This window comes from Patagioenas fasciata, chromosome 3, assembly GCF_037038585.1.
Source record: "Patagioenas fasciata isolate bPatFas1 chromosome 3, bPatFas1.hap1, whole genome shotgun sequence".
Lineage (NCBI taxonomy): Eukaryota > Metazoa > Chordata > Aves > Columbiformes > Columbidae > Patagioenas > Patagioenas fasciata.
The window spans coordinates 79,023,388-79,251,591 of record NC_092522.1 but is presented as its reverse complement, the minus strand read 5'-3'; the positions used below and the strand labels follow the sequence as shown (position 1 = coordinate 79,251,591).

The window sequence follows — 228,204 nt, the reverse complement described above, 5'->3', positions numbered from 1 at the left end:
CACATTCTTTTAGAAAACACAATATGTGATTAACAAAAGTAATCTCCCAAGCTCCCAATACTTGGGCATTTCAGAGGAATGTGAAGTTTCTGATTTGTGCCTCACCCAATATAATTTCTATCATTGTAGGTGTCTTTCATTAGGTGATCTTCACCCTTTGCCACTTCCACATTGGACTGTTTCGAGCTCCTATTCAAGCACGGTATTTTTTCTAAGAAATTAATCTGCATTAGGGGAATCTGGATACTGGTACTTCTGTCTTGTGCTGCTTCACGCCTCTAGTTTCTTTTCCGCTTTCCTCATATGTTGGCTAAAATCAACTAAGACATTAGGAACTATTTAGTGCCTGTGAAAGCTGCCAGGCTAAGAACACTCATAATATTTATCCATAAACAAAGACTGCATGGGCAGCACCAGTAACACGCAACTTAGCCTTGACCTGAAGGACCCTGGAGTGAAAAGTAGTATCCAACAAGAGATTTTTAAAGCCAGCATTATAAGCATCAAGTCAACCTTGTAGCATAACTCAGGTCAACTGAGGTTCTGCTTCACTGCACAATCTTTTAATCTTCAATGCTGCATTTGAAAGCCACTTTGCAACACCAGGATGACACCAATCATTCTGACCCTCCAGTTCTTTGTAGTACCTGCCCTGATTCAGTGGCCACACTTGCCAGTGGGGCTGTGCATTTCCCCATGTAAAAGACAGATTTTGGCTGGGTTGTTGCAACCTTACAAGTGAGTGCAAGATGCAGGTCCAGTAAGACCAGTGGAGCTGACAGCCATACAGAGCAGCAGTAAGTGTACACAAACTACTTTGCCCAAACTAGAGCCACACTCCTCATCCCACGAAATTCTATTATCTCCGTCTTCCGAGGTTCAAACTGGCTGGCTACTTCTATAAGCTCTGTATGCTACTCCAGATCAATGGGACTGTATTCTGAAAACACCATTAGAGAAAAAGAAATGTCAACAACAGAATTAGAGCCCTTTCATTTCTCCCCAGAACACAGAAAACAAACATTGTAAATTGCCCATCAATTACTCAAATACAAATGCCTGAAGTTCTTTTCCCCTCTGCAATTATAGAAGTTGTTCCATGCAATAAAAGGTCATTAAGGCGATACTTAATGGCCTTATTCATAATTCTAAGCCAGCTTCATTTAAAATTTAAACCTACCAGGCTGTTTGAATGTAAATTCTGTTGCTCTAGAGTATTAAAAAAGAAAAGTGAGAACACCATAAATTTCAAGTGTTTTCAGACATGTCTATTCCCGTAATTTCTTTTACATCAGCTTTACTGCTCTCTCTCAACTAGATCGTTCAGTATTCTTATACCAATGCTCTCAGTGTGTTTTTCCCATTCTCCAAATACTACCATGGTGGGGAGGAGGAGTCGCCTTTCCTGGAATCTGTTTACTTTTCAATGCGGACATCTAAATGGTCTCAGAGCAAAAACTGATGCTGTGAGGCCATTACAAGACAGCTTTCTGAGATCATTTGGCAAAACCTGACCACCATTCTGCATGCACAGATGTACTTGCAGGTACAGCCATTCTCAGTACAAGGACCTTTAATCCTTTCCTATTGAAAGACTGGTCCAAATTACAAAAGAATTTTTTTTAATAGTGTTGTGAAAATCAGAAATCAACCCAGTAGAACCCAGTTTATTATTAACTTAAGCCAGACTATGCAGACCTTATCTCACCCCATAATTAGCATGATTATTTTTTGGAATATGGCCTGGTAGCAAACTTGCACACACAAATAAATTCTCTCACTCTGAATCCTTTGCTAGCTTCACTTGAGAAGCATCTAAATTATTTGAGCTATGAGATACCAGCATATGGAAAGGACAGGAAAATAATAAATAATTTTTCTTTTGATCTCAGAAGCAGAAAGGTTTCCAGGAACAGAGCACAATACAGTTCACCAGGTTCAGTCTCACAGACAGCACATCTACAGTTGAAAAAGGTCTTTTGATAAGTTCCATTACAAATCAATAAGAATTGCTCCACGGGGAGTTCAGCAAGTACTGGAATACATCCGGTTAGTTGCTAGGTAGATGCATTTATTTTTGTCTTCTAAATATATATTTTTTTTCTTTCTTGGATGATCTTTTTGTACAAAGAGTAACATGAATGAACAAATGAATGGTATCACAACCAGACCAATCTTTTTATTCAGGTAAGTGTGGGCTGCTTCTTATCTCTGCTGCTACAGACTGATGAGGTGAACTGCACTTTAAATTTCAGTGCATAATTACTTTAAGTCTTCTCTCTATCTCATATGAAATACAGAAACTGAAGACTGACTGTGGAGTATGTCTACTGCACATGTGAAGAGAATGAAAATTAAGCTTCTTTTCTGAGGGATATGAGGACTCTGTGTTCAGGGCTGAGTCTCTAAAAGAAAGGCCATAAAGATCAGAGAAGTAATTCTTCCCTCCCTAGTTATTAACCAGCAGAAATAGCCAGGGAAAAGCTACATCCCATGAAGAAAAGAAAAAGTGGGAAGAAGAGGGACTGCATTTTTATTACTACTTAGAATACTTACTATGCTGTAACATAGAAAAATACCATTCTTACAAGACAGCTGAGAAGTACCATGGAAGACCTAAATTCGCTTAATTTATCCCTGGACCAAAACCAATATCTTCAAGAAGATTTTCAAGATGTTTTTATGATTCCCAAACCAAGTGCCATAGGATCAGTTTGAGGCGCAGTGATAAATACCTGCTCCTCTGCTCTTAATCATTCTACACAGAACAACAGAAGGGATATGGACTGCAGGTTTCCTTTTGCCTGTCATTGTACTGCTACCGTAATCACATTGTTCCTTTTAAAAAACCCAAAAGCCTAATTCAGTCTATATGAGGAGGGTATGACTGGAAGCAAACATTCATGAATAAGACTGCACTTTGCTCAGGATTTTACTTTTTTCCTTAACGATCCCTGAGACCCATGCTTAAGCCCAAATAATTTTGAAAACTAAGAGTAGTGAGTGAAATCCTTCAGAAACTGCCCTGAGAAAGAACCCTATTGAAGAGGGACAGAACCCACAGGATGCTACAGCCACTGTGCTACAAAGCATAAACATGTCTTATCTTTATGGGTTTTCAAATCAATATTTTCAGAAGCAAAATGCATGTATATTGAATTCTATAGGGTGATTAAAACATTACAGAGAGAGCTTTCCTATTAAGTAATGTGACTACATTTCACAAAGGAAACGCTCTAGGCGCTCTGTTTAATTTTCTGGTGGAAATGCAACTGCAGTGATGTGCAAGGCATTGCTCAGCACATCGCTGGTGTGGCCTTACTTGTCCTTCTTCTTCCTAAGATCTGGCCAAGTCTCACTGCTCCATAACACACTGTCCTCACAAAACCTTGTTATATCATCTCACACCAACTCCTTCGAAGGACTCTGCCACATGGGCATTTGTTTCAAAGCTTTCATTTTCAAATGCTTCCAAACCTACGAGGTGCTAGCATTATGAAAAGCAGAGCTGTCAGAGAGAAAATGTTGTGTCCCTCTTCCTTCCCATGACCATCTCTTTTCTAACCACCACATATTAATACCGTAGGCAAACTCAAGAGACCTGCAAGGTGTGAACGTGTAGATGACAAAGGTCTCGAGGAAGGCAGTGTTCTTCCTAGGTACCAGAACTGTTTTTTACTTTGTTACATACAGCCAGATGATGTTACAAATGAGACATCCTAAGACATGAGTTTTAAAATATGTTTTATATCAGACATGACAGCAAAGCTAAAGTTTAAGGCATCTTTCATACTTGACATACTAGATGACCTGTGACAATGAGAGAGGAGGAAGAGGGCTTCAGGACGTGATTGGAAACCTCACACCAGGCTGTTTCAGCATGGATTTTCTTCTTGGTTGTAATCAAAATCCTCCTGTTAACTGTCAGAGATACATGATATCTACATGGGGCTGGTCAGGGCAGAGTTTTCCTCCTCTGCTTGTACCAGAAGTAGCTGCAATATCAAGCAATAATGGTATTTTCACTGTTGCTTATTCCAATTAGAGGACTACCAGCCCAATGGGTAGCAGGTCTGGCAAGCTAGGCAATGGTCTCACTACTGTCATCACCATGGGCTGCACCTCAAAACGGGCGCTGTGCTACATTATGTATGACTATTTGGGGGTCTCGGTGCTGGTGGGCTCACTACACAGCTCAAGGCAGAGGAAAGCCATACAAGTGGTTCTTCCACCTCTGTGTCCCCAAACGTGGGTGAGTAAGTCCTGGAAGTTCCCTTGTTTGCAGAAGAAATCTTAGCAGAACTTATCTCCAACTATTACTCATGGCACAGCTTTAATTACTCAGTTTTGCCATTAAGCCATGGGCCATCAAGTTTTAATGCAATCCTACACTGTTGATTAAAACATTGTGTTATTTCCTGAATGTCAAACAACATATGACAATAAAGTAGGTGTAAAAGATTAGGAAAACAAATGTTCAGCTACTTCTGTACTGAATACGAAGCATAAATGGCTGATCTTCGAATGCCTTTGCATTTGCTTGGAGCCTTGTAACATTAAAACTGATGATGTTAATTGGTTTGCCTTTCAGAAGAATGGAATTTGAATATTTCTGAATCCTCCTCAGCTCAACAGCCTCCAGCGAAAGTGTACTAACTTGCTTTCTAAGGGTCTTCTATTAGTGACGGTACTGTATTTTTTAAAACAAACCAAAACCAAAACCAAACCAAACCAAACCAAACCAAACCAAAACAAAACAAAACAAAACAAAACAAAACAAAACAAAACAAAACAAAACAAAACAAAACAAAACAAAACAACAAATATTCAAATAACGCAATAGCTCTTAGTATTTCTTAAAACAAGTTCAGGCATGCTTGATGAACAGTTTTCTTATTTAACACAGACATCCTGAAGTTATCCAAGCCATCCTGGGCTCTGCTTGTTCTCAACGGAAAGCTACAGGTACTTCACAAGAATGACTCATGAAAACAGGTAAACAAAGTGGGTCTGATAAATTGCCTTCTAGAGGGGCCTCTCTCTCTCCAGTAACCTAAATAAATCTTAGGGTGACTAGTTCAGGCTTAGCGAGGTGATGTTCAGATACACACATTTGGTGACATCTATTTTCCCTTTTTCTGAAAGTATGTATGATATATATATATATGTGTGTGTGTGTGTGTATATTAAGAAAATAATCTTCAGAGGGATAGGAGAGTTTGCTGGTTTAAAAGTTGCTTGTTACATTAGTGTCTTTAAATATTGTAAGTATTGTATTATCTTCCCTCATTATATTCTTGCAGTCATGTCTGCCCACAGTTGAATCCCTGCATCTAGGAGGAATCAGGGTCCCAGATGGAACACAAGCACCATCACATTCCCTGACTTTGAGGCATTTCTGGACATCATCTGTAACCAGGACTGAGAAAATACCCCCCTGAAGAACATGGAAATTCAAGATCCTCCAAAATATTTCTGGAAAGAAATGTTTAAATCATACTTCTAGTTTTGTGCCTGCGGACAGCTGTTAGCAAAAAGAAAGGTTACCTGAACGTCCCACCTTGTCACAACAGCAGGTTTTTTAAACAACTTTCCTATATATCATGCTACCGTCAGCTTGTCAAAAACACTGCTATCACCAATGGACTGCATTCTCCCCTCCGCATTTCTCATGTCCATCTGCCTGAGGTTATTTCTCATCTACAACTGGATTACTTGCTCTGAGCAACCACTGACCTTCCCAGACTGGAGAAGATTTGGCACTGGCTGAAACTCTCATGAGATTCTGGCTGAGATGTCACCCAGCTTTTCCCCAGGAGGGTGGGTGTGCGTGGGGGTATGTCGTTGTAACAATGCCATGCCAGTAAAACCTTTCAATCATTGCCAATTATTTTCAGTATTGTGTGGAAGAGGGGAGAGGTCTGTAAGAAGGCAAATTTGATACAAAGGAGGATGTGGGAAATACAGGTTGACCAGGATCCCAGGAAAAACAAACAAACAAACAAACAAACAAACAAACAAAAAAAACCCAAGCAATTCAAATAGTTTGATTTTGTCAAAAACTTATGGCAAGTAAATCTATCATCCTTTTCTGACAAGGCCTTGTGGACTAAGGGGAAAGCTATATACATGACTTACATTCATCTCATACGACATCCTCATAAACAATCTTTAGCAACACAGTCTATCTCTAACCAGCCTTAGGTAGGGGCACAAGGAGCTGATAATCTGCTTTTAGCACAGGGGTTGCTCGTGAGTCACTGTCAGACGGGGAGAGAGACTGTCAAGCGGAGACCTGGTGGTATCTGCTCTCTTTCGCTCAATATTTTCATTAACAACTAAATGATGGTACACAGCATGGATGACACAAAACTGTAAATCATAAATGCTTTGGAGGACAGGGTTAGGGCTAAAAGGATCTATAATAGCTCGGAGGAGGGTATGAAATCACTTTGAAGAAATTCAGCAAGAGAAGTACTAATGCTACACTGCAGAAGGAGAAAAATAATCAAGTACAAAATGAACAGCACTTGACCAGCAAGAGACCTGGGGGGTAAAGTGAGTCCAAACATACTGTGTATCAGTAGCACGAAGATGTGTAAACCTGGAGCACACTGAGAGTGATACCATTGGTGAGACACAGGAGGAACAGTTTCGCTCTTCTCAGCCCTAATGTACTATACTAAGTCTCTTTTGGAATGTTGCACTTAAAAGACAAAGGGAAGGCAAATCTTGAAAGACTTAAGAGGGGAATAACTAATGCTGAGAAAATCTGATCCATGAGGATAGCAGGTGGTGCAGCTCCTTTGCCCTGAGCGAGCACTATCCCAGGCTGCTGGGGCTGCTGATCCCCTCAGGCGTTATCTCCTTCCACCAGAGTTTCAGGCTCTTTCTTTACCTTTCACCTTCCCACACCATTCCCAACCTTTAAATTGTTCCCTTTTCTCATTTGCTGAGGAATGCCATACTATATCTTCCTCCTAATGAAGGGTTTCTAATCTTGTTTGTCTTCTCTGGGTTTCCCATTGGACTTTCTTCACTCTTCTCACGTTTTGCTGGAGCAGCCCACTGCCCAGAGTGAGCTTGGGTCACATTTTGTCACACTCTTGCACATCTGCTACGTCATCTATCACTGCTCATGTTCCAGTGGCCTCCTTCTTCTCTCTTAGGCATTGGGCTAAGCCTGGTATATGAAAAAAAGGTCAGCAAAGCTGTGGCAAAAGCCAAGTGGGGAGAAGCAGCAAACTAAAAAACTGATGACTTAAACTGAATTTTAAAATGTTTCAAAATGTATGTGGGCAGAAACAGAGTTGTGGCTCCAACACCAGCTACGAGCTATCAGGAAAGGCAAAGAATTTCTCACTCCAGAGGCCGGACAGAGGGTTTCACCACTCAAGTGACATATGTGCTTTTGGATATTACATCCCTCTGGTCAACTTCATCACTATCTGCATGTTTCTAAATTGTATGGCATGAACTATTGCTCATGTATGGTGTTGTGGGCTAGAAGCTCGTTGACAATGCTTCCCACACCATGTCCTTCCACATCTCCAGGTGGGACCATCCCAGGCCCTGGCTGGCTCATAGCCAAGATTCTCTCTCGGTCAGCAGCCACACATGCAGCCTGGCAAGCCCCATGCCAAGGCCACGATGTGGGGGTGGGAACTCAGCCTGACACTAAGGATTGCTGTTTGCTCCAGCACCACCAATAGTTTGGTGTCCCTTGACAGGGAGAGCCCAGTGTTACAGCAAGTAGATGGTGATTGTGCCATTGTTTGTAACCCACAGCCCCTAAATCCTCTGTTCCTGTACTCCACACAGGGTGGATATGGGTCATGTTCCAACACTCTCCTCCAAGAGCTGACATCTCTGTGATGTCCCAAGGAGGCACAGCACTGCTCATGGTGGGTCCTGCCCATGATGGCTGTACTGGGGCAGAGCTGTCAGGTCCACAGCACAGAGTGGTGGCAGCGAGATGGTGACATGTAGCAGTCAGTTTTCAATAACACACACACACACATGCACACATACACTTTCTTTTTGCCAGCTTGTACTTTTGAAAAATTCACAGGGCTTCCTCATTTCCAAGGCCACTTTAGCTTGAAGCCAGGACAGAAATGAAAACATACTCACTTGCTTATCACTAAAAGACACCTTAACACAATGTTCCTTGTACTTAGTGCATGTGTCAAGCATTTACTCCTTGGTTTGAGCCTAAATGTGTTGTTCACACAGCTGAGCAGGATAATGGCATTTGAGTCAGGAAGGAAAGAATGAATCATTATTCACTGCAGAAGTCCTGACCCCCACCATCTCCCTGGCAAATGAATGTAATGCTTTCCCGGGCTCTTACACTGATGTGTTTGTGAGCCATCAATTATTTACATACATGGTCAATAATTTAAATATCCTGGAATGTGCATATCACAAAATAACTGCCTTTGTTCTTCAAATTTGCAAGGATACCCTGCTGGCACTAGCACAATTAATGACTTAATAAAGCTTTAACAAGCAAATTGAAATACTGCATTTTACTGCTTTGATGGTAACTAAGCTGACTTCTACACTTTGAAAAAGTTACCCTTGAAAGGATATGTTAGGCATATCCAGATGTTTTAGTAAATTGGGAGCAATATACCCAAGGGTTTAAGCGAAACTGTTACATCAAAATAAAAAGAAATGTCATGTTCCCTTAAATAAGTTACACAGAGAGTAAGAAAATACTTTCCGTGGGGTTCTTGCTTAACTAAGCCATTTGCATGTGAACATCAGTAGTGCTCAAGATGCGACGAAGGCAGTGTGACCGACAATGCTATTCCAATGCGGTGCTGTCTGTGGCAGGCACAAGATCGACAGTAGGCTTGGACTTAGCCCTGAGAAGGACACAGCCATTGGGAAGGGTCCCTTCAGCCCCTTCTTTTCCCCTCACATCTCCACAGTTAGAGAGAGGCAATGTGGATGTGATATCCATAATTCACACCGGTTCACTGCCCTTATAAAGGTGCCCAGGTGACCCTGCTCTCATTTTAGTTCTGCACCTGGACTAAGGGTGGCTTGTGTTTGCTCACAGGACTTCTACATCTGCTTCACTGTGAAGTATTACAAATCAGAGTTTCAATGTAATTGAAGAAATAAATAAATATTTTTCCTAGAAAACAAACTGAATCAGCTTGTCTTCATGAGGGTGTTTGGGACTGCCGTGCATGTGACCTGATCTCCTTTTTCTTTTCATCTTTTTGAGGATGCAAATGAGCCCTAAAAAAGAGACTGCAGCAGATCTGTGACACTGCAGAAGAGCATTTTTTCTGAAATCTTGTAGGTGGTAGATTAGCTTTTGATCAGTAAAACCAACTCTCCCACTTCATGCCAAAAAGGGCTATTGATGGAGCAGAGAAATGACCAACACACCTCGCCAAGAGCATTTCAGGGTAGAGTGATATAGCATAAACATCAACAAGTGCCAAATGTGTTTACAGACAAACTGAGCTATATACTTCCAGGAATCTTTATCACAAAATGTTCTGCTTCACTGAAAAAGGTTTAGTGCGGGCTTATTTTCAGGTACAGATAATGATATAAATAAGGGCACAAACAGGAAATCGTTCTGTCATTAATGCTTTTGATTAAGAGTGACAGAGGTGTGGGATAAACAAACAAAGCAATAGGCAGCAGTTCTGTAAGCTACATGGAAATGTGAGGTCCTTCGCATCCTAAAGGTAAGAAACAATGTGGACTCTCTGAGGGCTAACAAGAGTTGAGCATGTGCCCCGGTTTCCATCAAACCTGGGGTGGTCTCTCGCTGCCTCAAAGCATCTCTTTTGGTGAAGTCAGCAGGAACCTAATACCACACATCTTTCTGTCAGGCATGGGTGGAATTGGTCAATATGCTCGAAAGTTATCTGAAGCAAGAGGAGGAAAGGGCTGATTGACAGGAGGAGTCTAATTTCCTGATTTCTGGATTTCTTTGTAGAACCATTTTTATTACAAAAGCAGATTTACCTTGGGCTGCAGAAGTTTTTTTCATCTGTTGTGGTGTTACTAGGTAGAAAACACAAAACTATTTTGGAAAACAAGGCTTTTAGTAAGTTCTCTGCTTTATTGCCTGGGCTGGGTGAGGAAGGTAAGGAAATACCGCATGGAGAAGACAGCGAGCCATAAAAGGTGCTCTGTCTCTCACCTGTTTATCCCTCTATGCTATACGCCTGATGGCAAGAGGCACATCCAAGGGCTTGAGGAAGAGACATGCAGCATGACATACTTGCCCTCCAAGTGCTGCATGATTTCATTTTTAGATATGCTCGTTTACCACCGTGGCTACGTGGCAGTAGCACAGTTCCCACCCTGCTGATCCACAGAATTGCAGGCTGCAATGCACCCTGAGGGCTTCCTGGTGCTCACAGTACAGTCATTCACCTTTCCTTGCATGCTTGGTTTTTTTTTGTGTCACCTGCTTCTTGGTGGGAAGTCAGCCACAAGGTTGGAGTATTTCTTGAGCTACTCTCATGCCTGCCCATCATTGCTGGATAAGGACCTTGGGAGTCCTCTCCCTCCCAGGGAGGCAACACTGTGGCTCCTAAAATCTAGTACAACCTCTTCCAGCCTTCCCTCCTGCTGGCACTTCTCTCTGTTTCTCTCTCACTGGAAATGCTGTCACTCTGCTTTAATCCGCATTTGTCATTAGGCAGGTTGGTCATTTTGTATTTCCCCTAACCTGAAGAAGACATTTCAGAATTATAAGGCTACGTTTAAGTCTTTTCAAGGATATACAAGCAGATTTCAACCAGATGACTTGGGAAGGTCAGAACTTCTGGAGATTCATTATTCCTCTGTGGGATTACCTGAATATTCTGTTTATATATTCTAATCAGATAATTTTATTGGATTTACAGCTCGATTTTCTAACTTGGTTTTAGAACATTTTTATCTTTTATTTCAGAATTTAGAGTTCAAAAATTCCTTGCTGAGTTTCAGCGTGCAAAAAAGCCAGATGGTGTAGTTAAATCAGAGGCTGCTAAGAAGCTTTTTATTTGATCTGTAACTAAGGAAGATGATAAACAGTTAGATCTAAACAAAATAATTTTTTCTAAATTCTGATCCTGAAAAATTGTATCCAAATATGGCCAATGAGTTCTACAAATCAAAAAGTATGACAGCTTTCAATAACTCATTGAAAACCAGAGAAGTTCCAAAAGTTGAAAAGAAACCAAATATTGTGCCAAGACTTTTAAAAGGAAGTTCAAATAAATAAATACTGGATCATCAGTTGGGCAACAATCCTAGTCAACATAATTGAAAACCTGAAAGAGAAAATTAATAGGATTTAAAAGTAGAAGAGACAACTAATGTCAGTAATACAGCTTTACAGCAAAGTCAATTTTGCCCAATAAATTTGATTACTTTTTTGTGAAATTACAAGTTTGGTCATTAAAGTGATAGCACTGATATAATAACTTCAGATGTATATAAGGTATCTAAATATAGTTAAAAAGTCAGAGGAAAGAAGAATCAACACTGAACATCAGATTCAAAATTACAAGCACAGGTCCTATAAGCAAGAAATCGTAGGTGAAGAGGTGGGTTTCTAACAGGTTCATGCGAGTATTCATTCTGCAACATTTATGTCAGTGAAATGGTGCTATAAAAACTGATACTGACCCAAGTATGCAAGTAATCTGAAGAACAGAGAAGGGGAGAAATTGGGAGGACAAGGCTACAGATATTTGCAAAACTGAACGTGAAGATTAGAAAAAAATTATGAAGTAAAACATCTAGAAACAAAGTCTGCCGGCCAGACTCACAGGCCAACAGCATCTCATCCAGCAAAGAGGAGCTTTGATAAGAAATTTGGTATCACTGGGAACCATCAGCTGAGCTGTGTCTCCAGTGCAACCAACTGAAAGAGACAACATGAACCCATGCTAAGCAACAGAGGAGTATGGGGCAACATCAAAGATGCTATTTTGCCTCTGTATTTTTTATGGCATTTGAGTGCTATTAGAGATCTTTGACTAATTCTAGCACCTACAATTGTGGAAAGAGGTTAATAGAGGTTAATAGGCAAGATGAGATTTAAAGAAAAGACATAAAAACAACCGAAGGACTGGAAAATATGCTTTAAACACAGATGTCCAGTTCTGTATCTTGACCAAGTCCCAGATCATTACATATCTAGGTAACATGTATTTGCCTATAAATACCAGCCATACAGAACACAGCTAGAGATACAGAGCCATTCAGTGTAACAGGCAGGAACCCAAAGGCAGACAAAATTTAAAAGTATAAGGTTTTAATTGTACATGCTCTCGGGTTTTCTATTAGCTTCTCTGTCACTCAGTTTTTGAAAAATATCGAGCTGTAATTATTTCCCTCTAAAAATGTGCTTGACTCCAAATGGGAATTAGGGAAAGTCTAGGGCTCATGTCAGCTGGAAGATCAGAGTAGGTGAATTCAAAAGCTTTTTGGAGTCTGGAAAATATTTCACTGTCTGTAGAAGATTCCACCTCTTTTTAAGCCGTTGTAATGTAATCCTTGAAACTCCCTTTTTTCTCCCTCCTTCCCCTTGAGCCTGCCTGCCTTTGAGGTGGGTGCCAGTGGAGGAGCCCATTAATGCTGCGCTCCAACCTGGCTGGATGTGTCAGTGCAATCAAAGGATCCAACAGAAGAGAAGGATGTTCTTTGACATTTAATCGTACAGCTCTTCTATTTCATAATGCTAATTTTTGGTTGGTTTGGTTTGGTTTTCCACAGAGCAGACCAAACAGACTGGAAAACATTCTGTAAGTTGCTGTGGGTTCTCATTGTGAATTACACATCACTGGTCCTGGGTTCATAGCACCCATCATATGCAGTCCATGTACCACGTACACAGCAAGCAGCGTTTCACAGAGATTTTGGCAGAAAATGTTTTATTTCTCTCTTCACAGACACACATACAAAAGAGACCAAACTCCCCAGAACTATGTTTGCAGTCTAATTAAATTGTTAAATCGTGCTTTTAAAAATTAACTACTGTGAGCCCCTAGCTTTGTGATTACTAATGTGTCTAAATCCTTTTAGGAACATTGTAAATCTATTAATCTTTCAAAGAAAGTATATTAAGCCAATTAAATGACAGTTGCAGTGTTCTGTGCAAAACATTTCAACAAGACAAAAAACCTTCTGAAAATATTATATGTATGTATTCACACACTCAGCCATCCAGAGAAGAGAGCTAATTCTGGTACACTGAATATCTTAAGAGGTTATTTCTCTCTAAAATTCCTTTTTCATCACAGCGTTTTTGTTTAACTAGTTAAGATAAAACCTATCAGTCATGGAGGAGCAGAATGAAAACAGCTTCATTAAGATGAACCCTGTGATAGTTCCCCTGTTTCTGAAAGTTAAATTCTCTTGAAAAATTAATCACAGCAAATCTGGCAGAACTAATTTTAAAATGTGAGAACATGTGAGATGCTCTGCTTCTAGCCTGGAGTGAGATGAGATCAATATGTTAAATTAATTTCTACACAAAACCATACAGAAGAATTTGGGTAGACAACATTTATTCCTGGTCAGGAGAGTAATTGCAATTTAGAGAACAATGAAGAGAGGCCTTGGTAAAATTATTACTGGCTAAAAATAATGGCAGAAAACACCTGCACTGAACTCATTTACTTGCCGCTCAGAAGTCTGGTGTCAGTTGTATTCACTTTAAATTTTTTGAACAACACAACCCAGAGCTGTGAAACGTGAGCCAGCAAGCACATTAAGAAAAAATCCCCCAGGATGTGATGCTGAATCTAATCCCTGAAAGTCTTCCTATATTCAAAAAGAAAATAATCAAAGCTATAGAATTTTTGGGAAAAATGGCAAAATTAGTCATGAATCCTTAAAATACAATTTCATAAACATCCATCTAATACAAATTTTATAATTCAATGCAAGCACACACAAATGTACAAATGTGCTATTTGGGCTTTCAGATCATCAAGGAGAAACTAATGGCTTGTGTTATGTCTTTGTTGGGAGTGGAAAGAGCAAGTAGACACGTTATGTTCTTGGCTACTGCAGTTTTTCTTATATTATGCACACAGGTACTATTAATAGAGTGCAAGTGGCATTAAGAAGCAAAAATGCCAGCAAAACTAATTTGCATTGTTGCAGCAAGCAGCAGTGTCCAGGCCTCCAGGAATTTCTCTTATGTCAGCTGTCCAGATATTTTGATGCTTTAATTTCTTCCCAACTTTGATGTCTGGGCAAAATTTCCAAGCTCCTTGTTTAGCCTCCTTTTCCTCCTTGGATCCAAGTTCTTCCAGCAAGCTGGAAACTATGCAGTAATCTGTGCTTCACTGGTAGTTAAAAAATCAGTTACACAGGATAAAACTATCTGGGCTATGGATCCAGGTCTGCTCCCAGTGCAACTCTGAAGGTCTCGTGAGACCCCACCTGGAGTCCTGCGTCCAGCTCTGGGGCTGCCAACATAAGAAGGACACAGACCTGTTGGAGCAAATCCAGAAGAAGGCCACAAAGATTATTAGAGGGCTGGAGCACCTCTCTTATGAGGACAGGCTGAGACAACTGGGGTTGTTCAGCCTGGAGAAGAGAAGGCTCTGGGGAGACACTATAGCAGCCTTCCAATACCTAAAGGGGACCTACAAGAAATCTGGAGAGGGACTTTTCAGAAAGGAGTGTAGTGACAGGACAAGGGGTAATGGCTTTAAATTGAAAGAGGGTAGATTTAGACTAGATATAAGGAAGAAATTCTTCTCGGTGAGTCTGCCCAGAAAAGTCTGCCCCATCCCTGAAAGTGTTCAAGGCCAGGTTGGATGCATTTTTGAGCAACCTGGTCTAGTGGAAGGTGTTCCTGCCCATGGCAAGGGGGTTGGAGCTAGAGGATCTTTCCAACCATTCCATGATTCTATGATTTTATGAATTGCAGCATAATAGCTCAGACCTGATTTGGGTCAGTACCAACAAGGCCAAAAATACACGTAATGTAAGGCAACAGAACACCGTAGCATTACACAGAACTGTTTGTACACTGCACTATTTACCAACCCTTATACATAGGAGACCCTAAAAGGATGCTTATGACAATTTATAGTTACACAGACAAAGTCAAAGACTTGAGAGGAGTTTTTAAGTGCTGTCAACAGATCTCCTTTTGCTCAGATATTCATTCTGTTAGTCAGCTGTATTTGCTGTTTTCAGGCCATTGTAATTTAAATCGGTCATTATATTGATATGAAAAAAATAAATGTAAGTCAATACAGGAAAGCAGAATTTCACCAGAGTCCTGTATTGCTGGTGATTTGGTATTTAGCAGCAGTGACAGTGAAAGAAGAGAGCTACAGTTACTTTCCCTTCATTAACTCAGTGGAAGAAGTTAATTACATTTTGAAACCTACCTTTTCTCTAAAGATCTGATATTTTTAGTAATAACTTTCATTAACAAACAATACCTCTCTGGTTCCTAGCAAGCAAGCCAACATGTTGTCTCTTCAGTGAGGACCATGCCAAGGTGGCCGTCGCTGCCCATGCCGTGGACGCAGCATTCACACAGCCTGGAAGCAGCTGCACAAAGGCTCTTCAGCCTATAAAATTCCTACCAATATTTTCACAGCAGTGACTTAGAAAAATAAGTCCACAGAGATTGTGGAGTCTCCTTCTCTGGAGACATTCAAGACCCACCTGGATGCATTCCTCTGTGATTTGCTGTAGGTGAACCTGCTTTAACAGGTAGGTTGGATTAGATGATCTCCAAAGGTCCCTTCCAACCCCAACCATTCTGTGATTCTGTGATATGCCATGTAGCCGTCTATGTGCATGATATTTCTAGAGGATTTTGCACCCCAGAAGGCTTTAGAGGAGCTGAGCAAACCAAAACACAGGTGGTAATAATGAGCTACCTCACGTCAGCCACTTACTTTGCAAGAAACTTTTCTTTGGAAAAGGTTCTTTAAAGGGAAAGGCAGATCTATTTTGTGAGAAAGTTGGGATGTAAATATCATATCTAGAAGTAGCATCTGCTTCAGGTTTTTTTAGCATATGCTCTTTTACCTTTTCAGAACATAACTCCTTCATTTATTGTTGCAAAAGGACCCATAAAACTTTTCCATGCTTTTAAAATTTGAATATTCAAAATTTTTAAGACAACCATCAAAATCAGAATAGTTTTTGTTTTGTTTCCTGTTGATTGCTTTCAATTTTTTTTCCACGGAAAGAGAATTTAACTTCTTTTTTGTTTTAGTCAATTTTGCAACAACGAAAACATTTAGGAACCCCTGGAATTTCTCACAAGATAAACAATCCAGTTCCTGCCTACATATAGTCATTAGCAAAGAATGCAGCCTGAGAGCACAGACACAGGGGACATAAAAGGTTAAAAAAGTTGTTAGATATTCATGGTGTCAGTCTCTCTTCTAGGTTAACTGGCGGTAAATGTACTTTCACAACTCAAAGCTTTATTTGAATCTAACCCGATCACAATATATCCAATCATATATTTTCTGTTAAAATAAATAAATAAATAAATAAATCCCAGCCCTAAAGTAACATGAATTTCTATGCTCAGTCAAGTCAGTGAGAGCTTTGGCTTTCCTTTATTTTGATGATGAATAACAACCCAAAACATTGCTCAACCCATGGCCTTTCTGTTGAGGAAGAAAGACCAAAATGGGAAAGGGACAGGCAGCTGAGATCCAAGGCAGGCAGGATGGCAGGAGCCCAGGGTTATCACTCCCAGGTGAACAAAGCTTTCCTCCCCTACATGAAGAAAATCAATATGGGAAGAGGGGCAGGATGAGGCAGAAGATGCTGAGTTAAATTAATCAATCCAACAGTTACAAAGAGCTAAACCAGGCACTATATTTACTGAGGACCTGTCTTTTGGCCTATAAACCCTTGCAACCAGTGAGCTGTGGGAAGCTGTGCAGCAGCAATAACTCCATCTGTATTATACGTTTATATCAGGTTTTCCGAAAAAACTGTATGCTACCTGGGAAAAAGCTCAGGGCCCTTTCTCACTAGTGATGCCCATAGACACTCACAGTTTCCTAGCGCTACATCTAGCTGCGTGTTCATGGATAAAATTTGGGCATTGCCAATGCCACGAGAAAAGCTTTCTTGTGGAGTAGCTCAGTCCTTTGCTGCTTGCAGGCAGCTTGAAATGGCCTGGAGGGAAAAAAAATAGTCTCTTTGCTTTGTAAAATGCAGCTGTTCCAGAGCTAGGAGCAATAGCTACTGCTCTCACGAGATCACTCTTCAGACAGCACAGAGAGACCTGGTAACTTATTGCCAAAAAGGTATTGATAAAATACAGGTAGTTCAGTGAAAAGCAACAAAAATTCATAATACCCTAGAGGGGCTGATTGAACAGGAAAGGCAAGAAAAACCCTTAGGAGCATACGATCAAGGACTAGTAACATTCTACAAATATTTGAGAAAGGAAATAAATGTAATATGGTATAATTAGGAGAATACGAAGACAGGCAAACAGTGGTCAGTGAGTCCATGCTAATACCTAGCACAAAAGTTTGGATAACTTGTAAAATAATTCCCTTGTTTCCTCCTAATGGGTCAAACAAGTTATTCCCAAAGCCTAGGAGTGCCTTCTCCTTGTCTCTCAAGATTTCCTAATAGACATGACGGGCTCACAAACATCCTAAGGTGGGAGGCTGTACTTTTACATACTTTTTTAAATCTAAATCCCCATAAATATATCTGACCTTTATCTCAAAGCCTGTGGGCATCTCTTACAATGTCCTGCTTATCAGATATCCACTCTTCATAGCAACTTCAGCATTTTGAAGAGTCTGAAAAGTTCATCACGTTTCTGTTGAGCCTAATACCACTTTGATTGCCACACTAATATAAAGGCATATTGTTGTATCTGGAGATTTCAGGCATGTCTATCTATCAAAGTTATATTGGCTCTCTTCTATTTGTTAATCTCGTTAAGCTAACTATCACTCATATGGAGAAGTGGAAAGGAAGAAAATAACCTTCGTCAACACTTGGATCCTAGGAAGAGAAAGCGGATTATTTACACACACACAAACACACAAGCATGCAGCTCTGACTTACTGCTGCTGGCATTTTCATAACATTTGATCATCTGGTTGCTAAGCACACTGCCACATTACCACTTGACATTTACATTTTATTTTCAGTTTATTGCTAAAGGTAGAAAATTAAGCACTCTCCTGCTCTCTTAAATTATATTCATCTTGCTAATAATACTTCTAAAAGCCCCATTCCATTTTGTTTAATGAACTTAGAATAGCTGATAAACATTCAGACGCTGCCAAGCAAACTTACTGTCTTTCCTGCCTAAAGAAGTTGGGATCTGCTGAGAGTGTTTCCTCATTGGAGAGGAGGGTTGCTGAGGAAATTTCTGGGTAGAAACTCACTGGAGCCTTCCAGAAGAGATGAAAACTCAGGGCAAACCAAACCCACAAGAATCTCAAGTAGCAACATCAAAAAACTCAGCTCCTGTAATCTGAAAGAACGGGTATGGCCTTGTGCAATGGAGGAGGCTAAAGCAGAGATCACCTCCCAGTAAATTGCAGAAGCAATTTAATGCAGCATACACCTGAGCATCTGACTGCAAGGCTGGCCTTCCTTGCAAAGTAGTTTGTCAAACTGATGAAAGATCAGAAGTAAATTTTGCCGAACCCATCATCTCTGAAACATTTTGACTCCCTAGTGGCTACAGTTTAAATTACTTCAAAGCTGAAACAAGCTGACCTTCTGTGCCACAGCAAAAGTTGTGAAGTGAGAGCTTCATCTAATTTATAAATAAGTGACTAGGGCTCAGGGTCAGATGTTTGACATCCAGGCTCAATAGCTGGAGGCGTCCTACCCTTCAGAGTAAATCCAGAGTATCTCCAACTCGCGCTGATTGCATCTGTGATCTTCCAGCTGCTGCTAATGGTAAGGAAAGTATTATACTCTCATAAAGACCTCTAGAAATAAAGCTGGGACCTTATTCCCCCAAGCAGACCAAAGGGGCAATGGGGATATGTCCTCTGTGCTGGAAAACTCCCACTGTAATGGACAGCCACACTCAGGGTATGAACACACATTTCTCCCTAGGAGAAGGTGAAAGCTCCAGCTCTTCCCCCACACTGAAACGGGAAACAGGCAGCACAAGCAGTCCAGGGGTGGCAGAGATTTCAGTAGCTCACCGCTCACCTTGCAGAGGTGACCAGGCAGCAGCAGCAGCCTGTGGGAGTGGGTGCCAGAGAGGGCAAGGCAGTCATGTTGTGGTTCATGCCTTCTGCTAAACACACAGGAGGAGCTGTAGGAGCGGGGTCAGCCCCTGGCAGGGCTGGAAATTATTCTGAAGAATAATGAGTTTGCCTGTCCTCTGATCCCCTTCAGTCTGTCTACACTGGTTTACCCAAACCAACACACACTGTTTCAACCCTCCTTTTTCTCTCTCCAACAAATCCTCACAGTCCTGCATGCCCTGAGTGCCTGACCAGGGCCTGGGCCCGTCCTTGCCCACTCTACCTCTCTCCCCTGACAGCTTCCAGTTCCCAAACTCTCCGACTCCTGCCCTGTTTCCACAGGCAAGCTGCAGCCTCAGTGCAGCCAGGCAGGTAGGGAAGGCTCAGGAGCAGATCCCTTTCTTGTGGATTAACAAGTTACCACCTGCCAGCTGCTCTGACGTGGCACACACAGCAGCCCACGCACCAGCTCTTCTCTTTTGCATGGGAAAAAAAACAGCTTAGCCCTGCGCATAGGAATAAACTATTGGGAAAAAGCCTGCAGATGGGGCATGCTGCTGGTGCAGCTGGGGCACGGCACTGGGGCTGGAGGAACCACTGGGTCACAACAGGTCTCTTGAATGGGAAGGAGTAACCAGTGTGCAGGAGAGACAGTCAGAAGAGGAGAACTGGGAGCACAAGCTGAAGCTGAGAGCACAGAGACAAGGATTCCTCTGGGTGGGTGGAAAATTCTGGAAGAAAATATTCACTTATTTGCCAACATAATTAGTGTTCTCCTGAAGAACAACTTATTCTTCTGATAAAAAATGAAGTCACTTCTATTCGGTGTTAACATGCGTTGTTGAGTTTGCCTAGGATAGCTCTTCCAGCTTTACAATTTAGAAACAGCTTAAGTTGTGAAGAAGCCTTGGAAAGTAGAGCAACAGATCTGTGTTTGCTAAGGAGGCTGATCTGACATTTGGATATACACATCACCCTCTGGGTTTGGCCTGTAGCACCTAGAGGGACAGGGCACTTGCAGGTTTGAGCAGGTTGACTTGCAGATCACTCGAAGTTAAGCGTTGCAGTGATCTGAAAATTGTCACATCATTTCTCCTGCCTGTCTTGTGCAATGTACAAGTGGAGCATGAAGCACTGGTGTGAGCTGCATGCCCTGCAGAGCAGTAGACACAATTAAAAGCCCTGGTACTGAAGAGGTGCTGCAGTTGTTCTGATTTTCCCTGTAGTTCATATGAATTACAACTATGTCTTAACAACCAATTTAAAATAGTTTTTTGAAATAATAAACATTGCATCACTTACTAAACTGTCAGAAATGTCTGTATGTTCACAAATGAGGTGATGTCTGGATCTCTAATTGTCTCCTGTAATTTTAACAGAAAACCTATTTCATTAGACGGAAGATATAATTTTCCTTCTTCATTATATGAAGCAGTTCAATTTTTTGTCAAGTGACAGTAGTCAACCAGCTGCAGCTTCTGTCTGTACACAGATGCTTGGCAATACTTGGGTGTACAATTCTGACTATTTATGACATAAGTGTCCAATATGTGTTGCTGTTAATCCTCATAAACAGTAGCCTTTAAGAAAAAAAAAAAAAGAAATACCATAAATAAAGTTCCAGTCTCAGTGTGTATCAATAATGTTGCTATTGTCTATGTGAAAAGATGGTACCTGCGAATTTTCTATCAAAGGAAACTAAACATGCACAGTCCAGATTGTTTTCCCAGATTTCTCTTTCATGTGGCCTGAAATACGGATTGCAAATGTGACAGCCTTCAGCTAGCTTCTCCTTTCCCTCTAAGGTTTCTAAACACCACTTGATTGTATGGCACTCATTGAACTGTCTGGTTTCAGGGAAGAGGCTTTGTTCCTGATTTTTCTACATTTCTGCCTAATTAGATGTGCATGCCAGAGGTATCCCTGCACTTTAGCACTGCAATAAAACCAACAGAAAAAATCAAATTAAATCCCTGAATAACTGTGAAGAAGCTGTGCTCAGTCACAGAAATCCAAAGGTTTGAACACAGTTGTGTGGCTCCTGGTTCTCATCAAGAGGTGACATTTGCCAGGTCTGACTGCAGTTTGCCAAGTGTAGCAAATGTACTGATCCATACAACACTAACCCAAGTTTTCCCCAGGAAATGTTTAATCTGAGAAGAATGTACTATATCGTACAAAAGCAGATACAGAAAACCTCCCCTACACTCTCACAGATTTCACCAGTCCAATTACCACATTGAAAAGGCATTGTAGCTCTGGACTGTGCCTTACAGGTAATTAGTTCACCCATGATGGTGAGACACAATTTAGACGTATGAAAAGAGAGTGTATTTAGCACTTGTTTGAAGAAAGAAAATAAGAAATAATTAGGGAAGAAAGTGAAACTCCACTGAAACCAAGTTTAGCTCCACATACGCTCACTCCTGAGGCAAAAGGTTTCTAATTGAACATTTTATTGTGGGAATACATTGCCAGATGCCAGCTGGAGGGAGCAGAGAGCCCCTGTGTATTCACTGGGCTCTCACCATTCTCGAGCCTTCCCTTACCATGTCCCAAAATAATCCAGGATGGTGTGTGGGGGGCCTCCTGGGAGCAGAGCTCCAGCACACACACAAGATCCAGAGCCCAATGGAAAGTGGTACCACTTTCACAACCACTTTTGCTCAGTGGTTGCTCATGGGCAGCTTGTAAACTAATGTTTTTCTAAATTAAAATCTCATTTCAACTACAAGGTTACATTTTTTAAATGGAAATATTTTACAGTTAGACTAAAGGAACACCAGGACGCATTATGGGAAAGGGGAGTTTCTTTCGTTTCCACACTGCCTCCTTCTCAAGGACGGAAACATACAGTGTGAGTCTCACACCCCAGCAGTCAAGTCTGTCACAAACCATCCAGAGGCTTTAACCAGACCATGACTGAGTTGTGGCCAAGTGTGGTACAAATATAAATGAGATCCAGCATTCCTGGGATGCCCCAAACAATAGCTCCAGTGTGGAAGCAGTTTTTAACCCTTATTTCACCTATTCAGACAGACAGAACCTGAATCTGAGGAGCAGGAATGGAGTCAGCAGAAGCCAAGTAAATATTTTCTTAACATACAAAGGTTTTGCAGCATCCTTGATTTTGCTTTACCCAAGTTATCCCACTTCTCCCTTATCCTCCCATTCCCTGGGATAACACAGAGGGACAGGCTGAAATAAACTGAAAGCAGTCAGCAGCAGTCCCACGCAATCTAGCATACCTGAATTTGACATCAGTGTTGTTATGAAGACGCTGAAGAGTTCAAGTTCATGTTTCAAGTGACAGGTGGAAGAAATTACACTAACAAAACTGTTGTTTATGAGAGAGCAAACCTTGCAGTCATTCTAGATGTTTTCAAGCACTGGGACAGCGTTTCTGGCCAGCACCAAAACAGCACCCTAGGCAGGCAGCAGGCATGTGATAAAGCAGGAGAGGATAAGAGCCTACAGTTTTAAGAGAGGTGATCACGTCTGTGGAACAGTTTTCAGAGAAGAATCAAAATGAAAGTGACCCCACAACTGCACTAACAGATGGACTTTTCATTTACAAAAGTGAAAGCCAGAGCGTTTGCTGACTTCACGTAATAGAGAATTAGAGGAAGCAGAGGCACAGGCAGCCTCGAGATCACTGCTGTGTACAGCTCAGAGATGATACTCAGTGGCCCCAGCTCATTCCACCATCTACTATATATAATCAGTCACCTAAAATCAGATGCTATTTCTTGTTTCTCTGGGCCAAGTAGAACAAGTTACAAATTTTGCATGCAAGTGAAGAACAGTCATTCCTCACACTCTGCTGTGAATAAAGCAATTGGCTAATAAGTAAGCAGGGTCAAATCTGAAGCTGTTTGGTATTCAAGAGAATTACCATTTGGGGACACTAGCTTACTACTTGCAGAGGTTGCTCTAAGACGTAATATTTGCTGTTCTCTAGAGAAAAGAAACTACCAAAATATGGTATAGTTATGAAGCCAAAAACCTTTCTGTAGCCAAGTGGCAATGAAAAGGGAAAAGCAAGTACCAGGGAAATCCTCTATCACCCCACTCACTACTGATTCCCAAGCAAACATTTATCTGCATTTTGTGGACATGTCTGTCAGTCTGCACTCCAGACATGACCTTCACTTTGAGAAACTGTAAAGATTCCCAGTTTCTGAATAGCTCTCTGTTGTGCTTTGAGCTTGGCTTCGACCTCGGCTTTGACCTCTAACTCTTTTTTATCTTCTTTCCTAGAAACAGAATCCTATAAGGGCTATGAAATCCAGCTCCCAGTTCCTGCAGGGCATTATATCAGGTAATACTCTTTGGTAAGATGTTCACGCTCCATCTCGGAACTAGTTACAATTTTAGTCCCCATAACTGTACTACACAGATAACCCGCCTTATCCTTTTATCATTTGCGCAGCCCTATCCTGTAGCATAAACTGCTATTAGCAGTCCCCATTCATGAATTTGACATTCTACTAGGTTTCATTGCATTGCTGTTTCTGTAGTTTTTAACATCAGATAATGTTTTCTGCATGACATTCTCATTCTCCTTCACACTGCCAGTACTTCCAACTTCACGTTCTAAACAGATTTCATTAGCACATTTCTAATTTTATGTCAGGGTGAAAGCTTAACTTCTTTTGTCTCCTTTATACTTGTATGGCTGTATGATCCTCCATGGTTTATTTTTAACATCCTTTGCAAGTGTTGGCTTGATTTTTGTCAAGTCTCTATTCATCACTATACTTTTCAACTTGCAAAATGGAAATTCTCTTTGCCAAACAGCCACTGCTTCACTACTCAAAAGCTGCTCACCTTCTGCCTGGGGCATGGGATTTTTTTTAAAGAGATGCTCAGTTTGGTCTCGCAACCTTCATGTTTAGCATTTTTCTCTTCACAAACTCTACACAACCTTGGACCTTTTATGGGAATTACATGTCTTCTTCATGTGCATCATGTCTTCCCCACTTCACCACCACTTTCCTTTTTTTTGGTTTTGTGGTTGTCTATATTTTGAGGTCAATCCACTCCACTAGATGATATCTTCCTATTTCTTGGATGGTCAGCCTCCTTATTAAACAGCTCATGCTTTAAGTATTCTTGTTGGGCAAATTTTGAGCATGCCATACAGCTACTCTTCCCTACAGAATATCTACAGATCTCCATCTGAACTCCACCCTTGCGTCCAGCATCATCCCTAATCCTCTCATCTTCCCTTTCAAGACATGCAGAAGGCTGAATTTTATCAGTAAGTAGATCGTGTTAGAGACTCACTCTGAAGTAGTACATGTGGTAGAGCAACTGCTTACAGAAGTAGCTTTGATCGCTGTTGGTCACTGCATCCCTGTCTTCTCTTCCTAGCCCCTGATCTTAAAAAAGAGTGGACAGAAACCCCACCAGACTCATCCAGACTTTCCCCTTTTCTTTCTTGGAACTGATGCTGAAAAAAAGGGGCGGCTTTCTTATCTGGGTGTGCATCCTATTACAGAAACCTAGTAAGAAACACTGTCCCAGGCTTCCCTGATCACTGACATATGAGCCAGATGCAAGGAAAGTGTAAGCACTACCTTCTTGCAGCCAAAAGGATACTGCCACCTCTGGAGTCATTTTTATAACCATCTTCTATGTGAAGCCTTGTTCAAGCTGGGCTTTCAGGTAATGAGAACGTTGCCACTGCAAACAGGGATAGTTTTAAGAAGCAAAACAAAAACAAATTAGCCCTTGTAAGTTACTTTCTTGTTTAATACTAGCAAAAAAAAAATATTAAAAAACAAACAAAAACCCAAACCCCAACCACACAACCAACCACCACCAAAATCCTCAAAATTTTAATAGTTTTTTTATTCCCATCTTTCAGAATGTGCTTTTTGGCTATTTTGACAGGCAGCAGCTTCCTTTAGTTTAATTTTAAACTGACAGCTGAGATGGCTTGTAAATTCCCAGTTCAGAAATCCTGATCTAAGCTGTGCTGCAGGTGATGTGTGGTGCCCTGACAGCCAGCAGAAGGGCCATGGATGTGCTATCTCATTTCAGTTTGTCGCTAATATCTTTGCTCATCATGAGAAGTTTACTGGCCACAGCAATGCATTCGTGTTTAGGGTTTTTTCTTTCCTACCCGAAAGCCCCCTTAAAACACTGTTTACAGTAGGCTGCACTAGGACTGAAGTGCTTTTGACAGCATTTGAGATGCAGAGTGCAAGTCACGGCCACAACTTCACTTGCCACCAAAACAGCAGCTGATTAGTGTCTCCACCTGCCCCAGGCACCTGCATCTCTCCTTCCTCCTTACAACTGGATTAGAATTAGTTTCACTCCACATAACTATGGTGAGCTACCCGCCACTTTTTCAGTGCCTTCAGTTCTTAATTATGAAAAAATTGATCTCTCTGGAATTTGAAGACTGGGAAGGAATGGCAGAATCATCATTTGACTTCCAGAGTGTTCTCACACTAAATAATTCCACGCTGAAACTTTCCTATTGAGCACATCAACTTCTATTGAATACCCTGTGTAATACCTTTCAGCAAGGTCTCAAATATTTCATTCAAAGACACTTCCCTTGGTGCTCTGCTAACAACTTTCACCTTTAACTTTCCTCAGCAGCTCAGATCTAACCACTCATTATTTCTGATGTAACTAATATAATGTGTCATAATTCTATAATTTTTGTATCCCCTCCCAGTTTTCTGCCCTGAAAACTTAATTCAAGTGGAAAATGGGTACTGACAGTGGAATTAAATTGTAAGTATGAGCAGTATTCTCTTCCCTTTTAGTTTTTCCATTTACTTTTCTGAATAGTGCTTTGCAGAAAATATGGAGATCTATTTGTTTGGGACTGATGGCCTGTTCGTTCTAAACACAATTACTTTTAGTCCCTTTTGCAGCAATCAAAACATCGTATTCTCTGTCTGCCTTATCAGTTCTCCAGTCTGGAAGGTGGACAGTACACATCTGACAAATCTTGCTCCAAGTAGCCACCACCCCTCAGAGGACCCTCCTCATTCAGACATGAGGAAAAATAAAAAAACCTAACAAGCAAACTCCCAGATTTTTGCACATCAAAATAAATCTTCGGTTCCACTCTTCCTTTTCAAATTGTATTTGCAGTCCTTAATTAAATCAGTGGAGGAAATGGACTCTCCTCCTCTGGATGGATAAGAGGGAGGGGAAATGGCAGAGGAAAATGTCTGCTCTCTTTCAGTGGTGCTTAAAGAGATTCCAGTTAGAGCCATTGCGCAATAGCAAAAGACATTTTGTTCTTCAGATGCTGACTGTTTTCCAGACATTCTGATTAAATTAGGCAGACATAGCAGGTCTGTACCATAGCACTGGAATTGCAAGTTTACTCAGGTTTTGCAATAGGCTGTTAACTAAGGTCATGAGGGAAGCAGCAATAATATTTCAATCATATAGCTTGAAAGATATTAATACACAGACATTCTGAAATAGTAGTGGCAGGGGTCTGGTTAACAGACACCATTTGGGATAGTACATTCTGAAGTGATGCTGTCAACACCTTACACCTTGCAGAGAGGCTGAGTAAAAGCTTTTAGCCATTTCTATGGGGCAGTAAAAGGATTTCTTTCCAATGAAGAAACTCCCATTAACTCTTTGGAATACCTGTGGTGTCTCAGTCTTTCACAGTGCCTCCCTTAATCTCCTGCTACACACTGTGAGTTCACAGACAACCGGGATTACAGCAAGTTGTTTGCAGACTAATTCAGTGACAAAAAAAATGCTGTGTAAGGATGGCAAGCAGAAATATCATGCCATCGTTACTGGTAGCCACAACAAGATTTTTCTATACACACCCATGTGTTCAAATTATCCACAGACACCCTCCAGGTGCCATTCCCTGCTTTGTCATCTTGAAATGCTGGCATGAAAAATGAAGTTTGCTCCGTCAATCCCCGGCAGGCATCGCCGTGGAGCAGAAACAGACACTGTTGAATTGAGGTGTGAAGTCTGGTACCAAGTCAGGCCTTTGCTCAGAGTCCTGCAGGGAGCAGAGCTGGAGCTAACTTTATTTCACTGCAAAAAAAACCCAAAAAAACAACAACAAAAAAACCCCTTCCAGTTCCTTCAGAGACTTTTCAGGTGGATTCCAGGGTGAGGGCTGAGCACACCCAGACAAGGCTGATTCTTGAAAAAAGGTTTAATCAGAATCTTTGGAGCTGAACTCTGCTTCTCTCTCCTCCCAGCCTGGATGGTCTGCTCTCTCCTCCAGTTACCGAACTGCATCTTTCTTTTTGCTTAAGTTGGCTTGGGAAACGCTCTTTTTAATGAACAACTGCACCATGTGTTTTCCAAGTCACAGAAAGAAACCCTGTTCTAGTCACTCAAGACAACTAACCTCTCTAGACTTACATTTTCTTGACATTCAGATTTCATCTTCTCTCTTTCTTGTTTTTTAGTTCACGTCGTTGTTTCCAGTTTTCCTTCTTTTCTTCCTCTCTCCATCCTCAGTGAGGCAGTGATTAAATCTTTGATTCAACCTTCTTAAGGCAAATGCTCAGAAACAGACACACCGAACTTTCCTTCCTTACTTCAAATAAATAATTATTTTCTAGGGCAGACACTGAACTTTCAGATAGAAAGAGAAAAATCAGCAACGTGCAGGAGAGCTTGTTTCCCTTCTTGCAGCAAAGCACTCCCAGGCAGGTAGATGCAACATTTGCATCACCATCCCGCCCTGAAATACTTTCATCTGCCCGTTCCCAAGGCACCATTTGCATAAAGAGCAATCTACAGGAGAGCTGCCCAAACAATCTTGCCTCTGCGTCAGAATTACAGTTTATGTTTTTTTTTAAATGAACAAAGCATCTTTATGTGTTAAACCATTTTCAAGTGGGAGGTATCCCAATAAAACATTAAAGGTATTTTAATAGGAGGACAACCCACTAGAATTTTAACTACTATCCCCAAAGTGTGTGTAGAGAAGCAAAATATACAGAAGCACAGGGCAAAATATTCAGTCATTTTTTTAACTAGTGCCTGTACCAGAGAGGCCCGAAAACCTTACACAACCTGCTCTTATGATAATTGGCTAAAAAATAAGAACCAAAGAAAGCATCCACAAAACATCATCAAGAGACTTCAATAAAACATTATGCATAGAAAGAAGTACTGCTGTATGTTTCATTCTTGCTTTTTTATTTTAAACTGTCCATCCCTATCAGCTGCTTCTTTGGCTATCTCCACCCATCAGCCTCCCATTCCTCCTTTTGCTTCTGCAGGAGCAAACCCCAGGCAGTGGTAGATCCTTCCTGCATTTCCTTCATTGCAACAGAGATCAGAAACTGGCTCCAGGTCATCAAGCAGACTTAAAGACATTTGCTGTGGTTACGGGGGAGGAATTTGTAACACCCTGGTACAACCAGTGGCCTTTGCACAAACAGCATGCAGAAAGACAAATACAGGGCAGAATGAAACTTGCATTGGGAATACCCCTTTGGATGTTTTCTAACAGTCAAACACTTGCCTCAGCACCCTTGATACAGCCTTGGTAATGTTTATATAGGGTGAACTGAGGCATTCTTCTCTCTATCATCTGCCCTGTGCCTAGAATACAGTTTCATGAAATGACTGCAGTGATCAAACAAAACATTAGTAGGGCCAGACTAAGTCCAACACCAAAGACTTCCTTAAACTCCCCACAATTTATTTATTCTATTTGCAGCCAAGGAAACTTTGAAATTCATTCTCGCTAGTGCTTTTGGATGGTTACCCTGCATCACTGGGGCGATTTGAAAATTTGATGTTATTTCCTGGAGTTCAGACCTTGACCTACATGAACGATCCATAGTTGTGATGTTATTTTTCTTATATCAAACTTAGGAAGTGTGTGTACTAGGTGTTTTTTTCTTTGGCGTGTGCAAATGGTGTCTACTCTGTGTGAAGTGCTGAAACCCATTACATGTGAAGTGCTGAAACCCATTTCATCTGCATAACCATGCAACAAAGATTACTTTTCTGTATATTCGCAGATAACACTTTAGCTGGCTGAAATTTATTTTGCTCTGAGCTGCAAAATTAAGGGCATACAAGAATTATCTGTAGTGGCACGTGAGTAACATCTGCCCTTATTAACAAGAGTATTACATTTCTCCTAACTGCCCTTCTGTGACACTTCATAATTTCTCTTGGCACAGTAACCTATATAAACTTGCACAGAGCTCAACTCTACCTCCCCAAAGCCAAACTACCCCCAGCGCATGAATGAAGAATTAACACTTTCTGCTTTCTCCTCTTACTATCAAGATCAAGTGAAACATTACCCTGGATTTCAAAACGGTGCCAGTGCCCGCTTTCGCACACTTTCTTGGAGATTTTATTTCAAAAAAGTGTTCTCATTCTGATTTTTTTTACTCTCTTTCCTACGCTCAGCAATGGCCACAGTTCTGCACCAGGCAAGGAACCATAGCGGCCCTGCCTGCACCTGGCAGCCCTCCCCATGGCATCCTCCGCACACAGCTCCCCTCCTTCCCACCATGGTGAACAAAGGCACGATTGTGCCCCAACGAGCAGCAGGGCTTGTTTTGAAGCCCTTGGTCCCCGGGGGAAGGCACCCAGTCCCTCCCAGCTCCCAGCACGCCGGCACCCGGGACATACATGGTTGATTTCCCTCCCCGCGTCCCCAGGACCTCCCACCATGCTGCAACTGCAACCTGTTGTAAACTGGCAGCTGCCCAGGGTCGTAGAAGCTGCTCTGGATCTAGGTGATTTGCCTGCATGCCTGAAAACACACACAATGATTTTTAGGCTTGTTAGAACACCACGTTTCTTTGGCAAGCTGTAACACCCACGCCAAAGCAGAGTGGGGAAAATGCAGCAAGAGGAGAAGCAATGGCTGGGTATCTTGAATAATTATATTGCTCTTCTAAGTATTAGCACCTCTAGATATGCCTGTATCACAGACTGAAAGAGTTGGGGTTGTTCAGCCTGGAGAAGAAAAGGTTCCAGGGAGACTTATTGTGGCCTTTCAGTACTTAAAAGGGGCCTATAAGAAAGATGGGCACAGACTTTTTAGCAGGGCCAGTTGTGATAGGACAAGGGGTAGTGGTTTTAAACTGAAATGAGATTCGTGCTAAACATGGGGAAGAAATATTTTACAACGAGAGTGGTGAAACACTGGCACAGGTTGCCCGAATAGGTGGTAGATGCACCATCCCTGAAGACATTCAAAGCCAGGCTGAACGGGGCTCTGAGCAATCTGATCTAGTTGGAGATGTCTCTGCTCATTGCAGGGGGGTTGGACTTGCATGACCTTCGAAGGTCCCTTCCAACCCAAACCCTTTTATGATTCTATTATTTTCACTGATTATAAAATTACTTACAAACAGTTTGACAAGCAGCCTATCAGTGCAGCTTCAGCCTCCTGTTTGCACCACAGAGAAGACAGAGAGCAGCTTGCTTAAGCATGAACAACACTTTTCCTGATGAAATACAACTGTTGGAGCACTTTAGCTGAGGACAGACTTTGATGCAACCCTGTATATTCATACAGGCTGACCAAAACACAGTGTGTCTGGGCACAGCAGGTGTTTCTTTGTTCCTTGCTCTCAGTTTCTAGCCACACTGCTTAAATGTTTTCTCTGCTGCATACATTAAAGCATATTTCCAATTTTGCTGTTTTCTGCACCCCTCTCTCACCTGCTGTTTGCTTACTGAAGAGAGGTGTTTGCAGATACTTAAACAACACCCTGGGAAATCCCACCAAAGCTCCATGCTTTCAGCTCTTCTTTGAGCAGTTCAAATCCACAGCTCACGTAGTGAACAAGTCTTTTTTCCCCTCTCCTTTATTAATCTGCCTAGCTCTGTGTATGTCACATTTACTCATAACAGAAGAGCAGCCATTTCACCCACCAGATCCAGTCAGCTTAACCCAACCCATGATACCATCATTGTAGTCAGCTTGCTGAGAGCTGTAAAAATTAGACATACCTGTTTGTAATGAATGCTGATAGTTACAAAACACACAAACAACAAGGCAGTCTACTAGATCAAATCACTCCCTCAATTTGAAGACATTAACATTGATAATTTCATACTGTAGAAGCTCAGAGGCAGTAATCAAGGTTTCCTCCTCCACGCTCATCTTTAAGAGACAGTACCAGAGCAGAGAAACTTGCAGGGTAGGAGGAAAAATATATTTGATATCTTTTCTACAGATGAGGAACGGGATGCAGAAATGATCATTCAGCCAAATACTTAATAAAGAGTGTGTGGGGTAGAGCTGGAACTGAGTTACCATAAGTACTTGCCAGTAGCTTTGGCACTAAGCCATCTTTCTAAGACAAACTCTAGGACAAAACCGAAAGATTTTGTGAGGATGACCACGATCCACAAATTCCATCTCTATGTGTAATTTTTCCTGAAGACAAATTTCTTATTTCCCAGTTTACTACAGGTGAATCTACAAGAGTAATGGAACTCCTATATCTGTTTGTCCATGCCTCTATAGGGGAGGACACACCATAGACAGTGGCATTCACATCCAGATGCTCCATTTTTGTTAGTGTATGATGTAACAACATAAATAAGGTTATTTCTGAGTTCCCAATTTGCTGTTATTATTGGTGTCTGCAAATGTGATTCACAGATACTTTCTAATTTAGGTTCCTATACCTGGAGAACAAAGCCTTGACTTTCCAAACCTTATCAGTTTTGCCACTTTTTTTTGTTCCCATAATACTGAGCAAGTACTGTAATTGCACTGTATCAGAACATGAACACTGCCATTCAGCATTTAATTGGATTTTCACCTCCATTTCCACAAGACTATACCTTCACTATTCCACTTACCTGTGTAATAGAAAAATAATATAATCTACACAAATGCAGATATCTTTTAAAACAATCACTACTTTCCACACCCACCACCTGCAGCAGGATGATGTGTCACTTGCACTGCATATCACATCACCTGCAATTACTAATACACATCAACATACTTGCAAGGCAGCAGCATGATAAAGCCTGATATTACCACCACTGATGCTGGAGAATACAGAAACAGAGCTGCAATACTGGCTTTAGCACTCATTTTACTCACTGCCCTGCAAAAATGCCATGTGCTTTAGATCCCTTGGCAGGACTCTGGTCAGTCCGCCTGCCCTAACTCCATAAATTTCCAGCATGGTCTCTAGAGATGTGCAGGGAGGTTTTCTATACACAAAGCTGCTCCTTTCTGCTGTGAGGGAAGAGACATGATGGGAAGTGCTAGGTGTATCCATCCCCTTATGACGAGAATATTTAATAAGGCAGAAAACTTGATTTCTAAACTCTTCTTAGCCCAAGAAAGACTGAATTTAGATTTTCTACACTGAGGACAGCTCTCTGATCCCCCAGCCTTAGAGGATTTGGGAGAAAACCTTCACCCCTCCCTCTGTGGGTTGCTGCACACAGGCACGTAGCATGAGGACCTGGGCACCACAGCCAAGTCTGACTCTTCCTCAGGAACAGGTTGTCCTGTCTGTCCACCACACTAACCCTTCAGAGAGAGGGACCAAGCCACATCCAGGCCTTCGGGCCACCACAGAGCAGTCACGCCATTCAGGTGCCTACCTGTCTGAACATGACGGCTTTGGAGAGCAAGAGTTACCTGTCTCTTATCTAACAGGTGCTTTTAGGCATGAATAGCATGCCTTCAATAGGCACCCAGGAAATTTTCAAGTGCAATATAGAGACACCTTGCAGTGCACAAAGGAGACAGACTGGATTATTTTCTAAACCTTAGGCTTTAGGCACCTAAGTCTCAATTTAAGCAGGCTGGATCCTGCACAGAGCTAACTATTAAGTGTTCGTGTTCCTCTTCCAAGCCTTTCATAGCTCCTTGTCTACCAGCTCTCCTCACTTAAGTTCCTCTCCTCCTAACACAATGGCACAAAAAACATTGACCAGAATATTTTCAGAAGAACAGGAACACTTAAACAGAGTTTTGCTTGAGACCAAAATGAAAACCCCCAAAATGGATACCTGAGGTCTTTGATCTCAAACTGGGCATTTCAACACAGCTCACTTTCACAAAGGCATTTGAAAGGGGCTTCTTTGCATTTCATTCCCACAAAAGATACAAAGATAATTTAAAAACCTCAAGAATTTTCCATGGGATGGAATGGGTGCTCTTCATCCAGTTCTGCTCTAACACTTCGCAGGAGAGGGGCTCAGGTATGTGCATTCATGTCAACCACGATGGCCATTCAAGAAAGAGTAACTGGAAGCATGATGCATGTTCTCCTCATTTTCATCCCCAAAATCACAATAAAATAGGTAAGAATTCACTGAACATTTTGCCTAATTATCCTAAAAATCCAAAAGAAAAAAATAATAATCAATGTATTAAAATGAATTTCATGATTACAAAGTGTCCAGGAACCTCTTGTATCTATTGCTCTGCCTACACATGTCCAATTAGTCTTTAAATAGTTTACTTCAAGCTTTTATATAAGAAATAGTCAAGCCCGGTTTATGTCTTTTTAAAAGACACTTAGTAGCCATTTTGTGCAAGTAATTATTGGAGTCGCAGTAGAAGAAAGAAAGAAAAAAAGAAAAGGCTATCTTCTAACTCCATTACTGTACACTAGTATATCTTTCCTGACATTTACTGTCAGGACTCAGTTTTCCTTATGGTCAATTTAGTTCGAACAATTTAGTCTCCTATTGGCTGAGAACTTTTCAGACTTAAGAATATCTCATGGTTCCTCTGTTTCATGATGATTTCCACCATTTTAATCTGTTTAATCAATCAATCAATCAATCAATCAATCACAAGAACTATAGACTATTCTGAAAAATAAATCATTTACCTTGGAAATTGACGTGATCAGAGTCAAATGTGTGAATAAGATTCAGAATATGTTGCCTTTGCATGATGTGCACTCTCAGGAGCAAAGAAAGAATTTCCATTTTCTATCTACCTTTCAGCCTTCCACATTTTTTGAATGTAATTTGCACTTGAGATCAGGACAGAGTGTAGGTTGATGCCATGATTTTTTCCTTTTAAACAGACCTCATGTTATTCTTCTGCCAGGTGGGCCATTGTGTTACTGTCTCAGTTCCTCACTACACTGCAGCCAGTTCATGCAGTCATATGAAATTACTGTCAATATAATGCAAGTGTTTCATTTCAAGTCTCCCGAACTTATGCATCTGCTGAGTCATCAATAGCTTTGTGCTTACTTGTATCCAAGTGACCCTCTAATGCTAATTAATTACATGTTCGATTATTTCAGCCCAAAAGGGTGCAGCTGGATTCCAATTAAAATTTCTTTATAGCTCCAAGCCAAAGATGATGCTAAAATAAATTGTGTCTCATGTATTGTTGATTTATTGTACAAAAATTTTTCACCTGAAGTAGTTAATTAGTTGTATTTTGGATTGAGGACAAAGAAACAAATTGAGTGGAAGGAATTCATAAGAAATGACTCTATCAAAACTATGAGAGACAAATAATTTTACTTGAGGGGAAAAAAAATGGAAAGGGAAGGGAAGGGAAGGGAAGGGAAGGGAAGGGAAGGGAAGGGAAGGGAAGGGAAGGGAAGGGAAGGGAAGGGAAGGGAAGGGAAGGGAAGGGAAGGGAAGGGAAGGGAAGGGAAGGGAAGGGAAGGGAAGGGAGGAAAAAAGAAGGTCAGACTTAAACTAATGGGCACAATTCAATAGCCCCTTCCTTCCCCTGTAGAAAGGAGTCATGTATTAGGCCAGAGAGACCTCTGAGCCTGCTGAACACACTCAGACCCAGCCACAGCAATGAGTCTCACTGTAGGTGCTCCAGCCCCATATCTGGAGCTGCCCCAGCTGGGAGCACTGCAGAAGAAGCGTTCTGAAATGATTTCTACATCCTCCTTCCGTTCCGATAGCACTGCATATCCAAATTGTGTGTGCACAACCAAAAGGGATTACTGTGAATGATGCTCAGCAAGTGACTGAGAAGAGCTGTCATATCAAGGTTTCATCAACTTTAGTATTCTCAAATAATTTGCATTAAAACAAAGAAATGGATGGATGTCACTGATTGAAGGAATCACTTTCAGCAGCGAAATATGAGAAGGCAGCAACTGAAAAGGTGCTGTAAGTTTCTGAGGTTTTTCATGTTGCCCAGAGCTGAGCTGGATACCTGAACATGTCATAGTTTTCAAAGCAAGGGGATAATTCCCATTCACAATGTCACCTTTTTGGTAGGATACAATCAGCCTAAAGGGGAAAAAAAATCAAGAATATCCATTTGATAATTCTGACAGAAAAATCTGTCAGATATGAAAGACTGAGGTTAAAATTAAAAAATGAAAATGAACAGTGAGGTACAAAAAGCCAGGTGTCTCCCCCAAAAGAGCAAAAATAAACAGTAGCTTCTTCAAGTGTCAGGTCTTTGCAGCCGAGGCATTTTGTTTGATGCTTATGCAACATGCAGGAGGGTTATAATCCATGTCTAGTGCTCCTAGTGCCACCTCAACTACTAACAGAACTGGATCAGTAGCATGGCTGCGGCTTAACATTGGCAAGCCTGGAAAGCAAAAGAAATTTTTAAGTTCATTAGAAGATGGTCCAGTTCCTGTATAACACTACTACTGAGCACTTGAGAAATGCTGCTGTTATTTCACCTGATCAAAGGACCTTGCTTTCAGAAGGAAATAGCAGGTGAATTATTCTACTCCCACCTGATGCGAGTGACTCTATTAGCAGCGGTGAAATTTCTCCTCCTTCATGAGCAGATGCAAGGTGAGATTTCTGGGAGGAAAGCAGCTCAAAGGCAGTGTTATCTCCTTTGCTTAAGCCTCAACATTAGAGGCAAGCTGCTCTAACATCATGAACTGAAAAAATAAAACAGACGTTTCCAGTCTAGAAGGTGCAAAAAGCAACTATGCACCAAAGGAAGTCATTTATATCCTCAGTTCAGATGCCAGCACCTGACTTCTTGCTGTTATTTGGAATATAACTCACAAAAGAAAATTTTAAAAAAACCCTCTGCATTGCAAGGAAGTGCTATGGACAGAAGTTTAATCTGTCCATCAGTTAGGTATAGTATCTAGCATGTAACTTGTCCTTCCCTCCTACTCCCATGGATCAATGCATACTTTTAGTTATTGGTGAGATTAAAGATCATGCAATTAGCAGAAGGCATTCATGACAAACAGGTCAGGCATTTGACTTTCCCAGAACAGTAGATGTTGATTTTTGCTCTAGTTCCAGCACATTAGTGATTAACTGGAAGCTATTCAGAGTTCCATTGCCAAGGTGGGTCGAAAGCACTAAACAAGGTCTTGTGAACATCTTTTCTCTCCCTTATTAAAATAAAAAAATGCACATCCGGGAAAGCTGTTACAATTCACTCTGGTGACTTCATTTCTGTCTCTGTTTCCTAGTCACAGGTTAGGGGTGTTTGATTTCCATTCAGAGAGGTCAGAGAGTACTGCCAAAGCAGAGCTGTGTCATGATCTTAAACTCAGAATGCAATTCAGATATGTTTTCACCTAACACTGCCTCCAGCTTCTGGCAGTCTGGTCTATCAGGAGCTGAGCAGAAGGAGATGCACAATCACCACACCAGGGCAAGCACAATCCTCTGTGACCGCACACCCCCTTGCTCAGTGTCTGACCAGAGAGATCCCCAGTTTTCTTGTTCTCCAGCTGTCTTATTCTCTCCTGAGCAGAAGGAGGCTGCTCCCTCTGCGACAACGCTTGTGATGTTGTGAGATGTAGATACAGCTCTTTCAAAATTGCACAAAAAAATTCAGAGGGTTGAAATGTAAGGGGAGAATTCAGGACTCATGAGAATTACTCTTAATTCTGCCACTCCTGTCTTGTAAGCAGTCTTTGCCTCAGTTCTTCTCACACACCTCTAGACAAGTCTGAGGGCTTGTTTGCCTTCCAGGAATGTTTTAAGATGTAATGGATGTTTCATTATATAGTACCCTAAGCCTTTTGGACAAAAGGACTAATGTAAACTCAAAGAGTTTACTAATGAAAACCATTAATAATGAATGTAATTACAGAGCTTTTGTAATGATTCAAAAACTTTAGAATATTTCAACATTTGCATTATCTAGTTATGATTTTAAAACAGAAGAAGATAACAGAATTTTTACAGAGATCTGTAAAAGAGATCAGTTATACATGATTATCAAAAAAGTAATAATTTCTTCTGGGGCAAAAAAGAATATCCCGAGAGGTGGGAAAAAAGGAATGGGAACAAACCTTTAAGGTGTAGTATCAATTTCCAGGTCATAAAAAACCCACACAGAAATTTGCACAGTTTAAGAATGGAGGTGGGGCGAGCAGTATATCTAGCTCCAAAAGAGTCAAAACCAGACACAATTAATGCACTGAATATCACAAGAAAACAAACAAACAAGCAAAAACCCCACCAACAAACAAACAAACAAAACCCCCAAAACATTAAAAACGAAACAGTAGAGAAGAAAGTGGATGAAACAGCAAAATGGACTTCTAATGGAAAATAAAAAATGTCACATAAACCAAATAACATATAATCAGAGAACTTTTTACCCGATTTTATATTCCTCTGTACATCATTGCATTTTTCTTACATACAAATGTTGAACATTCAACGATACGAACACATGCAAGGGTGTCATTCCTCCTTGGAAATCTCACAGGTGCAGTTTCCTTGACTTTTCCAAGTTATTTCTCCCTTTGAGATGAAGTGGTTTTCATTTTTCTAACCACTGCACAGATCATGAGTCAAGTCTTACTAAATAAGCATCCAACAGCATCTGATATCAAGAACTGAACAATTAACTGGCTCATTTATTCTTCTCCATCACCTTTCCTGGCACCATCACCTTTAAATATTCCCTGATAAAATCAGAGCTCTTTAGAGAACAAGCAACCCCCCAACACAGTTTTCTCACAACAAACCTCTAAGATATAAGGTTTTAATGATATATATCCCCTGCCTTTCTTGTCAGGACCCTATATTCTAGGTAGATTTTTCACCTCTGTTGATGCATGCTGAAAGTGGTAGTAAAATGTAAGCAAGAACAAGGAAAATGAGAAGAGTCACAAAAGCTTTAATCAACACTTGCACATTGCAAATAATAAAGTAATTGTTTCCATCAGAATTCAGAGCTGTAGTCTGCCTTCAACAAAAACTTAAAATTACCAAACCAGACCTCAGTAATACTAAACCTTCAGCAGACAATGTTACTAATCACTAGACATCCAATGGATTTTACTGTAGTTTGCAAAAAAAGTCTGATTTTGCCCTACTTAATATTTAAACAGTTTTTAAATTAACACCAGTATATAATGACTCCCACAAGATTTTACAAAAAGTCGTGATCCATTGCTTGCATTCAACACAAGTATTCACGAGAGAAACATAAGCTGATATGCTTGCTTGATGTTCACAAAGCATTTTGAAGATGGGAAGTATTATGTGCTAAATATTAAACTAGTCTGACCATCTTCTCATTACACTACAGATAGACATTCTGCCAGAACAAGAAAAACAAGGCACAAAGCTGGTCTGGTGAGAATCCTGTTTTGCCTTTGAAAAAAAGTGAAAATAATTGATAGTTTCAATAATAGATAGTTTCAAAGTATTAAGCATTCCTTTGCTCACTGCTTCAAAGGGGTCCCCAAATACCTAGAAATAGAACTATTTTCCTTTTCATCTTTGATAGGAAAAAGTATTAAAAAGACTCTTAAAAATACAAATAAAGAGATCTATCCACTTTTTGATCCACCCTTATCTAAAGTTAAAGTAGAAATTTGAGTGCTTTACTTGTCCCCCTGTAATGAAAAGCCTCACCAAAAGACTCTGATGTGGAACTAATTTGCATTCCGAATGTACTGAATGGACTACAGAGACTGTAGTAACCTTTAGAGAATCTTTGCTTGCCTTAAAGTAGTAATTCATACTCTGTCTCCTTTTACAGAAAATGAAAGGCTGAAAGATGTAAATTAGACAAAACAAACAAACCTTCATAGTATATTATGAGCTCCAGGTCTCCTGTGCATTTACTAAAATTTCAGTAACTCCTCTTCCAATTTCAAGCACAGTAAATTTGGGCCATTTGACAAATGCCTTATTACCATCTTATTTAAGTGTTGCTGCATACAGAAGCATATTTCAAGGAGACATGCATTGAGAAACAACTCTTTTGAATTTGTTTTTCTCTTTCTTACCCTCTCCCCTATGCCATCAAATGGATGATAGGTTTTTTAATTATCTAAAACTCCCATTATTTCCAGCCTGGCTAACTGACTTTTAGCTTACACTGGCCCTTTTCAACAGGCTTTAACAGCATCTTCAAAGTCATAAGCAGAATTAAGCTCCTACTCACCCCAAGAAAGTGGAGAGCTGGGGAAAAGAGAAACATTCTCTAAAAACCCCAACGAAGGAACCGTGGAAAAATATACAGTTGTGTCATGTGAGAGACAGTGAGCCTTTCTCAAGGCTCAGCTCACGTGGAAGATGTTTGTTAGACACCAGAATTCTCTTAGCTTCAGTGTTCACGAGCTTATTCATTAGAGGGCAATCAAGTCAATTTCAAAAGCAGTGAAATAGTAATTTGGTAACAATTCTTTATTCCCATCCTGCAGCATCATTAAAATTATCTGACTTTTACCCACGCAAGCTATCTGTCTTTCTTTATTTCCCCTTGTCCTTATAAGAACTCTATCAGTCCTACATGAACATGCCATATTGCTCCTCCAAACTCCCCAAATCCTCGTCTGCTTTGCCCTTTTGTCTCCTACACAAGTTTCTCTTCAGACCAAAGGTAAAGACAGCATCCGTTATCATTGCATACAGAGAGACCAGCCTCTTCCAGACATGCTCCACAGATCTCCAGCTCAAAGGAGTGCTGTACAAGGTAGAGTTTATCCTCCTGCCTTGAAAGACCAACATCTACTTGTTCAAGAGACAGGTGGCCTCACACCTTTCACTTCCCATGGTTAGGGCTGTGGTGGAGCCATGTTAGCCCTTTTTCAAACACACCCAGTAGAGCATTACTTCAAGCACTTGAATGGACAATTCAGTTATCAGGACTTGCTAAATGGGTGAAGGGTTGGAGCTGGAAATATCCAGGAGTCTTTTGTTATCACCAGCTGAGGAGAGACACCTCCAAACCTCCCTTGACTGCTGATAACTGACACTGAAGAAGACAAAATGATGTAATAAAACCAGAAGTTAGCAGAAATCTGTGGCTATATTTATTATGTTAACACAGTGGAAACAAAGAGCCTATCTCTACATGGGGCCTGCCAAAAGATAAAGTCTCACGCAGGCACCACATTTAAGCTGGTTTGTGTTATCTGGCTGACAAGACCTTTATTAAACCTAAGAGGATCCATCTGAACTTTCAGCACCCAAGTAACTGTTTCAAAGATGCAGCACTCACATAAATGAGAAACTAGAGTGACTCAGCATTATCTGTTCTGATTATTTGTTTTAAAGGGATATTTTACATTGGAGAAGGAAGAATTCTTCATGCTCTGGGACTGCACCAACACTATTATCCTATAATCAGAGGGGGGGGGAAAGGCTGTGAGAGGCCATCCAGCCCTCCCCTTGCCCGAAGGTATGATCGACTAGATCTAAACTATTCCTGAATAATGTTTATCTAGCCTGCTTTCAGAAACACCCACAAGCTCCCCCAGCAATTCAGCGGAATGCTTCAGTGTGATTTGTTCTCTTCAGAGCACACAGGAGAGACAGACTATTCCCTTTATCTTAGTAATTGTCCTTTATGTGCAGGTTTCCTTATGCCTCCCAATTCTCTTTTACCAACTGAATATGCTCCACTCTTTCTACTTTTTTCCATCTACACTTCTGGTGATTTTCATTGTCCCACTCTGAATTTTACTGATTCTTATCTGCTAACTGCAGTGTCCAAAACTGGACACAGGACTTCTTTGGGGATTGTAAGACTTGTGTTGAAGTAACCAAGAGAGTGAGGTTTGCTCTGGGACATGTGAGAGCCATGATAGGGGTGCAGGCAGGCTGCGGAGAACAAGCGGCACCGAAATCCAGAAAACCTTCCACTCTGCTGTAGCGGGGATGGATGTCATCACCTTGATGAAAAGATATTTCCAAACACTCCTTCTGCAATAGTAATCACAGGTTCTAAAATATAGAAAACAAGCAAGCATGTAAGCAAAGCCAAAAAGAGAGGGGCTTAGTTTTTGTTTCCCTGAAAAGCGGGCAGAGATCCCACGAGGTAGGTAAAAGCTTTCAGTGTTAGATATTAATTTCACACAGAAGGCAGTCAGACTGCAGCCCACAAGGACACTGATTTCAATAGGAATTAGAAGTCAGGCACCAAATTACCTTTGAAGACCTGGACTTTTATTACTGCTGTTACAGAAAGCAGCGTAAAACCTGCTGATGAATGGCTAATGCCCAGTAGGAGTTTTGCAGACACTCAGCAATCACTGCCTCTGCTCTGAGGAGCACATGATAGAAGACTGGAGGCAAAAAAAAGGAGCGAAGCAGAAGCTGAACAGTGTCTGCCTGCATTGCTAAGTAGGAACAGACCTGTAAAATGTAAACACATTGAAATACTAATTAAAGTCACAGACCCCTATGAAATACCTAGCAAGATCCACAAATCCTAGCATATTAGGTCCCACATTTTGGGATCAAAGCTGACATCTTAAATAGGTCACAGGAGTTCGTGTAGATGCCTTACCTGTCATCCACTTCCTCCATCATGTTAGCAATGTGATTTTTCTTGCTGTGAAACTGTGGCAGAGGGTTTAGATCAGTGCCAGATTAACAGAGCTAAATTAGTGTCGTTATGCATTGTGTCCTGAAAATGACTGAGTGTTGTTTTAATATTTTAATTCCAGTAAAACCACAGACTGGCAGGGAAAAAAAACCACAAGTCTCATCCTGGTAATGCTTCGCATTGCCTCATTTACTGGTAGTACTTTGCAATAGGGCACACCTTACAGAAGCCTGAGAATTTTGGAATGGAGAGAATGACTAATTCCAAGTTGAAAAAATCTGCTACAGTGCATGTCATTTTGCATTAGTTTCTTGAAACAGAAAAGATTAAAAAATCAGAGGGAAAAAAAAACGGAAGATACTGCCGGAAACTTATAAAAATGCACTAAATGCCAAAAAATTCTAGAGAACATATTAAAAAAAATAAGATAGTAGATATAGTAGGAACATGACAGAAAACGTCATAATCAGTAGATGCATAATAATAATGTCATCATGTCTTTGCATTACTCTCACAGTCCTGCCGAAGGACTCTTCTTGCTCATTATTTAAAAACGTCTTTGTACTTAAGCATTAAAACACCAAAACTGCCATGTTCGAGCAAAGACTCCAGCAAGTCCATTTTCATGTTGCTAACATGTCACAGACTGGTTTAAGGGAAAATACACTAAACAGCCACCAGGTAATCTGCAGAGGAAATTCTCCCTCACTCCTAAAACAATGAGGGTCTTTAAAACATGGTTTACATGCATTTTAAATTGGTTTTTAATGCTTGCTATTATGGTTCTGAAGGCCATAATTAGCTGTATATGCTCAATCAGCTTTGAATTCTGCCTGTCTAATCAATCAGGCAATAAGCATTTGTTATTGTAGTCTCATACATATATATCCCTCCATTCTCAAAGTTCAGTTTTACCCCTCAAAAACATTTGTGTTTTATATAACTCAGTAGAAAAAATATACAGGTTTGTCATATGGAGTTTACATATTTCAGCATAATGAACACAAACCTTAAATCCAAATTATGCACACTAAGCGAGCTGAAAAAAAGTCCACGCTGTGTTTTCAGTGAGAGTTGTTGAAAAGAGGGAAGCAGAACAAGTGCTTTACAGAGGCATTGCTTCCTTTAATAATTTGTGCCACATGAAGAATACTTTTCACACTAGGCCATTCAAGAGAGATTTTGGAGGAATGTGATCATTCAGTTTATGCAGCAAAACCAAGCTACCACGATTTAATTCTGCTGTGTGTTCAATTTTTATATTGTACACCCATCAGTTGCTGAAGCACAGCTCCTGCTAAGCTGAAAGCATAAAAGAAAGAGTCTGGGGTCTCTTCTGAAAAGCCTGAAAATATTTTATTCATGTATTACTGGCACATATATTGCAGGGAGTATTGCTGCATTCAAGAGAGAATTGAGTGACCCTTCATAGGTGAGATTTTGTCAGTTTAGGATTTTAGTTGGGTTGTATAAAATTAATAATGTTTTTTCTTCAGCTGCAGGTCATTCATTCCAACCATTTTGATGAAGACTAAACCAGAGCAATTATGCATTCATGAGCAGGATGCTGAGGGCTTCACTTGGAAAACCGAAGGCTGATAACCAAAGAAAGGATCAAGTATCTTTCCCAAGGCTACTGCATAATGATCAAAACACCACATCTTCAAGCACATATTGCAGAAAGCCTAGTGCTGCTCTCTAAACTGCTGCAGGTAAAACAATGGATTTAAAATAACCAGCCTCTTGATCTGTTCGGGCACGGTAGACCTGTACAGTGCATAAGATGTAATGTGCACTCTATAATGAAGAGCTTTGTGCTGCTAAGAGGCAGAGCTGACAGATCCTATTTCAAAGTTATCTTTAATGCAAAAACAAGAAACGTTCCCAATTGTATCCGTTACAACGAAGTTGCTGGATGACAAAGCCTGCTATCTAAATCATTTCAGCCGCATATGGGAAATCAAATCCCAATGAAGCCTGAATGCACACAAAGTACAAATCACTCCAAACTGCCTCTAATATATGCATGTTTATATACATACTCGCTTTCATATGCAAGATGTCACTGTGAGCTCTGCTGTAGAGCCTGATGTAACCCGAGTGCTGGGAAACACTGACTTAGACAGACAGGTGACAAAGAGCCAGGCCCTGCTAGAGCTCATTCTCCTGAGCCCTTCCACAGGCCCAACAGGCTGTGTAAGAACTACTACTCTCAGGAGAAATGACTCCATATGAAATACTGTACTAATGACATTAGGGAGCACACTGCTGTCTCGAGATAGCTTGAGAGTAGTTGTATTGTACAGGCAAATCTGAAGCGTTTGAAGGATCAGGCTAAAAGCTGGGAATGGCTTGTCCAAATAGTCCTGAGTTCATTTGAAAAGACATTTATTGAGATATTAATAACATCCTGTCTCCCGGCAGACAAAGTGAGGCCATCATTAGCATGATAGAGCAGCACCACACACTCTGCCCTTCACATGGTGAGAAAGGCTCAGGGTAGGTGATTTCATCCTGCTGAAAACAAGGAAGCCACTAGCAAAACCTTACGGGAATAACTGCATTGGATCTGGCCCAAAACCCTTCACCTTGTGGAGACTTTTGTTGAATAGAAGTTGTTCATCCAAAGTCCCTGTGGATTTCTAAACCAGCTGAAAACTGCAGTGTGAAAAAACTTAAGGGCTATTCAGAATATGACGTTGTGAAGGAAGGAACAGTAGGCTGCACACAAACTTTAAGTGCTCGTTTTAGGCTATTTCATTCAAATAACACTATACTTTATTCAGGACATATGTGGCTAGCATATGTTTACAACGAAAGCAGTACCATGCATCAAACAGAAGCGGAATTGTTTCAGAGTCATTGCAGTATATGTTATCCAGACATAGTCCAGCTGGGCAGACTCATGAGAGGCATATGTAAAAAAAAAAGCTGTTTCCACTTATTATTTAAAAAAATTAAATAGTACTGAAGTACATAGGCTCCATTCTCCTCCTTTCCCTCCTACCTTCCCATTTTGTTAAATAAATCCATTCCATCCTCTTTCCCTGGGTGGATTTCTTTAGCACCAATTCCATTGTTCTGTGATGGAATGGAACAGAACAAAGGTTACCAGATTATTTTTCTAAAACCATCCATCTGGTATGGTAAAAACTCAATTCAAGAAAACATGAATATGCTTAGATGCTGTTAAAAAGCAATCTGGCCCTATTTCTTAAAAAAAGAAAAACATTCTACCAATTAAGCCTCTTATTCCAATTCATCTGAATATTTAGCAAAACTTCAAGCACATACCTATACTTTTTTATTGGTACATCATAGAATTAAGAACCATTGTTGCAGCCTTTCTTGTTCTCCATCTCCCTTTGTAGAGAGTCTATTTTCAGTTTTATGTTTTTGTTAACAAAAGATACACAGTCAGGTAAGAGACTGGTGTAATATTTTCTCTTCATGCTTTCTGTCGAGAATTCAGAGAAAAGCTAAAACAGGGAAACAATGTGCTCTGATACTCCCTGCAGATTCCAAGGCCCATTCAAACGGCTGAGCTTTGATAAACTCATCCCGCTCCCCGGGTTTGTTCGGCCTACTGGAAAAGCAAAAGGAACTCAATCAAAGGGCTGCCGTGCTGCCTTCCCTCCCCAGCCTTGGGAGGCCTCACCAGGGGACTCTTTCCCACTGAAAAATGTAGAAGACAGCACGCCTCGGTAGCCAGGCATTTTTAAATGCATTTCTCCACATCTAGGGAGTAAAGGTAATCGCTCGGAATATCCTTGGGCCTTTAAGGGTTATTAGAAAGGAGCAACTCTGGAATGTCATTAACTGTAACTATTTGGTTTTGAATTAACATCTGGTTAGGATTTTTTTGCTTTTCAGCAAAATATTCCACAAATTCCCACTTCTTCCAGCCCCTGTCCTTCATCAAGTACGGTGAAACTTGAATTATTAGGATATTCTTGCTATATTAATAGAGTCTGTGGGAGTCAGATATCTCAGGTAGTTAATTCACATACTTGATAACCAGAAGTTGCAAAACAGCTTTAGCCACCATAAGGAAAATAACTCATTGTCATAGTAAGAAACAAAGAAAAATTGTTTAAGCACTGTTTGTCTAAAACGAAAGCATAATACTTTGAAAGGGAAGAGGCTGTAAAAAGTATGGAAACCTTACTACAATTACTAGAGATGTTAATCAAGTCTCACCCACTGATACCAGAGTAGAATTCAGACTCCCAGCGTCACTAAACCTTACAGAGAAATAAAACTAATTACACTTCAACTTTTCTACAACTTGAGGTTTTTAATCACATATACTGTCTTGCTTAACAGTTCATTCACTTTATGCAGGCAAATTACAAGTTTCCGTAGAAGAGTCTGGAAGTGCATCTAGAATGCCTGTCCACTGTTTACAGTTGTTTTTTTTCTTCCAATGAAAATCAGTAGCTAATAAATCAAAGCATAATTACACAAACACAAAAATACAATCATTAACATTTTACTGGATATAAATGATAAGCATAAGGAAATGTCCACATACACTCACTGGCATGAATTTGTGTTAGTTTGCTATTAATATATGGTACTCTGGATTGGTGGTAATGTGACTGAAAGACAGATGTATATTAAAGAAATTAGAGAGCCACTCATGTTTGACATGATCTTACAATGAGATAAATATCTATACAGTGATATGACCCTGCATACTCACATGTGATCATATCAACATTTTTTTTTTTTTCTGACAAGGTATTATCAAGGTAGTCAAACCTCCTCAACAAAGCTTGCTTTGATCAAGTACCAGATACTATTACCTAAAGTGTTGGATGATACAGAAACAATCTGTGCAAGTGTAGCAATTTTGACTCAGAAAATTTTAAAAAAGTAGTATTTACAAAGGTAACTTTTAAATTCAATGATTAAGACTCCAGTCTTCGTATTCCAACACCTGATCATTTAATTTCTTATTTTTGGCGTTTTGCTCTCCTCTCCCCATTCCTTCTCTCCACCGCAAATATTAGCCCATGTTTAAACTATCACAATTAAAACTCTTCAGAAAAAAAACAAACAGTAAGTTATTCACCTTGTGCCAAAAAAAAAAAAAAAAAGCAGCACTAAAACATTACTCAAAAGATTCCATAAATCCTTCATAATTAAGGAAAGTTCCAGGAGCAAAAAGAACTTATACAACTTGTAGAACTTGGGAAGAGAAATAGGGGAAAGAGGAGATGGTTGTCCCTTGACTTCTTTTTCTGAACTTCATTTACAAAAAGCTCCTGGTACTTTCCAAATGTTTCCACACCTGCTGGCACATATGGTTTAATATACAATCAATTTAAATAAAACATCAAATTCAAATCTCCACCATAAATAATTCAACTCTTATGAAACCTGGTGGGTTTTAGCTATTTCAAAACTAGCCCTGCCTGGCTAGCCATTTGGTTAGAACTCAGAAGTTAAGTAAGAGAATTCTTGCAAAAATTTGGTTATCTATTTTAGCCTTGTAACAGTTTAATACAAGTTAAATCTAGAAGAAATCCATTTTCACTGATATCTTGTTTCTTTTGTATACATCCTAGTATCCATAGGTTATAACTGTATAGGCTATGCAAGAAACAGAACCACTCAAGCTTTTTCTACTGGTTCTGTGAGCCAGTTGGCTTTAATTAATTTAAATAGGGAAAAAAAACCTCTTTAAGTCCTTATTCTAAATGGTAGATAAACCCTCTATCCTTTTTTCTTAGAGTGTTATCATCCGTCCTTATTATGACACTGCATTTCTTCTCAGCTTTAAATCAGGGGTTGTCAATACTGTTTCTTTTTGTTTCCATCTTGTTTCTCAAATTCCAGTACATCTGGGGAAAGAGCTCATTTTACCTCCTTGCTGAAGTCCGTCTTTTCACACTGGTCTGCTTTGGAAAGTCAAAATACTGAGTGCTTCTCTAGGTCAGATTAGTACTAATTTGAGTATGGAGTGGAACCAAGCTGGTTTGATGTAGAGTTTGGACTGATTTATTTTCATGCTGGGCTGGAGATCTTGCCATCTCAGATGGCTTCAGGAAACTGGGTGGGGAGTGGTAGCCATTTCCATGCCAGAGTCTCTTAACAGCAAAAATACAGAAGAGAAACTGAAAGAATGAAAAGAAGACTTGTGGTTGAGTGAGGGGAATTTCCATGTCCCTGAGCAGTGGTATTGTTCACTGAATTTGTGACAGTTGACAGAGAAATGGAACTTGTTGAAGAATTGTTTGAAGGTGTTGGACTTGTTCCATTGGTATTGCAGTAGATCTAGAATGCAGGGGAGAAGAAAAAAAAATAACAAAAAGGAGATTTTGTGAGTTTGGTTGATTTTTTTTTTTGTTTATGAGAAGACATTAGTAGTAATGATCTATGTGTAGCACTACTCAGTCACTATTCAGATACAATACACACAATTGTTCATGCCTCTTTCGTTGTGCAGTTAAGGACAAAGACATTTTGAAGTATGTGCATGGAATTTGCTAAAGAAATAAATCTAACATTTTCCTAAATGTTTTCTGTTGCTACATAACTACCACTTTATCAATAGCCTGAACTGAAACAAAAGATAAAATAGAGCAGTAGGTTTCAAAAGACCTCACACTGAAAGAAAAATAAAATACAAATGTAAAACTATGCAGAGACAAATCTTAGTCTTTGCAGACTAAGCCACAAACAAAAATATGAACAAACATTGAAGAACCTATTGATGCTGTTTCTGTGGCTGGTTTGAGATTCCTTTCAAGCAATGGTGGAACTTATATGAGTGGACTTGATATTTCAGGCTCCCTTGTCTCTTATCTTGCTGTGGTAGTACTGAACTGCACAACTTAGCACAATGGAACTTGACTGATTAAATCATAACCTATCGGCATGCTAGAGCAAACAAATATGCAGTGGAAAGGCCATGTAATATTAACAGATTTTTTAAAAGCTGACAAAAAGCAAAAATTAAAAAAAATATTTCCCCCCCATAACTCTGCATTATACAAATTGCACATTAAAATTTGCACACCATGTAACTTCGATATCAAGCTATTTCCTACACACAGAGGAAAACTTTCCAAGCTAAGCTAACGTGTTCTTTTCATCCAGTGAAAAAAAAAAAGATGTGATACACAAGGATGAAAAACAAGGGCAAGAATTGCATATCTGCTCCCCAAAAACACATGTAGTTTAGGAAGCTTGGCTTCAGCTCTGTGACAACAAACTTGTATTATACTAGAGCCTTCTGGTAAGCCCTGTCAGACTTTTTTTTGAAAATCAGTTAGTTTAAAATTACTCTCCATAAAAGGTGTCCTTATTATCATCTCATATTTCTAGTGCTGCTGAGAAAATTAATTTTCTTTAGCAGAAAAGATAATCAGAGTCCCTCAATGCTGAAGCCATTAAGTCAATGTTAAATTTATTAGGAAATTGTGTGAGTATTTTAAGTATTTTCTACAAATATACATATATATAATAGAAAAATATCAGGATAGTATAGAGCTTCTGGTAGTTACGGTTTTTGGCAACCAGCAATATGCTGGAAGCTATTTAGGACTGCAGGATAAAAACCGCTGTGTGGAAGTTTCTGTTGAAACCAGTCCAAAAGTGATCAATAATGGATTGTGGAGTTAATAACACTCAAGCTGGATACAAGGCAAGTCCCAACCAGCCCTGGAATTTCTTCGGTCTTCCTACAATGTCCGAGTCTCTGCTGCTGTTTTACACTCAATTATATATTTTTAAGGTTTTCTAAGTTTTAAACAGAAAGCCTACTTTCTGGGTTTTTTTTTGTTTTGGTGTTTTTTTTTGTTTGTTTGGTTTTTTTTGGGGGGGTTTTTGTTTGTTTGTTTTGTGGGAGAGGAAGGGCTTAGAGCCAAGTTTCCCCAACGTCAGAGTAGATGGGACCCCAGACAGATCATCTTAGTGAAGATGTGACAAATACCAGTAACCCAAAGGATCTGATCCTGCTCTCATGGCTGCCAAGGCGTAAGACTGCACTGAGCACAACGGAGAAAGGATAGTGCCCTTCCTTACAAACAAAGAAGGTGCGGGGAGAAATTAAAACGGTCTCCAGCTATTTCTTTGTTGTTTATTTTTATGATATTGTGTGACTGACCCTTTTCAAAAGGTGGTCTCTAGGAACAATACACTGATGGGGGAGCTGCTCACAGTACGTCAAATCGCCTTTGCACCAAAGGCGAGGCTGGGCCAGCACGGCAGCAAGACACTGGGGTCTCGGCTTTGAGACCCTAAACCTCCGGTTCCCCGCGAGCCCTAGGACGGGACCCAAAACCCTATAGGCTTCGGGGGACACTCGGACCAGGATCTCACTGCCCTCCGGCTGTAAAACTGGGAGCTAAATCGGGTTTGGGGGGGATTGCTCCGCTTCTTTTCGGCGGGAGAACTAACGCGCCTCCCCCACGGCTCAGCGCCTTTCCCTCGAGGATCCCACGGGAAGAAAGGCGGCGAACTCCCAGCTTCACTGTTACAATTCGACCGGGGTAACTCACGCCACCGCCAGCCCACGGTGGCGGGGCCGAGTCCCTCCCTACCCTGCCCCGTCCCCCGCGGGGCTGCAGTCCGAGCCCACCCGCCGGCGGTGCGGCCCCTCCCCAGCCGGGGCTGCCCGGATTCGTTGTTCTGGCCCCAGGGCGGAGGTGAGGAAGCCGCCCGTCACCCACGGTCACCCGACGGGGCGTCCCGGCGGGCTCCAGCGGCACATCGAACGGCCCCACGGGGCGGCCGGGGAGGGTCTCGGCGCGGCCGCTCTCCCGTTCCCCACGCTTGGGCCGGCGGTGGGGAAGCGCCGAACCGCTCCGATGCTCACCTGCGTGGGTAGGAGGAGAGCCAGGAGCAGGAGCCCCAGACCGAGCCGAACCGCCAGCGCCGTCCCCATAGCCCGTCCGCTGCTGTCCCACCACGGGTTGCGCTGGTGATGCTGCTCCGGCTGCTGTAGCTGAGGGCGAGAGAGATGCGCCGCTCCGCCGCGCCCAGCCTTTTTATGGCAGCGCGGGCTCCCGTGACGCCCCGCCGCCGCCTTCCCCTCCTCCTCCCCACACCTCTGCTCCCGCCCTCCGTGGCCGCCGCCCCGCAAGTCGTGGCCTCCCGCTCGGCCCCTGTCCCCGTTCCCCCTCCCCGAGCCGGGCCGTGGTGCCCGCGGCGCGCTCGGGTCAGGCCGTCATCGCTTCTACAGACCCCGGAGCTTTGTTCTCCCCCGTTCGGGTCTCGCAGCGCGCAGTGTCTTTGTCTGCTGCCGGCGTCGTGTTGCGGTGCTGAGAGACTGGCACAGGGCGGCAGAGCTTGAGTGGCAGTCACTCTAGAGAAACGCTTATTGCTTATGAAGACATCCGGCTTTTTATTAAAAATAAATAAATAAATTCAAATAATGGGCGAGAGAAGGAAAGGTAAAAAATACTGCCAGTACCTCCACATGATGGGAACAGTGGGTAAAAGGCTAAGGAGTTAAGATCCCACCCTGTTCAGAGCTGCCTTACCGCTAGTGCTCAGGCTTCAGACCACAGGTTACGATTTCAAGCACTCTTTGGGTCTAAATATTTTATTATTGCCATTATTTCTTAAAGAGCAGGAGACCTGTGTAATAAGTGGAACAGCAGGTTCTTCCAGCTGTAGCCTCTGTGTATGAAGGGTTCCTGCTTCTGGCACAGCAAATACCGTAGTTATATTGTATCTCCTCCCTTAATAGATTGAAGACAGATTGTGCCAGTGCCTCACCAAGGCAGACAGGTGTCTCAGTGCAGAGGCAAATTAACAAAAATAGTCTGTGTCTGCTTTATAAACTACAAAAAGAGACACCGATGTGCTGATTTTATTGTGACAAAGCGGTTATTTCAATTTAAAAGAAGAGGGAAATGTCCTGTTAGCTCAGACTAATCAATAGATTTTAAAATTGGCTGTGTTCATGTTTATCTTAGAACAAAGTGTGAAGAAACATCCACATTCAGCACTACCTGACCTATTTGTCATTTCCAGGAGCAGGACTACTTTGCAGGAGTTTCTGAGGGCCATTGCTAGAACTTGGTCCCAAAGCACAGGAAATACATGCATGAGCCACAGAACCGGATGCTGGGATTTGTGTTAGGCAAAACGTATCATCCTAAACCAAGTCCCACACTAATTACTTCAGAATGCCTGACAAAGTTATTTATTTAATTATTTATTTCTTTCCAGAAATAAAGGCATTTTGCAAGCTGTACCACCCAAAATATTGGTCCTTATTCTATACCTATATGAAAGGTCTGAGAGCTGCACAAAGCCCGAAGCACTCCTGAAGTAACTTTTCCCTATTTTGTATAAATCCTTGATCATAGTCAGAGTCCAGTTCACAATTAAAATGAAATCACAAATGAGAAGGAAGGTCACCTTTTCACTCAGGAGACACACCTAGCTCTACAGAAAGGTGAAGTTCCCTGTGAGAGAAGCTATGTGAATCACAGTGACAAAGCAAGGGCTCAGACCATTTCAAACCAGATCCCCTGGATGAGATGCAAAAGGAAGGTCAGGGCTCTATGGTGGCCAAAGCAAAGAGTATCCTAGCACAGATCCAACACAGATGGTTTCCATTCTAATCTCTCCCACCTTGCTTGGGAGAAAAGTGATACAGCTGTTGCTTGGTCCCATAGGGATCATGACTGGCTGTTGCAGGTTAAAGCAGCAGCTGAGACACATTAATGTCAAAGCTGCAACAGATGAGGATGAGGGAATAACTATCAGATGCCCTTTCCCGGAACTATGTAAAAAAATGAGGGTGATGCACAGTTCTTGTAAGGTGACATGAACCAAAACAACATTATACAGCTGCTAATTATCATTATACGGTGTATTGCACTTTTGGCATTTTAACAAGTTTCAGTGAAAATGGGGACATCTTTATTTTTTTCTAAAAATATTTTAAAGTTTGTTCCTTGAATAGCCGTTTAACTAATTAAAAATGCAAATGTTTTAAAACATTTGGCAGAAGTTATAAATTACTGAAATAATACAACTATGTTAAGTTTATGTTCTGGGCCTAAAAAACACGCCTGTCTGAAATATTCCTAAAATACTAATGCAAATAAGGAAATGTACTGGCAGCAAGGGAAAAGTGCTAAAAATAGATTACGCCCAAGATTTTCTTTGAAACTTTTGTAATTGGAAATTATAATTGTAGTGCTTATGTTCCATTATATTTCTACAACCAACTCTCCCCATTCAGGAAAGCCGCAATGTTATTGATTCCTCCCAAACATATAAATCATCTGCACACCTAATTCCAAAATCTTTACTTTTTTCAGCTGAAGCCTGTAATGAAGTCTGCAAAAGATGTATCTGAGCAAGACACCAGGACCAAATATATAGATTTTTCTACGAGATGAGAAACACTGTAATTGAGTTGAGAAATGTACAAAGTGAAGCACTGCTATCTGGTGGCCAAAAGGCATTTCTGATTTTTTCAGTCAGAGAAGACAATATACTCTCTCCATTAAACAACCTTTGCTATCAGTGTGCTCTAAGAACTTTCATGATATGGAGATATATTGTTAAATATTATTGTTAAATCCTCATTGTTCTGATTCCTTTATTTTTTCTAGGCCAGAATGGTACTTCGCACCTCTCCCAGGTAAATATGTAATATTTGATGAGAAAACAAAGAGAAGAGAGAAAACTCCTTTGATCTTTTGGGCTAAATGTAAATTCATCTGTATATTTCACCAGCGATTTGTAAGTTGATTGAACTTTGTAATAGTCATAACTTGCAGTCTAGTGATCAGAAGCAAAACTATAATGCATTAGCAAACAAGATCAGCTAAAAGGACTGGCAGGAAAAACAAAATCAACAAACAAACAAACAAAACTTAGTCATCTATAAAAGGAAACAGAGAAATATGCTCTGAGATGTGTAAGTAATGTATTTAATTTTGGACAAGCTTTAGCTGAATAAGCGTAGCCAGGGCATCGAGTGGTATTAGTAAGAACTGATTTTGAATTAACCATTAATTTAGTCTCACCTTTTAGCTGCCAATCTTGACCCATCTAAGCTTAAATATTTTAGGAGCATCAATTGCCAATGAGAATCACTAGATCCTGTGCTCCCAACCAGCTCTTCACTCTCCTTGGCTGTACATAGACTGGAACTTGTTACATCCTGTGGCCCATCCCAGGGTCTTCACCCATTTTAACCTCACTCTAGAGTGCACTGCACCTCTCAGTACTCACCTGGGTCATACCTATATTACAAGTTGTTTTGGTTAGCCCCCATCCGTGACCATGTTATGCATTTATTTGTTAGAACTTGATCTTTTTTCAAAGGACAACTTTGAAGAGTAAAATCCAGCTTTCCAGTGTGTATTGACTAGCCCATATATGCTGATCTATGCTGACATCATCTGGTGGTAAGTTTCCTTGAATCCTTTTTTGCTGTATGGATTTTACCGTGAGAAACTTGGAGGTCAATATATAGGAACACATGGGCCTTGCTGTCATGATCCAGACTCTCATTATACCAGGATTCCATCAGGGCCACTGTTTCCTTCCGTGTCAATACGAGGCAAAAAGCATCAGGCTACTTAATTAGAGGCATAAAGTTATGGAAGTAAACAAAACCATGATTTCTGGCCCTGGAATGATAAGCCTGGAAATCTGCGCAGAAGTGAAGAATAGTCTCAAGAAGAAGAAGGGTTGCTGCCCTAATACCCATGGATCTTTTGACTTCTGGGTAGACCTCAAGGGGTGGTGTCAGCTTACACAATTAGGAGTGGCTTCAGATCTGCTTGAAAGCACACTTCTCCCCAAGTCAAACAAATGCCTGGGTGACATCAATACAAACAAATTAAGTGGTAGCAGAGCCTGTTCTTTGGCCTTGAGGCCAACTGGCATGTCTAGCCACGTCCATACCAGTAAACTCTCCTACCCTCCAGAAAACGGAGGCCAAATCTGAGGTGCCTATCGGTAGGAAGTTGTGCCTGACCTGGGCCAACCCCTGAGTCATGCTCAGGAATTGTTCGCAATCATGCTACTAGATATAGGACAAAACCAAGACAGGGATTTCCTTTAACTCATGAGGCATAATGCCAGATAACAGGTCTATAGACACGAAGAAGTAAAAATAATAAAAGGTCTTTTTTCCCATCTTCTGATTTGAGGCGAGTTTAAACATAATTCTCAGGAAAACAAACAAACAACAAACACAAACCCCACAAAACAAACAAACAAAACACTGAGAGGTATTCCACAACCCATAGACCACCTGTTTCTTTGCCAAACTATCTTTGTAGAATATTTCTCTTAATACAAAGTCTTCTTCACGGCAAACTTAAAGTAATGACTTCTTACATCACCATAGTAAAACACACAGACAATAACGATGGCCAGATTTTTAAGAAAATCTTTACCAGTTGAAAACATATCAAGCACTTTGCATTGAGAGGAGGAAGGAAGGGTCTCATGACAGCAGCCATCTATATCTAAGCGAGTCTCTCCGGAAACCCATGACAGGTGACGGAGGGAAGCAAGTGCTTCTATAATGTAATTCATCTCATTTCAACACAGAGATCTGAAAAAGATAATCACATCCTGGAGTTGCCTATATCTTTTCACTAGCTATTGAAACAGTGTAGATTATTAGCTCAGACATTTGCCACTACATTTTCCATTATTTTGAGGAACAGGTTCGGTTTCTTCAACATTTCTTCATAGGCTTTCTATGCATTTTTGTTGCTTTCATTTTCACTCTCTCAAATCTGTCTACACTAGATCATACCATCCAAAGTAGGACACTCTACTCAAACTGTTGATGTAGCTTGGAAAGAAATTTCTCTTTTTTTTTTTTTTTTTTTTTTTTTCCCCAGCAGCTTCATAATGTTTGTGGTCTGATGCAATTTTGAGATTATCTCACTACATTTATTGAACAATAGTGCAGTGTTAGCACTTTTACCATCTCCTTGAATTTTCCTTGTATGAGAAGACTTATTACTGATTGCAATTGGTGCAGCCAAATTCATCTCACTATCTCTTGAGCGCTAGCTCTGTAAGCCTGTGATTTCTCCTATTGAACGCAATACTCTGCATTACCTCTTTTACCAGTGGATGAAAAATTAATTATCTTGATATTACACTATTGCTTCATTCTTCTTCTTTCCAAACAAAGGAAAAAATGTTCAATGAAAATCTGTGTCCTTATTAGGCATTTTAACTATTGTCATTAGTTTATGACTGGTGGGATTTCTTCTGTCCCTGACACATTTCAAAATCTATGTTTTTATCTGTGCCTACTAAGTCTTTATCTTCTCTTGAGAAGCACTGAAAATCGGTACCTTGCAATTCAAATCCAGTGTTCTTCCGTTTCCCTTTTTTATTTGTTATTGTTTGCTTATTTTTTGTCTTTACTTACTGCCTTCTCTTTGCTTTTAGACCGGGCAAATTTTTATCCATAGTTATCAAAAAGATAGTTTATGTAGAAACAGAGCTGCCTTACAAAGTACTCAATTTCAGAGTTCATTCCTAGTCATGATGGCTGCGTGGCATCCTGAAAGGCTTATTCATTTGTACCCTTTTCTGAGTAATTTCTAGTTTGAGTATGGGACAACGTAATGAGAATGAAGCAAGGAGAAATCTGATAAACAGGAACAGAGAAAGTTGGAGCTGTTTATTTTAGAAGACAAAATAAGAACAAAAATGTTTCAAAGTCATATAAATGGACAAGATCTAGAAGGTAGATCAGCTGCTCTTCCCCCATTTCGTAGTAGGAAAAGAGACCAGCACAAGCTTTGAAAAGACAGACTGCTGAAAGGAAACGTGTATCAAGTGTCAGCAAGATGTTAAGACTTCATCTATCTTTCAGATGGTGAACTCTCTGCCACAGGATATCATTAGGCGAGGTGCAGAAAAGGAGTGGTCAGGTAGTGATGAGAACACCCAGAGCTTAAATAGCAAGTGTTGCAAGGACACGTTTCCCTGGGAGACACATCATCACGGATCTCCCCACTACGTGATTTACACATCTTTTATACCTCTGGAGCTGGACACTATGAAAGGAGGAGACAACCTTGACACCAAGCAATACAATTACTCTGATGTTCTATCCATCCCTACTGTACCTTTGTTTATATGTATATATATTTTTAAATATATCAAAGGCGTATTGAAAGCTACAAATACATTTTTCTTTCCCAATGTAGTAATGTTTATCAGCGCTAATCAAGGAAACTTCGTCCCTTGGGCACAATGGACATTGAAGTACTTTGAACAACCTCTTTTTTTTCTGCTTTTAAAAGCAAACCTGACACACAAATCGTAATTTGGGGGGGGGGAGGGGGGAGGGGAGGAAGAGAGAGAGAAAACTTTAATTGTACACAGATGGAGGAACAATCTAAATTCCCTCGTTGGAAATTAATTATGTTAGACTTGCACTCATTAGTTACTATCAATTAGAGAAGAGAACATTATGTTCTAAATAGTAAAGCCATTAATCTGAAGAGAATACAGAGAAAACACAGAAGTAAACAAATAATTCAAACTAATTAACATTTTCTCATGGAATGTGTAGTTTTATGGCTAATAAGCAAGGCTCAAATAACAAATGCTTAATTGATTGCTTTTACTTTTTATTGCATTTGCCACCCACTGTTAGCAGTAGCTAGATAAATCCTAGAGCAGCAACCAAAACCAATAGGACCTGAGTGTGTTCACCACAGAAGGAATGAAAGCCTGAAAGCCTGGCTTAGAAAACAGTACATTAACTTTTCCTACCAAAAAAAAAAAAAAAAAAAAAAAAAAAAAAAAAGAGAGAGAGAGAGAGAGAAAAAAAAAGTCATAATGTTTTAGATAATTGGCAAAGAAAAAAGTGTGGGAAAAGCAAACAAATCTCATTGCAAACCTCTCACCAAACTGGAGAGTCAAAGAATTAGCAGTGAAACTGTGGAGCCTTTAATCTTTGAGTAACTGGACTGAGTATCAGGCTGACTGAAGGGAGTTACTATTTCCCTCCCATTTGCTTAGCCACTGATGCAACACCAATTTTCACTAGCAAGGCAGCTCTGTATTTCTGGTTTAGGTGAGTAGTCATGCTCTGACTTATTAGGGTGGCCTCTGTCACCTTCTTTAGCACTGTTCAGAGCAGTCTGCACTGCCCACCTCTTTTCTTTCTCACCATGGCTCAGTGTGGCCTTCTACTGTGAAAGAGGAAAGGCAGACAAAATCAAATGAGTCAAGTAATGAAAAGAATGGGGGGAAAAAAGAATGTTACTTCAGCAAGTGCCTATCTCTCCATCACTTGAAGAAATATCAAATACCTGAAACTCATCCACTTTACCTTACTCATCTAGCTATCTGTCTATTATGTTTGAGTTTTCAAGGAATAAGTAGGCTGCAAACAAAGGTGCTGTGTGAGACCTCACTCACCTCTGGAAAGGGATTCTCTGTGCAGGACGCCAACCTGACTGCAGGAAAAAAAGTGGACAGGAGTTTATAATGCTGTTGTTATTGTTATTGTGAAAGATGAAACAGCAAGACGAGGAGTTGGTAAGTAGAGAGAGAGAAGTTGCAGTGTACACGGGGGTTAGAGACATTAAAGGTGTACTAAGCAGAATAAACCCAGTGTTTTATAGTAAAAATGGTACAGTAGATTATATGGGCAAATGTGTGAGAAACGGAAACCAGTTTAGGGCAGTGTGGCAACAGAAAAAGCAGCACAGGAAGGGCTAGAAAAAGAGCTTCTGCTGCACAGAAGATTGGTTTTCAGAGACGGGCTTTAGAGAACAGGATGATAACATTATTTGGTAGCTGACTGGGTGCAAGCAACATGCTAGAGGAATTGCCTCCAGACTACGGACTAAGAGAACATCTAAGCAGTGACAACAGGAGTGTAACACTGGAAGAGGTGAATTAGCAGTCAGGGAGATTTAGCGCTTTATTCAAATGAATATGGATAAACTTAAAGGTGGTGCTCACATGGGGACACTCTGTATTCCCGGGTTGCATAAATATGCACAGAACACTATCCGGTCACCTCCTCAGTGCACCTTGAAGTAAAGGAGTATAATTTAAAAGGTGTGTGGTTCCAATGAGGTAATGCTGAAGTTCGATCTGTGGTGACAAGTAATCTGGTGAAATGTGCGTTGCAGAACATTAGTCAGAACAACTCACAGGGCTTGAGTGGCAACATGGTACTCTTGGCTTTACTCGGAGATGTGACAAATGTCAGCAGATCTGCTGTCACTTGACCAACCTTGCACAAACATAAAGGTAACAAAAATCCCTAGTCAGTCGGGAGGGAATTCCTTATTACAGATTGCAACATACACGTCAAAAGCTATTAAGAATTTTCTCTCTGAGGTATCGAAACAGAAAGACTAATCTCCTTGTGAGTGAATGTCATATGCAGTATACTGAGATAAAGAAATGAAAACCATAAACCAGAGAGGAATTATGCTTCCTAAACAGGAGATGACTCCACTGAAAAAAACCAAACCAAACCAAACCAAACCAAACCAAACCAAACCAAACCAAACAAACAAAACAAACAAACAAAACAAAACAAAACAAAAAAAAAAAAAAAAAAAACAACAACCCCAAAAAAGGTAATTCTATGAGAATAGCCCTGGGAAGAAGAATACATCTTGGTTAGACTAATTTCTCACCCAACCTTCAAAAGAGTATATAGACCACCACTAAACTGCCAGAGATGAATGATCACTGTTTCTTACCAAAGCTGAAAGTTTTAACTCTATGTTGCTGAGGTGTCGTTTGCTATAAAACAACGACAACAACAACAAAGCTTCAAATCGCCTCCTCATCAGACATGTGTGACAAGCCTGTGTTTGAGAGCACAGTCGGAGCTTGTGGCAGCGTTGTGAGAGAGCTGTTCGCTGCCATCTAATGGTAAACGGGGAGAAAAGTTAGACTGGTCTTCCCCCAGTCGGAATGGTTTAGTTATAATTACAATTTGATACAATTAAAGCAAGAGTAATGACTATTAACTTCTTTTTTATGCCTTTTTGGTCATTAAAAAATGCACTTAATGACCCAGGTTGGGAGTTGCCAAGACCTCACACAACTGGAATACAAATCTTAAAGACAAGCGCTTTCATGACTCTTCTTACACTGTGGCACGGAGGGAATCTGATGACAAAGAGACCCGTGTGACACTGAAGTTCCTCTACAGTCTGGGTCTGAATGAATCCTGACAAAAACCTCGGTAAGCATCTGCTTTCATGACCAAGATTAAATAGTAACACAACGTACAACTGGAACAGTAGTCCATGTACCTGGACTAGGAAATGAAGCAAGTAAGGCGGAGATGCCTCTGTTTGGGTTGTGCAATGATGAGATAGATCAGATGCATTATACTAGTTCCTGACATCCAAGTTACATTTCCTCTGTGACCTGTTTGAGTGCCACACCATTAACCTTCTGCAAACCGTAAGGCCTGCAGGAAAGGATACCAAATGGTAAATTGATTACTTTCTGGTTTTGTAAGATGTCGCTATACTGTCATATTTGAAGAACATAAAAGGCAGAGTGACTTCAGGCATGTTCTTTATCTTGCCTTTCAATATAGAGATGCAATAAAGATAATGTCAGACTAGCCTAGAAAGGCACTAATACTTCTATCTTTGTTTACTGAGAGTAAGTTATCTTCACTCTTAGCAAGGTTAGAGCACGACTTTATGTGTCACTAATCAAATTCTAAGAGGTCTGAAAAGAATGGGGTTAGTGGGGGGGGTTGTTGTTTGTTTGAGGGTTTGTTTTGTTGGGGTTTTGTTTGTTTGTTTGTTTGTTTTGTGCATTTTTTGGTTGGTTGGTTGGTTGGTTGGTTGGTTGGTTGGTTGGTTGGTTGGTTGGTTGGTTGGTTGGTTGGTTGGTTGGGAGGTGGGGGTTGGGGTTTGGGTGTGGGTTTTTCCCCCATAGAGGAGGCAGCACATTTCTGCGCAGGGAATCCCCACTGTTGAGACATACATTTCTGTTCTGATTCACTATGTGCCACTGTGAATACAAGAAAGCTACTCTTAGCAACTTTTTTCCTCATTAAGGATGGATGTTTACTTTAAGACACCCAGAAAAAAAGTGTTAAAAAGCTAACAGCTACATTCCCAATTCAAATTGGTCAGAATTTCACAGAACTGGGCACTGAAACATTCAAAATACATACAGACATAAAGAGGTTTGCAGCTTCCTTCCCAGTAAGGTTTCTAAGGAGGGGAAATAGCTTTGCAAATTAATTGCTCCATTACAAAATATCTCTGACATTAAAATCTCTCATTCAAACATTTTATGATGAAGTTTATACAGTTGTAAATTTAAGCAATCACTTATAATTCCTGCGCTAATTGCACAGCTGCTGTGCAGTAGTAACTCCACAGTTATATCACTTGCCACATTTGCTGGTAGTTTTCTAAAGGAGGACTGGTCTGTTGGGTGAGGTAACAAGCAACTTAAAGGAGAATTTCAAAGCTGAATAGCTCTTCCATCTGGAAAAAATTACCCTGAACCTTGTACAACTATTTACATCAGGGCAAGATACTACCAATCTGATGGAATTCTGTTTCGTACCCATTTTATATGGATAGAGAATTTCCCAAATGCTGTGCAGAGCACTCAGAAGCACTGAGGGATGTATGATTGGTATATGACAGAGAGAAAGCTGGGAGAAGGCAGGAGGAGGGATGGATCTCTTCTACTTTCTGAGCTCTAAAGGGATGGGATTATGGATTACAGGAATAGCGGAGATGTGGTGTGGAAGAGGGAGATGCAATGTGAAGGAATGTAAAGATAAAGACAGCGGAAACCCAGGCCACAAAGTGATTTGGATTAGATCATCATGGTGGCCAAACCTTTGAAATTAATCTGTGGTCAGGAAATTTCAGCATCTGCTGGAGGCACTTCCCAGGTGAGAGATTTCCGCTGTTTTCTGGTTTGGGCATGTGGGTAGAGCCTGGGGAGCTGAAAACACATGTCACCTTGGCACTGAGGTCCTGGAAGCTTAGTCTCGTAGAGGCAAACGGTTCAACTAGGGAAAATCAGAGGTGTGTAAAACCAAAGCGATACAAAAACTATGGACATAATTACTCCCAAGTGCTTTGACTGTGAAGTGGGCAGTGAGGTAGGGAATCACAGAATGTTAGGGATTGGAAGGGACCTCGAAAGATCATCCAGTCCAATCCCCCTGCTGGAGCAGGAACACCCAGATGAGGTTACACAGGAATGTGTCCAGGTGGGTTTTGAATGTCTCCAGAGAAGGAGACTCCACAACCTCCCTGGGCAGCCTGTTCCAGTGCTCTGTTACCCTCACTGAGAAGAAGTTTCTTCTCAAATATTTAAGTAGAACCTGTTGTGTTCCAGTTTGTACCCATTACCCCTTGTCCTACCGTTGGTTGTCACCGAGAAGAGCCTGGCTCCATCCTTGTGACACTCACCCTTTATATATTTGTAAACATTAATGAGGTCACCCCTCAGCCTCCTCTTCTCCAAACTAAAGAGCCCCAGCTCCCTCAGCCTTTCCTCATATGGGAGGTGCTCCACTCCCTTAATCATCTTTGTTGCCCTGCGCTGGACTCTCTCCAGCAGTTCCCCGTCCTTCTGGAACTGAGGGGCCCAGAACTGGACACAATATTCCAGGTGTGGTCTCACCAGGGCAGAGTAGAGAGGAAGGAGAAAGTCCAGCCCAGCAGGGCTCGGGGGGAACCTGCTCCCGAAACACCTCGCAGACAAACCCGTGCTGTGCCTCTACCCTCCCGGTCCCCAACCAGCGTATAGTGAAAAAGCGCACATTACAGTATCACAGTATGTTTGGGATTGGAAGGGACCTCGAAAGATCATCTAGTCCAATCCCTCTGCTGGAGCAGGAACGCCTAGGAGAGGACGCACAGGAATGTGTCCAGGCGGGCTTTGAATGTCTCCAGGGAAGGAGACTCCACAACCTCCCTGGGCAGCCTGTTCCAGTGCTCTGTCACCCTCACTGCAAAAAGAAAGAAAGAAAAAACCACAGCGATGGGGCGCAGTATAACGGGAAACAGCTCGGACGAGTCTCGGTGGGGCTGCGAAGCGGCAGCTGTGCGGGCGGAGGAAAAGCAGAGGCCGGCGCCGAGGCGCTGGTTGCTCGTCCCGGGGAGCTCCGGCAGAGGGCGCCGAGCGCGGGCTGAGGCGGCTCCGCCTCCGACCTGAGAGCGGCGGCGCGGGGACGGCAGTGGCAGGCGCGGGCCCGAGGCGCTGGGAGGACGCAGGTAACCGAGGTTCGACCGCAGCGCCCTAAGCCCCGCCGGGCCTCCCCTCCGGCAGGACCGAGACGCGGGGCAGCGGCGGGCTCCGCCGCGGCTCCAAGGTCGCGGGGCCGGGGGAGCTGCGGGGGCCGGCGTGGCCCCCCCGGCGGCGACTGTGGGCGCCGGCCAGGCCCGCGGGCCGCGGCCTCAGCTGGGGCAGCGGCCGGAGGAGTCGGGGCTCCCCGGGTTCTCCGCCTGCGGCGGGCCCGCCACCGAGGGCCCAGCGGTGGATCAGGGACCGCCCCTGGAGCGGGGGCTGGTGTTGCCGTGGCTGCCGGCCTCGGAACGGGCTGCCAGCCGCCCGAGTGGGCGGGCGGTGCGTGGATCTCCGTCCGCGCTGAGGTTTCACGGGGGAAAGGGGCCGTCCGTGGTGCTCGGGGCGGGCTCTCGGCCGTCCTGACAACGGGGAGCGGAGTGACATCGAGCGCTAAAAATAAGCAGCAATAGTTGTTCAAGTAACTGTTCCAGGAATTTGTCCCCAAACTGAGCAGAGGTGTGAGTCTTCTGTGAGGTTTGTACCGTCCTGAATATTAAATTAAATCCACATATTAAAAAAAAAGAAAAAAAGCCAAGGGAGTTGTTTTATTTTTGTTTGGCCGGTAGTTACCTTCATTAATCAGGGCTTTTTCCCAACCACAGGAAAAGTAACCTCATTCCGATTCATGCAGAGTTCACTTGCATGCAGGGAAAACAAAGTCGAGTCTCAGGAAGCACACACGTGTTTCACATGTGTAAGGCCATAATAAGAGCTGTTGCTCCACCTAGCTAGGAAGGACTGTAAATCGATTTCTAGAAGTGCTGACAGACATCTGGGCTTTTTGGGGGGTGTTTCCATCTACTTGTCCCAGGTTGGAAGTGGCTCTAGAAAGGAGCAGGACTGTGGAGCTCACCCATGAGACTGTTGCTGCTGCTGTCAGTCCTGTTGCAGTATATGGAGCAATGTAATTTCTCCTGAATTCCACCACAAAGCTATTTGCAATTTGGAGAAACAGGAGGGGAACATTGTGCAGCGCTCTGCCCCACAGCAGCGTTGTGGTGTGACCAGAGACTGAAGTTACGCAGGTTTTGACTCTCCTGGGTTTACCTGGTTGTGGTATTGAGCAAGTGGCTTTTATTGATAATAAGTCATGATAAATGAAGGTCTTCTTATGCTTTTTGTGACATAGTTAACTTAGTTTCTGTGTCTTTTGTGAATTGTGTTTCAGATGAATGGAGGAAAATGTCACAAATATCTTTAGACAGTTAATATGAAACACCAGAGAAGGAATTACAAACAGAGTATTCCACTGGGGTTTTTAGTGTTTGTTTTTCATCTGATGTTTTGCTCTTTGTAATGGTGGACAGTTTATGAGAAAGGCAGATCATAAAACCGGTATAGCCTTGTGCTTTTAGATGGTATATTGCTCTATAAGGAACTAGATAATAATATATTTTGTAGTAATTATTATGTTGTATCTGGATAAATCCTTCCAATAGTCAAAGCAGTTGCTCATTTTTACACAGGAATGTTTGTTTTATTTTAGGGTATGCTATGACTGGCTTCAGACTCCCCATCACTGCTTTTAGAAAACTAAATGTCTGGTTTGGACTGTGGGAGAAATTCCCCTCTAATAAACTGTATCTCTCATGGAGGAGAAGCCTATTCTGTAGCTGTCAAGCAAGCACAGTAAACTACAGAAGATGTTTCAGCTTTTCCCCGGCAAAGCTCTGTGCACTAAGACTTTCTCCAGAGCATATCTCAGTACTGTCTCTGCGGAACAAAAGTAACAAAAGCTCTAAAAGGAGCAGACGAACTGTACAAGAAGAGGAAGAAGAGGACGAAGATGAAGAGGAAAGCGATTTGGAAGATGAATTTGAAAATGACCCCGATATAGTAAAAGATTACAAGGATCTTGAAAAAGTAGTGCAGTCTCTTCGATATGATGTGATCATGAAAGCTGGTCTAGACATTGCAAGAAAGTAAGTATGGAGGAAACAACCTGCTGATCAGAAAGATGAAAATTTGAGTTTTGATACCCTTTTGTTGCTGGGATAACTCAGTATTTGGTTGGGGGTTTTTGGTGTAACTATTTTGGCTGTCAAAACCTATATTGTGTATGTATGGGTGTTCTTTTTTGTTCCACCTTAACTCCCTTGAAACAGCCTGTTTTCTGCATTTCCCTGTCTACAACATTTCTAAGATTGCTGAGGAGGCATTTTCTATCAGTTATTATTTATTTAAAATTAAGAAAAACACAAAATACTGTATTAAGCAATACAAAGAGATCCGAGATTGAGGGAGTACAATAATACGCTACTTAATGGCTGTAGAAACAGGGGGTGGTCAGTGTAAACCTAACGTTCTAGGTCAACCAGGTAAATGTGCAATCTATGAATATATTAAAATGTTTGATCTAATGCAGCTTACAGAAGCCTGATAATCGCAGTGTTGTTAGAACAGTGTATTAGTTTAACTTGATCACTTAAAAATTATTAAATTATTAAATTTAACATCTATGAACTAAAGGTATCCTTTATGTGCAGTTTAGAGTTGTGGAAATGCACCTTGCACATGAGTGGTGTTACATTATCTGCAAAGAAACAATTGTATTTGGTCTGCTGCACACTGTAAATGCAATAAAACCTTGTTTTTCTTCAGTAAAGTAGAAGATGCCTTCTACAATAATGAACTCAGGCTGAATGGAGAAAAACTATGGAAGAAAAGTAGAACTGTAAGACTTTTTAAAATTTAAATCTTTTAATACAGTACAAGAAAATAACTAAGGCATGACCTCTTCTCCCTCTTTTTACTTGAGTCAGAAGAGCTAACCACTGAATTGCTGTAAAAGGCGAATGAACAGCACTTGCTAACACCACTTCCAGCTTTGTGTGTGACTCTGATTCCCTGGGCAAGACATTATTCCCTAGGGCAGACAGGAGTCTTGTGATTAGAGAAGAAAATCTAAGGCTGGAAGTCAGGAGAAGCAGACGGTAGCAAGGACAGAGCTTTCCAAGTTGCTGAAGGGATGACAGATGTGAGGTTGATGGAGTAGGAACGATTAAATCCGAGATATTGGTGGAGCAGGCATATGATTAAAGAAAAAGAGAAAAGTTGATGATAGAAGGGGATTTAAGCTGGGGTAGCTCTGGGAAGGTTACTGTGTCTGTAATGGAGCACACAGGAGCACAGTTAGGGGGAAGGGCCAGAAGGGTTGCAGGCCATGCTTGTTCACAACAGAGCTTCCCAGAATGGTGACAGACGTATTTTTACCCAGCCTTTGTGTTGGGATGATCCTAGGTGGTAGTCACTGTCATTGAAGGGCAACAAGAAGAGAATTTTTGATCCCTGATCCCCTAAAGTTAAGGCTGGTTTTTGAGAGGCAAACTGCTTTTGTGACTTTTGAAAGGAACGCAAGCAGTTGACCCGCACTCTGTTTATTGAAACCACTTTAAACTCTTTTAAAGGAAGGGGAGCTTTGCATTTTGCTCTTTTGTGTCTGTGTTGATACAAAAAGATTGGCAGGAAACATCCTTCAGGAAAAAACCATACATTACACCTTTTTCTCTGAGTTAAGTGTTGGTCGTAGAACAGGAAGGGTAAAGCCCTTGACAGAGAAGGTCATGAGGCATTTAATTGCTTATTGCCAGGGCTTTCCTAAAAGTTCATAGCTGGAGGATCTATAATGGGTCTAGTATTGCCTTCCTTCCTCTTCCCCTGTGAGATAAGAGTATTAAATGGAAAGGAGCAAAATTAAATTGGGCGTGGACTGTGGGGATTTGTTTTCCCAAGGGAATGTTTATAATCACTCATCTCCTCTTTGTGTTTCCAGGTGAAAATTGGTGACACACTGGATCTCATAGTAGGTGAAGATAAAGACACAGGAACTGCTGTAGTTATGCGGGTAGTCTTAAAAAAAGTATCTGACAAAACTGAAAGTGAAAAATACAAAGTAATTTTGAGGCGTTGGAAAAACTTAAAAGTGCCCAAACAGGATGTATTTAAGTAACAAGGGGTTGCATGTGGCAGCGTAAGATTTTTGCAAAAAATGTATTTGTTGTTAAATACAAATTTTGGTTAAACAAAATTACAGTACCCTTTTTTAAGGGTTTATGTTGGAATGTGATCTCCCTCTGGCTGTGTACATCAATATTAATGCAATAAGCCTGTCACTTCTTGCTGTTAGTTTTGTTTCATGATACTGTGAGATAAAAGATCCAACTCTCACATTTCCAGGCAGTTTCCTTACAGATGTTATATATAAAGAACCAATAAAGACTAATTTGATCGCTGTTTAATTGCTGTCTAGTTTCATTAATCAGAAAGGTTCGTTAAAGCTGCCATCAAAACAAGCTGAACTGCTTTCTTAGTCTTATATCTAAATTCGTGAAATAGGGATAATAGGGATAAAAAAAAACAATTATGTAAAATTGCTTCCGTTTTCATTGTTGGTTTGATCCCGGTTAACAATACCAACTCTGTGCTTGTGTGCATGCTGCTATACTGAGAGTACAGAAGGATACTGATGGCAGCTGTGTATCTCTAAGCGGGAAACTTCACCGTGACAAAGTCTGAGTTGTGGCCAAGATACTCTGCTTGCACAGAGAACACAGATCAGCAAAGAGATGGGTGTAGCACTGCTGATTTTTACTGTGTAAGTAACTTCAGAGGAAAATGAAATCTCAGTTTGTCACATAGTCATTTCAGTGTGGCATTTAAGAGAGTATTTATGAAGGACTAGTTGGAGCTGGCACCAAATATGAGATGCATCTTCTGTTCCTCAGTTCCACTTCCCATTGCTATTCTAAGTGGCTCCCTCAATCTCCGGAGATACTGAGAGAAACAAGTAGACGTTTTAATGAGTAAATGTCAGTGAGGTCCAGTTGTTGATCAGCAACCATTTGTTGCTGTCAAGTCCTTATCAGTAGGTACTGTCTGTGACCTCCAGCGGTAGCAGCTCACAGGGCCAGAGTAGGACCCCACTCGTAAACCTCGGGGATGCTTTGGGGCTCAGTGGGAGCCAAGGTACAGACACGAAGAAATGAACTTTTTGAAAGGGTCTGTTCTGCCTTAGATAAAACCAAGAACATCAAAAAAAGCCAACGACCTGCCTGACATCTGAGATGGGCCACTGATGGAAGAAAGAGCACAGGCAATGTAATTTATTTAGACAGAAAATGAATGCAACATTAGGCCAAAACCTTAGATCTGAACTTCCAGAAAAGCCTGTTGGGAAGTAAAGTAAACAAGAATTTGTGATAAAGACCAATCTCTCTCCTAGTGATGTCAGAGAGCGACTTTTTACCAAGGTCTGTGACAGGACAAGGGGGTAACGGTTTTAAACTGAAAGAGGTGAGACATAGGTTAGATAGAAGGCAGAAATTTTTTACAATTAGGGTAGTGAGGCACTGGAATGGGCTGCCCAGAGAAGCTGTTGATGCTCCATCCCTGGAAGTGTTCAGGAATGCAAAAGGGGGTGTGTGGGCACATGTGAGTACTGCTGAACCTAAAAATTCTTCAGTTTCCAGCACCTATTTCAATGGACATACAGACAAACGCTTCAAGAAGTGGTGGGCTTTTTTAAGTCTTGGAAAGACAGGGGACAAGAGAGGCAAAGGACAGCATTGCTTGGCATAAAACTAAACTCCTAGGTTTTACACAAGGGATCACATCTCAAATGTAGGATGCAATCCTGTTGAGCAACTCACTCCTACTGCTGAAAGGTACCTCAGGATTTTCTTTTTTGCATAAAACATTTGTAGAGCTTGCTAACACACTACCTTATGAGGTAACCATAGCCATATGTTCCTGAAAGTGCAATGATTAAAAGAGTATTTTGCCTCCCAGGGAAGCCTGTACTAACACACACCCCACCACAAAATGCCTCTGGAAACAATGACAAACAGTTTTGCCATAATGAAATTTGTGAAGGAAATTGGAAATGATTGCTTGACATTTCTGTGTGTATGGAGATATCAATTAGCTGTTCTTCCTCCAGTCTTCAGCAATCACTACTTATTTTGTTGCCATCTATTAACACAAATTTGAGTGCCATTGGATACATGGTGATTTTTGCTCATTTTTTTGATGGAGAAGTCACACTGAATTTTTAAAAACAAAATAAGGAAAACCTAGGAAAAACAAACAAACAAACAAACAAAACCCAACAAAACAGAATGTTTGTTCTATTCATGTTTGCCTTTGGCAGGGAGAAAAGGAAAAAGTAGGAAAAGAACAGGTCATATTCCCCAGAACAGCTTTACTTTCCTTCTATTACAGCTCTTCCCTTCCTGTGAGAACCAGTTTTTCTTTCCAAATTGTTAATGAAAGAAAAATGCTCCATGGGCACCACAGCCCCATTATGGAACAGATCAGGAAACGGAGCAAGCAGGTGGTCTGCCCATGTCCCAGGCTTTTCTAGCCACTAACTAGAAAAGATGGCATAGAGAAAATGGCAAAAATGCAAAGGAATATGCTGGATAAGAAGAAATGGTGTAAGGGCTAACCTGTTGCCAGTCAGATGAGATATAAGGAAAATGCTGTAAATATGATGGAGTTTTGATTTTGTTAGGAGTTACCTGCTTCTAGCATGGGGACTGGCCAAGCCTGGGCAGCTCCTTCAGCCAGGGCTGTGTTGCAGGGGACAACCTCTCAAAACAGGATTTATATGAGCTGTGACAAAGATGAGTATTATGTATTCTGTGTGAAATTTCTTTAGGAACTTAAAGACTACCATCAGTACCACTGAGAAGTTCAGATGAATGACTTTTGTAATGGAGGGGGTAAAATGAGGATTTTGAAAGCACTGTTATCACTAGAAATTTATCTAAATATTTTCTAGGATAAAAAAGTAGGTAGGAGAGAATGTAGACAAACAGCCGTGAATTTCTTTCATTTTCTGTCTTTTGTAGCAATCGTAAGAGAGAATTAAGAGAGGGATCTAAACCATCACTTCAGCTATTCATTTTAAACAACTTCAAGCACATTTAGAAAGAAGTTTTCAGAATGCTCCTGAGGAAAAAAACATAACTCTGTTGATTTACTCAGAAAAATCAGAGGGCTGGAACCTGCCACACTTGTTCTCACATAGATTTTAAGTGCAATCAACTACAATGTGCGTGGTAAGAACACCTGTCAGTTTATGCCCCATCCTTGGTACAGGCAAGCTTAAGACATTGAATTTTCCAGATGTTTCATATCCATCAGTGAAACAAAATCTGAATAAAAATAAATGATGACTAAAACCTGCATATTGTTTTATGTGCTTCTTGGGGCTGTAGAATTCCTCTTGGCCCCTGCCAGCATTAAATTAGACCTGATGTGCCTTGGCAGAGCATCAAGCACTCAATTTTCTGTCACTGCCGAACATAAATGTAAAAAAATAAAAAATTGAAAAGCAACATGACAGATTTTTTTTTTAAATCTATCTAGACATAAATGATATGCATTTTGAAGATAAACCACTCGCGAACATTTCCTGGAACATGAAACACTTCGGTGGCTGTAACACATTAGCACAACAAAGTGGCTGACTTCAAGCAAAGGTTTCTCTTGTTTGCAAACTTGTTGCTGATTCTGTCAGCTGAATACAGTTAACAGGCAATAATCCAACACATACTTGATCTCCCTTTTGATGTGCTGTTTTACATCTTTTACAAAGCTGCTATGTAATGGTTTAATTTGTAGAAAATGGGTAAGACACAAAAATATATAGCTATGATATACTGCACTGTTTCTTTCAGAAAGCTGTTAGAAGTGGGCTATTCAATGCTTGTCCAAAGCTGATATATTTAAACTACAAGAAGTAGAGAACCCTGATATTCACCTTCACGGGGTTCACTCACCTGGCAGGTAGACAGTAACATTCATCCATGGGAAGTCAGTGTGTGCACGGCCATGTATGTTTCAATATCTAGCAATCTTCCTAGCATAGTCTCAAAACGACAAGTTTATTTTTTCAAACAAAAAGTCTGAAAGACAGAAAAATCTCTCTAAATGGCCGCAGAAAGCCAGAGTATTTTCATTTATGTGTTGTCTGACTAGCTAAGGTTATCTCTGGTCTTAGTAAGAGACTTCATAGGAAAAATACTCCTGCTCCTATTGAAACAATCACCAGACAACAATCCTCTTGTATGAAAATAATATACTTTTAATTTATTTACAAGACTGATCAACTGGATGAAGTGGCTGTACGTCAGATGCAACTGCAAGAGCTTTCATTAGTGACCTATGTCACTGTCCATATGTCTGTATTTTCTTGAGATCAGTTATAAAACATACAATCAAACGAATCATGAAAGGGTTGTAAAGAGTGAGAAAAAAGGAATGTACACAGCAATTAGACAAAAGAAAAAAAAAACACAATGAAAATCTTTCTATGCCCATTTTCAAAAATGTAATTTTAAAGGTGAAAACTTTTTTTTTCACTGTTTTGTAGATAATATAAATGGACTGAGTTTTTGACTTACTGTTAACATCTACAGTAAAAGACAGTATGTCTCCAATTTGCATGCTAGCTAGTAACACCTGTCAATTGTACAAAAGTTTAATACATATTGAATTCTTCTGGGAGCTTCAAAATCACTAAGTGGTGAAACGCGTATGACATTGAGATAAGAAAATGTATTTCTTACCTTCTGGCCAGCCATTCAGAACAACAAATTAAGTAGCTGTTAATAATTTCTGTCATTTTATATCTCCCATAAAAGTGCATGTAAAAAATTTCAGAGAGGTGCTAGGTAGCATACAATTACAAGAGAAAGTCTTGGTTTCTGATACATTCAATTTGCCAAATTTATGCACTGAAATGAAAGATAGGATGCAGACATTGTGGTATCAGTTCTTTATCTTTGGTAAAATGTTTTCATTTTATTATAGCCATATTTGCTCTGATATCCATTTTGTGCACAGTCTGCTACTATTTAAACCAACAGGAAACATTTAAATGGATATAAACAGTATCAGTGTATTATTTAGTACATTCATCACTTTCTTCAAACATTCTGTGAGAATGTTGCTAGCATATGGGGAAGATGAACAAATGCTACGATCTATTATGACTTACTCCCGGCCTACCATAATACTTTTACTAGTTCTTGACATTAGGAGAAAACATTTTGTTTTGCTTTTAAAAGAAAAGGGATCAATATGACTCTAAGAACAATAAATTCTAAAAATCTGAAGTAAAAATACCAAGTATTTTGTACTTCTTACAAATGCTAAAATAGAAAATTACACTGGAACTGACTTAAAATTTGATACGACCCATCTAAGTAAGCAACAAAAAAGGACCACAGAGAACATGAACAATTGCTCCAAGGTGTTCCAGCGACAGTCAGTAAGCAATCCCTGTCTTTACTGACTTAAAAATTCATGTCTGACTCTCACTCACACTATCAGTATTAAAAAAAAGAAAAAGAGAACTAGTTTTAAAGCAGCACTCTCCAGTGACAAATAATACAGCAAATTCACATTGGGTTCTGGGTGGTCTTTGTTACACTTGAACATATTAATGATGCAAACTTGACCTTATGAACCTAAGTTATACATATACAGTCATGACTCACAAATAGGTACTAATTAGACTAAATCAATTTGGCAAACTGAGAGAGTTCAATATCCTTACACCCAAAATACCCAGATGGTGCTGCATTCACACAAATAATAAGTTACGTTACCACAGCTCATACATGGGAACCTCAAAACACTTAATTCCATCACAAACCCAGTCTTTGCACATACTTTTTATATATGCAATTCAATATGAATACTGGAAACCTTTGGAGTCATGATTTTGATAGAGAGTAAGGTCTAGAATTTTTTCTAAGTTCTTGCATTAGGTCTTTTTGTTGTTGTCTTTGTTATTTTACAAACAGAGTGGCAAGCAGGCAATGGCAAGACATTTCATGGGTATAGGCTTGGATCTGTTCTGCTGGCTTAACTCAGACAAGCCATCCTCAGTCATGCCAGCAGTGACACTGGACAAAACACAAACAGAACTCACAGGGGCAGGATCAAGCTTGTGATGTCAATATTAAAAAAAAAAAAAATAAAAAAAATAAAAAAATCACATTGTGTCTATGCTCACATCTCAATTATTCAACAATTAATTCTTGGTTTTAGAAATAAAACCTGGGTAACAGTCAAAAAAGGCAAATTACACCGTTCTGACCCATTCTTTGACACAGTATTATTATTTTCAGTATCTCAATATCATCAAGAACAAAACAAATGTGAAGCTGCAGTTACTGTAGAAGCAAAGTCTAATGTTCCAATGATTTCCAATGAACGTGGCACTTTCAAATTTAAATTAACTTTAAATTTCAAACTCCAAATTATCTAACAAGGCTGTTTCTAAGGGTATAATGAAAAATTGCCCCTGAAGAGCAGAACGACTTTAAAAAAAATCTTTACTATTAGAAAGTGATCAAAAAAGAAGATGCAGAAATGGGGAGTGGAATACTACAGTTTAAACACATGTATTTGCACCGGTGAAAATCACGCTCTTAGCGAGCCACTGGTTGCTCTGTCACCGGTGACTGATCGTTTTTGCCCACGTACAGATGTAGTAAAGCCACTTCCCACTGCTGCGGTGCCCACGAGATACAACACACGCATTAAAAGGCAACAACCTCAGTGCCTGACTGTCCTAGATGCTGAGCACCCTCAGCTCCCACCAGGCCCCTCAGTCCAAACCAAAGCATAATCCTGACAATAATTTAGTGGTCAAAGTCTTAGGAATTTAAAGAGTCTGTCACTTTTTTTGCTTTCGTTGCTTTTTTCAGTATATCACACTTTTTTCTGTTAGGACGCCGGCATCTTTCGTCAATGCTGGGTATACATTCATAATGCCACACTTCTTCCATTTTCTCCACGGGGTAAACCGCCTCCACGTAATGACGGATCAGTCTCAGTCTGATAGGATCGAGCTGTTTTTTGTTACAAGCACCTGAATGGTTGTATTGCAGTCTGAGATTTTCCGGAGTAAAGAGTTCAGGGAAGAGTCTTACGAGAAGCCTGGCAGCGAAGTTGCCGACTGACAGGCTCTGCTGAACTATCTCTCTTACCTCCTTATCAGACAGCAAATACAGAGAAGGCACAGGGAAGTCTGGATTAGGAACAACAAGTTCATCGAGTGGTATCTTGCAAAAATCCTTGCTGCTTCTTTCCGGTGGCAGCGGTGGCCCTTCAAATTCTTCTCGAAACCTCTCGGGGTTTATTGCATAGCTGAGAAACTCCCTCCTGTCGGGTCCTGGCACGTGGATTTTCCGCTGCTGTTGGTATGTGCGCCTTTGCTCTGTGTCCCTTCGCCGACACCTCTCGTCAAGCTTCCCAACAAACTCCAATGTCCACACTCTGTCATTCTTTGCTCTGGGGTACAGTATCTGCACATAATGTCGAATTAATTTAATTCTAGTGGGGTCGAGCTGTTTCTTGCCTAAAGAGCCACTACAGTTGTATTGCTTCCGTAAGTTCTCATGGGTAAACAGTTCAGGAAATAAGAGAACAAGCAATCGAGAGGCAAAGTTACCTATGGAAAGACTGCTTTCATATATGCTTTTAATCTGTTCTTTGTTCAACAGGTAATCTGGGACAGGGACATCAAAATCGGGAGGGGGAAAGTCAAGTTTGTCAAAGTCTATGGGTACAAGCCAAATTTTTTTTGAGCGTCTGCCAGGTTTTTCATATTCAAAACTATCTTCCACTTTTATGATTGACACATCATCTGGTAGACTAGAAGAATCGTAACAGTCATCTCTCATCTGATCACATTCACTTCCATCCATATATGTATTTTCAAGCTCGTCATTTATGCGCTGAACACATTGCTGCAACCAGGCTTCTTCTTCTTGCACATCTGGAAAATAAATTTCAGTGTACCTACGGATTATTTGAAGCCGATGCGGATCCAGCAGTTGTTTCCCAGAGTCTCCATAGCAGCTATACCTTTCAGCTAATTTTCTGTGGTCGAAGAGTTCTGGAAACAATCTATGTAACAAAAAGACGGAAAATTCCCCTGGTGAAGAAGCTTCATCTAAAAATTCATTGAGATCCTGAGCATCCAGCATGTAATCTGAGGCAATGGCATTACTCCTGTCCAAGGACAAAGCTTCCTCCTGCTCTTTATCCTCCATAAAATGAGAGGATTCAATCTGCTCCGTCTCATAAAAACTGGACGACTGCACATTCTGCTGACTGTTTTCCATTTCCCTTTGAGCCCAAAATCTATTGAAAAAATCATTGACTTGAGGCAAACACTCCACCTGCCACACAGCCGTATTCTTCACAGAAGGGTAACAAACTTCCACATAGTTACGGATAAGCTGCAGATGAAGAGATTCCAGCTTCCTCTTGTTGAGAAAGCCACACGCGCTGCAGCTTCTGCTGAACTCATCGTCACTGAAGAGCTCTGGGAAGAGCTGCACCAGCAGCCGGCAAGCCAAGTCTCCGCCTGACGTGCTTTGATCCATGATTTGTTTGAGCTCGGCTGAAGTCAGCTGGTACTCTGGGGGAGGCTTGAAGTCTGCGACCGACTCTGTTGGACTGACTTGCTTTTTAATTCTGCTAACCTCCAGAGACAACAGGTCAACTTTGCTGTGAAGTTGAGTCATATTGGTATTGAGTGTGTTAAGCGTGTAAAACATTTTCTGTATCAAAGAATATATATTTGGGTCAGAATCTGCAGTGGCCCCCGTTATGGCAATGGCTGCAGCCGAGTCCCTTTTGCGTTGATCGTTCAAAGTCCGAAGATGCGAGGGGCTGCTGGGGTTGATTTTTTCAAACAACTCGTAGGAAGTGAACTGCTCTGCTCCTGGTGGGTTCTTCTTCTCCGTGATTTTGTGTGAGATGCCATAGAGAGGTTTTTTATAAGACAGAGTGGTTATGTCACTGAAGGATTCTTCTTCACAGAGCCACGTTACATTAGGATTCTTGTTCTTGTTTGGCTGCTCTGCATTTACCTGAGTGGGTGAGCCAGCATCTCTGTTCTTCATGTTTGAAAGGGGGCCCTTTGAATAAATAAATAAATACTGCATTAGTAAGACTGCCTTAAAATATTAGCTGTAAATATGTGCTCCTTAAGCAGGCATTGTTACATAAATATGCAAAGTCAAATTTTCTCCAGAAAATTTAGTTGTGTTAAATACATCAAATTTAATTAATTCACTAGGAAAAATAAAAATACAGTAAAGTCTTATTTAGTTTGTTTTGGTTTTGCTCATGACTTTCTCCATGGAACAGAAATGCAATAATAACCCTCAGTACTCTTTACCCATGGAGCTCTAAATACTCTCCCAAATTAAGTATCAATATGCTTCACCTTGCATATGAGATCTTGGTCTGTGGAGAATTTGGGTGGCAACAAGTCAGCAACAGAGCCAAGAATAGAATCTAGATTTTCTGACTCCTAGTCCTGTGACCTTGCCACTGCCTCCAACAACTACATTTAACCTTCCAGTACTCTCTTTAGGGTAGCTTTTGAAAATACCACAAAGGCTATAAGACACTGAAATCATGCTGTTTCTCTTCTTCCTGATGTGAAAGATTTATATATAAATTTTTTAATCTTTATAATAGTGTACAACTCCTAAACAAGTTCTAAGAATAGCTGTAATTTTTAAGAAGTATCCTTTTTAAATAACAAAAACTTAAAAACAAAGTGAAAAGTACTTTGGTATTGTCTTTTTAAAAAAGGAAGTGTAACGTTTCTTCATTTCTAAAAGACAGGGAAGTTTAGACTCAAGGGTTTCTAATTTTCTAAATTATTTATACCAAAAAAAAGTAATGAACTCTTAAGGAATTAATGTTCTCAATAATTTCTAACTCTTCCTCATCGCTCAAAATAGGAAGTAAGCATTTTCATCAACTCTTAGCAAATCTGCAGGGCTTGGGTGGATTGGGTTTTTTTTCAAACACAGAGACATTGCAAATAATTGTTAGGAAGTTGAGCAGATGCAACAGAATCGAAATCCAACATACAAAACTCAAATATGTGAAAACACTCACAGATTTTAGAGAAAACTGTACTAAAACATTTTGCTTGGCTTCTTCCACAGAACATTAATTAGATAAAAACCAGAGAATTTGCATTCAAGTACTTAAACAGATCGAACACAGACCTGAGGTCTGAGCTGAAAGCCACAAGCAACTTGAAATTCTAGTGAAGACCCCACTACGTCCTACAGAGAGACCTGAATTAAGATTGCTTTTTGAAAAAACAGAATTGTAACACTCATGAAATTAATCTGATCTCTACGTTTACTCACACTTGGCATCTGTTTAGTGCAGTGAGAAATTTAATCTAATTGCTTTTTAATTTCTAATGCAATGTATACTCAGAGAGGCTCAGAGAGAACAAGCTGGTTTCTACTCCAAGTTTAGAAACCAGCAGACTAAACTGAAGTTGTGTTTCCGAGTTCTGCTCTCATTCACATCATACAACCCTAACATATGAGACCTTGTGTTTTTACAACCAAAGCTGTGTGGATGGACAGATGATAAAACAAAGGCATAATGCAAAGACAATATATTTCACAGTGCGCAGAATCATAGCCGTGGTGGTGCTTAGGACACCTGACTGCCAGGTCCCATTCAGAAGACTGTTCCTCCAGTCCCCTGCACATTCAAGCACACTTACTATGAGGACAATGAGGAACCAGAGTTAACGCCACCAGCTACTACAGGGTGACCTACCCCAGCAAGCGGCACAATAATCAGCTACCTAAATCAGCTCTTCGTGACTTGTAAAATACCAGAACACAAGAGACTGACTTGTGAGCAGACTGTGATGCACATTGTTCCCAACTAACTGCAGGCTCCTATATGGAGACTGAAGTCATCACACCCCACCAAGACTTGTCAGTGGAGATGCAGGGGTATTTCCAGATGGTAACAGAGCTCTCTCAAATGGACATCACCTGAAAGCAGGTCAGGAAAATCTCCTCTAACAATAAACACAGTTCTGCTCCCCAGTCAGACACTCAGACTGAATTACAAGTTTATTTTACTGTTTTAAATCAAAAGAGCAAAACAAAACTGCAATTCTGGAGAATAAATTTCTTACATGTACAATGATACCTGCTACCTAAGCAGCTAGCTCTTCCATTAGCACTCCTGTTTTCAGACAATATTCCAAACGTTGCTTCACATACAGAGTATGATTCATTCAGTTCCTTCTCTACTGAATAGCTTGCCACAGGCCACCAGTCGCCTGTCAGTTCCTGTCAGAACTCCTGCTGTACCTTTTCCCTAATTAATTACATAATAAAACTCGGCAATGTGAGGGTAACTTCTCTTAATGTACACCACACACACAGAGCCAGGGCAAAGCAGTATTAGAAAGTGTATTAAACAGCACAAATGCATTGTCTGAAATACCTTACTGCACTCTGAGCACTGTGCCAGTTTGCACACCCAGCTGTGGCCGCGGTGCTCCGAAGAAACGCTCAGGCTCAGAGCTGCAGCAGATCCCGGCCACGATGGCAGCACAACTTCTGCCCTTTCACTAACGCAGCTCAGTGTCTGGATCTGGCTGCGGGTCAGATTTCGTTATCTCCATTTCAGAAACACATAGTGTTTGACTAAGAGAGGACAACACATTTGGGCCTATAGTTGAGGATTTTCTGTTTCAGATGTATTCTTCTTGTCTTTCCTTTTGTTTTTAACTATCTTGTCTTTATACAGTTTCCATCTGGGAACATCACTATCCACAGCATAAACACATGGCTTTTTGTAAATTCTCCAATTAAAGTTGTATTTAGTATTTTTAATTAGCTTTCTGTAACACTGATCTTTAAAAATCAATATATTTCAGGTAATACTACACCCATTTAAGGTGATCAGTTCTAATGTACGGTCAAAAAATAAGCAAAGATAACGTTCTGTGAGACTCAACGTACATAAAGTAGTGCTGCTTTTTATATTAGATTTGTACATCAAGTTTTTATATTATATATATTCTTTGAACATTTGCAAAATGCAGTATTTTGGTAAACATCAACCACTATAAGTAATTGTGAAACAGTCATATCATCTCTTGGAGTCCCAAGCTAAGTGTTCAAAGTAGTTTAGTTTTTGTTCTGTTCAGTGTCATAGTCTAGCTAATTTATTATTTTTATTATGTTCAGTAAACAAAGTCTAAATATATGTAAGAATACAGAACAGAATATGCTTCCATATCAACAAAGAACAACGAATATACGAGCAAGAAATATATAAAACAATTCTATCAAACACATGAGAACTTTGAAATGTCTTGTATGTAGATTTTTTAAATTTACAATCTTCTACACTTAAAAAAAAAAAAATTAGGGAAAATTCATTTCTGGTTATGAAATGACAATCAACATTTTAAAAAAGTGAAACATCTTCTGATAGAAAGTCATTTAGTAATATAATCACCAGCCCAATAATACAGTTCTATAACATAAATAGTATAGCTCTGCTTATATCATACATGGATGCCTATGTGATGTGTAGTAAATATATACTACAAGCACAATATTCTCAAAAATAACTAACATTTTGTCTCCTATTTAAACATTAATAGTTAACGAAATAATCACCTAAACCAAAATATTTGTACTAGAAAAGTAATTAACTGTTAAAATATTGTTAGGATTGAGGACTATTTCTGGTTGGTTATTTAACTAAACATGCTGATTCATTGGGGTCAGTCAAGAGTGAATTTTCATCATTGTTAGTGGGTCACTTTCTGATATTGTAAGTCCAAAGTTATAATTCACTTCAAATAAATTTTAAAATTTATTAAAAGCAAACAGCAAACAGTAAAATCCAATGCAAGCACAGTTCAGAGACTATTATGAAACTCTTTTAAGAATCTGAACGTAAGTAAAACAACTGTAAAAAGAAAAAGATAAAGGTAAAGAAAGAAATAATGTAAAAATATTAAAACCTACCATTCAGGGGAAAAAAACAAACAGCCCCAAGAAGTCAGAGAGATGAAAGTCAAGAAAAAGAAATATGAAGAGTTAGAAGGAGAAAGGAGAAATGAAATGCACAAATACAACACGGAATAACTGGCTATGTAGCAGAACAGCAGAAAAGGATATGTGCATCAGAGTAGGTCATAAACTAAATATAACCCAGGGCTTGAAGTTACTCAAAAGAGGATGAATTCAAATCTAGGTTATTTTAATAAAGTGCTGAGTGTGAAAAAGAGGAGGCCATTACACTGCTCCAGAGGCTGTTAGAAGAGATGTGACTGCCCAACACTGGACATTACTCTTTCAGGAATCTCAAAGAGAACAACAAAAATACAAGGTGACTCCTGAAGAAGAGCTGAAGAAACAGAATTTTAGTCTTGGAAAGGGCTGAAGGTGGACAGCATCACAACAATTTCCTCATGTGCAGAAGACTTGTCTAGGAACAGATGATCACTGCTCTCCCTACTGAAAGGAACAAGGACAAAAAGAAACTTGCTAAGTTTCAGCAAAGATAAATGAAAATCTCTGATTGCTAGAAAGCTGAAACACTAGAACGGGATAATGGAAAAGACTGGGCATCTCCTTCACAGGCTGGACAAACACCTGGATTGTCACAAGTGGGATGCTGCACCAGTTCAGAAGTCGTAATACATTCTGCTCTTGAAGTGCTGAAGCCTTCTGCATCCCCGCATTTTTATCTTTCAAGTAATACACAAATTCATACTTGTTCACTGACATCAAAATCTGTGTCACAGAAGGAAGAACAGCCCTGATTCTACCACTGAGAATCCAGCTGAAGGACTGTGTGACACAAGAGGGACTGTAATCAGAGTCATGCTCAGTTAATCCAAATCACTACCTGCTCCTACATTCCCTGACAAAAAACTCAAAAATATACTTTACGTGAATGAATTAACCTATAACTGTACTTTATAGATACGATTGTTCCCACATTATTTGAAGAAATACCCGGACAAGCAATGTGTGCAAAATGGGTTAAGATTAGCCGTGCTTGTCTTGAACTCATTACTAATGCAAGTCTAGTTAAATGACTTGCATTTTGTCTATAGTAGCAATGAATTTAGCCTATGAAAAACGAACAGAAAAACCACACAGTCACGTAAAGAGAAGTCACCTCTTGTGTAAAGCGTCTTTTCTTCACACCGGGTAAGACATCTTGCTGGCTCCCTGAACCATCACAACCAAGTGAGGTCTGTTTCCGCTTGTTGGAATCCTGTAGGCAAGTAACTGCGCCATCCAGTGAGTGTTTCTCAGCAGATCTGGATGTTACCGAGCAGTCTAGAGCTTCATCTTCATTTTCTGTTTCTACTTTCACAACATTTTTTTTAGGAATTTTTACTGGAAAAAGAGAAGGTTTAGAAAGATAAAGCACTCTCTCCAGAAAACCATGACACCCTTAATATAATCTTTTGTTGTTTGTTTCTTTTTATGAATAAGTGTCTCGAAGAACGTAATTATTTATGACTTATAGGATATGTGTATGCTGAGGCCACCCAAAAGTCAAGCTTCTTTTATGCTAGGAACCATTCAGTCATTCACTAAACGACAGTTTCCTCCCCAAAGAAGTCTGAAGTATAAACAAATAAAGTTGCAGTAGGAAGATTTTTTCAAAGGGGAGGAAAGATGTAGAGCAGAAAATATGAGTAACAGAGATAATGGTGTGTTTTAGATAGCTTTTTAAAAAACATTAATGTAATTTGTCTTGATCCAAGTGCATTCTTTATCAGATTACAAAGGCTTTCATTCAACAAGTATTTTTGCCTGATCAGGAATTACATGAAGTATTTTACCTTCATCATCATCAGTGATTTCAGCTGAATTCATCTTCTATTTCACTAGAGAACAAAACAAAAATACAAAAATAAGTATCAGCATCTTCTGGAATCAGGAAATACCTACATCTGTTTTCTTAATTACTTTCAATCTAGAGCCATTGGGCATTAACAGCCCATGGATAATTTCCAATCTGTACATTTGTAGAACTTAGCTATTTCCAATAAATTTCATGGCCATCTATAGACCTGTCAAGATGGAAATTATACTGCAGACAACATACGACAGCTAGGAACATATTTAAAACTGTGTGTCTTTTTCTGGGATGGAGAAAAGTAGAAGTAATTTTAACCTTGTCTAAAAGGCATCTTGGCAGTATATAAATGGAAGCTAACTGCATTAAGCTCTCCATCCTGTAGCAAGTCACTATTTCTTACTGCAGTCCAATGTTTTTATACTGTCATTGTGGGTGATCCAAAGTCACCACAGAAGGAAAACGCATCATAAACTGGAACATACACGCTGGAATAAGTTTTCATCTAAAAATCTTTGATCTTTTGATATGGATCACATCAATCTGTAGATCTACAGTAACTACTTCTTTTTCTGCCACCCTCTAAATAATGTAAGAATGTTTTTTCGTAAGGAAAAACAAATACATGTGTTATTCCAGCATGATTTTAGCATTACTTCTCACATGAAAGACTCAATTGTGTTTCTGTTTCCTTGAAAACAAATTTTGCATGTTGCTTGGGGGCAAACATCAATCTGTGGACATGTTCCTAAAAGACATTCCAAATCTACTGGAGACCTAAAAAGCAAGCAACCTAATCAGATCTCACTGACCATTACAGGGCACACAGCTGCAAATCGACACTCTCAACTAGTGATCGGTAAACTGTCACACACCGCTCATGTTCATCTACACACAGCACCATGTTTACTTGGCCCCAGAATATTATTACTTCACATTTTTCACAGTTAACATTCTCCTTTCAAATTTTTTTTTTTTTTTAATTGTTCCTGCCTGCCCTTTAGCCAAGGTCTGAAAACAAGGCAGACTTCTCTCTGGCTGAAGCAAGTGAATAAAGCTACCAGTCAATCAAAAGTGTACACACAGCCCAGGAGTGGGAATTATAATGAAATTTAAAAGAGAGATGGAGAGAAAGAGAGAGATAAATCTGCTTTGGAGGGAAAAAAAATGTCTCCACTTTACTTTCGAATACTGTTCAATATTTTTTTTTCTTTAATCCCAAAATATTGTTAAAAATCTCTGCAAATACTCAAATACTGTGTAGTTACAAGTTTTTCTTTGTCAGTAACTGACAGTGGTTAACGGTAAGTATGAGATCCCATCGAGGGCACGATTCAGTATGACTGCACTGCAACAGGTAGCACACACACCCACACCAAAGATACATGGGGTTATAATTTATATCAGCTCATACTGGGTCACTCTAGAAGCCGAAATATCCTCTGATGTGCTGATCTTCAACATGACCCCTATCTACAGCCTTATAAAGGACATCCTTAAGATGATTACATGAGATTGTCTTCATCATCACGTTATCAGAAAAAGTCTCTCTCAATCGGATGCAGAGCGACTACAAACCCCTTAGATACCTACTCCTTCTACCCACCATAAGCCTCAATTTCAGAACTTGTATTTATCAACTGATCCACGTATAAATGATGCCAGCCTATAGCCACTGAACTTCAACTTCTGCAAACTCTGTAGAGGTATAATAGCATGAAACATCAGTGGCCCACACCAGCTTCTAAAACACCTGATAGGCACTGGTGAGGGTTAATATCCAGTCTTCTAACCCAACATTATACATTAATTTAGACACAGCCACTATAGCTCTTTATGAAAAATCCTAAGACAGTGTGCTTCGTACAGCAGCATCAAAAAGCTATGTTGGACCTCAAGAAAAGCAACTAGGACTAAAGGTTTGTATTTTTTCCTTATATCCCAGATACATTGACATTCCATTTCTAGATCTTTCTTATACTTTTCCATACTGCACTAGGCTTAGCTCTGAGGGATGCATGACTAGACCAACATGTGGCAGTGCTCAAGAAGTGTGGCAGAGTCTTTTTGTGAGGGTCTAAGGTGACAGTAAGCAAATTAGCCAATAGCACTACAGAATATTCTTCAGTGGAAATCAAAATGGTTTTCCAGATAATCCCAGACTGCTCTATTAGAGCAAAACACTAAAAGACTGTCAACAGTTAGAAGGGAGGATTTGGAGCCCCATAGTCCCACCTGCTCCCTCAGCCAAGCATGGGTGCCTATCTTAACCTTCAGTGAGTTGGTCCAGTTTAATGAACTGACAGAAAACAGTACACTTGTTTCTTTGCTGGGTTACTTTTCTTCTAACTCAGAGAGGTAAATGGTAAGGCAAGTAACCAGGCCCAGCTCCAGAGCATGCACAAGATTTGGGACGGAAAGGAGGAATTAAAATGTCTCTTATACCAGCAAGCCACTGGCTCAATTCAGCCATTTCACAAAACTTCACTTATCTATTTACACCACCATCTTGCTTCAAATTTTGGTTGCAATGGACTCACAAGTGAGTAGTGAATGGACACAGAGATATCAACAGAGCAATTGTATCATCGCATCCATAAAAAACGAGCTCCTATGGGAAGGGGGGAGGTCAGCATACAAGCATGTGCATGTCCATGCATGTATGCCTGTCTATGTAAGGTTAACAACAATTTTGTTGATAGTTTAAAGTCTGTTAAAGATAAAACATTTCAGATTATATAAAGTACTGCTTGCGGTGAATCAGTACTTAAGAACAAGAATTATTGCCTGTGTAGAAGAGGCAGCAATGTCAAAACCTGTTTTGAGGTAGCATTCTGCCCTAGACTGTGAGAATAAACAAAGCTGCAGAAAAAAAGACCCCAAAAAACTTGGGACAAAACAGTGCAAAAAGCAATCCAGTAAAGCAAACACCTGACAGTTGTTCCTTGTTGAGTATACAAACACACTTCTTTCTTACCTTATATGTCTTTTTTTTTCACAGAGAAGATAAATACATTTATCATGCTTAGCCTAATACTGACGCATCGCTATCTACAGGACAGCAGTTATCTAGTTCTGGGAAGAGGTGAACACCCTGTGTTGAAGCTGGAAGACCAGGTATGTAGCCATCACGGGGAGAGGAACCAGCCTTGGTAGCTTTACCTTGCTGAGATACATACAGATGCTACATCACATCTTACTTTCTGGTGAAAAGAGGATCCAGAAGGAGGATTCCAAAACATACCAAACACCTATAACAGCAGCTACATCAACAGATCCTGATCCTAATGAGATTGATTTGAGTCGTAATCTAAACACCCATATCTCTAAATTTTACTTGAAACTTCTTGTATTTCCATCTGAACTGGCAAAAAACAATCTTGCTCTACAAAATACGAACATTAACCTTAAACTTGATGTTTTAGGATTTTTCCTGTAAATATTTTAATTTATAAACCAAGTTATTTTAGAAGCATTTTCTCTAGGTTCTTTGGTTTCTATCTTATATGTGTGAACAGTGCAGAAACATCTAACGGGCATACAATAGCCAAAGTAACATTGTTTCTCTATGCTTATGCTAAAGCATGGGTAAAAAACTCAGAACACATAACTCTTATAACCCTGATTATAGATCCTACACCCCTGAACATGAAAAATTAAGCTAATACTCTCACTTTTTCTACAAAAGAGACTGCTTTTGATTAATGGCAGTCTGCTGCTAGTACAGTTATTAGCTAAACCTGTCTAACGTAGGATAGTCAGGAAGATGTGCAGCACTTGGACAAATTCCACTACCAAGGAATAAGAGGTATGTAGATCCCATCCTCATAAAGCAAGCAATAAATCATTAGGTTTTAGCGCCTACATTTCATCTATTGAGAACGGTCTTCCTCAAAATAGCACATAGTTTATAATTTCTATGTAATCCATGTCTCAAAATAAACACCTTGCTGGTGTACCAGTATATACTCACCTTCCCATCTAAACTGCCTTGATAGCTACTAGTGCTGGTACTGTACAGGTACCTGTGCTGAGCCACTGCTGGGTACCACACAGCGGAGCCTGGGGATGCCAGCACTCACCTGGGAAGACACAAACATTCTTTTGGGCTCAGTTCTCCAGACATCCTAACACTTGAAACAGTTAAAAAATTAGAGTCAAAAAGTGCAGTTTTCTTAAAGTGATGAAAGCTTTTTTCTTCCAAGATAAGTAAATGAAAATACCTAGATTTGCAATCATGCGAACGACAATACTATTATTTTAAAACTAACGTATGATGAGCCTCTTTGCAGAGAATGTATGTGATATGCAGCATTGCGTCCTGTTTCAACTTAAGCTACTTCTAATTAACCAAATATGCATTATAGTCTAACTCTACACACCAAACTAAGTGTGTTTGGTTAGTGACCTTGTGATTTGCAGCAAGACTCAGAAATCCCACTCAGCTACAAGCAAAATTTGTAGGTGGTTACAGATTCTAGATACCAAGTTTCTGGTGGACGACACACACAAAACCTTTTGAGCCCTGCTGGGAGTACTATACTAGGAACTCCTCTGAATCTGGCCTACTGGCTAAGGTTCAACATCCATTTTCAGAACATGCTCAGTACTGTGGGACTCTCATAGAGGACAGTCATAAATAAGTGTAGGGTATTTCACTTACCGGTGGCACAATGCTTTAAAAGATATATAGAAGCCAGTAAACCTGGTGGGTTGTTTTTGTTTTGTTTTTGTTTTTTTTTACTTTCCTGTTCTTGATTTTGCAGCATAGACAAGAACCTAGGTCCCCAAGTCCTAGAAGAGTTATGGCACAGGAGTGGTGGGCCAGGACACAAGGGGGCAGGGAAAGAAGAGGGAGAGTTGGGTCCCAGCACACCTTGGCTGTCACTATTGGCCAAATCCGCTTCCCACAGATCCTTCTCTCTCTTCTTCTCATCGGATTAGACAGGGAGACAGCTCAATGAAAGGACTTAACACTCCCTACACTTCTCCTGCTATCACTTAAGACACACATTTCTATTCAAAAGACTTACCAGGATATGATACTTAATTGCACTGCTTTCGTAACAACAGTCAACATGGAAATGGTGTGACCAGTGGCTAACAGGGAAGTTCAGTGCAGAGTGCAACACCACAAGTTCCAAAGCACGGAAGAATACCTTAAAAATCAGGGTTCAAAATGTTTCTCTGTGCATTTGGTGCTAACTTCCATCCTGATGTTGCTTTTGCAAATAGAACAAAAAATGTTATACGCTTATCAAAAATGTGCCTACCTGAAACACTCACCAAAGCCTTAAGGACTTAAAGCACTTACGTAGAGAAGATTTTATGAGTAAGGGAGCAAACTGCAAATCATACTCTAAACATATTTCAGTCTCTTATCATCTAGTATATTTACCACATAACAATTACCCATGTGTTGGTCTTGGAGGATACTTTCCCTGTTTTATGATTGTGACAATTGTAAAAACACAGCACAAAGAGAAAAGATCTTGCTGATAATGTAAGATCAAGGTAGTTCTCTGCCTTCACAATCATTCTTAAAGAAAGTCTGACGATCACTTTCAAGTTCTGTCTTAATAAATAAATAAAGTCCACTAGTCCACATGCTGTATGTGGAAAGCAATTCTGATTTCATAACATGTTAATTATAACTACAAATGTAAATTAACCATTACCCTAAATAATATACTCTGATATAATAAGAATGCCTGTTGCCGGTTTCATAAAGTTTGCTATTTATAATTTAAATGCTTGCATAACACTGTCCTGTTCAGTTCATTTATGTATGGTAAATGTGTAGATGCTGCTTCTTGAATGCACACCATCCCACTAAATATTTTAGCATCTTCTTGTAGGTTGGAAGGAATGTCTCTAATTCCCCTTTATTGATTATAAGAATGTTATTAAAAATACAGGGGTTTAGACATTGTGTACTATCAGATGTGTATTCATTTTAAAGCCTCATGGTGGTATATTGCTTCATATATAAAACTCAGAAGCTTCAAAGAAAATTATTCTACTTAAGCGCCATTTTTTTCTGAAGAGGTGAATTGTTCTTTACATTTTGGTCAAAAGTTTAGATACACATGTCTGCTAGTAACATTAAATATGTGTTTAGTAGCCTATGTGGAATAAGCTGCTCAATTTCCTCGCTTTCAGCATGCAGTGAAAGACATAACACTCCTCTTAAGGCACAAGTAACCTAGTAAAGTTAAATTAATGATGGGAATACCAAAAAAGCTGATATTCTAAGGAGGTAACATTGGCTAAATTTTAGAAGATCTATACACTGAACGGCTGTTTACCAGCCAAAAGTAGAATCTCCTCTTACACATGCCTTCCTGTAACAGGACTTTATCACAAAACTGCAACGGTATTATGCTATGTAATTAGAGTGCGGTTTACCCAGAGCCAACCAAAACTATTGTAAATATATTAATCCTCAGCAAGGGACAGTGATTAATCAATATAGTAGTCAGACGCTCACCAGGCAGTCAAGTGTCTGAGGTCCTGTTCCCTGTCTCTGGGTCTCTGCCTGTATTTCATACGAAACAGACACCGGACAAAACACAGAACGTGACCGACGGTTCCCCAGGGAAGCCCACAGCCTGGGAAGCTCCTGTGGGCAGGTGCAAGCAACCCCGTCCCGTGCAACAGGTGAGCAGAGGGGATGCTCTGACAGCGTGAAATACTGTCCCTCGTCATGTTTTAGGAGAACAATTCCTGCATAAGCGACAATGTGAGCAAGCACCTGCTCTCAACATGCAGCCCTGCAACCCCAGGAGGAGACAGGACCAAAGGCATGTGCCTCTGCCCAGGCTGCCCAGAGCAGCTTGGGGTGCATGTGGCCTTCCAGGCTGTCCTTCATCCTGCTGGGTGCAGAAGCAAACCCAGACAACTGGAGTTCTGGGCTCTGCTTTGGGAGCCAAGTAATCTGCATCTTTTACTTCCTGGCTGTAGCACTGGGTTCAATAATTTCAATATCGCAATTATCCTCAGGGTACGTTTGATTCCACCGACTCGTAAAAAACAATGCAACTCAAATTCAGTTCAACCAAACTACCAAAATTGAGCTGTAAAATCTATCTCTTAGAGGCAACGTTTGCCTTCTGTTCAGTTCTGGGGACCAGTGATTGACTGTAAATATTAGATTTTTGACAAGGCCTTCTCAAAAAACCCAAAACAATGCATTTTTTTTTCTGGACTTTCTGCATTTTCATTAATTCTTTTTATTTTCTATTTCTATTTCATATTTCTTCTATTGCTGAAAATCTCATCAGCACACTCATTGGTAGGATGTTCAGAAAAGGCAAGTAACTAGAAAGGGTCACTGTCAGTACTAATGTTATAAATGACACCTAAGACACTTACAACATACAGAAATTGGGGAGGCAGAGGGAAACCTGTATTGTTTGGTTTATACACCTGACTGTACTGTGTATATATTTAGTCAGGCTTCCTTATAACTTGTGACTTTTCTGAGCAAAAATTTTGAAAAGGCTTGAGATGTTTCTTAGAGAAGGTAGTAGGTTGAAGAAGTCTGATACCTGAAGCCACCTTAACTTAAAAAAAAAAAAAAAAAAACAACAAAACCAACAACAACAAAAAAAAACCCAGATAACTTATTTCAAATTGACTACCCATGTTAAAGAAACCGTGAAATGAGAATGTTGCCTCAGTTAACTGAACGAGCACAATGCAAACAGACAACATAAAGAATACTAAAATAGATCCTTTATATTCTAAAAATTTTGAGATAGTAGGGTGCTGCTAGTGACCCAGGAGTGGAATTTTTGACTAAAATTTATTCTTGATATCCCGTACTGACACCTGAAATATTCAATACCTCAGAAAACAGTATTCCAATATTACAATCATGTTCTGACTATAAATACATGTGTAACAAGTTCTAGAACTAAGAAAAAATATTTTTACAAGAACCAGCAGATGTTGTTGGAAGCATTACCCTTATGGACAACAAAATCCCTATACTTAACATAGTTTGAAAACCTCCTCTGCTGCCCTGTGGAGGAGGACAGGAAGCCTCAAGTCTCTGCTGAAGCCAGTCTGCAATGAGGGCGTTTTGCCAATAGGACATACAGGGCACTTCTCAATTTGGGTCTTTATTTCATTTCACTTATATCTGCAGATGCAGCTTAAACTAAAACAAAATCCAAAATTCACCTTTTTTTGCTTACTCACAAGTTTCCTCCATCTGTCCCCCATACTTTATCAAACACCAATTCAACCTTGTACTGGTCAGCAAAATACTAACCTAGTTTATTTCTGGTATTAACACATCAATTTGGTTTTGCTTCAATTAGGCATCTACTAGAAACATTTTGTTTTCCTCAGTGCTTAGTTCTCCCCTCACTCTTTGCTGTTATTTAAAAATACTGTTCCACCTGAACTTCGTACAATTTAAAATCTCCTCCAAACTGCAACCAACTCTTCTTTTTTATCCACTGGACTGAGTTAAGCTATGAAAATATTTAGCAAAGATAGCAAGTGTCGTTGGTCCAGTGTTGAGTTTAACAGAAGATGAAAGGAAAATGTATGAACATATATTGGCAACTATTTGTTTTATTAGGTATAATAATTCACGCAAATTCATAAACTGTTGATTAGGCATCAGCCAGAAGCAGGGAAAGGTTTTTTCCTTCCCTGTTTAAACGTCTCTGCCCCAGGGGTCGGGCATACGCTGTTTTTTAAAGGTGGCAGCAACAAACTCTACCCGCACCTCAATCCAAAAAGCTCTGGGACTGCGTCAACGCTATGTGGAAGCCGTCACATGACCGCTGGCCTGCCGCCGGCTCGCATTCTGCTGGTTCAGAGTTTGTTCCCTTCTATTTACAAAAGCCTGTGTGGACATACCGCAGGGGAAAGTAGGGTAGAGGCAGCGGGCGGCCGGGGCACGGTTCCCCCGCGATGGCCTTCTCCGGTGCCCTCGGCTCGTGACCCGCCGAGAACAGACGTGAATTACCGCGGAGCCACCCGCCCAACGCCCCCGCCCCCATTTTTGCCGAGCGCGGCCCTGACCCCAGCGCTCGCCCTCACGGGGTGCGCGGCCTCGCGCTGCTCCACGGGCTCCCGCGCAGCCGGCGCGCCGCGCCCCGGAGGGCGCGGGCGAGCGGCCGACAGCGGGAGGGAGCAGCTGCCAGCCACGCCGCTCACCCCCCGGCACCGCCGGGCTCTCCCGCCAGCCCCCCGGCACCGCCGGGGCTCACCGCCGAGAGGCGGTGGCGGCCGCCACGTGGGAGCGGCGAGGCCCCGCCCGGAGGCGGGGGCTGCGGTGAGGACGCCCCGCGCGCCCCGCACGCGGCGGCTGGGGCCGCTTCCGCGGTCAGACCCACGAGCCCGAGGCGGCGGCGGCAGCGGTTGGTGCTTCCGGTCCGAACCCTGCCCGGGCGGATCTATGTGGCCGGCGCGCGGGGAGGAGGGAAGGGGGAGGGGACGCGGTGAGGCTGGAGGTGACGGCGGCGTGACCGTTCCACTCTCCCCTCGCCTCCTCCTCCCCCCGCCCCGCAGATGGAGGCACCCGGGCCGGGCGCGCGCGCCCTGGCGCACTCCGCGCCGCAGCACTATAGCAACGTTCCAAGCAACGAACAAAGAGCCCCCCGCCCCCAGCGGCTCGCGCCCCGCGGAGGGCGAGAGCAGCGACGGGGCCCCGCGCCGCCGCTGGGGGGAGGGGCCGGCCCCGCGCCTCCCGCTCCCCCGCTCGCTCGCTCCTCGGCGCGGCCCCCTCCCCGTTCCTCCCCTACCCGCCGGGGCGGCGCTCCCCGCCGAGGGCTGCGCGGAGCGGCGCCCCTCCCGTCGCCCGGCCGGCGAGCGGCGGCAGCGGGACTTACCTCAGCTCCACGCGTGGGGCACGAGAGCCCCGGGACGGCGGGGGCGGCTGCAGCGGCCGCCGCTGGTGCCCGCGTTTCCCCCCGGCTCTTTGTGTGCGAGGGTCCGCGCGCTGCGCTCTCGCGTGACGTGACGGGACCGTGTGTCATTTCCGCACAAGGACACTGAGCCCCGAGCCGCCGCGGCCAGCGCCACCCGCCGCCCCGGGCCAGGGGCAGAGGCAGGAGGGGAGGGGGGAGGAGCAGGCCGCTCTCCCCCCTCCCCCTCATCCCCACCCCCCGCCCTCCCCGGCGCTGCCACAGGGAACGCGCGGTTCCCACTGGAGACCCCGCGATCCCCCGCCCCCGCCGCGCGCGCCCCGCCGCCCACTCGGCGCCGCGCGGGCAGCCCCGCCACCGGGGGCCGGCCGACACCCCCTCACCCGCGCTGGGCGCCCTCCCCGTCCCCCAGCGCCCGCGGGCGGCGCGGCGGGCACGGCGCACGTGGGCCACAGCTCGGGGACACGACCGGGCAGGACGGAGACCGGGACGGGGACCGCGATGGGGCGCGCTCGCCGCAGGCGACCGCCGCGTGGAAGCGCGCCCCTGGCCTTGCGGGGCCGGGTGGCTCCGCGTGACGCGGTCTCGCGTGGCCGCGGCACCCGCACCCAGGCGCCGCGGCGAGTGGAGTCCGCAGCGGGCCGCGCACGTGCACGCGGGGAGCCGGTGGGGGCGCATGTGCGCGTGCGCTGCCTGCCCTGGGAGCCGGGCAGGGGGCGCGGGGGATCCGGTGCCCGCGCGTGGCCACGGCGGGTGGCGGCTGGGCATGTGGCCGCGCGCGCTGGCCGTTAGCCTCCTGCCCTCGCGGCCTGAGGGAAACAGATGCTGCCCATAGACCCACTCGCGTCTCGCCGCCCCTCGGGCCGTCCCCCAGCCCCGTGGCGGGGTGGGGGTGAGCCGGGTCAGCCGAGCCGGGTCATCCCAAGCAAACGGCGGGCTCCGGGCGGGCGTGAGGGGCTGCTCGGCAGCTCCCACGCCCGCGGCCGGCGCTGGCTATGGAGCCTGTAAGTAAATCGCCGCGGCGTAATGCCCGTGAGTCAGCCGGGACAGCCACACGGGTAGTGTGTGAGGAAAAGCGAGGGCAGCCGCACACCGATGGGTTGTGAGAGCGCCGAGCGGCCCCTGCGCGGCCGCCAGCCCGGCCCGGGAAGCTTCCCTCGGAGCTGTGGCACTGCCAGGGGCGCCGCGGCAGGCTGGCGGCACCCGTGGAAGTGGCGCCTGCGTTTCTGCGAGGTTAGCGTGGATTTTATCACCAATTAGGAAAGGCTGGTGTTTGGTGCCATTTTAGGCTTAAGCCTATAGTGTGGAAAAAAAAAAAAAGAAAAATCATTTAGTTAGTTTAATTCACATCCAAGCTTAAAGAGTTTATGCTCTTTTTTTCGGCACCGTTTTAACAAGACAGCTTCCGTCCTTCCCGTTTGGGGGGCGGATAGCAGCAATGATTTATAAAACAGAGATTGCATTCTTTTTTAATTAAGTATCCTTGTAGATTTTATCTTTCTTGAATTTGACAGGAGCACGTAAGACATTACATTAGTCTGGCAAATCATATGTGCCCTTTCTACTAACAGCTTGCAGGAGAACAAACTGTTTCCCAAAGATGAAAAAAAAAAAAAAAAAGTAAATGTGGGAGAGGGAAGTCCAGTTTTGTAACCTATGACCAGTTATGGCAGTAATATTTTTTTGGCTGTGTATAACGACTCTGAAATTAGCAACATATCAAACTTGACAGCTTTTCCTGAAATGTTTTTCTTACACAATTCAGCTGATGCTGCCATTCCTGTTGAATGGATTAATTTTGCTTTTCAATAAAAGCATACAGCCAAGTGGTCTAATTATATTGTAATTGTTTCACATTTTCCAGAGTGAAAAGAGTTAAGTCTAAAGGTGTTCATAAAAGGTGTTCACTATAAAATAAACAGATTAGGATGGATCCTGCCATGAAAGGTGATGGATTCCAGCATGGACATTATCAACTAGAAGCAGCAAGGCAAGTACACACCAGGCAAGTGACAAGTAAATGTGCGAGTAGAACACAATAACTCTGAGCACTGCTGTGAATTTAACAGATATATATATATTGATTTTATTTATTTATTTATTTATTTGGAAAGCGAATATAGCAACATGCAAGTCAAATAAGAAATAACTGTCTGGAAAAAAATCTCAGATAAATCTTCTGCCCCATAAATTACTCAGCACTTTCCTAGATACTTCCTATTTCCTTAGAATTGAAAAATACAAAGAGTTGCTCTTAAAATAAAAAATCGTCACCGCTTCAGGTTTTTGGTGCTTCCTTTAGAAGCAGTTCTCTAAAATTTCATTTTCTCAATTATGTCGCTGTTCTAAATTCCAAATTTAGGGCTTTTGGCATGTTTCTGGTGTAATATTCCATGTATAATCCTAACAGATAATAGTTTGTTGATTTTAAATTTGACTTCTCTTTTTATTATTGTTATTAATAGACAGCTGTTAAAAGGAGCCGTTAAAAGCAGGAACTCCCAGCATTGTAACTCCTCTGATGAATCACTTGAATGAAGGATACATTTTTTAACAAGCCAAGTGTTCTGCTGTTAGCGGTTCATTCGCTCTTTAGAGATAAAGAGCGCTTCCCAATAACTTTTCTGTTAGCACTATGAAGGCTGAAGTTTATAGTATGGTTTGCCCTCTCCCGTTATTGTAAGACTAATTGAAGGTTTACTCAAAGGGTACCGTGTTTTAACACCTGGCCCAGCTGCTAAGTAGTGCTAGATCTGCTGGATTTTACTGGAATGCTTTACTTAGTGGGATTAAGGAAGGGCAACCATAAGGCAGGAGCAAGCTAGTGGAATCTCAAATTCAATTTCAGAGCCCTTGAGAAAATACTTGCCAGTTTGAACTCCACCTCGTTGCTGCTCTATAGTGCTGGCCCGAGGCATTGTAGCTACTAGGGACCCAAGCCCAGGAGGAGACCTGAAGGGCCTCAGCTAAGCATAAAAAAGTATGAGCATATTGTTGCAATAACAGCACGCACTGAAAAGGGGAGTGAGCCAAGTTGTCTCCAGGCAATGCAGGTAGCAAGCTTAGATTGGCTTCCCAGCCAGACAAGTCCCATTTTTTTCACCATTTGAACTTCTGCTACGCAGGTCATTTATTCAAATGTTCATTTTTTTCCCCTTCATGCCTTTGGCTCAAAAACCACTCTGTGACTCTGCGGCAATCTCTGGAAAGTTCTAGGTCACCAGAGAGGGGATTTGTAGTGCTCCAGCAAGAGAGCTCTTCCAAAAAAATCACCATTGCTCTTGAGTACAACAGGTCATTTCTCACTCGATCAAACTGCAACTAGACTCCAGCCATTGCCACCAACAAAAAACGTGTTCAGAACTCCCTGAAAGCTACAAGCACTATTTGCAGTTGTATGGTGCTCTGTACGGGTGGACTGTGGAGGTTCCTTAGACATTTAGCGTTACAAACTGTGAGGTGCCAGACCCTCCCCCTGAAGAATGTCCTCTCTGTATAGTGCAAAGGATCTGGTCAGCTAAAGATCTCCCCGAACGGCCTTGAGGAACCATGGTGGCTGGCAGGGAGGCAGCTGAGCTGGCAGTGCTTCGTGCTGCAGCAGCCCCTGAGCTGGGAGTCAGAACAGTTCAGTATGCTGAAGGCTGGTACAACAACAGGGAGCAGAAGAACGATTCTAAATTTAGAGGCCTTTATGCTTCCTGTGCCACATATATTTGGCATAGGCAAGAACCCAACCTGAAACTTCCAGCAAGGCTTCTTTCTTGTAGATCCTTGCAATAGCCTACAGCATTCAGTAGGCAGAGATGTGGCATGAGATGGCGAAAACACTTTTGGCACCAATTAATTTTCTCAGTTTGATTCTGTAAAAACTATTGCTGTGGTACCAGTACATAGTCTATCACTTTTCTCCGCCACACATCTTGAAACTAGGCCACCTTGCAGCCAGACACAAGAGTCAAGGAGTCCAAAGGAAGGCAGATGATAAACAGTGGTGGGAGCACTCTGCTGTGTGGAGCCAGTACCTTTCAGCTTATATGTGTTTTACATTAAAACCCCAGTGGGAAAACAAGCCCCTTGCACAAGGGGGTTGATGAGGATCTCAACTTGAGCCGGCAATGTGCACTTGTAGCCCAGAAGGCCAACTGTATCCTGGGCTGCATCAAAAAAAGTGTGACCAGCAGGCCGAGGGAGGTGATTCTGCCCCTCTGGTCTGTGCTGATGAGACCCCACCTGGAGTCCTGTGTCTAGCTCTGGAGCCCCCAACATAAGAGGGACATGGTCCTATTGGAGCAAATCCAGAGGAAGGCCATGAAGATGATCAGAGGGCTGGAGCACCTCTCCTGTGAGGACAGGCTGAGAGAATTGGTGTTGCTCAGCCTGGAGAAGAGAAGGTTCTGAGAAGACTTTATATAATAGCAGCCTCGCAGAACTACAAGAACTGGAGAGAGACTTTTTACAAGGACATGGAGTGACAGGACAACACGTAATGGCTTTAAACTGAAAGAGGGTAGATTCAGATTAGATATACGGAATTCTTCCCCGTTAGGGTGGTGAGGCACTGGAACAGGCTGCCCAGAGAAGCTGTGGATACCCCATCCCTGGAAGTGTTCAAGGCCAGGTTGGATGGGGCTTTGAGCAACCTGGTCCAGTTTAAGGTGTCCCTGCCCATGGCAGGGGGGTTGGAACTACATGATCTTTAAGGTCCCTTCCAACCCACACCATTCCGTGATTCTACAAAAAAGACAAGCCCCCACCAGTAACGTGGCTTCCTTCTCCCTGCTCTTGGGATTAATTTTTGTGGTTCCCATGTTGGTGGCCACACCATGTGTGCAGCAGGCTGAGGTGGGTGCCCTGTCTTGCAAGGCAGCCTAGAGCCCAGCAGCTGTCTTCTGGAAGATGGCACCATTTCCTCACCTGAGCATAGTTTGAAAGCTGCCACTGGAAGGGTGCTTCACCTTTGGGATTGCCTAGAGGGTGGAGGCTACATTTACTGTGGGTTCCTCCTCCGCACTGGCTGGGGTTCAAATGAATGGGATCAAAGGGGCTGGGTTGCCCTGCGGAGCTAGGCTGGACCCCTGCCCCTGTGGCAGGTGTCCGGCTGAATTTCTTACACTGCTGTGTGTGCCTTGTCAGGAGTTAGGCACTGACTCACCAAAATTGGGCAGGTACTTAAATTAGGCAGCTTGGAATTCACCTTAAATTATTTAGGCACGCACTTGATATAAATAAACTTCAAAGAGACTGAATTGGTTTGCCAAAAAAAGAAAGCACACAGGTTTTGAAATCTTTTGCCTTGAATTAAAGTTAAAAACCAAAGTGATTGTAAGGACTTTTGGAGAATCTGGAAGGCATCATTAAGAAAAATCAGTCCAAATAACTCATGTGATCTGCAATTCAAAATTTATAAAAACTGAAATATTTAATGGTAAATAAGGTAACATGATAACCAACTTCGCATACCTTAATGCTTTTCACTGCCAGGCAGACTGAAAGGACATGTATGGACATATTGCACAGTAATATTTAGAACTCTGTTGGCCCACAGGCAACAATACTGAACAAGTAACATGCTGCAGGCAATATCCATACATTGCTGTAACCCAGGCAGAAGAGAACAGTGGCAGACACCTGAACTTCATTTATATTTTTAAACTTCCTATGGCTGCAAGCAGTGTTGGAGGGTTCTGCCAGCAATGTATTATACTGGTTGGGAAACACTAGTTTAGAGTGCCAGTTAATATAATAGTGTTATTTTTTTCCTCAGAAGCAAAACTGTTGGGATACTTTTTTTTTTTTTTTAAATTTCATAACAACACTGCACCTTGTTCTTAGGTACAATGCCAGCTGCTCTTGAAAACTTCTCAAAATTGCTATTTAGCTAGACTTCATGAAGATGGGCAAGAAATAATTGTAACTATTGCTTGCTGAATCAAGGACATCAAAATAGAGAATCCACATGGCATCTCTGGATTTGAAAAACAAGTGCACATGAGTTGGAAATCTTACACTTAGAGTTTAGCTCACAGAAAAAAGTTTGGATGAAATGAACATTTGTTATAAAAAAACCCTTTTCTAGCCTGAAGTAGCACCAGAGCGTACTGGCAAGACAGCAGATATGTAACAGTTGAGCACCAAAGGAAGGAGAGTTTGATATAAAAGCTTAAAATAAAAATCAGATCAAAGCTGCAGTGGAAGATGGAGTGGAACTGAAATCTAAAGGAGCTTCAAAAATAGAGTAACTGACCCAGTGTGCAACCTAAAATCTCCTTCTGTGCTGCAGCAGTTTACTTATACATCACTTGCATCCATAACTGTTTAAAAACTGACAAATCTGAGCAATTCCATTCTTGGAAACATAAGTCTCTTTATTGGCAATGCAATCGCAGTTCTCTTTACTCTATGTTAGTTCAGCCAAGAACTACGCCATTGTATGCCATTTCACAGATTTGCATTTAAAAAGAAATAATGCTCACTTAATGTACACTCATTGTATTATCTATACCATAACTAACTCTGAATGAGCAAACATTTATCCCATAAAGGTCTGCTTGTCAAAACTCTCTGTTACATCCAAAAGAGGTAAATACAGCCTGAAAAGTCCTTTCTCTCAAAGATGTCCATATCTCCCAATCAAGTGCAAACAGCATGCTCCTCTTTGTGCACGCAACACTCAGTTCCACATCCTGCTCATTTTATAGCGAAATAATATTTTGTTCCTTTTGCATAGTCTCATACCTCATTAAGATATGTAAGTCCAAATATTTGCAACAATATAAAAAATATTTTGGTAAGCAATGTAGAAAACTAGATTTCTTTGGGAACTCAGCTGGTTGATTTGCTATTTTTTTTGCCTAGGTAAACAAGTCTCTCTCTTTTTTTCTTTCTTTCTTTTTTTTTTTTTTCTTTTTTAATGGAAGTAGCAGTATTTAGAGTGTAGGAATCCTTATGGAAGGAATTCTCTTTGTTTCAGAACCTGAAACTGAAACAGCCTTTCTAGGTTTTTCGAGTCCCAGCTGCTTCTATCAGGGTCATCATGTCATGGAATCCCTTTCACAAACAAGCCACTGTCTCAGAAGCAGCTAGTTATCTTCCCTTTTGGGTGTCCACCCTCACTACTACTGGAAAGGTCCTCCTGAACCTTCTTCTTTGAGTGGATGGGAGCCTTTCCTTCCAGATTTGCATTAACATGGATCTCTGGTTCATGGCTTCTAGGTGCTTTAACCCAAACTACAGTAATGACTTTGAGAACGAGGTATTTAAAAAGTGAATGCATTTTATCTAACAGAAATTTGCCTGTGAAATTGGAAAATTTAATCTGGACTGATTTTTTAATAAAAAAGGTAGGTGTGGAGATGTGGGTTTATGAGAACAGAAAACCCCCACCTGCTTAGTGGTTCTTACTACCATATAATGTGATTGAAGGCAATTACTTTTCATACAAGTTTATATCAGAAAGACTTCCAGTTATTAGTAATGTGACCCTTTTTAGCAGCAGCAGTCTTTAAGAAATACTTGATCTTTAAATCCTATTTTCCTGCAAAGATATCTTATCATAGCATAGGTACATCTATTGTAATAGCCATCTATAGCTTGTGGGCATACAGCATCTGAGCAGAGATGGGGATAGCCATAGTTTTTGTACATTGATATAAAATGTTAACATATTAACTTTCATAGGTTGACAAAAGCAACAGAATTGTTTGAATAAAAATAAGTCTTACAAATGCAGACGTTTTTCTGTAATGTTCTCCTGCTAAGCCCGTTTTTTATGTTAGTGCTGAAAATAATGATGCAAGCAACTAAGTGTAATTGTCGAAAATTATTGGTAGTGATTTGCATATGAAATACACACCTTTTACTGCCTCTAGTTAGCATTGTTCAACTAGCTTATAAATAGTACAGCTGAAATGCTGGAAACAGAAAACTGTTTTCGATGGGCACATGCTATGAATGAAGAAATGTTCAGACACAATGTGCAAGTTGGAGAGCTCTCATCAAAGCTAGCCAAGAGGGGAAAATGCTCCATTGCCTAATCGTGCTCCGTTTCAGAGAAGCCGGTCACATACAGAAAGCATCATACTCATGTGCAGAGAGCAAAGCTTTTTAAAATGAGTGTTTATGCTTTTCTGGAGGAAAAAAGTAAACTACCAATACTTGTTTCAAATTTTTCTAATTACTTCTACATCACATTTCATTTTTATAATTTGATGTTTATTAACCACTGAACTTTGATTGTTGCAGTTGATGAAAGTCATCTGCTGTAAATGTTACAGGTATAAAAAAGGTCTAGTTTTAAGATACAGTTTTTGGTGCAAGTAAAATACTTTTGTGTACAGTTTTAAAACTACAAATGCTGACCATTGTTCTAATAATAAAGCAGAGTAATTTCAGAGCTTGATATTCGGGGGAAGGAGTGAAGGGAGGAAGACAAAGCGGAATAGAGTGAATAAGAAAATTTTAAAGCAGGATTTTTTACAATCTTGCTGTGAAGTTGCAATTGTCCTACACAATCATAATAAAATAGCCCTCAAATTGAGTTTTAGAAATAAATTTTGTAAAACCCAGATAAATCTTAGAAACACTGCTTTACCTATCAGTGGGATACCTGTTTGTCACTATTAGCCAAAATTAACATTCTTATATGATACGATCCCTCTTTTCTACTGCAGATAGACTTTCAAGTTCATCATGTAAAGTTGGTAGAACACTGTAGCATACTGCTTTCCAATTTAGTAAGTAAGTTGTCTAGTTGCTGTTTCTATTTTGGAGAAAAAAGGCTTCCCGTCCTTGAGAGAGGTACCCTGACAAAAGCATTTTGGAAATAGGAAGCAATACAAGTCAGCTCCAAGTGTTGCAGAGAAGGGATTTGCTACACAGGAGGGAGCCAGAGCATTCCTAGCTGGCGGCGGTGGCTCTGGATCTGGCAGCAATGCCAGGAGCTGCAAGCAGAGTCACCCACAAGTGTGAATGCCTGAAGATGTGCACAAAGGTGACTGTATGAAGCTTTGGTGTATCGATTGTGAATTTGTTTATCACTCTCTTCTCCCCTCCACAACTTACAGCAAGCATTGTGCTTTATCTTTGTGGTGATTTTAAAGGCATTTGCTAACTTGCTGTCAGAATTTTAGCTTAATGGATACGTTCTCTTAGCTTTAGAAAAACAGGTTTATCCTTAAAGAGAAGAAACACATGAATGCGAATTATGTAAATAATTAATACATCTTAGGGATTGGTTTCTGAAAGAAAAAAAGATAATTTAATGCAAAGACCATCAGAAAGATGACTTTCAGAACTGGAAATATTCTTTCCTTTGAACTGCTTTGAGAGACTGAAAAGCTTTAGCTCTTTATTTTTCATAAGACACTGTACATGTAAAAGTACTTTGAAGACTACAAAGAATAAAAAAAAATTTGATGCCTCACTTTTCTGTGAGATTGAAGAGTTGATGAGAGTAGCGACAGTTAGTGATCTGATCCAGAAGCCACTTCCTTGATAAATCCGCAGCATGACACAGTTGCTTGAGTTAGCCTTTTGTATCGATGACAATTCAAATACTATCTGCTCACAAGAAAAAGCAATGGAGAGATTTCAGCAGCAGGTTTACCCTTGAGGAGTCTGGTCTAGCATCTTTAGCACCGCTTCGGGCAAGCAGCATTTCCCAGCCACTCCAGAGAATGCTTTTTTCATGTTTCAATTAACTAGAAAGAGGTTCTCAATCTTTTAGCAACTTCTATCAAGTTCGACACTGAGTTGAATATGGGCCATGCATATAGTCTATTGCAAATAAGGCAAGGCACATGCTGGGTTACCCTAGGAGAACCACAGCCAACTGATCAGGTGTGCCAGGCTGTCAAATTGACGCAGTCCAATAAACCTGGTTGTCCCTTTTCTCTGCCTGGCTGGGGGCAGGGCTCCTCTTCCTGGTTGGAGCATTCATTACCTGATTCTTATAACCGCAAACCACAAGTCCCTTACCTGGGTCAGAAGGATCCACCTTTCTACTCTGGGGAATTGCTCAACAGCAACTGGAGTGGTAATTTTCCTGGGTGGATCCTTTTTGGCCACTGTTTTTCCTCACAATTCACAAAACCCAGCTTCCAGATTTGAGGTGGATTCACCATCCCACTTCCTCATGTCCTCCCTGTGGTCAGACAGAAAGAACCACAAGGAGGCACACAGATGCACCCATGGTACCCTTAGCCTTGAGCAGAGAAGAGCTGACCCTCAATAGCTGAGATGGTGGCTGGTATGGGCAAGGAAAAAGGTATGCTGTCTTTAAATAGCTGGAACTGTTGGGATAGTCTCTCCTCAGCCAAGATGCAGACCTGTAGGGTTGGGGTGAAAGAGAGATTCTCTTTAACTTGCTTGAGTTGGCTGGCCAATCTACCCACTGTTGGTGCTTCAGTGTCTGGCCAACTCCATACTGCCAGGCATATGTCATTGGTGTGCTCCATACAAACTTCTGCCGCATGGACTCCATGCACTGGAGTTCATCCAGGTCTTTTGATGTCTCGTTGTTGTAGATCATCTCTATCACTGCTAATTCCCTCAGATACCGGATAATGCTCTCTGTGGTTGTTCACTTGCCTCGATAGTTTACAAGATCTTCCCTGAGGAGATACCTTTTCTTTGTGCTTGACAGGAGTTGCCTCCAGCAGCTACCCCTTTTCCAATCCCTTTGTTGATGCCCTGGTCCCTTAGTGAGGGATCCCAGCTGCTGGGCTTCCTTACCCTATAATTCCCGACTGTTGGTCCCAGTATCCCAGCATTGGAGCAACCAACTGATAATTAGCTCACCAGGTTGATGGCTATCATCTTTGTGTATATCTCACTTAGGGATAGGGAGCTGGAGGTTTCTGCCTCGTTTATGATTTCTCTTCCCCCTCCTGTTCTTGACACTGCTCTGCTGCAAAACCGGCTGCCTCTGACTCCTCATCTCACTCCCTCTGAGGAGAAGATTCTTCCTCCCCGAGTAAACAAATTGACTTCTGATTCTGTTGTTTCTTCTTGACTATAGGACCAACTGATATAGTTGAGACTTAGGTCTCTGGTTTAGCCACAGTGCTCATTTACATGTCTTCAGATCCTCTCTCCCCACAAGGGGGCTGAACAGTGCTCAGCAGACGTAGGCCAGGCCCAGCAAGGTGTGAGAAGCTGTGTCCCTTTAACATAGCCAGGGCATCCTTTTCTCAAATGTTCTGTCACTTTTATCAGGATCCTGCCCTTGTTTGGTGGTCAAAGCCCACACCACCAGAGGCAAAAACTGTTCTAGATACCAGCCCATATTCTCCTGTGTACCTTGTCAACCATGGCCACACTGCCTCAGGGCATGTCCCTGTGCAGTATTCCTCAATAGTCAGTTAACCCTAGGAAAAGCTGGAAACAGATTCTTGAGACACACTGATGTGAGCATTCTGATTACCCAGGGATGTTCAAAACACCAGAGTCATTGTAACAAGGTGGAAAGCAACTGTCTGGAGGAGATGAAGGGGAAGGTTCCATTCTTTGTTTCCTCCACAAATTGGCTCTCAGAGGAGAAGAGCGAAAAGGTGTAATTGTTAATTGTCTCCACAAGATGGTTCCCGAAGTACTGGGATGGCAGCAATGCAGGGCCCAAATACGGGATTAGGCTCAGAGCCAGTGCTTTCATCATAGTTCTCCCGGGTAAAACACAAGCAAGTGCTACACAGCACAGCAAACTGAAAAAGCCAAACCCAGCCTTCAGCAAATTCTCAGATTTGATGTACAGCAAGAGAGAATGTAACAGTGTGAGGGTAAGGGAACAAATAAGTTAACCTGTGACCAGCAACAGCTAAGCAAGCACAGTAAGTTCCCTCTAGCACACTCTGGTCAAATGTCTCATTATCTTGAACCCTACCTGTCCCACACTGGGTGCCAAAAAGGACTCTGGCAGACTCAATGGCAGCTAAGCATCTCACAGCTACTCACACACTGTCCCCCACAGCAGGATGGAAGAGAGAATCAGAAGGGCAACAGTAAGAAAATCAGTGCCTTGAGCAAAAGACAGTTTAATAGGTAAAGGGAAAAAGTGAAGACAAAACAAAGAAAAATCAGTGATGCAAAAGCAATCACCACCAGCCAACTCATGCCCAGACAATCCCTGAGCAACAGACACCCTGGAACACCCCTGTACCCATTTTTATTGCTGAACGTGATGTTATACAGTGCAGGACATCTCTGTGGTTAGTCTGGGTCAGCTGTCCTAGTTATGACTCCTCCCAGTCCTTGCCCACCTCTGACCCACTTGCTGGGCATCAGTGCAAGGAGCAGAGAAAGCCTTGGCCCTGTGCAAGCAGTTCTGAGTAACAGCTAAAACACTAGTGTGTTAGCAATGCTGTTTTGGTCACAAATCCAAACCACAGCACCATATGGGATGCTATGAAGAAAATTAGCTCCATCACAGCAAGACTCAGTACATCAGGGTAAATTTTTGTTCTCTTCCTTACTGTACCCAGTCAGTCTGCCCCTGATCTGGCTTCTTTTGGGCTCACAACCCAAAAGGGATGACATGAAGATCATGCAGCTCACTGGAGGGTGACCCTGCTAGTCAGGGCCCCAGGAGAGGCTGAGAGAACTCGGGCTGCTCCGGCCAGCAAGAGCCAGCCAACAGGCAACTGAACTGCAGCACACAGCTGCAGGATAGGGAATTAGTGAGACAGAGGAGCCAAACAATTCTTGGCAGTGGCAGGTGATAAATAACGGGCACTGGCCACCAGCTATGCTGGACATCAGGAAAACTTAACAAGGAAGGTAGAGCAGCACTGGGACAAATTGCATGGGGACCTGCAACCTGGTGGTTTCCAAGACCAGACTTCAGGTTTTGGGAGATCTGACCAAGTGACTTTCAGCAGTGCTTTCCAGCCAACATTTCTATTCTTCTGTGTACATCACTTTCCAAACAACCTTCCTATATAGTGTTATCAGAGTTGTGGAGCTGGAAATACTCAGCTGGCAGCTAAATTACTTTCCATCACAGACCTATGAAAGAGCCATTCTAGCACTGCAGCTGTTGTCTTTGTAGGAGATGAACTTAGTTTGGTTTAGAAAGCAATTGGCACCTTATCCTGTATTTTGTGCACCCGTGCAATGGTCCAGCAATACAATACCTGGGATAGGTTCAGAGCAGCAGCTGGTTGCGTAGCTAGATGACTGAAGTGAATGGTGTGAATTCCTTCCTCAGTCACACCCCCCAGACCCAGGACTCCCTGTTCTCAACCTCCTTACAGAGGTGGGTGGGGAAAAGGAATCAAGGAGATGAAAATAAAACCAGAACAGCCTTAAGATTTTACCAGTGCTCAGAAATTGTACAAGGTATGGGGAGTATATTAATAACGCAGCAGTGATTAATTCACCAAAAGCTTGAGAGGGGGTATAATGCTTGTAGTTTACTTGGAGGAAACAAGACAACAACAATTTCTCAATAATTTCAGGTAAATATCTTAAATATAACATTACTTGATAGTACTGGTAAGGGATTTTTTTAAAAAATCAGGGTTAAAGTATAGTTGAAGAGCAATCAACTCTCTGGTGATAAAAATACAAAAGAAGGTCATTCAATTTTGCTGATTTGCCTTTATTAGTAAAAAGTACAAATAAAAAAATTGTACTTTCATGAAAAAGTAAACCAGGCTTACACAGTTTTGCAGTACATTTGATATTTCTTTCACACAACCGAGGTGACTGAGGTGAGATGGCTCAGAATGTCTCCAGCAGACCTAAGTTTCTTACAGCCCTAAATCATTATGAACCATTTACTGTACACACAAGACAAAGAAAACTCAACATATGGCTCCCAAACAGAGCCAAAAAAAGCTGAAATATGAATATGGTTGAATTTAGGTAATTCTTTCAAGCACATGTTTTACGTTAGCAGTACTTCAGGGAACTTCACAGGTGAAAATGAAGGGTGGTTAGCTACAGCAGATACCTGTGACTGCTGCTGCCTGGCCCATGCTTCTTCGTGCTCCTCTTCTGCCTCCAGCCCTCCCGCTGCAGGGACAGCGCTAACTCAGGCAGAAGTGCCCGAGGCTTGGGTAGAGAGAAAGTGCCAGGGCAGGCACGAGAAAGGAAGTGCAAGCAAGAAGGGGTCTGGTGTGGAAGCCATTCTTCAGAACAAAGCAAGTCCTGGGTTCCAGATGCTGCTCCCATACAAAGACTGTGTCTCAAGGGTGCTTATTATACATGGTATAATATAGGCATATATTACACAGAATATTATGTACATTATGGAGGATGTATTTTCAGTATATTTTTAGAGTATAGAGTTTTTATTTATATTTTGCATTCGGTGGAATGCAACATGCTGGTCTATGACAAACAAGCTGTGTGACAGGGGGAAGGAGTGCAGGGGGAGAAGGAGGGAGGAGAGAATTTAACAGAGATAACTTCACTTAGTGTTTGAGTGAGCGATGTAATGAAATCTGTTTGCTGTGCTAGCTGTCTCCAGATTGGGCTGTAATTACACCACAGAAGGAAGAAAGGTAGCTGAGTCTCAATCTAGATCATTTATGTAAACTCAGCCTTCTTGTCAACGGCGTTCTCAGATTGCATGCATGCAAACCACAAAAATCATCTCCTATGAACAAAACAGAGACGGTCTCGAATTGCAGGCTTCTGATACACCTTATATGCCGTCTGTAATTGGACTTTAACATTCAACACACCGAGGTTCAAAACTTCTCCAGTATTTTCTGCGTTTTATTCAGCGTGGTGAAAGACTGTACTCACAGAAGAGCATTCCTTCTTCCCTTCTGCCAAAGGCCCATGCCTAACCTTACAAGTTAACATTTATTTGGCTTAAATGAATGCAAGTGTCACAAACCTAGGAAATTCTTTTGTGTAAGACTGTGTTGAAACAAACCTCTTGATCTGAGGGTGAGATATTCCCTCCTCAGGAAAGTTGGAAAAACCTCATTCTTTTAACAGAGAGAAAGATACTTTTATACACACAGTATAAAACACAGGCAATCACTTCCCTTAACAGAGCCAAATTAATATTTGATTAAATATTTTAAAACTCCTACTTACCATGCTTGACACATTTTCTCAGCAAGTTTCTCAAATACGGAAAGCATTAGGCACAGGGTAATTTTACATTTGAATACATAAAACCAGTGCGAAGAGACATGACTGCACGCAGACAGAGAGAGGATTTTCCCCCGTTAATCCCCTGAACTGCCCTTCCCTTTGGTAAGCGGGTACGTTAACTCCCAGCTTCAGCAGCTCGCTCTCTCCGGGCAGCTTGGAGCAGGTTTCTTTTACACCTGGATCTTCGCACGCCTCCATCCCTTGGGCAGGAAAACCACCACCTCCGCCCTGGCGCCGTCCCCGCCAGTGCCCAATCAATACCCACTTATTTCCTGTCCATTTGCTGAGGTCACGGAAACGGGACTCATTAATTATTTCTACTGGTGCAGCCTCAAGTGTGCTTCTGGCATAACAAGCCAAAGCCGGCTGTGACCTTTTTTTTTTCCTTCTCCCTCCCGAATTTTGCTAGTGGTGGCAGCCAGTGCGCGTTGCTCCATTGGGATGGGATGAGGAGATGAGGTGACCAGGGGTATGGGGTGTTGTCGGTGTCCCTGCCGGGCTGCTCCCACCCGCCACGGGGGGAAGAGCAGCCTCCCCTGGGGTGGAGGTCAGGGAAACCTGGTGACAGCATAGACGATGTTGGCCAAGGCGGCCCTGGCCTCAGAGGGAGGGAAGCGCTCCAGGGCTGCCAGCGCTCGGCTGCCGTGGCACCGGCAGAGGTCGATTGCAGAAGTCACACCTTTGCCGGCCTTGATCGCCTCCTGCAGCTGTCAGAAAACACAGGCACAAGAGGGTGGGTTTCAGCAACGCTGAATTATCACTATACACAATTATCACTAAGAACACAGAGCCCCCGCCGCCCCTTCCTGAGGTAGAGGCAAGAACCAAAGCTGTCATACAAAGCTCTGAAATGCTCTCAGCTGCTCCATTTTGCCTCCTCACTACAACAGAATTGCAGGTAATTTAAACTACATCACAAACTACATTACTTCATCACCTGAAAGATGCTGGCTCTCCAAAGGGCACACTTAATTTAAAAAAAAGAAAAAAAAAAAAATACATATATGGGCATTTCATACCTAAGCCACTGCCTGAGAGCTTTTGTGCAGAACTGGTAGACCAGCCACCCACACTCTTTGTTTTCTGCAGTCAAAAAATGGATTTTATGCATATCCATTCCATCCTCTGTTTTTTGAAATGGGCATGTTGAACTCTTGTCTTTTGTAATGCAGGTTTCTATTTATACACCATATTATTACATTTGTTACAGTGGACAAAAGCAAATTTTGTCAGTAAAATGGGATGTGTCAAACTTTATTGTACTGAGCTATATCCGTGTAAACTCTGCCTTCTCAGTAAGGCTAGGGAACTTGACAACGGTTTGGTGATAGACCATGTGAGAAAGAAAATATTTTCATGGAATAACAGACATTTCATGGCAAGCTGCTGGAAAGATGTGGCACCTAAAAAACTTGGGTAAATGACAAGTTAAATTTCCTATGAAACAGCACAAACAAAATTTACAAACAAAACATGTTTTTTTTTTTTTTCCCAGTACATCAACTTAGCTGAAGCTCTAAATAATAATAACACTTATTAAGGGCTTTTTAATTATTAATTTTTCCTCAACAGCATCATGAGACCATCATGAAACACTTCTGTTTCCCACCCCAAAATACAGGTGTCCCCAGACCAACTCCAGCCTGCTGCCTCATGCCCGAGCCTGGGAACCAAGGCCAGTGGATCTTCAGGATTTTATTATCCTGAAAGCATTACAGCATTTCATGATCTTTAATGTGCCCCACCTGGTTTTCATAGCTGGATTACATCATTGTGTTGGCTTTTAAAAAAAAGGGCTTTTTTGAACACAGGTATCTAAGTAACTAATTATACAGGGTTTTACAAATTATGTTTTCCTCCAATACACAGCCCAATGCCCCAAATCGTTTACAAGTACATCGCCATCACCTTATCTATCTAGTTTAAATCACGTAAAAAAAAAATATCTAAGCTATGACCAAACTGTAACAGTCACCCATTTTATATAGATACTCGCACTCATACAGAATGAATGACATTTCTTATCTGAATACAAACTGAAGTGGATTCATTATCTGTATTTAAAGATGAAGTTAGCTGAAAGCATGTTACAGCACTTGAGTGTTCAAGTCCCAGTTCATAAAAATTTTATTCTCCACTTCAGTTAGAATCTTCCTGCGCTGTGAGCTGGAAAGGAACTTGCCCCAAGGCATAAATACATTGCATAGCTAATTCAACACGTCCTCTAACGAATGGGAACCAGCCATATAACCGCAGCTCCACAGCAAAGGTGGGGATAGGTGAGATGAGGAACACCAACAGCGTGAAAAGGTGTCTTCCCCCACTCCCTTGAGGCGCAACTTTGTGAGATGGTAGAACCCACACATCTTGAAGCAAAGTCTGCTGACTTGCTAAAGCTCGTTCAAAGGTTTAGCATAGCTTGTAACACTCATGTAACTATACACTGAGATGTCAACAGGAAAGGAAACAGGCTCCTAAAAAGTCTTCAAACTGGTCGAAGATCAGAGGAGCTTAGCTTAAGCATATATGATCGGATATATGTACTATGACTTACTGGTACCACCAAAATCTGGGAAGGGGGAGAATTCTAACACAAGGACACAATCCATTTACACGCTTGTCACGCGTAATCCCTTAGACACACGTAGTGCCTCGAAGCCAAAACAATTGCAAAGCTCATGTCAAACTATACACAGAGGAATCACTATACAAAAATCAGACTAATCCGCTATTGAATGTTTCCAAGCAAAGTTCAAGGAACCTCAAAATGAAAAATACCTGCTCATATGGCAAGCTTGCTCAGCTTTTCAGTTAGACATCATCCTATGTAATGAACAGCTTATAGTCCTTAAAAACATACCTGTTTTATAGTCCATTTGCAGAATCAGCTGGTCAACTCAAATAAGCACACACTGAGGCAAAACCAGTCTGTACTGACCAGACTGCACAACCTCTATCTTGGTTAGGGTTGTAAAAGCAAAAAAAAGGAACAACAACAACAAAAAGAAGAGCACAAACTGAGCTTCTTATAGTGAGAATAGTTATTAAAGAAATACAGGGTGTAAATCCATAGGAAACCAGGCTTCAGTAGCCGTGTTGCATGCAAAAAAACCCTAATTTAAGCCTTTAGCTGTACTGTCAGTTGTATTACACAATTACACTTTCACACTCTCAGTTTTTGAGCTTCGATGGTTTTATGTGATGAACTTCACAAACTAAGTCCATAGAAAAAATGTCTCCAGTTTAGATGTACTATTTTCAAGCTTAATTTGGATAGTAGCAGTTAATTTTTGAGGAAAATAAACAGAAAAGCAAAATTAACTGCTTTTTTGTTACTTTATAAACTTTAATTAAGCTCCCTCATTGATTTCTTCTAAATAAAGGATTCTGCTCTTTTAGTCTCTACTTATATGGCATTATTTTGTGCATCAAGCACATTTCCACTTGTAGGAACAATTTCATCCATCATTACAGCACAACCTTATCCAGAGTGGCATTCAGTAATAAAAACTGAATACAAGTCAAAAATGCAGATTGCTTCAACACACCTTTCTCCAGTTCAACTGCTGGATATGCTGGAATTTTCACTTTTAAGCTTTTGTTCAGACCAGTGGCTCTAAAGTCCTACTTTGTCCTAAGGGTGCCAAGAATCTGAAAAAAAATCAATGACTGGATTTTTGTTATTTAGATTCAGCTTAACTAATAGTCTTGCAATAGTGCACCCAAAGCAAGACTCTGATGAGAAGCGATGCCCCCTCCAACACAGCAGCACTGTTTTCTTTCAGCACCTTCTGTTTCCCTCAATATGTTCAGATATTGACCAGGCTTGACAGTTTTGCCTGATACACATGAAGCTCAGAGCCCCAGAGTTTTATGTCTGAAGGTTGTTCTATGAATCTAAGAAAAAGCAACAGCAACATCATTATCCTCACGGTCTGGGAAAGAGATGCCTGGTTGAGCCCTGAGAACAGAGCCCATCAAGAGCCTACTGCATCTGCGCTAAGCCCAGCCTCATCCATTTGACCTGCAATTAATTTGTTTTCATTCTTCTCATTCCCCAGTCTTTGGTTGGAAGGAGGGATGGCTCTCATCAAGAGTAACACAAAGAGTGAAAGAAAATAGATATGGGAAGGATGGAAGTGCTGAGGGTTCCTCGTTCTGAATACACACAGGGGGACATATGCTGAAACAGAAACTGGGCTCTATTTCTCCAGCTTCCTCCTTCCCTTCTCATCATCTCCTTCTCTTCAGTCACCTTATACCAGCAAACCAAGAGGAGGAGAAAGGGACGCTTTCTGAGACATTATGGCTTCCAGGCTGCTCTCCACTACCTCCCTCTGCACCCACACATTCTAGGTATGTTGCATATTCTGCAAATAAACAGTAACAAGACATTGATTATTCCTTGAAGATCTCCCCTTGGAAAAGACATTGCCCACTGGAGAGTTTTCTATTGGCACCTTGGTTTCAAGTTTCCACTTCCTACCCTTCAGAAGACAACCAAATAGTTGGAGAATGGGGCATTTTCCATTCCACCCTCTGAGGTTTGCTGGGCCGAAAACAGAACCCAAGCCCAGAACGGAAGCCACATTCCATGAAAAGGGGGATCTGGTTCCAGACTTTGGTCTCAGGGCTGCTTCCATCTCTCATGTTAGAAGCTACTGGACAAAACAGAAGTAGTTTTGGAGCAATGGCCCTGTGTCCATATATAGTCCATTCATTATTCTGGCCCTACATGTGGGAACAAAAGGATGCTTATGGATGAAAATTTCACTTCTCTATTCACAGACCTACCCTTCTAAGCCTACCATAAACCCCAAACAGTATTCTTGTGTGTCCTGTCTCTCTGCTTATGAGCTAGTAAGTTGTTAAAACTAAGAAATAATTTCCAGCAGTAATGCATAAGCGAATAATAAAAAGCCTTAAGAAGAGAAGGCTGTTAATGCTGCACTTGATGGGCCGGGAGTCAGAACTGGACTCTTTCAGACACGCATGTGGAGGGGATGAGAGGCCACGGGTACAGGTTGCAGCACGGGAAATGCTGATTAGGCCCAAGGAAATTATTTTCCACCAGGAGGGATGTCAAGCACTGGAACAGGTTGCCCAGGTTGGCTGTGAAATCTCTGTCCTCGCAGATACTCAAAACTCAACAGAGCAAACCCATACTGGCTCTGCTTTGAGCGACAGGTTGGACCAGATATTCCCCAGAGGTCTCTTCAGACTTAGATTATTATATGATTCTGTGAATAAAGCAGAGTTCAAAGTACTATGTTTCGCAGTCTCTTTGTTTCAAAAAGGCAAAGAGAAAATTTCTCATCCATACCACAGAAGTGAGGTGTTTGCCTTTCAGACCAGCTGTTCTGGGGGGTTCTTGGACAGAACGCCTTGTCTGAGGGCAGTGAGAGGTCAAGGAGGCAGGCTGGGAACTGCCAGGTTTTGGAGACTGAAGAATTAAATGAGACAAAGAACTAAGCAGGTGTTCAAGCACACAGACAACTAACTTCAAATCTTCTCTGCTGAGATATTTCTGCCTCATTCCTTAGCCAAAGGAAAGAAGATCCCTTTCAGATAGTGCTACCTGTAGGGAACAACAAAGGAGGGGAGGAAGACTCCCTGAATATGTGGTGAATATTCTGGCTGTACCAGACTTCATGTGCAAAGTGAGAACGAGAACACTGAAATTCTTATTTTTTTTTTTAAATGGTCAAACTTAGGATTAATTACTTAAGTGACAAGACATCATCAACTAACTTCAGATTTTTTTTTTGTTGTTTTAGAAGAATGATCCTGAACAGCTAAATTTGTTATATACTGAAATCTTCCAACATCACGCATTCTCTCTCTGATCTTTAGGTTGAGCTAAAACATTCTACATTTCTGATGTGGACAGTACTCACAGAAACAAAAAGAAAGTCCAAACCACAACATTTAAATTGATCTGTGGCACTGACTGAATAATGCTCCAAGTGTTTGCAGTGTTCTGCACTGGTTTTTCTAAATTTGTTTTCTCTTTTGTGGAAGCACCACGCTCAATAAGCACTGATGTTTTAGACTGCTGAAATGTTACCTTGAAAAGGTACTGACATGTTTCACAGTAGATCAATTTTGTCAATTTTCTCCTTTGTTTTTTTTTAAGTACCTTGATGAATGTCTCAGCGTTCACTCTTACAGTTTTTGTGGTTGGACACAGAGTTATGCTCTTCTCAAAATGGGCTGGACAATGATTCAATTGCTTTGCTTCATAACATCATGATTTTTTAAAAAGTCCTTGTTGGCTATATGCAGAATGATATTCAGTTGAAATTGGGGCAGTATTTATCCAATATTTGCTTAGAAACTTTTTCTATACAAAAGGTAAAGAAATGCATCTTCGAAGGGCATAAATGCCCTGCAGAAACTTCCACTAGTAGAGTAGGATTTATTTTCCTTATTCATCTGACAAACAGAAAAATTCTCTTTTTATTTCAAACTCCAACCCACCGTATCTAGGAAGAGATCAAACCTGGAGAGAGTCACGCACAACAGCAGAGGAAAGATGTCCCGCTTACAGGGAATGACACTCCAGCTGCTCCAGCTGTTACACAGCTCTTGTAATACACTTTGCCAAAAAATTACAAGCCATCCCAAGACACTGACTGATTGTACAGACCCTTGAATTTTTTAGAAGAGACACCAAGTCCTCCTCCTCAAACCTTTCCATGTATTTCACAATGGACTTAAAAAGGCCCACTAGCTTTTAAATCTAAACAATGATGTGATGACTTTTTCCCAAAAAGTATGACTTTCTTAGATCACATTAGTGCAAACAGTGACTGTTAATTGTCTTAGCATCCACAAGCAATTAACTCAATATTTATTAATATACCCCCTGATTAAAAGTGAAGATGCAGCTGATTGTCAGTATTGGTTGTATACCTTGATGATTAAGATATGGTTAATTATGACAAAGGAGAAAACAGCCCCATATTTCCCATGCCAGTTTGGATGAAAGGCCCCTATAACAGAAGGACAAACAGACAGGGCTACAGTAAAAAAAAATTAAGCTTTGCTACATCCTCTTTCACTTAATTTTTTCTGAATATTGTGTTTAGAAAAACAACAAATCCTTGCAGTCGCAGGCTCGCTGGTTGCAAAATACAGGATTTAGTTCTTTATTTAGCCTTACCTTATAATTCTTCTAGAGTCTTGGCCAGACAACAAGAGTTATTCCCAGCTTACTCAAGTCAGCTACTAGTCGTGTCTTTGTTACACTCGTTTAACAAGTCTGTATAATGCCAAGCACCACTAAGGCCTTGACTTTAGTGGTGAATTTAAAATCAATATTATAAAAATAGTAAAATTAAATTGAGAACCTCTATTTGTTGTTTTTGGAATGACACAGCTTATCTTGCATGCGAATTATCTATAAAATGGATCAAAGCTTTTTGATTTTAAAAGTCTGAGCTTTTTGCCAAAATCCCACACACAAATGAGGGTGACAGGAAAACTGGGGTCTCTTTCAATGACATACGTGAATTTTGTCCCTGCCATATATTGGTATTTCTCTCATGTTATCTGAGAAACACCACTAAAACAGAGCTAAAACTATTTTTTCATGCCTGGAAGAGACTTTCAAACACCACAATGACGGATCAATAATTTGTCTGGATGTGGTATGATGGTGTAGGAAGACTGAAACATTCCTAATGCGAGAAAATTTATTCAGAAACACAGACCTTAAAATAAGCCTTTTGTGATATCGAAGTCCTTCTGATAAAAAGACTCTGAAAAGCTGAGAGAAAAAAAAAATACTAAAAAATTTTGCAGAACATAGTGACCTTACTGACATGACACTCTCAGACCCAATTAAATCAACAGAAAGTATTTCATGTCTATATTTATGTCAGACCCCTCACTAAATTTACTAGTACCATATAGATATTTTTCTTGTCAGTGAAAAAAATCTGAGGGATACCATTTTAATATAACATGCATCAAAAAGAACAATTCAAAATTATTGAGCAGTCTCAAAATTGAAAGAAAATATGACCTTTGCCTTTATGGACACGTTAAATGGGTGCATCTCAAGTTCTCTTTTACCTTACTCGCTGGGGCTTTCAATTAAAATAATGAATGAAAGTAAGTTCATTTATTATTTTAATTGAAAGCCCCAGCGAGTAAGGTAAAATATTGTTAAACAGGCTAAACAGCTAACTATTTTTGTATACGTATACCTATGAATTCAACTAAAGGAACAAAATGTTTATCTCAGCTAAGTGGCACACTGAAGTTCATAAGAAAAACTAAGAGAACAAAAATAATACAAATTTTCAGAAGTTCTACAGCTAGTTTTGATGACCTTCGCTGTTACAAAATTAAAGAGGAGATATGTTGGAGACTCCATGAGAAACAAGCCCCCACATTTGATTAGGAACGTTAAAGTAATTCTAGGAACTGAATAGAAAGATTGAGGGGGGACCTTGACACTGAGAAAAAAAGACTGAGCAATGTGCAAAACACTGACTCTAGTGATGTGGAAATAAAGACAACATAGCAAAGGGCAAAAAAGAAATACTAATTTGTACTGCACAACATGCCTCCTAATGGGCCGTGTGTGCATGGACCGGCCAAGCCACTGCGCTGGGGTGAGCTGCAGGTTACTGGGTTCACTGAGCATGGATGTAACTAATGACCACTTTCATTTTAGATGAAGAAACACAGAAAGGAGGGACATGACTTCATAGTTTTGAAACCGACTTCTACAAAAACGAAAGTTGATTACTGTTTGAGCTCACAAAAACCATGGGGAAATTTTCACTGTCATTACTAAATTCATTATTTCTGTGCTTATGTAGGAGATGGTTACCCAGAGCTAGCAAAATCACATGCTTTCTGCCTGAAGTGCTCAAAATACAAATCTTGCAGAGTTTTTTCCCCTTCCATTCCTTCTGTCCAAGTTGCCTAAGCACACACTAAGTTTTTAAACTCCGTGGGAAGGATCCAGAATATGAAATAAGAATACACTGACAAATATTTAATTCAGTAAAGCAATTTTAGATGCTTTTCTTCCCCCTGCCTTCTTTTTTTCTTTTTTTTTTAATCTACAGAAATTCCATTGAGCAGATCACAACTGTAACAATTAAAAGGAGAAAACCCATACTGGACTTACGAAAGCAAGTAGCTCAGCTTAAACATTCACAGAACTGTCTCACATACTCAGACATACAAGAAGAAGAAATGTGCTCTCAGTGGCGGTTTAGAAAGCCACCAAGCTATCAGTTTTCTTCTATTGTAGAAAAGAAAAGCAGAATGATTTTAAATAGCAAGTCAAGTTTGAGATCCTTTTTATGTTCAAAGGGGGTGGAAGGACAGAGAGCTTTTTAAATAATCCAAATAACAAATTTTCTCAATATAGAATAATTATGGAAGTCTGACCTGTAGCTGTGTGTGAGCCTTCCACACCAGCAGCAACCAGCAGCTGGAACACCCTTCAGGCCCCAGTTCAAGAAGCAATTCTCAGTCATGCGTGTGTGTCAATAATTTACACGTTATTTCCCACTGATGCTGGAGATAACTAACCACACCCTCATGATCTACTTAAGGCTCAGAACAAGTCAGGCTCGTGCTCAGTGAGCGAGCTGGAGACACAACGTCACCTTCTGTCTCCCCCACAAGCACGTTGTGCTCCAGTACGTAACCAGGGAACCTTCTCAGCCACCTCCTGCAGCTCACCAAGGGCTCCGTGGTGTCCCAGCTGCTTTCAGTAGATCAGCTGGTTAGTTCAAGTCTGCCTTTACTACAGAGCAGTCCCAGCAGCAAATACAGGGGTGATTAAGCTTAAAGTTGTAATGCGGAGGGGAAGAAAAACAAATTACAGAACATGTGCATGTATATTTTTTAATAGATGACATGGCATTAAGGCGAGATTAAAAAAAAAAAGAAAAGTAACAGCACATTCTATCAATATATAGAGACCACTGGTGGAAGTTGACCTGCAAATGATTGCAGAAGACGACGACGACAACAGCAAAAGCCATCAGAAGCCTGGTTTCACACCAAGTTTGGGGAAGTAAATGGGATAAATAACGGCAAAAATGATTATTAAATAGCTACATTTGATACTTACAGTACAGCTGGCTATTACTGGCTTTTTAAAATCAAGAAATTGCACAAGGTATTCTCTCTCCCTCCATATACACATGCACGGATTAGAGCCTAATAAGGAAATTTCTCTAACTTGAATATCCTTGAAAATATTACAAAAACCATTAAAAATAATGAGATTTAAAAGTAATTTACCAACCTTCTTGTAGTCCATTTTATTTCCTTTTCCTTGTGCCTTAAAGAGAAAGAGAGATTTTATGTAAGACATTATATACTACGAACTAGAGTTGCAAGAATGCAATCAGAATAGCTACTACCTTGAACATAACCGACTTTCTTTAGGAATCTGATACAGAAAACCCTAAAATACAACCAAATATGTTATCAGCTTATACAACATGGTTCTGTTTCAGATGAGAGCTGCAGATACTCAACGTAATTTTTAGGCTTTTTATTATGACTTGTAGTTAAACATTTGTTGCATACAAAATGTTTTGGTCTTAAGAAATCTTGCTGTTTACATTAATCTCTCCCATGAGATTGTAAAATAAACAATACTTTAATATCAGCAATAACAGGATTTATTTCTTTAAAAGAGAACTCTCTGTATATCTATAGTGTTTTGCACACAGCTAATAGTCTAGAGCTCTCAAAAGGGGGTGTCAGGACCACATCAGCACTACTAGACCTAGGTTAGAGGTGCCTTGGTTTAGAGCTGTATTTACGTATCAGCATCATCCTCTACTTAAGCAGTAACATACAACCTGTAAATCCTAACACATTCAGAAAGGAGTATGAATAAATTTTAATTTTCTTCTTGCCCAGGTGCAGAATGGTACGTAGTCCAAATTCCTCAGTTTTGTCACAGGACAATGCAGAAGAGAAGAGGACTATGTCTCTCTCACCCAGTGGACCCAGGGCATTCGTGCTTAAACCAACCCAAAGCCTTTCCCTGAGGTCAGATCCAGCTGTACCATCATCACCTTGTCCAACTCCAGCTCTGCTCTTTTCAGGCACATTGAGAAAACAAACAAAAACAACAAAAAACCCACCCATTGCTTTCCTTCTAGGCTCCCACAAGGGAACACCACAACCCTCAGTTCTTCTGGAATGTGTCTCCTGAAAAGATGTAGATTAGGACCACTACCTCTCCATGTCCTCTGTGGGGACCTGAGAGAGCAGCCAAGAGGAGGAGGCCAACTGGCATAATGAGAGGAGCTGGGGCCTGCGCTGCAGAGGAACACTGTGTGGTAAGCACAGCTTTGAAGAGATGTTGCCAAGATGGCACAGATTTTGAAAACACATCAATTTTTGTAAGGGAGGAAAAATAAAATACAGAAAAGAACTGATGAGAGACCAACCAAGCAGAACAGGTAGGAAAACAGTAGGTAGCAAAACTAGTTACTCTGAAGGAAAAAGGAGACTAATCCACAAAATCTCTTTATTACTCTTTAAGCTTCTTAAGAGTCACCTTTTCTGGAATGCCCATTAAGAAAACGGCCTGATAGTATCTGGGAGAAGCAAAATCACTGCCAATAACCGCTTCCTTATTTGTGTTTTCCCATCTCTTTGATTTGCCAACTTTTATTCATACTGGTTGGATCTTACAGCTTCTTCAAAATATATCTAGTAGTTACATTGTACATCAGAACACAGCAGAAATATGTTCTTTAATAAGTGATTGCCTATATGCAGATTCACACTGCAGCGGAGAATTTGCCAACATGTTTGAGGAAGATGCTTTGTAGTTTTAGCAATACCACAAGAGGTGTGCTCAGCATGCCGCCTCCTGTGTCTAATGCACATTGCAAAGAGCAGAACATTTTCTCATGGTCTGTTCCTCTCAAGCATTCAAGTCAATGGCAGTTGTGCTTCTCCAAGCAGCAACCTTATTTAAGCTGTCTCCTAAGCCTTCTTCACTACAACTGCACCTTTGCTTTTTTCTTTTTATCCTCACAGCAGTTTGGCTCTTGGACTTTTACTGACCCTGATCTCAGACACACAGATCTTTTTTCCTTGTACATCAGATTTCTGCACCTGGCTTAGCTTCCTCTAAGGTATTAAGCTTGATTTACAATAGGTATGTGCTCTTGTCAAACCTGGATAACTTTCTAGGTCTCACTGCTTGGCTGGGGAGCTCAGCCTCTCAATGTTGGGGCTTTAGGCCCTCAAAGAAAAGCAACTGCTTACCAGCATGTTAGAGACGTGAACGGACAGTTCAGCTCAGCCTTCCTCCTGAACACCAAAGATCACCATGTGCCAGTAGTGATGGACAATAATGCCATGACATTCTTCGTTAATAAATGAGGTGGTGTGAAATCAACTCATCTTACCAGGAAGAAGGATCCCTGAATCCCCCATGAAGTTACTCAAAATGCATCAGATAAGCAGACCACAAGTGAATGGTTTAAGAAAATGGCTCTGGAGCAGGTTTTCAGTATGTTTTCCAAGACTGACTTTACTTTCTCAGATGAGATGGTCCCTTTCACATGTCTTAAAACCTACAATTGAGAAATGCTTGATAAAGCATTCGATAAATGCTTTTCTTCCAGCTCTGCTTCTTCTGAGAAGGCTCAGGAGGAAGTAGTGAAGGACATATGGAATACCTTGGCCTAGATGATTTGGTTCTAGTTTCTGACTTATTCCTTTTTAAAATCACAAATGCTATGAACCAAGATGGATTCTAGACCTGTTCTTGAGGGATTCCACATAATTTCTTCACTCCAACTTTGATCTCTCTCACCCTCAAAGTAAAGAAGTTTCTCCTCATATTCAGATGGAACCTCCTGCGCTTCAGTCTGTGCCCACTGCCCCTCATCCTACCGTTGGGCACCACCGGAGGGAGTCTGGTCCCATCCTCTTGACACCCACCCTTGAGACATTTATAAACATCGGTAAGATCCCCTCTCAGCCTTCTCTTCTCCAGGCTGAACAGATCCAGCTCTCTCAGTCTTTCCCAATAAGAAAGGTGCTCCAGACCCCTAACCATCTTCATAGCCCACTGCTGGACTCCCTCCAGTAATTCCTTGTCCTTCTTAATCTGGGGAGCCCAGAACTGAACACAGTACTCCAGATGCAGCCAGTGCTGGCTTCAGGCTTCCCCCTATACATATCCCAAGTCCCTTTTAAGGCAGTCTCTAAATTTCATGCAAATCTAATCTTCTCAAAACACATACATTCACCATCAAGGCAAGTTTCCGCACCTGGATTTCTGATTTGTTTTGCTCCTTCCAAATGAAGAGTCACGGAGACAAATGACATTGCACAAGAGGGTGGCTTGTGAGCATACTCTTACAGGTACTGCCAACAAGAGAAAGTCTCTGGTTTAAGTGCTTAGCCTACACTGAAATTTCACATAGTGACTGTGACTATGGATGATATCTCAAAGAGATGTAGTTGAGGTAAGGTGATTTTCTTTTCTAAATCAACACAAGCTGAGAAAGGCTTCTGGATGAGGTGTTCCACTGTGTATTGAGCTAAAGTAGTAGTTAGTAGATAATTTTGTACAGTGCATGTCACTTTTATTTCCCCCCCTCCCTTCAGAGAGAGATGCTTTGTTGTTTCTATAATGCCCATTTTTGGTATGAGAATCAGTGAGCAGACAGACGGCACTCCTGGAGTCCTGCAGCCTCCTCTAGATTCTGCAGATGGGAAATTGCTTCAAAGCTTTTGTACACTGTGCTGTGGTAATACCATTCTTATCCAACTGCAATCATCTAAGTCCATTTACATTCAACTCGCATATAAGCCTTGTGTTGAGACTGTAGAATTCCAAAATTCCCTGTCACACATTATAAACTAGCAGCCCCTAATTTCAAAATAACAAAAGGTTCACTTTATTTTCAGATCCCTCAATTCCATACCACCGGAAGGCTGTAGATTCTGAATATACTTTCCAAAGTTTCACTGCTGAAGAGACTTTGCCTCTTGCTTGCAGTATGTGAAGGCAGGCTGCAGCCTGGCATGGTACACAAAAGAGGCCTACACCACACAGCTATCTTATTCTTATTGCCTTCCTCATCCAAGGGTTAGCGGAAGAGAACAGCTGCATTAAGAGAACAAAGAATAAAGATATCAGCCAGCAAGATCTCACAAATATTTTGTAGTGGTCAGGAAGCCAAGTCTCCCAGATTTTCTCCCCCCATCCAAAATTACTGCTCCCAGAGCCAAGCTGGCAGAAGGAAATGTGTGCCTACCTTTCCACCACTGTAATGCAAAGTTCTCTGCTTTAAGCTGACAGTGAAAGTAGCTTGAAGTTACTTGAAGATGTGGGACTGCACAAGTTGTGCAGAGGAACAGACATATGCTCTGTGCAAATGAATCCACTTGTTACACTGACACACAGAAGTTCAACAGAGCTCGACTGTCAGGTCCCTAGTTCTCCTCCCCTTGAAAGCGTGGAAGAGAGAGGTGTTAAGTATTCAAGAGCAGAGAGAACTTCTATGTTGCCCTGTCCATTGTCAATTTCTAAGTTTCCTTGCAGATTATAAACTATAGATAAGAAAAGATACAAATGGCAGAACTAGGAAATTCTAAACAACACTTTTATTTACCTCTCTGATCTGTTTAATCCATGCCTCCCTTCCAAGGAATTCCTGATGGAGGACTGCAGGAGCAGAATTCAAACTGAAGGCCATGGTGTCACTAGAACTTTCTTTAACAAATGGCTGAAGGTCCGAATGCAGCTGAAAGAGAAGAACATCTTTCTTCAGTTCCCAGGAACAGTCTATATGTATCCACTCATCCAACCAAGGTCCATATCCTGATTCTATACCTACTCCCCACTTTCTGCTTTGACACCCGTACTTTGGTTGCACTTTTTCAAGTTCAGGGGAGAGAGGGGAAAAGGTTGAAAGCATTGCAGTGGCAGAAAGTTGTGGTAAGAGAAGCATGTAGAGAATCTGCAAAGAAATGGGTAAAAGACACCTTGCAGAGCTGGGCAAATGATATCGCACAGCCAGGCAGAAGACTGTTGAGGGGCAGGAAGCAGAAATAATATAATGGAAAAAAAATGATCCAGTCTTTGGTGGGAAGAATATCAGTTTTTAATCTGTGACTGGTCATACATTTTGAATTATTTTGAGTACCCAAGGAAGTCGATGCAATAGGACCCTCTTTCTGACAAAGGAAACATTACATAGCTAGGAGCTTCCTGTGAGAATTATGCAATCCTTTATACACAACTATAGGTCAATGGTGAATGTATTAATATGAAAGCATACACAAAACATTAAGGCTATAGTCTGCACTGGAAGCAATTTACTGGTAGAGCTGTACCTAGTAACAGCATACAGTGGCATATCTATGGCAGTGAAGTTGTGCTTTATAAAACCACTTCTGTCTCCTGGAGGAACCAGAAAGTGTCTCAACCAAGTCAGCTGAAGCGGATGGGAGGTCTGTCTGTCTGCCTGTCTCAAGCTACATCTGTACTCGCAAGCAGTGCAATACAGTAGGAGCAGATCTTTAGGGCTAAGCAAGAGTGCCAAGAATTCGAGCTCCACACTCTGTCTGTTTGCCTTTGGCCTAACTCTGCTGTGGACTTAAAGCTCTCTCATGGAGGTCAGAGGCCTACCTCTGGGAAACTCTACTGCTGCAGAAGTATAGGCTGTTTCTGTCCATGTCTGGTGACCTCCCTCCTCATCCTCCTGCCACCTCTTCTGGCAGTTACCTCCAAAGCAGACTATTCAGAAGGGAATGTGTGCAGGTCCTTCAGCCACTGCAGCTCGTGCTCAGCCCGTGTGCTGCTGCAGGCAGCTGAGCATCTCGGCACGAATCTCTGCAGGGGGGCAGCTGAGACCCAACACACGCTTCCTCCTGTGACTCCTGCTGCTGGGACAACGGCTGTGGGAAGAACACAGGAGCAGAGGAGGTAAAGCTTTAAGCTGCTACAGAAAGGTGCGCTGGAGGGACATTAAAAGAGCCTTGAATGAACCAAGCTGCAGTTGCTGAGCTACATTTTGCCAGTTCATAAGCATTGTTCATACCAGCAGTTTCTGCAAACATCTTCACGCCAGCCAGCAGTCAAATCTCTCAGCGTCACTGACCTGCTGGCAAAAGTCTACAGCACAGCGGCAGTAGACGACAGAGCTCAAGAGCAACACATTTTACAAACCTTACTGTATTTAAGGATCCCAGAATGAAAGGAGAAGGCGTACCTTATGACTCATAGACATGTGTTTTCCATACTGAAATGCCATGTCCTGGATCTCAGCGCTGTGCTTTGCTAGCTCCATTGCAGCCTGGCAGCTCTTTGCCAGCAAGGCACTGTGCGACAGGAAAACCTGCTCCTTCCACGTAGAGATGCCGATATCATCTGTAAGACAGTTCTCCTGAAAATGAAGCAGAGGCTAACATGAAAACACCAAAACTGCAGCTGTGTCAGCTCGCAGAAGTTAATGGTGTGGCACAGGATAGCGCACCATGTGGTAAATAACAAAACTCCTGGTGCCAAGGTGCCAAATGAGGGTGGGCACTTTTTGGGGATGAGTAGAAAAAAGCATTAGAATAAATTTTATATATGTATATACACATATATATACACTATACTATAAATAAACATACTAGCAGCTTCAACAAACAACATTTTCATTTTCTGCTCAAAAAGAGCAATGCAAAATATCTGGAGCTGTCAACAGATTCTACACAGATCCTTTTATTAATGACTGTATCATTATACTGAACATTAACGGCCAATTATATTTTTTCTGAGGTACTGGGGAGAAAGAACAAAACCAAACCAAACACAAACAAGCAACCCGAACACACACGGAAAAAAAACCAAACTAAAACAAAACCCCAAACCAAACAAATGCATCCCCCCCCCAAAAAAAAAACCTCAAACAACACACCAAAGCAAACCAACAAAAAAACCAAAGCAAACCAACCAACCGAATGCCACAAAAACCCCAGAATACAGTGGCACTTCAGCCCCTTACCAGTTACCCAGAACCAACAATTTCAAACAAACTTGAGAAGTCCCTGCAATTTCCCCTTTGTAGTCAAGAAAAAAATCATTACAAAAGGTATTAAAAATCTTTATAGAACTGCACTGGAAAAATGAAGGACTTGTACCTCTTTCAGTCTCATATTAAGGATGAGGAATGACTGAAAGTATTCAAAAAGAAACAAACTGCACTGTGATTTAGCTGTGTCAGGTATTAACTTTCTCAGGGGACCAAGAGAGATCTCAGTGATGCCTCTAGTGAACTTTATCACCTTGACTATAAGGTCAGAGATGCTCAACACTTCTCAAAATCCTTTGTATGCAAAATATTAGTTTGGATTACTTTCCACAAAGTGCTTTAATTAACACAAATCAAATCCTTTCCCCCTAAGCCCAAATTCAGCTGCAGCTCCTTTGGCTCTCAAGGTGTCAAGAAGCCACTATTTTACTAATGGTTCTTCGAAGCTAGACAGGACTGTAATCTTTCTTACATACACGTTACTGTCATACCTTTAGGTACTCTTTAGAAGAGTTTTGCTTCGAAAAAAACTAAAATCAGTAATGAGAAGGTACGGAAAAAATTTCAAGCATATAAACGTTTAAAAGTTTGTAACTTCTTCAGCCAAATCTGTTGCATACACTAAGCCAAAAGCTAATCTTTAAAAGAGTAATATAGAAAACCTCTTGTATAATAAGCCCTTTCCCTCCAAGTGATGTCAATTAAATTACTTAGAAATGAGCAAGAAGTAATTCTGTGTGACCCTATAGTTTTCTAGCAAGGTATTATCTGTCATGAAATCGGTAACAAGTGAAATAGAATCCATCCGTTCAGCTCTAATTTTCCTCCCTTATGGATATCACCCAGAAGTGCTGCCTTACAAGGGAGAGGATAATTTGAGACTAATGGAAAAAGTAGAATTCTGCAATGCCAAGTAACACAGAGCTGTATCAAAATGCCTTTGCTTTCAGACATACTATTAACTTATACAAGGAAAGTGAAGAACAGAGAAACCACATGTTTGCTATTATGCATAGGATAACTTACAAAGTCAAGCCTAAACTTTCCTCATGTTTCATTTTACTGTAGTATTTTTGTTTTAATATCTTAACTCAGCCCAGAGCATGTGCAAATTCCCATGACTGGCAAAATGTCAAAATGAGCATTTAATTCAAGTAGTTTCCTATATATCAAGTCTTTTTTTCCCCACTCAGATATAGGTCAATTTATTTTAAATTTAAAATCAGGAGCTCTTGGAAGATGCAATACAATCTTTTCCTTAACAACCAATCTGCTCAGTGAAAAAACAGTATTTACTAAAATTTGCTGGATGATATTGAAAATTGGCAGTGATTTTTATAATTATTTGCTTTAAATCCAACCAAGACAAAAATATTCTAGAAGGGTATCCTGAAACATTTTATGAAGTTAAAAAATCTTTCAGAAGACCCATAAGTTGAAAATGTTTACTTGCTGGAGTCTTTCAACAGTAATAGGAATGTGGATATTATCAAATATCAACTGCAGGAACTGAAGAAGCTTAAATAGTCATTGTAACTTGACATATACAAGAAAGCTAATACTATGAGTTGTTACAAAAATATATTCTTCTTAAACAAGTCTGAATTTCATCACAGGATTGAAAATAACAGCACAAGTTACTGTCTGCTACATGAACACCACGTAGGAGTTTCAAGCATTTAAACACACATCTAATTTTGGGAAAAAAAAAAAAAAAAGGACAAAAAAATTGAGACCTATTTGAAGATACAGTGTTGAAATCTTAAACAGATAGGCATTGGGAATCCCTGGGTTACAGAAAGCAGCCAGCTGTAAAAAGGCAATATGCCTATGTGGGTGTGCTTTAGTGTATGAGGTTGCAAGGCAAAATATAGCTGATTTTCATCACAGAACTTCTTATAACCACATATCCCTAAAGCTTCTGCTGCTTAGGAAGGCAAAGTTTTCCAACAATCCAAATGCCATTTTTTCTAAAGTTAACTCGCATGTTACATGTAAACTGCCCACCAACAACTCTGCATTGTTACAACAAGGGTGTGTCCGACAAGATCTAAACACTATTTTAAAACACCAAGAGAAAAATGAAACTAGTTCTAAATTGCAAAGCCTGTAAAATCTGACATAATAACAGCACTTTTTATTTTAGAGAAATTTTCCATTTTTTTGGTAAGCTTTGTTTTGTTCTGTCAGCAGTGGATATTTCAAAGAATAAATATTTCAAAGCACATTCGTTGGCCCAGAAGACTCCTAGCAGCCTTTCATATAAAAGCCTTTTTAAACTCCAATTAATTCTAGCTGTAGTTGACAGTGCTCAGGCAGTTGATTACCTAATGCTTACAGACGGACCTTGTTCACAAGTTCTGTCCACAAGAAATGGGTTCAGATCACAGCCAACCCTGGAAGAAAGCAGCCAACTCCAGACACGGTTTGGATAATGGCAGCATAGGAGCACAGGGAAAATACCCAAATCCAGCTCTGTCGACCCTGATTTCCTATGGGAAATTAAGAACAGCTGAGGGTGCTCCCATTTTACTAATCATAGAATGTCCTGAGCTAGAAGGGACCACAAGGATCATTGAGTCCAACTTCTGGCAAGGTCAGGTACTGTTCTGTTAGAAAGAATTTGGCTAGTTGAGATTTTTTGTTGTTGTTAAGCTGCTTCCATAATTTAAATTGGGTTTGAAACAATCATCTCAGGCAACAGGAAACAAAAAACTTTTAGAAAATGAAATTGCAGGACAAAATACGCAGCCACAACCTCCAGGAAGGGCAGCCCTTAGTGATGGTAACAATGATCCATATTACAAAAGTGGCACTTAACTCAGTTTGATTTGTCACACCAAACAAGATGCTTATACGTAGTTTAGCTGACAACATTTTCAGGAAAATATGAATGAAAACTAAGCCTTAAATGTGCACAAAACCATTTGCAAAACCAGGAAGGAAGTGCAAGACTTTCCAATGTAAAACTTCAGCAGTAGTTTGTAAGAGAGCCTTTATTTGATTGCCACACCATGGCAGCTCTTCTGTAGCCATCTGCTGTGGCACAAAATGATCAAAATGTCTCAACCACTTATATCAAACCTTAGTTTGGTTTTCAATGGGCAAACAATCCACAGAAACAGAAATATTTTACAACAGCATTTTAAAGTTTTAAATTAGGTAGCTCAAGAACTTCTATTTTACATAAATAAATTCCAATACAACTACGAATCTCTCTACCAGTAGCAAAACATCTTGCATGTAGTTCACATAAGCCTTCACCAGATGTATTCCTGCTTGCTGAACATGACAGGGCGTATTTTATTTGTCTATGAATACACGCCGCCTTCCCTGCTTTTGGAGAAACAAGAGTGTCTGCAAATGGGTCAATAAAGCATGCCACTGACTACCTCATACTTTTATTGTGGCACTGTAAAAGAAAACAACACATAATTTTTTTTTAAGTTTGCAAAATTATAATAAATTCAAATATCTCTCCACATCTGTTACTTTTAAATCTCTCTGGAAAAGCTTAGTATTTAAAAGAACAAAAGCAGTAAACAAATAAGACTGGCCTTCTTTTAACTATGCTTTTTTTCCCCCCTCTGACATATTTACCAATTCTTTTCACAGATGTTCTCTACTCAAATTCCGTATTTTAGTTTTCCCTTTTGTCTTGCAATAGAAACATTAAAAACAAAAAAAAGCTCTGATTCCTGCCTGCTAAAAGATGGTTTACATGACTCAAAATACACTTCATTTACCTCCTATGGTAAAATTTATAAGCAAATCCTTTACTTATAACATAGACTCATAGCAGGCCAGTTGATGGACACATGCAGTACCCCTAAACATTACTCCTCAAAGCAGGACTGGTGACTAAACATCAAAGAAGAACTGGTACAACTCTCTGCATGTAGTTTGTGTTTTGGTGGAACAAACTCATTTTCATTAATAAAAACCCTACAGGGTATTTCAAAAAGAGGGAGCCAATTTCAACGCTCTTCCTCTTCAAATTTGGTCCATCTTTTTGAAACACCCTGTGTATAGGTCTAAAACAAATACCTGTTAATTCACTATTTGTTACAATGGGTACTTGCCACTAATGTTTTTATTTTTGTAAGCTTGTTTTACATACTAGCTTTACACAATTTTCACAAATTTCAAAAATACCTAGGAGCTCTTCTAGCCATCAGAGGAACATGTTGGAAATGGTCTTGTCTTACGTTATAGTCTCACTCCAACACTAAAAACGAGTTTTGGAAATGCTCAGTAAGCATCAGCTAGATATTCTGGAGATGAGGAAAACACTCCAACAAGGCAGTTTCCTGTGACAACTTTCATCTTTGCATTCACTGAAGGCACAAATTCTTACTCCCAAATTAGATCTAGATTTAGGGAAGAGAGACAGGAACTGGGAAGAGTGTCCTCCACTCACAGAATTTTATTACTAGTACACAAAGGTTTATCACATCACCCCTTTTTCTGCGTCAGCTTACAGTCCAAAATATTAGCTTAAGCCACTAATGAAATGTCTTAAACCACAGCAGCTATTTGCTGCTTTGAACATGAGTGGCAGCCCTAACCTTCAGGCCGGCTTTGCAACCAAAGCCTACACTTTGTAGTTTGGATTGTCACTTCAAATATAGATGAAAAGTTAAATATTATCTTTATTTCCCCCGTTTCACACAGACCTAATGACTCACTATGCAGACAAGATGAAGAACGACCAAACAGAATGTACTAAAATGAGGTGGCTGTAGGATTGCATTTGGTTTTACAGAGGGGAAAAAAAAAAAGTGGTAATGAGAGCTGTCAAATAATTATATCCGTTATATGTCTTCAGGAGTAAATAAGGTCAGTCTGGTTAGGTCAAATGATTCTTTCATTTTCCTACTCAGCCATCCAAATGAAGAAGGCCGAAACTTTTTTTTGGGGGTAAACATGAACTCAGGGTCTCAGAGAAGAAAGGTGCATTTTGCAGAGTTATTTTTGTCTGAAGTAAATGACAAAACCATCAAGATAAAACCATCTAGGCAGACATCTAGCAAAGCTCAAAACAACTTGGTGGTAAATTAATCTATTTTATGGTACTGAGGAGATTCATAACAACTGCATTAAAGACGTTTAACATATGAAGTACAGTTTTCCTGTCTTGAAAAGGAAAAAAAAAAAAAGGTGAGAAGATACCCTTCTGCTTTTCCAAATTTAAGGCATTCCCAGCAATGAAAATGCCATTACTAATATCCCTATGCCATACTCTTCAGAAGAAACAAAGTCTGACATTTGAGATTCAGCTGCAGAGTAGATTAAAGGATTTGTCTTACCTCTAAGAAATGTAGTTCATATTTTCGTTTCAGTCAAATTGCAATTAGGGGCAGAGGAAGATGCACAAAGGATGCAAATAAGGCAGACCAACAGCTGACCTAGTCCATTTCGCAATCTTTACTAAAGAGATATTCAGGGCACGAATGGGATGCGGCCTCAGAAGAACAGTGTGAGGAAAGCAGCAGGGATGCTTCTCCCACATGGCATGGAACCAAATTTCTCAGAGGATGAGATTAAAAAAAAGTAGATCCCACACTTGTTTGTTTTAGGTCTCATCAGAAGCCATGCACTACCCATCATCGAGACTAAACTTCAGACACTGTCACATAATTTTCGGTACCTATTATGCCACCATACTAATTAGGTATTGAGTTAAGTGGGTTAGTTTAAGTAAAGTAAGGAAGGGTATACTGTAATTTCAGCTTTCAAAAATAAGTCTTTTCTATTTGTCATTGGGCCACGGCAAATGGTAAACGTGGTGCAGCTGTGCTTAGTTTATCTCACACTTCCCTTGCCATACACACATGTGGAGTGCTTCAGAAACAGAAGATAAACAGAAAGACTAAGAAAAAGCAGATTAAGACCTTCTGCAGTGGCAGGAACCCAAAAATGTCCACAACACTTCTCATTTATACAGGGGCCATGGTTGAAATAAAATGCAGTTTTATTGCTGAGAAGAACTTCTTGAGCTTTACTTCTACACACAAAAGAGCAGTTGTTATTTAAAATATGATGTATCTGGGATCTATCTGTATTTAGAAATCTGCTGGAACATGGAAAATAAAATTTTAAGCATTCTTTGCAGAAGTCTCAGAAGACACCACCTATTTTAACACACAGCCCTGGGCACAGCACTTGGGAGCAACCCCAAAGGCCGCAGTCTGGTTTCCATCCATGGGTTAAGCACGGCAGGTGCAGATGGACTGTCAGGTTCCCAACACTGCGCTGCTGCCACATGTCCGCCCAGGGTCCCCTCCTGAGAGGCGCCATCAGACACCCTATGCATGTCATCCTCCGTGCACAGCCGTGCGAGCCCCTGGCCATGGGCATCTCCCCAGGGAGGTGTCACGGCCCCAAGCCTGACAGTGTTCAAGAAGAGACTGGACAATGCCCTCAGACACATGGTGTGAACTGTGGCGTTGTCATATGCACAGACAGGAATTGGACTCGATGCTCCTTGTGGGTCCCTTCCAACTGGGGTCATTCTGTGATTCTATTATCTGATCCTATGATCTCCCAAATGCGCCATTATCGCTTCTCTGCCAGAGGCTCTGGCTCCCTCCAAGGGAAGAGGTCAGCTCATCTGTGTGATTGCCTCCTACCCAACCAGTTTCAGAGTCAGAGGGATAAACTTAAGGTTAGTTTTAGCAACATGTCTTTGCCGCCGCAGAGCAGGAGAGACAGGTATCATGCAGCGGCACCCAGCCGCAGCCAGCCAATGGCCCTCTCCACTTGCCCACTGCGGTTTGGCTGGTGCCACCAGCACAGGCATCTCCTGTAGCGGTAACCCATTCAATCAGGTCTTCCACCAAGGTATTAATTTTGCGACATACTACAATACAGCAACAGTAAAAGAGAGCTGCAATCTAAGTACGTGACAAATATAAATGAATTCATATGTTTCTGCAATCTCAGAGCCATCTCACCTACTGAGTGAGTAAGATTTGGGTCTGAGGCAAACGAGGCACATGAGAAATATCACTGTAAATATATCTATCTACCTTTGTGGATGTCAAGACAGATATTCACATACACAGACTATTCATCATTCCTACACAGTGAAAACTTGCTATCATAAAACCTGTAGAGGTCACAGCAACTTTAAAATTATCAATTTTAGCATGTGCTAAGATACAGTTATAGCAAATGAAAGAACTCTTTTTTGCTCCAACATCCCAGTGAAGCAAGCCTACTTCAAGAAGCATCTCTACAAGTTTCCTCAAAAATTCTAGTAAAGACAAAAACACCTAGATCTAATGCGACGAATTTTCATTACAGCTCTTGCCACACAGTAACACAGCACATCCATAATTGCCCTTGAAGAAATATGAGATTATGTGGTGTGAAACACTGGCAGCCGCTGCTTTTGCCCGTGCCGACTTCTGCAACGTGTGCACTGGGACTTTTGGTGGAGAAGAGCACAGAGCTACACTCCTACCGCTTCAGGACAAAACTCATGTTTATACGATTAATAAGTGAACACTCCGAAGAAGAAAGGACCCAATATAAGTTCAGGATGAAGCATTCTGTAAACATCTTTGGGCTTGGAAATGAGAGATTTGACATGAAAATATTAATGATGTTGACAATATTGTAATAAACGCCTCTAACAGAACCTTGACTAGAAACCTCTGGAAATGTTTTGAAACCCCATAGTAAAGCTTGTCTAGAGCTCACAGTAATGACACGTGATATTATTTTATTAAGCTCTCACAGAAATAATATAGTCCCTCTTCAGGCATTTTGAGAAACTTCCATCAGAGCTCACGGGTGTCAAAACGATGCTACTGCTAAAACTCACTAGGACTGCAGTTAATTCTCTTTCTCCCTCTCCCTCTTCCTTTTAAACAGATGAGAAAGTCATCATATTTACTGCAGTCACACATTAATATCACCGAAGTTCTTGGGTACATAAAACTACTGAAATTCTTACCTCAGATGATTTGGAGTTTTCATAATATATACCTTGAACTAAGTCACCAATAGCACTTGAAATGAGTTCCACAACCTGTAAAAGGAAAGGAGAAAAAGCCTTACATCTTTAATTATGACAAAATTTACTAACAAAGCTATCGCCAGATTTCCAGAGAGTTAAATGGTCACAGCCTTTCCTTGCAGAAAGCCAGTTGCGAAAGACTGAAGGATTTACTGAGATATATTCTGCACAAGCATGATCGTGTCTCTCTGCTAAAATCTCTACTACAATAACTCTTCTATCAAAGTTTTAAGTCAATATAAATGAAAACCAAGATTTTTTTTTTCCTGAAGTGTGAACTATGGAGCGTATTCTCACAACGATGTTCACAAAACTAATAAATCCCAGTTCATGAATATGAGACAGTACCTCATCTGGGCTTTGTTTTGTTTTTTTTCTGCCAAGTAAATACTTCACAATACCTCTCATTGGGAGCTGTTAAAATTCTAATCTTTGTGGCTAATACAGAAAAGTCAGAATCCATAGAAAGGTAACCTTTCAAATGTGATCATTTGGTATTCAGGTGCCCTGGGAATGCACTGTGGATGTATTTAGTTCATGGCCTGAGGCGCAGCTGTACCACATACACTGAAAGTCTGCAACACGGGAATGTTTAAATCAGGTTTATCAATCTGTATTATCTTCAGGGTTCAGACTTTTTATTTTATTCAAGCGAAGCCTAAAAATCTGAACTTGATCCAGAATGTAAAACAAGCAGTCCATAGTCTCCCTGGAACTACCGTACAATTTAAAGTCGTGCACATGAACTGCCTTAATTGGAACAAAATACTCAGATTAATTGTAAAATTAAATGCAGGCATTTCAACTAAGCACACCTTAAGGCTACCCCTTTAGTTGCTCACAAAGTTTTAATTTCTTGAATGTTTAATTTCCTATGCATATGAGTCTGTATCTGATTCCTCCTTTTGCTTCCCAAAATTCAATGTAGTTCTTATTGAATTAAAAAGATTTAGTTTCCATTTTTATCGTTCTTGTAACTGAAGACACGAAGTCAAATGATAAAACCCCAAACAGAAAGATATTTTAACATTTAGGCATACTTTATTTGATAATAAAAACACATTTGTATGCTAGTTTTCAGTACTAGCAGAAAGGTTTTGTGTTTTCTTTTTTTTTTTTAAAGGCTGGTTCATATACATATTCATATGCACAGAGCAAGCGCTAACTTTAGAAACGGTGCTGATTAAAAGTCATGTTTTTTCTTGCAATGCATATGGGTTAATTTGCAAGACCTATAAAAACAGCCTAAAAAAAAGAAAGAAATCACATTGCCCTTTAGGAAACTAGATATTGAAGAAATATTGTAGCAATACGAGCTGCAGAGGAACTGAAAGGACAATGATCCTACAGTGTTACCAGATGTGTTGAGTTATTTAAGTGGGGAACAGAGAAAACTAGGGGTTTTTTTTTTTTCTTCCCCCCTCTGCACCCCCCCAGCCCTTTTTTTTTTTTTTTTTAAAGGTATCAGATAAGCCCTATGCCCAAATCCAGGAGGATAGAGTATCGCCAATAGGTCTATGGACGTCTGTAACTAAATGCCCAGGACCAGATTGCATTACAGTTTATACAAGCAACATCCCAAGATTCTTCTGATGGCTGGGACACATAATACAGATCAATCACTCACTAAAAAATGTTATGGTTTGTGAAATGGTCTGAGCTCAGAGACCTACACTGGTAATACGAAGAGGAATTTACAAAGACACTGAGTCCTACTCGAAATGTCAAAGTGATAGTATGAACTTTTAACAATGCATCTGGCTCTGGATAACCAGAGCTTTTCCTCTCTCGCCTGAAACTCTAGACCGGGCAGGACCCTGTTTTGGGGTTTCTTTTTTCCATCCCTCCTCTCTCTTTTTAGTGCAACTCTACTCTCAAAGGCAATTTTAACTGACTTAAAATAATCCCGGTGAAACATTTGTGAACAATTGTACCTCTTCCTCTTATAGTTTATAAAACATCCTTGGAGACTTGCACATTCAATATTTAGAAGAATCAATATATTAAATACCATTAGGCCTTTAGCGGCATATTGAACACTATATGTTAGTGAGAATTTAATATTACCTCCCTTCTTTCCAAATTTCTCTTTTTTTTTTTTTTTAAATAGAATATTTTTCTAAGGTAAACGTAAGGCCATATAGATCACTACCAGGAATGAAATTCCAGTTTCAAGAGCACAGTGGGACGCTTGCGTGAGGCTCTGTTACTTCATCAACCCTTAATCTGATCTATGAAAAGCATCAGCTGCATAACATCAGTGGCCTGGGGTCCTGAGCACTGGGGAAAACAATAAAAAATGAGGAAACCAGGTAATTTTCCTCTGTATCCCGAACTGACACAGAGGAAGAAAAATTATTACAGAATCAGTAGTATTCATGCAGTCAACGATACACTCACTAGTTCTTAGGCATCACTTTTTAGGAGAAAATTGGAAAGCAATCAACATCCACTGTCAAACTTATTTCCTCCCGTTTTATATAAGCGAAAAACAGTGTCAGGGAACTGATTTTTCCCAAAGTTATGCAGCATGCCAGTGGGAGAGCAGAAAGCAGTATCCAAGCTGTCTCTGTTCTATCGGTGCCTTTCTGCCTGACCAGTGCCCTGTTCCACTCACTGACATTTCTGAGAAACAAGTTTGAAGAGCAGGAAAAGGCAGATGAAAAATCAAGTGCTCTCAGTTGCTTTTCTTCTCATCTGAAGGTTGAGCTCCACTTTAAACAAATTCAAAGATGGGGAAAGGGAAGAAAGAACTGCCAGAATTAGTGCTTGAAAGCAGCAGCGTCTCAAAAGAGACCAAAGGCAGCCAGCTCTCTTCCCACTATTTTTTCACCCCTCTACTCATTATTGAGAAGCCTGGTTCTATGAACATACTCAAGATGAGCAGGAGTAACATCGTATTGAAGGAAAACAAACTTCCACTCTATTTTTTGTTTTCTACTCTGCATGAACATCTTCCAAAGCATTGTGTTCCCTGCTGCCCTGGAGCATCTGCAAGGGCAGGAGCAGCCCAGGGGATGACCGCTTCCTTGCAGGTGACAAGTGAAAGCTCATGCTAATAATTTCATGTCCTTTAAATGCACGTTCTGCAACTGTTCTGCAAGGTTTATTTTTTTTTATTTTTTTCTTCCTAAGGTGTTACTACTTCAACACCTTTTGCAGAGATGTGATCTCTTCTGCTTTTAAAAGGTCAACACAAAGGCCGCCAATTTATGATGAGCAGAGGGAAGAGATGGATCGTTAAAAGCTGAAATCTCTCCTGCTATTTAGGCAGAATAAGTGTATAACATGATGTAAATTCTGGACACAAGGGTGTGATGGCTCATTCCACAGCAAGACAGAGCTCATGCTCTCACCGCTCAGATTTATGCAGATATGGAATAGCCCAGAAGCCTGTGCAATGTTTCAATACCAGAAGGGCTCTGTAGCTTTGAAGATCAGAAGCCTGGTGAAACTTAATTTGCTCTTTTCTGGTACAGCAACTCCTTTGTGAAAAATGCACAGCTTTAGCCCTTCAAAGTTCTTTAAATTTACTGACTGGAATTTCTCAAACTCAGAATTTCTAAATATTGACTGAAGAAATAAAACAAAGCCATGGTCATTTTCTTAGCAGTTCAGAAAATTACTTGGGATGTTCAACCAACCACACATTGAATCTCCTCCCTCTTTTTCCCGAACTCAGACTAATAATCCAGGTGGTGCACTCAGGACCCATCTATAAAATATACCAGGGTTCCGAATTCCCAAAGCATTCTGAGTCTGTGGCGACACAGACTAGGACCATGAATTCACTGTCATGAGCACAGTGGCCTAGTTCTTCCTCGCACTTGACCACCCTGTGAAATCCAGCTCTATCTATTAAAAAAGCCATGTATTTTAATTAAAGTGAAACCTTAAAGCTAGAAGGGCTGCAGGGAAATCAGAGAATATAAGACATTTTGGTAGAGCACTTTCTTCGAAGTTAGAAGAGATGATTCAGACTCCCTCAAGCACAGTGAAGAGCATGGATGCTGGGCCCTACTCATCCTTCCCAAGATTTCTAAATACCCTGAATGAAATGAAGACATGGCTGCCATCTGTTCAGCAACTCAAGCACTTTGTTCCCTTTACTTGTCTTAAAAGTATTTGTTTAAAGTCCACTGCAAGGTAACACTGCATTTGTATTTTCCTCTGTTTCCCATTCTAGTTTTTAAAAAAGTAACGAATTTGAGCTTCATTCAGTGTGTGGTGGTTTTATTTTAAATTCAGTGGCTGAAATGGAATTGATTACACAGACCACTCTGTTTCAGAGTTGTAATACAGTGTCTCTCCAGAGTCCACTGGATATTTTCAAGGGGAACATCAGGGAAAGGATGAAGCTCTTGTGGAGACAGGAAACAGTACAAGGAAGAACACAGCAATGGGTATATCTTTGTTCCTCATCCTTCCCCATTTCTATGTGACAAAATTCCTTAGCTTTGCCAAATTCCTTTCAAGGAGGACCACAAGTAATTCCTTCCTTTCTCAGTCTTTGTCTCTCTCTCTCTTTGGACTGCTGGTGTTGAAACAATATCATTTCCTCACACGTCTGCTATGACAGACCCTACTTCTTGCTGCTGAAAACATAGCAAGGCTTCTCCATACAAGTAAAGAAGAAAATCAGATAGTCAGCCCCCAAAGAAGTGTTATTTTTAAAAAATATTTCCACACTTAAAAATTCCACAGAAAGTTCTTAAAATTAAATATTCTCCTGCATTTGACACAGAACCATTGTAGCACTAGGAAGCTAAAGACAAAACTCAGTAAACAGATGAAATTGGATTTTGATTGTTCAATACCACCTAAAAAGAAGAGAGAAAAACTCTACAGAGTTCCAAGAACACTGGAATTCAATTTTCTTTCCTGGTAATCTCCTCAAACATCATTAGCCATGAAAGTAAATAAGTGTGCCAGCCTACAAATATATATATATATATATATATGTATTTTATGTAAAGTTTATTGAATCCTATTGAATTTACTGCTTGAAATAATCTTGAGCTTTACTATTTTTGAAGCTGTTGAAACACACAGAAACACACAGAAATGACTTCTCAGTGATTTGCATTCTAGAAAGTTTTAAATGCTCTTGGAAAACACATTTATGGTTTTCTTCACTCTTACAATGATGAATTAATAGCAAAATACAATGTGCAATGTAAACACATCACCCAAACCCACTACTTGATGGAAAGGTACTTCCTAGACATTAAAAATTCCTTCAAAATAATCAGCAGCAGTCAATTTGAATATTGTTAGTATTGTCAAATACCTACCTTAAGGTAAGTCTGCCTTAAGGATTTTCAACAGTGTTAAGTTACCCTTTTTATGCTGATGCAACACTATCCACAGAAGGGGTTTTCCTAGTGAAAGACTTCTAGTGCATAATTCAGTCATTTTCCTTAATGATAACATAACCAACAGCAGAAATATTGTTTTTCCTTCTCTACCTCCACATAGTACCTTAATAACATAGTACCTTAATACCTTTCCCAATCCAATGCAGCAGATCCTTGCACTAAAGCACTCAACCAACTGTTGATGAGTGACTCAGGTTAGAGAAGTCTGTGATTTCTTCAGCTTGACCCTTTTGGATGGGGTGATTTCCTTATATAAAACAATGAACAAAGAAGGTGTAATGACTACAGGGTTCTGTAGCTGTAAAACCCTCCTCATCAATAAATGACACAGAAAAGCGTGACTGTAAAACATGATTACCAGTCATGCTGGTGCAGACAACCATTAAACTTCGATATGTTCAAAAACGAATTGCACATTAAACTGAATAAAGAAGAAATCTGATCATGTCTGAGTTGACAGCAATTATACCCGCAAATGGTATTAACTATTTTGTGTAGAATCTATCTGAATAAACTTGAATCAGAAGTAATACCATTTAGCATCTGACAGATGGAATAAACTAAAAGAAGCTGCAGGTGTTTGTTAAACTAGCAAATCAGGAGCAGCAGTAACCTGATTCTAGACTCCAAGGGAAATGCTGCTGGATTTCAAAGCACCAATATTAACTATCAGTTGCAGTCCACCCAAATATTCAATCTTTTTGCTAGCCAACAAGATGTCAAATACCTCGGTGTTTTGTTCAAAAGTCCTATTAACTCATCTACATTACTGCTCTAATTTTAACATTATATTATTGCACTGAAGTCACTCCAGATGTAAAGGCACTTTTACTAAAAATTTGACCCTGGGTAGGTTCATTTTAAAGAGGAGCTTTACAGCAGTGAAAAAAGAGCAGAGGATACATAATCTATCACCCTATTCACAAGACACATATGTTTTAACCTCTCCTAGTACTATAACACGTATAAACACCTGCTGGGAAGGAATGAAAGAGAATGAGCCAAATTCTTCTCAGTGGTGCTCACTGACAGGAGAAGGCAACAAACACAAATTAAAAGATGACATTCCATCTGGACACATGAAAACACTTTACTCTGAGGGCATCAAACAATGGAACAAGTTGCCCAAAGGGGCTGTAAAGTCTCCATCTGCAGAGACATTTAAAAGCCACTCGGACATGGTTCTGGGCAACTGGTTCTAGCTGACCCTGCTTGAGCAGAGGGTTTGGACTAGACAATCTCAAGAGGTCCTTTCCAACCTCAACCATTCTGTGATACCAGTAGCTGGTGGAAGAGAACCACAGCTGATTTTGCACACTCACATCTGCAGCACCAGTAATAACAACTTTTCTCATCTTTAAAATAATAAAACCAAGGCTACAAAGCTGGTGGCAAATACTCTCTTAGGGAAGTTTACTGATTGTACTGGCAACAGTCTTCCCTTGTACATATAGTCCTTAGGAGACTAAGAAAGGCAATCCAGACAAATTTTAGATTCTTATCACTATTGCTAACAGCTTTTAATTGCAACTGAATCATCACAAAAACCCATTTTTACTTTTCAGAAGTGTATTCTCTGTTGCAGTTGTACTCCAGGTGGACAGCTGACTATATACTGACCACTGTGACCTCCAGTCCTGCCACAAAATTGTTTATTAACTGCCTTATCATGAAAGTCCACCTCTAGAACCAAATATGTCCTAAGATCCCACCAACCCAAAGATGGGTGTTAATATGTATTAAGTCCACATCCTAAAAATAGTCTGAGATAATATTGTTAAGACAGTATTTCACCAGAAACAGATTTGACTGCTTTTTATCCTACTACACGCTTTGAATATGAATCTTATTATGTTTAAGAAACAGACTTTAAATAAAGCTAAGAAAACAGAACTTGTGATCTTCCACGGCTTCAGCTATAAAAAGAATGAAACTGGCATTGCAAATATTGCTCATGGAGGAGATCACCTTCCTCAACTTTCTGAAAATTCATTTTCATTTTATACTTTGTGTATGAGCTAAAGCTACTTAGCAATTAATAACCCCATGATGATTATTCACGTCTGTGAAAGAGCAGTAATGAACATCTCTGCTTGAAGAAACCCAGACAGTGGCAATACCTGTTCTAAGGAGGCGGTGAATGAAGCAGCAAAACTGTTGCCTCTTAAGAGTTCTTTCTCGCAGTATGCACCTTGAGCAGAATAAAGCATCACATACTCACAAGTTTCCATGGCTTAAATTGTTTAGAGTAATTTTTGTTTTCTTTTAAATATCCATTTCCTACATATTCTGGCAGCGATCAACATCTTGGAAATAGTTTCTTGTTAACAGGTAAGGAATTATCAAATATAGCCACTTTTTAATGTTTGCCTCAAATGTCTGAAAGGCAATTTCTTCTTTAAAATGTGAGGGGTTTTGCCTTGTAAAAAATAAGAACCTTTCTTAAATAATTTGGCCTTAATGAAATTGATTTTTTTATATATACACATATATATACACGCACACGTGATATGCAGATATGTATCTGAAAGTCTGCAAATGTTTTTGATCCTAAGCCATGTGCCTTTGCCAATTCAGTGTCATACATTAAGGGGCAAACAACAAAGGGACAGACACTGCTACCCCAACTATCCAGAACATGTTTCCCAGGTATAGCGATTATCTTGAGATCTTGAACGACCTCTGACTTTCCTCTCAACAAAATCAGCTTTTTCTTCAAATTAGTTTTCACTTTCTTCTTCATTAATGCTTCACAGTCATCTGTGAAACGCCACCTCTCTTTCATGTATAGATAGCATATTAGTGTTTTCCAGACCATTCTGCTAATTAGAACAAGGCATACAGGAGTTCTATCAGAAAAAGAACTACTTAACCACGTGTTAGAAGTAGCTGTGTGGTTTTCCTCTGAGGAGGACAATATTTACCTGGAATAATGTCAGGTATTTGATTCAGGAACTCTAGCAGTAAATATTGATTTTAGTCTGCTGGGCAGAGCAGAGGAGCAGAAAGATGTGTCCCATTGCTACTATGAGGAAGGCAATTTCAGATGCAAGTTGAGGAAACTGCTAGTGAAATGATTCAGAGACAAGAACATTAAATGGTGTTTGTGCAAATCAGTATGAAAGTCTTTAGCAGTCTATTGAAAATTCAGCAGAACTGAGTGGATAACTTTTTCTTGAGACACTTACTTGCTCAGTCAACGTGGCATTGAAACAGAATCTCAAACATTCACAATTCTGTTCTTGATAGCTCCATGCCTTGATGCTTTAAAAATATTCTTGCAGTGTATTTTTGGGAAAGAGCTTCAAACTTAGACTTGATGATGCACAGTGATACCTGTGACTACGTATTTCGATATAAGTCTCAGTCCTTCCATGCTCTGGAGCAGTCATTCTGCTACAAGGCACTGGTTGCAAGACATACATGTCCATAAGGCAAGTAGCAGAAATCATTCTTTTTTCTTTTTTCATGCAGAAGGGGGAGGATGGAAACCAGACTGAAATCTAAACATGGAATTTTCCAGCAGTGTCATGGCCAAGAACCGCAGAAAAATAAACTCTTTTAATACAGACCTATACTAATCCCAGTGGAGTCCAGCTTCGGGAAAGCTTAACATAACGTAACATTAGCTTTAAAAACCAATACAGGTGCAAAAGGCCACTAAGGTAAAGAACAGACCTGTTAGAGGAATGCACTGATTGGGAATCGAAACAAAGTTAAGCGGTTCTAATCTCAAAACAGACATTCAGTGCAATGCAATAGAACTCTTACAGATCAAAGACGAGACTGTTTCTAACCTATTACCACAATTACAGATTAAGACCAGTTTTTAGAATTTCAATTAAACTAAATTAGTAAGTTAATAAATTGTGTCATCCAATCCTCTAATTTAACTTCTCCAAAAGATTACTTTTCAAACATATAACTGAAGCTATTAAGGTAATGAAATTCTACAAATATTTAATTATATTACCAGTTATAGCTAGAAAAAGTGAAATAGAAAAAAAAAATCTGTAAAATATTCAGAAAATTGAATGCTTCATTTGCTCAGGTGTTACTTTAGGGGCTATAAATTTACTTCTTGAAAACAAAGGCAGATGAAGCACTTGCTAGGGAACTGCTCCACTGCTGCCAGCACAGAAAGGGGCAATGGGAAGAGCACACTGCAGCAATTAGGAAATTCACTAGCATCATTCTACAATTTTATCATCATCATCACAAGAACTGTCACCTCTAATGACAGCAGAAATGCTAGAAGAAGTTTTAAGGCAGTGGTGTGGGAAAACTTTGATTCCAATAGATTTTGATCTTTTATTTCTAACATACAGTATTTTTCCCCCTAACACTTAAATACTTTCATTGATTATTATTAAGGGTCTGGTTTTGCTACCAGAGGAACTCCACACGATTATGAACAAAACTTTAGTCAAGAAATCTTCTCATTAAAAATCCAGTGCTTGAGAACATCGGGCAGAAAACACAGTATATGTCCATTAAATGGACATAAAGTTTGTTTGAATTATAATCTCTTTTACGTTTTACTTTAAGGTAAACTAAACCCAAATTTACCTCTCAGAAGTGGATAAATATTATTAAGTTTTGGTGCACCATAAAAGTAATTATTAAAACAAATATAAGTTTTCTTAAGAATGGATTCATAATTACGTATGAATCATAACAATGTATTTCTCAATACTGAAAGCAAGTTTGCATTCTCCAATAAAATCTTTGCTAAGTTGTATGCCAATATTGAGTATGTATCTCAATATTTTAAGATACAAATCTGCTTGTTTAGGGTTGCTGAAAAAGCAGCTTTATTCTGTAATAATATAATCATGATGGCTATTTTGTTTTATGCCATCTCACATTAGGTTAAAGGTTCAAAGCTATTACAGATCTTCCTTGGTTTTCTCCTCTCCTGTTACCCAGATAAAACAGTGTTCCTTAAGTGTACTTTTCCATCAACCAGTTCAGAGCTCTTTAAACTTATCTATCAGGCATGTCTGGTTTTGAGACACACCACTGTGACACTCAAAAAAATCTACATTAGAATAAAAATAGTCAGCAATATAGAGTCAACATTATCCTATTTGCAATCTAGTCCAGTACATGACCACCAAACAGTGTCTCAGGGGAGGTACAGCAAGGCAGATGGACATGATAACGTACTTTAGAAAAGCTCTCTATCCTGCAGAAAGGAAGAAAGAGGAAAAAGGAAAAAGGAAAAAAGAAGAAGAAAAGGTTGTTATTAATATTTTTTTTCTCTCAGGAACTCAACTTCACTATCAAACTTTCTAGCCAGGGTCTCTTAATCCAATCTGATCTCTGTTTCTTGCCAATTCTTGCCCCAGCATCACTTAGCTGCCCTGTGAGCCCATCATTTTAAAGGTACTCATCTCTAGCAGCAGCTTGTATCTTGGAAGAAAAAGTAGGTAAGTGAGTAGAGGTGAAGAATTAAGAGCAATTAAAAAATATATATTTTACATAGAATAGAGACCTTTATATAATGCAAATATACTTATTGGGTATTTATGGTTAAGATCTTCCACCAGAAGAACAACGAATAGCTAATTCAAAACAACTTTCATTGCTCTGAAAATATCTCACAACTAAATTTACCAAGAAGCACCTTCTACTCACCTCAAACACAATGAAAAGCCTGTTCTGAGGGACAGCAATCTGGACAACTTACAAGTAAGTGCCTGCTAATGGCTGCCTTTATACAGGCAACAAGACTTTTCCTTCTAAACAGGATATTTCTTACAGGATACAGGAATACTTCTTGTGTTCTTCAGAATAAGTCTTCAGTTTTGAAGAGAGGACCAGAAAACTGCCACTAATCCTAGGAATAATTTCTTTAGCCAATTCATGATTTTTCAATGGTTTAATAGATGACATTCAAAAATTATAATTGTACGTTCTATCTGACTTGTCGGTTCTCAAAAATGTCAATTTACATCAGAAAAGCAACTGGCACAACTCGAGAAAGGGCACACTCTCCGTATCCTTCGCTGGTCAGCAAGGGACTGAGATGCTCGAGTTCAAAACTGAGTCTTCCACTTAGGACCACAGCTGATGCCACAGAAGTAGAAAGCAGAGTTCAAGAGGAGAAGTTCTTTTACAAAGCACAGTGCACATTCAGATCGTTGCAATAAGAAGCCTTAGGAAGACTCACATGAACAACTTGTTGATGTTTACGCAAACACAAGGCCTATTTTGTAAACAACACATTTATGCCTTAAGGAACACAAACTTAACATAAGGAAATGCATCCGCTATAGAAGTACTTATCTGTGCTGTTTATTTATAAACAAATAATGCTTAATGGAACAATGCTCTATAATGTGGTCTTCTGGCAGAGCTTTGCATTGACAGACGAGATTCTTAAATTCAATTCCAAGCTTTCAAGCTGTAGATTTTGAAGTGCTTCTGTGAACAGTTTAATCATTCCAACAAGAGCTCACTGAATTACAGTGGGAAAAACTATGTCATTCTTAAGATTTCAGTAAGAACTATGGGGAAGACTACCATTACATGTATTTTAGTTTTCTGGGCTAAGTTCTGCCCTTTTTTCCTCCTCTATTTTCTTTTGGGTAGGTTTTATTTTTCATTTTGGCTAAGTTGTTTTTAGGTGGTTTGGTTTTGGTTTGTGTTTTGTTTGGTTGTTTTTCAATACAATGGAATGCCTTCCTATTATTTTATGGAATTGCAAGCAATGCATTTACACATTATTTTATAATTTTCTTCAGTCATCAGCACATTACAGTAGGCATTGCACTAAAATGCATCACTTCATCCTTCTGAAGTTTTAGGTATCACTGTCTTCAGAGTGTGGGAGGATCAAAACCAGCCACAGTGACATCTTCTATGCACCCTTCTCCACAGTTTCATAAGACAATTGATGATTCAAATGCTCTAGGAAGCTACAGCTTTAATGTTGCAACAGGTTTCTTCCAACTTATCTGTGATACACCCTGAAAAAGCACATTATTTGATAACATCTTGGTCAATATTCACACATCACTTGTGTTAAAATGTCTGTATCACATATCCAGCTGACAGGTGACAAAAATGTGAATTAATGGTTGTTACTTTTGCTATGTCTGCACCTGAGCACCATCCCAAAATATTAGGAGAAATGAAGGCTACTTAAGCAGAAATCAAAGACAATTTGGCAGTTTTTGCTAACAGTCAAAACAGCACTTCCATGCAACAAAGTTTGGTGTTTTAAACACATGATTTTACACTTCTTAATCACATATTTATTTAAAACTGCATATGGTCACATATCCCACAAGATACTTGGGAGGTACCTTATTTTGTTAGGCAAACATCATCTACTTCTCCATCTCTCCCACATCTACATTGTGTATAATGACTTTTGCAAACATCACGATCCTAGTATCAAAACACTGCGACCTCAAAATAAGAAAACCTATTAAAACAAACCCATCATCCCCTATAAGCACACTCCTATCCAAGAAATCAGCGCATTACCGGGTGTTACTGTTGTGTTATTTGAGCAGCAAAAACCAACTGTGCCCTTCCTTGTCACAGGCTCACCATTCCTAAACCCACCACTGACACACCAACTACTGAAATATCGCAACCCAGTTCCTCTTTGGGCTCAATTCTATTCTAAAACCCATGGATTAGCAATGTCGAATCTACTACAGGATGCAGTTCTGACGTGGGGTTCTATTCATACTGCCTGCAATCAGCAACATAATTTATTGCTGCAATCAGCAGGCCAAGAAAAGCCACCATCCAAAACACCAAGTAGACGAAACAAAAGGATCATTTATATAAGGTGATAAAAAAGTTAACATGAATGTACAAAAGAACTGTAAATGCATGTGATCTGATCAATCTAATGCTTTGTAGCGGTAAAAGTTTTTTGAAGAAACTACCGTTCATTTAATGCAATTTTTCTTATCTGAATAAATTGAGAACTTTGCTATGATCACAAAAACGCAGCACACAGTTGCATCTGCCCTTCAGTACTTTCTTTATTTTAAGCCTCAGTCAACGCCAACTTTGTAATGATAATTAATGTCCCATAATTTCACAAAGTAGAAAATGAGAATGCTTTCTTCTGAATTATTGTGTGTGTCCAAACTCCCAAGTTTTAGACTACTTCATAATAGCATAAGAGCAGAATTGATCTTACAGGAGGCTTCCTAACCGACATTTCAAGAAATTCTTAGTCTTTGTACCTCAGATATTAAAAAACCCCAAAACATCTCCCCAAACCCTCTTTCACACGACTTTAGCAAACTTACGGGAAATATGAGCACTACGTTAAAAGAAACCCCCCCCAAAATACAAACCCTGAGCCTTGTATCTTGTTAACATCATTACAGTTATATTCTACAACAGTAGGAAGAAGAAGAAAATTACTACGAATTAACAACAACAATTCCTATATTTAATGTTATTTAAAAATCAAAGTGTTACCTAAGGCAATTACCTTGCAGCCTTTTAATATCTACAGGGAAAAGCCTAAGGGAAAATAATTGACTTTGCTAATTTTACCCTTGGCAATTATAAAATAGCTCTGCATTTCATTACGACTACAGAGTTTCACATCTAATTGTCAGCCCCGAGAGAAGCACAGAGATAAACACATCATACAGAAGCTTAGGCAAGAGTTTAACAGCACAATAAAATTATTTTGGTAGCAATGGTTTCAGTTGATGTTAAAAACCCCTTTGGTTGAAATTCTAGTCTATACAACAGCTATGCATGTCTATAGAAGTTACAGCCCACCATGGTCAGTGCCACGTACGATACAATGCTGCTCATTTCACGAGTCAATTTGCTGAGTTACCCAGTAAGTGCCAGCAAAAAAGCAGTGCTGTAATTTTTACTTTGTACATCAAAGAAAACAAAACATTGTGAAGAAAAAAGTCACAGTTATTTCACACTGCTGAAAAACAGATGCCAGATTTGAAAATTCATCATTTACAAAAGAATAAATACAGTATGTTTAAATCATTGCACCTGTCAAGAGATTTCTATAGCTTGTACTTCAATTTCTCTAACTTCACTAGTAGGGTTAGATGTATGAAAAAGAATAATTTACTAAGTCAATCAGTTTCCATAATGGCATCCCACTTATCGTATGTAGAAGCTATGAAAGTATTTAGATGTCAGAAAAATGAAAAAAAGTGCTAAAATGTTTTGGCAGAATTTTCTGACATGCAGTATAATGATTGCTTAAAAAAAAAAGAAAAAAAAAGAAAAAAAGTATTTCTTTGCACTTGTGCTTCCTTTCACTGTAGGCTTGTTTCCTGGCAAGTCTTCAGGGATTATACATTGCTGCTGCAATATTTAATGTACTAAGTGCGAAGTAATAGGTGCTAGATTTTATAAAAAAGTTTCCTCTTACTCTGAAACAACAACAAAATGATGTACAGTTACATCCCTTGGTCTGTCTTGAGAGTCTTACTAAGTGCTAAAAAAAAAAAAAAAGAGATACAAATCAACTAGTAAAATCAATTGCACCTTATTTTGGTTATGGTATGACTAAAATTTAGCACTATTTAGAACTTTTTTTTACTCCTTACTACCAGTTATCACCATAATGGTCTAGCCCACTATTCCAGCAGATTGACATCGAATTTTCTGTCTCTTCTCCTGAATCTCAGCTCTATGTTACAAAGTGACACCACTTTTGAGAGAAGCTGTCACACTCATGATCAAAGCAGTACAGAAATATTCAACTATCATCACGAGGAGCTTTAGCATGAGAATCTAAAAAGAATAGAATCCTTAAGCTCAGGATTAAAACTGTGTTGATTACTGACAATTGCACACATGACAAACGTTTATTTTACATTATGATATGGCAGCAATCTTCAAAAGTATAAAATTACCACTGCAAAGAAGAAATGTTTTCTGTTTGCTCTGGAATGGCACGCTAAGCTCTCCAGCCTTAGGTGCATTTAGGGGTTACGCTGGACTGGCACAGGGATGCCTGGGGATCTCTCTCCACCATGGGAGGTTTTAAGAACAAGAAGGACAAACACATGTCAATAATGATTTGGTGTAGCTGATCCTATCCGAGGAGAAGAACTGACTAGAGAGATGATCTCTTAAGGTCTCCATCAGTCTCGGTTTCTAAGATCATACATATATACTACTGATTTGTCGTGAAAAACATTTCCCTGTAAAGTTTCAAACAGTTTGGCTGGGCAGCTGGATTGCAGCTGCCCTTTAGAAGTGAGTACATCCAGTTAATAGAGCAATCCAATATTCAGGGGCATCCAAATGCCTAACAAAACAATTTTATTAAGATTAAAAAGTCACCCGAGTGCTGTGTAGACTAAGAAATGAAGCTTTCTCCACAGAAGTCCTTAAGACAGACAAACCTTTTACAAAGCACAAGGTAAAACAGAATAACAAACCAAACAAGTCTTCACCGGGCAGTCTGCCAGAGGCGCTGTAGTCCAACATGTCATGAGGATGCCATTGCGTATACATGAAATTAACCAAATTAACCACTCATCCATTACTACCTATGGATACAGGGCTTCAGAACATATACTAAAAAGACTCTGACACAGTAATTCTGTAGGACAGTGGTAAAAATGTTCACAGCAGTCTGTCAATCCACCTACAGCTATAATGTATGTGTGTTGATTTTTACAGGATGATCCATATATACATACATATCACAACTGCTGCCTTTTTCAAAGGTCTCTCTTTCAGAAGATTCACTAATAGTTACTTGCTCTGGCAGCAGAAGAATTTTGTTCTTTTACCTTGGTATTCTGCAACTGTGCAAGGCTTGTGCAAGCATTTGCTAGAAGAAAATCTCCACTCAAAACAGCCATTTTATTTCCAAACTGCATATCCTTCAGCGGGCCATCGCAGGACTTGAGCTCACCGATATTCACTATGCCACGATGCACCAGAAAGGCAGTGTGGATCAATTCTGTAATCTCAGCCAGACTTCTTTGACTGAAAGCAAAGAAAAAAGTACAATTGTTTTTGATGCTATGAATAAAATACAGATTCTTAGGGGAAAAAAAAAAATGACAACCTCATGTGCTAAACAGACATTTTATGAATTATCGTGTAGCTCTTCTATGCACTTCTAGAAGCCAGAACCGGGAGGAGTTAAGCAAAGAGAACTAAATATTTTCAGGTAAGCTGCTGGTGCCACAGGTTCCATTCGGAGGAACGCTGCCCTTTGTTAGCTTTATTTTGCAAAAGAATTCAAAGTAATTGATACAGTCCTCATGGTGCTTGCTTTTCTTTTTTTTGTTTTGTCTTCTAGAAGCTTGAGGGACACTGACATGAAGAAAATGCCAAGCAGAAAGTACTGATGGGAAGGAACAAAGGACTTAGCAGCAGGGGAGTCGTGAGCAAGCTGATCCAAACACTGTAAGAACACTGCAGTCAATGACTGCTCAAATTAGAGTTAAATTAATAACAGGATACCTTGCTAGTTCAATAATACCAAGGGGGCAGGGCATAGAGGGGAGAGGAGAAACTGCTGAACATTTTAAAACTGCGTACTAATGATATTTCACTGGTTGTTTTAGTCAGAAGCAGCAAAGGTCCGGCAAAGGAGCAGACCCAATTTCATGTGGATAGGTTTACAAATCACTTCTTATTCCAACACACTGAGTGCTGCATGCTGAATTTAGGGTTTTCAAATTCCTGTGAGAGGCTTGCCACAGAGGTTATCCCACAGAGGCTTGCCCTCTATTTATTTTTGGTTTTTGGAAAAGGCACGAAAAATGTTCTGTAGCACAGCCCTCTCTTCCCCTCCTCCTGCAATTCAACCCTGTAGCCCCCCGATAGTTAGTGACTGTCACTCTGAGGAGCCCAGAGATGTCACCTTAGCTTGGAACTACAACCAGGCGATGAACAGACATAACAACTGCACAGGGACAATGGAAGCGGGGAACTGAGCAACGCACAGGAGCATCCTCTGAACACCGCACACTCAGATATGCACAGGCCCCCCTCTTCTGAAATCTTCAGCACATTCACATCTTTCCTGACTCAAGCAGTTCCCTTTAGGTCTCGGACACTTCATATATGAGAAAAAACACAATGCATGCCATCAGCTATAAAGATAACTAAAAGGTCTTTAAGTTAAAATTAAATTGCAACCTAGTAAAAGGCATGTTATGCTCCCTGTGCTTCTTCAAAAGTGGCTAAGCACTGATTAATCAAATAACTAAACCGCTCCACACATTCACACCCGTATCCTTACTGATACACATTCACGTTAGATTCTGCCTCAGTGCCAGCGTAGTACTGAGCAAGTTAATAATGTTGCCTCTAGACAGTGAAGATGCGTGGTACCCACCCTGAGCAATATTAATCTAAACTAACCTTCTGCCCCAAATATATCTGACCTGCCAAGTGCCCCAGCACCATCTATTTCAGCACAGTGATCCATAGCAATCAGCAAGAGAAAAGGGCCAGTAGAGCCAAACAGCCTGGCCAGGCATAAAAAAGGTAGATGAACTAGGGGGAGAGGATAAATAGAGGTTCCCAATGTATTTTGTCACACACAAAAACCCTAAGCTGTTTTAAAAGCTGCCTTTATAATTCAGAATTTTTGCTCCATACAGAGAAAAACAATCTGAAAACAAACCAGCCAGCCATTCTCCATGTAGACAACAAAATTGAAGGTTGATGCTGTTTTTCAAAGAGGCGAGGGAGAAATGCCCACAACCTACAGCCGCAATATTGTTTGTGATCATGCCTGACTCAGCTCTAACAAAGGGTTAATAAAATTTCAAGCTCGGAGAAAAAGACTAACAAGACATCCCAATGCTCCTGCTGTCACTGTCAGGGCAGCCCTTGGAGGAAATGCCCATATCCATTCGCTTTATCAGATGGACAGCTGATCAACATTAAACAGACTTGCTCTGGGCAGACTGAGCCCAGCTACCTGTTTGGAATAGCAATGAGAGCCTCTGCTCCCCGCCACCGAGCGCTGCGTCTCCCACCGCCGCGGATCCCGGGACATATGGGGATCCCTACTGACGAGCACATTGAGCTGCAGTCGACTCCAGCGATGGCTCATTTCCCCCAGCTGAAAGCAGGAATTAATATCCCGAGGAGATCAGGCCACCTCTGTGACCCCCAACTACTGAAGCAAAATGACGACTGTCCTATTTCTTCATTTAATAAGCTTTTAATGAAGGAAATCAAAATCCCCTCTTTGACTTCAGCATTGCTCTTCATGAAAGGGTTACACAAATACATCAGTGTCATGCTTTCCAAATGCTCAGGATCTGGATGTTTTCATTTCTTTTTCTATAATCCATTTGTTCTCCGAACGGTACTCATATTATTTGTGCTATCGAGAGAACCATATTAGGCAGATAATCTGTGTCTAATTCTGATCTCACACACCACTCTTCCTCTCTCTCTCTCTCTAGGAAACTAAACATACAAGAACCAATCTATTGCAGAAATCCCAGGCAACAGATTTCTTTCCATTTTTTGTAATAACCCCCATAATACCCAGGCATGACCAAAAAGCCCACCGTGCTGCTACGGATACAGGAGGGTTCTTTGTAAAGCATCCAACAAGAAAACCCCCACTATTATGAAGTTGCTAGTGAATGGCTAAAGCAACACTATATACAGCTTTCTCGATCTAAAGCACTATTCAGTGATTAAATAATTGTGTATTTGAAAGCAGCTAATCCCAAAATACAAAACATTAACGTTTACGCAGTGCTGGATGAATAACAACATAGAACGGAGTACAAAAGCAGAAACAGGGCAACAGGATTATGAACTCCTACCGCTGCCATCCTGCTTTTGCTCCAGAGCCCATGTTCACACAACACAGAAGCAGTTGCCACAAAAATTACTTACACAGCAAGGTAGTACTGAGAAAACAGTCAACATCGTTAAAACACATGGAGTCTCTAAACGAAGTGGGCTAAGAATAAGGAACGCTTTTTCACCAAATGCCAACATACTTCCATCTTTCTTTCATGGGCTTCATCACTGAAGCAAGAACTCCCTGCAAACCGCCACCAGCTGCCCCAGAGACTCTACAGACAGACATCACGTTCCAAGAGATTACACTGTTTTGAGCTCCACATGCCCTTCCATCTCCTTTTCTTTCTCCTCTTCCAAAAATCAGCCTACATGCAGAAATGTCATTCCAAAGAGAGTGGTACAGAGGTTTGGACAGTACCACACTAAAAAGTTTTGATGGGTCATAGTCAAACAAGCACAAGTTCCCCTGTTAGGTGCATTACTTGTGCAGAGCTAATCGTGGAACACAGCTCAGCTCCCCTATACCCCTATACTGGCTCATCACCTTTTTGAGCCAATTCTTATTTACCACTTCAGTGAATACCTTTCCGCCCCCATTCAATTTTTTTTCGCCTCTACTCTTCATTAAAAACTTTGATTTACAGACTTTGCCTGCCTGTGGTGTGTAAAAAGGAGCAGCATGTAAGTTGCCTCGTTTTTCTGCTCTTGACTCCTTGCTCCTGCAAGTTCAGTACCAGTGTAACCAACCTAAATCTCTGTAAAATGCTTTCTGTGAAGCATCCCTTAAGTTATGAGCTCCTCAAGCTGCAAATGTCATCCTGGAATGTACAAAGAAAACACTAACTTCACGAGGAATGAAAAACTCTTCAGCAAGGTCAATTGGAGCTATATTGACTCCAGTACTGTAACCCACCAGCTTGCAGGAAAACACTACAAAAAGGTAAAATTAAGTTATATAGACATCCTGCAACAAACCAAAACAAGTGCAATATCTACTCTTCCTCTTTGCTCCCCTCTCCCAATGAAGTCACAGATCACTGACATCCAAGCTTTGCTGAACTTCGACAAACTGCTGAGCATACTTCAATAAATCTTTTATTTTTGCCCTTATAAACTAATGCTGCTGTGATGCCAAAGTAAGGAATGCAGGTGTTGTAGAAAGCCCATGCTCATAAAGTCACCACATCTAGAGAAAAAAATAAAGAACTAAAGGAGAATCTTTGCGAGTGTGCTTCTACCTCAAAAAGTGCATATCACAATTTTGTTTTGGATTAACATTCCATATTTGTATGTCTGGGAGTCTGCCTCATCACAGTATCACTGTTATCAATGGTCTTATTATGGAGATGACCATCTCATGCAGAATTGAACACAGATTTTAAAGCTTAACCAAAATGATATTAAATGGTAAGGGGGACTGGCAAAATATTGAAACAAAATTCAGTGGAACCAAAATAGGTTTTGGTGGTAAATTTCCTATGCAACTTTTAAAAATTTTGCGGTGTTCCTTCCTGGCATCCTGAATACCCTTTTTGTTGTTTATCTTCAAATATTGCAGCAATCAAAAATTTGCCAGTATGATCTCTTTAACAGTTCTTCTAAATTACTTCAGCCCCTAATTTCATGTCCTACTCTAAAAAAAGAAAGAAGAGGAATATTTCCTAAATATTATTTAGGAAAACTTATGATAAAATAGAAGCATTAAATAGCACAATTGTATTGCTGTGAACAAAAGAGCACTTCAGCTTAAATACTCCTCTGCAATATTTGCGATGGAAACTCAGGCTCTCAGTAACAGCAAGAAAACTTGAGTCAGTTTCCCTTTCATTATCAGCTAACCGCCAGAAATATACCGGCCCTCTCAAAGGATGATAGGTTATGCAAAGAAGTGTTTAGTAATTTTAAATGTTAATAGTAGACATATTTCACAGAAATGGACCCAAGACAAATTAGCCATTAAAACTCATATTCTAAAATTTTCAACAATGGAAGTAACTGCAATGAACAAAGCAATGGAACTGATAGATCAGAAGTTCTTTAAGAACTCTTAACACTTAACCTTTAAATTAAAGTGACTAACAGTATACACCCAAGATTTGAACATTTTCTCTGAGACTGTCAATCCAATAGCTTCCCTTCAATACATACAGGATTAACTTGTAAATAAAATATAAATAAATAAATGTAAAGCCTTTACATTTGGGATTAAAAAAAAATAAATACACTAAAAATACCAGCATACATTCTGTTTCAGTGATAACTGTAACAATCTATATACCTATGAATCTGAAAACTGAAATAGTTCTTTAGTTAATTATTTTTCATATGTAATTTTCCACTAAAGAATTAAACTAAATAATCTCAAGCACTGACAATGTATTTGGGCAGAATGTGGTATCAGATTTTACTTTTTTTGTGACCAGTGAACAGAAAGAAAAGCTTTTGCAAAGACAAGAAGGTGCATACACTAAATTCAGGTTCATCCTGTGTGCTCTGGGCATTGTGCTGCCCCAAGATAACCCACCTAGTTACACAGTAAGAAAGAGCTGGGATTTCTACCGTTATTTTTTCCATTCATGTGTCAAGTCAACAGCATGGTTAATAAAACCATGATTCAAGGAACATTGTACAGTGAGTAACAAACAGCATCACGGCGACGGGTCTCGTTCTCATCTTCTGTATATAGTCTCTTTTACAATAAATTTTAAGGGGAGGGGGAAGGTGTTCAAACTAGTCAACTTGTACAGTAGGCACTGTGGTTTCACCAACAGGAAAAATGTTTGGGATAAAGCAGCAGTAAGCACAGCACCAAATATTCGTTGCATGACCATGACTCGTGTATCCAGCAGAAAACACCAACCCACTGTTGTCCTTTAAAAAGGGCAGAGACTAAGACTTGTGTGGCTGCTCCTCTCTTGGTCACTAAGCTACTGTAGGGGCATCTTCCACCTGAGGGATAAATGAAGTTGAAAGACATCAATTCTATGAAGTTTATTGAGTATTCTGTTTAACTGCATTCCTGTCAATCAGTTTATTTTTGAACTGGCTACATATCTTACCTCTTTAATCTCCTTCCCTTCCTAGCATCATAAAGTTTTTGAAGTAAAACTTCACCCATGCTCCTTCACATATTTTTCCTTCCTTATTCTTGAAAAGATCTTACATTTTCATTCTGTATCTCCTCTACCACTGAATAATGCTTAATTCCTTTTTCCCTAATTTGTCTTAGTAAGTGCTTCCCTTAGCCCATTACAGGGTTTGACAATGTTTTCTGGTTTTCAGTGGGCAGATGTCCACTGCAATTCAGCAAGCCAGTTTCTCTAGGCACTGTGGGTGGTCAGCAGGGGAGGAGAGAGGCACTTGAAGTCAGGCTCTGGTTCCTTTTCTTAATGCAGGAATCCAGAAGAAAGGCTTTGCCAGTCTTGACTTCACTGATAATTACTTTAGGTCTACCACAGAACAACCAGTTCCCTCTTTATACTTCAGACAGTAACACAGAAGTTAACCAGTTCGGATCAGTTTCCTTCCAGTGCCACAGAGATGCCAAGGCGGCCACCACCGTGTCACTACCATGGAGCCCTCGAGCCTTGGAGCTGGTTGCCTGCACCCAACTGCAAGGGATCCATGTTTGCACCATCACTTCCCCGCAAAATGAGGCCCTAACAGGTGAACTTCAGAGTCTGATGTCTCTGGGTTACCCCTACATTTGGCATTGGTGGCCAGTACCCATGATCACAACCTTCAGCAGAGCACATTCTTCTATAGATTTCATTAACAGTTATGCGGACCATATCAAGTACTATATCAACTCATATCAAAAGCTAAAGTGTTTATTTCTTCAAAGAGCTACTGCTCTCATTATGTCAATAAAGATGCAGCTACTACAGGAGAATTTACTTTGAATAATGTATATTAGCAACATAATGTATTGTCACTATCTTTAATTTCTAAAAGGACATTTACTAGCTCAAGAAATGTTGCATTGCACTTGAATGTTCTAATAGAACTTTAATTTGCTACAAAGGGTTCATATCAGAACTAGAAAGTTATGTACAAGTGAACATGATCTCAACGCATTTGTTAAAACAATAATCAAAACCATAGCAGTATACAAACATTCTTTATAAACATGACATATAATATTCAGAAGTATATAATATTGTAGATAAGCAATATTTTCAGTGATAAAACAAGCTGAATCATTTAGATAAACTAAAAAATCAGAATAGTTTTTGGAAACTATTCAAGAATATTTTGCTATATGACCAAAAAGCCACAATTCCCCAGTTAATAAGGCTAAGCTGATTAAAAACAAAAGAAAAAGCAAAAAAATCATGACTTCGACAAAGCCAAGCAGCCGTAATTCCCTCCCTCTTCAGCACAAACAAACTGGAAAACTGATAGCAATAAATGCAAATCAGAGAAACTAGGCAAGGAAGACAATTGTTAAAGGAACAAACGAGAAAATGCAGAGGTGGACAGGAAACTGAGCAAAGGCAATTTAAGGAGGATATACTAAAAACCCACAAAGCCATGAAGAATTTTAAGAACTGCATTGGTCCATCAGGGTGGGCAGAAACATAACAACACAAAGGCAAAGGATTTTAGAAAGGTTGTTATATTTTTAAGCAATATATTCACACAACCAGATATAAATATCTTATAGCTCAGTAGTGAAAAATAATGCTCATGAGCAGCAGACGGGTTAGGATTTTATAGCCCGTAGGTCCAGAGAACTTGCACTCAGGAGGGAAGGCAACAGAAAAGGAATGACCCAGCTGATAATCAGCAAAGAAAATTAATCATCCTCAATAGACAGTCAACTGAGCTGGTTCAATATGCTTTACTGTAGTAAAAATATGCATTGCAAAAGGAGATCAGTCAATAGACCTCAGCTGGAATTAGAGAAAGCAGAGCACATACATACAGGACTAGGTACTCTGTCAGGAAGAAAACACTGAGGGTTTGGAAAAGGGTGGAAAGACGGTGAAGGAACAGATCACCCCAAATAATTGATTAAAATACAGGATACCACTGTGGTCAAAAAGGCTAACGGGATCAATTGATGATTTAAGGGAAGAACAGCAGCAAAAGTAGTGTTTCTGCTGGCCCTGGGTTTCCGATGCCAATAAAAATCATCACTGGTAACGTTATTTCAGGAAGAATTTGGGAAAGCAGGTAAAAATTTAGAGAACAGTCACACTAACAACCAGAGTAAAAGAAACCATATAAAGTGAGAAACTAAATCTGTTTAACATAAGGAGAAGGCAGATATTGAACCTGTAGACTGACTTGGCCACAGCCGTTTAAAGAAGGTTCATGTATTCACACTACAGATAAAAGATTTAAAAGAAAAATCAAGATAAGAAAATACTCAGATTATCAGGCAAAGAGAAAAGAAGATCCAGTAGCTTGAAACTAAGAAAATCCAGCAAAGCCTACGGTAAAGGCACTTGCCAAGCTTTGTTACAGAAAGTAGCGGTGGATTCTCCAACAGCAGCACAACTGAAGAGAACACATGATGAAATCCTATTTAAATCCTATTAGACCTGACTAAAGTTGGCGGAATCCTGTGGCCTGTTTTGTATTGCAAGCCAACCTGAGTAGCAAGATTGTGTCGCCTAGTTATTCATGTATTCATCAACCGTAAAGCCAAGGGAAAGAAACTTTTCAGAAAATAAACAAAAGACAACTTACATTTGGCAGCAGTTCATGTTGGTCCCTGTATCTGAAAACTTACTATTGACCAGCAGCCCATTTTCTTTTAAGTAGATATAGATGCTTTCAGCATCAGGATTTCCAAATGCATCTATTCCAGCCACCTTATTCAGGAGACACATCAACTCCAGAGCCACTTTGCCCATTACAGTGACCTCCCATTCCCAGCACAGGAGCACCCTTTCAAACTTCATTTTAAGCCAGTTCCGCAAGAGGAAACCACCTACATTCAAGATTCACATCTGTCTTTACACATTTAGGTACCCAGATCAGTAATGCGATGCATTTGGCGCTGTACTAACCTGGGAATACATACAAGTATTCCCACAAAGAACAGGAGATAAAGAAAAACAGAGACCATCTACAAAATTATTTTATGTATAAAAGGGTGTGTATTTTACCTAAGTATACATATTTTCTTTAATTACAGTTTTCCATATAACCATTAGGGGGTTCTAGCCATGCAAGGCACATTTATCAAAGGCAGCACGTCAAATAAGAGTTGACAATTACAGGCTATATCAATACACATTATGCCAGATGGTAATGAGCCATACACAAAGGGCCAGCCATCCAAAATAATCACACCATTTTCCACAGAAATGTTGAAGAGGTTATGGTTTATTACACAGTGCTCATTAGATATACAGTGGCAGCATTAGCAATTTTTCCTTCATTTGTGTCTCATTTAGGACTCTGCCCCCACAAGCCCATTCAAATTAGTACACAAGGTTAAAACCATTATGGTCAGAAGAAAAAAAATCAAGTTGTATTTTTATTTTACAGTAATGGTGGATCAAAGGTCCCTGGAATCTATTATTCTCACAACTATTATCTAACACAGATACTAAAAAGAGTGAAATTCACTGTCATTTCCTGTGAAGAAAGATAGCCTATTTTAAATGAGCAAATGTATATTATTTTATTAATAACACTAAGTGAAAAACACAGTCAGGTTGTAACACAAAGTGACAAAAGTCATAAAACTAAAAGTTAAACTGAACTTTCAGTCTTGGCTTTGAACTTACTCGTCTGCTTTTCAATTTGCTGCTTTAACAGCACAGAAAAATTTAAGCATCCAAAAGGCAACTCATCCTTCACAGCAAGCTGGAAAAACAATTGTCTCAAATAATCAGAGTGCCATCTCTGAGAAAACACCTATGCGATCTGACTTATAGCACCTTTGTACCCAGCTGCATATGTTGACTTCCAGCTAGAAAACAACTGTCAGAGACATTAATTTTCCTGCCTTTCTGTGTTTATGTGGGTGAAAAGATGTAATGGGGCAAATGTGAATATTTGTCAGCACAAGCAAAGATATGTTTATCACTTAAAAACATGCCCATGTCCACCAAACTCCAAGTGACAGCATTTGTGAGTCAAAAAACTGCGAGAGGGAGGGAGGACTGGAGCACTGGACGTGGCACCTGACAACACAAGCGCAGAGAACTGGCTTTTCAGTCGAAACTCCTCTTCTGAAGGTGCAGAGCATCACTCGGAAATCTGGGTCTCACATCAGGCAGCCGCCCGGCTCACAAGGCCAGGGCATCCTCATACCTCCTCCCCCGGCCGCTCCTGCTGAGCCACTCCGCCCTTACAGAAAATGCTGAATTATTCATTCAGCCAGATGGCAAAAGAGTGAAAAAAGTCAGTCAGTCTCCAGGAGATTATGGGAGAGAAAGGTGGGACACCTGGACTCCAGTTCCTGCTCCACTAATTTACTGGGAGGGGAACAACATCGCCTAGTCGGGCATTCCTGCCCTAAGTGTCCTATATCCCTTTATGAAGAGGATTTTTCTGAAAATTCAAACAGAGGGTACTGGGGATTTGCATCCTTTCAAATACTCAAGGGAGTCAACCCTGACTCCCTGTATCCTCGGTGAACACTCAGTCAGTGGTTCAAGAGCACAGAGCAGAGTTAACAGCACATCTCCAGTTTGGGAATCCCACCCAGATAATTTCCTAGTTAAACTAGCCAACAAATCTTATCCGTGTTTTGCAGTTGTTTGAAAGATAAAAAGCACGTTTGATTTAACAGCAGCTTAAAAAAAAAATTTACAAAATTAGAAAGAATTCCATTAATTCCAGCCAATGCAAGTCTATGATAACTGAGCAGCTACTCTGATAACTAAATACGGTAAACAGTTTTCTATCAACAATAACATTTTGCATCAAGTTCTTTCTACTATTTGCCACTTGTACAGTTCATTTTATTAGTGACAAAACTACTTACCCCAACAAGGTGGCATTTTTGCAAGCAGACACCAGCAAATGTGAAATACATATGAAACCTGTGCAACATGAAACAAATGCAAGCCCCCGAATTCATTATAAAATCCAAAGGGCATAAGGCTAATTCAAAGGCCTAAGTAAAACACAGAAAACACTATGCAGAAGTCTGATACAGTTATTTTCAGGCTAAGTTTCCAGACAACTCAGAGTAGGTTTAAATTCTCTAATGCTGATTCAAAAATCAAAGACCATTGGCCAGTTCCAAGGAAGCTGATCACAAGCAAGCCCACCTCTGCATAGCTATCAGTGTCCAGAAACAACAGAACCACCATTTCCTTAAAACAGGTTTGTTGTTGTTGTTGTTGTTTTTTTAAAAAAAAGGTAAAAATAAGACACTTGAAGCTGATGGGGTGAAAGAAGATCAAGCCAAAAGAGTTTAAAATGGAGCTAGCTTAAAGGTAATCTTTTTGGCTTACTGAAGGGAGCAAGTTGCAGGTATTGCAAACAGGAGTCTAAAAAAGGTAAGAAAGGAGATGGTCAAAAGCTTTGGCAACAGCCGCTGTAGCACAACCTTGGAAAAAATGGGATGCGAGGATACACGATGCAAGGAAAGACAGCAGGACTCAGAACTGAATAAGGTGTGTTGATGATACAACTCAAAAGATGAGGTATGAACTAAAGGATTAATTTGTGGATTGGATGATAGCGCTGTCACCAAAGCAGAAATCGAAAGGAACACAATGATGGAGAAAACTACATATTTTGCTATGGAAATGACCAGGATCCCTTTCCTCACGACAGCAGCATGTGTCAGCCAAAGTGCTTATGGAATGACTTGCACCACCCAGGATGCCCATCCAGACAGGATTACCCAGATTGGCTCTATAGGCTCTTGACAACATGTATCCTCCAATTATATCTCATGCATCTATTCCATGACAAATTTCACATCATGGTTTAAAAATCATTTTGACTATTCTTTGTTTTATTTACCCAAAATATTTAAATACTTGCACTAAAACCAACTGCAAGTATATGAAGGGAAAGAAGACGTTTCACTTGCAGGTAAATGGCAAAAAAAACCAACAGGCTACTAACAATTAATTTTATGACCATACTTTCTCTTGCCTTTTATTAGCTGTTTCTCAGCCCTCCAAGACTTTGAAGCACGGCTATAATTTTATTTGCATTGACTATGGGAGCTGGTTTGAAGTAACATAACAGAAATTCCCATTACTGTGTACTGTCACCTATGCAGAGACTGCCAGCATGACTTATCACCCCAAGTGTTTCTCCGAAATATCTCTGAAGAATTTGTCTATAATTGTACTCAATGTAGCTGAAAGTTAAGGTGCAGTAACCTTGACATCAAAGCTCTGCTACTAATGACACTTGAAATATACAGAACCTTTTTATGCGAGAGAAAAGAAGGTAACCTTTTTTATGCAGTGAAGAACAAACACCTGATAAATGAGCAGTCCTGTTAAGAGAATAGATTGTTCATATGTCTAACTGTAGAACCATTAAAAAACAAAATGTGAACCATGAGAATACAGATAGGGTTGGGGTTTATTTTTGTTATACAAATATGTATGGTTTTTTTATCATGCTGATACAAAACTTACTGTATGTTCTGAAATAACAATAAATATCCAAACTCACAGAAGGGAGAAAAAAAAGAAATCAGAACATACACTGCTCGCACAACCACAGATACCTCATACTATTAAGGAAACCTGCCCTATTCTGAACAGCTGCAACTGCATTTATGTTAGTCAGCAATTAAAAGTATGGTTATTGCACCTGCGCTCCTCTCCCCTCCTGAACTTTCAATGTTCAGAATTGGATAGAGACATTAATACCATATACTGAAATGGTTTATTATAGGAATGTTTTTGCTTTTCACGAAGCAGAAGTGTGCAGCAGATGGATGTTGCCCACCATGCAGAAGGAAAGAGACTAATGGCAAGAGGGAGAGGGCAGATTCTCGGAGACCTTGTCCCTCACACCAGGTGTGTTGACGGAATCACCAGCAGGGAAAGGATAATAAACCTTTTGGAGCAAGGCAACAACTGCTGCTTTGGGGACCATACCAGCATAGTAACAAGGGTTTGGTGCTGTCGATGTCCACAAAATTTTATCATTATTATTAATACTTACATTATGCAAACAGAGTATTGAGAAAATGTGTCTTTTGATGAAAAAGTACTACCTATTATACCACTGGCATAATTTCCATCTATTCTTACCTTCATTTACAGCAGTTCTATAAGATATTTGAAAATCTCATGCTTTCATTTTTTGGTCTTTTCATCCCAGAATGATTCAATCTACACATTTTAATAAGGGGTAAAATTACATCAACCAGTTCAAGCAACATTAACCCCAACTGCATGATGGTGGAGAGAGAACTACATGCTAATAAACCACCTTCAAGAACAAATTAACTTCTGCAGAATTCCTACCTGAGTCCACAAAATAGGATCATTTCTTGATTGCAGCCACTATTGTAGTTTTGCTAAAATTCAATTTGCTAACTGGAACAGCACATGAATTTAGCTGAGCTTTTTGTACTGGTTTTGTTGCATGGGTATGAGTATCAGAAGCCAGAACGAAATTTCAGCTGTAAGAGACTGAAGTAAGTTCTCCATAGAACACTGTTTGGGTGACACATAACAATTATGAGAAAGAAATATTGTGCAGTATTTGAAACTTTCTTATGTTTCTCCCCTTTCTGGAAATATTAGATTAATAATTTGGTTGCATCATCTCTTTCCACAAAATTCACACAAATTTGTCCAAGTCTTCGGAAAAATTAAAAATTACAACTTCAGGTATTTTAATGGACTTCAAATAATGGACCAAAATCTCATGTGTACTGAACATGCTACTTAATCACACTGTCAGTGTTGATCATAAGTTTTCAATTGCTGCAAAACCTGGAAAAACACATCATTGTTCCGATTTATCTTTTGACTGCCTAAGAACCTTCTCAAATACAACACACTTAGAATACCACGTTTTATTCATATTCTTGAAGTCTTTACCCCTTATTCTCTAACTCCTTCTCAAATCACTGATCACTATCATCATACATATTTCTAGTAACTTAAACTCAGAATGTAACCATTACGTCCAAATGTGGACTTGCCAGTCTTGCAATTCATCCACACCTAAAAAATTTTACCTGAAGTAACAATTTAACTTTCCCTTTATTCTATTAGTCAAGATACAACATAACAAGGACTAATATTCTCCCTTCCAATCTACTGAAATACCACCTCATTCCCATTGAAAATATTTCTGCAAAGATGATTCATTTTTATTAACGAGTCATTTCCATCAGGAAATTTCTTGCTGTTTTTCTTAGTGATTTCTCTTCCACTACTGCATCATATGAAAACCACTTCACTTGTGAGGATAAAGATCCACCATATGAAGATGTCAGCACACACTTCTATTTCATAGTCAATGTCTGCTTATTACAAAAGAGGGTCCATCCAAAAATTTGTTTCTCCCTACCCTGCTGTCACATCCTGAAGAAACTTCAGTTTCTGAAATAAGAAATTTTGATTTTATATTCTTTACCAGAATTACTTAGAATCGTTTCCCCTCACCTTTAAAATTAAAAAAAAAAGCAACAAAACACCACCAACACCCAACAAAAGGCCCTCGGGCAATCTTCTACTGCCTCTCTTCCTGTTTTTCATGCCAAAGGAAATTTTATATTACCTGGAGCAATGCTGGCTATAGCACTACAGCAGGTGGTAACCTCTCTCTTTCTTTCTCTACTTGCTATCTGTGTGTATTCACACGCCTTCCTTTATATTGGAATTCCTTACAAATAACCAAGCTTCTCTGCTCAGCAACTCCATGCCCTGATATGCTGAGTTTTATAAATTATTGTTTGCTTTAGAAGCATCTCAGAGCTGTCAAATTCCACATGTAAATCTGCTGAAAGTTGAAGGCCAGATATCAGTGAAGTGACAAGAAATATTCATTCACTTAATGTATAATGTGATCAGTGTCCAGAAAAGCTGTTATTTTGAAGTGTAAGGGAATGGATGTTGCATACATAGTCTTTATACAGTCTCATGAACTCTAAGCAAAAAAGGAGACCTTCCGAGCTATGAGAGCATCATTCATTAGGAGTCCAGCCCACTCTTTCTTATACTGAACCTCAAATCAATCTGTTACCACCACAGAAACAACAAAGTCCCCAAACATATCCACATATGCCAAAGTTCAGTACATTATTTTTATACGTATGCCTGTGGAATATAATGAAGATCTTCTCAACTCCACCTCCAGATGAAAAATTTCATGCTAATATCATCTTCAGCTACATTATATCAGAGTACTGACCGAATCATATTAAGAAAATAAACTAATTGGTACAGTAAGCCTTGTAATACTTAGCTTCATATTGCTACAATTTTCCGAGTACTGTAGAAATTTGTATTGAAACTGCATAATTGCATCATAAAATTTGTCAAGGGAGAAGTTAATAGGTTGTACTTGGGAAGAGGACAGCTGGTACTTCAGCAGATGGGAAAGCATGGGAGATATTTTAGGACTGTAGGACAAATAAATTGCATAGATATAGTTACTTAAGAAATTGCTGTGAAGCAATCAGTCATATTGACATCATAGTTCTGAGGGATAAGCAGTCCCCTCTTGTGTGCTTCCATCACAGCACTGGATTGTGCTTAGGGGATGGTTGGAAATTTCTCTTCAGAAATACAATTTTATTTTTTTTTTAAATAAATTGTGAAGGTTCTCAAGCAGAAATTCATTGCAAGGGAAAGATTTTACAGCAAACCACCAAAGAAGAGCCCTGACAAAGTGCTCTGATGCGTGAAGGTGTCATGCCCCATGAAGGCAAAGGTCTTGTCACCCACACAGGTCATCTGGCCTTTCATTGAAAAGCTCCCAGTAGGGTGATGGCAGGACGTCGTTGCTCCCAACTCACTGCAGAACTTCATCAGTGTTGCTCTGGTTTGTGTGCTCTGCTGCACATGGTGGCACTTCAGCACTCACTCCACAGACACTGGGATGAGGAAGCTCCAGGAAAATGATGGGCTGGACAGATGGACAGACAGACAGCAGGCAGCATTGTGGTCTCTCCACAGCAAGCCATCCCTACTGTCCTTTTTATTAAGCTAAAAATTACTTCCTTTTTAAAATACAAAACCCCTTTGTACTGTACGTACTAAGTTGATTTTGCTCAGCTATCTTACTTTGAACAAGATTTGAGTCCATAGCTCTGCAGTCTTTGATTAGGTTTAATGCAGCACCTTCTGATTTATTCTACAGCGTAGGGAGAGAACCTTTTCTTACTCAAGACGTAATTGCTGTATTTGCACATGCTGTGTGTGCTGAAAACAATAAAAAGTTAATGAAGAAAGTACTGGTTGTAATGAATTAGTAATATTGTTAGATTTGTATTTGGAGTTGATTTTTATTGTTGTGGGCGGGAAGATGATCAATAGGAATACGTTGTATGCGCTTTTCATCTCCCGAGACTAAAAAATGAGATGAAGAATCTCACAGGATTTATCCTGGAGAGAAAAAACAAACAGAATAATTCAGAATAATCACTTAGATTTCCTCTCACTAAAAGCTAAGGGAAAGCTACCAAGGACTGGGAAGCAAAATTATACATTTATTAACGATTACAAAAGACACCACTGCTCATATTTTGAGGTACTTTTCCCATTATCTTTCAAACAAATAATTCTGTCAAGAATTGCATGCACTTCTTAATGTATTTAGCTATTGAATATTTTAGGACCATGCATTTCCTCTACCAGGTAATTAGCCAAGCTTCCAAAGCACATTCTAGTTGGGATACAGCACCTTTGCTGAAAGCCAGCCTCCCAGAAGATGGGAGTAAGAACAGTAAGTCCCAAAGGAAATAATTTTTATGATAGAGAGTCCTACTGTGCCCCAGTAAAGGTGAGGTTTGATTGTTATGGTCTATTGTTACTATAATTAGAAGTCAAACCCCAATTAGCAGTTCCATTAATAAGATTAATCTCTGCAATATCTGCAGCTGAGACCCGGGGCTTGTGTGCAATAAGCCAGTGTGAATTTCATGTGCAACACCTATTCTGCCCAGAAGTGTCTAGTTTGAATACTTACATCAGACAAAAGAAAAAAAAGCTTGGCCTTCTTCGAGTTTTTAATTCCTACATACAGTACTGTCTTACTACAGCTTTCTCATTTTTTGCTTTTCAGTTTGTTTAAATAGGTCCTATCGTGATTTATATCATTGATGTGGACAGGCACAATGAAGCGTGACATCTCAAACTCTGCTTCACAGCAACTCCCAGGTCAGGATAAATCTCATTTAGTTTTCCATTACTAGTAAACTCGGACAAGTACCAATGGGGAAAAAGAAAAAAAAAAAAAAAAAAATCTAATCCTTGGCCAGAGTAACATTTACCTGTTCCCAAACCAGAAGGTGGCCCTTTGCACTGTAGCCACCTACTCCAATTGGAGATGTGACAGTCTTCTGAGTCATTGCATTATCATATCTCAGCTGCCTGGCCACATTCACAGGGACAGGACAGAAGCTATTTGCCAATAACTGGAGTTCCCAGAGAATGTGGAGCCCAAGGTACACAGCTGCATGGAGTACTGATTCTCCTTATCGCTGAAAGTGGAGCACCTTTTATGTTTTCACGATTTCCAGAGCGGCGCTCACACCTTATTCACTATTATGCTAAATACACAAAGCAGAGTATTACCATTTCAGATCACTCTCAACTGTAAATTCCCAGATCAACAGCAGTCCAGGACACATGCAGAAGTAAAACCGACAACCCAGTGTTCATTTGTGTTAATTTGTGCAGTCTCAGAAGCACACTATAACAAGTATATAACCTTTACACTTTAGACTACGCTAGTCCATGTTTACCTTTACAGACTAAAGTTGTCCAAGGATAATGGTTCACATCACTTCAGTTTCCTGGAAGCAGCCTGATTGCCTTTCACACAGACAGCAATTAAAGATCACTCTAATGAGCACAGCATCACCTCTGTTATGCCTGCCATGGCATGAGTTTTGGAGAAAGAACAGATAGACTGCAGATGGTGAGCTGTCACCTATGAGAAATGGAAGAGATTCCTAGTATCCCCACCAATACACCGAGACTTTTGGTAACATATCCCTGAGACAGATAAGATCTTTATGCTCCTGTTCTCATAGAAGGTCTTGACACAACCCACATAGCTAGTTCTGAAAATCTTGGGACAGAAAATTCTTCGGATATTTCAGCTCTCAAATGACCTTAACAACGCCCAACAGCCTAGATTATGCCAGCATCAGTATGGCTTCTTCTGAGCTACATATTCATGAATGTACACCAACTACAGCATTAAACACAGAGCATAAGGCTTGAGGCAGGGGGCAGAAAGTTCAGTCATCTGTTTAAAACACATTTTTATTATCACTTTGTGAAGATGACTATGACTTCTTCAACAACCTGACCTTTATGAAGAAAGCTAGATGAGTTGGATCTCATTCCTCAGTCTGCCTTGAGCAGGAGTTTTGACTACAGACCTCCTGAGATCTCTTCCAAGTTGAATTATCCTATGAACTTAGATGTACTATTAGCAGCATCTGTTTTACCCTGAAAGGAGGGTAACGGAAGGTTGAACTTTCTTTGAAGATGATGTCAAGGTCTTCGGAATCCAGCAGAAGGAAATTAAGGCAAAGCTTTGTTTTCATATCTAGCAAAGAAAAGCTGGGAGTTAGCTAGATAGAACTGCAAAGGGCCAGAGCAGTATGTCCTCTGTGCTTGGGGTCCTTAGAATTACTCCTATATCCTCCTGACTTCTTTGCAACCAAAGAAACTTCCAGAGAAAAAGCAACCAATGGACGAAAGAACTCTCTAGATAAGATCTGGTATTTCTTGGAGAGCTTTAAGTTGCAAATCAGTTTTATTTTAGAGAAAGTGAGAACAAGATGACTTTGGCTTAGCCACAATGACAAAGAACATGTGAAATCTCAGACTGTGTGACCATGTGTGTGTCTCTCCAACAAAGGGTACCGAGGTCACTTAGCAAAAGTTACTACTGGAACAAAGCAACTGACTTATCACCATAACAAGGAGTTGGCATCTACTGCTAACTTCCACTTAAACTGGGCTTTTGTTGGAAGCAGCAACAATTATGGTTCCAAAATCATTGCTAAAACACTAAGTAAAAGGAGTATACATTCTTGATGCCTGTCAGATCACTACAGTATTATCACCACTCATCCAAGCACCAGGAAGAATTCTGATTCAGAGACACGTCTATCCAGTGATTACCTTCTTCTTATATGAAAGTATGTTCATCTTGCAAGAGATGAATTCCTGGACCTTTAAAGGCCAGCTGCATCATTCTGAGGGAGAAGAGGCAGGGAGAGAGCCCAGTATTGATAGTACCAGTCTAGCAATTAGTTTGTTGAATTTCCCAGGTTTTAGTACAGAGCTGAAATAGTACTTTTTATATTCCACTCTACACACACTTGCTGAGTTTGGTAGAACAAAAAAGTCTTTGTTTGTCCACCAGTGTGGACCCACAAGCAGATTTGACTGAAAAAAAGGATTATATTTTTTTTTTAAGCCTCTGACAAGCATTCAAGGAAATTTGCAGAGCTGACTCAATGGATGTCAGTGCTAGAGGGTATTTTTGAAACTGGCACTCATGGCAAAAAAAAAAAAAAAGGGGGGGGGAGGGCAAAACAGGAGTGAGAGAAGAAAAAACTCGTTGTATTAGAGTCAAGGATACTGAGGCCTGAAGAGATAGCTTAAGTTTGTTCTTTGCTACCACTTGCCTTTTAATTAGCAGTATAGAGGCTCCGTGAGAAATCTATTATTAAATATAAAGCCAAGGATAGCCCTTTGGTTATTTAGTGAGAGGACCCAAACCAGTATATATATCTTCAAATGTAACAATCTAGCCCCAGCTATGGAGCATAAAGCTGTGTAGAAAATACATGAAGCTGGTGCTTCCATTAAAACCCTGATTTCCAGCAGCAAAGAACAGCAAGCTCCATACTAAACTATTAAAGTGAGTTTTGCTCTGAAAGAAGGCAACAGAGAGGTGTGTCAGACCAGTGTAATCACCAGTAAGGAAACAGGTCTCAAAGCTCTTACGAAGCTCTAGGTTCCCACGTCACGCTGAAGGTGTTCTCTGATACTATCAGCATGATAATTTATCATTACTTACATTCTGCCTAAAACCAAACGTGAGTTCTGTTTTTGACACAGGAGTAGCAAGGTGTTTCAGGAAATATGGGATGCTGCATGCTTTGCTTGAGTAGAGGTGATGACATCAACCCCTACATGGTACTGCTTGCACGCTCTGTAGTGAGCACCGCGCTTCATCATTATATTTGCAACGCTTCTGTAGCCAGGGAAATATTTTGCTAAAAGCTAAGAGACCACCAGAAAGTTTCAACTTTAGGAAATCTGTCCAGCAGCTGAAACAGAGCTGATTACTGTGCTGCTATTTCTCCGCTTCATCCTCTTTTGGGATCCTGATGCTGAGCTGGCAGTAAAGCCAGGTTCTCTTCCCTGCCAACAGGAATAAAGTCAGATCGCTGGCAACACCATAGGGAGGTGGCTGTATGGAGTAAAGTGTGCCAATCAGGTTTTTCAAATACTTCCCCCCTTATCTTCAGCTTGGCTCATAAGGCAACCAGCAGTCACTACGATATCCTTGCACACAATGACCCCCACGTCCCCAGCGTTAAGTGGGTAGGTCCCATCTCCTGCAAGTTATGAAGTGTTAAAGCTGGAGGCAATGCTGGCCAAAGCCAGCACCATATAACTATGCTAGTCTTGTTCGTGTAACTACCTAAATAGTAATCCTCTTTATTCTGGAAAGATCGCTCTTTAGGAGCAGGCATCAATTGTGTTCCATTGTGCACCAGTAAGAAACAGATGCCAGCTAAGCAGATAGCTAACCTATTTTTATATGTTCAGGTCAATTGTCCCATGAATTGACATATCTAGAGATCAGGAGAATACGATTTTTTAAAAAATTCTATTCCAAATTCAGCTCTCAGTGTCTTTCTGTTTTAATTATAGTTATTGCATTGCTTACTTATACTGTGATTGAAGAATATGAAATAGGGAGAAGAGGTTATGCAGAACATGCCAGATTTCAGGATGAAAAAGTCTACCACATTTTTTTGTGGTTTTCTAAGTTAAATAATTATTTCACTGTTACATCTTCCTGGTCACAGATCATACGTTTAATGTAGTACCAGATATAGCAGACTGATGTAACCTGGCTATCCACTGTGGGACTGAATATTTAAAGAGAGCACAAAGCTGGTTCCAACACAAACAGTGGGAAAAGAAAGACTGGGCTGGTGCAATCACTGGCAAGTACTGGAACAACTTAGCTGACGCTCAGATTTCAGGAATGCAATTAATTAATCACTACTAAGTAGCCTAAAATCAAGTGAGCCATGTCCCAGCTAATAGTCCACCATATAACATTCACAGCACATAAGTATCAGGCAATGAAGATCCTCATTACAGTGCCAGAAATAATATTTCCAGCAAAATATTATATATATAGATGAAGTAACTATATGGCACAGCAACAAAAAGAGTTGTATAGTTTACAGCTGAGCTGAAAATCTGTAAGCATCTATTTCCAAAAAATACTTCCAAATCTGGTGACATATGTGAATAATAAAGGATTAAGTGTATTTCTGCATTTAATATCACTGAGGGATATACTTTGCCTTTGATATGTATGTTTAATATACACACCATACATACACTGTAACCAAGATAGCAGACAAAAATGCACTAATGGAAAAGGATATCCTTTTCTTATTCAGAAAAAAGCAGTTTGTAAAACATTATTTGTAATAGATAAAGAATCACAAAAACCCAATCACAATTTTACAAGCTGTCTGTTCTCTTAGCTTTATGCAATGGAGAAATCCAAATCAGAAATTCGGCTTGCATTTAAAGAGTGTATTTGGAAAAGTACCTTAAAAAAAAGGAAATGAGTCCGAAGTCAAAGGCAAAACTCACAGTGACTTCAGTGGAGGGCAAGAACTGGCTGCTGTGGCACAAAATGGAACAACGCATTGGCATTCTCCTCGTGTGCATCAGTTTGCTTGTATTTACACTGTGCTACAGACTTAAAGTGTCATTGAAAATCCATTTAAATTAACAACTCCATAGTTATCACTTTTGCAGACAGTAATGAACCTTAGGTGAACCTGTGTGGGTGTATTCAAAACGGCTTCATTTTTGAAGTACCTTTGGAACTCTGAACCAGATATTATAATGGCCATCGACTTGCTCAAACTTAGATTATTAGGCTAGATTTTCAGCTGGTTGAACTGGCATAGTTCCAATGATGTCCATTTACACCAACTGGCTCATTATTAATTCAAGGTCTTATTTGCTCCTTAATGAATACTTCCACCAGTCACCTTCCCACTGGCAGCTTTAAACGCTCAAATGTTACCTCCACAGTCAGAATCATCATACTCAAGAACTTAGTTGTCAGAAAATAATGCTTTTTCGCTCCTTTTATGAGGCATAGTTAAGGTAAACTTTTTTAATCATTTACAAAACAAACAAAAATACCTCCTGTGCTATAATTAACTAACTAGAATTAAGCTTCCATACAGCATCATTTGCATATAAATATAAAAATTTTACAACCCTGAGGGGATGTTAAGGACAAAACAAAACAAGAATGGAATTAAACAGCTAGAGGGACAACACAGCCTTCCATAACAAGCCTTCTTTATAGCTTTGTCTTTTTTCTTACTTATTGTTATTTCTGTCTGTACCCATTCATCCACACTTCCCTTCTCTGTTAGTTTTTGATACTACATATATTTTAACTTTATTCTTTTGGTCTTTTCAATTTTACAATTATGTCTCTCTTCTAAAACACATCGGGAAACAAACATGTCACTAGGTTTGTGCATCTTCATTTAATACATCAAAGCAGTCAGAAACACAGCTAACTGGAAAAAAAAAAAAACACACCAGCATGTTCCCTCAACCAAGCAACACCCACAATTTTTCAGAAGGATTTCAAGAATTCAAGTTTTATGATCAGATCTCACTTATCACTTCAGTGGAACAGTTAACTGTTGAATATACAAAGGAGAGCAACCACTGTTTTTGATTATTGTTGTTACCAGTACTAAGTAATCTAAATACTTTAGAAAACATTTAGGGAGTCAGTGAAGCTGAATTATCTCAGTGAGAGCCTGAAGAATCTTAATGGTAGGCTCAGTAATTCTGCTGTGACACGTGGGAGGTAAAAACTTTATTTTACACTACTGCTTCATGGGAAAATATCCTTCAAAAGGACTACAGCAAAACTTATATGCTCAGTGAAAACAACTGGTATTCCACAAGACTGGCAATCTGACTCTGAAATTTCAAGTAAGTAGGTGTACCTGAGTAACACCTGCATCACTCAAAATGAAAATACTCTATTAAAAAATATTTTCTAGCATCTTTTTTGATACCTAGTACCTAGACTTGCAAATAACTGTCTTGATCCAAAATTCAGTTGTGCCCAAAAGCCACAATTACGATATAGGCGTGGGTATTATAAAAGCTGTGTAGGAAATGGTATTCACTGTGGAAAGCTTGTATAAACCCGAGGAACAAAGTTTGGTAATGAGGTAAGTACTGATTTTCCATAAGAGCTGAGCAGGCCACTTAAGATGCTTTGATACCACCATGAAGTTGCCTGTCAAATGTACCTTGGGGTATCTTGCTGAAGAAGGTTACTGCGTACCTGGAATAAATTCCACTGACCATGTTGTGCTGGAACGAGAGTTCTGCCGTGCTGGGTCCAGCAGCTTTGGAAATTAGCAACACAACCAAACCTCGCATCTGTAAATTATTTCGACTGTCATACACAAAACCCCTGCAAAAAGGAAAGAAAAAAAAAAGCATGTTTTCACAATCTAATCATACTAAAGCGGAAAGAAAGGCTCAGATCTCAGTCTGCCATCATTTCATCAAGTTTTCAATATTCACGTTTGCATGGCAATAAGTTGCAATTATCAATAATGACCTTATGTCATCTTTTACCTGACATGTACAATGAAATACTACTATTGCAGAGAAAAGCAAGTATTGAGGATTAAATCTTGTATATTTCCAAGGAGCAGCATATGTCCTGCATTTCATGTCATGCCATGAAAGGAGTATTTCAGAACGATTCAATGGGATCTACTGTAACAGGAACATAAGAGCTTTCAGCTTGCTGTTCGAAGTACAAAAAAGCCAAAAGAAGCCTCCTACTTGGAGAGAAGAAAGGGAATGGAGCAAAGGTACAACCAAAATCTATAAACTGCTGAAATAAAATTTTTGAGATGAGGGTGGTTACAAACAAACTACACAGCACATATAAAATGTCTAAGCATATTAAGAACAGACTTAGCAGAAACTGACAAAAGACATACAATTTAGAGATAAAGTAGAGACAGACTTAAAAAAAAAAAAAATAAAAGAAAAATAACTGTTTCAAATGCTGCACCTTTAAATTTGGGGTCATAAGGAAACTGCCCCCCAAAACATCTGTTAAATGCAATTCTCAACAACCACTTAGATACACCATCTCAGAAATTAACTTGTTTTAAAGCAAGCTTAGTTTTCCTCTTTGACTGCAATGTCTCCAACTGTATCTTTCTGTCCTTGTCAGGCTGCTACTTATGTTCATTAATACGGCTAAATAGCTAAAAGAAAGGGTAATACATTCCAGATGCTATGAAATCCATCAACTAACTACCAATTGATAAGAGTCCATACCTCCAATATAATCTAAATATTTGTGAAATTAATCATATGAAGAACTACATCAGAGACTACCAAGCATTTAAACTCATTTTATACCAGAGTATAATTTTAGCCCTAATAACTGAAGGAAATCAAAACAGAACTGTCTTTAAAACATCTGAATGAAAATATAAGATGTTGATCTTGGAAGTATGTTTGCATAAAGAGAACAGTAGATGCAACCTAAAGTTCCATTTGGACTTTTTTCATTACTTTTACTCCACAATGCAAGAACATCTTCAGTACACTATTTCCTTTACACGGATACATAAACATTATTAAAATAATAATTTAAATAGCACCCTTCTGTGTGAAAGTTCTTGTCCTACTGCAAAAAAAAAAAAAAACAAACTTGAGTCATTTTCTTGCGTCTTCACAACCTTTCCTGCAGTGATGGGGAAATGGTCCACGTCTCAAAACACTCTAAAAGAATGAGAGGGTTGGCCCAGGTAGCTGGTACTAGATAGCCACTGGCCTTGACCTTCACACTGGCACCAAGTCCAGGCGAATATTCCTCCCTCCAGAGAAGCCCTGAGCTCACACCCAGAGCAGCTGTGGCCTACAAAAGCCCCTCATTATCAACATAGGCCAGTATAGCTAGTATGGCTTTCTACCACATCTTTATCTCTGGTGGGGTCTAATGAGCCAAACAAGGCCAAGGCTATTTGCCCTGTGCTTTTCTGATATGTCCACATCGCATCTGCTTCAACTGTGGACTAAGGGACTGGCCCACCCAGGACAGGTTTGGGGTGGGGTGTACCGAGGTCAGTGGCAGCGCACCCCACACCGGGCAGCTGTGGTGTGGGAGAAGGTATCAACTTCTGCTAAATTTCCAAAGGAGACAACAAGCATGTATGGCCTCAGACAGTAACAGAGTTTAGTTCAACTAAGCTGAAGTTTTAAGAACTAAGTAGATACCAAACGTTTCCAGTCAAAACTGAAATTTAGCCAAAAGCAAGCACTAGCCACCAATCCTAATCTGCAATAATGCAATTAAACCTTAGTCTCTTAACACAGCAGTGAAATGCAAAAAGCAATTAACACATTACCTTGCTAGCTATCTTAAAATAAACCAATTAAAATGTTTCTGAAAATTAGGAGTACATGGGTAATCAATATTTTAGTCAAGGATATTCAGCACAGATTTTAGCATATGAGATCCAAACAATTTCCTGAGGATAAATCATGCCACAGAGCCACCAGCTCTCACTTCTTACATCCTCAAAGATCCCTTAAAAAAAACTCAACCAAAACAAATCCTGAATAAAACACCATAAGAAAAAGCAAAAGGAAGATACTATCAAACTTCTCAGAGCAGACAATTATTATTTCTGGAGACCAGTCCCACAGCATTTCCTAAGCACTCAAACCCAGGCAGGCTTGCACAGCTCAACTCTCCCCAAGAGTCCTGCAATGTCCACCTTTATTTTGCCTAAAGGGTACATGTAGTGAAGGATTTTAAAGAGGAGGGAACAGGTGCTTGCCTTCAGTGTTCTGTGAATTTATAACTTGCATACCTTTATTTTCATCAAGCACACAACTAAATAACTTTTCTCACCAGATTCCAATATACAGTTAACAGAATGCAGACAAGAGAGTTAAACACTTACAACTCTATAGATTTCCAAATTCAGAACCATAATGAACCTTAAACTACTCATGAAGAAGAAAACCCAGAAAATACATATGATGAATAATATATAGTGCATATGTATCCTTTATACAGAATTCATAATTGTTTGTGGTGCTGTAAGTACTTCTCTGGCTTGAACTTCAGTTGACCACATTACTCATAAGCACACAAGATACACAGATAATGCAATTACATTCAAATATATTTCCTCAACACTATTTACAATTCCATTATTTCTAAAGAAGAATGGGTTTTGAGAGAAAAAAGAAAAATAAATCACCTTTTCCCCCATATGTATGCTGGTAAAATCAGCACACCTTACTTATTGCAGGATCCTATGAGAAATGAACAACACTTAAAAAAACCCAACACCAAAATATAGCAAATTATGGTGATAATTTCAACAATCAGAACACTTCATTTTTTCATGCTAGGTGCTCTACAGCTCGCCAAGGGACAGGATATAACAGAAGTAGAGAAGAAAGGTATTCAACACAGAATGATAAAACACTGGCCTTTAAATAAGCCTCTGCCTAGACAGACACCACTAGAAGTGAAGCCCTACAGTGCTTTTACCTGATCCAGACTAGGTGTGCAACAGAAGAAGAAAATTACCTGTGCTGAAAATACTCAGTTTCACAGCAGTAACAAAAGCAAGTGTTCAGAGCTGTTCAGGGGAGTACACTGCGGGCAACACATGCCCAGCATCCTTAGCAGAAAACTACTAATGAGAAGTGCAGCTGTGGGTGGGGAGAGGAACAGGACATAAAAATTAAATAGTGTAATAATAAGGAGCAACACGTCTGTCATTTCTACACCTAACCATACAGCCTGTGTGTGACATCTGGTTTGGATGTAATTTTAGACAGGATTTTCTACAAATTACCAAAGCAGTAGTCAAAGTCTAGTTCCATTCAGAACATGACTGAAGTTGTGCTACTGACAGGTAACACACCCACACTAAAGCAAACCGCATTAGACTTGAAACAAATAAAGCCTACGGTGATCATCCTTTACACACCAGAAACTACTGCAGCTACTTGACATGGCTTCAGGGGTCATATTCACATTCTGAATTAAGCTCCCAAGAGATACTCTGCATAAGTAACAGCTACACAAAAGTCTTCCAGATGGTGCAATTAGTCTTGATGGGTATGTGGCAGGAGACAGGTGCCTCTAGGGAAAAAAGTGAACTAAAAGCAAACCAAGTGAAACTGTGCACACACACAAAGATGTATCAAGCTGAAATTCCTTTGAAAAACCTCTGCTGAACACCACAAGTACATGCACAGGGTACCCAAGAAAGAAACATTAGCTTAATTTTGCTTGCTCTAAGTTACAGGCTGGGTATCTTCCAAATTACATCGTTTATCCTCAGGGGATCACATACCAAAAAAGGCAGGAATGTCAAACACTTCTACAATTTAATTTTGCAAAACACTAAGAATCTGGGACACACACACATTTACTTCAGATATTACCCACATGACAGAAAAACCCATTTGAAAACTAGCAGATTCACAGTTTAAGATACAGAACACTGTTCACAAAAAATCCATCGTGCAGTGCAGGGGGAAGCGCCCAGCTCTGACACATGCGCTGTGTGACACTGTACAGGCACCAGAGACTCACACCACCCACTCAAGCAATGACACTGGCTAATAGCTAATGTGCTGCAAATTACACCTCCTACTACAAGAGTCCATCTGCTGCAGAGAATAAATCAAGCAAACATGAGCATTTCACTTTATGCTTTGTGTATTTCTACACATGCGCAGCCATTTCAGTAGACTTTGCAGTTAAAATATTAACCTCCAGTAATCGTCAGGTTTAACTCCATCAGTAAGTTACACTTTCATTAAAAAAAAAAAAATTCAACTATTTACTGCAAGCACCATACATATTTTTGTGCAATGCTGACTAAATACTGCAAAGATTTTAAATTATTTGCAAGAGGCAAAAACCAGCCAATGATCTTACCACTTTTTTCATTAAATAAACTCTGAAATTAAACAATAGAGAGGAAACATGGCAAATACAACAGTTACTGTAGGAAAGTGAGGGACACGGGGGAAATTTCATGGTACTGAAAAAAAATGTACGGGCAACTGTGAAGTCAACTGACTCTGCAAGGGGGTGCAGCAGAAGAGAGCACGCTGATGGGTAGTAGTGTTAGTTTACAGAATCACAGAATGTCCTGAGTTGGAAGGGACTCACAAGGATCATCAAGCCCAACTCCTGTCCCTGGGTATGACAACCTCACAGTTCACACCACATGTCTGAGGGCATTGTCCAGTCTCTTCTTGAACACTGTCAGGCTTGGGGCCGTGACACCTCCCTGGGGAGCCTGTTCCAGGGCTCCACCACCCTCTGGGTGAAGAACCTTTTCCTAATGTCTTAACCACTAAGAATACAGAACACATTTCCCATCAAAACAGATGTGAGAAGCTATTCTGGAAGGGTCAAAAAGAGGTTGTTATGTGTTTAGTCAAATGTTTTTAGTATTTTTCAAATGTTCTGGATCTGCATCCCTTCACCAGTTACCATGGCAGCCCACGGAGCCCATCCATCATGGTCCAGGGTGGGCTCCAGCCACTGGCCTGCTGGTAGTGACTGAAGAGAACAGACCCCTGGTCTCCTCACCTCTGCTGGCCATTTTTTTTTCCTTCCTTTCCATGCATTTTATTTGTTTCAGGTCATATATGATCTCTGTTTAGCTACAAGGGGAAGGAAAACAGGGAGAAATGTGAGGTGGTGATCAGCCGTTCCTCTGCTTTCCCACCTCAGATGTCAAACAAAAGGAGGGGAAAAAATCCCACCACCCTTTCACACAGCTCTAATGAAAAGCAGCTGGGAAAGCCTGTAACACAACCAAAATCATTTATGCTGATGAAGAAGATTTATAAGCCTAGGATAATGTCGTTGAAAACACTGGCTAGTTTTAGCTTGCAATACAAACTCTTCTGAAAAAGAAACCCCTCTATTCAAACTGACAATCCCAGATGTGACAATATAAACGCAATTTAAAATCTGTAACATCTTGGGAAAGAAACATCTATTTTGCTCAATATAGAAGGGTTTTCAAGATGCGCTCACAGTTATAGGTGCATGTACATTTTGAAAAAAACAAAACAAAACAAAACACTCACTTTTTCAAAATTAATTATAACTGACAATTCTATATCTAGCACTACAGGTAAGGCACGGAGCTACTTGGTAAGACTGTCGGCTTCCTTATTAGAAATGCAAGAGTTCTACCAGCCTCGGGGCTTTTATCCAATTTGCTTTATTAATGACTTGTCAGCAGTAAATAAGAGAAAACTCTCTGACATACTCATTTTTTAAATGCATGTTAAACCACTGTATTATAGATGCACTACTGTGAATCATAGGATTCACCATATGACCATATGATCACACTCAAACATGTATACAGCTAAATACTCTGAGCATTCAATTTTATATATTGGGTATATGCTAACAGCAGTTTATAGAGACTCATTTTCACCCGCTACTCAAGTTTCAAGTATATATTAAGTACCTTCTGCACAACATACCTTCAAAATACATTTAAAACCCTGGTCGATTCCAACATCCACAGCTACATCTGTAGAGGGAGATCAGCCTCGTCATGATGTGTTTTGAGTGCAGAAGCGGGGAAGACAAACTTACTTCACAGGGGAAAACAGAACTTAAAAATGGGATTCAAATTAAATATCCAGCTGACAGGGAATGATAGAAAGATGGATGCTCTTAAACCCATGAGCCACCTCAACTTAAAAAGCCCACTGGAGGCTGTAAATGAGAACATGAGCATTTGAGAAACTTACTCCTGGGTTTTGATGACTAAACATGTCTTTGCGTATGAAAAATAACTTTTAGGGTTAGAAGAATTTCTTTACCTGAAAAACAGGGTTGTGATGGGGATGGGGTTGATTAGCATTATGTAACTGTCTAGTAATTAAAGGGTTTGTCGAGTTCGAGCAGACCTGTGTAATGGGTCAGGCCAGGCTTGGGGGAGTTGACGTTCAGGTCACACTTTGCGGGAATGTGCTCTTATTGCAGGTGACGAGGGAGGTCTTTCTAACAGCACTGCTGCTCTGCCTGCAAATGAGAGGTCTCAACCCATTAGCTCTGGGAAGCCAATCACAAAGAAAACACAAGACATGACAGACAAAAACCAAAAAGGACTCTGGTTTGAAGATGACAGAGGCCTGTCTCTGCACTGGCTCTTCATCCAGAGCCACAAAGAAATAATTTAAAAGGCAATTTAGAAGTAGTGTGGCCTTCACTTATGATTCAAAGCAACTTTTGAATAATTTCGACAACCGCATGGTGTGATGCTAAGACTAAGCCAGGATGGTAGCTTAATCATGAGCAAAAGAACGGTTGCGGCCCTGTGAGAAAGTACTTGCCTGAAAACTGAGTCTACAGCTGCACCTCTATAGGCACGGCCGTTGAATAACCTATACAGACAACGTTGTATCTGTGCTTCCATTTGCCTAGCGGTCTTAGGAATACTTTAAGAATTGCAACTGAGGCCGTCAGTGAAAAACAGGCCTCAAAATGCTCAATTCCACAAAAGCTGCGTTTTTCAAGATACAAAGAACTTCATACATTTGGGTAACTTTTTTTGCATTTATGAAGTCTCGGATCTGGATAGAGTGACAAAAGTTCACTCAACATACATTTAAAATATATCTTGTATGAAATTTAGGTATTCAAGTGCCCCAGAAATCCACATAAGGTGTGTCTTAAAAATATTCAATATATTCTTCACAAACTGCATAGAAATGTAGTAACATCTCAGCGGAGCGACTCCATGAGAATAGAAAGTAGCTGCTCAGTTTTCACAGGATTTGGCTTACAGAGAGAAACATTTCTTAAGTAAAGGTGAAAAATTCCATGCAAATTCATCGCTCTTTGGTTATTAAATGTGATCTTCGCAGGGACTGAGAGTGTAGAAAACTCTGCTTAAAATGGCAGGAGGCACGCAGAACTTGGGGTCAATTACATCATTCCCAGAACTAATTTATCACCAGAGAAAGTCTCAAGACATAACTTTTTTAAGGATTTCTATGAAAAGCTGGAGCACCCTTCAAGATGAAAAGGGAGACTGATCTCTTTCTGGATGTACCTATTTCTTCAGGCTTTAGTATATATCCCACATATTGCAGTACTTTGAAGAAGAAAATTCCAAAACCCCTTTAAACACAGCAATGATCCTTCTAGGAAAGATAAAAGTCAGAAGGTTAAATAAAGTTGTGGAGATTCAAATGGGCAATATCCCACAAAAATCAAACCATATAAAGATGAAGTTAAAGGAACTACAAGTTTTTGGGCAGGTGCAAAGCAAATACCAATCTCTGGCTTTGGTTACTTGCAGTTCATTGTACTTAGGCATTCACAGCTCCTAGAGGGCAACATAGCCTTTGAATTCTTGAAAGAAAAGACAGACATTTTCCCTGGAGTCTGGAGAACCCATTTAGACACTTGAATCAGCCTACCATCCACTGCTACTAGGTTTACCAAGCTTCCCAAAGGCAGAGGTTATTTGAATCGCTGCCATAAAGATCAGCTACATACCTGCATATTATTTCACAGGGGTTTTTTAAATGTACTTACTTCCTTCAGGATAGGTTATCCCTTAGGTTCAATGGGAGTAGCTGCTGTTAAAGAAAATAACAAGCAAAAGCATTCTAAACTCCCATTTTTCTGCAAAATTTATGACCAGCTGAGGATAAAGAGGAAAAAAAGTTTTGCTTGGTAAGAAGAATGGAACTTTTTCACTTGAACGAAGACGCACAGTAACGGTTTGAAACTAGTTTTGAAAGAGCTGGTTTTAGGTTGCATCATCATTTAAGATCTGAAAAGAGTCCACTATGGACACTATAAAAATAAAGGGCAGCTATAACCAGACATTCATCTCAAATATATTGATTGTCCAGAAAAAAAAAAAAAGTTTTATGTTCTTTAAATAATTTTACCCTCTACCATTAAGATCTTATGAGTGGCAGAGGCGACGCAAAAAGGACTACCTTAAGGATGACACTAAAGACACCACACAGAAAACAAACCACCAAAATGTATTTTTAACCCGACTGCCAGTCTCTGCTGTTTTTCCCGGTCGGTGTTTGACTTGATCTTGGAATGTGATGTGGCTAGCAGGCAGGCTAACACCAAAAAATGCAGGTAGTGTCTGAGTGAAATTACTCTGACCAGGAGTAGCTCGCAGGTCTGGCACCCTTATTTTTCTAACCACAAATACTTAAACAGAAGCCTAATTTTTGTGTGTCTGATTTCTCCATCAATATTTACTTTATTTAAGCTCTGTGGGAGGTCTAGCACCACAGTGTCGACCAACATCAACGGGTCTCCTTAAGCACAAGACTACCTTTTTGAAAACAGGCTCTCTCTGGGAGGCAGGAATATTCTGCTTAGTGAAAGCAATATAAATATTTTGGAAGAGTCCTGTGAATGACAGAAATATTATTAGCTTCACAAGGCTAATGAATTCAGACACCTCTGGAGGTCCAGTGTCATTTCAGCAATATTGTAATTGTAAAGCCTGTCATAAAAATGTATTTTGCATTAAATAAACTGTACCAGGGAAATGCAACAATGAAATAGGTCAACTCCTGGCCATTATCTCTCTCTGAAAATGCTCACAGCAAGTTTTACAAATGGATGAAAACATAAAAAGGCAAAAATGTTAGGATATGTGTTGTCATTACTGAATGATCTAGGAAGCTCTTTTTAACCTTCTGTACTCAACAATATTTCTAAATAACAACCTAACTGATCTTCAGCATTGTTCAGATGAATTGATCATAAATATTTATTCCTTAGAAACACTGAAGGCTCCTTACTAGTGGCGAAAAAGAGGTTCCAAATTTTGTACTTCAATGGATTGTTCTCACTTTAAGTAGTTTAAGCCCAATACACACCCAAAGTCCCATAAATACAAATCTTCCTTTTAAACAGAAAGAAATAGAAACAGTTCTAAGTGGTTGAAAACCAACCAGCACCATCAGTTCAAATGCAGCACCTCTACATGTGTCACTACCTACTAGAGTTAAGTGGCTATACACAGCAGAAGCCTTGTGTAAACTGGTGGGGGAAAAAACAGACCTTAAACACAGTGGATAACTAGAACAGAATGCAAGGCAGTGATACGTACATAGTGTCACAAATAGGAAGAAATATAAATATTCACAGATACTACGACAAATGTATATACTTCTAAACACTATACTCTGAGGGCTTTTCAATGGTTTATTTCAAGTAAAAACAAACAAACAAACCACACACACAACAAAAACCAAACCACACAAACAAACAAACAAAGCAAAAAACCAAACCACACAAAATCCAAAACCCAACAAACCAATTTTAAGCCAATAGTGGAGAGTACAGACAAACCTAGTCTATAACTTGTACAAGTACTATCTTCATTTGATGTTTTTCTCTAGATTGCTGATTCTAGAGAGTCCTTTTTCAATGAGACCCAGGTGACTGACTGATATTTAAGATGAATCTGGCCTTTCTCAGGTAAGAGGTATTTTCAATGTGACCTCCACCCAAGTATCATAGTTCTCACTCCGCTGTGTCAATATCACAATCAGGCTTGTTGATCTAAACAGAAAATCTCCTTTACAAGGATGAACATGAAACCCAAATAATATCTGCCCCCTTTTCCTGGATCATTGCTAAGCGTGAAATAAGCTCATTAAGTTACCACTTGAAATTTACAAAGTCATGAAAGAAGATACAGCGCAAAAATACTGAAAGCGTTTATTAGCAAAGCAATTGTTAGGAGGGGAAAAAAAATCACTGCAAAACTTTCAAGATTTTCAATTATTTTTCCCTCAGAAAAGACAAGACTTTAGGAAGGCTTGAGATTTTAAGCAAGCACTTGTGGTTTTGGAAATGCTGGTTTCTATGGCAACCAGTAAGGTCTTCTTTATATAGCATTATAAACAGATGGTAAAGACCGGTCATGTTTGCTTCTTTGCCAACATATCAATAGAACTGCTGTACTACTCTATCTCATGTATTACAGTTATTAAGTAACTTGGGTATTTGAGCAACAAAATCTACAAATCAGACTTGCTTAACTAGTAGCTTTTTTTTCATAAACACATGAAGATTCTCAACAGTAAAGACACTGTAGTCTATATAGTCAGATTTCTCTGGCAAAGCTTTTTATAAATGTTTTCTCAGCACTTGCCATGCAGGGTACATTACTACCACAAATATGAATCTGACAGGGATTAAAGTAATGAATTCAAATAGGAAATAGAAATGTGACTATATTTACACCCACTGGTATTAAAGCGTGCTTTAGAATTAAGTTTTTGTTGTATTGCACTTGGAATTATTCATAGAAGATATAGCAAACTGCAAACTCAACTTCATTATGTCATAATAAAGTGAGATTATTCTTGCAGGTGATTTGTAAAATTGAGAAAAAAAAAATCTCTGCATTTTAATCTCTCAGTTGTAGCTATGGCACATCACGTACAAGTGTTCTTATTTAATTGATGGCTGGAAGTATCAAGATAATTTAATTTGGTACCTCCCTGGAAAAGTCTGAAGCACTAACTACAAACAGTGCAAGCTAATATGGATTTTTGCCATTGCATCCAGTCTATTCCTCCAGTGAGTTAGCTGTTTAATACATTTCATGTCATAAATCAGAAAAAAAAAAAAAGAGTAGCAGCAAGACAGAAGCAGAACTCCCATCAGGTTTACTGACTGCATGTCAGGAGTCCAAATTACACATTTTAGATCAAAGTATCATCTGTGTTCAGATTATAAATTACTTTATTACCGAACTATTAAAAACATCAATAATTCTGATCCAACTCTCACTGAAATTCATGCCATTTCAATCAGTGCTGGCACATAAAATTCCCACAAAATCGTTAACAAAAATAAACAATAGAGAATTTGAGAATCTGGTGTTTTTTCCCTAAACTACAGCATCTCAAGGACAAATGCAATAGCTAAAAAGTTATCTTTACTTTACCTCAAATACAAAATTCCAGGTCTGCTCCTATGCAATCTGCTACCAATATCACAGCAGGTACCACTAATAAGCTTGAGATTCAAAAGACTTCCCACACAACCCAGAGCTCTCAAAAGCCACTCAACTTCATAAAATAACCAATAACACATTTTGGAAAAATGTGAACTACTGAGGATGTGGATATGTTTGGCAAAGATTAAGAGCATAACAAGCATTCAATATGCACAGAGCAGCCAGAAATGTGCTAGGGTAAGGGCAAGAAGACTTCCTGCACATCAAATGGGACTGCATTAAGTGACAAGTTCAGCTGGTAATCACACACTTTTTGTTGTTGTTGCTAGCTTTATATTTATCGGTTTGATACCAAGCAAATGATATACAAGTATATTATAACGGTGGGGTCCGTTCTGCCAAAACCCAACAGTTTCCAACAGTGCTTAAACTCTAGATACCTAACAGTATTTAGCATAGAATTCCTAGCTCAGTTTGGTTGCACAAGCCCATTCAGAAGTACATACACATTCAGATGACAAGAAGTCCCTGTTGTTGTCCGTGCCTTCAAGGATCAAGCTACTGCCAAGTGTTGTGACCAACATTCCAGCAATCTCAACACAGTTTTTGTCATTTTAAGATACCGTTGTTCACCTGTTGGCTACACCAAAACCCACCTTTTCCATGCTGCAGGTGATTTAGCTCCACCATAACATCAATCCAGTGTTAATCTCTACATTTGATATATGAATTTGATCAATATCAGGTAGAGTACCATGATGTTAGGGAACATTCAAACAAACCAGATGTACACAGGTCAACGAGATGCAGCTGCAAGTGCTGAAAAACCTACCCAATATTACTGACATGTCACATCACAATCTTTAAAAAGTCATGGTAATCAGGGAACATTCCCAAGGACAAGAAGAAAGCAAGTGTCACTCTTACCCTCAAGAAAGGTAAGGAAGAAGCTGGGAAACTACAGGATGGTCAGACCCAATCCCTGGGAAGGTAATGGAGCAAGTAACCCTGGGAACAATTTTAAAAACACATGAGGGACAAGATCATGATTAGCAGTAGTCGGCATGGATTATGAAGGGAAAAAAAATCACACCTGACAAACCCAACTGCCTTCTACAGTGAGAAAACTAGTTCAGTGAACGAGGGGAGAGCAGCAGATGTTGTGTGTCTCAACTTCAGCAGCACTTTCAACACTGTCTCCCCCAACACCCTCATAGATAAATAGATGAAGTATGAGCAAGTGAACAATGAGGTGGATTGGAAACCAGCTGAACAGCTGGGTTCAAAGGGTTGTGATCAGCTGTAGGTCAGTGATTAGTGGTGTATCCTAGAGGTTGAAACTGGGGCTAATACTATTCAATGTCTTCATTAATGGTCTGGATGACAGAAGAGAGTGCGCTCTTGGCGAGTCTGTGAATGATACAAACCGGGGACGAGTATCTATGTCAAACTGCATGGGAATAGGAGTTTCAGAGTGAATCGCTAAAATGATCCTAAACAGGAGGACACTTGAATTAAAGTATAAGCCTTTTCTTTCATCCTCTATTTCACCATCTATGGCTTACCTATTTATTTTCATCTAAATGTTTTAAGGATTATTTTTGAAAAATATCTAAAATTTCTACACTTGACAGAGACTAAGAGAAGAAATTATTTGAAATCTAATATTAACAGGACTACAGTAAGTATGGCCTCTCTTTTTGCACAAGAAAAAACCTTTAAGAACAAGCAGAAATTGCATCTAAAGCTACAAAGATAGCTGGAACCAGACAGGTGGGGGTAAATCCTTTAACTAGCACTCCACATAAATAAGATTTCAATTTAACAGAGCCCTTTTAAAAGGGATGGCAAACCAGAACAAGCATTGTGTGAAAAGCCTGAGCGTCAGTTTGGCGAATATACAGAGCACCACCAAATTCGGAACAGGGTAGGCAGCAAAAGGCAAACACGTGTTTTGTATATAATTCAAAAGGATCCTAGGTTTCACACGTAACATAAGACAACCCAGCCCTCACACCGACTGCTTTATTTACTGACATAATTCAAAAAGATGGACCACAATTTCAAAACAGAACACCAGCACAAAGAAGAGATGGAGTTTCTGTACTAAAGTTATACAGTTATTCAGGAAAGGTGTTGGTGGTACTGATCACCTCAGTTTTCCTGGACTGCCCAGTGCCAGAGTCTGGAGGGTAAAGTTCGGGAACAAAGTCTGTAGGAATTACTGGAGTCCACGAGAAAAACCTGGCAAGAAGCAGCAACGCCGGAATGTGGAGCAGGAACGTCATTCCTCCCCACCAGAGCGACCTCGACTGCACGGCAAACAAGTGAAAAGCAGCACTGCTAACAGAGGGGGAAAAAGAGCCACTCCAGAACTGCCAAAAAGGAGGGCATCTTACTAAAAATGTCATTCTTGGAGTAGAAGCAAGAATGAAAAGAAAGATGAAAAATGAATGACATGCCAGACTTGTCAATTTGCTTGAAGGAAGCGTATCTGCCACTTCAGGTGCCTACGCACAAGGAAAACTCTTATTCACTGTACAAGTCGAGCAACCTTCGAAAAATTTCCAAGGCAAACAACGTAACAGGAGAGATGAAAATAGAGGAATTTTCTTCAGGCAATCTGAAAATAAAGATTTTTCCAAGGTCCAGTGCCTAGAGAAAACTGACACAAACTCAAAGTGAAGTGAAGCTGCCAGAAGCAAAACTATCCCAGAATTAAGACTCATAGGGAAGGAAATTCAAGTCACTGATCTGATCCTGCCTCCAAGAGATAGAAAGGCAAATAAAAATTAAATGCCAGGCTCTGATAAAGAAATACAGCACTGATATTAAACCTTTGCTGAGACAAAGTAGAGTGGGAATGAGGAGAGAGAAACGTTTGGCTGTGACATGCAGGCAGATAACTAATGTTTTTTACATGACTTGTAAAACTCAGAATAGGATTGGCATTTTCAGGAGTAGCTTAATCTTTGACAAATTATGATAGAATTTGTGTTACATGAAAAATGTGAACGCAAGTTGCTTCAGAAAGTCCAGCTCATTTTGAAGAAAATCTATTTCTTCTTTAAAGACCTGAAAGAATGTTTCTGCTTTATACTTTCATCCACATAAATCGCAATTCAACACTGCAATAAGAATATCTAAACTTCTTTACTAAAAAAATTAAAAAATAATTTGTCTAAAATGAAAAAAAAATCAACAAAATGCTGCTTGCAGCTATACAATGTAATATTATCCAAACCAACAACACCTACTGACAAACTATGTCAAATGCTTCTGAAAGTAATTCTACATTTATTTCAAATATTCTTTAGTTAAACCAAAAGCAAACTGTTACTATTGTCAATGGCAAAAGGAACACATGTAAAGATATAACTCACTGAAAACTATGACAACTCCCAGGCTTTTTATTCTCTCAAGTGTACTGACATTTCAGGAAAAAAACCAATAAATTTAGCAAATACAATTATGAGGGGGGAAAAAAAAGGGACAATGATTTCCAGTATTCCATCATTCTAGCTTTTTTGTTTTTCTTTGTTATATAAGCCAACTCTGGAATGAAATACGGATACTATTTCAGGATTACCTCTAGCAATACACTCAAAAAGTTAAAGGAAGACTTTAAGAAAAAAAAACAAAGTGGTTCAGACAAATCATCACCACCTTCTGAAAAATCAAAAATGCTCTAGTAAACCCATTGCACGGAATTGGCAGCGCTACAGAAAAAGTTATGAAGAAAAAATGTCTGCACAAAAGGTTGTACAAAAATCAAATCTCAGACTTCGGGATCTTTTTAAACTTTCACCCCAAATTTATGTGCTTCCATGAAACAGTTTTTCCCAAATGATACTTACTCAACATTAGCAGAGTGCTGACATGTAGATAAGTTACCTGAAAAGGTTGGTTTTCCCTCCACCAGCTCTCCAGCTGTTACTGCTGCTAAACACCAACTATGTCTGACCATACTTAGCTCATGTGGGTCAGTGGAGAAGACAAAATCCAATATACACATTGCCTGGTGTGCGGTGACTTGATTAATCACCCCAGTGACGCTAACTACGCTCTGCCAGTGACATGCAACTACAAACATTCCCGTCAGTAAATCTGAATGAATTAGAAGAGAGAGCTACCACCTCGGCACAGCTGGAGAGCCTTTAAACTCTCACTTCAATTTCTATATCATTCTGTAAGGTTTTAGAAATGGCCACTTTCTGTTACTTACACTTAAAATCACTCCATTAATTGAGGAGCTTAAGCTTGATATGATGAATTAAATAGTCCCTATGCAATTTCAGTTTGAGAAAAAAACATTAAGATTGCATGCTCAAGGGTTTAAATTTATGATGAATGCTTGCTTGTTCTACTCTTCTATTTGGCTGTCTTTGGTCAAAACAACACTGCATTCAAATAAAATTTTCTTAACACTACATCGCACACAACAGTGCTGTTTATTGTCTCTAATGCATAGATGTGTAATTATTAAGTCTCTTTTAGAAGACAAACATTAGGGCAAATACTTCAGCAGAAAACACTTCTAAGATACATGACTTACCAAAATAACATATTTTTTAAAAATTAAGAGGTAGAGGATGACAAAAAGAGGTAAACGAAGAACATTTTTTTCCCTCCTATATTATCTTAGATTTGTAGGTCAGAACTTAACTTTGGATGACAGTCAAAGTACTTCTAGCAAACTTGCTAAACTTTCACCAAAAATCCAATAGTCCAGTTATATTTTTACTGCAGCTCGCTGGCAGTTCTTGAGTATTACAAACTGTGCTCCCTACCATTCCAGCAGCAGGATACATTTTAATACTTTGAGGAACCATATGCACTTCCCTTGGGATTTGTTAGAACAAGAAAAAGAAAAAGGTCGTTCTCATAAGTGAGTCTAATTTGCACATACAAGCTTGCAGCCAAGGAATATGTTTGTGTGCTACAACTCTTTTTTCCCCATCCCACTAAACATTTTTTTCTTCTTTACTCAAGTTAAGCACACTTCATCTGTGATTTCAATTTGCCATTGAAAAAAGCATATATAAGATGAGCTGTAAAATTACAGGATCATAAAACGATGTAAATTTAAATGTCAAAATGTAAATGAAAAATGTACAGATATCTAAGAAGCAGCATGTCACTGGAATTACATATCAAAGCTTTTTTTTTTTAAAAAAAAAAAAAAAAAACAAAAAACAAAAACAAAAAAACCACAAACAGTACCACTACAATTATAATACACAGCATTCTCAACAATTTTCTTTGCCTATCAACTATGCTTTTACCAGTTGGCAAATACTGTGTTTAACATTGCTAGATGCCATTCCAAAATAATTCCAGATACGTCATTTTCTCTCTTCATCAGACTACGAGGTTGCGAGCTAGAATGCTAGAACTTTCTGGTGCCTCTGTGTTTGTGCTCAGATGTCTCCTTTCTGCCAATGAGGCCGGCCACAGTGGATCCTGAGGTTTCTAAAATGAAATGCTATTAGTGTTCTGTGGTGAGGTGTCAGTGATCAGAAAAGGCAGAAAATTAAGAAACTGGATTCTTCTCTAAGAAACAGTATCTATTTCTATGCTTTATTATTCTATTGTGGCCACTCATTCCTCAAGAAATAAATAAAAATCATAACGGTCTTCCCTCTCATGACAAATTTCTGCAGACATGCAACCCTGCTGTGAGGAAACTGAAAACATTTTATTGGAAAAAAAGTAGAAACTGTACAAAAACCTCCAGAGACAATGAACAGTCTGACCCAGAGGCAAGACATAATTCCCAAAAATAAGTCTTTACATGCACTCCTGCCTATTTATATTGTTGCTTGATAGCCAAGCCTCAGGAGGGGTGCTTTATGTGGAAAGACAATTGTGAATCCACCACCTCCTGCCACAAAAATCATTCAGTCTCTCAGAAGGACAAAAAAAAAAAAAAGCCCCAAAACACACACACTGATTTTTATAACCTGGATAATTCTTCAGATAAATTTGCAAAAGCCAGTGATTTTAAAAGGCCATCGATACATATCGAGGCTAGCCTGACTTTTTTGTCCAAACTTCTGGGCAAGCTTTCAGTTCAGCTCCTGAAACACTAAAAGGTACTGAAGTGCAACTTTAATTATAGACTAAGAACACTACAGCAAACTTTCTTTTAGACTTTATGCTCACTATCCTCTTTAACTTTCCTAACTTTTAAAAACTCAAAGAGCAAAACCAGTTCTTTGCAAAGATGCTTACTCCAAATGTGCTCCACTCCAAAAGCAAACTTGCAAGAGCTTTGGTGTGTCAGCAGACCAGGGACCAGGCAGTGCCCTCAGTGCACCCCCCAGCTTCAACCAGCTCCCCAACTTAGAATACTTTCACCACACTATAAACTGGAGAAGGGCAGGCTCTTAGTAGCAAGCAAGCAAAAAAACCAACCACAACAACAAAACCCCACCAAAACCAACAACAAACACACCAAAAAAAACCCCCAAACTTTGAAATTAGTTATGAGTGAGGGTTCCTTTTCTTTCAGGACTGAAGCAAGACAATGAAGCAGACAAAAATCAAACAAGATTCTTCAGGTCCACTGTGGTATTTGCATGTTTTTGGAAGACCACTGTCCTCTCTACAGAAACACGGTTCTACTGACTAGCGTTACAAAATAGAACAATAGTGTCACAACGACGCTAATCAATAAGCAGTACAATTCCCAACAATAACATCTTTGGAGAGAACCTAAGTTTTGCCCATCTTGGACAGAGAATAACGTCAAATTACTGACAGCTTATCTCATGGACAAGACCACATGGTTTAATTAACTTACTCAGAGCAAAAATAAAGCATAAGCAAAATTATCTCACATTCTCCAACCACTGCAAATATTAACACATATAGAAACACCCATTCATGAGAAATCTTTCTTCACGTACTAACATAACTGCTTCGAAAACAGAGTGACTTCAGAGGGCACTTTAACACCATGGCAGGATCTAGAACTGTGCATGCTAACTAAATTCAGCGACAACAGTACTACTACTTACTATATATTTACTGAGCAGAACTTGAGATCAGATCAAAGCTTGTAGTCTTTAATTAGATTCTTGTTCTCTAGATTTAATGACTGAAAATGATAATTCAACTGTCAAGGGTGTATCTGAATGCTATAGATCAGGTAGAAGTCTAAAAATAAGAACTTGTAAATGTTAATAGGCTGTATATAGAAAATGTCAATCCTGGTGCAAACTCTCAACAAGTAAAGTTTAATTAGCTCCTCTTATTGACCTTTTTAGAATGGACTCCATGGAGCCCACTGTGATAAAAGAATAAAAACAGTGTATTCAGTTTTCGTATCAGACAGAAATTTGGTGACTGTGGCAGAGGACATTGCTAATGCCATCTAGAGACATGAATGACAATGTCATGATTTAATGTAAATGTTTCTTCCAGGCAATAAAAGGGAGGACAGACATGCTAATTCTTGGTGTCTTTCATCTGCTAGCATTAACATTAAATTTATTAGAATATACTGTCCTTGACCAGGGTTCCAGTGCAGATTCATGCATTAGAACAATTCCTCTTTCAAAGACTCCTCATTAAGATAAGCCAAATACCCACTATCTTTAACTTACTACCAAGTTGTTACTACCATGTGTGACAATAGTCTTGTAGTACCCCTGTTCCAGTCTTACCAGGCCTATTAAGCTTGCAGAATTCAAACACAAAATTTTAAAGCATTATTTCTATAAAATAATATAAGAAGTGTACAATAGGATTTATAGAAGGTAACACCTAACCATGGAACATCTAAATTCTTTTTTGTCAGTCAATGATGCTGCATCAAATTTACCAAACATATCTTCATAATCCACAAAGACTTGGGAATTTGTAACACTTCAATTTAGCTCTGAAAAAAAGAAGCATTTGAGACAGTGCATTAAGCAGAAAAATCTAAGTTAGCTGGGATAAATGACAAGTAAAATAAATGATCTGTAATTCCAGGTATATCCAAAGTTATTGAAATGTCAGACCCTGGTGACTTAAACTATTTCAAGTCAATAATTTATAAAACACCATAAAGTCTTTATTTTCAAATAATTTCCTTTTTTTCATCATACAGAAATTATGCAGTACTTTTATATCTATATAGATTATGCTTGTTATATTCAAATATTATAGTGGTCATAAACATAAGCACTCAGAATAGAGTTTTATTCTTGCAATGCATTCTCCTATTAAAACCATTGTAGTAAATACACAGTGTGCTAATGCATGAGAACTTGTATTGGGACTGTAATTCTTCGAGTCATGATCTTCCATCAATTTCATGTGAAAAATGGATTGCAGTGAATACTAACTTCCCAGTTTTAAGACTCTGCAATTCAAGTTCTTCTGAGAGTCTCTTAGAATTATCTCTCTTTTGAGGGAAGTCTTCAGTGTAATGTATGAGATGAACAAAGATGGGAACAAATACTCCCTTGTTAACCTTGTATTTCCTTCCAATTTTGCAGAGAGAGTAGCTGTATCCTGTAGCTCTAACAGAATGATGAAGCTTGCATGATTGTACTTCTTTGCAGGACTGATTTAACTAAAGGATAAAGTACCACTAATAGAAGGAAACAAGCTCTTATTTCGGATAGCAGGGACTTGATGCTTCTGGTACACTCTCCTATTCTTGGGGATCTGCTACAATCCTGTGGGAACAGCAGGATGTGTGGTTCCAGCTAAAGGGCCTTGCACAGGTTATACAGAGGTATGTTTTTATGAGTGTAAGGAGTGATAACCCAGGTCAGTGAGAATGATATCTCGGGTTGGAAAACCGCCCCCATATCTATGATGTGTGAATGTTTGGCCTGGGTGTGCGAATGAGTGGGTTAGAATGCCGCCCACAAGATACACATGGGAACGTGACTGAAAAAAGTCACAACATGAGTGTGGTGTGTTTTGGGATAACATTTTTTTAAAAAAACATCCTGTCTAACCTCTTGGTCCAGGCCTGTATCTGTAAACCTATAAATTGAGAACTGTTAATAAAAGTCAGCTCAGTTCAGCCTGGCTCTGCTCTCGCTGCTAACAAGAACTCTGTGTCTGCGTGTCTCTGCGTCTGTATGAATCATTCCTCATCACCGCAAATCCTACTATTAGATTGCAGCTAAAAAGAACACAAAAAAATATCTGTTGCATTTTACTTTCATTTAAGAGGGTACCACGACTATTCCAATAATATATACAAGACTACAAACACAACATCAGCATTTCCTGAATATTGAAGGTCCAGCTGTGCATCTTACTGTTTACTCTCTTTGTTCAACAAAAATTTTTTGCAGAGTTTTCTTGAAGGGCAACATAGAGGGGAAGGGAGAAGAACGACTTATTTGGCTAGACATCACCAGGATACTGTGCCTGTAAACAATATGTAGTGAGGCACGCAGTAACTCAAATTAGATCTCTCCCAACACAATCTACACCTAATAAAAGAATCATAACTAATGCAGCATTGTACACACAATGGCATGTATATGTCTGCTGTGTAGTACAAGGTAGTATTGCCACTGATACCAAGAAGGTGTTGTTTTGGGGAATGTGACTAAATGTCTGATTGATTTTTTAAAAATTGGAATCATAGAATCATATCAGTTGCAAAAGACCCTTGGGATCATTGAGTCCAACCATAACCTAATCTAACTCTAGCACTAAACCATGTCCCTAAGGACCTCATCTAAACACCTTTTAAACACCTCCAGGGATGGTGACTTCACCACTTCCCTGGGCAGCCTGTTCCAGTGCCTGACAACCCTTTTCGTGAAGAATTTTTTTCCTAATATCTAATCTAAACTTCCCCTGGTGCAACTTGAGGCCATTTCCTCTTGTCCTATCACTTGCTACTTGGGAGAAGAGACCAACACCCTCCATGCTCCAACCTCCTTTCAGGTAGTTGTAGACAGTGATAAGGTCTCCCCTCAGCCTCCTTTTCTCCAGGCCGAACCACCCCAGTTCCCTCAGCCAATCTTCCTCAGACTTGTGCTCCAGGCCCTTCACCAGCTTTACTGCCCTTCTCTGAACTATCTCTAGTACTTCAGTGTCCTTCTTATGATTACTATTATTTTAGAAGTTAGAATAGTTTTCCATCACCACTGCCCTCAATCCCTAAGAAAGAATACAATGCGGTTTAAGGTTAACAACTTCTTAATCTAGGCTACAGAGACTTTTTGGAGGCCCTTGTAAAACACAATCTTGGCAATTTCTGTGGCTGGACAAGAGCTGCGGGCTACTCCCTCACAGACCTTTCTCTAGCGCAACCTGCAGCAGGGCTGGCTCCCAACCTCCCTTTTTTTCACCTACACCGTGCTGTTATTAAACTTGCGCCTCCTCACCGTGGGAGCTGCTGCCACACATGCCAAAGCTCCTGTCCTTGCTCTTATAGCCCAAGGAGTGGGGACAGGACTGAAAGGAAAGCCAAAAGAAAAGACGGAGCCAGGCTGGTGGCTCTACCACAGGTCACAGCAGTCATTGAAGCTGCTCTTCTTTGGCAGAGTTTGCGCGTAGGCGGATTGACAATCACCAACTCCTTCTCCAGGAACAGCCCATTCCTGCACAAGCTGGGAATGGAGGAGGAGGTTGGCTGCGGAAGCAGCACTGAAGAGGCAATCTCCTATCTTGTCTTGGAAAAGGTGGCAGCCGTGCCAAACTGTATGATGCCAGTTAAGCTTTACAGTCAAAATTATTCCATCAAGTATGTAAGGGGGAAGAGAAAAAAAACACATCACACACTGCAGGAGTAAAAGGCAAAAATGTTAATTAATTCTTAAAATAGCATTCTTCTGTTTCAGTAACCCTGGGATATGACTAAGGTCCACTGCTACTTCTTGTACCTCTCACATGAAATCAACAGAAAATCCATATTTGAGTACATTTGGTTTCTCGCATCTGTTACAATTTAGGGTAAAACTTATCTTGATAAAAGCTTTATTTTCCTTTTCCAATTAATATGCCTCCATTTCAACTGATTTAAAGGCAGGTTTTCCCCCTTGGTATTAAGGTTAGTGAAAGATGATGGTTATTAATATTCTTTCAGCAGAAGAATCTTCCAAGAAAGGTTTTGGCTATTATCTAGGAACAACAGAACTCCAAATTTTCCCTAAATCTCCCTTGGAATTGAAGTCCCAGAGCAAGAACACTTCAACTAACAATACTTGGTTTCTATTTTCACGTATCTCTCCAAGCAGCACACTATTCTGGAAGAGCTGAGAAGCTATCCTTGGAGTGCCCACTGCATAGGTATATCTGCTTTTAAGTCCTTGTGCTGGGTTCTGCTGAAGAAAGAGGATCAGAGCCACCACTGCGCTGGGTCACTCACTCCCACCATACCACCACAGGCAAGCTGAATAATCCTTCACAAAGTTGTGGACAGATACAGGCACTATAAGTACTGAGCTCTCTCATGATTTCGTAGCCATTTAATAATTTTGAATGCCTCTAGAAATGTGTCCTCATCTATACCCAAGGGTTATGACTATCCAACTGTGCTGGCTAATGTTACATGCTACCGCAGGTCAGTGACCAGCAACCTCATTTCTGTGCAAAATAATTAAAATTTTAGAGATTGGGCAGCAGTTAAGTGTGTCCTTGAGCACCACTGGTGACATGTGGGATGAGATGATCTATTGCACTGTTCAAGGAGTCAGGCAAATAGATTTCTTTCAGCGGGAGACCAAAACATCCATTACCAGAGGGCCCAGCTGATGTTCCCTGGCTTTCCTTGCTTTCGTTCTCAAGAGGCTTAAACTCTATTCACAGACTCCACCATTCATCAGGGTTTCTTATACTAGAACATATGCAGAAAGGATAAATTCAGTTAAATGTAGGAAGCTACATACCACATCCTGAGCATCACCAAGCATCAATCGAAAAGATTACAACTGTTTTCTCTTACAGGAAAACAGAGCAAATTGAAGGATTAAGTTTATCACAAATAGCTAGAGAGCAGCGATATGAAACATTTGCTGACCCACAGAAAATGTTCAGCAAGCTGGCCTGCAAATCATTATCACAGTAACCTGCCCTCCATGTTCATGCAGCAGTAGCAGCATCAGTTTTGACTTTTCTTTTGCAGGTGTACAAAGAATCACATCAGCAAGATGTTGTTCACAAGATGCTGCCTGAGGATCACCTCTGCAGGTCTTTAAACTACTCATTCCAGAATATCTTCTTGTGCTATAGTCATGCCAGTCAATTGCCGTGTGTAGAAAAAGCACCATTGCTAAGTAGGTTCCTGTTTAAAAAACAAACAAAAACCAAACCACAAAACACCACACACTAAACACACAAAAAATCCACCACCAGCAAAACACGCACACGATCTAGTGTGTTAGTTTTACATAGGGAGTGGGGGTTGTGAATAGGTTAGTTTTTCATTTAAGTGATCAACAGGCTGATCCTTCTGTCTCCTAGGCCAACAGCAAAATATTGTGTATTACCAGAGATACTGTACATTGCTATGTCCATTGCAAAGTACAACAGAAACTTTTCCTGACATCAAAAGGGATGAGCAGAATTTGGCTCAAAATTATTACTGAAAGTATCAATGAATGGGCTGTTTTTTCTTCAGCTATAGATCCTAAGTCTGAAGACATGTTGAAAACACTTTCAAGTAAAGCTGTTCCAGATGAAAACAGAAAGCAGGTTTTTGAGGTAAAAGGAAAAAATGCAACAAAACTGCAAGTGTACCATAATTCAGACTTCACCCTTTTTCCTACGGTTTTACAGAAACGTTTTTCTTCAGGGTAAAACTGGTCATTTTCCAGACCAAAACTATTTCGTCAAAGCAAAGTCAAGAAACAGGATAACATGGATACAGGCCATAATCTTCATAAGAAAAAAAGATCACTCTTTCTTAAAAATAAAGCTAGAATGTTTTTCTGAATCTTTTCAACAATTCCCCAGGGATCCTGTAGCAGCTGCATGCATGAGAAGCATGGCATTAAATCATCCATATCATGTTATGAAAAGTCTCATATGCCCAGCATTTTCAAATAATTCATGGCAAACTTGCTAACATAGTTTTGAAGGCCAATTCATCAGTCAAGACTTCCCTACCTCAGTTCTCATTTTGCTATGGCTACGTGAAAAGCTGTGGCATAAGTTTATTCCCATTTGGAAGCTGCTTATTTGGTATCTTTATTTCTAGCTACAAAAACTAGATTGATGTGTTGGAGATTTTGAACCACGCTCAAAATAAAGGCATAAACACATTGAGAATACCTGGCACATACCATCACTAGCTTAACTAAGATATTTGTAAGTGTGGGTTTTTAAGCTTTACACAGTGAATTTTTTGATAGCTTGTGAAACAGAATTTCATGCTGAGTTATACGGCACTTTGCAATTTTGGAATGTAGTTGTGCATTTCTCTGTTTCATGACCTTACACATTAATTGCAATGAGGCAGTGAAATTCCTGGTTTTCAGCTATAGTGGCACAAATGTGACCTTCAAAAATTTCAATGAACTTCTGGAAGTGACTTGATAGTAAAAGCTATCTCAAGCTGTGATGACCAAGATCTCACTGCGGAACACACAGCAATGAAAACACTTATGATTCAGAAAAGAAAAAAGCTCCTAGTGGCATTTTGAAAGGGAAAGTTCTGATAGTGCTTTGCCGTAACAGCTACCTCAGCACATGATCAAGAGCTTACTTTGTTAACTCTGTCTAGGATATTTTCAGAGCAAAGTACCAAAATTATTAATTTACAGAGCAAATTACAGGACAAAAAACAAGCATCTTTCTAGAACAAGACATATCAAGTTTTAACTTTAAACCTGGAGCATAGGAGACGATTGACTTTCCCCACCCCAGCAGCCTCATTTGGAGTCAGTAAAGACAACAGATTTATGAAATGAAACTACTTTCATAACTGTTAAAAAAAATATGTAAGTTTAAACTTGTGATACTTAAGATGTAGATCCTCCAATATTGCAAAGCCAAACAAAAACTGCTCTTCAGACATTTATATAAATTTCGACACTGTATATTTACAATTCACCTTCCTTTCCCCACGTCAAAAAGGAAAAAAAAAAAAAACAACAGTGTTTCTGATACAAATCTGGTAATCCCTTTTCATTTTGGGGATTGGTTTTAGAGCTGTTTGGACTGTAAATTACTGAAGACTCCATACAAAGCACACCACCTAGTAGACTGGGCCTGAACTTTAGTTAAGATTCTATCTAGTTCTTATGGCTGCTGGTACACGCACCTTAGGTCTGCCCTCCTTTGTTCTACCCCCAATTCTTTCCCTCCTCCCTGGTAGCATAGGATGTCAACACGAAAGTAAGTTACTAAGAGTTAAAAAGTTACTACTCAGCCAAGCTGTGATTCCTGTCCACTTTTAGCCTGAGGCAAAGCCAAAATAATTAGACTGGGGCTAACCTGCAATGAGGAAAGGTCAAGTTACATTGCATTATTTTGCATTTGCTTTGGGCTAGGTGAATGCACATTATTCAGTGTTCACAGCTCATTTTATGAGCAGCAACCTGACTGCACATCCATTATAAACAATTCTGGGTTTAAGACTCAATCACATGTGGTGAGATAATGTACAATTACAGTATGCTACCACCGGCAATAGAAAAGACAGATCCTGAAAATTTAGCAGGTGATTTTGCTTTTGTGGTGCCATGAAAAAAGACACTGTTGTGCAGCTAAATACATGATAAAAGCATTGAGAGAATTTACAGAATTTTCACTATAAGGGCCACTGAGGGTCTCTGTTTAACATTTATCAACCTCTCCTCATGCAGGATATTTTTGTTTGTTAAATGGGATAGAAAACTTACACCGCTTCTGTAAGTGTAGATTATCATTTACAGTGAAGTATTTGTACAACTTATACCCAAATGAACACCCAAATTAATTTCATGAAAGCTTGGAAATAATCAGTTACTTACATAGAACAGAAGTTTTCCCATAAAAACATCCTTGAACTCTCCTAGATCCAAATGTCCATTTTATAAGTGTTTTAATCTATATGGATCCATAGATGTCTTTGGAGTTTCCAAGCACAATAGTCCACAACCAGCAATCTCTCCTCTGCTCCCAGTCAGAGCTCCTCACTTTCTCCTTTTCAAAAGATGTTGCACAAAAAAAACCAAACCAACCAAACAAAAAGTGATGAAACAGATTAAAACGTGTCCTAACAGAATTGATTCCTCCTCTCCAAAAGGCACTTGACTTCAGATGGAATCATAGACTCATCATAGAATATGAAGTGGGAAGGGACCACAGGGATCATCTGGTCCAACCTTTCTCGCCAAAAGCACCGTCTAGACAAATGGCCCAGCACCCTGTCCAGCTGAATCTTAAAAATGTCCAGTGTTGGGGAATCCACCACTTCCCTGGGGAGATTATTGCAATGGTTAATTGTTCTCATTTTGAAAATTTTCCCTTTTGTGTCCAATCCGAATCTCCCCAAAAGTAACTTGTGCCCCTCATCTTTTCCATATGACTCCTTGTAAAAAGGGAGTCTCCATCTTCTTTGTAGCCACTTTTTAAGTACTGGAAGATGGTGATGAGGTCCCCCTTAAGCCTTCTTTTCTCAAGGCTGAACAAGTCCAGTTCTCTCTCTCAGCCTTTCCGCACATGGCAGCTTCCCAGTCCTTCGATCATCTTTGTGGCCCTTTTCTGGACCCTCTCCAGCCTGTCCACACATTTTTTGTATCTCAGGGATCAAAAAGGCAGCAAAACACCATCCCATCAGGCCACAACTCCAAGGTACAGGGTTTCTTGGAGGGCTCTAGAGAAAGTAAATGTGACTGCTTTAATTTCCATCTGAGTGGGGAATCCATACAGGGCTTTTCTTGACTCCCAGACACAGAGCAATCTTCCACTTTTATCGGCTGGTGCTTCTCTCTTGGGCTGAGTGAAAGTTTTGTGTCAGGAGAGCGGCCCTACACTAGAAAAAAAATAATTCAGTGTCAGGATTTTCACTACCAGCAGGATTCCTGCAGCCAGGAATCAAGTTAAAATTAAAAAAAAAACAAAACCAAAGACCAACCTAGAAGGTGCCTGAGCTAGTTACAGCTACTTAGTTTTTTCTTTAACAAGAAAATACAAAGAGGGAAGAAAAGTCTCAAAGAAGCTAGGAGATAAAACCAAAGCCCTGAACACAAAGTTTTCACAGTCCAGGCAGGCTCTTTCACTGCCATGAAAAGGAAGAATAATTGGTGTATGTCAAAGTACTGTAGCCTCATTTAAGTGTTTCTGCTCCAGCAGGGGCATTGGACTAGATGATCTCTTGAGGTCCCTTCCAATCCCTAACATTCTGTGATTCTGTGAAATTATGTCAGGAGGGCTAAACAGTAAAATCTTCCATCTCCCTTTATGCTCTTAACTTCTGAATAGAAATATCAAAATGTTCACAACTTAAGCTGCAAGGACACAAGCACCCTACTGTATGGATTTTTTTTTTTAAATGTTACTTTATTCATTGCAATCCAAGTACAGCACAGAACAAGTCACGAATATATATGTATAGCTAACTTACAAAACTAATTATTGGTCCTAATAACTTCTACGGTGACCCTCTGAGGCTATCACATATAAAGGGATATCGAAAGAAAAACATTCACAGATACCTTAACATAAATTTGGTGCCCTGCTAAGATAAAAGTTTCCAATAGCTGTAAAAATACTACCCTGAGAAGTGTTTTAAGTTTTGCTCTTCCGTTTGCTCAGTAGGTTTATATCTTAATAACTGATACGATGTGACAGACATTCAGCGTGACGCGTGAGGATTTAACTACGCCGCTCTCATTGTGAACAGGAACTCATTGTTGCGCTCTTGCAGGCGGCACTGAAAACCTTCCCCACCGTGTCATTCCAAAGGACTAATCACGTCACTCAAAACTTAGAGGAAAGCCTTTCTAGTCAAGGATCAACTTTGGCATCTGCTTTTACTCTTTCATGCTAATGCTAACCTTCACTTTTTGGTGCACATCCATTCATAGGCAAATTCTTTTTGAAGAAAATCATTCCAATTAGAGGAGATTTGGGACCAAAAGTACATACATACGTTTTCATTACAAAAACTTGCCTAATGGAATTATTCTCGTCTCCACAGGCCCTTGGAAATCAATTATTGAGAGAGATATATTGAGAAAGAGAACATATACATTCAGCTAAAGAACAGTACACACTTCTTTTAGCATCCCCTTTAAACAATTAAATATCTTCTGGTCTGCCCAATCTGCTCCACCAATCTCAAACTGTTAATGATTCCTACTGCGTTCTTAATAAGCAACAGCAAATAAATACTGATTTCTGTTAGACTTTTAAAAGATTTGAATGGACAATTTCTTTTTAATGAAGCAGAACTGATGTCACATACTACAACCTGCTGTTTGATGCTTTTCTTCATCCCTGCGTGCTTTCTAAACACCAATAATATTCTAAACCAAGATGGAATCAAAATAAAAGGACACAAATGAAAATGAAAGCCAGCATTATTCTGCAGATTATATTACTGTTACAAGAAAGGGACTGATGCTTAGCAGCATCTCGTTCCAAATGCTCCCATGTAAGCAGACTCTTGCCTTTCAAATGTGAAAAATGAGTAAGTGCCCAATGGCAACCTTCCCATAATTTGTTCACTTAGCATCAGTACCATTTCCATACACCCTTGCTTTTTGATAATGTCCGATCTACATCAGATGTTCCCTTTCGTAATTTTGTTTTCCATCAAAGAAGGACAGAATAAATGGCACAGCATTCCTAGGAAAACTCAAGGCCTGTAATCTGCTTGTTTATCATTCATCTTGACAAAGACTGTGCACTAGCAGTAATTACAACATTTTTCTATTTGCTTTCTTTCCTCTGGTGGCTTGTAGGAGCAAAAATTCACTTTGGAATTTTAGTTTTGGTCTGGTCCAACCAAAGAACTGGTTCAGAAATTGTGAACTTCTTACAATTCTGAAACATAATACTAAGTTAATAAGGCCATAAAGGCATAGTCTTTCAATCACACGCACACATAATTATATTACAGCTTTTTTCTTTTTTTCTTCTTTTTTTAAAAAAAAAACCCAACCAAACAAAAACCAAGAAAAGGCTTACTTACAAAGAAAGTCCTTACATAGGTAAGGCCTTTGCCTCTTCCTGTTCCTGGTCCTACTAGAGTGCTTCTTTCATGCTTGAGAAGATCACCAGAACAGCCTCATGAGTAAATATACTCTTTCAATACTGAAGCCACTTTACTAACCCAGCTTCTGCTGTAGAAGTTTTGTTGTTCTCTCTCTGATAGTGCATCCAGCTGAGAAAAAAACCCTGCTCTCCTGGGATTAAGAGAATCTCTCTTGATTTGGGATTTCACAAAACAAAAGTACAGGACCAACCCTGAATGCCCAAATTACCATCATATGTCCAATCTCTGCTTCTCTAGCAACAAAGTTCTCAATGGACCTCTGATCTCAGAAATATTTCCTTCTTATATCCACTTCCCTACTCTGATCCAAGGACTCCTTTAAATAAAGTGAATTTTAGAGATTCCCACAGTTTCAGCTGAAGTAGTGAGGCCTGTAGACCTGAAACACTATCAGCAAGCATCACTCACCTCTCTCCTACACAGCTCCTCAAAAAAATCCATGGAACAAACTTTGGTAACATCACACAGGATGCCACAGATTGTGCTTTCTGAGACATTAATTTCCCTATGCTCATTATAAAGGCTGTCTACAGCAACAAGCTCAAATACAGACACTGACATAGTAAAAACTCCTGACAAACATGTAAACGCACAGGCTGAAATTTCGTCCCAAGTCAAAAATACTCAAAAAAAACCAAACATGGTTGACTTTCTGTGTACAACAAATACCTATCAGAAAATTGCCCAATGCAGGCTGAAGAGGTCCTTAGTCCCACAGAGTCCCTCTGGAAAGAAACTGGTTTCAGAGAATGCTCTGCCACATACAATCTCCACCCCAAAGGGCTCCAGTATTCCAGAAAGCCCAGCAAGTAGCCACAGCTTTCTCCTTGCAGCCTCTTGTAGCTTTTCACACACACTGAACCCCAGCCGGCAAGCATCCTGAAGATTAAGGACCAACACCTTCACTTGCTACTCTGCAGAATGTCAACATAGAAAGGCAGATCAGACTCAACTTGTGGCAGCCAGTGCTGCTGAGATGACACACAAGATGACCCTAAACCAGCTGGAGCTTCTGAGGAACCACAGGCTTCATGCCTAGGAGTATCCCATTACAATAGGCAGGAGGAAAGTGATGAATAGGTGAGTAATTGAGGTCAGGTCAGCCTCTGGCAAGGGAGAGTTTCCTCATCACCAAGGAGCAAGAGAAAACATTCTTTGTGAATGCAAAGCTCTGGCAGAGCAGATGGGAACACTCCCAAGCGTCCTGCTGAAGCCACATGCCGAACTGTGGGTATGTACTTGTAACCAACAGCAACTTCATAGGGCTTAACTATTTTCCAGATACTATCACCATTATCACCGCCGTCTTATCCACATTTGGTTTCAGCTTACACTCGCCCTCTCCCAAAACCCCACCTTTGATTCTTCTTGGTTATTATTTATATCCTCTCATATAGATATCATTTGTCTACTGTCAGCACATGTTTTTACATTCAGCTTCCCTACTGGTCTGTGCAGAAAAGAATTATTTTCTAACACCACAAAAAACAGACGTAGCAGAGGAGCTGAAGTTTTACGTCATTATTTCCAAGATGCACCTTTGCATGTACGCCAATGGAAGGAATACTAGCAAAATATTTAGGGTCCTTACTCCTCTCTGTGGAGACAGTTTTCAAAAAGGAAGCAGAGCCAAAGGGCCAGTCAGCCCCAAAACAGCTCATAGTAGAAGTATAATTTTAAATAATTTATATTTCTTTCCAGAAGTTTAAAGAAAGGCAGCTTGGTTAAGTCACCCGCTATTGCAGAAGCAGAAGACAAAGTGTGTGGAGAAGCCTCATGAGGTGGTGTATTTCGCACCCAATAAACCTAATGCCTCTGACAAGCAGAAAACAAATGACATGTACATTGTTAAGAAGCTCAGCATGACAAAGAAATCGTGTTTCTTCAGGTTTTCTTGAAGGTGACATTTTCTTGTTTTCTTACAAGCCACTGCAAACTGCCACCCAAATTTCTGTTCCACTTCATTCCCTGCCTGTTGCAGTGGTAACCCTGCAGATGGCACTAGGGGCTAAGAAATTTCTTTCATATTTTTCTTATCGGAGGCCTTTTACACTTCATTAATTTCATGGTCATTGAATTGTACTATAAAACCCATCTTTTAAGCAACTTGATTATTTCACATCTACAAAATTTACCCTGTCCTCCTGCTGTACCTATCAGATCTCTTCAGAAATTTCAGAAAAAACCCACATTTATTCATCAAATATAAAGCATTCATAATAGACAATATAAAATAATGGATGGCTAATAAAATTAATTTAAACATAATGGCACATTTTACAGAGGAAATAAATAACAAATTCACATAACAGACAAAAATGTGACTTTAAGCTTAGGATGGTATGATGTTGCTCCTTCGAGATAACCAGAAACTGAATTTATTCAAACTTCATCTTTCATGTCTTTTATGAAGCTTTTCCTATAAAATTTAAAATTCACTGTTCCCATAATCATCTGTGACTTGATTATCTCACAGGATGCAGTAGACTCATCTGAATTGGAAAGATGCTTTTCTTCTTGCTCAGTGCACCTTTTTTAGCTAGACAGATGGTACAGCAGAGAGTTAAGTATCTGACAAACAGCTGGAAGATTGTTAAGCATCCCACTTACCCTGTCTGGGAGGGTAGCTGTTCTTATCGCAGCTTATCCGAGATTTTTCAGACAAGGTATTTAAAAAATAGCATTGAAATGCGTTTAGTTCCTAAGGTAACTTAAACTTCAGAAAACATATAGAGGTGACTGTGCATGACCTTGGCCATCCTTAAGAGGAAAACACATCTGTAAGTTTCTCTTTTTATGGCTGAGACAAAACTAGTTGTTAAAATATTCACAGCATATTTGACACCTATTCACCTCACAAGGCTACACAGCCCGCAAAAGACAAACACATCCTTTCCTACACTGAGTTCTGTATTAAGATGAAATTATAATGAAACGGAGGATTTCTACTGCCAGACATGTACAAGGAATGCAGACAGTTGTGCTCCCTACCAACTGCATCCCAAAGTGAAGGGGTAAACAGAGAAAAATCTATACACATGCCTGAACTCATGGCATGACACTACTCTTTGTTGCCTGTCTGTAGAACTACATTAATAAATGAAACCCATCTGTAGTAACAGCAAAGGAGGACAACTAAAATATGCAAGGCCATTTATCCATATTCTGGAATCAAGGAGAGAAACTGAGAACTGTTGAAGCTTTTTTTTTCCATTTCAGTTTAAAGGAGAAACTAGCAGACAATCAGAGGAACCACATCAGGTGCTTCAGAGTTTAGAAGCTCAGCTGCTACCTCAAACACCAGGGCAAGAGTGTTCTTACAGATTGCAGACACAAGAAGGGCAGCAGTAGCTTCTCCACAAAGCAGCCTTGCTAAGGAACCTATATATCAAGGGTGTCAAACTCATTTTCGTCGGGGCCCGTAGCAGCCTCGTGGTTGCCTTCAAAGGGCCGAATGTAATTTTAGGACTGGTTAAGTGTAGGAGTAGTTACATTTTTGCAGTCCTAAAATTACATTCAGCCCTTTGAAGGCAACCACGAGGCTGATGTGGCGCAGGGTAAAAATAAGTTTGACACCCCTGCTGTATATCATGCATTGAAAGAGAGTACACACCAAACCACCTCCATCAGTAAATCAGATCAGCCAAGAGAAAACTAATCCAAAACGAATACAACACCTGTTTTTCCTCTTTTCCTGGATTAACAAATAGCAGCAGTTCACAGAAAGGCCAGACCAAGGCGGTACCTGACGCACAGGCAGGAGCAGGGAAGGGAGAGCCCGACCTCTCCCTTCAGCAGCAAGGGCCACCAGACCAACCCAGCGGCTTCTGAAACCACAATCCCAGACCTCTCTGCCCAGTTCTACTTCTTCCGCTCAACACAATGAGCCGCCTGTTAAAACCACCCTACTGCATTACTTAGCAGCCAACCAAAACAAAAAGATTTCTTGCATGCTTTCAGAACTATTCAATAGATCCAGAAAAAATTTTTTCAGTTAATAGAACTGTTTAGCTGCAAGCAGTTTGCCCTGAATCATTAAAAAGTCAAGCATCTAAAAATTTGCAGAAGTATTAGTCATTTTTGTGTAGGTGCAAAGATTTTTTTTCCTTCCACCTTAAAAAAAATTATTTCCCAGAAGAGGTAATTAAAACTCAAATAACAATATGGCAGTAATAAATATACCTTATGTACTTATTCTACACATAACAAATGTTCTTGATACTAAACTGGGAAAATTTTTAAAAAAATTAGATTTATTTCTGAACTCTATTAATTACATGGGTTTATAATTTCTGACACAGTAGTCTGATACGAACTTCACCATCCACAGTATTCTTCAATTTCAGTACAGCTTTCATTTATCCTCCAGGAAAACGAGATTCACATTTCTTAGGGTTTGTCCTGCTCTCTCCCATTTTGCTACAGACTTTTTTTTTTCCCTCAATAGAGCTCTTTTGAACCAAAAGACTGAGAAGCAAAATGCAATAACTAAGGCAACAGGAGTAAAACTTTTCAGAGCCCACTATTCCTCAGAACTTCCCTTGCCAAAGAAAAAGATTGCAGAGTTGTAGTATCTCTACTCCAGATATTCAAACTGCAAGAATTGTTACAACAGTCAATACAAGATTTCAGATGAACTACTAAATTCCTCAGCAAATCATGAAGCTAAAATTGGAGTTACTTCACTACAAGATAGAAAGCTATTACACCAAATATTTGTAAGGCCCAACAGAATAGGAAACACTTCCTATTCCTTTGTCCAAAAACATTTCCAATATGTTAATGCTTTATCATTCACACGTTCAGACACTGCCCTCACTTCTGTATTACATCAAAGCTTTAATTAGTAAAGATTCTCCTTCCCTATAGGTCTTCTAGTATATTATTCACATACCTGTTCAAATTAAAAAGAAGTCATGTTGCATTCCTCTACATATCATATGTTCTCTGAAGATTAGTATGAAAAATGCTAAATATTTTGAATTTTGACACGTATACACTGATGCTGGAAAAGGGCTGTCAGACCATGTGTGCACAATACAGACGTGAACTGCAAGACAAATAAAGTTCATGACCTGCTGTCCATAAAGGGAGCTGCTAGTCTGCTGAACTACATCTTTCTGTTGTTTTCAATTTGAAGTGATGAAAAGAGCACACATGGTGCTTACCTTTTACAAGCACTACACAGCCGAAAACCTCTTGAAACCACTGGAAAGCTCTGGACGCAAACTGGAATAGTTTCAGACATATTTCTAACAACCTCCCTATGAGCAGCCCTTAGTGCACACACACTCCACTGGCCTCCTCTTTAATTTCACTTCTGTAACATACTCCTCTTCTCCTTGAAACCCGTGGGTTTCTCAGCCTTCTTGATTCCTTCCTCTCTCATTAGCTGCTTCTCTAATAAGTTGGTGGTAACACTCCTGCTCTCCACATGCTAGGGAAGTTGTCAGGACCCTTTTCCTTTCCCTGAAAAGCTACCTTGCCCCTGGCTTGGCACATTCCGTCCATACTGCCCGGCATTCTTCTTGCCATCATCAGGCAACCAAATGAACCTTACTTTCACCAAAACTGAGCTCCAAACTTCTTTCCCAGAAGCCCTTACTCTTCTTATTCTATGTAAAATATTCCAGCTGTTAATTGCATACGGTATAATTAACAGCATATTTAAAAAGATAAATGTCACTTAAAAAAAAAAAAAAAAACAAAACAAAAAAAAAACCAACACAACACAGCACAAAAAAACCCAACCACACAACAATAAAACCCAGCTCCTTTTCAACACTTTAATCAGCAAACAGAAGTCTGTACCTACTGCATTCAGACCATTCGCCTCAGGCAAGTGAGACCTCCGCGTGGTATGTCATCATTATTTTGTGTTTTAAAAATCATCAGTAGGGCATCCATCCTTAAAATAGCACAGAATATTGGTACCTGGAGATTACTTTCTGCCTCAGTCTAAAAATGTGTTAGGACCACTTGTGCATGAAGCAAAAAATAAATAAATCATGTTGGATGTAACTTTCTTTACATATGAAATAAATGAAGACTTTTTTTTTTTTTTAAGTATCACAGGATGCCATTAAGAAGTTCCCATTTACATAGCATCATGAATTTCCACATTTTCTGTAAACACTGGTTTCACTATGCGACATCCCAAACTGTTACTGTATTTCAATATTAATATCTTACAGTTACACTGAATTTGTAACAATCATACCATTTGCCGTGACAAAAATTAAGCATTTTCCAAGCTAACTGCAAGTAGTGCTTGAATGAAGGACTTCACAACAGCTGATGGTAAAAATTAAAAAACAAAACAAAACAACAAAAAACACATAACAACCCAAACAAACAACAAAGTGAAGTCTGTCAGCTGCACACCCTCATAGTCAAGTGCCAACCACTTGCTTTCTAGGATACCCAACTACACAAAAAGCCTCAACCTTCACAAAACGCAGGTACCCATTTAAATTTTGCATTTTTCTGTTAATTTCCCAGATCTTGCATGCTGGTAAGCATCAGCCCCAGGCCAAGGCACTTTCTTTTCCCCTCCTCGGGGGGATCTCCAGAGCATGATGATAGAGAAGGAAGCAGAAGGTGCACATGTGCTCTGACCCCATGTTCCTGCCAGGGTTCTGAGCCCACATCCCTCAGTGCTACTGGGCACAGAAAGTTGCCACAATTTGCCCAGAAAAAAAAAGAACAACAGGAAAAAAAGACTTGCCAACAGTCACACGAGCAGAATGAAGAACCCAGTCCAGGCCTCTTATGTGAGAGGCCGGCATTCCAACCATCAAACATTTAGGAAATTAAAAATAATCTTAAAAAAAGCTGAGTATACACCATATTCAACAACTGAATTCATCTGATTTAGTATCCTTTCCTCAACAGATACCAAAAATGAAAATACATAAGAAAATTTTAATTTCAAGGCAAACACTTTGCTCTCTACCATCAGCTGCAGGCACTGAAATATGGTATTCTGGAAGATTATTAGGAAACCAAAAAATTTAAGATTTTAGAAAGTATGAAGGGGGAGAAGGCAGATTTTAAAAGTGAATGTTTTAGTGATGTCTCTCCCATAAGTTATCATAAGAACATTCTCACAAAAAGTGTCTTTGCTTAAGGCAATTTCCTCTCCCCTTTGATTCTGCTCTTCAACTAGCCTCCAAGAAAATTCTTTGAAGTAATTAACACAATTATAGGCAAAATGATGAAAGCTAGCTTAAAAAAAAAAAAAAAGAGTTTAATGACTGAACTCTTTATCCTACTTTATTTTACGAATGTATCTTTTATCATAACTTAAGACACTGCAAAATAAATTGCAGCTTGGCAGCAACAGCCACACAAGGGAAAACACCCAATTTAGGTTTATTATTCTCTCTTTTTAATAAATCAGTCTCAGGCTCAGTTTAAACACATGCCAAATATGACCTAAATTTATCCCATCTTCAACAAGTAATCATACTCGACAACAGGAAAATAAGCATTGGTTCAATCCCCACAGCCCGTAAGCAACAGACAAGGTTACCTTTTCAAAACTGCACGTAGTTACATACATATACAATAAATCGTTTAAACAAGGAGAATACCTACTGAATTCAGGATATGAAATTAACACCAATAAACCTGTCACCATATTTTGTCCATTGTGTACAAAAATTTTGTATACGCGGTTATCGGCCCCTCCTTTAGCTATAGTAAATTTCTGCAGTCCTCACACCTTCCCAAAGCAATATAATTCAATGGGTCTTAATCTTTCTCTTTCACAGCTGACAGGAAAATATGTTCTTGGTGATATATACTAATTGTCCAAGTTGTTCCCTGAAATGCTGGGCACAGACCAGAAATCAAAAGCAAAACAGCAGTCTGTTCAGTGGAGCAGCATACAACAGCCCATTAGAGAATTATGCAGCAAATATTCTTCTTCTCCACTGCTGACATAGTAAAAGCTCCTCGGGGAAGAGCTTAACTCACCTGTAACTTAATTTAAAATTTAAAGATTTAAACCCCCAAGTATTTCATTAAAATGATCTAGATCTGTCATGAAAGAATAATTCATCATTCACAGGGGAGTGAAGAATTTAAAATCATTTGCATCAACAAATGATTATGTTTTTGAAGTAATTTAATGCAAAATTCCATTTTGAAATAAAACTACATCGGGTACGGATGCACAATAGACTACTCAGAGTTACACTTATTTTTGCCATACCAGCCTGCACACTTCTGCCTTCTGTGTCTCACTAGTAAAAAGAAATAAATATTAAATGGTTTGTGAATTCAGAAAAAACATACATGGGGAATTTAGGGCTAAGAGATAGCTCTCTTTCTTCTTCTAACTCCCTTCCTAGAGCCAGACCAGCTCTGAAAGGTTTATTTAGGACTCTGCAAAGAAGGAAAGGGTTTCCCATTCTTGATACAGAAGTGTAAAAACATCTCCAAATTACTGATAAGGCAAGGGTTAAACATACGTAAGGTCTGAGCATCTGCTGTCTTTAACAATACATGTTTAGAGGGAGAAAACAAAAAAAAAAAATTTGAACATCATTTCCAGAAGTGAGGTTTTTTTTTGGTTGGTCGAGTTCTTAAAATGTGATGTGTACAGTTACACTCTCAGTAATTAGCAACACCATTCACAGGTTTCATATGTTTGCATTACATTCTATAGCATGCCAACATTCACTCAGTGTAAAGTGTTAATATGTATTCACTCTTCAACAATGTGTTTTCTTATTTTTCTAATAATTATAAGGAGAGCTTATATTTGTCTCCAGATTTAGCATATGGAGGACAAATCTTTAAAGCACAGAGATACTACTTCATACAACAGAGACTAACAGAGACTATTGCTTTCAAATTTCATTGAAAAACAGATTGAAAAATATTTCATGAGGTCTAGCAACAGTAGCTGGTGAGAGCATTTAAGTTATTTGTGAGCTTAAGTAGATTTTCTTCCCATTCTCAGGACAATGCTGCTTCTTCTCAATAACACTCACTATTATGGCTCCTTGTCTACCTCTCCTTTTATCATAGCCAGAGAAAAATCAAGACAAATGCTTAAAGAGCAGACTCCCTAAGGCATACTGGTGTGTTCATGCTTCCCAAACTGCTCAGTAAATAAGACTTGTTTACACAGAGCTTCACCACATGAGAACATGAAAACAGCTTTCAATATTTAATACCTACACACACAAAAAGGTAATCTGAAGCAGTGGTACATCCAGGGACAATATATTAATCCAGACTTGATATTTCTAACAAGTCAGTCACCTGGCAATTAAAATAGAAGAGGGAAGAAGAGGGAAACTATTCTAGTTGTGAAGACACCTGAGCTTCTGGTTGCAACGGATGATGTTTAATTCTCAGCAGTTACCTGAAAAAGGTTTTTTTTGACAAGGTAACTGTTAGGAAGATTGTATATCCGAAAGAAAAATGGATTGAGGATGAGGTCTGTCAACATTAAGAAATCAAAGCTCTAAAATGAAATCGCATTCAGAGGAGCCAACTGCATGCACCTATCTGATAAAGCATAACACCTGCGCAAGTACAGCAAGGCATAACCCATTTCTGGGTCCACATTTTGATTCCAACGTAGAGCTGTGCTCCCAGCCATTCACGTTCACAGTTATTAGACATGTGCTGTGGTCACAAGCTGATTCTTTACAATAGGTTTTAAACTAAAAGAGGGGAGATTAAGGCTAGACATGAGGAAGATATTTTTTGCAATGATGATGGTGAACCACTGGCACAGGTCACCCAGAGAGGTGGTAGATGTCCCATCCCTGGAGACATTCCAGGCCAGGCTGGATGGGGCTCTGAGCAACCTGATCTAGGTCAAAGATCCAAAGTATTCAAGGGAACTCTGAAAGACTTGAAAACAGAAAAGCAAATGAGAAGGTGAACACACAGTTAGTGTTTTATTTGAAAACAAAATTCAAAGCTTCAGTTCCTCCAAAATTTCACGGGAACAAGAATAGCCAAAAAAATATATTTTCCTCCCCATCCCTAAAGGTGCGTGATGTGTTAGGACACAGACATGCCCCCCGCAAAATCCACAGGCAGCAATACAATGCCAAATGATTCACAAACAAAAAACAAGCCTATGTTTCTGTTGCTATAACATAACACATAATACTCTTTTTTTCCTCTGATGTCATGTTTATAACATTATTTTGGAATTTGACTATTTTAAAACTTGGTTGCTACAATACATTATAGTCATTACGTGGATTCATTTCCTACTTTCTAACCAGCAAGACTATTTGTTTCAGTTTTATGAAGTTATATTATGGACAAAAGACACGTAAAATATACTATAAACTCTAACAGTAGCAGCTCCTTTAATGCCTTACATTTCTTGAATAAACATGTGGAAGAATGGCTTTCCCAACAATTATCATAAAGGTCTTTATACTTCCAGCTTCCTCAAGTCTTCTGAGCCTTCTTTCTGTAAACAGTCTTTTCACATTATTTCTCCTACTGATAGATGACATCTGATTTTTTGCAGAGCCTGTCAATGACTCCCATACTATCTATACTTAGAAATAATCAGAAAGTGAGAAATCCTTCCTGTGGACAATAAAACATGGAGTATACACCTTCCCTGGTATTTCTGGCTTGAACAACTGGGGATCAAGAACAGATGACAAACTGATCTCTCAGCTCTTTACACCTCAGCTTCACCTCCACAAGGCAACACAAGTTTGGGGAAGACCTGTTTTTCCTAGATTAATTTTGCATTACTGAAATGTGTCATACCAGACAGATCAACATTCAGAAGTCAACTTCTGAAAGAATTATCCAAATATGAACTCCATAATGTAGCACTAACCACACTGAAATCCTTTTAAAATATGCACACAGTACACCTTCATCTTCACAAACCACTTTAAATGAAAAGCAGTTGGGAATCAGAGACAGTTTACTGGTTAAAAACTTTCCCCTGTATAAGAAACACACATACAGGCTGCACTGAGGTATCATAGGAACCTTTGTTTTCTAGACTATGAAAACATAAGAATTTTCATAATATGAAAACAAGATGGTTCTATCGCATTCAGTCTCAAAGTTCAACATTAATTTAACATGAGCACGATGAATCTTTAGGGAAGAAATAATCACTAACAAACTTATATGCTAGCACAATCACTGTTCAAACATGCAAGGGAGATGATTTTCCACTTGTGATCACAAAGCTTTGCCTTGTATATTTGACCTAACAAGTATTCCATTTAGCTCTTAACAACTTAACTTTCTGTTAAGTTTGATTAAAAGCTGTCTTACCAAATCAGCTAATTATGGTGCTTCTGCCACTGGCTAATCATTCAGATGACAACCATACACAAAGCATGTTGGCACAGACCATTACCCTCAAATTGCCTTAATCAGGACTATATGTTTGCAGGATGGGTTTACACAAGCACATCCTTTTACAGACCCAGATCTGCTTTATGCTTGAAATTGATAATTTTTTTTTTAAAGGTGCAACATATAAGCTCTTTCAAGGACCAGTAACAGCATATAGATGTATTAACCCTTTGATTACGATTATTTTGTGGGGTGTGCCGAACAGGTAATTAATGAAAAAGCTGTCATTCCAGGAAGTTTGCACCGTAAGTGTGAAGATCTAGAAAAAAATAATGGAAGCTGTCAGGAGGAATGACTTTTTTTTTTAAAGACTTCAAATTCAATGAAATGAATTAATGCTGAGCATACTTAATGGCAGTTATCAAGCCAATTCATGTTTATAGGACTAAGTAACAAATAAAAAAATGAAAAATCTACTTGATCTCAAAGAAAGCTCCTTCTAAAGGGAGTACTTTTTAAAACAAATTGGAGTTGGAGGCTATCAGGTTTGCTTGTTCATGTTTTTTAACTAGAAAAATAAAGCTGAATCAGTAGTTCCCAAGTATGACTTCTATCCCTAGCTGGGAGGAAGAAAAGGGGAACAAAACAAACTAGATGTTTACTATACACTTTCATTCTGTTAAGAAACAGAGGATTACCTGTAGGCCATTCCCTGTTTTTCCCCAAAATGGAACACAAGCTGCAGAGAAGAACCAAATAGTGCCGTTTTGAAGAAAGGAACTGGAGGAATGAAAAAGCAAAAAGGGAACAATCATCACGTGTAATTTAAGCGCAAAAGAGATGAGAAAGATTATTGCAAAAGCTGGAGCCCCTGATGCTCCTTTAGGAACATCTGAGGATTGAAGAAAAGATGACTGTGGCTCACCTGAAGCACCTCCAGCACGCTGAATAGGTCCTGGAGTTCCTCAGTACAGTAAGGTATTGAGGCAAATTTCTAAGCCCTATCTACCATTATAAGTAAAATCTAGCTAGTTCACAGCATGTGTTTGATAAAAGCTCATGCATAATGAGTCTCACCAGATTTCCTATATGATCATTTTTTCTTACCTTAAATGAATCTTTCACACAGGAAGAGAGAAGAAAAAAAATAAGCTAAAGTGATTGTCAATGCTAGAGAATTGGCAGGGACGATTCAAGGACAGCAAAGCAGCTGCTACAGATTTTCACCTTAATTTTTGTAATAGATCCTATTTTTAAATTCATGGTGTTCCTTTATAGTCTGTCAAGTTTGTCTCCAGCAGTAGTTTCTTTAGGGCAAGCACTGCACTCTGCATACCCTGAGGGAAACTAAGACACTCAGATGTGGGGCAAAGATATTAATAATTTAAGGCAATGGTCTGCCACCCCTAGGAGAAAGCAATAGGGTAAGTACAAAAACATCTAATGCCCGAGCATAGGTTCGTCCTTTCTGAACTTTGAGTTTTCCTGAGTAGATTTACAAAGTGCGCAGACAACACAGTGTTACTCATGGTTTTTGGAGGAGATCTGGAAACACTCACAGTGACTTGTTAATGGGGTCTCCCACCACTGACAGGGTCTCCAAAACAAGGAGAGAAGTCAACTGGGAGGCAGCATCAACAAAAAAATGCAGTGGAGGGGGGAAATACCTCAGGTAGGGGAGAACACTTTTTGCAAGCTACAAAATATAGACATCAGAAAGAGTAAAAGCCCTAAGAGAAGTACTTTTTCCTGTATTTTTGTAAGGCAAGGAAGTTAATATCATAACCAAATAGAAGATTGAGTGAAAACCATTTACAGTGACCCAAATATCAATTTTGACTGTTCTATGACATGGGTTCTTATTTGTGCTGTATACAAAGGCATATTGAGTAACTCTCTTCTGGGTTACAGAAATAACTATTTTGAAACTACTTCCACTTATTTCGTACTCTTTTCCTATGTAGAGCAAACATTGACATAACACTCGTTCACTGGTACATTAAAACTGATATTCAATATTCGCATGTGCTAGGAATCGACTGTACTTGAAAGCAGAACAGATGTGAACTTTAAAAACTACCTTTATTATTAAAACATGCTTAGGCTACTGTGTGCCTAAACTAAAACCAAGATTGCTCTATGTGTGGCATTCTATGTCCTTTTAAGACTGACTGGCACTTGGATCTGTTCATTATACATTCAATTTCTTTTCTACATACTTGAAACCCAAACTTAAGAAATCACAAGGTCTTTCATCTAATGAAAGCTGTACATGAAATTCAACTGAAATCTTCAGACTTATATTCCCTATAAAACACACTAAAAATTATCAGTGAGGTCAGTATATTACCTTCCATTGTAAATAATTCTATCAGAAAATCCCAAACAGCACCATCACCTACTGAATACACTTCATTTACTAAGACTGCCCTCATCCTGAAACAATACATTCCTCATAAGCACAGAAATGTGGACTTAACATGGATACTTAAGTGAGAATCACTGCAAAAAACAACTATTCAAATGCAAGAGAATGTAACTTGCAGCCTAGCTTTTGCACATCCATACTGCAGATTTGCGACTCGATTCTACTTGGCTTATGGTGGCGAAATATTCAGCAAAACTGGTATTGTATAATACAATTAAACATCTTTTGCATAAACTCTTCCAGACAAATACTATAAATGAATGACAGGACAAGAACTCAGCACTACTCCAACTGAAAACTAGCTGCTTATTCATCAGTTCAGCTTCTCCCAACATTTGTAGTAAACCCGTGATTGTGACCATGACTGTCTTTACTTCTTGAGCTAAGGTTTACTAATGCAGTAAAACAAACAAAAAAACCCAAAGAAACAACATAAACAACAACAACAAATCAGAGAATAAAAGCACCAAACTTGAGTAAACACATTTTTACTCCTTTGGGGTGTCTTCATCACCATAATACAGTCAACTTACCTTGCTCAGGATACTACTGTACATATGTTGGAATTTTTTTAGCTTAGCTTCCCAATTGTTTTTTTAATACACACAGAGGACTGGCTAATATGCTTTACCTTAATTGTACCAGACAATATTAAGTAGTGGCTAACAGAAAACTACAGGTACAGGAGGGCCACAGGTACAAGGAAGAACATGGAAGGAATCAGATACAGAAGGAAGTTTCAGACCATATATGAACCTACAAGAGTTTAATTTCCTCAATGTATTTTTTTACCTGTCAGAGTTAACTCTTCTGCTCTTTGTGAGTTGATTCAGCCAAAATACACAACAAATTTATTTTTGGTGTCTAAGAATGGTTTACTTGATGGTGAGTATGGTAACAGAGACCCTAGGGAGTACCAACATGTGTAAGACACATAACATGGTGAAGGTATTTGAAGTTACTACTCAAGACTATCAAAACAGACTGAAAGATATTTACAAAACCTAATTTAGCTAAGAGGGAACAGTCTTTTTGGCAAGAGAAAAGCTTCTCTATGGGGTGAGTCAAAGCAAGAATTTAATTCCAGTGCTTCAACAGGAGCTCTCCTGAGAGCACCTCTGTTTCCATCAGCTATACAGAATGCTTTGGGAAATAGTCCTCCTGGACAAAGGCAAACTTGCTATAACCACCAGTATTTCAGTAATTTTGCAAATAGTATCAAACATATCAAGCAGGAAAAATATTTCTACATTTCTGACATCACTACTAAGGCTTCAGCCCAAGCCAGACAGTGTTCAACAAGAGACTGGACAAGGCCCTCATACACATGGTTTGAACTGTGGGGTTGTCATATGCAGGTACAGGAGTTGGACTCCATGATCCTTGTGGGTCCCTTCCAACTCGGGACATTCTATGATTCTTTCTGCAGAGGTGCCCTGCATGCCAGCTTTGGAGGTCTGTGCTTCCACAAGTCCAAAAGATCCCTGCAGTAAACATAGGAAATTACACAACTGCTACCTCATTGCTAACCTGACAGGTATTCTGAGCACAGTTATAAAAATCACATCCCTACCACAAAAAATATTTTTTACAAAGTGTTAACAGCAGGCTGGAAAAAAAAAAATTAGTGAATGCAAATGTGTTTTAACTTCTGATCCAGCAACAGCAAGAGAGGTTCTTTACACCTGCAAGGTCTGATACAGACTGAGAAATTCAGTAAAACTTAGAAGACTGTAGTAAGTCTTAGCTTTAGAAGCTGTACATTGACCAGACCCTCTGCTTGTCACTTTGAGTATCCAGCTGCTGGCTGTTTTCAGAGAAAGTTAACTCATTAGCCACTGCCAAGTAAATAATAGACACTTCCATTTTTCTAGCCGAGAAAAAATAATTAATTAACATTTGAAACAACTTGCTAAAAAGCTACTCAATCACGGCACCTGTAATTACTTTTAAAAAGGATAGTTTTAAGGTCATCATTCTGTTAAGACAAAATATAAATCAGCCATAACAATTCCATCAACACTAACTTGGAACGAATCCCTAGGTCTACGCTGAACTCAGTCACCCATGCAGGAGGACAAATGCATACCACATCTGAAGTTACAAGATACGCGTTATTGAACTGAGCCATTTCAAGCCGACGGAGAAATAGAACTATCAGGAAACCAATGTTATCAGATATTTTAACCAAAAACCATGTTATCTTGAGCCTACTCTGGATTGCATTTTATGTTTGGTGCTTAAAACGGCTAGAGATTTACAGGGAATGGGCTGTAACCAAAAAAAAAAAAAAAAGTCTATTGAGGCTTTTTATTTCTGCAATAACCCAGGAAAACCGTAACTAAGTCTAGTCAAGCATTTATCACCACAAGCAATTCTGACAGAACTAAAATATAACCATTCCTCCCACATGCTAATGACAGAATGGCCAGAGCTAAATGGTATCCCATAATGATTTTACGTGTATGAAGTGTTCCATTTCATTTAGTGATATTATAAAAGTGATGCATTGGCCATAACATTTACTGTTTACAATCTGCAGCAAGCTATACCCTTCTCAAGGGAGATTAAATAATCAAGAAAACGTTATTCACACTGTGTATTTGAGAAAAGTAGATCGCTGTGCCAATTACAGATTCTTTCCTATATTAAAAAGGCTGTATGTTAGCCTAAAAAGGAGGGGGAAAGAGAAGAGAGAAGACTAGAGATTTGTTTTGAGTCCCAACTGAAAAGGAGGTCATACGTTCATATGTTGGAAAAGTTTTCCTTTAGTCCAACAAAGCCTGAAGAGGTAAAAAAATTTAAACGTTAGTTTTGAGTATCTGCTGAAAACATTACATTATACGGAAAAAAAACGGAAAGCTCTGAAGAACCATACAGTGATTCGCATGACTACAAACAGAAAGATCCAGAAGTAGTCAGATTGCAATTTTATTTCCAGAGTATCCATTAGAGGTGAATATTTTAATGATAACATTTGTTTAAAGTATTCTTTACTAATCTTGCTTATGCAGCATTTTCCACCCAAAGATCGCAGTGATCGATACAGACTGTAATGAATGATGTGTAACACCCCCAGAAAACGGACGCTACAGTATTTGTTTTACAGATAAGTAAATGCAAGTATGAAAAATTAAGTGACTTGCCCTAGTCAGAGAGCCAAAAGCACAGCTGTGAATATAATCCAGATACCCCAGCTTCCAATGATCTGTTAACCACTAGACATTAGCCTTTCTGAAATGAAATGTAACCTTTGCCTCACATTTCACCCTCTTTCTAACAAGTCTGGCAAAGCTAGTACTGAGGATGTTCACTTCATGCGGCTGACTTTTAAGAAATCAAAAATTTTAAAAAAATAAAGATAAACTGAACTTTACCACAAGGATTACAGAACTCCCAAATCCCCTCACTGCAGGACTGTTACCCGTCTCTGCCCTCGCAAGAGCAGAGTCAGCAATAGCTTGCGGATTTAAAGCTGCTGGCCAGGCACAGGCTTGGGATGAGGCACTGGGGTCATCCATCATCCCAGAGGAGCATCTGCTGCAGCCCTGATTCATGGCAGCCACATCCAAACAAGAGGAAGAAACAGATGGGATCATCAGAGAAACCTACACTGCCCCAACAGCTGTTCCTCCACATGTCCTGGTTCACGTGGACAATCATCTTTAAGGTGCCTTCTTTAAGGCTCTCAGCCTTGTGACCCAACAGCCTACTGACCTAAAGCTCAGCAAAAGGTTAAAAATGCTCACCAGTACTCCTGTTACAGAGAAGGCTTCCAGTGTGGTGGTAATTACATCTTATGCTGTCTCAGCACAGAACCTACTCTGAGCAGACAAAGCAGAGGGTTTTCTACCAGTGCTTGAGAAACCCTTCATGGTCTGAGGAAGACTTCAAAGGCCAGCAAAGCATTCAGACAGGGAGGGAGTGTAGACACAAAAACACCCATGACAAAATGCCACCAGTCAAAGAAGGTTACAGAAAATGAGTAGCACTTAGAGCAAGCAATCATAATTTGATTGTCACCACTTATAACCTCGAAAACAAATTAGTAGAAACTTGAGAAACAGCACAGGCAATTAATCCACTTTACTGCACAGATTTTTCACATATTCCCAGAAAAATCTCTTCAAGTGTTGAAATAATTAATAGATGTATACAGTATTTATGCACTCACAGTCTGAAAGATCAGAGTTGCAGAACACATCAATCATTTAAGTTATTTTCTTCGAGAAATCACTAAAGAACGTATTTTAGATTCCCATGCTTCAAAACATTTGCCTGAACGCACACCAGGAAACTAAGGTTACTTTGTAAGCATGAGTAACAAGGCAGAGATTTAAAACATGTATCTAGCATTGAAAAATCAAGACCTGTTTCTGAAGAGCTATGGTAAGCCAAAGACCCTTAACTAAAATTGATCACATTTACAGTCAAACATACAACAGTCAAATTTCAGAAAGAGATTATTAAGATTACTATTAAAGAACAAGGTCAAAATTCACCTTACTGTAAAATCATACCGTAAGACAAGGTAAGGTACAATTTGTGCACTGCTACAGGTGTACTTAAACTTGTCAGCAGGAAATTAACTCTTCCTCTAATAGAAAGGTGACGGCCATTGGAAACGCATCTGCAAGGAAGCCCTTGCAAATAGCAGTGAAGCCAAATAAGAATATTCAAAATAAGGGCACACAGTTTCAGTTTTATGTGAGTAAATACTGACTTTTGTTTCCAACACAACACATCAGGTTAGTAATGTACTTTGAAACATATACTAATTTTAAAAAATGAATGGATTCAAGCCTGCTGACCCTATGTCTGATTATATTCCTACTGGTGTTCCACAAGCCACAGGCTCACAGAATTAAGCCCGAAGCAGTCACCTAAAACAACAAAAAAACCCACACATCACAGCTCGACCATGAAACCTTCAACCATGCCCCAAACCACTGTATTTAAACTTATTTCACAAATAAACCAGCAACTACCACACATTGACCAGACTCTCTAAAGCTAACACTGAAGCCCCGCTTTAGCACTGCAGGTCTCTATGATACTTCTACAACTGCAATGGAAGCTTAAGAGCCAAAATACTTGTGCTTTGGTCCTCCTATTTCCCATGTTCCATCAAATGACCTTAAAATTGGGTCCAAAGGCAGAAAAACTTTTTTTTTCTTGTCCCTCCTCTTAACAAATAAAAATCTTTATTGAGCTTATAATAATATCACAACCTGCATTTACAAACAATTCAACAAAATCCCCTCCACCAGCATTTTTTAAACTCAGGTATTTTACATTTTTACTAACAAGTTGATTTGTTTCTTCCAGAAAAGTCCACTTAAAGTTAATATCTAAATCTTCTTCCCCCAAAACAATGTTTCTTTAAAAAGCCATGTTTGCCCCGTGTACTCCTATTGTTCACTAAAGACAACTAGATTCAGAGACAGAATACTTGAAAAACAAAACTTGGTTTTATATCATTACACCCTAACTGTGGAGCTACAATTTTTATTCTTTAAAAGAAAAGCAGAACATTACAAATGCTAATTTGTTTCACACCTGTTCAAAAATATTAAACAGGTTCTATTAACATGACTATATTTGCAGTTACAGCAAATACAGTTCTATCAAACAAAAACCACCCAACAAATCTGCCCCCCCCCAAGCAAAACAAAAAAATTCACAAACCCATGCCATTAGAAAAATTGCACTATTTTAAAAACATTTTAAGGTTTTAAAAAATCACTGCAAATCGATTCCTGGTTTACAGTCAAAGAAAACACTGTCCAGCAATCTCAACTTCTGCTTATTGGCAGGAATGCAAGTCTTCCATCAGTTTGCCTTAAAAATGCAGGAGTGGATGATCAGCCTAGAAACTCTAAAAATCTCAACAATATACAAAAACTCACAGCTCCCAGCTGAATATTCCAAAACAGACCATGTTTTCTAAAGCTCTTAGTAACAAAATATGCAGTTTGGAGCAGTGTCATTTTGAGCTTTTATTAGTTCCTCTGGTTTTTCCACTGGTTTCCTCCTAATATAGTCCTTAATATCAAAAAAACCATGTAACTGTTAGCAAGATAGCCGTACTTCTTCCATTATCAAGGGATATTTTGGTTCTTCGCATGGTGAAATTAATTTGTCGCACGTGACACTACAATGAAGGCTGAGGATGACCAAAGGGAACACCTGTTGGGGCAAGGCCACGTAGATCCTGAGGCAGAGAGTTAATCACCCATGCAAACCCCAGGGTTCAAGGTGACACCCCACTCGTGGCACCTCCACGGCCACCCCCCGGGCACCTGAGGTGTCCATCCACCCAACAAACCATGAAGCTATGGCAACCACCGATCTGAGCCTCAATTCCTGACAACAGAGCCCAAAACGTCCCCGCAGGATCTGACAAAGCCCTCTGAGGGCTACTGGTGGATTCTGCCACAGAGCCCCGGACGGAGGCCCCAGCACCCCCGGGCCCCGCAGCCCGGCTTCCCCCAGCGGTCCGAGCAGGTTCCCGGCGGTGCAGGCGCTTACCGGGCAGTGTCGAGCAGCGGGTGCTTGGTGCCCACCAGCTTGCGGACCTGCATGGCGATGTTGCTGAGTTCGTCACTCAGCAGGCACCGTAAGCTCATGAAGGACGTCGGGTACCCCACGATCTTCTCGGCCTCCGACACCACCTGGCTCCATGGCGGGCCGCCCGACGCCACACCCCGCAGGCAGCCGGCGCCGCGGGCCCCGCGCCGCAGCAGGGAGCCCCACATTCCTCCAACGCTGCCCCGGGGAGTGCCCGACGCCGGCTCCTCTCTCCCGTTACTCGCCCTGCGGACTGGGCGGCCGCGGACGAGTCCCCCTCCTCGCTCGCTGCGGCCGGAGGACCCCGCACGCCCCGCAGTCAGGCCCGGGCGGCGGGACCCCGCGGCGGCCGCGCTGCCTGCCCGCGTTCCCCCCGGCGGCGCGGCGGCGGCCGGAGCGCGCTCATGGTGCGCTGGGGGCAGCCATCTTGAGCGTCGTAAAACATGCCGGGCCGTAAAGCGAGGGCGGCAAGGCTTTGCCTTCTCTCTCTCAGCCGGTTTCCTCGCCTGACGGCAGTGGCCGTGGGGCGGGTAACGGTGAGGAGCTGACGGGCGCTGGGGAGGGCAGGGCAGGGCAGGGCAGGGCAAGGCAAGGCAAGGCGGCTCCTGGAGACGAGGCTCTGCTGCGTACGGGATGTATCTCCCCTTTTTCTTCACCCTTAGCTCTCGCCCTGGGTAAGGGACTACCCCGTCTCTTTCTCACTCTGCGCTTGTCGCCTCCCGGAGTGGAGTGTGCGGCCTGGCCATGGCAGTGGCCCAGCTGGATGGGATGTGCTCTGCCTGCTCCCATTGTTGCATACAGAGGCCAACGGGGAAGAGAGTTCAGGTTCCCACATAAAGTATTCAGCGTGTAGCCTGCAGCTACGCAGTCATGTTTTCTTGTTTTCATAACTGAGAGTCCAGCACAGAGCCACAAAGATAATTAAGGGAGCGGAGCACCTCCTGTATGAGGAAAGGCTGAGGGAGCTGGGTCTCTTTAGCTTGGAGAAGAGGAGACTGGGGGGTGACCTCATTAATGTTTATAAATATATAAAGGGTGAGTGTCATGAGGATGTAGCCAGGCTCTTCTTGGTGACAACCAATGATAGGACAAGGGGTAATGGGTACAAACTGGAGCACAAGAGGTTCCACTTAAATATGAGCAGAAACTTCTTCACGGTGAGGGTGAAGGAACACTGGAACAGGCTGCCCAGGGAGGTTGTGGAGCCTCCTCTGGAGACATTCAAAACCTGCCTGGACACATTTCTCTGTAGCCTCATCTAGGTGTTCCTGCTCCAGCAGGGGGATTGGACTAGATAATATTTTGAGGTCCCTTCCAATCCCTAACATTCTGTGATTCTGTGATAATCGCAGTGTATCTGCATTATTTTTTGTCTTTTCCCAAAGCTGTTTGGGACGTAGCACCAGCAGGCCTGATTTACTGCATGCTCTGCCTTTCCTTGTAGGTTTATGCTGTCATGCTCTGCTGTGACACAGCTGAGGAGTTTATGAGCAACCTCCTTGTGAGCTGAACTTTCAACCAAACACTTAATGTCAAAAGTGACAACTAATTCTGAGTGCCCAGCTGAAGACTTCTGGGTCCTGCAATTCCACAGTGTGGTCTACTGTACATCATGTTGTCTTTCATTTGTTCTGAGCACAGCCATCATTTTTGCCTCTTTGCAGCTACATGCACCCAAAGCTTTTGTGAATTCAGAGAATGGAAAATTCACTGTCCATTTTCAGAAATTGGATTTAAGTGACTTCCTCAGTTCCACAAATCCTTCAGCAAGAATATGATCTCTTCTGTCTTTATAGTCACATCCATTTCTCCTATAGCTTCCAGGCTCTTTTGCAAGAAATTGGGCAGAGTTCTGATGAGAAAACAGTCCCATTCACTGCATTCATTTGAAAAATGAGGTGTTGCGTTTCTTATCTTTACAAATACAAAATACAGGTCACTTCATTTTGTTTGCATTATTCCACATGATTAAAAAGAGTTACTGTGGAGGACACTGTAAAAGGGGGTGCAAATAGAAAACAATTCCATTACAAAGAAAGGTGAAGTGCATCCCAGGAAAGCACAAGTAACTCTTGAAGTTCCAGGGCAGAAGCTGCTGTTTCCAGTGACAATGTCAAGTCATTTATTGTTCTTATGCCTAAAAAAAGTCAAAATGGGCACCAGAACTGTAAGAGCTACTGTCCCAAGGAAGAGGGTTTGACTCTGGAGTCAACACCTGCTGAACATGCCTGTGATGTCCTGTAAGCGGCCTCTCCCAAACTGGAGAGGGGAAAAACTAGAATGGAGAGAACCTGCGAAAACTGGAAAGATAACAGTAATGTTAAGGTTCTAGTGTCAAATCCTTGCTTTCTGTGCTGCCTTTCCTTGAGAGAAAAAAAGCTTTGTTTTGAAGGAGCCGCCATTGACTCTAGTTAGTGAGTGTCACAGAACAAACTTTTGCTAAATAGGGGGTTTCAGTTCATAAACACATTCTGAAAATGACAGAATGCAATGGTGTGTTTCTGTGCAGAAAGCCTAAATTAATGAAAATTGCTGGAGGGATGCACTTAAGAGGAGCTACCGAGGCACCTCATCCTGTAATGGTGACAAGTTCCTTGATTCATTTCCTGAGCCATATCCATTCTTGCACTTACTGTGGTAAATGTTCTGTGAATAACATGGCTATGCAATTAAAGCCTGCTTAAAATAATACGTATGAACTGAGGAGAATTAGGGTTCTATGGGCAGTAGACCTACCCTCTCCTAATGAGTGAGACTTTAGTTTTCAAAATTGCTGTTCTTTGTGTTACAGTCTAAGAAACGGAACACCTCTACCCCCTTTATGTAGAATTCTCCTAATTCCAAGCGGTTTAGATCTAGGGCAAGACCCCTGATATCCACAATGCCACTCTCTGCCAGTAGAGCTTCCTCAGGATTCACCAGCAGTAGGCTGATGTTCTTTAAATGCAACAATCGCTGGAGAAATAAAGCATACGTTTTGTCAGTGAGTTTCACAGCCTGACACACGAGGCTGACACACCAAGCACAGGAAATATCTTTACAAATTAGTTAGTATTTGACAATTACCAGCATCAAAAGCCAGGGTCTTACAGTAAGTAATGATAGAACAACTTACCCACAAGCGTTGCTGCTTGTGCCGCCCGTAATTTAGAATTTCTCAGTTTTTCTCTACACAAAAAAAAAAACACATCAGAAACAAAAGTATGGTGTAATTACCATATTTTAAGTTGTGGACAGAATGACCTTTTAATTTTTTTTTTTTTTTAATTATTATTATTTTTTTCCTTCTTGGCTCCTTTCCCTTCAGGATTCAAGAGAAAAACCCACACTATTTCAAGAGCTTCAGTGACTGTACAATAGATGTATCTATTTCTTTAGAGTCTTAAGTAGAGAAAAAAATGAAGCTTTTTTTTTTTTTTTTCTCTATCAATTGGCTTTGTTAAGCCTCTCCAGGAAGAGAAAGAAGCTACTGCAGGGGGCCAGTATCAAAGTTGAAGAACAAAGATGAAAGGTGAAGAGACACTTCTGTTTACATCAGCGTGCTCTGGACTAACGTACCAGAGAATACATCAAAGCCATCGCCAACGCCAGCTCTGGATATCTTTTCTAACAAATGAAATGTGGAAATATTTTCCTGACTACCATCTAAAGTAAAACAGTTGCAAAGCACTCTCATTTGATTTGGAACATTTGAACTTCCAGTTTTTCATTTTTACTCTGGCCTTGTCCAAAATAAATGGACATATGTCCATGGGAGAATGAGACTAGCCGTGTTAATATATTATACTAACTATACTCTGCCTATATAACCTCATCTTTTTCTAGATGTTGCTTACCTTTTTAATAGGTTAAAGCTTAGGTGCACTCTAAGGCTGTTTACAAAAATGAAAGCTAACAGAAATGTGTCTGTTCCTTCCAAAGCATCCAGGTAGTTGTCCCCCTCCCACACCCAGTACATACAGGGAATTGATTTACTCCATAACACCCTGGGGAAGCAGACAGTTATGATCATTTCCATTTTGGAAGCCAGGAGGTTTAACAGAGAGGTTGTGTGATTTGTCCAAGGCTTTGCAAAACGCCTGAGGCAAACTGAGAAAAGAATACACTTCTCTTGACCTCCTTGTCTGTGTCTTGTCTACCAGGCTGCCTGTCTTCCTCCTACTGACAGGCTACAGGGAGGACAAAAGCCTTATTGATCCTATGGTTACACGCAGGAAAAACAGCATCATTAACATCAGTTGATTTCAGTAAGAGTCACGTCCCTTGCACAGAATTTGGCACTAAAAGGTATTCATTTTTAGCCTAAATATACCTACTGAGATACCAATGTCAGAACATGATGTGTTAATAAATGACGATAAATGTGTACTCATTTTGATTTTATTTAACAAATAAATAAAATAAATATAGGTGTGATATGTAGAGATCCTTTGTATGAGTAGGTGCATGTGACCCTTTTCACTCTGCACACAGAATGCAGCGATACAGTGTGAGCTGAGAAGCCAGAGCTGCCGGTGCCTCTCAGCAGCGCAGCGTAGGCAGCAGGACGTGCCCCTTCTGCACTGCACACTCGCAGAACACAGCTCCCTCCTCGCTGGCTTGCCAGCCAGCACCACAAAGAAAACAAAATCAATTGAAGCCCCTCCATTTCAGCCAGCTGACTAGGAACAGGAGCAGACGAGTGTGTGGCTGATAACGCCCCTTCTATGTAGAGTTACTGTTTTTTCACCTCACAACACAATTTCAGTTGTAAGACAGCCGCTTAGGCCATCTCCTCTGACTGGCAGTGCTCCACTCGGGGGAATTTGGACAGAGGCTCTCAAAGCAGCAATGTTTTGGAGCCAAGCAATCTACAGAAGAAGGAGGAGAAAGATAAGCACAGTGTTAGTTCTGGTCATATGCAATGGAAGCTGACAAAGCATCCATCATCCTGTACAATATTAGCCTTTAAATATTCAGCTTTATCAGTTCCCCCATCCCTAATCCATCATTAACCACCCCATGAAGCCTCAGCTGATTAGCCCCACCTCTGCAGCTTGGCAACCCATTAACTATTTATTATTTGTATTTAATTGAACTCTAGTAGCAGTGGAAAACTCCAACCAGACACATTTCAAAACTGGAACAAAGGAGATTGTCCCTTGCCTAAGGAGTTCATGGTCTGGGCAAGAGTGAAATGCAGCAAAGATGGAGCAACAGCCATGCTGAACAAAGGCTTACTCACATGCCCTCTCCCCACCCCACAGACCTATAGATTTTCTATGGATTTTTTCTTTTCAGTGAGTTCCATCTCAGCATCTCTTAAAAGCACAGAAGATTATGTGATTTGGGAGGGTCCAGCAGAAACAAACAAACAAAAAGATATTTTGTATGTTAGATGAAAAACAGATTGAAAATCACCTAAATCATTCCACAATTACTAGGTAGTAATACAATGCAGGGATTAAAGTCATTGTATAGTAGGAGACTGGCAAACATATACAATGTACATATTTTATATGAATTTAAATAAATATATGGAATATATTTTCAGTTAAAATTCTTATTTCTCAGAGACTGCATATCTGTAATTTATGAAGTGTTATTTATATTTTGCTGCTTGTTATTCACATGCATAATTAAAACATCGATACAATACTTAATGTTATTTCTGCTAGTAATGCTGTGTTTGAGGGGAGAAGATCTGTCCACCTTTATTTTTTCACTTAAATGGGAAAGCTGTGTATTTTCCACCGAAGCTGGCTGCACATTTCCTCTGAAGTAAACTTTGCAAAAGTCACCGGTGCCTTTGTTACCTCCACCTGGGTTTCTGTACCTTTCTGTTCATGAGTCCCCTTTGAAGCATGCCTGGAAGATCCAGTTCCCAAGGAAGGCACTACCCCCTCCCTGAGCAGTGCTGCACAGCACGGGCACTCCACACCAGAGACTCAGCACTGGCTTGCTGGTTACTGGTAACTGTAAAGTCCAGAGCACTCAAGGAAATGGTTTTCTAAGGGGCTTCTCTTCCTCTGAACCCACTTGCTGCCTCGCTACCAAGTGGAGAGTAATGTCTGTCTGGGAACCAAGTCTCAATACAGGAAAGCCAACCTGGATGATAAAGAACGTAGGTTTAAAATTCAAGCTAGAAA

At 40.2% G+C, this 228,204-nt stretch overlaps 4 protein-coding genes across 11 annotated transcripts; 1 reads left to right on the top strand and 3 right to left on the bottom strand.

The window, feature by feature from the left end:
* Positions 1-46,196: 46,196 nt before the first annotated feature.
* On the bottom strand, positions 46,197-50,950 carry CD24 (CD24 molecule). The gene is made up of 2 exons (XM_065835327.2): positions 50,747-50,950; positions 46,197-48,201 (listed from the first exon to the last, which is right to left on the bottom strand). The coding sequence occupies exons 1-2, from the start codon at positions 50,813-50,815 to the stop codon at positions 48,016-48,018; spliced, it is 255 nt and encodes an 84-aa protein (XP_065691399.1). The 5' UTR covers positions 50,816-50,950; the 3' UTR covers positions 46,197-48,015.
* Positions 50,951-63,006: 12,056 nt separating this feature from the next.
* Positions 63,007-67,445, top strand: MTRES1 (mitochondrial transcription rescue factor 1). 2 transcript variants are annotated; one of them, XM_065834458.2, is made up of 4 exons: positions 63,007-63,134; positions 64,694-65,129; positions 65,809-65,881; positions 66,980-67,445. In XM_065834458.2, the coding sequence occupies exons 2-4, from the start codon at positions 64,702-64,704 to the stop codon at positions 67,154-67,156; spliced, it is 678 nt and encodes a 225-aa protein (XP_065690530.1). In that variant the 5' UTR covers positions 63,007-63,134; positions 64,694-64,701; the 3' UTR covers positions 67,157-67,445. The 2 variants fall into 2 exon arrangements, with proteins under 2 accessions (XP_065690530.1, XP_071662773.1); XM_071806672.1 differs by lacking the exon at positions 63,007-63,134 and adding an exon at positions 63,389-63,681.
* Positions 67,446-71,275: 3,830 nt separating this feature from the next.
* Positions 71,276-92,023, bottom strand: BEND3 (BEN domain containing 3). Of its 6 annotated transcripts, XM_071806668.1 has the most exons (6): positions 91,770-92,022; positions 90,662-90,781; positions 85,892-86,000; positions 81,902-81,946; positions 81,226-81,449; positions 71,276-76,154 (listed from the first exon to the last, which is right to left on the bottom strand). In XM_071806668.1, the coding sequence occupies exons 4-6, from the start codon at positions 81,933-81,935 to the stop codon at positions 73,881-73,883; spliced, it is 2,532 nt and encodes an 843-aa protein (XP_071662769.1). In that variant the 5' UTR covers positions 81,936-81,946; positions 85,892-86,000; positions 90,662-90,781; positions 91,770-92,022; the 3' UTR covers positions 71,276-73,880. The 6 variants fall into 6 exon arrangements, with proteins under 6 accessions (XP_071662769.1, XP_065690744.2, XP_065690740.2 ...); XM_065834672.2 differs by lacking the exon at positions 90,662-90,781 and having other exon boundaries at positions 71,276-76,133; positions 91,770-92,023; XM_065834668.2 differs by lacking the exon at positions 90,662-90,781.
* Positions 92,024-105,378: 13,355 nt separating this feature from the next.
* Positions 105,379-222,536, bottom strand: PDSS2 (decaprenyl diphosphate synthase subunit 2). Of its 2 annotated transcripts, XM_071806667.1 has the most exons (9): positions 222,038-222,148; positions 198,515-199,518; positions 171,872-172,003; positions 148,129-148,327; positions 131,922-131,996; positions 123,152-123,325; positions 121,550-121,681; positions 117,196-117,231; positions 105,379-107,620 (listed from the first exon to the last, which is right to left on the bottom strand). In XM_071806667.1, the coding sequence occupies exons 2-9, from the start codon at positions 198,541-198,543 to the stop codon at positions 107,462-107,464; spliced, it is 936 nt and encodes a 311-aa protein (XP_071662768.1). In that variant the 5' UTR covers positions 198,544-199,518; positions 222,038-222,148; the 3' UTR covers positions 105,379-107,461. The 2 variants fall into 2 exon arrangements, with proteins under 2 accessions (XP_071662768.1, XP_065691117.2); XM_065835045.2 differs by lacking the exon at positions 198,515-199,518 and having other exon boundaries at positions 222,038-222,536.
* Positions 222,537-228,204: the final 5,668 nt, after the last annotated feature.

What these genes read in the sequence shown, in the direction of transcription:
- CD24 (XM_065835327.2), bottom strand. Translation starts at nt 50,815, where the DNA reads ATGGGGACGGCGCTGGCGGTTCGGCTCGGTCTGGGGCTCCTGCTCCTG. An exon ending in CTCTCCTCCTACCCACGCAG is followed by an intron (nt 48,202 to 50,746) that starts GTGAGCATCGGA and finishes CCTGCATTCTAG; the next exon opens with ATCTACTGCAATACCAATGG.
- BEND3 (XM_071806668.1), bottom strand. Translation starts at nt 81,935, where the DNA reads ATGAATTCAGCTGAAATCACTGATGATGATGAAG. An exon ending in AATCACTGATGATGATGAAG is followed by an intron (nt 81,450 to 81,901) that starts GTAAAATACTTC and finishes CTCTTTTTCCAG; the next exon opens with TAAAAATTCCTAAAAAAAAT. An exon ending in AAAGACGCTTTACACAAGAG is followed by an intron (nt 76,155 to 81,225) that starts GTGACTTCTCTT and finishes ATTTATTCAAAG; the next exon opens with GGCCCCCTTTCAAACATGAA.
- PDSS2 (XM_065835045.2), bottom strand. Translation starts at nt 222,264, where the DNA reads ATGTGGGGCTCCCTGCTGCGGCGCGGGGCCCGCGGCGCCGGCTGCCTG. An exon ending in CACAGTTGCAGAATACCAAG is followed by an intron (nt 131,997 to 148,128) that starts GTAAAAGAACAA and finishes TTCCTTTTACAG; the next exon opens with GTTGTGGAACTCATTTCAAG. An exon ending in AAAACTCCAAATCATCTGAG is followed by an intron (nt 123,326 to 131,921) that starts GTAAGAATTTCA and finishes CTTCATTTTCAG; the next exon opens with GAGAACTGTCTTACAGATGA.
- MTRES1 (XM_065834458.2), top strand. Translation starts at nt 64,702, where the DNA reads ATGACTGGCTTCAGACTCCCCATCACTGCTTTTAGAAAACTAAATGTC. An exon ending in GGTCTAGACATTGCAAGAAA is followed by an intron (nt 65,130 to 65,808) that starts GTAAGTATGGAG and finishes GTTTTTCTTCAG; the next exon opens with TAAAGTAGAAGATGCCTTCT. An exon ending in TATGGAAGAAAAGTAGAACT is followed by an intron (nt 65,882 to 66,979) that starts GTAAGACTTTTT and finishes TTGTGTTTCCAG; the next exon opens with GTGAAAATTGGTGACACACT.